Source organism: Melospiza melodia, chromosome 28 (genome assembly GCF_035770615.1).
Source record: "Melospiza melodia melodia isolate bMelMel2 chromosome 28, bMelMel2.pri, whole genome shotgun sequence".
Classification (NCBI taxonomy): domain Eukaryota; kingdom Metazoa; phylum Chordata; class Aves; order Passeriformes; family Passerellidae; genus Melospiza; species Melospiza melodia.
This window is the reverse complement of record NC_086221.1, coordinates 7115653-7379426: the sequence shown is the minus strand read 5'-3', so window position 1 is coordinate 7379426 and position 263774 is coordinate 7115653. Positions and strand designations below refer to the sequence as shown.

General features: G+C 53.1%; 11 protein-coding genes and 1 long non-coding RNA gene across 29 annotated transcripts; 8 read left to right on the top strand and 4 right to left on the bottom strand.

Annotated features, from left to right (window-relative positions):
* The first annotated feature begins 2558 nt into the window (after positions 1–2558).
* Positions 2559–14424, top strand: LEMD2 (LEM domain nuclear envelope protein 2). Its single transcript, XM_063177772.1, has 9 exons — positions 2559–4052; positions 5147–5187; positions 6225–6300; positions 7476–7552; positions 8198–8277; positions 10025–10170; positions 11121–11222; positions 11304–11406; positions 12515–14424. The coding sequence occupies exons 1-9, from the start codon at positions 2570–2572 to the stop codon at positions 12663–12665; spliced, it is 2259 nt and encodes a 752-aa protein (XP_063033842.1). The 5' UTR covers positions 2559–2569; the 3' UTR covers positions 12666–14424.
* A 2428-nt stretch (positions 14425–16852) lies between these two features.
* Positions 16853–28578, top strand: IP6K3 (inositol hexakisphosphate kinase 3). Its single transcript, XM_063178041.1, has 6 exons — positions 16853–16962; positions 20350–20697; positions 24267–24447; positions 25591–25763; positions 26388–26563; positions 27164–28578. The coding sequence occupies exons 1-6, from the start codon at positions 16866–16868 to the stop codon at positions 27614–27616; spliced, it is 1428 nt and encodes a 475-aa protein (XP_063034111.1). The 5' UTR covers positions 16853–16865; the 3' UTR covers positions 27617–28578.
* Positions 28579–29893: 1315 nt separating this feature from the next.
* On the top strand, positions 29894–109491 carry LOC134430461 (ubiquinol-cytochrome c reductase complex assembly factor 2). 3 transcript variants are annotated; one of them, XM_063178158.1, is made up of 5 exons: positions 29894–30053; positions 32610–32684; positions 33011–33080; positions 33766–33869; positions 109477–109491. In XM_063178158.1, exons 1-4 carry the CDS (start codon positions 29916–29918, stop codon positions 33852–33854), a joined length of 372 nt encoding a protein of 123 aa, XP_063034228.1. In that variant the 5' UTR covers positions 29894–29915; the 3' UTR covers positions 33855–33869; positions 109477–109491. The 3 variants fall into 3 exon arrangements, with proteins under 3 accessions (XP_063034228.1, XP_063034229.1, XP_063034227.1); XM_063178159.1 differs by lacking the exon at positions 109477–109491 and having other exon boundaries at positions 29894–30017; positions 33766–33936; XM_063178157.1 differs by lacking the exon at positions 109477–109491 and having other exon boundaries at positions 33766–33936.
* On the bottom strand, positions 34855–75811 carry ITPR3 (inositol 1,4,5-trisphosphate receptor type 3). The gene is given in 62 exon segments (XM_063178160.1): positions 34855–35735; positions 36028–36189; positions 36621–36781; positions 37642–37807; positions 38012–38136; positions 38482–38577; positions 38934–39126; positions 39614–39778; positions 40849–41021; positions 41470–41595; positions 42324–42516; positions 42925–43035; positions 43614–43700; positions 43980–44081; positions 44288–44383; positions 44672–44782; positions 45090–45290; positions 45861–46045; positions 46859–47033; positions 47464–47633; positions 47836–47926; positions 48059–48167; positions 48407–48555; positions 48660–48844; positions 49503–49623; positions 49721–49846; positions 50116–50241; positions 50328–50579; positions 51086–51286; positions 51449–51571; positions 51701–51826; positions 52183–52251; positions 52433–52597; positions 52739–52904; positions 53092–53149; positions 53407–53536; positions 53665–53861; positions 54134–54281; positions 54399–54543; positions 54757–55008; positions 55095–55158; positions 55161–55265; positions 55359–55369; positions 55650–55769; positions 56431–56551; positions 56554–56622; positions 56685–56847; positions 57053–57194; positions 57827–57939; positions 57941–57988; positions 58275–58374; positions 58486–58628; positions 59078–59128; positions 60148–60243; positions 60339–60485; positions 61519–61602; positions 61687–61785; positions 61884–62042; positions 62620–62706; positions 65281–65402; positions 70032–70102; positions 75507–75811. Coding segments are annotated over 62 exon segments (8010 nt in total). The 5' UTR covers positions 75596–75811; the 3' UTR covers positions 34855–35666.
* Positions 91114–103146, top strand: BAK1 (BCL2 antagonist/killer 1). The gene is made up of 6 exons (XM_063177937.1): positions 91114–91224; positions 95034–95121; positions 97327–97462; positions 97539–97682; positions 99674–99854; positions 101010–103146. Exons 2-6 carry the CDS (start codon positions 95064–95066, stop codon positions 101112–101114), a joined length of 624 nt encoding a protein of 207 aa, XP_063034007.1. The 5' UTR covers positions 91114–91224; positions 95034–95063; the 3' UTR covers positions 101115–103146.
* A 1725-nt stretch (positions 109492–111216) lies between the features above and the next one.
* On the top strand, positions 111217–115776 carry TSPO2 (translocator protein 2). Its single transcript, XM_063177864.1, is given in 6 exon segments — positions 111217–111331; positions 112801–113010; positions 114059–114132; positions 114135–114196; positions 115593–115652; positions 115654–115776. Coding segments are annotated over 5 exon segments (492 nt in total). The 5' UTR covers positions 111217–111331; positions 112801–112837.
* Positions 115777–123950: 8174 nt separating this feature from the next.
* Positions 123951–129437, top strand: APOBEC2 (apolipoprotein B mRNA editing enzyme catalytic subunit 2). The gene is made up of 3 exons (XM_063177807.1): positions 123951–124315; positions 127960–128507; positions 128903–129437. The coding sequence occupies exons 1-2, from the start codon at positions 124188–124190 to the stop codon at positions 128498–128500; spliced, it is 669 nt and encodes a 222-aa protein (XP_063033877.1). The 5' UTR covers positions 123951–124187; the 3' UTR covers positions 128501–128507; positions 128903–129437.
* Positions 129438–130375: 938 nt separating this feature from the next.
* On the bottom strand, positions 130376–133458 carry OARD1 (O-acyl-ADP-ribose deacylase 1). 2 transcript variants are annotated; one of them, XM_063177805.1, is made up of 6 exons: positions 133372–133458; positions 133024–133088; positions 132195–132339; positions 132028–132086; positions 131247–131359; positions 130376–130963 (listed from the first exon to the last, which is right to left on the bottom strand). In XM_063177805.1, the coding sequence occupies exons 1-6, from the start codon at positions 133445–133447 to the stop codon at positions 130861–130863; spliced, it is 561 nt and encodes a 186-aa protein (XP_063033875.1). In that variant the 5' UTR covers positions 133448–133458; the 3' UTR covers positions 130376–130860. The 2 variants fall into 2 exon arrangements, with proteins under 2 accessions (XP_063033875.1, XP_063033876.1); XM_063177806.1 differs by having other exon boundaries at positions 133385–133403.
* Positions 133459–133983: 525 nt separating this feature from the next.
* NFYA (nuclear transcription factor Y subunit alpha) lies at positions 133984–151157 on the top strand. 13 transcript variants are annotated; one of them, XM_063178123.1, is made up of 10 exons: positions 133984–134076; positions 136735–136821; positions 138832–138912; positions 140884–141030; positions 142645–142776; positions 143425–143530; positions 143957–144123; positions 145897–146070; positions 147223–147324; positions 148107–151157. In XM_063178123.1, the coding sequence occupies exons 2-10, from the start codon at positions 136747–136749 to the stop codon at positions 148158–148160; spliced, it is 1038 nt and encodes a 345-aa protein (XP_063034193.1). In that variant the 5' UTR covers positions 133984–134076; positions 136735–136746; the 3' UTR covers positions 148161–151157. The 13 variants fall into 13 exon arrangements, with proteins under 13 accessions (XP_063034193.1, XP_063034190.1, XP_063034191.1 ...); XM_063178120.1 differs by having other exon boundaries at positions 138832–138915; XM_063178121.1 differs by having other exon boundaries at positions 138829–138912.
* Positions 151158–153444: 2287 nt separating this feature from the next.
* Positions 153445–158298, bottom strand: TREM2 (triggering receptor expressed on myeloid cells 2). 2 transcript variants are annotated; one of them, XM_063178131.1, is made up of 4 exons: positions 158072–158298; positions 155413–155751; positions 154310–154364; positions 153445–154189 (listed from the first exon to the last, which is right to left on the bottom strand). In XM_063178131.1, exons 1-4 carry the CDS (start codon positions 158109–158111, stop codon positions 153976–153978), a joined length of 648 nt encoding a protein of 215 aa, XP_063034201.1. In that variant the 5' UTR covers positions 158112–158298; the 3' UTR covers positions 153445–153975. The 2 variants fall into 2 exon arrangements, with proteins under 2 accessions (XP_063034201.1, XP_063034202.1); XM_063178132.1 differs by having other exon boundaries at positions 154310–154367; positions 158072–158233.
* Positions 158299–158654: 356 nt separating this feature from the next.
* On the bottom strand, positions 158655–166392 carry LOC134430440 (polymeric immunoglobulin receptor-like). Of its 2 annotated transcripts, XM_063178116.1 has the most exons (8): positions 166264–166392; positions 164344–164688; positions 163765–164046; positions 163111–163437; positions 162890–162953; positions 161769–161878; positions 160607–160656; positions 158658–160012 (listed from the first exon to the last, which is right to left on the bottom strand). In XM_063178116.1, exons 1-8 carry the CDS (start codon positions 166304–166306, stop codon positions 159812–159814), a joined length of 1422 nt encoding a protein of 473 aa, XP_063034186.1. In that variant the 5' UTR covers positions 166307–166392; the 3' UTR covers positions 158658–159811. The 2 variants fall into 2 exon arrangements, with proteins under 2 accessions (XP_063034187.1, XP_063034186.1); XM_063178117.1 differs by lacking the exon at positions 160607–160656 and having other exon boundaries at positions 158655–160012.
* A 94866-nt stretch (positions 166393–261258) lies between these two features.
* Positions 261259–262157, top strand: LOC134430243 (uncharacterized). The gene is made up of 3 exons (XR_010030777.1): positions 261259–261408; positions 261807–261900; positions 262030–262157. It is a non-coding gene; the product is annotated as an uncharacterized LOC134430243 (long non-coding RNA).
* The last annotated feature ends 1617 nt before the right edge of the window (positions 262158–263774 follow it).

The following is a 263774-nucleotide window of genomic DNA, read 5'->3' as shown; positions in this document are numbered from 1 at the left end:
AAGTGATCTCCAGGTTTCAGGACAGATCTGCATTTTCCCCTGCCCTGGAAGGTGCTTTGGCAGCCAGCAGCACCCAGGCAGGAAGAATCTGCTGCTCCAGAAACCAAACAAGAATTTCATGGTGGGATGAGCAGCCCAATAGTTGGGGGAAAGGGAAGGGAATGGAGTCACCTCTGACTTGCTAAGGAACTGAGCAGGCCCAGGACAGGCAGAGGGCTCTCGGGTCACACCTGTGCTGTGGCTGTGAGTGACAGGGTGACAAACGGGCAGAGTCGGCTCCCAAGAAAGCCCTGACGCTTCCCCAGTGCCATGTGCAGGGCTGGCGCCCAACAGCCACGGATAAGGAGGTGGGTGGGGACGGGGGTTTCAGCAGCCCATCAGTCAGCAGTGAAGGGCTCAGCTGCGGGTTTGGGGTGCAGCCATTCCCTGCTCCAGCACGGATCCATTCCCAGGGCTCTGCTCGCGCCAGGCTGCCAGAACCGGAGCAGCCGGCGCGGCGTGTCTGCTCCCCTGGCATGGGAGGCACTGCCAGCAGCTCTGAGGCAGCTTCTGGGCTCGCAGGGAAGGTGGAGGCTGTCCCTCCGTGCTGTCCCAGCTTCCCACGGCCAGCTCCGGCTCTTTCCAGCCAAGAAACGATTTTTGCAGAGCCCATCTGCAGCCTCGGTGCTCCCAGAGCTATGAGGATGATGGAGGGGCTGCAAAAATAGAAAATCCACAGTCAAATTCAGCATTGGCACTGTGGGCAGGGGATGGGAACAAAGATTGCCCATGGGGATAGAGGGTCTGACACGTCTGTTCCTGCTGCCTTCCCTGTGGGGGCCAAATGCTTTCCAGGGAAGGCAGGGGTTCTCCCAAGGGGAGGAAGGGAAAGGGGTCGTGGATTTCTCTCCACAAAGAAGAGGCACCTGATCCTGCTGAGCTTTGGTGCTGCCAACCTCCTTCTGAGGAGGAATCACAGCTTTTCCCCCATCCTCCAGCTGTCCAACACCAATCCCATGTCTTTCCTTCTAAAGATTGTTGCAATGAGGCTGCTGGGCCTGGGGTAATTCCCCTGATGGGCAGAATCACAAATTGAAGGGATGGGTTTGGGCTTTTGTTGCTGTTTTCTCCAGAAAAAGGTGAGTTCGTGCAATTCCCAGGTTTGCACCAGCTCAGCCAGCGCGCAGCTGCATGCCCAGGCAGAGCTTCTGCAAAGTGAGAGCTGTGAGCTCACAGGATCTGCGTGATAGGAGCAAATTGGAATTTTTTATTTACATTAGACCCCTCTCCACATCATGAGCTGGCAGAGGAGCACTGAGGAAGCTCAGCTTAGCGCGTTCACACTTCCCAGCACAGCTGAGTTTGCTCTTTTAATGGGCTCCCTGGCCTCTATTGAGGATGTATTTGCTGTTGCCAACCTGACAAACAAATCTCAGCATCTTGCTGCTGCTTTCTTGGATAAATTGGGAAGAGCGAGGTGAGCTTTGGGGACCTGCTAAGGAAGAGGGTTCCTGAAATAAGGATTAGTGACAGGACAAGAGGATAGATCCTCATGCAGTGCCAGAGGAGGGTCAGGTTGGACATCAGGAGGAATTTCTCCATGGGAAGGGTTGTTAGCATTGCAAGGGGCTGCTCAGGGAGGTTTGGAGCCCCCATCCTTGGGGTGTCTGAGGAAATCTGGATGTGGCACTCAGGTAGGGATCAATCGATGGTGTTAAGAGAGATTTCCCAGCCTCACTGACTCTGGGATTGTGTGATTCCTATCGGGAAGGCACAGCTCAGCTCTTTCAGTTTCATGCTCCTCTAGAAACCTCCTTCTCCCCACAGGTGCCATTCCTGAGGGATCACGGCGTGTCCCTCACCCCAGTGTCACACATCCATCACCTGCCGTGGCACACAGCCAGCCTTCAGCACCTTCAGTACCGCTGCTCCATTACCTTTAATTAAATTCCAACATGACGCCACCGTATTTCAGCCGCTTTCATCGCTTTCTTTAGCGGCGGCAGCAGGAAAAAGCAATTACTGTTCATCACAGCTGTGCCAAAATAAATTTACAAGTCAACGCTTGGGTTTGCTGTTTTAGGTGTGGGGACCCTCCCTTCCCAGGAAATATTTCATGGATCTGGATGCTGGTCCTGCCTGAGGTTCTGGCAGAGCTCAGCAACTGGGCAGCGATGATGGAAACACGTGTGGGGGTGGTAGGTGCTTGGGAATGGGACATTTTTTGGGAGAATGGCCCTAAAAATGTCAGAACATCAGTGTGAGCGAGGCAGGAGCTGCTCCACACAGTGATGGGGGACAACCCATCATAGACACCGGCTCGTCGCGCAGATGAGGCAGCTTTCGCCTTAAGCTTTCCCCATTTCTCCCGCATTTTCCCGGTCCTGAGGAAGCGGCGCGGAGCGAGAGCTGCGGCTTCCACAGGACACGGAGCCCGCACCCCCTTGACCTTCCCAACATGGCGCCCGCCCCTGCGCCCTTTCCCCACACGCCCCGTGCCCTTCCCAACATGGCGGCGCCAGGGGCCCCTCCCAAGATGGCGGTGTCGCTTCCCGCCCGCGGGGCGCTTCCGGCGGGGCCTGGCGCGGCCATGGCGGAGCTGACGGACGCGGAGCTCCGCAAGGAGCTGCTGGCGCTCGGCTATCGCCCGGGGCCCATCACCGCCACCACACGCAAGGTCTACATCAAGAAGCTGGGCTGCCTGCGGGCGGAGGTGGCGGCGGCCCGGCGCAGCGGCCGCACCGCGCCGCCCAGCCCGGGCCGCTCCTCCGCAGGGCCGTCGCAGGCCTCGCCCTCGCGGCAGCGCTCTGGCTTCACCGGCGCGGCTGCCCGTGAGAGTGAGGAGGAGGACGAGGAGGAGGAAGAGGAGGAGGAAGTGGGGCGGCCGCCCGCGTCCCGCTGGGGGACGTCTGGGGAGAGCGGCGGGCAGTCCTGGGGGGACCCACGGGGGTCCCCGCCGGGCCGGGCTGGAGGCATCAGGGTTGAGGGCGGCTCCTCCCGGGACAGCCTGGGGACGTTGAGCCCTTCGGAGCAATGGGGGACGACTGTGGAGAGAGGTGGCGGTGGGCTGGGGCCATCCCTGGCCGGGCACGGGGGGTTCAGCTCCTCCTCGCAGTGGGACACGTCCATAGAGAGCAGCGGGGGCCTGGGGGCGGACAGGGCCGGGGCGCTGAGCTCTGCGTCCCACTGGGACACATCCAGAGATGTCGCAGAGCACGGCCGGGGGCTCAGCCAGGGGCTGGGGACCACCCTGGATGGGTTTCGGGGCTCCTCACTGCAGTGGGGCGCCTCAGAGAGGAGTGGGGGGCTCAGCAGTGGCTTGAGACCCACCCTGGACAGGATCCGGGGCTCAAACTCCACGTCCCAGTGGAGCCCCTCGGCAGAGAGGAGCGGGGGGCTCGGCAGCCGGGCGGGCTCGGGCTTGGATGGGCTTGGGGGGCTCAGCTCCACACCCTACTGGGGCTCCTCGGCGGGCTCCAAGCCCCTTCCCAGCGAGGAGAAACCCAGGAGCCACTGGGGGACATCGGGAGGGGGAATTGGCTCCTCGGCCAGCTCCAAACCCCTTCCCAGCGAGGAGAAACCCAGGAGCCACTGGGGGACATCGGGAGGGGGAATTGGGGCGCAGAGCTCCCGGGGTGCCTGGGACACTGCGGGCGAGAGGAGGGGGCTCTCCTCCAACAGCTGGTGGAGACGGGAGAGCGAGGTGACCCCCAGCACGCAGTGGGGCTCCTCGGCGGCCCCGGGCAGGTTCAGCAGCCTGTTCAGGAGAGGGAAGGAGGACCTGGCTGCCGGCGTTGGGAAGGAGGCAGAGCGGGATGCGGGCAGCAGGGCTGGGGGGCTGATCCGGCGCTTCCCGTGGCGGGCAGCCGGCGATGGGGGGCACGGAGTGACCCCACGGACAGCCCTGCTGCGCTCAGCGCCCCGGCCCCAGCCCGAGGGAAAGGGGAAAGGCCTGGAGTATTACCTGTCCCAGTTCCTCTGCTTCGCCAGCTTGGTGCTGCTGCTGATTTTTCTGGGCATCCTCGCGGTGAAGATGGCTGGGTCAGGCTGGCTGGACGGGAGAGAGGAGAGGTGTACGTGCACTGGTTTAATTCTCATTTAAACTTTATTCCTCACCTGTCTTCCTGCTTTCCCTTTACTGCTTCCATTCCCATCACATTTATCATTCTCATTGCCATAACCTGACATCTCTGTTTCTGTCCCTTTTCCCATCTCCCCTTTCCTGTGGGGAACCTTGTTAGTCATGGGAAGCAAATCAAAAGTTTGGTTTTTCCAAACGAGTTTGGCCTTCAGTCCCTCAGAGCCGTGGGGTTTATGTGGAGTGCCATTCCTGCTGGGCCAAGGATGGATTTTATGGTGTCACACGAGGTCTGTGTAGTACCTGGGCTGTGTTTTTGATGTTCCCTCTGCCAGCACAGCCCTTTATTCTGTCCAAGGGGGAAATGCAGCAGATCAATTCAGCACTTCAGGTGTGGCAGAGTGTGTCTCTCTCTTCTCTGAGAAATGAAAAGGGGTTTCCCCAGCTGGAACAGTTGGAAATGGGGATATTTCAGGCTTTGAGCTGAACAAAGAAGGGTTTGGGGGCTGTTTTGGGAAGGTGCTGGTCCTGACCCTGGGCACACAGTGCCCTTGGTGTGGGCTGGGAAAGCTGCTGCCTTCCCAAAGCTGGGATAAAGCTGCCCATTGTCACTGCATTGTCCTGGTGTGTGATAGGAGCTCTGGAGGCAGGAGTGGTGCCCGGGTTTGGGTTGTGCCACAGGTGCCAGGAGCTGTTCAAGCCCTGCAGAGCCCAGAGCTGCCATCAGCCCTCCAGGGGCGTTCATTTCTCTCCCTGGCTCTGCTGGGATATTTCAGGTGACCCTGGTGGGCAGCGAGAGGCAGCACTGGAGTGTAAAGATCAGCATGAAGCTTCTCAGACAGGAGCTGTTCAAACATCCAGCCCCAGTTTTCACTCCCCAGCTGAACACATTCATCAGCTCCATCCTTGGGGTGTTTTTCCTCCCAGAGCAGCTCCTGCAGGGGCTCTTTGCACCTCCAGGTGCTGCCAGGGGGAGATGAACAATAGCACAACCAGGCTCTAAGCTGAGCCTGCTTTTAAAAAGATAATTATTTTCTTGATCAAAGCTCTTGTTTGCAGCCAGCTAACTCACCCTCTTCTCTCTCCTAGTTAATCTCTTGCCTGTGGATTGTGACAAAAGAACGGATGATGTAAGCATTTATTTATTTATTCTCAATCTTGTGAGCTCTCACAGAACAGTGATTATTCCAGGTAGTCTGTTCCACCCATAACAGTATCACTGTAAAATGATTAGTTCTGTCGTTTTACAGAAAAATTGGGACTTGATGAGTTGAAATTAATGGGCCAGATGAAGTTAGGAGTGTGTGTGAGACTCTGAAAGATAAAAATTTAAATTCCCAATTACATGAATCAATTTCTTTTTGAACAGTTGTACCAGCAGTGTTATTGGTTTGCAATAAAGGTGTTTCCAGCTTTAACAGTGCAAGATTTAATCAGCTAATTCCCTGGGCTCCACTGGGGAGTGCCTGCACAGCCCTGCTCCCTCTGTCAGGATGGAATTTTGGAAAACCTGGGGCTGCCCCATCCTGGAGGTGCCCAAGGCCAGGTTGGATGGTGGATAAAGTGGCAGCCTGGGATAATGGCAGGATCCTTTCCAACCCAAACCATTCCAGGATTCCCTGTGCTGGTTTGGATGGGATATTGGGAATAAATCCTTCCCTGGGAGGGTGGGGATGGGCTGGGATGGAATTGCCAGAGCAGCTGTGGCTGCCCCATCCCTGCAGGCTGGACAGGGCTTGGAGCAGCCTGGGATAGTGGAAGGTGTCAGGGCTGGAACTGGGTGAGCTTTAAAGGTCCCTTCCAGCGCAGACATTAGAAGGGAGAAGGTTTTGTGTTGGATTCTGAGTTCTGTGTGCCGGGAAGTTCTGGAGGTGATGGATCCATCTGTGGTGGGTCTGAGGCTGGTGCTGCAGGCTGGGCTGTGGGTTGGTGGCACTTCACAGAATCCCAGACTGGTTTGGGCTGGAAGGAACCTTAAAACTCACCCAGAAGATGCTCAGGGTCACTTGTGCCTGCAACATTGCCCTGCTCAGGAGACGTGCCTGGAGCTGTGGTGCAGGACTGAGCCAGACTGCAGTGCTGTGGTTGTGTCTGGTGTTTGAGCTGCACTCCCACTGTCCCCACGGCGCTGCTGATGTGTGTCCCTGTCCCTGTCTGTGCCCTGCAGTTCTGCCAGGCCAAGCAGAAGGACGTGGTGATGGCCATGCTGCACGAGCTCTACAATTACCTGTCCGTGCAGGCAGGTGAGTGCCAGCACATCCCCACCCTGCTGAGCCTGCAGGAGCTGCCTCTCCCAGCCCCTGCTCGCTCCTGTCCCACTCTGGAGGGGTTTATGGAACAGGCAGTTCCCTTTGAGGACTGCTGAGACAGGCAGGGAATAGGAAAACAGGGAAGGTGGGTTTATTTTTGTGCTGAGTGGTGCTTGGCTGATGCACTCCTGTCACCCTGCCTGGGTGAGTGGGCCTTGTTTGTGCTTGAAGTGTTGGGAGTTTCAGGTAGGATTGGTTGGGTTTGTTATTCTTTTCTACCAACAGCTTGAAATTGTCTTCAGGATAGAGGCAGGAGTGTAAACTGATGTGTTGTTACACATGAAGTGTCCTAAGAAATTGTCATTTCTGCTGAAATGTGGCGGCAGATGTGTGAGTGCCTCTCCTGTTCCTCACCACAGAGTGGGACAGGCTCTCTGAGACGAGGAGCTGACCCAGCACAGTCCCTACTCCAGGAGTAAATCCAGCCCATCACTGCTATTTGGGATGGAGTAGGCTGCTAGAAATCCACTGTATGAGCAGGGACTTGTTCAGCAAGATTCACAGCAGTGGTAATCAGTAAAAGGGCTTCAGTTCCATTTTCTGCATTTCAGACCTCAAGGCTGAAACCTTTGGATACTGAAGCTGCACAGAATTCTAAATCTTTTCAAATCTGACTTTGGATTTCCACCAGATTTACTTAGCACATTTGTTTAGTCAACTTGGTGAGGCAAGATTTAGAGGATTTAGTGCCTTGCCAGCATTTCTGTGCCTGGGTTGGAGGCAGAGCTGGGATTTCAGCTCCTTGGAGGCATTTTGAACACTGATCATTAGCTCCACACCTGATACCTGGTGGCAGCTGTGGTTCTGTGCTCTGCGAGGGGCAGGAGCAATACTTTCCCCCTCATTGTGTGTTCAGCAGCTCTGAAGTGTCAGCTTTGATTGCCCTTATCCAGCAGCAGCTCTGAAGTGAGAGGTTTGATTGCCCTTATCCAACCTCAGTGCAGTGGCTGAGCATTTTATTAATAGTCATCTGATCTGCCTGCAATATAAATCTCATCCTGGAATCATTTTGCTCAGGGCTGGGGCTGGTAGGAAAGGAGAACATTTCTTGGTGTACTTTCAGAGCTTTTTTTACAAACATGATTTTTTTATTTGACTTTTCTTACCAGGTAATTTTGAATGTGGAAACCCTGAGAACCTAAAAAGCAAATGCATTTGGGTTAGTGAGGTGAAGGATCACGTGCTGGTGAGTGGGCTCTGAGCAGCTTTGTTACAACCCAGTGCTTAGTCTCTTATAAAGCAATAAATAATAGACACTAAAACAATTCACCATCCATTTTGCTTCCTCATCCTGCTTTGATTCTCTCCCATATCTCTCACTTCCCCTTTGGCCAGTCCTGTTCTCAGCAGTTCTTTTGAAAATCATTTTCTCCTCCATCTCTGATTTCACCCCCTGTAAATCTTAATGGTTTGTTGTTTCACTGGAGCCATCAGTCTTGTGCAAGCAGAAATTTCCCTGGATTGAGGGCTGGGCAGAAGAAGGATTTTTCTCTACTGCAGAGTGTCAGGAGACAGACTGCTCTGATCCAGCATTCCATTTCTTTCCTGGTAACCTGTCAGTAAGATTATGTTGTATTTAGTGGTTAGCCCTAACAGTCTGGGATGGTGTTATTTCACTGAGTGCTTCATGCATCATCTCCCCAGTCAGAGGACTTCAGGCCAGGCAGATCTTCAGGCTTAGTTCTCCTCCCTCCAGTTTGCAGAATCCTGATAAGAATGAACCTGGGTTCAGCCCCTATGGAGTGAATTCTCCCACTGCTGTAATGAAATTGTGTTGGTCAGTATTTTAAATGAATGGAGAGCTAATCTGCTTATGGCTTCCTTTGCACAGAATGTAACTGGCAGTTCCTCACAGAAGTTTGAAGCTGCCCTGCACTGGATCCTGAACAGCAACAAGGATTTGGGAATTTGGTGAGCAGAAACCCCCCGTGTCAAAGTTTGGGATCTGCTGATACTGAACAGCAGCAGGGATTTGGAAATTGGGTGGGCAGGAGCCCACTGTGTCAAAGTTGGGCATCTGGGGTGGAATTTGGCAGGGTCAGTGGTGCCCTTCAGCTCCCAGAGCTCGTTGGGCTGCAGCAGAGGGGCTGGGATTGGTTGTGGCTGAGCTTGCTGGGCAAACTTCCAAAGGAAAAGCACAGCCCTGCAGCAGGGTGGGATCTGGGCTCCCTCCAGGAGTCTCATTCCCAGCCCAGGCTGTGGGACACAGGTGAGATGCAGGTGGGAGGTCAGGGCTGCTTGTGGCCATCAGTGGTTGTGCTGTGCCTCCTGTGGAGTGCTCCTGGTGTCCTCCCCGTGGTCCTGTACCTACAGCTCTTCCTTAACTTGCCCACGAGGTCACTTTTGCCAGAGTGAGCAGCCATCATCACCTTCCTCTGGGGAGCGTGGGCTGCCTCCAGTCTGCTCTAAAGCCTTAACAGTTGTTTGCATTTGCACGTTGCTAAATGTGTCTGTGATTAAGTGAATTGCAGCAGTTGTGGTGCTGGGGTTGGTGGGCAAGCTTGCTGGAATTCCCACTGCTCCATTTGCTCTTAAATATTCCTGCAGCTGCTGCTGTGATCCACGGATCAGACAGCATCTGCTGCTTTGATTCCTGGGCTGTGCAAATTCCCAGGACAGGGCTCGGCTTCCTTGGGGGCAGGGCTGCATTTGTGGGTGGGCTGGGATGCAGAGTTTTCAAATTTTGTGTTTTTATACTCCAGCACATTTCCAGTCAGAAGCTGTGGGATACAATATCCTCCCACTTTTTATTTTGTTAATTAGCAGCTCTGCTGGCTGGTCCCCAAACAGCTCTGCTTCCCTGGATCCAGCGTGGCAGCATCCCCAATACCCTGCCCCTGGCATTTTTAACTACATGAGATTATTTTTTAGTTGCTAGTCTGAGATGCCGGACTGAAAATGAGCTTTGCACTGGGTGATTCTGCTGCATGTTTTAAATATTTCCGTGGAATTTGGGTTGTAAATAAGAGCGGGGGGTGGGACACAACTGTGTGTGTGCAGCTCCTGCAGAACCCAGAACCAGCCAAGCTCTCTGCAGTTCCTGAGCTGAGCACCTGTAAATTAGCAAACCTCTTTGTCTAATGGGCTGTTCATAATTAGGAGCTTAAAAAATGCAGTGCCCTTTGTTGCATTCCCCTGGATCTGCTGGCTGTCCCTTGCACCCCTCGGTGCCTGTGTGCCCTGGGGATGGCTCAGTGTGGAGTGAGCCTGCCTTGGGAGCAGCAGTGCTGCAGGGAGGGAGCTGAGGGCTCTGCAGGGCTCTGTGCTGGTGCTCTGCCACTCTTGGAGCTGCTCCTGCTCCCAGCCTGGCTCCCCCAGCTCCCACTGCTGGGGCTGAGCACTGGCTCTGACTCAGGGAACGTTTCCATCTCTGTGCTGGGAGGTGGGAATCCAATTTTGAGTTCAATCTTGTGCACGCTGAGAGGGGCTGTCAGAGAGGCAGTGCAGGGATACTCAGCATGCCAGTGGGAGCTGCAGGATGGAGCCACATCCATCCCTGGCTAAACACCACTCCCCAGATGTTGTGGCAGGAGGCTGTGCCTGGGTGTGGGGGCATTTCCTGCCGGCAGCTGCATGCGCAGCCCGGTTGTTCTCCTTGATTAAAGACTGCAGTTGCAGCCTGCTCTCTTCAATGAGATTTTCTTCCTCTTGCCATCAGGTTGAAAGGCAGGGACCTGTCAGAGCCTGTTTCCAGCGTGGAGGAAGTGTTCTGCCTGGAATCTGCTCATCCCCAGATGGGGCTGGGCTGCCGCTTCCGCCGGGCCATGGTCACGGCCATCATGAACCTGTTCCTGTTCTTCTGGTGTAAGTGGCCCTTGGGGCTCAGCTGCAGGGATGAAGCTCTGTGATCACACATTGCTCAGCCATAGGAAACACCTAACAGAGGTGGAATAAATCTGCTGATGAGTTAATGTCTAATTAACCTTTGTTCTGGCAGCACAGGAGACCCACAGCCCTCCTCTTGTGCTGTGAGTGCTTAAAAGTTGCTTTAAATCAGGCAGCTGATGAGCTCTCTGGGTATTCCTCAAGTGCCCATTATTATGGGCTGCAGAATAAGTGTGTTAACTTACCTTAAGGAGTCAGTTTTTCTTTTTTTCTTGCTCTAAGCTCCCAAGTCCTCCAGCCTCTTTAATAATGACTTGTAGCATTTCAGGGTTGGAGGTTTTATTGGAATAGTCTGTCACGCCTCAGCTGAGACAGGGGTTTTACCCAGCGAGGTGATAACGAGAGCTGTGTGACTGCAGGAGTTTCTAATCCAACCTGACAGGGAGGGGGTGACAAGGGACAGTTCTGTTTATTGCAGACACTCAAGTCCTACTGGGGGCATTGTAAGTGCTAAACCTTCCATACACATCTCCTGCATTTTGGGCTGCCACTGGAGCACCAGGATTTATTTCCCTGTCCAGCAGCTCTCCAAACCTGACAGTCTTCCAGAGTGATCCTTGTAGGGGAGCCCTCTGGCAAAGCCTCCTCTGGGATCTGCAGACCTGGGGCCCTGTGGTTGTGCTGAGGGTTCTTTCCTGAGGGCAGCTCCGTGCTGAGGCTTTGCCACCACCTCATCCCACACCCACAGGTGCTCCTGTGCTCCAGGGGGGCAGCACCAAGGGGTTTTTGGGGTGCAGCTGCTCTGGGGAGCAAAAGGAATCACTGGGATTCAGTTCCCAGCAGGCCTGGGTCACAGTGTGAGAACTAAAACTGCATCCAGCAGGCACACAGCTGCCAGTTCCTGAATCCCTTTGGTTTTATTCTCCTAGGTCTGATAACTCTCTGGGGCATCCTGCTCTACCTCCGCTATCGCTGGCGCAAGATGGAGGAGGAGGAGCAAGCCATGTATGAGATGGTGAAGAAGATCATAGGTAGGAGCTGTGGGAGCACAGGGAGCCCTGCTGTGCTCCTGCAGGGTTGATTCCTCACTGCTGTGTCCTCCTGTCCCCCAGCTGTTGTCCAGGACCACTACAAGGAGTGGGAGCGGAATTTGGAGCGTTACCCCTACGTCGGCATCTTCCACGTGCGGGACAGCCTGATCCCTCCTCAGAGCAGGTGAGCTGCTCTGGGCACTCAGGAGGGCTGGAAGCAGCAGGATGGGACTCAGCACAGCTCCAAAATCAATCCCTGCAGCTGCTGGAGCCTTTGGGTTGGGAAAGGCTTGGGCACAGCTCAGGCTGTGCCTGGTGCAGATCAGTGTGCCAGCCCCAGGTAGGTACTGGGTGCAGTGCCACAGGTGTGTTGTCACTTGTGCAGTGCCACAGGTGTGTTGTCACTTGTGCAGTGCCACAGATGCATTGTCCTTGCTCTGTCCAGCACTACCTGGGTTTGGTTTGCTTGGACCTGGAGCTTCAGGTGTCCTGTGCTTCATCTGCTGGGTATCTGGTGCTGTCTCCTTTCCCAGCCATCCTGCCTGGCTCTCCAGACCAGAGCAATTCCCATGAGCTGAACAGGATATTGGGGCTCCACTGCAGTGATTGTGTGCCTGGAAAGGGGCCAGTTTGAGTTACACAGCTGGGAAGGGAGCTGGAGTGAGATGATTGGGTTTGGTGTTTTCTCAGGTTGGGTTTGGTGTTTTCTCAGGTTGGGTTTGGGGCTGTCTCAGGCAGGAGTTGTGGTTGAGCTCATTCCTTTGTGGGTGGTGGGGCTGCAGGACTGGATCCTCATGCTTTGCTCCATTTCTGCTGGGTTATTTCTTGTGTTTTGGTTAAATGGAGCTGCTTTGTCCTCCTGTGAAGTGTTAAACATCCTCCCTCTGTACCAGAAATGATTCCTTTCCTGCAAGGGATGACTGCAGCTGTTTGAGCCATCCCTGGTGTGAGATGCTCAGGACAGCTGGATCCAAAGCTGGGGTGAACATCAGGGTGTCCCCCTGGCTGAGATCTCTGTGTGCAGGACAGGGGAGGGTGATTTGCTCATCGAGTCCCTTTGCAGCACAAATTGAGGCAGAAATTCAGGGCACTGACAGAGCCTCTCATCTTCCCCCCAGGCAGGATTTGTGTGGCCATGCCCTGGTCTGAAATCTCTAAACCAGGGTTTGTTTGATGCCCTTTTCTGCCTGCACAGGGAACAGCAGGCAGCCAAATCCACAAGCCCAGTTGCTGCAGGCTCAGAAGCACAACCAGCTCAGGATTCTCATTTATTTTCTTGCTGTTCCTTGCAGAAAGAAGATGAAGAGGGTGTGGGAGAGAGCCGTGGATTTCCTGGCCTCCAACGAGTCCCGGATCCAGACAGAGTCACACAGGGTGGCAGGGGAGGACATGCTGGTGTGGAGATGGACTCAGCCCTCGTACCTGTCGGATTCTGAGCACTGAGGGCAGCAGGAGGAGCAGCAGCAGGGTGGGACCTGGACCCTGTGCAGGCCTCAGGGCCCTCGCTGGTGGTGGGAGGAGCAGGGCCTGGCCCAGGCTCTGCTTGCTCTCACTGCTGGAACTCTCCAAACAAACACGTTCAGGGCAATACTGGCTTGGAAAGAAGATGGGCTTGAGCTGGTGGGAAGCTGGGATTGCACCAAAGTGAGCCTTCCACAGAGACCTGGCTCCCATGGCAAGCAAACAACAACCTACAAAGAATAACTGCACACCCCTCTCGAGGGCTGGGGGTGCAAAATTTGACCTCAGTTCTGCAAAGGCCAACTGGTGGCAGAGTCCATCAGGGAATGTGCTGAAAGAGAACATTTCCCATGGAAACATTAGGGTGGCAGTTGCAGGCATGTCTTTGTTTGCATTTGTTTTTATCAGTGCAGAGACAATGAGGAAGCACTTGCTGCTTCCCAGCAAGGAAAATGTTTTGTGTTGGCTTCATCCATCCAAAATTGGGAGAGGGGGAATTGGGTGAAATGGGCCCGGAGAGAGGGGGGAGCCTGACGTGCCTTGGTGGTTTGGGCTGGGCTGGGGGTGGTGGAGGAGAGTTTGTGACCCTGTTACACTTTTAAGTCTGCAGTCTGTGTGCTTTTTTATTTTTTGGGGGTGTGGGGTGGGAATTTGGGTGGAAAATAAAGGATCTAGGAAGCTTCTAAAGGCGCTTTCCTGTGGCTGCAGCCCAGGAGTGCTCCGTGGCTGCTCCAGAGCAGCTTTGGGAGGCTCTGAGGGCTCAGCTTTGAGCTGGGCAGCTGCAGTGGCTGTGTTTGTGTCAGAGCAGGGAGGTGCCAGCTCTGGGATTGTCGCTGTTCCTGCAGCCCCCCGTGGGTCCCAGGAGCAGCCTGGCTCTGGCCCAGCCCTGCTGCATTGTATCTGTGTCTGTAATCACTTGGTTACTTCAGCTTCTCTTTCTGTCCACTGCAGGAACGTTTGTTTCCCAGGCAATGGCACCAGAGTGTGGCAGTTCAGGCTCGGCAGAGGAGCTGCTGCTCTGCTCCTCCAGGGCTCTGCAGCAGCTCCTGAGGCTGCAGGACCCAAATCCTTTGCTGGCCTCAGGCAGGAGGAGGTGCAGAGCGAAGCCAGCAGGGATTTGAGCCCTGTGGCCCCTGGGGGTTGCTCTCTTGAGGACATCCTGGGGCTGGATGCTCAGATTGCTCCTGTCCCGGGCTCTGGGCTGGCTGAGGGCACAGCCCTGGGCAGGTGATGCCACTCCAGGTGTGTTCCTTGTGCCCGCTCAGCTGCCAGAGCCTGCACCTCTCCCCACGTGGGTGGAGCTGAGCTCTCCAGGGGCAAAACCAGGAGATCTTTCCCATTAAATGGGGAATGTCCTGCATGGAGGGGGCTCTTACCCCAGAGTTTTGGCTGTGGGTGTTTGGGCAGGAGATTCAGCAGCTCTCCTAGGCAAGGACCAGCCCCTTGCACTGCAATAAATTGGGAATAAAGGCAACCTTGATTCTTCCCACATGCATAAAGATCACTGCTGCCAGAGAAATTCTCTCAAACACTGGTGCCTCTGTTCTTAAACCTTTTTAAACTCTTGGTGGGGTTTGGGGGAGCTTTTTTAACCGTCCAGAAGCGCAGAGTCAGGCATTGCTGTCATCCTTTTTGTATTAAACCTGGTTTTGTAGAACAAACTTCAATGGCTTGGTGCTGTTTCTATGTTCCATTTAGCTCTGTAAAAAATCAATATCAAAAATAAATTTATTACCAATCATTTACTACTTTTATTTGTGCTGAGACATCACAGACTGTCCCAAGTGCTTTTGCTTGGATGAGGTTGAGTTGCAGCTTCTCCCAAGCCCTGGGGTGTGGCAGGAGTGGTTCCCCATTGTGACTTCTGTGGAAAGGGGTGACTCAGTTTGGATGAATTCATCTCATCCTGTGGCTCTGGGTGACAAAGGGGATTTCCAGTGGCACAGGAAGGGGGTGGCTCCATGGCTCCATGGCCAGCAGGAGCTGCCTCCTCTCTGCCTGCAGTTGTTGCTGAGATTTGGGAACAAAAGGGAGGGAATCAGTGCAAGGCTGGTTCTCCTCAGGCCCCACGTGCCTGGTGGGATGCTCTCACCCAGGTGAGGTTGCTAAGTTACAGCTGGAATGTGTTCCAGGTGAGGAAATGGTGCTGTTGGAGCCATTCCCTGTGCCAGGGGCTGTGGCTGTCACCCCCACCGTGTCCCCTGCTCCATCTCCTCTCTCCAGGCTGGAGCAGCCCCATTCCATGCCAGACTGCACTGGGAATTCTGGCAGTTTTCCTGGGAAATGCAGGTTCTGCCCCCTGCCCTGCTCCCCTGCCAGCCCCACTGCCAAGCAGAGCTGCTCAGGGCCCTTTCCCACTTTGTTGCAAAGTAAATTTCTCTAATGAAGCACATTTCTATAAATAACTCATCCGCTGGAGCTGCTGCATCCCCTCCTGTCAGGGAGGCAAACGTGGCCCAACGAGGGCTCTGAAACGAGCCCAGCTCTTCATCTTTTCCTTTCCTGCTTCCATTTAAAGCCCTTCCCACGGGATGTTTTTCCTGCTGCTGACACGACAGCTGATGCTGCACCTTATTGATGGGCACGGAGTCAGGGCACGGGGCCAGTTCTCCTGGAAAGATCAGGGGAGCTGGGAAGCCAGGCCTGGGGAATCCGGGTCTTTCTTTCATCCTCGTTTGATCCCTCTGCTCCTCCTGAGCTGGTTTATCCCCTCCATTTAGTGGGGATTTCCACACTCTCCAATCCTTATCCCAGCTGTGGAGTTTTCCTCCCCAGCATTTCCCCCATGGGAGCCCCAGGGCTGGGCATGGCTGTGCTGAAGTCCCCAAATTCCTGCTGGGGCCTGGGGGTGAGAGTGGGCACTGTCCCCTGCTTGTCCCGGGTGCTGCCCAGGCTGGCTGTTCTTGTGATGCCCTAAAAAGCACCTGGATCCCGTTTTTATGGGGTGCAGGGGCTGGCTGCACTCGCTGTACAGGACAGGGGGACAGGCTGTCCTTGAGGATGGCAGCAGGGGACAGGGTGGCCCTGGCAGGAAGCTCCCTGGGACTTTTCCATTCCCATCGTGGCTCCCAGCTCTGACGTGTCCCTATTCCCGTTGGCAGGGCTGGAGCTCTGGATCCACACTCACCTCCTGTGGGATCTCAGCACCTCAGGACTGATGTGCAGAGTCACCGAGACCACCCTTGGGGGGCTCGGAGGTCCTGGAATGTTGCCAGAAGTGTCTGGTGGCTGGACTTTGATCCTGCACGGGAGACGACACCTGTATGAGGATGGGAGGATCTCACTGGGTGAATGGTGAAGGGAAAAGTTAATTAGAGTGTGAAACACAGGGTTTAGAATTTCGGTACAGCGGGGTCTGGAGAAGTAAGATGGAGGAATTGGGGCGTGTCCTGTCCTCCTTCTTCTTCTTGGCCTCCATCTTCTGTGGTGATGTTGGCACTTTGGGATTGGTTATTACTAAAGGTGTACTGGTCAATAAGGGTCAAAGGTATTGGGGGAAATAGGTAAATATTGTATACGTAGTTTTGGGTATAAAGATAAGTGACCACCCCGGGGGCTCTCAGTGTGCTCAAGGCTGGCTGCTGTGCAGACCTCTGTCGGGCCAAGAGAAAATCTTGTAGATAAAAACTAATAAACACTGAAGACCGAGAAAAAACCTGAAGACTCTTTTCGTCCTTTGGAGCACGGGCTGCCCAAGGCCATCCCGAGCCTTTCCAGGCCATAAAAACAGCCAAGAAAGAGACAACCTCCTGCCCAGCTCTGGGCAAGCCCCAGCCTTCCCCTCCTTTTGCCCACACCCTTCCCTTGCCACAGAGGGGTTTGGTGTCCCCCAGCCCCTGTCACCCCCTGTGCCTCTCCTGCTGCATCTCCCCGGGTGTTTTGGGAGCTCTGGGAAGCTCCATCCCTCTCCCAGTGTCACCCCACTCTGCAGGGAGGTGACAAACCCGAGCTGAGGGGGGGAATTCCGTGGAAAACAGATGGACACAAACAACTCGGCGGTTGTTTTCCTGGAGAGCCGATTTCCCAAGGCAGCCGGGGCGTGCAGCCGGCTCCTCTCGTTCTGTTCCCTTCCCCTCACACGCGGCTGTGCCCTGTCCCAGCCAGGCTGTCCCTCCCTAGCACAGCCCCCTGGAATGTCAGCTGGACATTCCGGGCTCCTGCCAGCGCCACCGCACTCGGGCCATGCCCAAATGCTCCCTCATTGCTCCCTCTGGAGCTGCAGGCAGAAGCAGCGAGAAGCCCGGCCCAGGCAGCCCCCGGTGGGCACTGGCAGCCCCAGGTGAGCTCCGGGCTGCATCCCAGGGCAGCAGGGACGGGGCAGGGTGGGCACGGCTTTGGAGGTGCCTGGGAGGGTGGCAGGAAGGTTCTGGCTGGTGGGAAGGGGTGGGAGCAGCAGGGACAGGCGGCACTTGGGGCTGGAGGGAATCTCTGCAGTGACCACGGAGCTGGTGGCTCTCGGCTCTCCATGGTGGAATGGCTGGAGAGTGTTGGGCTGGGAGGAGGGGAGGGAGGTGCTGTGGGTGGCAGACAGTGGGCATGGGGGTGACGGAGCCTGTGCCCTTTTCTGCAGAGTGTGGTGGCACCAGATCCTGTGGTGGCGCCGGATCCTATGGTGACACCGTGTCCGTGGTGGCACTGGGTTCTCTGGTGTTACTGTGTCTGTGGTGGCGCCGGATCCTATGGTGACACCATGCCCGTGGTGGCACTGGGTTCTCTGGTGTTACTGTGTCTGTGGTGGCACTGGATCCTGTGGTGGCATTGTGTCTGTGGTGGCACCATGTCTGTGGTGGCACCAGGTCCCAGCTCTGGGGCTCCATGCAGGGCTGGTTGTGGCTCCAGGTGAGCTCCAGCACTGGGAGCTGTGCACACACAGATCTCAGCCACATATCTCAGCTTTTCTTGCCTTTTAATGAAGCAAAGAATCAGCAGAGCAGGGCTTGGAACCGACTCTGGAGCTCTGGGATGCTCCAGGAGCAGGGAGGTGACCACGAGGGGTGACACTGACAGCACAGGCCTGTGCACAGAGCTCTTGTTTTTAGAGGGATTTTGCATTTTAATATTCCTGGGTGTTTCTGGCCTGGCTGTGCATTGCCCTGGGGCCACACGAGTCCTGTTTGGGGTGGGATGGGATGGGGTGGGATGGGGTGAATGGGGTGGGATGGGATGGGGTGAATGGGGCAGGTGCCACTCAAAGATTAGAGAATTGAACGTGCCCAGTTCCCTTTGGCTTGGTTTGGAGCTGGGACAAACAGCCTATTTCACTGAGACTCCTCTGACATTTGGCCCTGCCTGGGAGCAGGGTGGGAGGTGACAGTGCCAGGGGAGCAGCGCTGTCCCCAGCACTGGGACAGAACTCATTCAGCCCAGCCAGGAGCAGGGACACCTTCCATGGTTTCCCCAAATCCCCATCCCTCTCCTGGAGAATGGAATATTTCTCCTCTCTGCAGAGGAATGTTCTCCATATCCTCCTTCCCTGGTATTTCCTGGCTCATCTCCACCTGCAGCACCTGAGCTGCTTTTCCTTTAGCTGGAGGAAAAACGCTGACAGATTCTGGTTTTTCTTGGAGGCTCTGGATTTATCTGTAATTCTGTGTATTTTTAGTGACGTAAATATCTCCTGGCATTTGCGATACCTTGAGCCAGTGGAAGTGATTTATTTCCAGTGTCTTGTTTCAGGGGAGCTCAGTGTTCACAGGAACATTTATCTGCTCCGAATGGATGAGCTGCTTCCCAGCAGAAACTCCCAGAAAAGAACCTCCTTCTCCTACAGCAAATCCTGCTCCGAGTTTTGCTCGGGAGAAAACATTCGGGAGCTTTATCAAATTGTGGATGGTTTTTCCCCAGCTCCCTTCTCAATGCTAAGGTTGCCAGAGCTGTCAGGGGGTTGTGGCAGCAGAATCTGAGCCTTGGACAGTCTCAGAAGCAAGAAAGGATTTAAGTCATGTTGTTTCCTGCTCCAAAGAGGTGTTATGACAAATCCGCTTGCTGTTGGCTTTTCTCCTTCTTTTTAAGGATGGGAGGAAGAGAGGGCGCAAAGCCACACAAAACAAACCGCAACAAACCTGCGGCTCCTGAGGCGGAAAATCCTCTTTAAAAATTGCCACAACTTAACAAAATGCTTTTATTAACGCCCAGGAAAGCTCCGAGGAGCCGCTGGAAAGCGCTGGGCTCGGGGGCCTGGCTTTGTTCCTTGGGGAAAGGTAATTGTAGAGCAGGAATTCCTTCCCCAGGAGGAAAAATGGGAGGGGAAAAACCCCACCCTGGGGGAGATAAAGCAGCGTTGGGAGGTGGGAGTGGCTCTTCCCTGCCTTCAGCCCACCCCATCCCACTGCTCCAGGTGGGGAACAAAGCAGGAACCTGCCCCAGGTGCTTCTCCCTTGGGGTTAATCCCAGCAGGGGAGATTTGAGCATCACAGAATATCCGAGTTGGAAGGGAGCCAAAGGGATCCGAATCCTCAGCTCTGGATCCTTCCTGCAGGACGGGAATGGTCCAGCTCCAGGGAAAGCCCTTCCCACAGAGCTCTGCCCACCCTGGGAAGCTCCAGGTGCCTCCAGGAGGTGCCACCACCCCTGGCAGCTGCACAAGGAAGGGTGGCAGCGCTGCCCGGGTCACATCTGTCCCCTGGGGCTGGCAGGGGTGGAGCTGCTCAGCTGGCAGCACATCCTGGAGGCTTTCCTGGCACAACTGGACCTTGCAAAGGCATCCTTGTCCCCTGCACTGGGGTTCTGCTGGCAAAAATGGGGTGCAAAGCTCCCCCACAGGCTGTGCTGAAGCTGGAGCAATCAGGAGAAAGGGCCTGTGCTGCCATGGACCCCTCCTCAAATGATGATTTTCATAATTTTTTCCCATTCCTGTGAGTCTGGGATGTGGAGTGTCCATCTCTGGTATGAAGCCAGCACCAACATCAGCTCCTTTTTGCCATCCTTGGTGCCTGTGGGATTCAATGGATTTAATTCCTGATGTGCAGGAGCCATCCATGGGTTTCCTGTGAGGAATGGAGAAGGAGCAGTGTTGGTGGGTGCCGCTGCTGGGGATGCACCAGGGATGTGCTCTGTGGTTTTCCTACACTGCTGCTTTAGAGCTGAGACTTGCTGTAAGAATCAAGAAGGAATTTCTGGAATCAGGCATGGATGCATTGCTGGGGGAAGGATGGAAATCTGGGTGTGAGCCCTGTAGGTGCTGCTGTGACACATCCACAGCCCCTGGTGTGTCAGCCTGGGAAGGAAAGGCTGCTGCTGCTGCTCAGGGGTTCAATGACAGGGAATGTCCCAAACAGATTTCTCTGGAAGCTGCAGGAATTGTTGCTCACCCCTCCTGCACTGTTGGAGAGCAAGGGAGCCCCTGGGGACTTGCAGGGGCTTTGCAGCAGCTCTGCTGTGCAGGGAATGTCCCAGGGAAGGCCTGGCACCATCCTGGCACGGCCTGTGGGACAAACTGGGGGTGTTCCACAGCATGACTGCAGTGTGTTAATCCCTGATCCTGCTGCCTTGATGAGGTCACTGCTTTGATTCACAGCTCTTCTGATCGCCGTCTCCTGTCCCCAGCAGATCAAAACCGGGCTTCCCTGGACTCTCTGTGCCAGCCCCTGGGCACTGACAGATGCCATCCCACCCAGCTGCTGGGTGACCCCTCTCCTCTAATTCCTTCATTCCCTCTGTTTTGCAGATCCCATCGGTGAAAGGGCAGCGTGGAGGAAAACCCAGCGCGGGGGGAACAGCAGAGTGGGTGAAAGCTGGCCCAGCCCTGCCCGTGGCAGCCTGTGTTTGCCAGCTCCGTGTGCTGCTGCTGAGGGGTCTGCAGCCCCCTGGGCTGTGCCCGGCACCATGGTGGGTCAGAGCCCTGCCGAGCCCAGGGCTGCTGTGCTCCTGCAGCCCTTCGTGCACCAGGTGGGAGGCCACACCAGCATGCTGACCTACGATGAGCACACCATCTGCAAGCCCCTGGTGTCGCAGGAGCTGAGCTTCTACGAGTCCCTGCCCCTGGCCATGAGGCAGTTCACGCCTCAGTACAAAGGTAAGGGGAGCACAGAGCCCTCACCCTCCTAAAAACCATCCCCAGCTGCTGCAGTGGGGCCTTTCCAGGCACTGAGGGTTTTCCTCTGAGTTTTCCCCATCCCTGACCCCCTTTCCCAGCTGAATCTCTCAGCCCCTGGAATGCAGCTCTGGGAGAGCAGCAGCATTTTTTAAAGACATCTTCCCTCCCTTCTCTTTCTTATTCCTTCAGTATTTTCTGCTTTTACTGCCAGGCTTGTGCTGCTCATAAAGCTCCTGACCCTGGCTTTTGGGGGAGGCGAGAAGCTCGGTTGTCACGTAAAAACTTAAAATATCTCTTGGTCCTTCGGCGTTACAGCAAAGAGCTCAGTCAGCTACGGCTCCAGTGTGCTTCAAGCCCAATCTCTCCCTTTCCCAGAAAGTCAGGGGCCTCTGCAGATTTATGGGACAATATTAAAAAGATGCTTAAGGGAGAAAAGTTTCCTCTGAGTGGTTTCCTGTGGCAGGAGCTGGGGTTTGGTGCTGCAGCACTGGGCCCTCGCTGATAAAGCTGTTAAACAGTCCCAGTTTAACCAGTCCAGGGGTGCCCTGGTTATTCAAACCTTTGTGTCTTCTCCTATTTCAAATCCCAGAGAATTTATGATGAGGGGTAATTAAAAAGCAATTCTCCAGTCTGGCATTGGGCTCAGAGGTTTATTCCTCTCCTGGCTGTCCCAGGCAATTAAAGAGGTGGAACACTTTCCTGTGAGGATGATGAGGGGGATGATCCTCCCTCCATCCCCCATGCACACGTATCCATGTACCTCATCTCTATTTCTGGGCTGTGGGAACCATTATGTAATGGTCACATTCTGGTGACATTCTGTGTAATGGTGACATTCTCCACAATGGGGATCAAATATCATTCGAGCTTCACTCCAAGCCTGTGGCTTTTCCTGCTGATCTCACCCATATCAGGCACTTTGGTGACCTCAGGACCGACTTTTATCCCCTTTGAAGGCTCTGTCTTGTCCCACTTGGGCTCCCAGGGGATGCTGGGCTTGTTTTCCAGCCCAGTTCTGCTCAGGTTCCCAGCGCCCTCAGCCGTAGATGAATGTGCTTGTAAACACAAAAATAAACCCACAAACCTCCTGAGAGCCTCTGGATGCCACCAGTGTGGTGACAGCACCCAGAAATACCCTCTGGCTCCTGGCTGGTGCCGGCAGGAGGGGCACTGGGGTGTCAGTGACACCAAAGACACAGACAGGCACCCCAAGGCTTTGCAGAGATGTTTGCCCACTGCAGCAAGGGAGGAGCTCTGGGGGTTGTCTGCCACACACAGGTCATGGCAGGACACCTGCAAACCCCCGTGGAATCCCCCCAGGAGACAAAAAAGCACTCTCCAGGCTGAGCTGTAGGTTTTTTGAGGACTGAATTTCCAGCTGGGAGGAGGGAGAGGATCACATTCCCTTCCAATTTAACGCTCGCTTCTCGCCTTTGAAAATCTCCCCATTAATTTTCATATTAATGGCTGATAGTTAACAACTCTTATTTTCACGCTATATATAAGATTTTTGGGGCCAGCCCGTCAGCACTATGCAAATGAGCACAGCCCTGCTGACTGCAGGCAGGAACTGGGACAGTTTTTAAGGTTATGGTGTTTGCAATCGAGGGCTCTGGTCGCCTCCCCGTGACTTTTTAAAATGGAAAAGGCTTTGATTTAGGGAAAGACACGCTGGCTTTTTTTTTTTTTTTTCCCATGCCTACATCCCCTGAAAATGTGAAGCAGTCATCCAGGCTGAGAGGAGATTTGTTTGCTCTCAGAAATATGGATTTTTTTAAGAATAGGACTCAGGGAAAAGGTAATGCTGGAGCCTGAGCAAGATGGAACTCCCTGAGCTCACCACAGAGGGCTGGGAGGGCTAAAAATATTCCTTTTTTGCCTTAATGAAGGTTTGCAGCCCCTCAGCTCCCTTGGCAGAGCAGCCTGGGTAGATTTCCCCCCATTTCTGTGTAAAGTCAGCCCATTTAACCCAGCCTGTTCACAATAATGCTGATTGTACAGCAGAAGGGACCAGGAATGACTTGGGGAGGGAAAAGCATCCAAACCCAAGGTTTGGGGTGCAGGACCTGAGGAGGGATGAGCACCCCAGTGCAGTGGGGGTGGCTGCAGGGACAGTTCAGGGGGGGGAACCCCTGAGGCAGGCACAGGAGGCAAAGCCTCTGCTGGGTGTTTGCTCTTGGAATGGAGAGAAGGGGCTTTGCACCTTTATTTGCTTTGGCACCTTTGCTTGGGAGAGCAGAACTGTTTGTTAAACTGCTGAGATCACCTCCCCACATGCCCAGCAGACCTGGGGAAATGCCCTGGGCACAGCTGGATCCAGCCCAGCTCCCCATGCCCTGAGCTGGGCTCTTTCCAGTGCTGCTTTTGCTGGTCCCACTGCCCTGTCCCTGGTCCCTGTCCTCTCTGGGAGCTAGCAGCTCCCCAAGCCCCAAATCACAGAATGAACCAGGCTGGAAAAGACCTTTGAGACCACCAAGTCCAATCTGAGACCTCACCTAAACCACAGCACTGAGTGCCACATCCAGCCTTTTTTAAACACATCCACAGTGACTCCACCACCTCCCTGTGCAGATGATTGCAGTGCCCAATGACTTTTTCAGTGAAGAATTATTATTTTTTTAATATTTAACCTAAACTTCCCGTGGTGCAGCTGTGCTCTGAGACAGCCCCGGAGCGTGGGGAGGCTCAGGGAGCCGTGGCAGAGCTGTGGGAGCAGGGCTGGCGTTATCAGCCCTTCCCAGAAAGGTCAGAGTCACTTGAGACGCGCAGCCAGCCGGCCCCGTGCCAGGGACGGGCTCGTGTCGGGCTAAATCCGTGCTGGACTGGCTGGCATTTGAGCCCTGTGATTCCTGTCAGAGTCAGGGAAAATTGCAATGTTCAAATGCAGAATGGTGTTTTAAGCATTCAGGGTGGAAAAAATAACCTCCAGGCACAGTCCTGGTCCTTTGAGGGCACAAAAACAGGACGGGTGACACACCAGCTCCCCGTGGGATATCTGGGTGCTGGTTTTGGTGCTGGGGGAAGGACACGGCCATGACAATGTGTGGGCAGAACTGCCAGCCCATGGCCACGTCCCTGCCCTGCTCCCAGGGCTCTCCAATGAAAAGAAGCAGTTGGCACGCTGGGTGTCCTTGGAAAATGCCTTGTCCTCAACCCTCCCTTTGCCTCCCGCCAATGAAAAGTGTTTCCAGCCTTGTCTTTAAAAAGCTGTCTTTAAAAAGCACTTAAATCCCTTGTGATAAATAAACTGGGAGCTCCTGTTCTGGACTGGGGGGCTTTTCTGGGTCACCTGGGGCACAGCAGACCTCGGAGGGGTGGGGGACAAAGGAATGTGTGGTTCAGAGGAGGCAGATTTCAAACTGAGCCTTGAGAGGAGGAACACTTGAAAATCCTGAGAGTATTTTCCAGGGTCTCAGCCTAATGATGCTTTATTGGGCTTGAAATCAGAGTGGGATCAGTGAAAGGCCACCAAAACACCAGGTGGTGACCAGGCCTACATGATACTCTATGGGCTCATCTCTGTCTCGTTTGTTCTCCCCTCTGTCCAGGCATTGTGTCCGTGCACCTCAAGAAGGACAGCCTGGGCAACCTGACCCTGATTGCGAGCCCTGGCCTGGGCCAGCCCGACACCTGCGGCCGCCTGGACAGCGCTGGGGGTGACCCCGCTGTCACCTTGTGGCACAAATGCAAGTGGAGCCACACCCAGGTCACCAAGACCTTCAAAGACAGGTGAGGGTCCCTGCAGTCCTCCTGGCTGGCATCTGCCACTTGGATGGGTTTGGGATGGGTTTGGTGGGCCAGCTGTGGGTTTAGGGCAAAAGGGCCCAGCCAAGGTGAAGAACAGCAGAGCCAAGCCCTGTGTGTGTGGTTCTGCTCTTCCCTGGTGTGGGGACAGAGTGAGGTGGATCTGGGATGTTGTTGTTCAAATATCTGCCTCAAATTCTGCTCTAAACCCCATTCCTTGGAGCACAGCAGGCTACAGGAGAGGAGAGGCCATGGGAGAACAGTCACTGAGCATGGAATGTCCCTTTGCTGGCAACAGAGGGGCTTCAGTGCCATCCCATCCCATCCCATCCCCATCCCATCCCATCCCACTCCATCCCACCCCATCCCACCCCACCCCATCCCATCCCATCCCATCCCATCCCATCCCATCCCACCCCATCCCATCCCACCCCATCCCATCCCATCCCATCCCATCCCATCCCATCCCATCCCATCCCATCCCATCCCATCCCATCCCATCCCATCCCATCCCAGGGAAGAGCTCTCCCAGGAAGGCACCCAGTGCTCCCAGCCCCTTGCCTCACAGAGGTTTTTTGCAGGACATCCTTCATCCCAAACTGGTTCAGAGCAGCCCTGGGCCACCCGGGACTGGAGGTGGAAAATCCCTGCTGCCTTTGGAGTGATGGGAGTGGTGGAGTTGGAATGAGCAAGACCAAGGAATGACCCCCCAAGGCGACCAGATCTTCTCATCACTCTTTCCCTCCCTCCCCTCCTTGGAGCCAGCCTTTCCAAATTGGGAATCATTCCCATTGTTGGACCATTTGCCTGTGCTGTGCCCATTAGGTGGATAAATAGAGATCCCTGGCAGCTGGGGCTGTGAATGGCTTTTCAAGGGAGCCAGCACACTTTAAATTATAATGAAAGAAAAGTATTGGCAGGCAGCAATAGCTGGCTTTCTGAAAATTACTGTTATGGAGTAACAAAGGATCTCTGCAGGTTGGGTATGATCAATATGGTTCCTTTGAGAGTCCCTGAAAATCCACCTTATCAAGTTTGAGGCTCTACAGGAAAAGAAAAAAATAGAGAAGAGAATATTCTCCTCTGGAGCTTATAAACCTGACATGTCCCTTTGTGTGCTTTGTCTAGCTGTCCTGGGAAGATGCTTTTGAGGACAGACCTGCAGTACCACACAGATTCCCTTTTGGAGGATGCAAATGGGAAGCAGGCAGAAAGGAAGAGCTACAACCCCTGGGGACTGCACTGTCACCGGCAGCACCTGAACCGCATGTCCTCCAAGCACAACGAGAACAAACTGCATCGTATCCTTTCTCCTCCCTCCCCTCCAGCACAGCCCTGGCTACAGATAACAGCTGGGAATCAGCGTAGGGTTTATTGCAGGGGAATGCATCCCATCCTTTGCACAGACTCTGGGAAAATAAGGAATATTCTCTGTTATCTTGTAAAAAAAAAAAAAAAAAAAGAGAAAGAAAAAAACACATTTCCCATAAAGAGTTCTCAGCAGAAGTCAAAGATCCCCTTGGCATGCATTTAAAAACACAACTATACAGGAATTAGCAGCTGCCTCGCCTTTTATTTTCCTATTACACTTCATTACCCACCAGTCATGTGAGTAATAGAGTTTAACAACTTCCCCCACCCACCGGAGCGAGCTCAGCACCTAGGGAAGGTGTCAGAGTGACAGCCCAGGGCTACGGTGTCACTGGAGAATGGAGCTGTTGGGGCTTTAATTGGTAGGGCTGTAGTACAGTAAATTAACTGGAATTGGCAGCGAGAGGCCCATAGCAATGACACGTCGGAGAAATTGGCTGAGAAAGTCTCATTACAGTTGTGAGCTGCTCTGGAGAGTGTCAGCAGTTGCTTTGATTTAAGGCCTCTTTCGATTAGAATTTCAAAGTATTGGGTTTCCCTTAAGTCGCGCTCAGAGTTTCTCCTGCTGGAAAACGTGGTGTCCAAGTACAGCTACCCCTGCATCCTGGACCTGAAGATGGGCACTCGGCAGCACGGGGATGACGCCTCAGAGGAGAAGAAAGCTCGGCACATCAAGAAGTGTGAGCAGAGCACCTCGGCCTCGCTGGGCGTGCGCATCTGTGGGATGCAGGTAAAGGCTCCATCCCCTCAGGGTGTTGGTTCCCCCCTTGGTTCCTCGCTTGGAGCCAAGCTGGAACCTCAAGGGGCTCTTGGCTGGTGTGAATTGAAGGAGTTTTATTCTCTTTTCACCCAGAACACAGGCTGTAAAATGTGGGAATCCTTAAAATCAGAGGGTTTTGGGAAAGCTGCAAAAGGCAGGCCTCAGAAACAGCAGCACTGTGTTAGAGATAAGCAATAGCCTTAAGATTTGACAGCAGATATATAAGAAGTAGAAAGTAAGGACAAATAGAACAATGGTTTGTGTATTGTTTTGTCTGACCACAGTGTGTCAGTGTCAAATGTTAACCACCAAAGTAGTTATATAAGTTTAGAGTTAGGCACTAATTTGGCAGCACAGGATTTGAAAAACATTAAGGCTAAAATCTTTATTCAGTGTCACTGGCAGCAGATCCCTATCTGGAAGCTTGGGCTAATTGGGGTGTTGTTGGTTATGGTCTTGGGATAGGGTTGGTTATGGTGGTGGGACGTGCTATAGGGCATGTGAGGCATCATTCGTGAATCCCTCACAACTCAGGATGATTTCATGGATTATTCCTCCGTTCCCTTGCAGGTTTACCAGGCAGACACCGGCCATTTCCTGTGCAAAGACAAATACTACGGGAGGAAGCTCTCTCCGGAGGGATTCCAGCAGACCCTGCGGCAGTTCCTGTGCAACGGGAACCAGCTGAGGACAGACCTGCTGGAGCCCATCATCCTGCGCCTCAAGGCCCTGCTGGCCGTGATCAGGAAGCAAAGCTCCTACAGGTTCTACTCCAGCTCCCTCCTCATCATTTACGACGGGCAGGAGCACAAGGAGGGTGTGGATCAACACCTCCCCTTCCCAAAAACTCACAGCACGAACCCCTCCAGGGTGGATGTGAGGATGATAGACTTTGCCCACACCACCTTCAAAGGCTCCAAGAGCAACCCCAACCCCACCCCGTACGATGGGCCGGACCACGGCTACATTTTTGGCTTGGAGAACCTCATCAAAATCCTTCAGAGCCTGTTGGAAGGGAAGTGAGAATTTCTGTGATTTCCTAATGACTGATAGCCCTGAAAATCCCTCCTGGGGTCGGCTGTGTGGGACCCTCCAGCCGCTGGATGCGGCACGGAACGAGCACGGATCAGTCGGGAAGTGCTGAAAATTTTCCGTGTGCCGTCACTGAACTGAAGCGTGGAAAGCAGAGAGCTGGAAGAATCTGCTCTCTCTGCCATCCATCAGAAGATTTATTCTCCTTTCTGGTTTTACTGCTGTCCTTGATTTATTTGTGAGCCAAAGAAAGCATTACTTGGGAAAAGTCTTAATGATAAACCAGGAGATGCTCGCCCCGCAGCCGAGCGGGAGGAGGGGGTTTGAGGCAGGAATGAACAGATGCAGCTTCCATTTGGAGCTTCCCTTCCTGCTCCTGCTCAGGTGGGAGGGAAAAACACCCTCCAACATTCCCAGTGCCCCTGGCTGGGATTCTCTGTGCGTGTGTTCAGACCAAGAGCTGCACCTCACCAAGCTTTAACATCCCTGTGGGGTTAGAACAGGGAATTTTCCACGGATTTCCTATGAAAGAGGCTCCACTGGGGCTGGAGGTGTGGGAATGCAATGACTCTGTCAGGTATCAGCCACAAAAAACATTCACATCAAGGGATTTTTGCTTAAAAAATACAAGAAAAAAGGAAAAAAAAAAACAGTGTGAGATTGAGTCAGGGACTGGACGTCAAAGGTCACCCAGAAATTCTTTGATACAAATATTGTGTGTGTGTATGTGTGTGTGTGTGTGTGTGTGTGTGTGAAGGAGACAGTAACAAAAGACTCTAAAAATAATGTTTACAGCTTTTGTGGACAGATTTTATTATCATGATGGAACAAACACAATTCCTTCCTGCATGGTGTGGGAAATCTGAAGGAGAAGTCCTTGCACAAGGAACAGAGCTACAGAACTCCATTACTGGGGAGAGGGGATAGAAATAAAATTGTGGAAATAAGTCCCACCATTGTCCATCTCTTTTTCCCCTCCTGCAGCATCCTTGAGGTACATTTATCCTTTGTTTAAGTCCATCATTTTTTAAGAGAGCTGTTATTGCCACGGGTTTAAACACCAGATCCCAAGGGAGACGCTTCACTTGGATTTACAGCACAAAGCTGGGGAGCTGCTCCAATTTATAGTTGGAAAATTTAAGACATCTGGCCCAGTTGTGTGTTTTGCTTGGCCCAGACTCCACCTGGGAAGACTCTTGTTCAGTGTTGGGTTATTGCGTGACCACAAATTGTAAAAAAAAAGCCACAGACACTCAATTTCAATAGGGGTTGAGCCACAGATTGTCCTGGCTCACAGCAGAAGTCTGTGATAAGACTTTGTGGATGGGTTTGTACAGAGCCACCTGAGCATTCTCAGGGAGCACAGCAGGACATGGATGGAGAAGGGTCTGGGTGTGACACCACAGCCAGGACGGCTTGTTGGGCAGCCCCTCACTCTTCATTGCTGCACAGAAAACAATTTGTTGGCTGAATAATTAGAAAAATCTCCATGTGTCCTCCCTTTTCACCCTTCATACACCTGCACAGTGTGGCTGCCCCATCCCTGGCAGTGTCCAAGGCCAGGTGGGACGGGGCTTGGAGCAACCTGAGATAGTGGGAGGTGTCCCTGCCATGGCAGGGGGTGGGATGAGATGGAATTTAAGGTTCCTTCAATTCAAACCATCTGGGAAGGGTCTGGATCATCAGGGGGAGCCTGAGGGAGCTGGGAAGGGTCTGGAGCAGGAGAGGCTGAGGGAGCCCAGAAGGGTCTGGAGCCCAAGGAGAGGCTGAGGGAGCCCAGAAGGGTCTGGAGCAGGAGAGGCTGAGGGAGCCCAGAAGGGTCTGGAGCCCAAGGAGGGGCTAAGGGAGCCCAGAAGGGTCAGGAGCATCAGGAGAGGCTGAGGGAGTTGAGAAAGCGGCTGAGTCTGGAGAAAATGGGGATTAAAGGGGAACCTTCTGTCTCTGCACAACTCCCTGACAGGAGGGGACAGCTGAAGGGGGTCGTGCTCTGCTCCCAAGGGACATGACAAGGGAAAACACCCTCAAGCTGAGCCAGGGAGAGGTTCAGGTCGCAATTTCCTCACGGAAAGGGCGGTGAGGCTTTGGAAGGGGCTGCAGGGGGGGATGCTGGAGCCCCCACGGCTGGAGGCGCTGCTCCGGGCTGCCGACAGCTCGGGCACCGAGCGCACTTTGGGACCCGCCGCCCCTGTCAGGACTTTTCCCCCTCAGGCGTTCCCGCCCAGCCGCGGCCGCACGTGACCCGGCGGCGGCGCCACGTGACCCCCCCTCCCGGCGCACGTGACCCGGCGCCATGGCCGCCAGCCGGTACCGGCGCTTCCTGCGGCTCTGCGAGGAATGGCCGGTGGAGGAGACCAAGCAGCAGCGGGACCTGGGCTCCTTCCTGCGGCAGAAGGTGGCGCAGGCCTTCCGCGAGGGCGAGAACACGCCGGTGAGGGGCGGCAGGGCGGCGCGCCCGCGGCGCTGGCCTGGGAGGGCGCGGGGAGCGGCCCGGCGGGGGCTCTGAGGGGGCTCTGAGGGGCCGGGCCGGGGTTCGGGGCTCACACGCGGTTCTGCCCCCGGGCTCGCTGGGCTGTAGGAGGCTGTGCTCGGGCCTTCATGGAATATTAGAGCTGGGAGGGAACGGGAACTCCAGAGGTGATGGAGTCCTGCTGCTCCCGGCTGCTCCCGGGCCGGGCTCGGCAGAATTTGGGACACACATCCCGAGAAGGCTTTGGAATACCGGGCACGGGCTTTCCAAACTGTGCCCGGGACACCGGGGCTGCACCTGGGACAAATGATTGGTAGCCAGGACACCGGGTTTGTACCCGGGACCACCTGGTTTGTGCCCAGGACTCCTGATTTGTACCCAGGATAAATGGTTGGTGCCCAGGACACCTGGGTAGTGCCCAGGATAAATGGTTTGTGCCCAGGACAATTTGTACCCAGGACACCTAGTGCATGCCCAGGACAATTTCTGACCAGGACAGTTTGTACCCAGGACACCTGGTTGGTGGCCAGGACAATTTGCACCCAGGACACCTGGTTGGTACCCAGGATATTTTGTACCCAGGACACCTGGTTGGTGCCCAGGACAATTTGTGCCCAGGACACCTGGTTGGTGCCCAGGACAATTTGTGCCCAGGACACCTGGTTGGTGCCCAGGACAATTTGCACCCAGGACACCTGGTTGGTGCCCAGGACAATTTGCACCCAGGACACCTGGTTGGTGCCCAGGACAGTTTGTACCCAGGACACCTGGTTGGTGGCCAGGACAATTTGCACCCAGGACACCTGGTTGGTGCCCAGGACAATTTGCACCCAGGACACCTGGTTGGTGCCCAGGACAATTTGTGCCCAGGACACCTGGTTGGTGCCCAGGACAATTTGTGCCCAGGACACCTGGTTGGTGCCCAGGACAATTTGCACCCAGGACACCTGGTTGGTGCCCAGGACAATTTGTGCCCAGGACACCTGGTTGGTGCCCAGGACAATTTGTACCCAGGACACCTGGTTGGTGCCCTGGACAAAGGCTTATACCCAGCACACCTGGTTCATACCCAGGACAGCTGTTTCATCCTCAGGATACCAGGTTTGTACCCACTTCTTGCACCCTTTACACCATGTTCTTTGGAGAACCCCGTTGCTGTGCTTGTGGCACTGGGGTACAGGGCTCTGGGAGTTTCTCAGCCCTGCTGGAATCCAGTTAATCCTGTGATGTCCTTACCTCGAGGCTGGCATGATGGGATGCTGCAGCACTGCCTGACACTGATGGAATGCAGCGGTTGTACAATTGAATTCCGCCTCCAGCTGTAATTCTGTTGGAGTTTAGGCTTTGCTGCTGAAATAAATTAGGGAATCTGCTGCCTGGCTTGGCTGCAGGCCTTCCCAGGCACGGAGGTGTTGCTGCAGAATGCAAATGTGCCCTTTCTTAGCATAAAAACATTGTTCCAGAGATGCACTTTAGACCTCAAGGGGCCATTAGAGGCTCCTAATCGTGTACTGGTGACCAGAATAGTCTGCAGCAGGCAGTTTGGGAAGGGTTTTATTGCTTTTCCATATGCTCAGGACAGCTTAATGTGTTGCACCAGTTGGCTCCAAGATCCCAAAGCTGCCACTGATCCTGGAAATCTGAATTGATGCCTGCAGCAGTGGTGGCAATTTGTGTGTGGAGAGGCTGAATGTGCTGGCAGGAGGAGCTTCTAAGAGGGGAACTAGAGCCACAGGGCTTCTTTAGCCATCTCATGGAATGAGATTTGCTGGATTTCCAGAGTTGGGATGCTGTTTGTGCCACCTTTTTAATGGCTGTATCTGCTGGAGCCTTGGGGATCACCTGCAGGGGGATGTGGCTGTCCCTGTATCCTCTCTCCTGCAGAGACCTTTTCCTTACTCTTCCCACTTCATCCTGGCATGGTTTGTGTTACCTTTACTCTTATTTTAACCATTCATGGGCCAACACTGAGTTCTGGGGTCAGCTGGCCTCACTGTACCACAATAAAAAACCAGCAAGGAAAACATTGTAGACTGGGAAAACAGCTGAGCAGGGGCTGTGCCGATCTTCCAGCTGAAATAGAAATCCAGTCACCCTTCAAGCTGTTCCTTGTCATTTGTGCTGATTTCCCTAATCAATTACAGGTTATTTTTAGCCCCCTACAGGGAGCCCTGGCACCTTGTCCTGGGTGATTCCCTGCAATGAGGCAGGTGACAGCAGTGGCCTCGCAGCAGGAGGGGCACAGATTTCACAGCAGCAGCCAATAACGTTCTCTGGGGCTGTGTATTCACTGTCAGAGCTTGTTGGGGCAGAGTTTCAGATCCATTCTGGGAATCCCAGGTGTTGTTATTCCTGCAGGCTGAGCTGGTGGGAGATGGAGGGGTAAAACCTGGAGCAGGACAGCAGATGGGCAGTGTCCAGCAGTGCACTGGGAATTCTGATTGTCCCTTGGAACAAGGAGGGATTTTGGTGTGGAGATGCAAAACCAGACTTGTGTGACACTTGTGTCCCCTGCAGATCCCTGACCCCGAGGCCTGTGACCAAATGTACGAGAGCTTGGTCAGGATCCACACCAACTTCTACAAAAACAAGGTGAGAGCTGAGACACTGGCCTGTGCCCTTCTGTTTGGGGGCAGGCAGTACCTGCTGCAGGATTCCTGGGAATGGCAGCATGGCTGGGAATGGCAGCAGTGCTGGGAGTGCCTGAGGGACAGCTGAGGGGTGGATGATGCAGCTGTGCCCGTGGTCACCCATGGCAGCTGCTGGGTGAGCAGGGCATGCCTGGTTCTTGGTGTGGATGAACAGAATCCCAGCTAAAACGCTTTCAGACTGAGCCAGCTGGTGACATTTGTGCCTTTTTCATGCACTGCAAGTGACTTCTTTGTCTCTCTCCCTCCTTTTGCTGCTCTCCTGGGAAGTACCCACGCCTGAAGGACACCACCTTCACCGGGGTGACAGTGGAGGATTGCAGGACAATCCTGGCCACAGGTACTGCTGCTGGGCTTGGGCTGAGAGGGCAGGGGAAGGGGACATTCTGGTTTTTGGGGTGCTCCCTTGCACCCCTCCTCAGCCCCTGGGACTGGAGGGCACCAAGGGGCTGCCTGCAGTTCTGTGGAGATGTTGGATGAGGAGTAAGTTCAGGAATAATTCAGTTGAGGAGTAACTCAGTATTTTGGGGTGAGGAATCAATTGGGTTTTGCACTGTCAGGAACCACAGAGGGTTTGCAAAGGCTCTGTGGGGTCAGACAGCAGGAACACGTTTGCTACATCAGCCCAACACTGAGCTCAGCTTCTCCTTCACCATCTTCCAATTCCCTTGGTATTCCTTGTGTGCCAGGCCCTGGGAAGGAGCAGGTGCCCCACACAGAAATGCTCTCTCCACATTCCTCACGAAGGGCAGAGCTGGGAGCCAGAGCAGCTTTGTTCTGCTCCAGTTCCTGACTTTGATTGCAGTGCGTGGAAAGTGAGTATCAGTTGTTGGTGATAAGAGACTCCCTGCATTGATTGGAAGGGAAACCAACCTCGCCTCAGGCCTGGAATGAAAATTCATTAAGAAGAGAAGTCAGGAAAGGAAATTAGATGGAAGGCAGAGCTGTTTTAAGAGGGTTTCATTTCTCTGCTTGCCTGCTTATCTTCTTCTGGCCTCATCTCTGTCTCCCTTCTCCTTTTGCAGACATTCTGAGACAGATGGAAGACAGGAAAAAAGGGACGTGGAAAAGACTGCAGGAAAAGTTCTCTGCCAAGAAACCCGAGGAGGGTTGAAGTGAGGGCCCAGCTTCTCCACTGTACATATCCCTGAAGCTCTGTGTGTTGCCATGATGAATAAAACCACTTATTCCTCTTAGCAACAGCATTTTTGTTCAGCCCTATCCTTTACATTCTTCATATTTAGTGCCTCCTTTTTTGCTGCTGAGAATCTGGGGCAGAGCTTAACACGTCCATCCATGCTGGAGCAACGTAGGGAAGGGAACTTTGTGGTGTCAAACCTGACCCTTTGCATCTCAAAAAATGGAACAAGCAGGAGCTGCCCAGAGGGAGGAGGTGCAGCTTTAAATGTTCTTGTGAACGGAACAGAGAGGATGTGAAAACCTTTCTGTGCTTGTGTTTGTGTGTTAGCCCAGGGACCAGGGAGGGAGAACTTTAATCACCACATTTATTTTCCTTTGGAGAAGACAGAGGACAGAGGGTGACTTTGCCATGGTGACAGTGGAGCACGAGTTTAATTGAGATTTTAATCAGCTGCTGCTGCTGGAGGAGCCAGCTCTGTGCAGATCCCCCCCAGCCTGAGGAGAGGGATGTGTGGGTTAGTGCAGAGCTGAGGGTGAAGGCAGGATTAAATGACATGCTGCTAGATGGAGCCATAAACACATTTCAAATGTTCTGCAACTTCACTGTTATGGGCTTTTTTATTCTCTTTTAGAGCTGTACTGCTTTCATCAGTGTCTGTTCTTGGGCTTGGAGCTGGGGCTGGCTTGGGAAGGATGAGTGTCTGGAGCAGAGCTGTGCCAGGGCTCCACAGCACCAACAGCTGCTCCTTTTTATGGGTTTCAGCAGTGATTTCCTGGCAGGCACTGAAAGAATTCAAAACTGCAGCAGGCTCTGGTCCAGAGCTCCAGGAACCAAGGCTGGTGCTGGTGGTGGCTCCTCATGGCAGCGTTTGGCAGGGGATGTGCAGCACCTGGAGCTGGGAGCACCTTGGGTGCCAGCCCTGCTTGGGGTTCTGTTCCACAGCCCCATCACACAGAGGGCACAGGGAAGGGACTTTCTTTACCACGTTGAAGTTTTTATTATAACATGATTCTGTATTTAATTTAGTTAAGGCAATTTACACTTCAGTTCTTAAGTAACAATGATAACAACTAAAAAAAAAAAACAAACAAAACAACAAAAAAAAAAAGGTAAAACATGACACCAGAGATGAAACTAAAACACAGGACACCCCTTCACAGTGAACTCCTGTAAACCTGCAGGCTCCTACTACTGCTGCCCAAAGATCCTTGGTCCACAGAAGGCAAAAAACTTTAGTTCCCGCTAGGACAAGCTCAGTTCCTCATCTGGCAAGTTAATTAAATTAAATCCACCTCCTTGAGTTCAGCTGCTCTTTCCTGCACCACAGGATGGAGAGAATTCTGTCAATGGAGAGGGGTCAGCGTGGAGCAGGCACAGCAGATAACGAGGGCTGCTTGGCAAATATCCACAGGGACAAGTGGCACTCGGAATAAGTTAAATAGTGCGGCCCTACAGCTACTTACCCCACAGCTGAGGGGGGCTGGAGCACATGGAGATAAAGATACAACCCTCCACAGTTGCAAAATAAAAGAGTTATTGCAATGAGGAATGAAAGTCCTGTATGGTTTATCTTCCTACGAGGGTGTTGGAAAAACACCTGGGCCCAGGTGTGGGCTCCGGCCGGTCCCTGCTCCTGGGATTGCTTACAAGCTCTAAGGGAGATGCTGCCTGGGAAGCCCTTTCCATGTGGTCCATTGTCCCCAGGCAGTGACAATCCATGCCTGGAGCCCAGGGAGGAGCAGCCTCAGCTGCCGCAGGTGCAGTCCCTCGGTGGCAGGAGCTGTATCAGTGGTTCATGGTGTTCTGCACATCCACAAACCCCATCCTCTGCCTGCGCTTCCGCTGCTCCGTCATCTGCAATTCCAACAGGGACATGCTGAGGCAATTCCAGGCCCTCCTGCTCTTGGATGTGCTTCCCAAGTGTCTGGCTGTGCTGCTTTGAGCCTCTGCCAGCAAGCTCTGAGCTGGTGAGGCACTTCCCAAACCCACGTGTCCCAAGTGTCCCCAATTCCCCCAAAAAAGAGCTGCAGGAGCCCTGTGCTTGTCTTTGTGCTGCCTTGGGCAGATCCTTTCTCCCGTTCCCTGCCCTCAGTAGCTATTTTGGGAAGGACAGAGGGTTCCTACAGGGGATTTCCCATTTCCATACCTGTTCCTTCAGCTCGTTCAGCTGGGAGGTGAGGTGGGACACGAGCTTCATGGTGGTGTTGAGTTTGTCCTGCAGATTGCGGATCTCGTTCTGCTCCCCTTCCCCTTCATTGCTGACCAGAGACATGGCTCGCATCCGGGGGAACCAGTCCAGGTTCTTGTTCTGGGAATGTGACCAAGGGCAGTCGGGGTGAGGGGTCAGACAGGAGGAGGGAAGATAGGGTTTAACAGGCAGCCTCCCTGTGCTTGGGGATTAAAGAAACTCTTTGCAAAAATCTGCCATTTTTGCATGCATGGTCCATTTCTAGATGGGTTCCCAGGCTCAAGTGCAGAAATTTTTCTTTCCTTGCTTTCCTTTCCCTCCCTTACCTAGAAACCCCATTGAAGCCCCATTCCCTGCTTGGTTCAACCCACAGGACAAACCCTCAAAGAGATCACGTGGAAAAAAAAACAGCAAAGAACAAACTCAGGCACTGCACCATTATCCAGTATTTTCCAAAAGGACTTCCCAGAGCTATTTTTCCTTGGCCAGCCCCTTGTTCCCGGGGCAGGTAGCTTGGGATGGCCAAGGAGCTGCCCTGAGGGCACCTGTACCTTGATCATCTGTGCCACGTAGCTCTCAGGGCCAGTGTAGTCAGTCTTGTTCTTCACCCGCACCAGCACGATGAAGTACAGGTAGTTCCACATGTTGTGCTCATATTTGATGTGCTCCTCAAAGGACACGGTCTTGTTGTCAAACTTGTCCCTTTCCAGCCCTGAAGGGTGGAGAAGGACAGGGAGGAGATGGGGACGAGGTGAGTGAGCAGAAAACACGTGGAAGGCAATTGAGCCCAGTGCATCCCCTCCCAAAGGTGACATTTAAGTGCTTTTAATAATTAGTTGGCATTCAGCACATAAACATCCAAACCAGGGGGCAACAACCCAGCTGGGGGTTCAGGAAACTTCTGTTTAAAATCACACAATCAGAGAATCGTGGAATGGTTTGGGTTGGAAGGGATCTTCCACCCCCTTCCATTGTCCCAGGTTGTTCCAAGCCCTGTCCAACCTAGCCTTGGACACTTCCAGGGATGAGGCAGCCACAGCTTCTCTGGGCACCCTGTGCCAGGGCCCCACCACCCTTACAGGGAACAATTTCTTCCCATGTCCTGCTGGCCCTGCCTCTGCCCAGTAAAATAAACCCAGAGGATCTTTAGAGGAAAAAAGCAGAAAGATTTACTGGGGTTTTCTTTTTTTTTTTTTTTTTTTTTTTTTTTTTAATGCCTACTGCTGGCTGAAAGGATTCCAGAGCATTTTCTCTTTTATATTTCTCCAGTGATATGCTGCGTTTTTACACAACTGGCCAAGGGAAGGTCTCAGCAGTGAGATGCACAGCCACAAGAATCCCACAATGTGGTTTTAGTTTAACACCTCATTAGCAGGGTGAGGAACAACTCTGAGAATTTCCCTCCAGCTATGCCCTTGTTTAAACCCCTCCCAGTGCAGTGACCCCTCAATGAACAGATTCAAGTTTTGCAGTGATAAATAAAAAACAGAATCCAGCTGAAATTCTTTTCCTTCCCCCAACCTGGGAGGGGAGGAAGAACTTTGGGGCAATTCCTGTATTTCCAGTGCTCACCACAAATAAAACAAGTGGTCTTCAGGATCTCTTCCTTCTTCTGTTTCTCACTCCTCAGATCAGCAAAGGTGTCAATGATGACCCCAAAGATGAGGTTGAGGACAATGATAATGACAATGAAGAAGAAGAGGAGGTCGTAGACAACTCGAGCAGGGAACAGGGACTCCTGTAATGGATGAGAGGGAGAATTGGGTGTCTTGCACAGCTCTGCTCCAGCCAGCCCAGTGACACAGCTGTGCCTGAGGCACCAGGGAGGAGGAGAACGTGAGAGATGGAGCTGGACACGTTGCAGCTGCCAGGGAGAGGGGCCAGCAGTGATTGCAGCAGGGTTTGGCAGAGGAAAGAGGTCCCAGGTGCTGTCCCCACTCACGTCCTTGGAGGGTTTCCTCAGGATGTCCCCCACGCCGCCGCCGTTGCGCAGGCCGTGGTTGAGGACGGTGACGATGCACATGAGCAGCGTGTCACAGGCACGTTCCCACTGCTCTGGCTCAGCTTCTGGGGAGGAGAGCAGGGCAAGGACTCAGAGCACAGCACAGCACCAGAGCCTGGCGGTGGCACGGCTCCAGCTGCAGTGGCAGTGACACAGGAGCAGCTGCTGCTGTTGTGATGTCCCAGCCAGCAGCTCCTCCGGCAGCCAAAGGCTCCTGCAGCTCCCACCTCCTCTCTGATTAAATCAATCCACCCCAACATTTTTTATGCCAGGGTCAGTGCAAAATTCACAGGCCTCTTGCCCAATACGTCCCAGGAAGCAGATTGAGTTTCTGCCTTGGAAAAGCTGGGATTTTCCTCAGCTGGCTGGCAAATCCACACACAGCTGCCATTTCCACAGGGCTCTCTTACCTTCCAAGGCAGTGGGTGCAGCAGAGCAGCTGATTTTGTCACTGCTGCACGACTCCATGAAGGTCTCCACGTTCTTTTGCATCCCCAAGGGATCATCTGCAAGGAAGAGACCCCAGCCCTGTGAGAGCAGCACCTCTCCCCAGCAAACCACTGCCATGGGCTCCTAGGAAGATGCCAACCTTCCTGGGACAAGCTTGCCTCATATCCTTCTTTTTGTAGGCTCTGAAGCTTTTTCTCAGAGTTGAGACCCCACAGAGCTGACCCTTCATTGGTAGCTCTGTACCCCCTTCTCTGCCAGCACTCACCCCAAACCCTGCTCTGTGCAGCACGAGCACAAAGCTGTCCCCTCTGTGACGCCAAACCAGTGCTCCCAGTGTAAAACCCCACCCAGCACACCCCGAGATGTGTGTGGGGGGTCCCACGGTGTCCCACGAGCCCCAGCACCGCCCAACCTTTGGCTTTGCCGTCCGGCAGCCGGTCCACCTCGAGGATGAAGTCATCCTTCAGGAACAGGAAGCCCACGATGGAGAAGAGGTAGACGAGGATGAGGGCCAGCAGGGCTGTCAGCAGGATGGAGCGCCCGTTCCGTGTCACGCTTTTGATGACATTAAACAAGGTCTCCTCACGGTAGATCAAGTCAAACAGCTGAAAGGACCCAGGAGCAAAGAAATGCTGCGGGGTGCTTCTCTTGATAATGCCTGGCCTATCTATATCCCCTTTTATCCTGAGATCTTGGATCGCTCAGCAGACCTTGACTAACTTTTCTCACAAAGCCTTTAAGTTTCCCAGCTTACTGAAGGGAAGCAGAGAAGAATGGAGTGACTTATTCACAGCAGGAGAGCCAAGAATAGGCCACATGTACCCTGGCTCTGCCCTCAGCAGCTCACGTTGCCTCCCAGCTGACCCAGATAAAGCACACAGCAGATTAGAAGGAGAGATACAGCCCAGGACCAGGAGAGAGACAGCAATAGATGCTGTCAGGAGGCAGAAAGCTCAGCCCATGCAAAGATTAGAGCACAGGGAATTGTTCTCTCCGCTATCAATCAGCCCCTGGGAGGTGTCACAGGAACCTTCCAGCTCCTAAAGCAGCAGCCAGGCTGCCTGTGCCCCCAGGCTCCTGGATTTATCATACCAGGATGCTGTAGAAGAGCTCGTGCACGAAGAGCCCCAGGACGCTGGTCACGATGTAGCCCACGTGGTAGAGGAATTCCACATCCATGATCATGGCCTTGTAGCCACGGATGAAGGTGCCTCGGTTGCCCACGAAGCTCACCACAAACACGATCTTGTTGGTCAGCTGGGGACAGCCAGAAACAGGAGGGTGTTGAGAGTTTTTTGCAGGACAATGGACATTGCAACATATGCACAAAGCAGCCTTCATAGAGACTGAGTAAGTGTCAGAACTCAGTGCATCCCTCCGGGTGTCCAGAGTGGCCAGGGGGCTCGGAGACCCTGGCAAGCAGCCCAGAGCACCTGTGGGTTTGATTATGACCACTGGAGCAAGTTACCAGCTTTGTGTGAGGACCTGAAAGTCACAGAAGTTTAAATTGTATGATAATAAAATTATCACAGGGTGAAAAGGTCGATTTTAGGATTTTTGGAATGGGGGTTTTGGGGACAAGATGGAGGGACTTGGGTGTGTCCAGCCTTTCTTCTTCTTGTTCTGTATTTTCTGCAGTGATGTTGGCACTTTGGGCTTGGTTTAGAATAGAAGCTCACTGTCTGACATGGGTGACAGGTATTGGAAAGTAATGGTAAATATGTTATACATAGTTTGTAGTATAAAAAGGCAACACCACCTCGGGGGCGGTCAGAGTGCCTGTGGCTGCCCTGCTGAGCAGACCTCAGCGGGGCAGAAAGAAAATTTTATAGATAAGAATTAACAAACAACTTCAAGACCAAAAAGTGAAGAGCTCTGACTCGTTCTTTGGATGCACAGGCCAAAACAGAGACATCCTGCACATCTTGGGGCTGCAATTAACAACTAAACTCCGAGAAGTAAGGTCACCATGTCCTTGAAGGACACAAAATGAGAAGAACACGCTCAGAAGCAGACAGTGACAGTTCAGGATGCAAAGACAGACAAGAAAACCCCAGTGGGACGCATGAAGAAGGAAGACTAACTAAAATTAACCGAAATATTAAAATGCGTGCGTAAAAAGGATTTAACCAATCATGTATTAGCTTGAGGCATGAAAAATAGAGAATAGTATAAAAATGGCTTTTTGTAATAAACTGGCTTCACTTGATCATATTGATCATGGCGTGATGTGCCTTTATTGATCCTCCGCATAGGAGGGAGTGGGGCTGGCTGTGTTCTGGGGTTGCAGGACAGGTTCCTGATGCCCCAGCAGGTGCAGAACTCACATTGAGAGCGCCCAGGATGTTGAGGGTGAGCCCGATGCCCAGGTAGTAGATGGAGCGCAGGATCAGGGCCACCAGCAGCGGCCTCACCCCGTAGCGCTTGGTGAACAGGGCCATGATGGAGAAGCAGATCAGGATCCAGAAGAGCAGGGAGATCAGCGGGGAATCCAGCACTCCTGGCAAGAGGAACACACGGATGCTAAAGGCAGGGGCACTGCTGCTGCCAGGCTGTCCAGCCACGCTAATGAGCTCTTTATCAGAAATGATGATGCTGCACTGCAGGGTTTGTGCTGGTTCAGATGGGTTTTGCTGATACATTTTCTAACATCTTTTATCCAAGAGCTCAGAACTGCTGTAGGTGATGGAGGCTTTGCCTGACAACCCGAACGTATCCCATCACTGCTCCCCACATTGTACAAACAGGGGAAGGGCAGCCCTGGAGAAGAGAGGTTTCCCTGAGAAGGAAGGAAGGAAGGAAGGGGTGGGAGGGCTGGAAACTGAAATCCTGATTAATCCTTTATCCAGCAGAAAGGATTGGGGTTGTAGGAGCCCAAGGATCTGCCTTTATCCAGCCCGAGGACCTGCCCCTTCCACCCCGAGGAGCAGCAGGTGCTGGGCACTTACCCATGGAAGTGGCTTCCACGTAGGGGTAGAAGAAAGCAATGATGATGTTGATGAAGACGGCCAGGTTGAAGGAAATGCTTCCCCAGAGCGTCATTCTGCGGGAGAACCAGTACATCAGCGGCATGCCTGGGGGGAGAGGAGGCAACACACAATCCTCAGCCAGCCTCGTGCCAACCGGGTCCTCCTGGAGCCCCTGTGCCATCCCAGACCCTCTGTGCCATCCCAGACCCCTGTGGGCTCTGCAGCTGCTGCCCCCAGACCAACCCAGCCTCCCACCTTCTTCAAACCATTCATGAAGCGTTTTGAAAACATTCCTGCTTGTCAAGTGGCTCTGCTTATATCCCTTGGTCTCCCAGCCCTCTGGAAACCTGCTCTGAGACCCTGGAATCAGCTTGGCTCTGTCCTCCCTCACAGCTCCTACACTACTCCTCAGCTGCACCCCAGTATCCGTAGTGTGACCCTCTACTCAGTTCCTGGGATTTCCAGCCAGGATTTCCACCCTGGAAGCCCCTGAGGAGGTCTGCAGGGGGCAGAGAAACAGGTTTTATTTCCCACGTGCAGCTGCAAGACCCAGGCTTAGGAGAAGGCAACTGAAAGGGCTTTCCAGGGCAAACACCTCAGCTGGAATCCCAGGGAACGTGAGCAAGGTGTCCCTCGGGCTGTGGAGAAACCTGAGAGCACAGAGGAGCCCCATGGCTGGATTTCAACCCTCACTCCCTGCACTCTGCCATGTTTTTTGGTGCCCTGCAGAGCCCAGGCAGCCCAGCCGTGCCATTCCAGCCCTTTCCCTGCAGGAATGTCCCCGGATTCCCAGCGGGGCAGCCCAGGGGAGGGAGGCTCTGCCTCGCTCTTACTGCGCAGCTTCTTCTGCCACTCCATCTCGTTGTGCAGGAAGGAGGACTGGTCAAAGAAGTCGCTGACTTTGCTGCCCTGCTCGTCCTGCTCCGTGGTGGTGAAGAGCCTGTACTTGGTCTCCTTGGTGAGGAACTCACAGATCCCAGGCACGGGGAAGATGATCTGCTCCATGCTCCGGTCCAGCCGCACGATCTGCAGGATGCACAGCCCTCAGATTCTGCCCTGCTGGGGCTTTTTTCCTCCTTCCCACACCCAGCTGTGCCTTCCCCCTCCTCCCTCCTGCTCCACAGGGTCCAAATATTGTCAGCCCCTCATTTAAAAGCTTCCAAAGTGCCCTGAGCAGAGGCAGCCCTGGCTGGGGTAAGTGGGAGGGTGGGAATGGGGGATCCATGGCAAGGATGAGGCTGCTGGACCAGCTGCATCCCACTGCTGCTGGGAGAGAAGGGAAAGGTCCAGGGGGCTGCTCATCCCTCAGCTCCTGGAGATAATGCTCCTGCATGGGGGTGGGAAGAGGGGGCAGCTCCTGGTGCAAAATAATCAGACATGAGGCGTCTGGAGCCAGGTGGGATTCACGGAGAGCCAACAGGCAGGAGGTCTTGCCTCGATTTGGGACGTGTGCTTCTCGTAATAAGCCAGTGGATCCTCCTCTTCCTCCTGCACTGGGGCCGTGGATTTCAGCATCTGCGACAGCTGCTTGTTGTTAAGGCTGAGCTGGATGGGGAGAGAGGAAGGGAGAGGATGAGGATCCAGCCAGAAGCTGGATCCGACTGTTCCCACAACGTGCCTCAACATCTCCCACGGCTGATGAGGATTTCAGGGAAAGGCAAATGAATTAAAGCTTCCAGTGAGGGGTGCGAGTGCTCCCCGCGGTGACAGACAATCGATTCCCTGCAATAATTACATCCAAGTGCTGCTAATCCACAAATTACAAACCAGCGCTCACAAAACCCCCGGGGAAATCACATTCCTGCTGAATCTTGTCGGGATCTGAGGTACCTGGGCAAGGAACAGCAGCAAAGGACTCAGCCCTTCCTTTCTGAAGGAAAATGGGGAAGTGGGGAAGGGCAGGACCCCCCCAGGGCCACCAGCCTGCGTCACCCCACAGCAGGGCACACACACCTCTGGGCTCCTACCTCTGGCTAAAAGTGCATTTAAGTGTTTCTCCCTCTTTAATCCCCTGGGGAACACCAAAATCCATCAAATCCTGAACAACAAACCCAGGTGGGCTCTGAAAAGGCTTTTTACAGCCTCGGATGAGGGCGGATTGTGGGGGCTGTGCCTCTCCGTACCATGGATGAGATTCCCTCCTCCTCCTCCTCCTGGATTCGCTTCACCGGCTTCAGGAGCTGCTGCAGAGACTTGTTGTGTCGGGAGAGCTGGGAGGGGACAGGGGTGGTGACAGTGAGCACAGCAGGGCAGGGGGACACGGGGCACAGGATGGCCAGCAAGCCATGGCTGCTCCCCACAGCCAAAGGCACATTTGGCTCCCCAGGGAGGCCAATCTGCCTGCAGGAAATGTGCAGAATTATGGAGGGAAATGTGCAGAATTATGGAGGGAAAATGTGCAGAATTATGGAGGGAAGATGTGCAGAATTATGGAGGGAAAAGAGCAACCTGCGAGCACAGCCTGGCAGGATGCTTTTACAGCTCCCTACCTGCAGCGCCAGGATGTAAATGTTGTGTCCAACTTCCCGGGGGGAAACCTCGGCGTTCTCACACTCCTCCTCCTGCAGGTAGGCCTTCTTAATCACATCCACCTGCAGGGCAGCACAGGGGCACTGAGCTCCTCCCCACTCCCTGCTTCCCCCTGCAGCCAGGATTTGGGCAGGAGGAGCAGCAGTGGGGGCAGAAACTGCAGCAGGACCCAGGGCAGAGGATGTGGGTTGTGGAGAAGGGAGGCAGAAACTGCAACATGACCAGGACATGGGCTGGGGGCTCAGACAGACATTCCCAGTTCCCTCACCAGTTCCTGGGGCCGGAGGCTGATGAGGATCCGCTCGGCGTTCTCGCTGTCGTGCCTGCTCTCCATAAGGGCCAGCAGGAGCTTGGAGGCATTGTCCTGGTGAGGAGAAGCCCTTGGTGAGGGGAGCTGTGCCCTGCCACTGCCCAGGGCTTTGGGGTGGGCAGAATTATCCTGTGCTCCCTTGCGCCAGGGGCATCTGAGCGTGGTGGAGATGCCCCAGCCCTGCCCAAGGGTCTGACACAGGCAGGGTCCCCTCTGCAGTGACAACCTCACCCCACAGCACCCCCTGTGACCCTGCCAGCGAGTCCTGGCAGTGACACACGCAGTGACACACGCAGTGACACACGGACACGACCCCAGCACCCCAGCCAGGCCTCTGTGCACCTTCAGCTGCAGGACCAGGTCCATCCTGTACTTGCAGAGGGGGCTGATGTCGTTTAGGATCAGGGCAGTGATGATGTCGATCCCGTTGGACTCGTGGGTCACGATGCAGCTCTGGGGGAATCAGGCAATGAGTTAGCCCACAGATCCTGCCAGTCCTCCCAGCTCCACCCTCCGGCACAGCCCTGGTCTGAATCATTGCCCTGCCTGCAGCCCTGGGCCCCCAAACCTCCCCTCTCCCTGCAATTCACACCACTCAATTATTTCCCCCCATTATTTACCCCCCAATTTGCAGCCAATCAGCAGCTGCTTTTTGCAGGAACCCTGTGATCTCTGCTGCCCACATTCCAAACCCAAAACCCGTCCCTGCTTCCCCCACATCCCCCCCGGTGTGTGTGAGGTTTGGGGAAGCCCCCCAGACCTGGTTCTCGTGGCAGGGCCCCTGGCAGTACTCGGTCAGGGTCTCCAGGGTCTGGGTGATGAGAGCCACGTTGTACTCGTTGATGTAGAGCCCCAGCAGCCCCAGCCCGCCCGTGGTGCTGCCACACATGATGTCCAGGAACTGCAGCGTCTCACACACCAGGTTGTAGTTGGTTTTGTTGTTCTGGCACCGCAGGAAGTTCTGTGGAGCAGAGCCCAGCAATGGGGACCCCATCCCTCTCTCCCCACACCCCTCCAGCTGCAGTTTGAGGGACATTTGGGCTGGGACTGCCCCTGTAGCCTACAGACCTCAGTCCCACAACCACTCGTGCCAGGAACTCCTCCCACAGCCCCCAGCTGGATGGAGCACTGCACATGGGGAAACTGAGGCACAGAGCTGCTGGGTGCCACAGCATTTTGGGGCCAAACTGGGGCAGATCCCAACGGTCGCCCCGATTTTTTAAGATTTTCTAAGCCTTCTGATATTTACATCCTTGTAACAAACTTTCTCACGCACTTTCTGTAAATAACTTATGTTTTGCATCCTTTTATAGAGGAGGAAAAATTTGATGGGACTGTTGGTTTGTCCAGTGTCATTGGGGAGGTGGCACTTTCACCCTCCAATCCACTGCCACTTTTAGAAATCTACAAATGTTAGAATCAGAAAATAAACTTCCCCTTTTACCTTGAGAACAGCAGCGTGTCCACGTGGTGCTGTTTCATGTCTTATGGTGACACCCAACCTCCCCCAAGCCCAGAGCCCAGCACCAACCTGCAGGTCCCGGTTGTGGTTCTCGCAGAGCAGCTGCAGGAAGCGCAGGATGGGCTCCATGATCAGCACTGTCACCCCCATCTCGTTGTTCTGGCCCTGCTCCCCGGGCTCGTGGCCCTTGCGGAACCCCACGGCCATCGGGTACCTTGTAGGGGTGCCAGGCAGCAGGAAGGGGTCTCCTCGTCCTGCAGGGAATATGGCACACACATGGGCTGTGGAAAATCCTTTCCTTAGGATTTTTCCTGCTGAGAAGCTGAGAGGCCTCAGGAACAAAATGTAAACACTGATTATCTGCTGCTGTGGAATGCAACAGGTGCATCTGGGATTGGTCTCATGTGGTTGTTTGCAATTAATGGCCAATCACAGTCAGCTGGCTCAGACTGTCTTGGTCAGTCACAAGATTTCGTTATCATTCTTTTTCTATTCTTAGCCAGCCTTCTGATGAAAGCCTTTCTTCTATTCTTTTAGTGTGAATATAATATATTATATTAATATATTATATTATTATATTATTATATTATTATTATTATTATATTATTATATTATTATATTATTATATTATTATATTATTATATTATTGTTATTATATTATTATATTATTATATTATTATATTATTTTATTGTATATTATATTTATATGTATATATTTAGTTTTAATAAATTATATATCATAAAATAACAAATCAAACCTTCTAGAACTGAGAGTCAACATTCTCGTCTCTTCCCCCTGCGAACACCACCATAGGAATTGTCCCCTCCTCAGCTCAGCCTGCCACCAAGCCAGTGCTGGGTGGACTTCTATTCTTTTAGTATAGTTTTAATGTAATGCATATCATAAAATAATAAATCAAACCTTCTACAATTTAGAGTCAACATTCTCATCTCTTCCCTCATGCTGAGACTACTGTGAGCACCACCATAGGAATTGTCCCCTCCTCAGGAACTGTCCCCAGGCCAGTGCTGGCCCTCCTGAGGGGACAAGGGGACACTGCCCATACCTTTGGTGCCAGGCTCTGGCTCGTCCTTGTCCTCTCGGGGCTTGTTCCCGATGTCACTCATGTTCACCGACACCGTGGACTTGGTCTCCTGCTGCGCCTTCTTCATCCGGTCGTGCAGAACCTTGAAGAACTTCTCGGACTTCTTGTCGCTCGTCATGAGGTTGTAAAAGGATTTCTGATGGAAGGACACTGGGTTCAGGTCCCCACCACGGGGTTCAAAGTGTCTCTGCCTGTCCCTCTGGGCAGCGGCCTCAGCACTGCAGGCATTGCCCAGGATAATCTGGATTTTTGCTGGAGCCCCACTGCGTTTTTCACCATTTTGCAGCTTCCCTGTGACAAAGGGTTTGGGATAACCCTGGAGGTCCCCCACCAGCGCTGCAGCCCTGAGCCATTTTAGGAATTCCCGGCAGAGGGCATCAGCAGAACTCCAGAAACAACCTGGAACCACCTGCTCCTCCCACAGCCTGTCAATCCAGCCATGGAGCTGGGAACCCAAATGATCAGATTTCAGCACAAACAAGAGGTTTCTTTGCTCTGCCTGGGGCTGAGCACTGGACCCTCACCCTGCCCACATCAACCCCTGGCCGCCCAATCCCCCTCAGCACCTGGATCTCGGTGTTGCCTCCATCCAGCAGGCGGATGGCCAGCAGGATGCTCTCCTGGAAGATCTTCTCGTTCTTGGTGTTCATGATGAGGTCAGCCACCAGCTTGGTGGCCCCTTCGCGGTCCAGCCGGCACTGGACGGCGGCGATGGCCGACCAGTCCTGGTCCTGGCCTGTGTCAGAGGATAGCGGGGATGTGATGCTGTGGCAGCAAGAGCCAGCACAGCCCCACCACTGCCAGGACATCTCAGTGCCACCCCTTCACTTCCCCAAATCCTCTGCTCCTCTGTGGAGCTGGCAACCAGCCCAGGCCTGGTCCCATCGCTGTTTGGGAGCTGGGAATTTGAGGGGAAGGGGCAGGAGAGGGGCACTCACCTCCCCCTGCAGCATCCCCCATCTCCCCCTTGGAGCTGGACCTCTTGTTCTGCAGGTAATTGTTCATGAGCATTTTCCGCAGCAGGTTGCCCTGCCAAGGCAAACAAACGTCACCAATGTCCCCGTGCCAAGGCTGGGGCCAGGGCAGAACCAGCTGAGCACCCCTGGGTGGGCTCTGCCAGCCCGGGAGTGGGGCTGGATGGACACACATCATGCTGCTCACCCTCTCTCCATACTTGTTCCTCTTCACCAGCATCTGCTGCAGCGTCCTCAGCACCTTGATGCAGAGCTTCTCCTCCGTCTCCATGAGGTCCTTGGTGTGCTGCACCAGCCTGGCACAGCAAAGCCATTGTCACACAGCTGGGAGGGACCTGGGCATCCCAGGGGGAACCACCCCCATCACCCCTCCAGCTGCAGGCACACAGGGATGCCCAGGATGAGGGTCCCAGACCCTTCCCAGCACCTCCAGCACCCATGGCGAGAGTCCCAAACCCTTTGCAGCCCCCCCAGCACCCACGGTGAGGGTCCCAAACCCTTCCCAGGACCCCCGGGACCCCCATGCCAGGCTCACTTGGACAGGAACCCCCCGCTCTCGCAGCGCTGGAACGCCTCTGTCCCCTCCATGAAGAGCAGCTCCGGCCGGTGCAGGACATCCACCAGCACGGACAGCTCAGCCTCCACCAGCGGCTTCAGGCGATCCTCCAGGGCGTTGATGATGTCCTGCAAGGCACAGCAGCCCCTTCAGAGCCAGGGGACACACGGGAGAGGGGCCCTGCAATGCCAGCACCCACCTGAGCCCCGCCACGCCCTGCCCTGCCCTGTACCTGCAGCTTCTCGATGATGTTCTTGTAGTCCCACTGGTTGGGGGTGGTGGACACGCGGGGGAAGGAGCGTGTGGCTGCCTTGTAGCTCGAGGTGTTCCTCTGCACCGTGCTGGTGGAGCTGCTGTTGAGCAGGGAGCTCACGTGGGCGTCCAGGTCCATGGGCAGAGCGATGGAGCGGCTCTTGGCTGAGGGACACAGGGGTGGGGTTGGCACAGCCGTCACCCAGCTGGGTCCCACCACCCTGTCTGGGCATCCCTTCACCAGTATTCACCTCATTTGCAGCAGAGATTTGGGGTAAATACATCACTAAACTCCTCCAGGCCAGCATGGAGGAATGTTCCCACATGTCCCAGCATCCACGGCACCTCGCAGGGTGGAAACTGGCCCCAGCCCCAGTTTTTGGTTGGGAAAGCCCAGCGTGGGGAGGCTGCAAGCACCCTGCCTGCAATTTCAAAGGGAAATCCCCACCCAGAGCCCAGCCACCAGCAATCCTTTCCACGGTGACTCAGTGCTAAGAGCCCTTGGGCTGAGTCAGGCAGCTGCACACCGAGGGCAAAGTCCTGGCCAGGGAAAACCACTGTCAATGCTGGCTTTGTGTCCGGGCAGGGACACACCAGGGAGCTCCCGGCCAAGCCCAGGCTCTGGTTATCCTCACGTTATCCTGGGAGTGCTGAGATGAAGCTCAAACAAAAGCCCATCCCTGAGCTGAATGTGCCCATCCCCAGCTGGCAGCCCCTCACCGTGGTGTCCTGCCACCCCCACAGGAGGGACAGGGTGTCCTACTCGCTGCTGGCCCAGGGTGGCCCTGTCCCCTGTGCCCTGGGCACGGCAGTGGCTCCTTACCAACCATGGCCAGCGTGCGGATGCAGGACTCCACCGAGCTCTTGTGCTGCTGCTGCAGCCAGGGACACTCCAGCAGCCTCATGGTGGACTGCAGGAGCTGCACCACGATGGTCTGGTGGGTCTGGAGGGGACAGCAGTGTCAGCACACGCATCCAAACCGTGTTTTGGGGGCTTGGCTGAGTGCTGTCCTCCCCTGCCTCCCTGCCCACCCGTGTCACCTGCAGTGAGGTGCTGTTCTCCGAGAAGGGCGAGCTGAAGAACGCGTTGATGGTGTCCAGCACCACCGTCAGCACGTACTTCTCCAGCGTGGCATCAGGCAGGCGCTTCTCCCTCTTCTTGCACATCTGTCAGGACAGGGAGGACGCTGATGGCACCAGGGCCAGCTCCTGTCTGCCCAGAGGCTGCTGGGGCCACACTGAGCTGAGGGACCTGGCTGGTGACACAGCTCCTGTGCCCTGACCACTCCCCAGCCCCAAGTGTGGCAGCTGTATGAGGTCCCACAAGCATCCATGCCCTGCAGGCAGCTTGAAGGGAGCCTTGGTGACACCACCCCGAGATGTCCCCATCCAAGCCACCACTGCTGTGTCTCTCCCACCCAATCCTCCCCACGCACCTGGGCCATGTCCAGGGTGAAGTTCTCAAAGAGGGTCCAGATGTGGTTGCTGGTGTAGATCTCCTTCATCTCCACCTCCGTGTCCACGTAGCAGTGGTTGACAAAGTTCACATAGGCCATCTTCACCTGTCAGGGAGGGGGAAAGGAGCAGGGACACCGTCAGGGGACAATCAGTGCAGAGCCCCAGTGTCCTCCTGGCTGCCACCCCGTACCTCTGTGATGCAGTCCTCGTGCGTCACCACCCGCACCACGTCCTCCAGGGGCAGCAGGGACGTGCACTTGATCTCGGTGTAGACGTTCTTGCCCTCGGCGCAGGCAGCCAGCAGGTCCACCAGGGAGATGTGGTACATCAGGGGGCTGTTCTCCTCCACCCCATCCCTGGCTGCTGTCATCATCTCCAGCAGGGTGGCCAGCGAAGCTTTGTCGTTGTAGAAAACCACCACGTCGTCCCCAGCGTTGGTGAGCTGCAGGGAAGGGTCAGTGCTCAGAGTTCAGTGGTCACCACTCTGAAAAAGGAAGGTCAGAAGCCTCCAAGGCCAATGGTGTCCCCTGTGCAGTGGGGGATGACTGGGAAAGGGGACAGGGATTTGTGTTTACAGATAAAATCAGGCATTTGCAGCGCAATCATTGTGGAGGGTCAGAAGCCTCCAAGGCCAATGGTGTCCCCTCTGCACTGGGGGATGAGCAGTAGTGGCCAGAAAGGGGACAGGGATTTGTGTTTACAGGGAAAACCAGGCATTTGCAGTGCAATCAAACATTGTGGGACTCCCAAACCCACTCTTGGACCTTGCATTGAGCCCCTGGAGATGGTTGATGGCCACTCAAGATGTCCACCAGCACGGGGCTGGCTGGTTCCAGGGAGGATCCAGCACGGCTGGAAGGCTCTTCTCAAGGAAGCAGCCAACAGTGCAGGTTCCAAGAGCTTTATCCTGCTTCCCCCCGACTCCTGCCCCGCAGGAGAGGTCCTCACCTCAGTCATGATCATGTCCTGGCACTTCTTGACGTACTTGCCCTCGGCCTTGATGATGGTGTGCAGGAAGTCGAGGTACTGCACGTGGCGGCCGTGGGTGGCCACGCAGTGGATGAAGTGCTGTGGCACCGTCTCGTTGATCTCCGAGCACAGCTGGTAGTTGTTCAGGAAGATGTGCTGCATCGTCTCTGCCTCCAGCAGCTGGGGACAAAGGGCAGAGTGAGCCCAGGGAGCTGCAGGAACTCTCCCCAACTCCTGCCCTGCCTGGTGTCTCCTCCTGGGTTTCCCATCCTGTGCTCTCAGCCCCAGGAGTGGTGCTGAATTCCCTCCCTGTGCTGCTGCCCCTTCGTGTCCTCTCCTTACCCCCGGGGTCAGGAACAGGTTGAGGTGTTTGTGCAGCAGGGCCTGGTTCTCCTGGTTGCCAGCACAAAACTTCTGCAGGAACTGGTGGGTGAACTTGAGGATCTCCATCATCTTGGCATCCCCCTGAGGAGGGGACAGAGGAGAAACACGCGGAGCTGAGAGGGATGGGAGTGGCAGGAGGCCACTCAGGGAGGTCCCCGTGTGCCCCCTTTGCCCTGGGCACTCAGGACCAGTTGGTTTCTGTCCACCCACCTTCTCATAGGGGATCTGCAGCAGGTCCAGCATCACCTTGTGGGCGTCCATGTTCTTCAGCAGGCGCTGCTGCTTCTTGCGCACCTGCTCCCCCACCCCGCACATCTTGTTGAGTCTCTCCAGGATCTGGGGACAGAGGGACCACAGCAGGCAGGGGCTGAGCCTGGAGCCCCTCAGGATGGCCACCAGCACTGGGGCTGGTCTGCATTCCACGTGTTCCCTCTGTAATTCTGGGTGTTCCCTGCTTTGCTCACAAATTTCAGCCCCTCCTCGGTACCATGCACAGCCCTCATAGCTGTCACCCACCCAGTCCCCTCCAGTCCCCCCAGTGCAAGGATGTGACAGCTTTTCCCTGTGCTGAGCTGGCAGAAGCAAGCCAGGCTTGGATTTGTTTCTACTGAAGCACAGCAGAACTTGGAATTCCCTCCCAGGATTTTGCCCCCTTCCTTCCCACCAGTGCCCCAAGGTTTGGTCTCACTCACCCCCTTCACGATCTGGTAGTTCTCACTGCTCTTCTCTCCTGGAGCAATGACCTCCTCGTCAGCACCGTGCTGCAGGGGACACGACAGCACTGGGGTCACACTGTGCCCCTCCAGCCACACCCCACAGGACCCTCAGGAGCCTCCCCATCGAGCCCATGCAGAGGCATCAGGTGTTGGATTAAGGTGAGCCCTGCCCTGCCACCCACTCCTTCCCCACCCTGGATCCCAGGGTCTTGCTCAGGGCTCTCACCTCCTTCTTCTCCTTCTTGTTCCCCTCCCCTGTGCTGTCCCCTTTGGTGCTGCCCTTCTTGTCCACCCAGAGCTCTGATTTCTCCACCATCGTGCGGAGTTTGTCCAGCTCTGACTTGATCACCTTGTAGTTCTCCACATCCTGGGCTGAGATCAGGAGCTGCACCTGCAGTGACATTCCCAGGGCTTTCCAGCTTGGGGTACAAATCCCACTCCCAGATCCCCCTCCCAAGGAAAGGGCCAGGATCCACGCCACGTCCCCCACCCACAGCCTGGTGTGGGATGCTCCAGGCCCCCTCAGTGTCACCTGTTTGAAGGTGTGCAGGACCTCCTGCCTCTGGCTGAAGTGCTTGAAGAGGAGCTGCAGGGAGCCAGAGATGAGTGGAGGGTAGTCGTGCATGGTCAGGTGGATCAGCACCCTCAGGAACATCCTCCCTCCCTCGTCATCCACCTCCAACATGCTGCTGGACTTCCTGGAGCGGGATGGAAGCACTGGGCATCAACAGGGATCTCAGAGGATGATGGGGACAGCTTTAGAGCTGATGGGGACAGCTTTGGAGCCTTTAGAGCCTCATCCTGCTCATCACCTGCAGCTCCCAGCCTGGCTGGGGTGGACAGAAGGGCCCTGTGGGCAGGGGAGCTATGGGGACAGGCACTCACCCCACACCAAACATGGCCTCGGCGTGCTCCCCAATCCGGTCCAGGTTCATGGCTGCAGCTGCAGGGAGAGGAAGGGAGTGACAAGGGTGGACAATGCCAGCCCTGTGTCTTGGCAGGAACCCACAGGAACCAACCCAGCCCCCTGATTCTGTTCCCACCAAAACTCAGACTCCATCCCTCCCTGCGCCCTGCCAGCAGCAGTTCCTGGAGATGTCACCTCTGCTGGAGATGTCACCTCTGCCACCTGTGGACGTCCTCCCAGCCCCTGGGGCCTGCTGAGCTGGGGGTGTACCAGGAGCAAAGTGGGAGAGTTACTTGTGGAGTCAAAGGCTGGAGCTGTCCCATCGGCCGCGCTGTCCTGCATGGGGTAAACCTCCACAAACTCCTTCTTGAAGACAGAGAGCAGGTAGGAGATCCTGTAGTCCAGCCGCACGTTCAGGATGAACTGGAAGCAGCAGGGAAGGAGAAACCAGAAGTGACTGAGTGCCCTCTTCACACCAACTGGGCCCCTCCTTGAGAAAATCACATTACACACCCCCATCCCACAGGTCCCACCACTCCTGTGGCTCCAACCTGCAAGATCTCCAGGATCTTCAGCTTGGTCTCCATCACCACAATGTTCTCGTTCTCAATGCTCCTCCCTCTGTCCACTTGCTCCGGGGCAGAGCCAGCGCTGAGGCTGGGGGGGCTGAAGATGGACTGTTTCCTGCTCAGCACCATGGTGGACATCATCTGCCCCACGCCCTGGATCGACCTCCGCACGTTCTTCCCTGCAGAGGCAGCCACAGTTAGAGTGGGTGGAGAGAGAGGTGGCAGAGGACCAAGGAAGGACCCACTTGACTGGAAAATGCTCTAGACTTCATCAGAGAATGAGCAGAAGGCACCAAGTATTTCTTTTGGCATAGCCAAGGCTCACCACCCCATGTCCTACAGCATACCCAGCCACATCAGCAAGCCAGCGTCCGGTTTTCTTGCCACCAAAACTGGAAAGCACTGGGCAGACCATGGAAAACCCTGGCAGACCATGGAAACGGGGACTCACCTGTCACCTCATCATTGTAGACAGCCTGCATCATCAGCTGAGGGTTCTGGACGCAGTCGATGATGCCCAGCAGGGTCCGTGTCAGGCGCAGCAGCTCGCTGAAGCTGTAGAAGCCGAAGTAGATGAGGTTGTGGGCAAGGCTGACGACCTGGGGAAGGACAAGGCAGCTCCAGACCTCGCCCTGCTCGGGGCTGAGCAGCAGATCCATGGTGGGGGACAGGGACATTGCAGCCAGGACCGTGGCACACCCTGCAAGGGGCCGCACCTCGAAGGTGAGCTTGTTCTTCTCCTCGTTGGCGAAGGGCACGGCCTCGCTCACCACGTTGTTGAGATAGTCCTCCACGAACTCCATGGTGCTGGCAAACTTGTTCTTCTTGTCATCACGCGAGGTGTTGAGGTTGGAGTCGTAGCTGCAAGGGGACACATGGGGGTGAGCTGGGGACAGCAAGTGTCCTCACACCCAGCTGGCAGGAGCACTCCTGAGCCACCGTGATCAGCAGTGATGCTGTGACAGATGGATCCCACTTCCCTCTGAGGGCTCAAACCCACTCCACAAACACTCCCCTGCCACCCCCTGTCCTGCCCTGTCCCTCAGAGCCATCCCAAGCCCTGGTGTGTCTCACTCTTTGATGGTGATGGCTGTGGGGATCTCCGTCCAGAGCCGTGCAAACTTGACGGGCATCACCAGCTCCTGGGGGTCCCTGTCCACGTGCACATGCAGCATGAGGTGGCAGAAGGAGGCGCGCAGGTCGAAGGGCAGCATCTCATCAGCCATGCACAGGAAGATCAGATCCACCCCCAGCTGCTGGGAGATCTCCTTGATGGCCAGGTACTGCCGGTCCAGGCACATGCGGGCAAAGAGCTTCAGCTGGTACCTGCCCAGGGGTGAGGGGGAGAGGGAGTGAGGCCCTGCAACCCTCACAGCCTCACCTGGACAGGAGGTGCCACAGGAGCATATCACCTGTAGTAGCTGAGGACGTTCTCGTCGTGGGCATTGCCAGCCCGGGCCTCCTGTGCCAGCTGCGGATGCTTTTCTCGTGGTGGTCGTTGTTCTTGTCGGTCCAGGTGAGCCAGACCTCCTCCTCTGAGTACTCAATGCTCAGGTACTCGTGGGTCTGGGACATCTCCTTCACTGCCTCAGCCTGGGACAGGGAAGGGGAAATCTGGAGATGCTCCTGTGGATGGAGGGGCTGCACCTCAAGAGGTGATGGAGCTTCAGTGGGACCAGGCCTGTCCCTGTGGTGGCTTTCTTGTAGGGTGGGGAGAAGGTGTAAGGGTTTTATTTAACTTCTCATTGCCCTGCTCTGATTTAGTTAAGAATAAACTTAATTCACATCCCTGACTAGAGCCCGTTTCGCCTGTGAATGTATTTGATGAGCGATTTCTCCTGGTTCTTATCCCAACCAATGAACCCTTCAAGAAATTTTCTCTCCTCTCTCCAGCTGCAGAGTGAGAGGCTTTGGTGGACGCCTGACAAACACCCCTGCTTTGGAAAACCTCTCCCTTATCCACTCACTCAGTTTTGATGAGGATGTCGCTGTTCTTCGAGTCCAGCACGCACTTGCAGATCAGCTCCTGCGTGACGGGGATGGCGATGTGGTTGGACACGCAGAGATCTGAGAGATAATCTAAAAACCTGCCGGGGGAGAGGCAGCTCAGTACATCCCTCCGGGTGTCCAGAGCTGCCAAGGACCCTGCCAGGGGGCTCGGAGACCCTGGCACACAGCCCAGAACACCTGGGGATTTGATTATGACCCCTGGAGCAAACTGCAGCTTTGTATGAAGACCTGAAAGTCACATAGGTTTGAATAGTGTAATAACAAAATGATCACAAGGTGAAAATGTAGATTTTAGGATTTTTGGTACGGGGGTTATGGGGACAAGATGGAGGAACTTGGGCGTGTCCAGCCTTTCTTCTTCTTCTTCTCGTTCTCCATTTTCTGCAGTGATGTTGGCACTTTGGGATTGGTTTAGAGTAGAAGTGCACTGTCTAACACAGGTGATGGGTATCGGGAATTAAGTGTAAATATGTTATACGTAGTTTGTAATATAAAAGACCACACACAGAGTGGCACTGTGGCTGCCCTGCTGAGCAGACCTCGGCTGGGCAGAAAGAAAACTTTATAGATAAGAATTAACAAACGACCTCAAGAAAAGTGAAGAGGCCAGACTCGTTCTTTGGACACACAGGCCGAAGCAGAGACATCCTGTGCATCTCGGGGCAGCAATTATCAAACAGCCACCCAAGATCCGTGGCTCCCCTTCCCCTCTCCCCTTCACAGGGCCCCCGCACGCACCGTGGCTCGCGGTTCTTGCGCACCAGGCTGACGAAGGTCTCCACCTCGGTTTTGGTGATGTGCTTCTCCAGCAGCTTGCGGTTGTTGTGCAGCAGCGCCGTGATGGTGTCCTCGGCCAGATGTCGTAGCCGATCTGCGACTGCATCATTCCGAACTGCTTGGCAATGTGCTCCTGCAGCGGGCACGGAAGGGCTGTGAGTGATGTCCCCCTGTCCCCCCGAGGCCCCACGGGGATGGGGAGTCCCCCCCAGCACCTGGTTTCTTGCGGTAATCCTCCTGCGAGTGCCGGAGCACGCGGTAGCACAGGCGGAACATGTATTGGTAGGGAGCGTTCTTCTGGTCCGACAGCTCTTCCAGCCTCACCAGGGGCCCTTCCCCGCCCTTGTCCTTGAATGGGGCCTTCAGGATCCCAAAGATCTGCCCAAAAGCAGAGATCAGGGCTGTGTCCTGCTCCACACCAGCCCCTGTGCACAGCTGGACACCATGACACGAGCTGGAGGCCAGACCCTTTCCCATGCTGTTTTCCATCCCTCTGGCCCCCAGAGAGGCCCTGAGCAGGACAGGACATCTCCACAGGACACTCCCCAGCCTTGCTGGGGTGCAGGGCCCCAGGGCCACCCACCTGCTTCAGGATGTTCTGCTCCCTCATCAGCTTCTGCCGCTCCCGGTTGGGCTTGGTCACCACGATGTCCAGCACGTTCTGGCCATTGTTGGGGACATCACTGACAAAAAACACCAGGTCCTCCAGCAGCTGGATCACAAACCTGCAAAGGGACATGGGGTGAGTGGGCTGGGGCTGCTCACCTGCCCAACTCAGGTCTCTGCAGTGATGCTGGTGGGTTTTGGGGGCCAAAGAGCCTCAGAAACCTGCCAGGGGAGCTGCTGGCTGGTCCTGCACTCCCTGATGGAGGAGTGGCTGGATCTGCAGCCTCTATGGTTCCTATACGCGCCAGGGTGAATGTCTGGGGGCTTTGCTTGTGGTTTACACCAGGGATTCTGCATTTAACACCTCTTCCCCTGTGGTCACCCCCGTGGGCCAGGCTGGCAGGGCGGGAGCCGCTCGCTCTGTCCCACAGGGATCTGTGTTTGCTCAGGAAGCACCAGGAACCCACCCACCTAAAAATAATACAGTGACTAAGGCGGCTGCCCCTATCGTGGGGCCATCTCCCAGCCCCTCGGATATTTTTCTAGGATATTTTTCTGGGATATTTTTCTAGGATATTTTTCTAGGAGGGGCCAGAGCAGGGCTGTGCCGTTATCTGGTTTCCTCGCCAGGCTTCTGGGTTGGGGTTGTGGGCAGGGAAGCAAGGGCAGTGCTGGCACCAGCACCAGGCAGGGGCCTCATCCTGCTGGGGAGCCCTTGGAGAAGCCCAGCACGGCCCCATCTCCCTTTTACCTCCTGTCGTTCTGGCTGAGGAAACCCTCATTCATCTTCTCCACCACGTTGGCCAGCATTGAGCTGGCGTCGTTGGCAAAGTCCAGGTCCCTGATCTCGGACACGGGCACGGAGGACAATGGCAAAAGCTTCTTTGTCCTCTTTGGTGGGGCACGTGCCCAGCTGGGAAGCAACAGAGAAGCAGCATCACACAGACAGGGCCATGCCAGGCGTGTCCCCACCATCTGCCACCACCCCTGCTGACCACAGTGACCCAGTTTGTCCCCATCAGAGGGGCTGGGGTGGGCTCTGGGTGACTGGGGTGGGCTCCAGGCTGGTGTCCACCCAACCCTTTGGGTCACCCAGGGTGTTTCACTCCCTGGGTGCTGGGAGGGAAGGAGCAGCCTAAGAGCTCTTGGGGAACAGGGAACAAGCCCAGGGAGGGAGGGAGGAGGCAGCAGGGCTGTACCATGAGGCGGATGGGCCTCTCCTCATCGATGTCGATGGGCACGTTGGTGCTCTGGATCCAGGTGTTGGTGCACAGGTGGCGCAGCCTCACGTAGGAGTTCCTGCCAACAGCACGGCGTCCTGCTGAGTGTCCTGCCAAGTGACCCCCACGGGGACACGACAGCACTGCCCTTCCCCAGCACTCAGCCTCCTCCCCGACCCCTCTGCTGTACCGTGGGACGAAGGAATCCGTCTTCTGCAGCGTGGTGGGGTCCAGCTCGAAGAGGGAGGCGATGTCGTTGCCGTGGGGCACGGCCACCAGCCTGTACTTGATCTTCTCCCCGGTGTTCCTGCGGCTGGCACGGCTGCTGCCCCCCTGCACGGTGGGGAGGGGGTCTCTGAGCCCGGCTCGGGGGTCCCCTGTGCCCAGGGCATCGGGGGGATGCAGCAGAAGCTTTGCTGGGGCTGAGCCTCGCATGAGTGGAGCACAAGCAGCGTGGATGCACCTGAGCTATGAGGCCCCCCTGATCCAAACATCACCAACAGCACAGAAAAACCCCCCTGAACATCGAGCTCTCTCATCCACCAAGCATCTCGCTGTGGCCTGGGGAGCCAACATGCACTGGGACCCCTCCGAGAGGCTTTGGCAGGGCCCTCTCATGGTGGGACACTGCTCTAAGTGCAGGCAGGGATGCTGGGCTGGCACAGAGGGACAAACTCGGCTGTAATCCCCTCAGGGGGCTCTGTTTTGGGGCATTTCCCTGCTTTCAGGCCCTGGCTGAGAGCTGGCGTGGTTGGGGCAGCGGCAGCAGCGGTTCTGCTCACCGTGGGCGCTGCTTTGGGCTCAGCCACGTCTCCTTTATAACTTGGGTTTTCCTGGAAAGTTAAAGAGGGAGATGAAAAGCGGCTGTCAGTCCTCCCACTCGGTCCCTCCAAACCCCTGGGGATGGTGTGTGATCCCTGCTCCTGCCTTCCCTGAACGCAGCACGGAGAGCAAACCTGCCCAGGTGGGGCTGGAGGATGTGACCTGTGCCCAGTGCACGGTGTCCCAGCCCTGGGAGGAGCATGGGGGAGCCCAGGGGAGCAGAACCTGGGCTCTGTGTGGCAGCAAGAACTCCCTGGAGGCTCCAGGCTGAGCTCCCAGTGAGCAGCACCAGCCCAGGATGGGCTCAGCTTGAGACCTTCTTTTGTCTTCAAGTGTTAACAGAGTGTCTTTGGGTTTGAAGCACCCATTTCAGAGCACCAGTGTTTGCTGGTTTCCATCCCACAGTGATGGAAGGGTCCTGGGGGCTGCCCTTGGGTGTCTTCTCCAGCTGGGGAGCATCCCTAGGATGTCCCTGCTGCCCTGGCAGCAGAGCACAGCCCTCGGTGCTGGCAGTGCCAGACACACCCTGGTATCCAAGTGCAGCAATTCCTCTGTGCCTCTCTCAGGAGGCTTTGAGCTGGCCTTAAAAGGGAGCAGAAAAACCTGGCAGATGGCACTTCCAGAGCCAGATTTTGCCCCCATCCTCTGCCAGGAGAGGACAGCAGGATGAGTCACGTCCCACTTCCAAGCACCAGGCTGTGCCAGTCGGTCCCTTGGCACGGGGTGAGCACAGAAACGCCCCAGCCACCCCCTCCTGTCCCTCTGGGCCAGAAAAGGAGCCAAACTCAGCCATCTGAGCAAGTGAACCCCTCCACTGGGGGATTTCAGGGGGGAAATTTGGTCCTAAACCAGGTAAATTATGATGGTGGTCAGGAGTCAAGCAAGGAGGAGCCACAGGAGCTCCCAGAGCAAACTGGAGAGGATCAGAGGAAACGCTGGGCATCCCTCCCTGCCCGAGGTGGGCGCTGCCTTTGCAAGGGGGTGCCCCAGCCCCAGGGCACGTTCCTGCAGCCCTCTGCCACCCCCTTACCTCTGCTGCCAGGTAGTTGCCCGTGGCGAGGTGCTTGAAGCGGTACAGGCCGTTCCAGTGCCCGGCTCCCCCTCGGCACGGGTCGTGGTGAACCACCTGGGGGAGGGTGGGGAGAGGCAGGGGAGAGCTCAGCCCCAGCTTGGGACAGCCTGGGACAGCTCAATCACCCCCTCCGTGCCCTCCCTGCTCACCTCCACCTCCCACAGGGCGTTGGAGCTGGTGGCTGAGGTGGCAGACTGGCGCAGCGTGGTGCGGAGGAACACGTGCAGCTTGCCCTTGTACTCGTCACAGGTGAGGAACTTCTCCTGCTCGGCGTGGAACAGCCTCACCACGTCCCCCTGCAGCAGGACACAGGGGTGAGGGTCAGGGGCCAACAATCCTGGAGTCTTGCAGGTTGGAAAAGACTCCCAAGATCATTAAATTCAATCTTTCACCACCACGCCCACTAAAACCATATCCTGAAGTGTTTGTCTGCTCATTTTGGAACACTCCCAGGGATGGTGACTGTCCTGGAGAGCCTGTTCCCATGTTTAACCACTCAGTCAGTGGAGAAATTTCTCCATGGCTCTCCTGCAATGTATCTCCTCTTGTGACCCCTCCTGCTGCAAAAGGGACAGGATTCCTCCTGGACACAGCTCCCAACTGGATGGCAGGACTGTGTGACCCTGGGGACCACAGGGCACTGCCACCTCTTCCCATCCAACCTCCTGGAGCTCTGCTAAAACATGCTCCAGGCAGCCCAAAGGCTCCTGTGATCCCAGGGGACAGGGCACAGGCACCCTGCAATGCCATCACTCCCATTATCCGTGCAGTGACCCTCTGCTTCCACCCCCAGGGAAAAATGGATGTGAATCCATCACTTTCCAGCCCTGGAGCAGGCAGAGGTTCAGCTCCCAGACCTGTTTAAGGCATTAACACCCCGGGAAGGAGGATGTGGGAAGCTGGGATAAGCACAGTGCCTGGGGATGAAGGGCTGTAAGATCCCAACAATCCACATCCATCCAGCTGCTTCCTGGAGGACCTCAGCCTCAAACAATAGCCCAGCAGGGAAAGTTCCTTTCCCAGGCAACAGCCACCCTGCTGCACGGCTGAGCAGCTGGAATTGTCCCTGCACAAGAGGCCACTGCTGGCACTGCGTGGGGTTGTCCCCAAAAGCCAATTCACCACCCTGAGGTCGGTAATTTGTGCCCTCAGCTCCCTGCTGCCAGCAGATCCTAAAATATCCCGCTCCGCCTCCCTGTGCTGTTCTCCAGGTGATGAATTCAAGCAGGAATTACAGCCCAGGAGCTCTTTTGTGCCCTTGTCACAGTGCCAGGTGGCTGCTCACACGTCCTGTCCCCCAGAGCCAAGCAGCCAAACCTCCTTCCTTACCCCCTTCAGCACTTCCTCCATGTGGTCGCAGAACTGCATGAACAGGTTGATTTTCCAGCTGGTGTTACAATTGACCGAGTTCACCTGCAGAGCAAGAGAGCGTGGTCACGACCCCAGGACAAAGGAGAAAAAGGAAAAAAGAAGGAAAAAAAACAGCCCCTCCTGTACCTCCTTGCAGCCAGCATTGTCAGCCAGCTCGTAGTTGCTGGCGTGCAGCGGCTGCCCGGCGTTCACGGGGTTCAGGATGACTTTGTCTCCCACGACTACCTGGGGAGCAAAATGGGAGAAGGGCAGCGAGGGTGAGACCTGGGTGTGGAGCCCAGCTCATGGAGCTCCCTTCAGGGACTGCTGGGCCCCAGGCTCACGTTGTCCCCGTTGCTCCTGAGCTTCCAGAAGGGCTGGATGAAGAGCCAGGAGCCCTCGTTGCCGGTGGCGTCCAGGGTGACCCGCATGGCATTCTTCTCCAGCAGCGCCGGCAAACGCTTGTTCACCGTCAGGTACTTGTTGCTCTTCATGTGCAGCAGCTGGAGGAGATAAGGGTGGGGGAGATGAGAAGTGCAGCCCCCAAGGCATCACCAGCCCCTCGCCAGATGTGCTGGATCCATGTTGGATCCATGATGGATCTGTGCTGGATCCATGTTGGATCTGTGCTGGATCCATGATGGATCTGTGCTGGATCAATGCTGGATCCATGTTTGATCCATGCTGGACCCGTGCTGGATCCCTGTTTGATCCATGTTTGATCCATGCTGGATCCCTGTTGCATCCATGTTGGATCCATGCTGGATCCATGTTTGATCCATATCTGATCCACATTTGACCCCTGCTGGATCCATGTTTGATCCATGATGGATCCCTGCTGGATCCATGTTTGATCCATGATGGATCCCTGCTGGATCCATGTTTGACCCATGTTGGATCCATGCTGGATCCATGTTTGATCCGTATCTGATCCACATTTGACCCCTGCTGGATCCATGTTTGATCCCTGCTGGCCCCGTTCTGGATCCATGTTGGATCAATGCTGGATCCATGTTTAATCCATGTTTGATCCATGCTTGACCCATGTTTGATCCCTGCTGGCCCCGTGCTGCCCCGTACCTGGATGACGCTCCCGTACTTCACCACGTCCCCGTGCACCTTCTTGTTCTCTGTCTCGTTCTGCTTCTGCTCCATCTGCGCCGCGTGCTGCTCCGAGAGGAGAAGAGCTGAGGCTGGAGCAGCACCCTCCTCCCTCCCCAGGAGCAAATCCCAGCAGGGTCACACTGGGAAGGAGGGGACGGGACGGGCTGGGATCGGGGTCAGCACCCTCTGTCCCCCAGGGATGAACTCCACCAGGAATTCCAGCCCAGGGCCATCCAAGAGCTCAGCCCAGGGCCAGGCTGTGGCCTTGACCAGCCCTAGGAACCAGCCCTTTAAATTGAGGATTTGAAAACCAGGACAGGGACAAAATGGCACCAGAATTCCCCCAGGACAGCAGGTTTTGGGGTAACACCAAACAAGGGTGCTGGGCTCAGGCTGGGGATGGGGGTCAGACACCCAAAATGGGGGATGTGGGCACTGGGGGCTCCTGGCAGCCCCAAAGCCAGGCAGCCAAAGGCAGGGTGCCAGCTGAGTGCCAGCTGTGCCATGCCCAGAGATGGAGCAGGCCTGGACCTGCTGCTGCAGGAGGTGTCCCCAGGAGTGAAGAAGGCTCAGCAGCCCCTCTCCAAAACCACAGAGATTTTCCACTGGCTGGCTCTGGCAGTGGGAGCAGTGATGGGATGTTGACACATGAGGAGTGAGGCAGGAATTTGCTCCCACAGCAAATCTGGGAATGGTGAGGGAGTGCTGACAGCCCCGGCGCCAGGCTGGGCACAGCCCGGGCACCTCCAGCCCAGGGATCCCCAAAACCGAGATGGGAAGATGGGAAACAGAGAGGGATGGAGCTGAGAGAGCCTCTGCCCTTTCCCATCATTCTCTCACCCCTTTCACCTGAGGGCAGAGGAATTGGGAAACATCTGGAATCATTGGGGGGGAAGGATGGGGCTGCAGGTCCTGAGTGCCCAAGGAGGTGAAGGTGCCTGGTACCTGTCCCTACAGGGCTCTGGGTGCCACCCAGGATGACTTCTCCATGCCCACAGAGCTCTGGGTGCCACCTGGAGTCACCCTCCATGCCCACAGAGCTCTGGGTGCCACCTGGAGTCACCATCACTGCCCTGCAGTGGTGGCTGCTGCCATCAGGAGAACAAACCCTCTCCCAGAAATCCCACACTGATGCTGCTCTGGCAGTTTAACAACAACCCCAGGGAGCAACAGGGCTCTGATGGGAGACCCAGCACCTCAGATATCCTAAATCTCCCTCCAGATCCGAGCCAGCAGCCAGGGGGGCTGGCAGGGGCAGCTCCGAGTTCCCAGGGCTGATGTTGCCACACCGTCCCTTGCATGGGGAGGCTCTGTCCCCAAGCCCAGTCAGGAATGCCCACAGGGGACTGGGGGACATCAGCAGAGGGGTTGAAAAGCTCCCCCAGCCTGTCTGAGCTGCTTTGGGTGAAGGAAACAGAGTCCAAACCCACCGGAGCTCAGCAGTGAGGGGCACAAGCTCAGAAAGGCGAGCACAGGCATCACAGGCAGGGCACCTCCAGTCCAGACCTGGCTGCTCCTGCCTCAGGAGGTCACCCCGTGGCCTGGGGGATGCTCTCAGGCTGTTTCTCACCTCCCTGATGAGGGCAGTGCCTGCAGAGCTCAGCAGGGCTGGGAAACACCGGGAGCAGCAGAAAGGAGCCAGGAAACGGCAGAACCTCTTTAAGACAAGCCCTAAACCAAGGTGCAATCAATCAGGCTCAGAAATGAGCCCCGGGGACCACTCGTGGCCAGGACAGCTGGGACGTTACAAGCCTGGCTAAGGGGGGCAGGAAAACGGGGATTCTGTGGGTTCTGTGTGCCAGGGATGGCTCGGGGCTGGGCACTGCCCCTGCCCTGGCACCTCCAGGGCAGGGCACCCTGTCCTGGCACTGCTCAGCCCCTCCTGGCCCAGGCAGAGCCGGGGATGGCGGGGCTGGGGCTGGGCTGGAGGCCCGATGAGATGATTTAGTGAAGTCTCTCCCCAGCCTCGCTTTTATGCTTTTATGAATCATCGGCGGGGCCTCGCCAGCTGCCTCAGGCGTTGTGCAATGTTTGATGTGGGCCCTGGCCAAGGCTGGGGGAAGCCAACGGGAGCCTTTCCCTTCCCCAGCCCTTTGGAGCACGTCCTGCAAGCGGGGCTCCCTCCTGCACGGGTGTCCCGGGGTGCTCAGAGTGCCCTGGGGTGCTCCAGGGTGCCCTGGGTGTGCTGAAATGCTGAGAAGTGCTCTGGGGTGTTGAGGATTGTTCTGGGGTGCTGAGGGGTGCCCTGGGGCGCTGAGAGGTGTCCCAGGATGTTGAAAGGTGCTCTGGGGTGCCCTGGGTGTGCTGAAATGCTGAGAAGTGCTCTGGGGTGTTGAGGATTGTCCTGGGGTGATGAGGAGTGTCCTGGGGTGATGAGGGGTGCCCTGAGATGGTGAGGAGTGCCCTGGGGTGCTGAAGGGTGTCCTGGAGTGCTCCAGGCTGCAGGGCTGTGCTCACAGAGCTCCTCTGCACAAGAAGCATCAGGAAGGTGACACAGCCATGGCTGGGCAGGGGACAAGGGGGAGAACACAGCTGGAAATCCCTTCTCACCCCAAACCAGCATGAGCAGAGGCGTGGATGCCATCGCCCAGCCAGCTGGTGGGCACTGCCAGCTCCGGGCTCCTCGCTCCTGCTCACCTGGAGCTTCTGCAGCAGCACCACGTCGGCGATCTTGTCCTTGTCCTGCTTGGTCTGCTTGGCCTTCCAGTACTGCTTCTGGGCAGAGTAGCGGTTCATGGGACACACCTTGAAGAGGCAATCTGGGAACAGAGCACAGAGCAGAGCCTGGCGAGGCTGCACAGCCACCAGGGCGTCCCCAGCAGGGCCAATGTCCCCGAGGGGCAGGGATGCTCCTGGGATGGTCCCCCCATTAGTGAGGAGGGCTGCTGGAGGTCACGTCAGCGTGTGCTGGCTGCTGGGTCAGCTCTAAATCAGGATAAATAATGAGTCCAGCAATGACTGCACTGCTTGGACTCGTGATGAGGAGTGTTCCCATCGGAAATGGCTGTGCTGCTCGGGAAGGAAAGCTTCAGGGGGGAGAAGGAGCTCTGATGGAGCCCAGCTGCACCAAAGGAGGAGAGGATCCTGGTGGGAAGGATCCAGGAGGGAGGCTGGGACACCGTCAGCCACCTCCAGGTCCCTTGGCTCATTTCAAAGCCAGCCTTATCAACACCTACCCTAAAGAACATGGCACTGAGTAGGGGTACCATGTCCCCTGCCATGCACCAGCTGCAAACAAAGCAGAGAAGTACAACAGAGTGTTAAAAACCACACTGAAAGCATTAAGTGAGAAATCTTTCAAAAACTGAGAGCAGCATCTGGCAAAAGACACCTGAATGGTTTACACCCAAAGCTCTACTAACCCAGTGGGCCCTGCCCAATCTAAACCTTTCACTGACCAGAACCAAAAGAAAGTTTTCCTAAGAATTCTCTGCTTTTAACCCCCTGTGTTCTCAGAAGGGTATCCACATCCTCAATAGCCACACCAAGTGCCAATAATCAAATCTAAGCACCTAATGGTTTAACCACAACATCCCAAAAAACCTCACTGCCTCTCAAACCACACTTTGCCACCCACGGGACACCCTGAGCCTGCAGAAGCTGTGGAAGGAGCCTGGGGTGGCCATCAGGACACAGACATCCATCCTTCCCTGACCTGGATCACCAGCGCTGGATGCTGCAAGCACCCACTCCCAAAACCTCGCCGTCAGCAGCTCTATTCCAGGCTCCTGAGGGATGCACAAAATGCATCCCAAAAACTCCTGCAAAGGCTCCCTGCAGTGCAGATTGCCCCAGTTCCCCTGCTTTCCCCCAGGATGGTGGGCGGGAAGTGCAGACATCCAGGGCCAGGAACTGGAGCAGGACAGCAGATGTCTGCACACCACCTCACCTCTCCCAGCCCCCTTCCCGAGCTGGGAGGGCAGGAAGGGCTCTGCAGCCTGAATCGCCCTAATTACGCCTGAAATAGCAGCCCAGAAAGTTCAGGCACAGAAAAGAAAATAAAAAAAAAATAAAAACATCTAAATCATAAATTCATATATTATAAAAACATAAAAATTATAAATTTATATATTATAAAAACCATATAAATTATTTTTAAAAATTAAAAATAAAAGAATTTTTCAGACACAAAAAATTATAATTTATATTTTTATATTAATTATAGATTTATGTTATAACTATAATTTTATAATAAATTATAATTTTAATATTAAAATTATAAATTATATAAATTATAATTTTTATATTAAAACATATAAATTTTATAAAATATATTATTAGAACATATAAATTATAAAAAATTTTAAAAAATTAAAAATGAAAAAATTTCAGAAACAAAAAAGAAAATTTAAAAAAAAATTATATATTATAGAAACATGTAAATTATATAAATTATATAAAACATATATTATAAAAAAAATAAAAAAATTTTTCAGACGCAAAAAAGGAAAATTTAAAAAAATAAAAAAAAAAACAAAAGACAAAAAAACCAAAGTCCCTTCCCTGGCTGGCGGCGGGCCCGGGTGAGTGTTTATTTACCTGGGAGTGCCGCTCTCACCGGCTGGGGCAGGGCCAGGTTTCACATCTCCTTTGCCAGCCCCGTTTGCAACGCAGCCAGAGCAGCCCCCAGGGCTGGGGCAGCGACCCTGAGCCCCCCCCGAGCACCTGCACGGGGCTCCGTTAATGGCTAATTAATGGGTGATTAATGGGTGATTAATGGGAGCTGCACTGGAAGGTGCTGGTGGGAAGGAGAAGCCAAGGGGAGGTAAAAAAAAAAAACCAGCACAGCGACTCTGAAATGGCTGCAAATCCAAATCCTGGCTCTGAGCGTGGCTTTGTAAGGAGGGAAACTGAGGCACGGCGGGGGTTGTGTGTGTGGGAAACCTCCAGCAGAGCTCGTGTTGGGAGCAGGAGGTTTTGGTACCTGGATAAAGCACGGCCAGAGTTCTGAGAACGGATTGGGGTGGGAAAGAGGGGACAAGAAGGGAGATCCTGCAGGAGCAGTGCCCAGAGTGGGCAGCTCGGAGGGGGACGTGGGGCTGGAGCCAGAGTGGCTCTGGGGGCAAAACTTCAACCCAGAGTGGCTCTGGGGGCAAAACTTTCATCCAGAGAGGGCTGGGAGACAAAATCTCCCATCCAGAGCGGTTTTGGGGGCAAAACTTCAACCCAGAGAGGCTTTGGGGACACAACTTCAACCCAGAGTGACTTTGGGGACACAACTTCAACCCAGAGAGGGCTGGGGGGCAAAACTTCAACCCAGAGTGACTTTGGGGTACAAAATTTCCATCCAGAGAGGTCTAGAGGGCAAAACCTCCTAATCAGACAAGGCTGGGGGGCAAACCCTCCACCCAGAGTGGCTTTGAGGCCAAAACTTCCATCCACAGAAGCTCTGGAGGCAAAATTTCAACCCACACTGGCTTTGGGGGCAAAACTTCAACCCAGAGTGGTTTTGGGGGCAAAACTTCCTAATCAGAGAGACCTGAGGGCAAAACTTGAACCCAGAGAGGCTTTGGGGCAAAACCTGCCATCCAGAAAGGTCTGGAGGGCGAAACCTCCCATCAGAGAAGGCCGTAGGGCAAAATGTCAACCCAGAGTGGCTTTGGGGCAAAACTTCCACCCAGAGAGACCTGGGGGGCAAAATCTCCATCCAGAGAGGGCTGGGGGGCAAAACTTCCCATTCTGAGTGGTTCTGGGGGCAAAACTTTAATCCAGAGAGGGCTGGGAGACAAAACCTCCCATCCAGAGTGGCTTTGGGGGCAAAACTTCCATCCAGAGAGACCTGGGGGGCAAAATCTCCACCCAGAGCGGTTTTGGGGGCAAAACTTCTATCCAGAGAGGACTGAGGGGCACAACTTCAACCCAGAGTGGCTTTGGGGGCACAACTTCAACTCAGAGAGACCTGGGGGGCAAAACCTCCAGGTGACTCCCTTGGGGAACCAGGGAGAGCAGCGGCACAGATGAAGGTCCCGCTGTCCCCTGGCCTGGCAGGGTGGAAGCTTTTCCTGCCGCGCCTGAGCTGGGCTGGGAAGAACCTCTGCGGAGGGAGGGAGGAGAAACCGCAAGAAACAAAAAAAGCAAAAAAAAAGCAAACAGCTGAGAGGTGTGGAGCCGGGCGGGAACAGCTCCCAGGTGGGTTCTGGCATTTCCAAAGAGCCTTTTGGGAGCTGAGCTCGGCTGTTTTCCCAGCGGGAAGCTCCGGCACGACCCGTGTGAGCTGCAGGATAGGGCAGGGTCCGGCCACAGGATGTGAGGACGAAAATCTCCCGCAGCCTCGGGGCCGGGAGCAGCCCCAGCCCTTGTTTCCACCTCGCTGCAGGCGATGGCTATCGAGCAGGGAGAGCTCTACCTTTCCGGCCATTAAAACAAACAGCTGGATATCCTGATAGGGAGCGCAAAGAAAGCAGGGCTGAGCCCAAAAACCTGCGCCTGGAAAAGAGATAGGGAACCACAGGCACGGCCAGGGAAGGGGATGGGGCGGCTGCTGAGCATCCAGCCCAGGGTGGGATATGGGGATGGAGGTGCTGGGGGATGCTGGAGGTGCTAGATGGGTTGTTAATTAGATTAATGAATGAATTAATGGTAATGACTCCAGTGGCTGGAGCACAGAGAGCAGGGCTGAGCCCAAAAACCTGCGCCTGGAAAAGAGATTGGGAACCACAGGCACGGCCAGGCTGCTGAGCATCCAGCCCAGGGTGGGATATGGGGATGGAGGTGCTGGGGGATGCTGGAGGTGCTGGATGGGTTATTAATTAGATTAATGAATGAATTAATGGTAATGACTCCTGTGGAGAGGCAGATGCTCGGTGGGATCCTGAGAGAGTGGAAGAATTGATGTCTTGGGATGTGTTGGGGGAAAGGAGGGTGATCAGGGGTTGGGTGCTGTTAAAGCCACTCTGAGAAAAAGGTGGAGGCACAAGGCAGAGTGGGGAACTGATATTTAAAAAGTCTTATTTAAAAGAAGACATAAAATGACAACAGGGGGAGGAGAGGAGCAGCTGCCCTAAACCCACACCCCAGTCACAGGTTTGGGGACGTTTCCCATCTCTCTCCTCCCTGGCTGTGTGATCCAGGCACTCAAATCCTGCCAGGACAGGGCCCTTGCCTGAGTGTGGAGCACCCTGAGCACTTGGGGCCCTCAACACCTCCCAGGTGGGTGCAGCACAGGGCAGAGCTGTGCCCCCATCCCATCCCATCCCATCCCATCCCATCCCATCCCATCCCATCCCATCCCATCCCATCCCATCCCATCCCATCCCATCCCATCCCATCCCATCCCATCCCCATCCCATCCATCCCATCCCATCCCATCCCATCCCATCCCAGGTGGTTGCTCAATGCCAGGACAGGCCCCAGAGCTGCTCCCAGAGCTGGAGCTGTCCCAGCCTCACCTCTGAATTTCTTGGGGGGGTTGTCCAGGTCTCCGGCTGCCGGCTCCACCACGCACCGATCGTCCACCAGCCTGAGGGGGACAAAGAGCAGGAGCAGGGTCAGCAGCAGCAGGGCTGAGGGTGCACAGCGGTTGTCATGGCCCAGAGTGACAAATCCAAAGCTTCACCTCCTGTTTCCCACCCATAAATATTCCTCAGGAGCAGAATCCCCCTTCCCTCAGTTCCCACCGCTTCCCTGGGTGTTTTCCATGCCCTGCCTTAGGCTGGCACAGCACTGAGGGACCAGGGGAGGTTTGTGGCAGTCACTGCAGCTCCTTTGCAGGGCGATCAGTGCCAGAGGGGACCCTGCCCTGCCCAGCTCTCCCTGCTGCACACACAGCTCTGTTATTGCACTTTTAATCCAGCAAAACCAGGAGGAGCTCAGCTCCATTCACCAGCTCTCCTTCCCTGGCTGGGAACTCTTCCCACAGGGGTGGCAGGGGCGCCCCAAAACCAGTTATTAATTATTATCTTCCCACAGGGACACAGAGGGTGCAGGTGCTGTGCATGGGGGTGGCAGGGCCCCCCAAACCCAGTTATTAATTATTATCTGATCAGAGCTGCAGGCTCTGCCCATCAGATCAAGGCTCTGTGTCTCCTCCCTGCCCACCTCTGCTTTCCCAGCATTGAGCAAAATCCCTCAGGCTTGGCTTTGGGTGCTGGGGGTGATTTTGGGGTGGGTGGGACAGGCTTGGCCTTGGGTGCTGATTTTGGGGTGGGTGGCACAGGCTCAACCTTGGGTGCTGATTTTGGGGTGAGTGGGACAGGCTTGGCTTTGGGTGCTGGGGGTGATTTTGGGACGTTGCTTTTCAGAGTTAGGGAGAAGAGCAAAGCAGAGCCTGGCAGGCAGGGGGATCAGAGGGGGAGCATCCCCCGAGGGGCTCCCTGTGCTGGGAGGGAACTGGGAGCTCCAGCAGGACAGGCTGTACCCGCTCAGCCGCTTTCCCCAGCCCTGGGAAGCCACAGAAACAGGAGGAACTCTGCTCCTGCCCAGCAGAGAGAGAGAGAAGCGTGTCCCCATGCTCGGGAGGATGTGAGAGTGGCCAGCAGAGCACCACCATGGTGGGACAGGAGGGCAGGGACAGCCTGGAGCAGCAAGGGGAGCCTGCGCTGTCCCTGCTGTCCCCAGGGGATTCTCGGTGTCCCCCAAACAACCCGAAAATGCTGGAGATGGCTCTGCAAAGGGATAAGACAGGAGCAGACCCATCCCAGCCACAGCTCCAGCCTCCTTCCCTCAGCCCGGCCGCTCTCTGGAGGAGGGGAGAATTCCTTTGGCTCGGCACGGAGGAATTTGGCCTCGGTGCTGATGGATGGGGACCCCGGGGACCCCGGGGCTGCCGTGGCCTTGTGAGGAGGCGTGGGCTGGCACCGGGCTCTGACACCCCTGTGCTGCTTTCTGTGCCTCACGTTTCGCAGAAAGGGAGAAACGCAATTTGCCTGGTGGCAGCAGAAGCTTCAAAACCATGAGCAAAGACCTGGGAGGTTGGAAAAACCCCAAACCCATGAGCTGTGGGCAGACAGGGCATTGCAAACAGGGGGTTTGGGGCTCTCCAAACACCTTTTCCTTGGGTCAGGACAGCAGGGAAGTAACCAGGGACATTCCCTGATTGTTGCAGAGCCTTGGGAGGGCAGGGAAAGAGGGAAAGAGGAAAAACCAGAGCAGCTGCAGCACCACAGGGGACATGCAAAGCCCCAGCCCAGCCCTGGTGTCACTCAGGGGCAGTTTTGGTTTCTGTTCTGTTCTTTTGAGGGGATCCGGGGCAGAACAAACCCTTGGGATGAGCCTGGGAGCAAAAACCAGCAAGGACTGAGGACACCAATCCATGAATGGGGGATCAGGGAGTGAAACCCTGGCCCTCAGGCAGAAAGGCTCCATTGGAAAGATTCATCTGGGCATTTAAACCCCCAAATCCTCCACTCTTATTGCTGCTGGGGGTCCCTGAGGAAAGGCCTGAGCTGCAGGGTTTGTTTTCAGCGCTGAAGAAAAGAGCACAGGAGCCTCTCCTCTCCTCTCCTGCTCCCCTGCCCCACCGGGCAGGATTACAGACAGCGAGTGACCTGCCAGCCTGGAAATCTTAATTAGTTAACGATCTCAGGGCACTTCCAGCATCTTTAATCCCAGGATTACACGCTCGGCAGGAACAAGAAGTGTTCTTTTTATTAAACTGATACTCTGGGTGAACATTCCTCAGCTAAAAATCTGCTGAAAATAATGAAAAAAAAAAAAAAAAAAAAAAAAAAGGATTCTGACAGAGTGGACATGAGTCACCTGGGAGGCTGCTGGGGCCGGGACAACAAGCGGCATTCCCGCGGTGGGATGGGCCAGGGAAGCTCCCCAAAGGGCACCTTTTAATGGGAAAGCGCTGTCTGAGCAGCGGGAGGAGCATCCCGAGCGAGGCAGGAGGCGGGATGCGCCCATGGAAGGTCATTTTGCCATTCCAAATTCCCCTCCGGGAGCAGAAAGGGAGGGATGCAGCCCTGCTGAGCCCCTCAAGGCACGGGTGAGCGTCTGGCCGGCTCTTTCTGAGCCCCAGCGGGGTTCCCCGCTGCTTCCAAACCCCGAGCACAAAGTGATTCCCTGGCCCTGGGATGGCAGAACCTTCCCCGAGGGCAGGGGAGAAGGAGCTCATCCAAAATCCGGGGCAATGGGACCCTCCTGAGCCCTCCCCGGGGTCAGTGCACGGCTGGAGCCCCCTGGGCTGGGCAGAAACCGTCCGCAGATGTGGCACAGAGGATGCCAAGGGGCACACCAGGGTACGGGGAATTCTCCTCTGAGAAACCCCAACAGAGCCAGGAGAGCCCCAAGAGAAAGCCCAGCAAACCCTGAGGTGAGGAAGAGGAGGGAGAGGAGGGTCATGAGAGCTCCTTGTTGGCTGTAGAGCCGGGTCAGCCCCTCTGGGAGGGAGGAGAGAGCAAAGTGAGCGGGGCAGCCACAAAAATGCAGCTTTTTGGTGCTGTCCCGGTGCCAGGAGGGCTCGGCTTCCTCCTCCTCCTCCTCCTCCCTCCGGCAGGGACGGGATCATCCTGACCCGGCAGAGCTGGAGTTACCCTTTAACCAAGTGCATCTCCACCCCGAAATCCACCTGCAAGCACAGGCACAGGTGTGATTTCACCTGAAACCGCTGCCTGGCACCCAGCTGCGTTTGTCACCCACCCTTCCCCTCTGGCAGCGCCCGTTCTGAGCCCCTGAAGGGTTCCAGGAGCCCCTGGCAGGGATGGGGCAGCACAAAAGGAGCCCCTGGCAGGGATGGGGCAGCACAAAATCCTCCCGAGCAAATCTCTCACCCCCAAAAGCTCTTCTGGCCACTCCAACCTGCCCATCCCGTGCCCCCAGCCCCACAAGGGTCACTGTGAGCAGCTCTGAGCCTGGTTCTGCCTTCCCAGGGCTCTGCTTTGGGCTGACCCGAGCGTTTGGGCTGGTTTGGGTATCTTGGCATTCCCCCTGAGCTCCACACCCATCCAGGGATGTTTTTCCTGCTCATGAGCAAAGAAGGGATGAAAGGGAGGGTTTGTGCCCGACTGAGATATTTGGGGAGCAGAGGAGCCTCAGGTGGGGCTGCAAAGCTCCCCACACCCCAGAGACCCCACAGGGATGTGACAGCAGCCACCCTGAATGTGACATCGGTGATCAACGCCTGGGGACACTCCTGGGGTCACCCCACAAAGAGAGGATCCCGCTGCAGAGCCGGAGCCCAGAGGCAGCCCCTCCACAAGGAAGGATGGCAGGGAGGCTCCCGCAGGGGCAGGGCGGCCGCGTGGGCTGCCAGAGCTGTTTGCCTTGCAAATGAGCTCAGGAAGGTCCCGGTGGCAGGAGGAGCACGCCGGGTGAGTCACCTGGCCCTTATCGCGGGAGTGATTTAAGGTGCGGTTGGGTCTCCCGTGTCGCAGGGCACCGGGGAAAACAATTTCGGGAGGGAGGAGGGAAAGAACCGAGCCTGGGAAAGCGGGGCTGCCCAGCAGAGGTGTGCTGGGACACAGAGAAGAGGCTCCCCAAGCAGGCCCTGCTGCTCAGCTGATCTGGGGAAGTCTGGAGAAACACCTGGCAGAAAGGGGGATGCGAGGGCCAGAGCTGCGAAGGGATCAGAGCTCTGAAAAATGAGCCATTAATTCTAATTGAGCGACTGGGACGTGTCTGGGGACAACAACCAGCGCTGGTCCCCGCAGAGCCTCCCGCAGACCCCATTTCCAAGGGGCTGGAGGAGGGCTCAGCATCCCCTGCTCTCCAAGGAGAGCTCTCCAAAACCCCCCTGGGGATGCAGGAAGGGCTGGCACAGACAGGCTGCGCCTGCAGGACCTGCTGCCCGGCACTGGGGCTGCACACACGGCGGGTCCGGGCGCTTCTGCCCCCATTCCTGGGCAGCCAGGTGCAGGGAGCCCCGGTGGGCAGCAGCCCAGTGCCACACGTGCCCGGTGGCGGCTGAGGGAAGGCGTGTGGGCGCAGGTATGTGCAGCTCAGGCATGTGGGAGCAAGTGCATTCACTGCAGATTATAGAGCCGGGCAGCTCCTGCCCCAGGAATCCCATCCAAGTCAGCATTCCTGCCTGAGCTCAGCCTCTCCTACACGCAGCAGCGTGGGGCAGGAGCTGGCACGGCCCCACATCCCCCCTGCCCGGGGCTGCGGGCACCTTTGGGCTCCTGAATGAGCCTAAGGAGGAACCCGGCCGTGCCCCAGGGTGGCCCTGCTGTCACCCACCGTGTCCCCAGGCAAACATTCCCGGGGGGAGCAGGGGGGCATCGCTGGCCTGGCTGTGCCCGGGAGTGACACGGGACAGGGCCCCAGGTTGGGCAGAGATCCCCGGCCCGTCCTGCCACGTCCAGGGAGCTGCCTCAGCCCGGGGCTGGTACTGCCCCGTCCCCCAGCCCGGGGCTGGCACTGCCCCGTCCCCCAGCCCGGCTTGGTGTCCCTGCAGCGATTCCTGGGCTGGCACTGCCCTGTCTCCCAGCCCCGGGCTGGCACTGCCCTGTCCCCCAGCCCGGGGCTGGCACTGCCCCGTGCCCCAGCCCCGCTTGGTGCCCCTGCAGCGATCCCCGCTGACCACCGGCTGTGTGCGACACCGAGGGAGGAAGAACATGCCGGGGACACCGGCAGCCTCCGGCCGCACCGGGCAGGGCTGGGGGCACAGAATGACCCCAGAGGGTCCCCGGCTGGCCCAGCTGTCACCCTCACTCGTCCCCATCCTCAGCCCACCGACCCCGCGCTGCTCAAACCCATCTGATCCCCCAGCCCTGAATGGGGTGAAGCAGCTTCTGGCCAGGGAAAGGGGGCTCGGGGTCCCTGCAGGGTCACATCGTGCCCCTGCCAGCCCGGGGACAGCCTGTCCCCTGCCCGGCTCCTGTCCCCGTCCGTTCTCGGAGCTTCCCGGCTCCTTCTCCCACCGCTCCCGTCCCGTCCCTGCCGGAATCCCCGCGGGGCGGCCCCGGGAGCCCCTGGCTCACCCCAAGGTGCTGATGAATCCATTGACGGAGCCCTCGGCGTACAGGGAGACGATGTCCCCGATGTGCAGGAAACTCGACATCTCATTCATGGTTACCGCCGCTTCCTCCCGCAGTCACCTTCCCGGGCCGAAATCCAGCATGGGCCAGCGGAGCCGGGGGGCGTCCCCGCTCCGGGGGTGAGGAGGGGTCTCTGCTCCGCCGGGGGAACGAGCCCAGCACGGCTCCTGCCGCGGGACGGGAGCGGAGCCCCACGCACAAGTTTTACATGTGCCGGGCAGGAAGGGAGCCGGGCAGGGAGGGAGGAGGAAGACGAGGAGGAGGAGGAGGAGGAGCGGGGGGTGGGGGGGCGGGGGATGAAGCTCAGCTAAGTGTCCGCATGGGCTCTGTCCGTCTGTCCGTGCCCCGTCCCGCACAGCTGCGCTACCTGCGGCCAATGCGGCGGGATCAGGAAGTCCCGCCGGCAGCAGCGAGCGGGGAGGGGACCCGGGGCCGCCCGGGACGGGGGGGGGGCACCGGAGGCCCCACCCCCGCACCCGCCTCCCGCCGGGGGGGGCGGCGGCAGCGAGCCCCGGTGCCCGCGGGCAGCCCCGGTTCGGTTCTGTGACCCCCGAGAGCCCCGGTGCCCGCGGGCAGCCCCGGTTCGGTGCCCCGGTTCGGTTCTGTGACCTCCGAGAGCCCCGGTGCCCGCGGGCAGCCCCGGTTCGGTGCCCCGGTTCGGCTCCGCCAGCTCCGAGCCCCGGCACGAACCCCGCTCGGGCCGCTCAGAGCCAGCACGGAGCCCCCAGCCCAGCCCGGGGGTCTCTGCCCCGTTTGGGACGGCCCCGGGGGTCGCGGGGAGCCCCCCAGGCACCGACAGCGAGCGGGCACCGCCGCCGCTCCTTCCCTGGCCCCGACCCCTCCTGTGCCGCCCCCGGGGTGCAGCCCCTCCTCAGGTGACACTGCTGCAGCCGCAGGTCCCCATCCCTGTCCTCGTCCCTGTTCCTTGCCTTTCCCCGTCCCTGTCTGTCCCTGTTCCTGTCCCTGTCCCTGCCCCTGTTGCTTTCACTTTCCCCGTCCCTGTTCCTTTCCCTGTACCTGTTCCTTTCCCTGTCCCGGTCCCTGTACCTGTACCTGTCCACATCCCTGTCCCTGTTCCTTTCCCCGTCCCTGTCCCCCTCCTTGTCCCTGTCCCTTTCCCCGTCCTAGTCCCTGTCCCTTTCCCCATCCTTGTCCTGTCCCTGTCCCTTTCCCCATCCCTGCTCCTTTCTCTATCCTGTCCCCATCCCTGTCCCTGTCCCCATCCCTGTTCCTTTCTCTATCCCTGTTCCTCTCCCCGTCCCCGTCCCCATCCCGGTCCCGCAGCAGGGAGAGCCCCAGGTGAGCTCCAGGCGGCTCTCGCTGGATTTTTCTGCCATTTTCCTGCCCCTCCTTGCTGTTTTCCCGCAGCCCAGGTGGCTCCTGCCGCTCCCAGCAGGGCCAGCTCGCACCTGCTCTGCCTCCCACCGGCGCTGTCCCCTCCTGTCCCCTCCGCGGTGACATCCCGGCCCCGGGAGCAGCACAGGGCTCGCCCAGCACCCAAAAAGCCACATCCAAATCCTGCATCACCACCAGGGGATGCGAGCAGGGAGGAGAGACCCCCACACCCTCCTCCAGAGCCCACCCTGGCCCTGAATCCTTCAAGGAGCCTTCCCAACACCTCCAGGCTGGGCCAGCTCTCCCAAATTAACACAGGTGGGGAAGGAGCACGTCCTCAGAGCATCTTCTGGACAGCACAAGCGACCCAGTTCTTCACTTTAATTAAAATTTGCCTGCTGTAAAAACAATATCGGGAGAGGGAAAAAGAAAAAAAAAAAAAGCAGCATGATGCTTTTCTCATTTATTTCCCTCCTGTCCTCTTTTCTCACAAACAAACACAGGTTTCGGGAATATAAACCTTGCCCTAAATAGTGAATTTTTTTTTAATTCTTTCCACTAGGAAACGGACAGGTCCCCTGGCAGAACAAAGGGAAAAAAATTAGTGCAATTCCTCTGGGGGGGAGATGCGAATTCAGGTCCATCAGGATTAGCTGCGTTTTCAGCACAGGACAAATTTAGAAGCATTTATCTCAGGGCAACAGAGGGGGGAAAGAGAAGATCATGAGAAAAGAAGAAAAAAAAAAAAAACCAACAAAAACTCACTGCTTTTAGAAGCAAATGAAGGTTTCACAACAGGAGCTCAAGGGAAGCCCCAAAGTCCCAAACTTCACACCTGGATCTGAGCACAGACATGAGCAGTGCCTCAGCTGAGGGGCACTGTGGCTGTGCCACACCAGTGCCACCAGCCTCACCAGGCATGGCTGGGCAAGGAAAACCTTCTGAAAGTGCAAAAATCCCGTGGAATTACTCAAACAGACACCTGGCCTGGTTTCTGCCACCCAGGAGGACTGGGAATAGCAGGACAGAGCCTCCATCCCACCCATGGCATCACCGGGTGCTGCCGGTGCCCAGCCAGCTGAGGAACCCAAAATATTCCAGGGGTGCCACCGTGCCCACTTTGAACCCTGGGAGTGGTGACACAACATCATCAAATCATCCCTGGATGGAGCTGGGATGGATGAAACCCTCCTCATCCTCCAGCTCTGGGACAGCCCCGTCCTTGTGGGGGACACAAAGAGGGATCCCCACACCGTGGGATTGGTGACAGCTCTGTCCTTGTGGTGGGCACAAAGAGAGACACCCAGCACCCCAAATTGGGACAAACAGAGACCCCCAGCACCCAGGAAGTTGTGACAGCTCTGTCCTGGTGGGGGGCACAAATAGGGACCCCCAGCACCCCAAATTGGCACAAACAGAGACCCCCAGCACCCAGGAATTGGTGACAGCTCTGTCCTTGTGGGGGCACAAACAGGGACCCCCAGCACCCCAGACTGGTGACAGCTCTGCCCTTGTGAGAGGCACAAACAGGGACCCCCAAAGCCCTTGGGATGGTGATAGCTTTGTCCTTGTGGAGGGCACAAACAGGGACCCCCAGGAGGCCCCCGAGCTTTGTCCCCACACGAGCAGCAGCACGGGCAGGTGGCTTCAAGGAAAAAGAAATGAATTTTCCCTGGGGCTCAGTGGATCTCAGGTGCCCTCAGCATGGCTGTGCCCGCACTGAGCCATCCCCCTGCCCACCCTGGGTGTCCCCGCTCTGCACAGGGTCCCTCGATGGTCCCAGCCCGCAGGGACACTCCGAGCATGGGCTCAGAGCCCGTGGGGAGCTGCAGTGCTCAGGTGAGGGGGAGCCCTGGCCACGGGGATGCTCCTGTGGCCACCTCGCCCTGCCAGCGCTGGCCCAGGCCCCGGGGAGACAGAGCAGTTAAAAATAAGAACATTTCCTTCCTTCACCCCTACTTTAAGCCGTGTGATAAATAAAAACTGGGAGTTTCTGCCTCCCGGAGAGGAAGCGGCTGCGAGGAGGCTGCCAGTGAGTCAGGCCAGCAGAAATCATCCCTGCTCCTGAGCACTGCCTCCATCCCATCCCATCCCTGGCAGGCCCGGGAGCCACATTCCTTTCTCATGCTGAAATTACTCCTCTGAAGGAGCTGCAGGGTCCCCTCCCTGCCCCAGGCCCCCGCCCTGCCCACGGGGTGCTCCCTTGGCAGAGCTCCCCTCACCTGCCCACCCTTCCCGTGCTGGCAGGGAGCGTTCCCTGCACTGGGATGGGGTTGGATTCCCAGAACAGATCACTTGGGGTTGGATCCTCACCCCCAAAGCTCCATAGGATCCCACCTGGAGCTCAGCTTTGTCCAGATGCCCTGGGAGGGGATGGAGCAGCTGGGGAGGGCAGATGGGTGCTGGTGCCCAAACAGCTTCCCAGCACCCTGCCAGGGCCCCTCTGCCTTCTGGTCCCCTCAGGGATCCCAAATCAAGGGCGGCAACTCAAGGGTGGAACAACTTGGAAGAAGAAGAAGGAGGAAAATAACTGTGGCTGCCTTTGTTTGAGGAGGAGGAGGAGGGAGGGAGACACTCGGTCCCTTGTGCCGGGCAGAGCAGGCAGTGAGAGGGCTCTGCTGAGGGTCAGGCAGAGGACGGGGGTTCCTGGGCCAGGAGGGGAATTTGTCCCCTCGTCTGGTGGCTCTGGGGGCAGCAGAGGGGTCAGGAGCACCCAGAGGCAGCACAAAGCCTGTGTGGAGCCTTTCAGCTGCTGCCCCATCCTCCCACCCCAGAGAAAAGCAGCGCTGGGATGGATGAAACCAGGACTGACCCCAGGCCAGAAAAAAAGGCTTGTTTCAATCCCATTTCTCCTTCTGGGCGAGCGTTTCAGAGCGCAGAGCACTGAACAAAATCGCTCCTTTGGCTCAGAACATCCACAGCCACGAGAGCGACACCCCAAATCTGCTCCGAGCGGCAAACCCCAAACCTCCCCCTGCAGCAGCCGCTTGAAAGGCGCCCCAAGGTCTGCGGGGGAAGGGCTGAGCCCCCTCAGGTGATTTCACGAAGGGAGGAGGCGGGAGCGGCTCCCTCCTTCCCTCCTGCCCGTCCCAGCCCGGCTCCGGCGGCGGCTGTGCCGGGGCTCCCGCGGGAGCAGCCGCTCTCCCCCGAAATAGCTCTCAGACTGGATGACTTTGGCCCACATCCTCAAAGGTGTGAGGCTCCGGGTTACCTCGGGGCACCCCAGCCCCAAAACACACCCACAGCGGGGGCAGGACGGGGCTGGGGAGGAGGAGATGCTCGGGGCAGCCTGGTGGGTCTGGGAGAGGGGAAAGCGGAGGGATTGCCAGAGGAATATGGGGTAAATTCTTCAAACCTCACTCTTCTCCTTGCCCACCTTGCCGGAGGAATATGGGGTAAATTCCTCGAACCCCACTCTTCTCCTTGCCCACCTTGCCAGAGGGATATGGGGTAAATCCCTCAAACCCCACTCTTCCTGCCATCCATGCATCCACACCCATCCTGCTCCAATCAGGAGTTGAGAAAAAGGGAAGAAATCCCCCCACACACTCCTTTCCTCCCACTCTCATTCCTGGTGGGTCTGGGAGAGGGAAAAGCAGAGGAATTGCCAGAGGAATATGGGGTAAATCCCTCAAACCCCACTCTTCTCCTTGCAGTCCATGCATCCAAACCCATCCTGCTCCAAGCAGGACTGAGAAAAACGGGAAGAAACCGCCCCCCCATACACTCCTTTCCTCCCACTCTCCCTCCTGGGAAGGGTTAAATGGTGCTGGTTTTTGTACTTGGATTTAAAAATACAGCCAGATTCCTCAATGCCAGGAATATGGGGTAAATTCCTCAAACACCACTCTTCTCCTTGCAATCCATGCATCCAAACCCATCCTGCTTCAATCACGAGCTGAGAAAAAGGGAAGAACCCCCCCCATACACTCCTTTCCTCCCACTCTCCCTCCTGGGAAGGGTTAAATGGCGAAGACACTTTGTACTTGGATTTAAAAATACAGCCAAAGCCCCCGTGGCCCAGCGCCATGCAAGGCACAGGTATATTTCCACACTCGAGCCAATAACCTTCCCCGAGGGAAATTTAGGCTTTTTATGATTAAAAGGGGAAAAAATAATAGTGGGGAATTAAATATAGTACAGAGCTCGGGAACAATTAGCAGTTGCTGTTAGCGACACCGGGCCAAGTTTGGGACAAATGCCGTGGGAGCAGCGGGGTTGGGGACAGCCAGGGGGTGACACCTGGGCAAGGAGGGATGCTCCGGCCTTGCCAGGTGGCCCTCGGGAGCCCCAGACCCCTGGGAGGAGCCTGTGGGGTCCGGCCGCACCTCACGGGCAGGGATTTCTCCTCCCTTGGCTTTATCGAGAGCAAATGGAAGTGTTTGCACAGGCTTGTAACTCCCCTAATGAGCAAACACGGGTTAATTGGGGGGTGGAGCAGGGGCTGGGGCTGCCAGCTGTACCGTCAGGATGGCAGAGGGAAGAGCCCTGTTCATCATTTCCCATCCCTTCCATCAGCTGCCCAGGAGGTTTTGCAGTGCCCAGCCCTCCTGTGCACAGCCACCTTCAAAATCCTCCTCAAATGTGCCCCAAATCTGCTGCTTTTTCACCCATTACAGCTGTGCCCGTGTGGGAGCAGCGCTGCCAGCCTCACTGGCTCAACCCCACAGGACTTACATCGCAGGAAAAGGCTCCTTTGTTCACCAAGGCCTTCTCCTGCACATCAGGGCAGCACCCAGAACCAGAGCTGGTCCCACCAGGGCTTGGAGCAGCCTGGAAGAGTGGAAGGTGTCAATGGCAGGAGATGGAAATGGGGTGAGCTTTGAGCTCCTTCCCACCCCGAACCAGTCTGGGATTCTGTGACAAACAGGCAGATTTCCCAAGCAGCACTGGGATCAGATCCCACATCATGCCCAGCCCTTGCAGAACCCCAAAGGGTTCCAGCATGGCCAGGCACAGCCTCTCCTCCCAGCAGCTCCTTGCAGAGGGGCTGCCAGGCCACGCTGTGCTTCCTTTGCTCCCAAGTGGGCCGTGCTGAGCCTCTCATGTGGCCTGTGGTCAGCGCACAGCCGTGAATGAAGGCACATCTTATCAGAGCCTGGCAGGAAATGTGCTCTGGGCACGCAGCCCACGGTGCCCTGCCAGCCCCAGGGCACGCTCAGCTCCATCCCAGCCCGAGCTGGGCTTTGGGGATGCTGTGCCAGGCAGGTTTGAAGCAGGGGGAGCAGCAGTGAGGTTCCTCTTGGGGGTGGTCTGCTCTGAAAGGGCTCAGGGGAATGGCACAGAGAGAAGGGACGGAGCCAGCCCTGTGCTGCCTCCATTTCTCCCAGTAAAATCCCACATAAAATGGCTGAGCTGTAGTTTCTCCCCTCCTCCCCAGAGTTTTGAGGCAAGTTAGTGCCAATCAGCCTAATTACAGCCCTGGCTGAGCAAACCACAGCCTTGCCTTGCTTCCTGCTGAGTGACGGGCTGGGAAGGCAGTGGCCCGTGGGCTGTGCCTCCCTGTTAGCCAGGCCACCACCCCTGTCACACTGGGAATGTCCCCAAGGGCTGGGGGGACAGGAGATGCTGCTCCCCTTGGTGCACACAGCCTGCCTGGGCTCCTCCAGGTGACAGTGTCAGGAATGGGGGTGCCAGCTTGGAGCTGTTCCTGCTTGGATGGCACTGGGGATGCTCTGAGCACAGCTGGAAGGGACCCTGTGCCCATCCCAGCATGGCAGGAGTGCCCTGGGCACCCTGCACACCCTGCTGGGACAGGATCATGGATGGGCTGGGCTGGGAGGATCTTAAATTCCATCTCATCCCACCCCTGCCGTGGCAGGGATACCTTCCACCATCCCAGGGTGCTCCAACCTGGCCTTGGGCACTTCCAGGGCCTGCCCACCCTCACAGGCAGGAATTCCTTCCCTATTATTCCTTCTGGGCACATATTCCATCACCTCGAACTGGGGACTGGGCATGGGGGGTAACAAAGCCTCATCAGTTTCCACCCTCGGGGAGGGTGGCTGTCTCTCTCAGGGGAGGGAAATCTTGATTCCCAAACTCAGGTGAGGGAAATCCTGACTCCGAAGCCCAGGTGAGGGAAATCCTCACTCCTAAACCCAGGGAATCCTGACTCCCAAACCCAGATGAGGGGAAAAAAAGGCCAGCTTTTCTCCTTCTTCATCTTAGCCTCCATCTTCTGCTGTGATGTTGGCACTTTTAGATTGGTTTAGAGTAGAAGCTCACTGTCTAACATAGGTGATGGGTGTTGGAAAGTGATTGTAAATATTGTACACGTAGTTTTTAGTATAAAAATATAACACAGGGGGCAAGCAGAGTACCTCTGACTGTCTCAGGAAGACAAGAAAAATCTTTTATAGATAAGATACAATAAACAACCTTAAGACAGAGAAATAAAGAGCTCTAACTCCTTCTTCAAGCGCTGGGCTGAGAAAAGAGAATTTTAAACTTATGTCAGGGTCACTTTGAGCGGCTGGAAACGCCGAGATCAGCCCCATTGCAGCCCTGCTCCAAGGGAAGCAGCGCTGCAGCAGCCGGACATCACCTCCATCACCTCCTGGGATGAGTCAGGCTGTGCCAGGGCGGTGGCAGCTCCCAGCAGAGCCGCAGGCGCTGAACAAAGGCGCGATCCCCGTTCGGAGCGCAGGGAAGGGTTTAGTCACTGCGGGGCTGAGTCACTGCAGCCGGGACAAGGGACCAGGGACAGCGCGGGGCGGCAGCCGCTCTGCAGGGACTCCGCATGTAAATCACTCTTGTGGCCGTGCCATAAACCGGGACAGGCACGGGTGGAGGGGGAAGAGCCGAGCTGGGCAGGATTTACAGCTGGGGAGGAAAAAACGGAGCACAAGTGGAGTGTTCAAGAATTATAGGTGTTATTGCAGCGTATTTCACACGCCACCGGCAGAGCCCAAAGCTGTTTGCTGTGCTGGATGTGTGGATGAAGCAGCTGGGGATGGCCCATCCCTGAAAATATTCAGGACAGACCACAAAGATCCCCCAATTTCATCCTCTGCCATGGTCTGGGACACCTTCCACCAGCCCAGCTTGCTCCAAGCCCTGTCCAACCTCCCCTGGAACACTTCCAGAGATGAAATTGGTGCATCTGGAGGCTGCAGAGGGGTTCAGGTCATTCCCAAATGTGCAGCGGGAATGATATCTGCCTGGAAAAGCAGCCCCAGCTCTCACTGCAGCCGCGGCAGAGCCCATGACAGGAGAATTTCCTACCCACGGCCGCCTGCGCCAGAGCTTGAATCATTTCTGTCTTCGAGGCAGAAAGTCAGAGGATTTCCTTGAAAATAGAGCCTTTGTTTGGCAAATATTTCTCCCATCTGCTCCGGGGCTGTGAGTGCCCTTTGTTGGTTTGATGCTGGTCCTTTCCTCAGCCAGGGCAGTGCCAGTGGCACAGAGGGGACCCTGTGGCCTCAGGGCAGTGCCAGCAGCACAGAGGGGACCCTGTGGCCCCAGGGCAATGCCAGTGGCACAGAGGGGACCCTGTGGCCTCAGGGCAGTGCCAGTGGCACAGAGGGGACCCTGTGGCCTGTCTGAGCTGGCGGGGCAGGGAGGAACTGCTGCCTGTGTCAGAGCCCAGGTTTGGTGTGTCAGAAATACCAGGCTACATCCTTAGCGGTTTGGAATTTGGGGCACAGATCGTGGAGCTGTTCTGTGCTTTTAGAGCACCTGAAAAAAAAAAAATAAAAATTGGGATCTGAAGCTGGAGGCGACCGCCTGGAGCCTCCCGGCCCCATCATCCTACAAATGGGTCATAATAAAAAATAAATTAGTGTGAGTCCACAGAAGGCTGCAGAGCTCTATCACTTTCACAGGCTGAGGATCCCCATGAATATTTCATTTAAAATATTCTCCTCTGCTGGCTCGGATCACTGGAATATCCGAGTGGCTCACATTTGTAATGCAACTTTACAGCAGCTTCACCAGCCCCGTGAATCTCAGCCTGGACATCATTCCAGGCCTTTCTTTCCCTCCCTGTTGGTGCAGCACCCTGCATGGAGGAGGGAGCAGGAGGTGCAGCAGGAGCAGGACAAGCCTGAGTGGCTCAGGGCAAGGCTGCAGCGAGGAGCAGGGTGGTGGAAAGGGGATGGAGCTGGGAGAGCTCTCCAGCGCTGGATCCCGGTTTTCCATGGGGCAGGGGAAGCCAGCGAGGCTGGCAGAGGCTTTTCATCGCACACGGGCCGTGAGCAGCTCCCCCTGCCCTCGCAGCACGGCGCTGTTTGTAAACAACCACCTCAAAATACCTTAAAATACCGCCAGCAGGATGTGGCAGTGTCGCTGCAGCTGCGCCGGGGTGACAAGTGACCTCAGAGAGCCAATATATAGATATATATGTGTGGCACTCAGAGGGCCCCTCAGAGGGCCAAATATATTCTTTCATAATATATTCACAGAATCACAGAATGGCGAGGTTGGAGGAGACCTCTCAGATCATCGAGTCCAACCTGTGCCCTAACAGCACCAAGTGCCATGTCCAGTCTTTTATTAAACACATCCAGAGATGGTGATTCCACCACCTCCCTGGGAAGAACATTCCAGTACTTTAGTATTCTTTGGGTGAAAAATTTCTTTCTAATATCCGGCCTGTACCTTCCCTGACGTAGCTTGAGGCTGTGTCCTCTGGTTCTGTTGGAGACCAACCCTACGTGTCTGCAACCTCCCTTCAGGAATTGTAGAGATCAATAAGGGCACCTCTAATCCTCCTCTTCTCCATGCTGAAGAACCCCAGCTCCTTCAAATGTTCCTCATAGGGCTTGTATTAATTCATATTATTAATATAATTTTTTTCTAGAAATTATTTTATAATATAAAATAATATCTGAATTATAATATCTGAATTATAAAATCTGAGCTCCCCAGCACAGCCTGGCTGAGGTGTCTTTGCTTTCCATGGGAACAAGGAGTTCGGTGGCACTGAGGAAGGGCCTGGCTGTCCCTGCCAGGCTCCTCTCAGCTGCTTCCCTCCGAGGGGCCCAGAACTGTGGTGGTGCTTACAGGGGTCCCAGGATGAGGAAAGAGATGAGAATCTTGACTCCATGTTTTAGAAGGCTGATTTATTATTTTATGATATACATTATATTAAAAGTAAATTGTATATTAAAACTACACCAAAGAATAAAAGAAAGGATTTCATCAGAAGGCTGGCAAGGAATGGAATGATAATAAAATCTTGTGACTGACCAGACAGTCCAAGGCAGCTGGACTGTGATTGGCCATTAATTAAAAACAACCACATGAGACCAATCAAAGATGCACCTGTTGCATTCCACAGCAGCAGATAATCATTGTTTTTCTTTTCCTCAACTTCTCAGGAGAAAAATCCTGGCAAAGGGATTTTTCAGAAAACATCCTGGTGACACAGAACCCCACCAGGAGCTGCCCTGCAGTGACTCAGCCGGGTCAAACCCTTCCTCCCGACACCTCGGTGGTGTTTGACACTTGCCCTGGCAGAGGCTGAGCTCTAATAATAACAAACCCCACATTTTCTACAGCTTCGGGAAATCTCGGGCGGTTTTGCACAGCCTGGAGTCTATTTGGAGCTCAAGGCTTCTAAGGATGTGTCAAGGACGGAGAGTTTTGGTACCTGGGAAGGCATCATGGGAAGGGGCTGTTGCCAGGACAGCTCTGCTAAACCACACCAGCAGGAAAACAACGATGGCTGAGTGAATTTGCCACTGTCATGGTCTGGATTAAACACCCTGGGGATGAGCAGGGCGTGCATCTCTCACAGCCCTGATTTCAGGGTGAGCATCTCTCTCACAGCCCTGATTTCAGGGTGAGCATCTCTCTCACAGCCCTGATTTCAGGGTATGCATCTCTCTCACAGCCCTGATTTCAGGGTATGCATCTCTCTCACAGCCCTGATTTCAGGGTGAGCATCTCTCTCACAGCCCTGATTTCAGGGTATGCATCTCTCTCACAGCCCTGATTTCAGGGTATGCATCTCTCTCACAGCCCTGATTTCAGAGTATGCATCTCTCTCACAGCCCTGATTTCAGGGTATGCATCTCTCTCACAGCCCTGATTTCAGGGTGAGCATCTCTCACAGCCCTGATTTCAGGGTGAGCATCTCTCACAGCCCCAGTTTCAGGGTGAGTATCTCTCTCACAGCCCTGATTTCATACTGAACAGGGTGAGCATCTCTCACAGTCCCAATTTCAGCCTGGCCAGGGTTAATGTCTCTCTCACAGCCCCAGTTTCAGGGTGAGCATCTCTCACAGCCCCAATTTCAGCCTGGCCAGGGTTAATATCTCTCTCACAGCCCCGGTTTCATGGTGAGCATCTCTCACAGCCCCAGTTTCAGCCTGACCAGGGCAGTTTGGGTTCTACATCCCCGTTCTGTGACGTTCCCCAGGGATGGGCAGGAACACGAGGCGGGGCTGGGAAAGCCTCCAGCAGCTCAGGGCGTCTCCAAACTGTGCCCCCACACCTGGAGCAGGTGCCCAAGCTCCGGGCAGGTGCGGGGAGGGAGCATCGAGGCCGGGCCGGCTCCAGAGCAGCCCCGGGGCGCTCAGGGGAAGCCCGGGAGCGCTGGAGCGAGCAGCGCAGCCTTTGTCCCGGCTGGGTGTGCCCTTCCTGGCATACAATTCCCAGATTAGCCCGAGCCGGGCTGCCAGCAGCTCCTGCGGCCCGTGACAGAGCTGGGAATGCTGTCAGGGCTGGGAATGCTCTGGGGGCTGCGAATGTTCTGAGGCCGGGAATGCTCTGAGGGAAGGGAATGTTCTGGGACCTGGGAATGCTGGCTGGGAATGCTCTGGGGCCTGGGAATGTCTGAGGGCTGGGAATGCTGGCTGGGAATGCTCTGGGGCCTGGGAATGCCTGAGGGCTGGGAATGTTCTGGAATCTGGGAATGCTGGCTGGGAATGTCTGAGGGTTGGGAATGCTAGCTGGGAATGCTCTGGGGCCTGGGAATGTTCTGGGACCTGGGAATGCTGGCTGGGAATGCTCTGGGGCCTGGGAATGTCTGAGGGCTGGGATTGCTCTGAGGGCTGGGAATGTTCTGGGATCTGGGAATGTCTGAGGGCTGGGAATGTTCTGGAATCTGGGAATGCTGGCTGGGAATGCTCTGGGGCCTGGGAATGTTCTCAGGGCTGGGATTGCTCTGAGGGCTGGGAATGTTCTGGGATCTGGGAATGCTCTGAGGGAAGGGAATGTTCTCTGGGCTGGGAATGTCTGAGGGCTGGGAATGCTGGGAATGCTCTGAGGGCCGGGAATGTTCTGAGGGCTGGGAATGCTCTGGGATCTGGGAATGTTCTCCGAGGGGTTGCACAGCGGATCCTCCCCTCCAAAGCACCTCATGGGTCACTGCCAGACTGGTGAACGACTCTGAATTTCAGCCTGAGGGGGGCTTTGTGCAGGATCGGCCCGCTGGCCATGGAAAGCCTCCATTCCGTGGGGAATTCCTGACCCTGGCTGCCCTCAGCCAGCAGCACGCTCCTCCCGCAGGCAGGGACAGCCCGGGAGGGAGGAAAAAGCCATTTCCTTAGTTCTGTGCTCCTGCAGAGCCCAGAGCCAGCACGGGGGGACACCCCGGCGTGGGGACACCACGGGAAAGGTGCCCTGTCCCCCTCGGGTCCCCCAGAGGGAAACTCTGGGACAAACCTGGCCAACAACAGGGCTTTGCTGGGTGGGGTTTTACCGTTCTGGGAATTGCTGAGTGTGCAGGAGGTGAATCCACCCACCCAAAAAAAAAACCCTGGAAAACCCCTTTGATCCGTGCAGAGCCGGTCCCACCGTGCTGTCCGTGCTGTCCCCGCTGTCCCCTGGCCCGGAGCCGGAGCCAGCGGCGTCTGCGCCTCCCAGCCGGGTTAGCCCGGCTCAGCTCGGCTCGCTGGGAAGTTGGACAGTGCCACCTGGTGCTCCGAGGAGATTGAGAACCACGGAATCCTCGGGTTGGAATGGACCTTAAAGCTCACATAGTGCCATGGCAGGTGTGAAAAATGCATGTATTTTATGATTGGCTCTTCGCAAATGTTAAAATGAATATTATATGTGTTAGAAAGTGATGCTGTATTAATTCTGTTAAATAGTGTGTTAAATATAGTTTTAGGTTATAACAAGATGTTAAAATAGAAACGATGCTATGTAAGATACTTTTTTAAAGGGAAGGATTCGCAGTGAGATAGCAGCCACAGGACACCTGAATCTTTCAGAGAAAGAGAATTTATTGCCCCATTATCAGAAGAAATGAACTTCTTCCTGCCTCAAAGGCGCTGTTAGGATTCGGAGGAAGAAGCTGACGATGACCAGACAGAATCCTGTATTTGAATGGAATTTATGCATTATGTATGAAGTGTATGAATATGCAACAGGCTGTTGGTTTTAAGGGTTAATCCTTTGTAAACGTGGGTCCTTTTTCAGGCATGTGCTGCCCAGAAAGAGGTACCTGGATGTCTGCAACTCTTTGTCTTTATTGCCTCATATTGTCCTAATTCAAATTATCCAAATTATTATTAGTCTAATTGTATTACTATTTTTATAACCATTTTATTACTATTAAACTTTTAAATTTTTAAAAACAAGTGATTGGCGTTTTTCACAGCAGGGACACCTTCACTGTCCCGGGCTGCTCCAACCTGGCCTCGGACACTCCAAGATCAGCCCCAGCTTCTCTGGGCACCCTGTGCCAGGGCCTGCCCACCCTCACGGGGAGGAATTTCTGCTGAAATCCTGTCTGGCCCTGCCCCTGGCAGGTAATTTCTGTCCTGGCTCGGCTCCTGAGCAGCAGCACACCCCAGGGGTGTGCAGGGCTCTCTGCAGCCCCACTCAGGAGCAGCTCCTCCTTGCTTTCCATCCCAGCGCCCAGGCAGGAGCCTGCAGTGGAAACAGAGCCGGGCAGGGATGATGTCAGTGCTGACAGCGTCCAGCAGCTCCCTTCTGATGGAACTGACACCAGCAGCTGAGATGGGAATAAACCTCTCCCTCTGCTCCCACCCTTCCCCCTCCGGGGGCCATTTCATCACCCAGGGCTCCAGGAATGCTCCGTGGCACGGGGCAGATGTGCCTGGCACCAACGGGCCAAGCAGCCCCAAGAGCCAAGGGCTGCCCACTGCTGACCAGCACATCCCAAGGTTATTCCCTCCTCAGCTGGGAGGGATGGAAGAACCCCCAGGACACCCCTGGGGGGCCATGGGAGAGCTGGGATCAGTTTTGCTCCTGGTTCTCCATCCTTACACCTTTTCCAAGGCCTGGGACCCTCCTCAGAGCATCCCCCCCTCTCCCCATCCTCTCACCCCCCTCACCTGAAGCCCTTTGTGGCTGCTCGTGTTCCGGAACCTCTTCCCCAGGGACACCTCTGCTTTTGGGGGCCCTGCACCTTCACCTGGCCAAAACAATCCCAAAACAAAGGACAGTGACTCCCCCGAGCTGTCACCTCCCGTCCCTCTGTGGCAATTGAGCTTCTCTCAGGAATGGCTGAGAGAGGATCCTCATATTCCAGATATTCCAAAGCCAAGGGACCCATTCCAGGCAGGAATCCCAACAATCGCGGGGCAGAGCAGATCCCTCGGAGCGCTCCTGCCGCTCGGGTGATGCCATAATCGCGCTCGGGCTCTGCCCAGCCCCAAAGCTCCGCTGCTTATCTGGCATTTGCCAGCCCCAGCAGCCGCCCTGGCAGCGGCCCAAGCAGCGAGGAGAGGAAAGGCAGCTGGGGTTCAGATTGCTGAGCCCTCCAGGGCTGAATCTCTCTCGAGCTGCTGCGATTTCCCCAAAATCTCCGCGGATTTCGAATTCCCCGAGGCGCTTGGTGGGAGCCACCTCTGCCGCCGGGGACTTTGGTTTGTTTTTTCCTGCTGGATCGATACAAGTTCCCTCCCAGGAAAAATAAACTCTCAAATCGTTACTTTAACCGGGCTCTCAGCCTGGCAGAGGAGGAATTTAAGGTTCAGCCGTGAGGAAAACTCCTGGAGAAGCCAGGGAGGAGCAGAGGATGTGCGGGAGAGCGGATCTCCGGGGATGGCACAGGCTGTGCGGTACCAACCCCGCACCCTGCACCCCCCGAGCCGCGCAGGGACCGGGAGATGCTTCAGCTTCCCCCAAGGAACCCCCAGAACCCCCCAAAAACTCGCCCGGAGCTCGGGGGTTGGTGCCTCTAGAGGGAGCTGAATAAATCTGAATAAAGCGCGGCTCTATCTATGGTCACTGGGGTTGGGTTTCTGCTTGATTTTTTTTTCCTCTTCTTCTTTTCCCTCCTCCTCCTCGGCCCCGCGCGCTTCCTTTGCCCGGGCGGGAGGCAGGAAGGGAGCGGCCGGAGGGATGGAGCGGGTCCCGGCAGGGATGCGGTAGCTCCCGGGACATCCCGACCCGCCGGGACGCGGTGAGCGGAGTTTTCCCCCCGTTTCCCCCTCCCCAAACTCTCCTGGGATGGGTTATCCCCGTTCTCCGGGCCGGGATGGGATGGGATGGGCAGGGATGGAGCGGCAGTGTGGGGTGCGGGGTGCGGGAGGGGGGACAGGGACAAAGTTTGCGGTGGGTGTGAGAAACCCCCGGGCCAGGGCTGGAGGTCCCGCTCCGGGCGGGTCGCTGCCCCAAAAAGGGAATTTAGCTGCCCCAAAAAGGGAATTTTTCCTCGTTTAACCGATTTTTTTCCAGCTGGGAGTTGACAGTGCCCGCGGCATCAGGGCAGGGGACACCGGTGGGCAGGGGACACCGGTGGGCACAGCTGTCCCCGCCGGGGATCGGGTGACACCCGTCCCGCCACGCCCGGGCGGTGACCCGGACACGGGCACGGCGCCTGTGGCTGTGCTGGCCCCGCCGGGACCCCCGAGCACGGTTTGGGGGTGACCTTGGCTGGGTGGATGCTGGGGGTCCTGTGCCCACCCTGGGGCCGTGCTGGGTGGGCAGATCCCAAACTTGCAACCACCGAACTGGGGCAACCCCAAACTGTTCAAACCCCGAACTGTTCAACCCCTCAAACTGTGCAACCCCCAAACTGTGCTACCCCCAAACTGTGCAACCCCCAAACTGTGCAACCCCCAAACTGTGCTACCCCCAAACTGTGCAACCCCCAAACTGTGCTACCCCCAAACTGGGCAAATGGCCCCAAACTGTGCTACCCCCAAACTGTGCTACCCCCAAACTGTGCTACCCCCAAACTGTGCTACCCCCACACTGTGCTACCCCCAAACTGGGCAAATGGCCCCAAACTGTGCTACCCCCAAACTGTGCTACCCCCAAACTGTGCTACCCCCAAACTGGGCAAATGGCCCCAAACTGTGCTACCCCCAAACTGGGCAAATGGCCCCAAACTGGCCAAATTTTGCTGCCCTGGGGCAGAGGCAGGGGGAGAAGCGGCCCTGGCCCCGCTGGCCGGGCAGGGATGGGATCAGGGATCCTGTGGGATCTCTGTCCTGCAGGGATCGCTGCCAAGGCTCGTCCCAAGGGATGCTCCATCAATTTCCTGGCATTCATAACAGTCAGGGGGTGATTCCAGAGCCCCTGGCTGGGCTCGGGTATCGGGATTGCAGCTGCTTTAACCCCTTGCAGCCTCCTACAGGACCCTCGTAGTGTGGATGAGACCCTGCAGCTGCCCCGACACCCTGCTTTGAGCCCTGACTCACATCATGGAGGGTTTTTATTTCCTGCAGCCCCAGGCTGTCTCTGGGTGTCTGGGTGTCACCTCCTGGTTCACACCCTTGTTCCTGCAACAAAGGGGGAACGGGGAAGCTGGGAAGCAGGAGGAGCACGGGCAGCAGCTCTGGAAGCTGGAGAGGATGGCCTGAGGCACCCTGAGCCCTGCAGAGACGGACAGGGAGCTCTTCTGGGAGTCCACATGGACATTTGGGGCCGGGTGAGGGTGGTGACAGCAGTGACAGGGCCTCAGCATCACGTGTGACAGAGAAAACAGCGCTACCAGGGGCCAGAAGGAAACCGAAAACAAAGAACACTGCAGGGCTTCAGAAATGAAAGTCAAGTTGAAAATCATGAGTCATCTGCTCTGGGCTCCTGTGCTGCACAGGCAGCACAGTGCTCCAGGAAGTCCTCACTCCTCACTTACCCATCCCAGGCAGGAAAAGTCACCATCACCCCTGGCACCCCTGGGCACCCCTGGGCAGCCCTGGGTCTCTGTGGGCACAGCCCTCTGCCCCACAGGCCAAGCTGGGAAAGCTCCAGGGGATCCTGAGCTCTATACTGGGTGCACGCACACCCTGCTCAGCAGTGGCACTGTGGGGTACAGAGGAGATCCCCACTGTTCCCACAGCTCCAAGGAGCTGCTCCCAGCTTGGGAACAGCTCCGAGTCCTCCCAGTGCAGGTGGGCTCGGCCAGGGGCTGGGATGGCAGAGGGGGAAGCACAGGAGGCTCCTGAGTGGAGGAGGAGATGGGCATGACCCAAAGGATCTGCACATCCCAGGGGATGGACACTATCCAAGGGATCTGCACCATCCCAAGGGATCTGCACCATCTTAAAGGGTGGACACCATCCCAAAGGATCTGCACCATCCCAGGGGATCTGCACCATCCCAAGGGATCTGTGCATCCCAAAGGATGGACACCATCCCAAAGGATCTGTACATCCCAAAGGATGGACACCATCCCAAAGGATGGACACCATCCCAAAGGATCTGCACATCCCAGGGGATGAACACTATCCAAGGGATCTGCACCATCCCAAGGGATCTGCACCATCTTAAAGGGTGGACACCACCCAAAGGATCTGCACCATCCCAAGGGATCTGCACCATCCCAAAGGATCTGCACCATCCCAAAGGATGGACACCACCCAAGGGATCTGCACCATCCCAAGGATCTGTACATCCCAAAGGATGGACACCATCCCAAAGGATGGACACCATCCCAAAGGATCTGTACATCCCAGGGGATCTGCACATCCCAAAGGATCTGTACATCCCAAGGGATGGACACCATCCCAAGGGATCTGCACCACCCCAAAGCATGGACACCATCCAAAAGATCTGCACCATCCCAGGATAGGGAATTCTGTGATTCTGAGTGCCAGGAGAGGCAGCTCTGGAGCTGATTTGGCCAGTGCCCAGCAGCTCTCCCAGGGATTTACCCCTGGTCCCAGCTGATGATCCTCACTGCCTTCTCAGCTCTGCCTTGGATGGGGATTTTGTGTTTGGGGAGGAAGGGGGCAATCCTGTCCTCCAAACTGAGAGTGTAGGAAAAATCAGCATTTCCATCCTGCTCACCAGGCTCAGGCCCCTGTGCAGCTGTGCAGGACCTCGTGGTTTTCCCAGCTTTGCACTTCCAGGCCCCCTCCCACAGCGAATGGGCTGTACTTCCATTTCTTTTGCCTTCTGAACGATCTCCAGTTTGAAGCCATGAGCTTGAACCACCTTGTGCACTTCTCCCATACCCATGGGTGGTTATTTATCCCTATCCAGCACTTCTTTATTTTTGTCCCATTGGGTGCAATTTAAATTTTGGGGTGTCAGGAATTGTATTTCAGCTTTGGTGCAGATGAGGAAAGTCCCCAGCTCAGCCCTGTGGAAGTTTGGGCTGGGAATGTGCTCTGGAATGTCAGACAGCAGCAAGGAGCTGCCCTGATCCCATTAATCCTGACAGGAACTTTGTGGCCTCAAGGAGCTCTGATGAGCCCTGAACTGCAGCTTTAGGACACCTGTGAACTTCAGGGAAAAGATGAGCTTTGTGTTTAGTTCCCATTTATTTAATTTTCTTATTTTCTGAGAGGGGGAATGTAAAGAGCAAAGGGAATTCGAGGAAATTGGAGTCCTGGAGGAAATCAGGGCTCATCTCATGAAGATTATGTCAGGCAGCTCAGTGTGGTCACAGCCAGGGAGCCTCAGAGCTGCTGGAATTTTTGTTCCTGACTTTTGGAAAGCTCTGTGGGCTGGGCTGAGCAGGAGCTGATGCAGCCCACAACTTTTGGAAGCAGTAGGAAAGTCCATTAGAGGTGGGAGGTCTCTTTTATTGACAAAAATGACATCAGCACCCTCCTTAGAAAACGAAACCATCATCAGCATCCTTATAGAAAGGGAGCCAGGGAAGTCAGAGTGCACTCAAATCCCTCCTGTGCGTACAGAATGAGTGTTCTGCAGGGGAGGAACCAGCTCTGGCAGAGATAAAAGCACTGGGCTCTGCTCCTTGGGCTGTGAGGGACCACAGGGCTCCTCCAGGCACTCACCATCTCCATCCCCTTCCAGGTGAAGCTGCCATCCCCAGAGCTCTCTGCAATGGCCTCAGGGAATGAGGGGAATGAGGAACGCCGGGGGAGCCACGGGCTCAGCTCAGGTAAAGGGTTCTGGGGTCTCTGGGTGCTCCTCTCCTCTTCAAACCTTTGTTTTTAATTCATTTCCCTGCTGTGTTCCTTTGGCAAAACGGGATTTCCTGTCTCCAGGGCTTTTTGCAAGGCTGGGGTAACAGATCAGCTCTGTAAGGAGCTGGATTGGACTGGGAGGTGCTCAGAGCTTTTGGGAAATGCTGGGAGCATCCTGGTCTAGAGGGAGGTGTCCCTGGGTGGAATGGGGAAAGGCTTGATGTTCTCTTCCATCCAAAACAACCAAGGATTGTGTGCTTGGCATAGGATGGTCAGGGTGGGCAGCAAGGTGGGATTGGAGGCACGGAGAGAACAAAGTGCTGGGAGCTGCCTGGCGTTGTGCATTTCCTTCCCTGAGCATGAGAGCGTGGGAGGTGTTTGGGGTTGAAATCACAGAGGAAAACACAGATCTCAGTCAGTCTGGGTGGCCTTGGGGTGACAGCAGGTGCTGTGTGCCCTGGCAGGGCAGTGGTGACAGGCTGGGCCACTGTCCCCATGTGAGCCCAGCCCAGCCCTGCCCTAGTTACTGGGTGAAACTGGGAGTGGGGCTGGCAGGAAAAACCCTCAGCTCAGCCCAGCAGGTGAAGGGTGGGACACGGTGACTCCTGGTGCTGCTGGGCAGGTGAGGAGGGTAAATCACACACGGAGCAGACACGGAGCAATTCCTCCCTTCCAGAGATCCCTGAGCAGCTCCAAACTTCCCCTTGGCACTGTTTGCCACCAGGCAAACCCTGACCCAGATCCCTTGGGTGGGAGAGATCCCAAGAAATCCCAATGGGAATAGCACCTATGGGAAGGGGGAATGTGTCCTCCTGTCCTGGCATTCCTAAAAATAGCTCCAGGGAATTTTTTTTGGTGCAGAGATTTCCTCTTGTGTCTGGCTGAGTGTTTGCCCTCCTCTCCCTGAAACTCTGACTCAGTTGGTTTCATTTTCTTGCTCTCCCCTTGGAACGTCACAGACTGCAACTGTAAGAAAGTGAAAGAGAGGGGAAGTCTGGAGATCTGTTTGCCAAACAAACCCTTGTCTAGGAACAGAAAACAACCCCTGGAAAAGTGACAGGAGCTGTCCTTTCCCTTCAGCTCTGCTGGTGTCACCTGAGCATGGCAGGTCCAGCCAGGACAGGGAGGTGGCAGCAGCTGGCAAAGCCTGTGAGGAGGATTTGGTGTGATTTGGGGTTTGGGGATGGGGTGTGTGGGGCAGCACTGCCAGCACAGCTGTGCCCTCACTTCCCAGCCCTGGGCAGGAAGATCTCAGGATGGAAATGCAGATTCTGGAAAGCTGCGTGGCCAGTCTGCATTTCTGGGATTTCTGAGATTTCTGGGAGCCACTGTCCCCTCCTGGAGCTTCTGGAGCAGCCCAAACCAAGCTCCAATCCAGGATATCCTGTGGGGACCTTCCCTGGAGCTGTGGAATGTGTGTGATGAGGGATCTGTCACCGTGGGGCTGAAACACTCCCTGCTCCAGTGGGGCTGGGACACCGGTGTGGGTCTGCAGAAGGTTCTGTGGGGACATGTGTGGGTCTGGAGACATTTCTGTGGGCCTGGAGATGTTTATGTGGGCACAGAGACGTGTGTGTGGGTCTGGAGAAGGTTCTGTGCGGACATGTGTGCATCTGGAGAAGGTTGTATGGAGACAAGGACAGATGTGTGGGTCTGGAGAGAATTGTGAGGGTGTAGGGACACCTGTGTGGGCCTGGAGATGGTTCTGTAGGCCTGGAGATGTTTATGGGGGGATAGGGACATGTGTGGGTCTGGAGAGGGTTGTGAGGGTGCAGAGACACCTGTGTGGGTCTGGAGAAGGTTCTGTGGTGACATGTGTGGGTCTAGAGAAGGTTGTATGGAGACAAGGACAAATGTGCGGGTCTGGAGAAGGCTTTGTGGGTGTAGGGACACACCAAGGACCTGTGTGCGTCTGGAGAAGGTTGTGTGGAGACCAGGAGACCTGTGTGGGTCTGGAGATGGTTCTGTGGTGACATTTGTGGGTCTGGAGATGGTTGTGTGGGGACAGGGATACATGTGGGGGTCTGGAGAAGATTGTATGGAGACAAGGACAAATGTGTGGGTCTGGAGGAGGTTCTGTGGGGACATGTGTGGGTCTGGAGGAGGTTCTGTGGGAATGGCCCCTTCCAAACCTGAGAATGGACGGAGATGGCCTGATGTCTGTCTGTCTGTCCCTGCAGAAGGCCGCGTGGCAGAGGAGGCTGAGGAGGTGTTCCGCAGCTACGCCTTCTACCGCTACCAGCAGGAGCGCCAGGAGCGCGGCGCGGAGCTGCCGCCCGACCCCGAGATCGAGCAGATCCAGCAGGACCTGGAGAGGTAAATCCCTGCTCCCACCCCTGCCCTGAGCCAGGCCGTGCTCCGGAGCCTGGCCTGACTCCTCCTCACCCCCCAGCACGGGCAGCCAGGTGGGGCAGCGCCTGGCCATCATCGGGGACGACATCTACCGGCGCTACGACGCCGAGTTCCGCACCATGCTGGAGAGCCTGCAGCCCACCCGCCACAACGCCTACGAGACCTTCACCAAAATTGCCTCCAGGTAAAGCCTGAGAGCTCCTGGGCTGGGCTGGGGGCTTCCCCTGCAGGAGAAGGGAAGGGGAGGTTGGATGTGGTCAGTGCTGTTGGTTAAACCCACACTCTGTTTGAGCTTCACCCTCCAGCCCTCAAGCTTCCTGGGGTTATTCCTGTGTTTTCTGCCTGCTCCTATCATTGTGCCCTCCCAGGCCTTGCCCAGCTGCCTGGGGTCCCTCAGGGGATGTCCCCCATGCCTGTCCCAGCTCCCCCTCTGGGGCACAACCAGCTCCTGCTGTCCCCTGCTCCAGGCTGGGACATCCCAGGGAACAACGCTTGTTGGAGGTGGGATGGTCACAGAAATCTTGGAATCCTGGAATGGTTGGGTCAGGAGGGACCTTGAAGACCACCTCAGTCCAGCCCCTGCCATGGGCAGGATGCCACACACGAGGTGGCTCAGAGTCCCCACCCAAGCTGGTCCTCATGGACACCTTGCTATGGGAGTGGCTCCATGGGCTGGCAGAGCCTGCAGGTGACACACACAGAGCCTCCTGCAGGTGACACACACAGAGCCTCCTGCAGGTGACAGCCACCCAAAGCACAGTGACAGGTGAGGAGTGAGGGCACAGACCTAGAAACCTTCCTGCCAGGACTTCCCAGGGAAGTTTGGATTGAGGAGGCACCAAGGGGTTCTGTGCCCACCCAGCTCAGGCAGGATGGGTCTCTGGGCTCCTGTCAGTGCTCCAAACACCTCTGGCTGTGACAGCCCTGTCCCTGTGCTCGGTGTTTGTGTCTAATTCCTCTTTTCTCCAGTGTTTAACTCCTTCCTTTCTGTCCTTTTCCTGCTCCCCTATCCGGGCAGCCGTGCTGGCTGAGGCGGCAACACACGCAGGTAAATTAACCCCTGTCCCTGTCCTTATCACACTCAGGTAAATTAAATTAACCCCTGTCCTTGTCCTTGTCACACTCAGGTAAATTAAATTAACCCCTGTCCCTGTCCTTGTCACACTCAGGTAAATTAAATTAACCCCTGTCCTTGTCCTTGTCACACTCAGGTAAATTAACCCCTGTCACACTCAGGTAAATTAAATTAACCTCTGTCCCTGTCCTGGTCACACTCAGGTAAATTAACTCTTGTCACACTCAGGTAAATTTGCAAACTGCTGTGGAGCCTCTTTTTCCCAGCAGTGTTTGGATTCCCATGGAAAATTCTGAGCGTGGCTCCATTTCTGAGTCACTTCTCTCAACTCCCGTGAAAAGATTTTCTATAATATCCAACCTCAGCTTTTCCTGCTACAATTTTGGGGCCATTTCCTCAATGTTGACTGCCCTGCTCAAGATTCTGTGGTGTAGGCAGCTGTTCCATGGCTGGCCAACACTTCCAGAGAAAAAAATTCCAACAATATCCTACCTAAACTTTTCCTGCTACAATTTTAGGGCCATTTCCTCAATGTTGACTGCCCTGCTCAAGATTCCCCAGTGTAGGCTGGCCAACCCTTTTAGAGAAAAAAAATCCAATAATATCCAATTTAAGCTTTTCCTGGTACAATCTGGGGCCATTTCCTCAATCCTGATCATTTTGCTCAGGATCCTCCAGCTTGGCCAACGCTTCCAGAGGAAAAAAATTCCACTAATATCCAACCTAAGCTTTTCTTGCTACAATTTTGGGGCCATTTCCTCAATGTTGACTGCACTGCTCAAGATTCCCCAGCTTGTTCCAAGGCTGGCCAACCCTTCCAGAGGAAAAATATTCCAATAACATCCAACCCAAGCTTTTCTTGCTACAATTTTGGGGCCATTTCCTCAATGTTGACTGCACTGCTCAAGATTCCCCAGCTTGTTCCGAGGCCGGCCAACCCTTCCAGAGGAAAAATATTCCAATAACATCCAACCCAAGCTTTTCTTGCTACAATTTTGGGGCCGTTTCCTCAATGTTGACCCCGCTGCCCTGGCCAGCTCCGAGCTGGGAGCTCAGGGCAGGAATTCAGGCATCTCCTGGGGTGTTTTTTTTTTTTGCAGCCTGTTTGAGAGCGGCATCAACTGGGGCCGGGTGATCGCCCTGCTGGCCTTCGGGTACCGCCTGGCCATGCACGTGTGGCAGCGCGGCGTCAGCGGCTTCCTGCGGCGCATCGCGCGCTACGTCGGCGAGTTCATGCTGCAGCACCGCATCGCGCGCTGGATCGCGCAGCAGGGAGGATGGGTGAGCGCACAGGGGCACCTCTGGGCAGCTCTGGGCTGGTTTGGGGCAGCTCTGGGCCGGTTTGGGCATGTTTGGGGCAGGTTTGGGGGCAGGTTTGGGGCAGCTCTGGGCAGGTTTGGGGCAGCTCTGGGCAGGTTTGGGCACCTTTGGGGCAGGTTTGGGGCAGCTCTGGGCAGGTTTGGGGCAGCTCTGGGCAGGTTTGGGCAAGTTTGGGGCAGGTTTGGGGGCAGATTTGGGGGCAGATTTGGGGGGCAGGCAGCAGGGTTTGAGGACAGCTTTGGGGGCAGGTTTGGGACAGCTTGGGGTAGCTCTGAGGCAGGTTTGGGGGCAGGGGGCAGGTCGAGGGCAGCTTGGGGGCAGCTTTGGGGGCAGTGTTTGGGGCAGTTTTGGGGGCAGGTTTGGGATAGCTCTGGGGGCAGGGGGCGTGTTTGGAGGCAGCTCGAGGGCAGGTTTGGGGGCAGGGTTTGAGGCAGGTTTGGGGGCAGGTTTGGGGCAGCTCTGGGGCAGCTTTGGGGGCAGGGAGCGTGTTTGGGGGCAGGCAGCAAGGTTTGGGCAGGGGACAGCAGTGGGGGCAGTTTTGGGGGCAGTCTTGTGCCAGCTTTGGGGGCAGTTTTGGGGCAGCTTTGGGGGCAGAGGGCAGGGTTTGGAAGTAGGTGGCAGGGTTTGGGGGCAGCTCAGGGGCAGGTTTGGGGCAGGGTTTATGGGCAGGCAGCTTTGGGGGCAGTCTTGGAGCAGCTTTGTGGGCAGGTTTAGGGGCAGGGGGCAAGGTTTGGGGGCAGGGGCAGTTTTGGGGGTAGGTTTTGGGGGCAGTCTTGGGGTAGCTTTATGGACAGCTTTGGGGGCAGACAGCAGCGTTTGGGGGCAGACAGCAGGGTTTGTGGACAGCTTTGGGGGCAGCTTTAGGGACAGTTTTGTGGCAGTTTTGGGGGCAGAGTTTGGAAGCAGGGGGTGGGCTTGGGGGCAAGGGGCAGGGTTTGGGGGCAGTTTTGGGGTCAGGGCTTGGGGACAGGGGGGTATAGTTTTGGGGTCAGGAGGGCAGGTTTGGGGTCAGGGGGCAGGGTAGCTGAAGGGGTCAGGGACTGGGGGCAAGGGGCTGAGGTTTGGGGGTCGAGGACACTGCCAGGACTGACCCCCCCCGTGTCCCCTCCCTGGCAGGAGGCCGTGCAGAACCTGGACAATGTCTATGTGAAGTACCTGCTGGTGGTGGCCGTGGTGGTGGTGCTGGGGCACCTGGTGCTGCGGCGCTTCCTCACCCCCTGAGGGGGGCACCGGGCACCCCCTGCTCTGCCCCACACCCCCGCGGCTGGGGGGACCCCAGGAACCCCCAGGAGAGAGCATGGCTGGGGGCTCTGCACCCCCAGGAGAGGAATGGGGACGGGGGGGGCTCTGCTTTGTTGGGTTTGGTGCCTCAAAAAGGGGCTGAGGAGGGCACATGTCTGGGAGGGGACATTTGTGGGAGGTGACATCTCTGGGATGGGACATCTCTGGAATAGGTTGTTCCTGGGAGGAGACATCTTTGGGATGGGGCATTTCTGGGAGGGGGCATCCCTGAGATAGGGCATCTTTGGGATGGGACATCTCTGGGTTGGGACATCCCTGTCCCCCCAGCTGCTCTGGAGGAGCAGAGAGGTGTGACGATGCCAATGTGGCACACAATGCCCCAGTGGCAGCGTGTGACAATGCCAGAGTGTGCCCCTGGTGGGTCCTGTGCCCCCGGGGCAGGAGCAGAGCCCCCTCCCCATCACTGACAGAGGAGCAGAGCCCCCTCCCCATCACTGACAGCTCCATCCCTGTGCCCCAGGGTGATCCCAGCCCTGGCTGCTCCAATCCTGCTGCTCCTGAGCCCAGCACTTGAGCCTTTCCCACCACTTTGAGCCTTTCCCACCACTTTGAGCCTTTCCCACCACTTTGAGCCCCTTTCCCAGCCTCTCCATGGACAATCCCGACCCTTTTCCATGCAAACCCTCCTGGCTGCAGCCCTGCAGCTCTGGGGGAGCCCCAGCATCTCCCCCAGCTCTAAAACCTGTGGGTGCCAGGACAGGCAGTGTCCCTGCCCCAGTTGGGCTCCCTGGCTCTCACTGGGAGCCACTGGAGCTGCAGTCACCCCTGCAGCGGGCACCAGGCTCCTCTGGGCAGGGATTGGTGCTGGTTCTGTTCCTGACCGTGCCTGAGTGATTTTGGGGTGAGCCAGCTCCTCTCTCCCGTCCCAAAGCTGATTTCTGCAGAGCAGGGAGCTCAGGCTGGGTGTTCCCTGTCCTGCCCAAGCTGCAGATGAAGGATCCCTCCCTCTTCTCCCTCTGCAGGCTGAGCAGGACCAGCCTGGATTTTTAACTCTTCCCATTTCTCCTGTCCCTGCCTCTTTTTTTAACAGAATAACCAAATTTTGCATCTTGCTTCCATAGCTGAGCTTGGCATTTTGCTCCTGGCTGCTCCCTTTTCCCTTTTGGGAATGCTCTCAAGAGAAAGGCATTAAAATATTTCCTGTGTTATTCCCACTGCTGCTCGGTTGTGCAGGGCAGCAGAGCTTGGCTGTGCTCAGGTTTTGTGGCCACAATTCAGGTTTTGTGGCCACAATTCTGATTTTGTGGCCCTCCCTGGATGCTTTGTCCCCTTGCAGATCCATTTCTCCTCACAAAATTCCCCTTCCCATGGTGCCACCTCCTCTCCCAGCTTGGGAGAAGTTTAATCGCGAGTTTCACCTCGGGTTTAAAGCCATTTCTCTGCTGTGAAGCAGTTTAACCAGTACGATCCGTGCTTCCCCCTCTTCCCCAGCTCCTTTTTGGGTGCAAACGCCACCAGATGGAGCCTTGTGGCCACGATGGGTACGAGCCACCGTCGTTATTTCTCTTTTTTTCTCCTTAATTTACAAATCACCGTCGGTTCTCTGCTTGGGTTGTGTCCAGCAGGACTTGGAAAAAATAAAAATCAGCTTTAATTCGCTGCTTCAGACACACTCCTGGAACTCCAGAGGATCAGGGAGAGCTTTTGGTGCTCATTTAATTCTCATTTCCCAGCTAAAGCTCCCCCTTGCAGCTGTGAGGCCATAAAGGAGAATTTTCAGATTTGTGGGAAAGGACTGAGCCTTAGGGAAGCCCAGGACAGGGGGGAGAACTCTTCCATGGGTGCTGTACAAAGGAAAAATTCCGTTTGATCCGTTTATCTCAGGGGATTCGCAGAGGGGGGAGCTCTCAGGGCGTCAGGGCCTCTCCTCCCTCTGCTCTCTGCTCTTTCCTGGGTGGAAAAAAAACTTGAACTGGGACTGGGGATGCTGAACTGGGACTGGGATGCTGAACTGGGGCTGGGGATGCTGAACTGGGACTGGGAATACTGAACTGGGACTGAGGATGCTAAACTGGGAATGCTGAACTGGGAGTGCTGAACTGGGACTGGGGATGCTGAACTGAGGCTGGGGATGCTGAACTGGGACTGGGAGTGCTGAACTGGGAATGCTGAACTGGGAATGCTGAACTGGGAATGCTGAACTGAGACTGGGGATGCTGAACTGGGGATGCTGAACTGGGACTGGGGATGCTGAACTGGGAATGCTGAACTGGGACTGGGGATGCTGAACTGGGGCTGGGGATGCTGAACTGGGACTGGGAATGATGAACTGGGGATGCTGAACTGGGAATGGGAATGCTGAACTGGGGCTGGGAGTGCTGAACTGGGGCTGGGAATGCTGAACTGGGGCTGGGAATGATGAACTGGGGATGCTGAACTGGGAGTGCTGAACTGGAATGCTGAACTGGGAATGCTGAACTGGGGCTGGGTATGCTTAACTGGGAGGGCTGAACTGGGAATGCTGAACTGGGACTGAACTGGGGCTGGGAATGATGAACTGGGACTGAACTGGGGCTGGGGGTGCTGAAATGGGACTGGGAGTGCTGAACTGGGAATGCTGAACTGGGAATGGGAATGCTGAACTGGGGCTGGGAGTGCTGAACTGGGGCTGGGAATGCTGAACTGGGACTGGGAATGCTGAACTGGGACTGGGAGGGCTGAACTGGGACTGGGAGGGCTGAACTGGGACTGTGCAGGAGGATTTATCCAGGAGGATCCATCCAGGAGGATTTCTCCAGGAGGAATTCACCCAGGATAATTGATCCAGGAACAATTCATCCAGGAGAATTCATCCCAGAGTTCAGGGTGGTGCATGGAAAAGGGCTGAGAACCCAAAGGAGTTTTATTTACTCCCCTTGAGCCTATTTTTTCTCCTCCTGAGCTTCTTTTTACACCTTTTGAGCCTCTTTTTACTCCAACTGAGCCAGTTTGAGGGCTGTGTTTGATCCCACCCTTTCCCTCCTGGATGAATCCTCCTGAACGAATTTTTCCTGGATGAATCCTGGATGGAGGAGCCTGTCCCTGCTGTCTGTCCCCTCCCCAGGCTCCAGCTGTCCCCAGGGCTCTAAGGGACACTTGGTGGTGGCTCTGGAAGGGTGGGACAAGGACACCAACCTTGTTTTTCCAGGGGGAGAAGAGGGGGAAATGCACAAGTTGTCCCCTTGCACTGTGTGGGACACGCTGTGATGGCTTTGACCTGCAAAAAACAAGCAAAAAAACCAAACCAAAAGTGTGTGTTTTTACCTATAATCTGTTTTTAAATGATGTAATATATTAAAAATATCTATCTATGTCAAATAAAAATGGTACACTGAGTGCAAACTCACCTGGCTGTGTGCAGGGTTTGCTTCCAGAAGCTTCCAGGAGTTTTGCTCCTCACTCCATGAGCTCTCCAGCCTCAGCTGCCTCCTTAATTTTGGGATTCCAGGTCTTCTTTAGCTTTTATTTTCAGTGAGGAGCTAAAAGGGAGAGAAATCTGCTGCTGCTGCAGCTGCTTGTGCCATCCCTGAGCTGCAGAGCCTCCCTGGAGAGGATTTGGGGATGGAAAAGGGGAAATTGGGGTGAAAGATGGGAGATTTTGGGGGTGAAGAAGGGAGAATTTGGGCATGGAAGAGGGGAGGATGTGAGGATGGAAGAGGGAGAAATTTGTGGGATGGAGAGGATAAATTGTGGGGATGGGAAAGGGGAAATTGGGGTGAAAGATGGGAGATTTTGGGCATGGATGATTGGAGATTTTGGGGATGGAGAGGGAGATATTTTTGGGGTGGAGAGGGGAATTTGTGAGGATGGAAGATGGGAGATTATGGGAATGGGGGAGGAAAGATTTTTGAGGTGGAGAGGGAAAATTGTGGGGATGGAAGATGGGAGATTTTGGAGATGGAAAGGGAGATATTTTTGGGATGGAGAGGGAAATTTGTGGGGATGAAGAGGGAGAAATTTGTGAGCTGGAGAGGGGAATTTGTGGGGATGGGGAGGGAAAGATTTTTGGGGTGTGGAGGGGAATTGTGGGGATGGAAGACGGGAGATTTTGGGGATGAAGAAGGGAGAATGTGGGGATGGAAGATGGGAGATCTTGGGGATGTCCCAGCAGCTGCTCCACCTGCCAGGGGTCCCTGGGCTGGGTTTTTGGGATGCCAGGATTGTGGAACAGGATTCCTGGCAGGATTAACCCTGGGGATGTGCTGGGAGCAGAGCAGAGAGGGAAGCTCGGGATGAAATCTGCTGCAGGAGGAGCAGGGGGCTCAGGATTTCCACAGAACCCGCCAGCAGCAGATTAAAGATTGGAATCCAAAGGAATTTATCCCCCTCCAGCCCCTGGGGTTATAAATAACCAAAATCCTCCCCCAGCTCTGCAGCTCTGGGATCTCCAGAGGATTCCCAGAGCCTCTGGGAGAGCAAAGGGTGAAATTTAAGGGAGGAGAAATGGCCCCGATTAAAGAGGCAGCCGCTCCCCTAATCCACTTTGTGCCCTGCCCCAAACCCAGATCCTGCTCTAATTAAATCACAAAAAAAAAAAAAAAAATAATAATTAAGGGCACGCTGTCAGTGCAGTGTTTGCCTTTGGCCATTCAGATTTGGGATTGACCCCAAACAGAAACCAGGACCTGGTGCCAAGGGAGAGCTGGAGATGGGATTTGAGTCAAGTGTCTCCAAAACTGGGTCACTCCCCAAAAACCCCGAGTTTTGTGGAAATAAAGGATTTTCAGACCCCAAAACCCCTCAGTTTTGTGGAAATAAAGGATTTTCAAACCCCAAAGCCCCTCAGTTTTGTGGGAATAAAGGTTTCCAAACTCCAAAACCCCCAAGTTTTGTGGGAATAAAGGCTTTCCTAGGCAATTTCCAGGGCACAAAGTGAAAGGCAGTAGGCAGGAGCTGGGAGAACACTCCTGTTTTTCTCATTTCCCTTTTTCAAACTGAATCCTTCCCTGCCAGGCACGTTTCCCTCACTGGAATTCTCAGGGCCTGGCTGGGATCCCATGGCAGGATAATCTGACAGAAAGCTTACACAGTCTTGCATGCCTTTATACAAGGTGTTTTTGTATATTTTTGGTTATTTTGTATATTTTTTGGTTATTTTGTATGTTTTTGTGCATATATTTTCGTGTATTTTGTATATTTTGGTGTATTTTGTACATTTTTGTGCATTCTGTGTATTTTTGAAATAACGTGCGCTGATGAAGAACGCCCTGGAATAGAGATGACACGGTTGAGAGACAAATTGAACTAAAAATAAGTTTTTAATGCGTTTTAAAACATGCCTTTGCGAAAAGACCAGGTATTTTACTATTTAATATCTAATATTTCCAATTCTCTAATTTTAGAGGATTAGAAATATCTTTTAAATAATAAAAGGTATTTATGTAAAAGATGCGCTGTAGCAGGACCAGGTAGGGTTAAACCACAGGTGATCAGGGTTAGACGCGAAGCATTGTGCAGTAAAATAAAAGCAGGAGCGGGGCCGCTGGAATTCACTGCTGTGGCCGCAGGGCAGCGGCTCCTGCAGGAGATAAGGGCGAGCCCGGCCGGCGTTATCAGAGGAGGCAGCTCCTGCCAGCCCCTTGCTGTCCCCTCCATCCCCTTTCTGTCCCCTTCTGTCCTCTCCAGTCCCTTCCAGCCCCCTCCTATCCCATTCTGCCCCTTCCAGCCTCTTCCAGCCAGCTCCAACCCATTTCCATCCCCCTTTTCCATCCCTCCCTTTTCATCCCCACTTTCAATCCTCCCCTTTCCCTCCCCTTTCTATCCCCTCCTTTCCATCCCTTCTTTCCATTCCCCCTTTCCATCCTCCTTTTCCATCCCCTTTCCATCTCCCCTTTCCATTCCCCCATTTCCATCCCTCCTTCAGATCCCTCATTTTCCATCCTCCTTTTCCAATTTTCCCTTTCCTTTCCTAATTTCTATCCCCTCTTTTCCATCCTCCATCCTCCTCCTTTCCCACCCCTTTCCAGCCCTTTTCCAATCCCTGTGCACACCAGCCCAGCCCACATATGATAATATTATTATCATAATATATAATATATATATTATATGTGTTATATATTATATAATATATAACATATATATTTAATATATAAAATATATTATATATATTATATATGTTATAATATATTATTATGATATATAATATATATTATATAATCTATTCTATAATATGTATTATACAATATATAACATATAACATATAATATATAATATAATAATATATAATAACATATATTATATAACATATTATAATATATGTTATTTATAATATATCTATTATATTATAATATATTATATATTATAATATAATATATAATTATGTATATTATATTATATTATATTATATTATATTATATTATATTATATTATATTATATTATATTATATTATATTATATTATATTATATTATATTATATTATATTATATTATATTATATTATATTATATTATATATAATTGTATGTATAATTATATATATAAAAAATTATATATATTATATATATATTATTTAATATAATATATATATAAAATATATAAAATATAAATTAAACTTTTAAACCCAAACCAACTCAAACAACAAAAAGAAATACCAACAAAAAAACCCCACAAAACAAATAAAAAATTTAAAGGAAATTAAAAGTATGGTGGTGCTTTGATTTGTTTTTTCGTTTTTTTTTTTTTTTCAGTGCAGCACAAGGAAACGTTTCCTGCCGCAGTTTCGGGGCTAGCAGGTCACAGGGATGGCCACCAGGGTCCTGCCTGTCCCTGCCACGTCCTTGGTGGCAGCCAGGAGTCCCCATCCCCATCCCCATCCCCATCCCCATCCCCATCCCCATCCCCATCCCCATCCCCATCCCGCTCCTTTATTGCCGCTGTAAATCAGGGAAGCTCCGCCGGCTCGCAGGAGCCGTGCAGATTTACGGCAGGAGCTGACCCTGCATCTCTATTTCCAGATCTAGGGCGGATTGAAATATGCAGCTTTTCAATAATATATTCCGGTGAACGGGGCCTTTCTATTGGAGCAATGAATCGTGCGCGGAGCGAGCCCCGGCGGGCAGGACGTGCGGGGGTTGCCAAGGAGAGCCAAACAAACAGCTCCGTTGTGTAACTGAGCTCCCTGCCCGTCCCGGCAGGGATGCTGCACAGCCAGGACCCCAAATCCCCGCGGGCCCAGCCCTGGCATGGACACGGGGCCACTGCAGAGCAGCCTCAGCCCAGCCTGGGCTGCTGAGAAAGCATCCTAAGCTGGAATATCCAGGTGGAAGTCCGTGGGAAGATGAGGAAACCGTCCCCACGTGCCCAAATTCCCCATCTCCATCCCCACAAATTCCCCATCTTCCAACCCACAAATTCCCCATCTTCCAACCCCAAAAATTCCCTGTCTCCATCCCCAAAAATTCCCCATCTCCATCCCCACAGATTCCCCATCTCCATCCCCAAAATCTCCCATCTTCCAACCCCACAAATTCCCATCTCCATCCCCACAAATTCCCCATCTTCCAACCCCACAAATTCCCCGTCTCCATCCCCACAGATTCCCCATCTCCATCCCCAAAATCTCCCATCTTCCAACCCCAAAAATTCCCCGTCTCCATTCCCACAAATCCCCCATCTCCATCCCCAAAAATCTCCCATCTCCACCCCACAAATCTCTCCCTCTCCATCCCTACAAATTCCCCTCTCCATCCCCATCAATCCCCTTTTCCAGATCATTCCCAGGGCTGTTTCCTGCTCCAACACGTGCCCAGGGCAGGAGGAACCCCAAGGGCATCACACACATCCCTTGGGGTGGCTGGGCATGGATTTATGCCACATAAACCCACCCTGGTTCCAGCACTGGAGCTCCAAAAGTTCTTCCCAAACCTGATCCTGCTCTTTCCCAGTCCTGGGATGGACACAGTTCCACTGCAGAGCAGGCTCAGCTCAGCCTGGGCTGCTGAGAAAGCATCCAAAGCTGGAATATCCAGGTGGAAATCCATGGGAAGATGAGGAAACCGTCCCCACATGCCCAAATTCCCCTTTCCGTCCCCAAAATCTCCCATCTTCCATCCCCACAGATTCCCCATCTCCACCCCACAAATCTCTCCCTCTCCATCCCCACCAATTCCCCATCTCCATCCCCACAAATCCCCTTTTTCCAGATCATTCCCAGGGCTGTTTCCTGCTCCAGCACGTGCCCAGGACAGGAGGAACTTTTAGGCCTGGAACTGCCCCTGTTGTTTTTTCCCTCCTCCCATTTTCTGTTCCCCCATCACCAGCAGCAATCCCAGCCTCACACATCCACTGATCGCTAGGGTTTGACCCTCAGCTTCTCCACCTTCCAGCACGTTCCATGCCAAGCCAGCCTGGGCACACACTCCTGCCAAGCCTGTGGGATTGGGCTCGTGCCCAGGGGGACAAAAATCTCCAGCTGAAAATTGTCAAATTCGGTGCTTTTTTTTTGCCAGAGCCGGTGGGGGCAGCAGGGGCTGACTGGGATGGAAACCATTCAGGATCTTTTAGAGCTGCATGGTTCCATGACACAAATCTCCAGTCACAAATAGCAACAGGCTCAGGAGGAGAAGCAGGGCTGTGATTAACGAGCTCTGCATCTGTCACTGGAACTGGGAATTCCACTGGACCAACCCACGGCAGGGCAGCATTCAGGCTGGCTGAAAATCTGGCTTTTTACAGCAGATTTTTCCCTCTCTTTCTTTCTCCTCCCATGAAAAGAATAATTTCCTTGGGAGCTCAGTGAAAGAGGAGATTTTCCTGATTCCTGTTGCAGCGTGTGAGGAGCCAGCCCTGCTCCTGCCTCCATGAAATCCAGGTAATGACCCAGAACTGCTGGGAATTAGTGTTTCATTTTGCCAGCCCTGCCAGACAGCTCCCTAATGGAAATTGATTTCTGGCTTCTCCCTCTGCCATTTTACACAGCCCTGGAACAGCTTCGTTTTACCTGCCAGGGAAATTTTGGCCAAAGGGACGCACAGGTGGCCCTGGGAAACGCCAGGTTAATTATTGGGGTGTTAATGAGGGCCTGGGGGAGGGTGGGCTCCACCATCCCAAATTCCCAGTGATTGTCTTCAAGCTCCACTACCCCAAATTCCCAATGACTGTCCCCAGGTTCCACCATTGCAAACGCCCAGAGATTGTCCTGGGGCTCCAGCATCCCAAATTACCAATGATTGTCACTGGGTTCCATCACCCCAAATTCCCAGTGATTGTCCCTGGGTTCCAGCACCCCAAATTCCTGAAGATTGTCCTGGGGCTCCAGCACCCAAATTCTGGGCTCCAACATCCCCAACTCCCAACGACTGTCCCCAGGGCTCCATCATCCTGAATTCCCAATGATTATCCCCAGGCTCCACCATCCCAAATTCCCAGTCATTGTCCCCAGGTTCCAGCCCCCCAAACTCCCAATGATTGTCCCCAGGCTCCACCATCCTGAATTCCCGGTGATTGTCCCTGGGCTCCACCATCCCAAACTCCCAGAGATTGTCCTGGGGCCCCAGCACCCCAAATTCCAGGCTCCACCATCCTGAATTCCCAATAATTGTCCCAGGGCTCCAGCATCCCAAATTCTCAGAGACCATCCCAAGGCTCCATCATCCTGAATTCCCAGTGATTGTCCCCAGATTCCAGCACCCCAAATTCCTGGCAATTGTCCCCAAGCTCCAGCATCCCAAACTCCCAACGACTGTCCCCAGGCTCCATCATCCTGAATTCCCAATGATTATCCCAAGGCTCCACCATCCCAAATTCCCAATGATTATCCCAAGGCTCCACCACCTCAAACTCCAGCAACTGTCCCCAGGCTCCACCATCCCGAATTCCCAATGATTGTCCCCAGGTTCCACCATCCCGAATTCCCAGTCATTGTCCCCAGGTTCCAGCACCCCAAATTCCCAGCGTTTGTCCCCAAACTCCATTACCCCAAACTCCCAGTTACTGTCCCCAGGGTTCCACCACCCCAAACTCGCAGTGCCTGTCCCCAGCAGCAGCTCCCAGTTTAATCAGCCCCAGCCCCAGCTCCCCGCCCCAGTTTGGGGCCGTTTGGGGCCGTTTGGGTGAAACGCGGCTGCAGCTGCAGCACTCGGGGATCACCAGTGGCAGGGACAGCCCATCCTGGATGTCCCAGCCCTTCCCTCGGCCAGGCACAGCGAGGCGCTGACCCAGGTAAGGCTCAGGCACCTGAGAAAAACCAAAAGAAAGTCTTCCAACCCTCCTTCCCCTCTGCAGCCCCAAAGGAATTGGGGAAATTCAGTGTTTTCCCATATTCCGTTCCTGTGGGGTGTGTGGGGAGCAGAATGTGGCAGGACTGGGTCACATTTAAAGCAGAACTGAACTTGGGGTTGGTTTTCAGAACTGAATTTGGGTCGGTTTTCAGAACTGAATTGGGGTTGGTTTTCAGAACTGAAATTGGGTCGGTTTTCAGAACTGAATTCGGGTTGGTTTTCAGAACTGAATTTGGGTTAGTTTTCAGAACTGAAATTGGGTCGGTTTTCAGAACTGAATTCGGGTTGGTTTTCAGAACTGAATTGGGGTTGGTTTTCAGAACTGAAATTGGGTCGGTTTTCAGAACTGAAATTGGGTCGGTTTCAGAACTGAATTTGGGTTGGTTTTCAGCTGTTTCCTGGTTCTGTGGGTACTTCGAGAGCGCCATAAATTGTCAGGTGAAGGAATTGTTGCTCAAGGTGGTGTTCGGGGTGTTTGTTCCTCGGTGAGGTGGGAATTTGGCCCTCCCAAGCCCGGTGTGGTGACAGCAATAACAGCGAGCTAATTAGCAGAGTGTTAATTGTGAACTGAAAGCCAAGCAGAGCCTGTGGAGCTCGGTCCCATCCCCTGTTCCCCATTTCCCCGGTTCAGGGGCTGCTCCTCCTGCATTCCTGAATCCCAAACCCTCCCAGGTGCATCGTGTGCCCGTGCTGACAGCTCAGAACTGCTCTGCTGGCAGCTCCTGCCCAGAATTCCCGAGAAATGTTAATCAGGGTTCAATTCCTGCACGGATCCTGAGGGAAGGGGAATTTGGGGACGATGGAAGAGTGGCAGGTTTGGGTTCCCTGCAGGGGAAGATGCAGGACAGACACTGAATTCTGGATGTGTCCTGGTCTTACCCTGCATTGTGTGGGAACATTTTTATTATTAAAGAAAAAATTTCCCCTGCTTTTATACAAAAGGAGCTCCGTGAACAAATTCAGAACCTCCCCCTGTGCAAAGGTGAGAGTTCTCTCTGCTGTGGTTTCCTGGAGCTGCTGGAAGGATTTTTTTCTGTCACAGACCTCTTTTAAAATAGAAATTAAAATAGAAACCCACGTTGAAAAATCATGGGGAATTCTGGATGGAGTTTGGGTTTTCATCCTGAGGGCAACAGAGAAGGGGGAGCAGCTCCAGGAGGGATCTCAGAGCCTGCCAGCCCCAGGAGCAGGGATGGGGACAGCCCAAACACCAGAACATTGCAGTGAAAGAGTGGAAAAATCAGGGGGGAAACATCCCAGGCAGGAATAATCCCCATTTCAGAGAGGGCTGAACACATTAAATCATTTCCACCTGCCTTAGGGACTGAAATGGGACATGGAATTAGAGGATGGAAGCAGGGAAAAAACCCATCCTTTAAAAGTGATGCTGTGATTTTGCTTTTAACTCAGAGCAGGAAAAGAGACGATTCCAAGCCCCTGAGGGAGGATGTGGGCTTACACCGTGGGCTTCACCGTCCTGCCCCACGTGGGAGGGTTCCTTGGCTGGTTCCTGAACAGGAAGGAGATCCCAGCGTGGTACGAGAAGCTGAAAAAGCCTTCGTGGTGCCCGTCCCGCAGAGTGTTCCCTGTGGCCTGGACCATGCTGTACACGGGCATGGGGTGAGTGTCCTGTCCTGCTGTCCTGCTGTCCTGCTGTCCTGCTGTCCTGCTGTCCTGCTGCCCCTGGCACAGCCAGAGTGACCCTGCCAGACTCTGTCCCAGCTTTGGGGTGTCCTGACCCTGCCAAGTGTGAGCCTGTCCTAGCCAGATGTGACCCAGCCAGATGTGACCCAGCCAGATGTGACCCTGTCCCTCCCCAGTGTGACCCAGCCAGATGTGACCCTGTCAGGTGTGACCCTGTCCCAGCCAGATGTGACCCTGCCAGATGTGACCCTGTCAGGTGTGAGCCTGTCCTAGCCAGGTGTGACCCTGCCAGATGTGACCCTGTCCCAGCCAGGTGTGATCCTGTCAGGTGTGACCCTGTCAGGTGTGAGCCTGTCCTAGCCAGGTGTGACCCAGCCAGATGTGACCCTGTCCCTCCCCAGTGTGACCCTGCCAGATGTGACCCTGTCCCAGCCAGGTGTGACCCTGCCAGGTGTGACCCTGTCCCAGCCAGGTGTGACCCTGCCAGGTGTGACCCTGTCCCTCCCCAGTGTGACCCAGCCAGATGTGACCCTGTCCCAGCCAGGTGTGACCCTGTCAGGTGTGACCCTGACCCAGCCAGGTGTGATCCTGGCATGCTGCAGGCAGTGCCACAGCCTTGGGGATGCCACCACCAGCCATGGCACTGGGTAGGGGCCAGGGGCCACTTTGGTGGGACAGGGGAGGTTTGGGAGCAGGGAGGGACAGGGAGTTGTGGAATGGAATAATGGAACAGCCCCAGCTGCAAGGGGATCATCCAGTGCACATGGGTGATCCCAAAATCCCACCCTGGGCATCCCTGGAGCAGTGTCCAAACTCCGTGAAGCTCTGGCAACCTCAGGGCTGTGCCCATCCCTGGGCAGTGCCAGCACCTCTGAGGGAAAATCATTCCCTGATTTCCAACCTAACCCAGCCCAGAGCTGTCCCCTGTCCCTGCAGTGCTGCCAGTCTCTGCTGGGGCACACGCAGGGGCAGGAGGGGCTCTGTCCCTGCCCAGGGTGGCACTAACAGCTCTCCTTCCCCACAGCTACGCTCCCTACCTGGTGTGGAGCGACCTGGGGGGCTGCAGCAGCAAGGCCATCGTGCCCATGGGGCTCTACGGGCTCAGCTGCTGCTCAACTGGGCATGGCCACCCTTGTTCTTCGGTGCCCACAACCTCAACATGGTAATGGGGCTTCCCTGCCGCTTTGGGGCGCTCTGGGGCCGTGCTGAGGGGAGTGATGCGGGAATTTGGGGCTGCAGCCACACACACAGGGTGTCAGCCCCTGCAGGCTCGCTGTGATAGCCGGGGTGGGGAGCGGGGCTGGGCACTGCCAGGGCTGCACCCCAGTTAAGGGTCGGGGCTGGGAGATAAAGCCCTTTGTGGGGTCACACCCTGGGTGACAACAGCACTGTCACATCGCTGAGGGGAGCAGCTCTGGGGGCTTATCGGGCACAGGCAGGGCGGGGCTGGGCAGTGCCACACCCGGGCAGGGCCGCCAGGCTGTGCCTCAGGTGCCAAGGCCCGAGGTGGCAGAGGCACAGCTGGGAATTGGCGTTTTCACCTGGGTTTTGTCACTCTGGGGGTGAAAGGTGCAGCTGGGGGTTTGTTCAGTGGCCACTGTCAGGAGCAGGCTGTGTCAGCAAAGGGACACTGGCCACGAGCAGGGTGGGATTCCGTAATGAGCAGAGAAGAGCACGTTAATTATTCCTGGTGTCACACACCTCGGGGGTCACTGATGGGAGCCCAGGGACAGCGCCCTGGGGGTTGGGGTCTCTCCAGTGCCAGCCCCCCCATCCCTGTCCCCCCCCACTTCCCCACCTGTACCGGGATATTTTGGAAAGTTTGTTCAGTGGCCACCAGCACGAGCAGGTTGTGTCAGCAAAGAGGACACTGGCCACGAGCAGGGTGCTCATCTGCAGGATTCCATCACGAGCAGAGATGAGCACATTAATTACTCATGGTGTGACACACTCATATGTCACTGATGGAGCCCAGGGACAATATTTGGGTCGGGGTCTCTCCAGTGCCAGCCCCTCATCCCTGTCCCACTTCCCCACCTGTACCTGGGTATTTTGGAAAGTTTGTTCAGTGTTCATCTGCACGAGCAGGTTGTGTCAGCAAAGAGGACACGAGCAGGGTGCTCATCTGCAGGATTCCATCACGAGCAGAGATGAGCACATTAATTACTCACGGTGTGACACACTCATATGTCACTGATGAGAGCCCAGGGACAATATTTGGGTCGGGGTTTCTCCAGTGCCAGCCCCCCATCCCTGTCCCACTTCCCCACCTGTACCTGGGTATTTTGCAGAGTTTGTTCAGGTGTTTTGTTCAGTTTGTTCTGTCAGCAAGGGGCTCAGAGCAGGGTGTTCATCTGGGGATCCCTTCATGAGCAGAGCACGTTAATTACTTGTGCTGTTACCCAGGTGTCATTGATGAGAGCCCAGGGCCAATATTTGGGGTCAGGGTCTCTCCAGTGCCAGCCCCCCATCCCTCCTTGGTGCCGGGGCCGTTCTGGCAGCCCGGGTGGGTCCGTGCCGCGTTCCCCAGCCCCGTGCCACCATCTGTCCCCGCAGCTGCTGTGGTCGATGTGCTGTGCCTGGACGGGCTGGCCCTGGGCACCTTCTGCTCCTGGTACCCGCATCAACCGGCTGGCAGCGCTGCTGCTGCTGCCCTACCTGGGCTGGCTGGCCATGGCCACCTGCCTCACCATCCGCGTCTGGAAGGACAACCCCCAGCTGGAACCGGGCAAGAGCGACTGAAATCCTGAAATCCCTCCTTGTGTCCGGAACTGGCCTGAGGTGTGCCGAGTTTACAGGGGAAAAAAGCGTGTTCACTTCCTTTTCCAATGAGGGGAGAGGGAAATGATGCATTTGAATTTGTCTTATATATACACACACACACACACATATATATATATATATATAAACTTGATTTTTAAAAGAAATTACTTGATTTTTTGAACAAATTAATGATTTTTACTTGATTTTTAAATATATATATATTACTTGATTTTTTAAAGAGATTACTTGATTTTTTAAAGAGATTACTTGATTTTAAGAAATTACTTGATTTTTTGAAGAGAAATTACTTGGTTTTTAAAAAGATATATATTACTTGATTTTTTAGAAAGAGATTACTTGATTTTTTAAAGAGATTACTTGATTTTAAAAGAGATTACTTGATTTTAAAGAAATGACTTGATTTTTTAAAGAAATTACTTGATTTTTAAATATATATATTACTTGATTTTTTAGAAAGAGATTACTTGATTTTTTAAAGAAATTACTTGATTTTTTAAAGAAATTACTTGATTTTTAAAAAGATATATATTACTTGATTTTTAGAAAGAGATTACTTGATTTTTTAAAGAAATTACTTGATTTTTAAATATATATATTACTTGATTTTTTAGAAAGAGATTACTTGATTTTTTAAAGAAATTACTTGATTTTTAAAAAGATTATATATTACTTGATTTTTAGAAAGAGATTACTTGATTTTTTAAAGAAATTACTTGATTTTTAAATATATATATTACTTGATTTTTTAAAGAAATTACTTGTTTTTTAATTACTTGATTTTTTAATTACTTGGTTTTTTTAGAAAATATTTGATTATTTAAAAAAAAATTCTCCTTTTTTTTTTTTTTTTTTTTTTTTTGCTCTTTGTGCTGTTGCTCCATGTTCTGTATGCCCCAATTTGTGTATTTTTCAGCTCTTTATCTGCCAGCAGGGCTGGGTCTTGCTCTGCTGCTGGCTGGAGATTGGGCTCTGCCTCCTGTTTGGGGGATAAAGCAGCAACGAGCAGCACCCAAATGCTTCCCCCGAGAGAAAATTCCTCTTTTCCACCTCCATGTGCCATTCCTGAGCAGAACTGAAAACCTCACAGCAGTGCCTTTGAAGAAAACTTCATTTTGTTCTTTATTTTTTTAAGTACAGAGACATGAGAGTGTGTAAAATCGGTGAGTCTGCTCCCACTGCCTCAAAGGTTGTTATAATTAATAATATAATTAATTATATGATTGGCAAAAAGCAGAATCTGTCAGGTGCGGTGCAAGTGCCTCATCCTGGAGCGTTTCTGTGCAATTATTAATCAGGAAAGGTTAAAACAACAGGAATTCCAAAGGAATGGGATGGGATCAGACACAAGGGACTCATCCTTGTTTTCCCCTTTTCCCTGGAAAAGCTCTGGTGTCTCCAGACAGAATTTACATCGTTTTAAACTGCTAAAAGCACTAAATGTAAAGAGAAGGGGCACGTGGATCTTATCCTGGCACTGGCTGTAATTAATTTGGGCTGTAATTAATTTGGGCTGTAATTGGGGGTGGGGGGGCTCAGCCGGGGCTGTAAAATTGTAATAAATTGTATTTGCTTCGAATAAAACGAGAATATTCTCTTTGGAGAATAAATAAATAAATAAATCCGAGTTCTTACTGCTGGACTGGTTTGGGGTGAGGGATCCGGGGATGGGATTTGGGGAGGCTCCAGAGGTGGACTCATTCCTGGGGCAGGTTTGGAACCCAAAAGGCGCCCAAGGTCCCTCCTTGGGGACATCCCTGTCACAGGCTCCTCTGTGCCACCAGCCCAGCAAAAATTTGGTGGTTCTGTCACTTTGATCCATTATTTTCCCCCCCGGCTCAGGATTTCCCTCCCCAGGGCTGTGTGTCCCAAGGAGGAGCTGCAGGAAAAGGCCGGGAGGGTTTTTGATGCAGCACTGGTGACATCAAAAACTGCTGGGAAAAAAACAAGGAATAAAAAAATAAATCCTGTAACACTTCAGGGATTTCTTTTCTGTGATACCACTGCTCATATTTACAGCTCCTGTGTCTCCCAGCAAGCCCCTCATGCCAAAGGACAAATGTAAATTATTTTTCCCACAAATGAAGGTGGGCCCTGGCTGAAGGTTGGATTTGGGGGAGTTCAGGCTGATTTCAGGGAACAGGGATGAGCAGGGCCATGCAGAGAAGGCAGGAGGGATTAAAGGAGCCTTTATCTCCTTTTGGAAAGGGGATAGAATTATTTAAATCTCATTTAAATTGATGGCTCTAGATCTGGCTCATACCTGCGACTCTTTAATAATATTTCCAATTAAATAGATGAATGCATATTTGATCAGCTTTCATAAATTGGGTCGATTTCCTCTTCCCACTTTTTCTGCAGGCAAAGGAAAATCTGAAATGAAGATTAATAGATTTTTTTGCCAGCTGCTGGGACTGACTGCCTTGTTCTTGTTTCCCTTCCAGTTTCTCCTCCTCCCAGCCCACCTGTAAATGCAGAAAGAGATTTTCTTTGCCTCCTGCCTCTTCTCACAGGCAGCAAAAATAGCAAATATTCCTCCCTGTGCTATCCAGGGCAACTTGAAATCAATTGGGAAAATTAAATTCAGTGAGACACCCTCCCGTATTAATATTTAAAGCATCATTTGGTGCATTTGCTGTTTAAACAGATACACTGAACCCCCTTGCATAAAAATAACTTTAATGACATTTCAAAGTCATCTGGAGGGTTTCTTGCCCAGACTGTGCAGCACAGCCCCAAAGCAGCCTTGGTTCCACAGAACCCTGGAATTCTGGAATGGTTTGGGATGGAAGGGAACTAAAGGAACATCCCATCTCACCCCTGGCAGGGGCAGGGACCCCTCCCACTGTCCCAGGTTGGTCCAAGCCCTTGTTTGTACAGCCCCAACCCCAGATTTGCCTTTGGAATGGGCAAATCCTTTCCTTTCCTTTCCTTTCCTTTCCTTTCCTTTCCTTTCCTTTCCTTTCCTTTCCTTTCCTTTCCTTTCCTTTCCTTTCCTTTCCTTTCCTTTCCTTTCCTTTCCTTTCCTTTCCTTTCCTTTCCTTTCCTTTCCTTTCCTTTCCTTTCCTTTCCTTTCCTTTCCTTTCCTTTCCTTTCCTTTCCTTTCCTTTCCTTTCCTTTCCTTCCCTTCCCTTCCCTTCCCTTCCCTTCCCTTCCCTTCCCTTCCCTTCCCTTCCCTTCCCTTCCCTTCCCTTCCTTCCCTTCCCTTCCCTTCCCTTCCCTTCCCTTCCCTTCCCTTCCCTTCCCTTCCCTTCCCTCTCCCCTTTTTCCTTCTCCCTTTTCCCTTCCCTCTTTTTCCTCTCCCCATTTTCCTATTCCCTCTTTTCCTTTCCCCCCTCCTTCCCCCCTTTTCCTTTCCCCTTTTTTTTCCCTTACCCTTTCCCCTTTTTCCTCTCCCCATTTTCCTCTCCCCTTTCCCCTCTCCCCTTTCCCCTCTCCATCATCTCTCCCACCCCTGCTCCAGCTCTCCCTGATTTCCCTGCCTGGCTCTGTCCAAGCCCCCGCCCAGGTGCCAGCCAGGGTTTGTCACCTCCGTGCAGGTGACACATCTCTGGTGCTGCAGGACACCAATCCCTGTGCCCGGAGCTCTCCTGGCAGCTGCAGCCCCGCTGGGAGCTGTCATTAATCCCACTTGGGCTGGCAATTAATTGGGGAGGCAGCAGCTCCTGCCAAGGCTCCTGCAGTGCCAGCCTGGGAATGGGAGCCAGGAGGGTGGGCATGAAGGTGAGGCAGGAGCCCAGGTGGGAGCATCCCTGGAGCGCCTTGCAGCAGGATTTGGGCACTGCCCAGGTGGCACAGGAGCATTTCCAGCCCTCCTTGAAGCCCTTTGGTGCTGAGGCAGTCTCAGAGTCTCTGCTGCTCACAGTGACCCTGAGATGTGTTAGAAATCTCTTTTCCCAGCCTGGCAGTCCAAGAAGGAGTCAGAACTCTTCAGTTCTCATTCTCAAGGTTGTTTATTGTTTTCTTGTCTATAAAATTCCTTCTCCCACCCGCCGAGGTCTGTCTGGCAGGTCGGGTTGGTGTTATCTTTTGATACTAAAAACTACCTGTACACTATTTACAATAACTTCCCAATACCCATCACGTGTGTTGGACTCTATACCTATGTTAGCTTCTACTCTAAACCAATCTAAAAGTGCCAACATCACCCAGAAGATGGAGGCCAAGAAGAAGAAGGAAAAAGGACAAGGCACACCCAAATTCCTCCCTCTTGGAGCCCCGAGCCCCCATTCTAAAAACCTCAAAAATCTATTTTTCACCTTGTGATAAATTCACTATCATTCCACTTAAACTTTCTTGGCTTTTAATTCTTCATATAAAGGTTGCTAATTGTTCTTTCCATGGGTCAAAATCAAGGACACAGGGACCCCCGAGCCCCCATTCTAAAAACCTCAAAAATTTATTTTTCACCCTATAACAAACTATTATTCTTCTTAAACTTTCTTCACTTGTAATTCTTCATATAAAGGTTGCTAATTGTTTTTACCAAGGGCTAAATCAAAGGCACAGGGGTCTTGGGAGCTGGGCCAAGGTCTCTGAGCCCCCTGGGCAGGGGCTGGAGCCCTCCAGAGGAATTTCCTGGGTTCTGAAAGGCAGGAGGAGAGGGCCAAAGGAAGGGAGGAAGGAAGGAAGGGAAGCTGTCAGTGTTTATTTATTTATTTGTCCCGTAGTTACAGCTGGAAAAAGCAGGAGGGGGCTGGTGCCAGACAGTGTCTCCAGGGAGACATTTGTTAGTGCCACCAGCTGTCCCTCGGCATGGAGAGCAGGGCTGAGCCGTGACTCACCCAGCCAGGCTCTCATTTCACTCTCCCATCCGTCCCAAAATGTTCCTGTGGCCCCACAATGCCATAAAAGCTGCCTGTTCCTGGCAGGGGCTGTGGCGGGCAGGTGTGGGTGATGGGGACAGCCAGGTTAACTCCAGGGATTGCTGCTGCAGGGACAGGGACAGCTGTCACTGTGGGGCACAAAATGACACGGACACGCAGCTCTCTCAAGGGTGAAAAGAGAATATTTCATTTCTGACTGCAACTTTACTAGATTTCCAACATTTATAGATTTAGTTTATAGATTTAGATTTCATTTCTGACTCCAACACTTCTAGATTTCCAAAAGTGACACTGGATTGGAGGGTGACAGTGCCACCTCTCCAATGACACCGGGCAAACCAACAGTCCATCAAATTTCTCCTCCTCCATAAAAGAATGCAAAACAACGAGTTATTTACAGAAAGTGTGTGAGGAAGTTTGTTACAGGAATGCAAACATCAGAAGGCTTAGAAAAACTTAATCAGGGTGAGAGCCTGCAGGGGACACAGGGCGGCAGAGACCCCTGTTTGGGGACAAAAGCCATCAGAGTGCTCAGAGGTGCCTCTAAAGCCACTGAAGAAGCTGCTCGGGACTTGGATGGATGCAGGATCCTCAAAATCCCAAACTCCAGCAGAGCCTGGAAGCTTCTCCCAGCACAGGCTGTCCCTGAGGCCTGTCCTGGTGTCCCCTGCGGGTGAACTGTGATCCCATGGGAGGGCTGAGGGAGCTGGGGAGGGTTTGGAGAAATCTGGGAAGGGTTTGGAGAAACTTGAGGGAGCTGGGAAAGTTTTGGAGAGTCCTGAGGGAACTGGGAAGGGTTTGGAGAGTCCTGAGGGAGCTGGGAAGGGTTTGGGGAGTCTTGAGGGAGCTGAGAAGGTTTGGAGAGTCCTGAGGGAGCTGGGAAGGGTTTGGAGAAATCTGGAAAGGGTTTAGAGAATCCTGAGGGAGCTGGGAAGGGTCTGAGGGAGCTGGGGAGGGAATGGAGAGTCTTGAGGGAGCTGAGAAGGTTTGGAGAGTCATGAGGGAGCTGGGAAGGGTTTGCAGAGTCCTGAGGGAGCTGGGAAGGGTTTGGAGAGTCCTGAGGGAGCTGGGAAGGGTTTGGAGAGTCCTGAGGGAGCTGGGCAGGGGCTCAGCCTGGAGCAAAGGAGGCTCAGGGGGAATTTCTGGCTCTGCACAACTCCTGCCAGGAGGGGACAGCCGGGGGGGATTTGGGATCTTATCCCAGGGAACAGGGACAGGAGGAGAGGGAACGGCCTCAGGCTGGGCTGGGGAGGCTCAGGTTGGACATGAGCAGTAATTTCCTCATGGAAAGGGCTGGAAGGGGCTGCCCAGGGGGGTTTGGAGCGCCCATCCCTGGAGGTGGCACTGAGTGCTCAGGGTGGGGATTGATGATCCCAGAAGGGTTTTATGAACAAATTCAGAGCCAAGTGGGTAAAATATGAAATCAGTGGGGACAGGGACAGGTGGAGAGGAGCCTCAAGACAAACTCTGCAATTTGGGGTTCCCTGAGCCCCTGGGGACACATTTGGGGTCACAGGCAGCCCCCAGAGCCCTCGCCCACCCCCAGCTCGGACGCAGCAGCTCCGTGGTGCCCTTTTATATTTTTGGCTGCAGTGGGGGTTGGATCACGGCTGCTCCAAGCACTGCCCTAGAAGGAGCTGGGGAGCAGCTGGGAAGGGCTGGAGACAGGGGGAGCCTCGGTGCCACATTCCCCAGATTAGATTAGAGCTCAGCCCTCGCAGGGGCCAGGCCAAAGCTGCAGCAAAACTGGGACCCCAGCCATGAAGAGCTTCCAAAAATAAAGCAGAGTGGGTCAGAGGGACTGCAGAGGGGCTGAGATGCTGCTTGAAAATACCAGGATTAGGAGGAAATGAGCTGTCAGTCATTGGGAGAGGATTCCCACCCTAAAAGCAGCCCCTGAAATGTCAGAGGTGACAGCAATTGGACAGGGGAGGTGGAATCTGAGCGTTGTCACCACACAGGAGGCAAAACACCACCCCAGCCCTGCAGGAAAGTATTCTAGGCTTAAAAAGAAATAAAATCCTGCACCGTGGAAGATATATGTTCCATGGATAGGATGTCTTGAAATTTGTCAAATCCTTGCTTGGGCTGTCACCACTGCCAGCTCTGTCACCTAAACAACACCACCCAAACAACAACTCTTCAAAGTCCCCAAAAACTGCATCCATGGGGGCACTGGGGAAAGCTACCAAGGATATCCAGCCCAGCAAAGGCAGGGTGATGGCAAGGGGGCTGGGAAAAGCAGCCAGAATTAATTATCTGTGATAATTTGCTATTAATTTTCTCTGATAATAAATGGCCTGCCTGGTGGTGCGGATTTATTTCACTTTGTGATGGTGCAGCCTCCTGCCAAGGCTCTAAAGAGCTGAATTTAACAGGATCACAAAGGCTGACTTGGCTCCAAAGCAGATATTCCCAGTGATTTGATTTTTATGGAATTCCTCCTCTCCTCCTCAAATTAAGAGCAGGTTTTTCCACGAATACTGACTGAATACTCCATCAAATACAGCTGAATATTCCACATTTACTCAAAGTTTAGTGCTGGGGGTCCTGAGCAGAGCCCACAGGTTTGATTTCCAGTGTGCTTTGATTCCAAAATCCTGCCCAGCCACACTTTTCACCCCTCCTTTGCCCCACGGCATGGCCAGGATTGGTCCCTGGGAAAACCTCACTCAGGTTTTTAATTAAACTCAGCTCAGGCAGGATTGGTACAAACTGTAAATTATTGAAATTGAGAGTGAGATGCTGGGAGAGTTTCATATAATCCTGAAGGGAACAAAAAAGAGAAGGAAAAGCCCCTCCAGCCCAGATACACCCAGTGCACTGGGAACTTCTGGAACACTCAGGAGGAAAATGCAGAACAATGGGAGAAGCAGCACTGCTGCCCACTGGGAATTCCAGCTGGAATTCCAAATATCGGGGAGAAGGTTCTGGCTTGGATTTACAGCTCCCACCAGGAGATTTCCCCCTGCATGAGCAGGGTGGGAGGAACCACAGGGTGCTCCAGGTGATCCAGGAAGCCAAACCCACCAAAACCAGAGATTGTCCAGCAAAATGACCACGACCCTTTCCCCTCTTGCCTGAGCCAGGCCAGGCTGAGCTGGTCCCTCAAGGTCAGCCGTGGAATCCTCTGGCAGAGGAGGGAGAGGGCTGTGAGAGCAGGGGGTGCCCCGTGCCAGCCACCCGGCACCCCTCGGGATAAACACACCCCAGAGCTTCCAGGATTTTCCATCAGGGAAATTTGGGCTCCTCCCGCCCACTGAGGAGTTGTCACTTGGTTTGAAATTAAAAAGGGGAGCAAAAGGGGCTGCTGAAAGGAGCTGGAGAGAGCAGGGGAAGGAGGTGACACCTGAGAGCCCTGGGTCACCCAAGCCTGTCCAGCCCCTGCCACCGGCGCCGCTTTGTTCCATATTTAGTTCCTGACAACTGTGCCTGGGGCAGGAACTCCCAGCTCTGTTTTCCCTCCTCCCTCGGCTCCCAGAGCTCTCAGAAATTGCTCTTTCTCTCTCCCAGTGGCCACAGCTCGGTCCCAGTGTCCTGGGGAAGATGGCAGAGAAGCAGGAGGAGCCCAGCAATGCCCAGAACGGGGAGCCCGACAACACCGAGGAGGGCGAGGGGAAGAAGAAGAAGAAGGTGAAGAGGGAGGACCTGCCACCCTTTGAGATTGTCACAGGGTAAGAGACTGGGATTTAAATATGGAATTGGGGGAGTTCAGTGAGCTCTGTCTCGGCTTTTAGGTCGGCCAACACAAGCAGCATCTTCTGCAGCGCGTTTTGGAGGAATCTGAAATGGTTTGGATTTGTTGTGGGATTTTGCTCTAAGTTTTGCTGACTTTTAGAGGAAGGGCTCCCAACCAGGCAGGCAGAAAAGTGCACTTGTTTTATAGAACAGCTCTGTTTCTGCAGTGCTGGTTCCCCCCCAGCCCCACTGACAGGATGAGGATGGAGGTGCTGGCTTTGATGAGAGCTCAGTATTGATTTCTTGCTGTGATCAATGGCTCTTGTCTGAGAGTTTCTCCACCTGTGGATCAGAAAAAACACCCCTGCTATGGCTGATTGGCTTGATGGGCCTGAGGGACAGATTTTTCAAGAGACCTAAAGGTTCACATTTTCAAGAGCTCCACAGCCACAGCTGGAACCTGACTTTCATAAAGAAACCAAAAAGCCCAACCAGCAGAAAAGCTCCAAAACAAGAGGCAGTTTTGAAGGCAGCAGGGCAGCAGGGAGCCTGGCCTTTGGAAAAGCAGGATATCCCAGGGCTCTGGTGGAAGCTGAACTCAGCCATAATTGACAGTTGCAAGTAGGAAAAGCCCTGGGTGTCTGTCCCTGGAGGAGCAGCAGGATGAATCCTTCTCCCCTCATATTTCCCTCATCACCAAAGAAGTGTCCCAGCAAATAAACCAAATCCAGGATTTCTTCCAGCTCCTTAAAACTAAAAATTAAACTTAAAGCTTAAAACTCAGGCCTCCAAAATATCCCCTGGAATCCTTCTGGGCTGTGCCACGGGCCCTGCAGGTGAAATTTGGCTGCTTGTTCCAACCAGGATGAGTGAGGCAGGACAGCAGCCCTGCCACAAAATTGGGTTCCATTCCTGCTCAGGAGAGGAAAAATCTCCATTCTCTTCTCAAAATGTGAAAAAAAATCCCTTCTTGGGGCAGTCTCTGTCACACATAATCACAGAAATAAATGATTAGCAGTGGCTTTTAAGGAAAGAACATCCCTCTGCTAGGAATGGAGCGAAATTGTGAATATAAACCACTGGGCCAACTTCTGAACACCTAAGACATGTCCTAAAATGAATTTGAATGAGGAAATGGGGTTTTCTAGCCTTGGAGCGCTCAGCCTGCAGTTAGAAATGCTGAGGGACTGAGCAGGATGTCCAAACTTCCCTGCTAAACCCAAGACTCTGGGCTAACCATGGCTGGAAAAGTCCCTCAGCACCATCCTGCAGTTAAATCTTTTATTGGAATGCCATGGATGTTCCAGGATTTGACAGGATTTTCCACCCTGCAAAGGGGACAGTGAGGAAATGAAACAAAAATCCTAAAGGAGCCCCAAAGATGTCGAGAAACCCCAGGGAATTTTTTAGTTTCATTTTAAGGAGGACACCAGGAGATCAGGCCAGGCTTTGCCCTGGGATCACCACCAGGGTTTTTGCAGTGATTTACAAATTCCCAGCCAATCAAGGCAGCCATGGGAGTGATGAGGAAACACAAGGGCAGCCAGGGAAGAAGCACTTAAACCCAATTAAATTGCATTTCAGCTTTAGCCCTTGGATTAGGGGCATCTCAGGACTCCCAGCCAAGTTCTCTCTGCTGCCCACAGCTCCAGGAGGAGTCTGGTTCCAGGAATCCCTGGGAAGCCAATTACTCTCTTTAAGAATATTATCCCTTTTATTTTTTGGCTGAACACAGCCTGTAATCCCAATCTGGGAGCATTTCCTGCCACATTTATTTCCACTTTCCCCAGGTGCAAATGAGGCTTCTTGTAGGAATAATTCCTTGTTACTCTTTTAGATAATCCCCGTTTTTATTTCTTTATTAGATGTTTTCTTCTCTCCTGTGTCACAGTGCCAGGGTCACACTGGGTAGCTGCTCTTTCCTCCAGCCCACCTGATTTCAGCAACTTCAACCCCAGATTGAAGATTCTGGCCTCAAAATTCAATTTTTTTTTTTGGTCTCAATATGATCTATCACTTTGCCACCCAGGGAAAACTGATAAATTAGGTTGGAGCATTTAGAAATCCCTAAAAAATATCATTTAATGATGCTTTTCAGTGGTGGTTTCCATTTTGACCTTTCCTCTCCTCAGGTGAGCTGTGCCACCCCAGCCTGGTGTCAGAGCAGGGGTTTATATTGAGAATATCGGGGAATTCAGAGTTTGTGAACAGTTTCTAAATTATTTCCATAAACATTTTCACTCTCCAGCAGGCTGGAGCCAGGTGGGGATCAGCCTCTTCTCCCAGACAACAGGATGAGGGGAAATGGCCTCAGATTGTGCCAGGGGAGGACATCAGGGGGAATTTCTTCATGGCAAGAGTTGCCAGGCACTGGAATAGACTCTGAGTGTTGCTTCTATTCCTTCTTGGAACGTTATTAATTGAACTAATGCAGATTCCAAAGTGCTGGGAGCAGAATGGAAGTGAACATCCCAGCTAAGCCCAGGCACACGCCGAGATAAGCGAGAAAATCCATCAGGAAGGGCTGGCTAAATGCAGCTCCCAGTCAATCCAGCCTGAGTCAATCCATCTGGAGCAGGTTGCTGCTGCTTCAGCTGTTCCATGAAAAGCAGAGCCAACCTCGTCACTGCTGTGACCCCTTTGCTGTCAGGGAGTTAAGTCAGGGATGAAATTCCCTGTGCCTCTGATGTATTTAAAAACCTGATGTTATTGGGAAATCACTCGTTGCAGGCATCGCTCTGGAATGGGTGTCTCATGTCTGCCCTTCAAAAAATCATCAAATAAAGAATCCTCAGCCAAAGAAGCACTCATTGTCCAGGATGCCAAGCAGGAAATGTGCTATTCTTGGGAGCACATGGATTATTTTTCCTACTTTTCCATCCCTTTCCCTTCCCACCTCCAGAGCCATCCCATGAGATGTTCCACCACCAGGTGATCTCAGAGTCACAGAAGGGGAGATGTGGACAATAACTTAAAAGAGTAGGTGAAGTTTATCAGTAGGAACTCCAGCAGGAAATCCACATTTCAACAGCAAAGTTGGATTTGATCCTGGATATTTTCTAACCTAAACCTTGGAACACAGAGAAATCAGAGGCAATGCAGTGATTTGGGTCATGGGTAGAGGTGACCCAAAAGTGTGACCCTCGCCTAAATCTGCCTCTGAGCCTCCTCTCAGCCTAAACCTTGGAACACAGAAATCAGGGGTGATGTAGATATTTGCCCATGGGTTTTGGGTCATGGGTAGAGGAGACCCAAAAGCGTTACCCTCACCTAAATCTGAGCCTCCTCTCTGCTCTCTCCTCTCCTCTCCTCACCCAGGGAACACCTTCCAGCCTAAACCTTGGAACACAGAAATCAGGGGTGATGCAGTGATTTGCTCATGGGATTTGGGTGATGGGTAGAGGTGACCCAAAAGTGTGACCCTCACCTAAATCTGCCTCTGAGCCTCCTCTCTGCTCTCCTCACCTAAATCTGCTTCTGAGCTTGCTCTCTGCTCTCCTCTCCCAGGGAACACCTCCCAGCCTAAACCTTGGATCACAGAGAAATCAGAGGTGATGCAGTGATTTGCCCACGGGTAGAGGTGACCCAGAAGTGTGACCCTCATCTAAATCTGAGCCTCCTCTCTGCTTTCTTCTCCCAGGGAACGTCTCCCAGCCATCTTCTTCAAATTCCAGTTCAGGAACGTGGAGTACAGCTCGGGCAGGAACAAAACCTTCCTGTGCTACGTGGTGGAGACGCAGGGCAAGGAGCCGGTGACCAGCCGGGGCTACCTGGAGGACGAGCACGCGGCCGCCCACGCCGAGATGGCTTTCTTCAACACCATCCTGCCCACGTGCCAGCCCGGTGCCCGCCACGACGTCACCTGGTACGTGTCCTCCAGCCCCTGCGTCACCTGCGCCCAGAGGATCTGCGAGGCCCTGCGCAAGAACAAGGGGCTGCGCCTCACCATCATGGTGGGCAGGCTCTTCATGTGGGAGGAGCCCGAGATGCAGGCGGCCCTCAGGAGCATGAAGGAGGCCGGCTGCAAGCTGAGGATCATGAAGCCTCAAGACTTTGAGTATGTCTGGAAGAACTTTGTGGAGCAGGAGGAAGGGGAGGAGGCCAAGGCCTTTGTGCCCTGGGAGGATATTCAGGAGAATTTTCAGTACTACGAGGAGAAGCTGGCGGAGATTTTGCACTGAGGCTCAGGTGAGTGAGGGGGTCACTCATTAACTCTGCTCTCTTTAATTTGGGTGCCAGTTTCTCTTATTGTCAGCTGACTATTGCTAACAATGCCAGGCAGTGGGATTCCCCTTCCAGGGGTTCCCCCACAGCACATTCCCAAGGGATTTAGTGCTTCTCTGTCTTCTCCTTCGGGAATAAAGAATAAAAAGGTTCCAGGGCCACCCGAACACCCCCCTGTTCCCCACAGGGATGATGTTCAGGACAAAAGGGAGAGGATGGAGACTGAAAGGGATTTTACTCACACCCCAAAGTCTAAAAAACACCAATAAAGGAAATCCCAGTGGTTGCAGAATTCCCTTCTCCATGGGGTACTGAAGAGTCACCTCTGAGTCTCTGGGATGTCTCTTTTCCCTCCCCAGGGTCAGAAAGGATCCATGAAGAGATGTGACAGACCTGGACACCTGGGACAGTCCTGCTTCCCAAAGCTTTGATTCCAGCAGGATGGAGAACCAGCCTGTGGGAGACAAGGCCCTGTGGGACTCCAAACACACACACACAACACAGACCTCTGGTGTTTGGGATTTTTTGGGTGTTTTTTGTTCCTCCCCCTCCCTGCCCCAACCAAACCCGTTCTGTGGTGAAAGGGATGGCAGTGATCCACAGGCAGGCTGTGGGATCACATTCTGGGAATATTTCATGGGAAGAGACCTTAGAACAAAGCTGCTGGTTAGATAAATACATTAGAAAGAGGAAAAGAAATTGATTTAAAGGTGAAAAAGAAGTTTTCTCCCTCTGTTCTCCTCTATAGTCAGAGCTGTGATTTAATTCAGGGCCAACAGCTCTCTTCCAAATCATGATGGTGCCCAAGCACTCGATATCAAACAATGTCATTTGGGATATAAACCTGGGAAAAGCAGAGTGAAATAAAAAGGGAAGCCACTGCAAAAGCCAAAACACTGTTTATTCCTTCTTCTCTACTTGCAAGAAGTCCTAAATTGAACCTGACAAGTCTGAGTTCAAGGACATCCCAGGACAGCCACACAGGGAATATTTTGTAGCTGGGAAGGGAGAACTAAATGCCAAAAAAATTTCCAGAGTACACACAAGTGCTGGAGAGCAGGATCATTTTCCATGTACAACAAAGCTCATGGGGATGCCATGAGTAAGGAACCAGAACAAAAACCCAGACACAAATAAGGGGAAAGACTGAATCCATGAGCAGCCTCCATGCCTGTTCTGGATCAGCTCATTGCTCCAAATTCCTCTCTGTTGTTTTTCCCAGCTACAGCAATTCCCCACCAAACTGGTTTACAAAATATGGGCAAGGAACAAGGAGAGTAAGGATAAAGACAAACAGAACTGAGTAACCCAGTCCCTTCCCAAGGAATCCAATCAAGAACCCTGTCATGCTGCAAAATTCCCAACTCTCATGTCCCATTTTTTCTATTTCTTTAACACACCTGGCACTTTTCTGGGCATGCAGAGCAACACAAGTCCAAAAGATTTGTTATTTGTGGGAGGATTTAAAAACCAAACACAAAGGGAAGGTCTGTGGCAGTTCCTCACTTCTGGAACAAACTAACTCTGCCAAATCAGGAGTTTTCCATGGATCTCAGAAGCAGGGGTGGTATTGATTTGTTTTTGTTTTGAGTGACAAACACCAACCTCTGTGTAACACCTGGACTACTAATGCACCAAACAAAGAAATGTCAAAACCCCACCTTAAACCCCATCCTGTGAGTTTTTAGAGCACATCAGCCTGTTTGGATCCTCACCAAACAGAGCTCTGCAGACTATAAATTATAGAGCTGTATAAAACACACCCACCAGGTGTATTTACCCCCCTCCAGCATTCCCTGCACCCCCAGCCTGTCCCCAAAGAGCCACAGGTATCAATCCAACAGCAGGGCAGTGTTTATTTCACATCACACCATGATCCTGAGTGAGCACCACCTCAGCAAACCCAATTTGTGGCAGGAAGGGAGAAATGAAACCGTTCCACGTGTGAGGACAGGTGGGTGACCCCCGTGCCAGGCAGGGCACGGCAAACAGAACGAAGCAGAGGTGCCAGCCCCAACAGAAACCCCGAGTGCCCAAGGGCAGCGGCTCCGTTTCAGTGCGTGGAGCCCCAGTGACACCTGGTGGCTGCAGGGACACACCGGGAGCTCCCCCGGGCTTTGCACAGCGCCGCCGCCTCCTGCTAATTAACAGCCCAAATGAACTTCTCTGGAGCTTGCTGCTGCTGGAAGGCCCTGTCACCGTCACACGAGTCAGTGACACCCAAATGCAGAACGTGCTCCACACACAGGTCCCCCCTTGTCCGTTCAGAGGTTCTGCTCCCAAAACTGGGGGAAATGGGGATCTTGGGCTGCTCTGCTCACAGGGTGTACACTGTGATCTTGATGTCAGTGTTCTCAAACACCTCCTCAAGGATGGCTGACACCTTTTCCCACTGCAGGCCGTCGAGTCCACATCCAATCCTGGAAAACAAAGCACCAAAAAAGCCTCATTGGGCCTTGTGCTGTGCCCAACCAGCAGCTGCAGTTTGGGGTGGCCCTGCCACAGCTCCCCATAAACCCACAGAATGTGGGGAGAACAAGGAAACAAATGCACAGGGAAATGGAAATTAGATTTGCCCAGTTGAACAGAGGAGCTGGATAGAGGTGGATGCTTGAATTCTTATTTCAGAGTAGGGGATCATCCCTCAGACATCCTTCTAGAAATGAAACTCCCAACATTGGTATCAGCTGCTGAGCCCCTCACCTGGGCATGGAGATGTCGGTGACTCCGTTGTTCAGGCAGTGAGCTCTCATGGCTTCCAAACTCTTCTGCATGCTCTCATAGGTGGGCTTGTGAGAAACCTTCTGCTTTGTAATCTACAGAAAAATAGAAAAGCTCAGCTGTGCCTTGGGCATCATCCCTGCAAATCTCTGTCTGTTACAAATACAAAACACACATTCCCTGATATCCCAAAACTCCACGCCCAAACTTGCCTCTGTGGAAAGACCTGAGCAAAGAACATTTCACAGCTTAAAACACTCTAATTTAGCAGCCAGCTCTGTCCATGTAACAGGTGAAATGCAGATGCACACAACAGCTTGGCTGCTCCTCACAGACAATGCTTAAGGACACACCTCTTATTGAGAGGAACATTCCAGTGCTCGATGGGAGCCAACAAGACAGAGAATATTTATTTACAAGGGCCTAGAGTGACAGGACAACAGGAATGGCTACACATTGCCAGAGGGCTGGGTTAGATGGGATATTGGGAAAGAATTGTTCCCTGTGAGGGTGGTGAAGCCCTGGCACAGGCTGCCCAGAGCAGTTGTGGCTGTCTCATCCCTGGAGGTGTCCATGGCCAGGCTGGACGGGATAGGGGAAGGTGGGATAGGGCAAGGTGTCCCTGCCCAGGATGAGCTTTAAGGTCCCTTCCCACCCCACCATTCTGTGATTCCCTGATTCCATGAACACAACCAAACCCCCCTAGCTATTAATGTGACAGTTTAGCTCCAGGGAGGTGCCCCAGTGCCACCCCAGCCCTTACCAGGTAGTAAATGTAGCGATCATCCCTCTGCAGAACCGCCACCTCCCCCGTCTTCTTCTCTAAAGCACAAAAACCAAGGTGTTTTTACAACAGCCACACTCCATTGCCCCACACAGCTCCAACATCCGCCCTGTTGGAAATCAGGAGCTCCTTCAGGCACCACTCACTTTGATCCAGGAGCTCCTGGACGCCTCCAAACTTCTTCTTGAAGAGCACGGCGATGCCGGCGCCCATGCGGCAATCCTCGCTGATGCAGTGAGCCAGGGCGTCCGTGCTCGGGCACGAGAACAGGTCCCCCTTGACACACCTGATCTGCAGGGCAGGGCAACAACACCTCCTCAGAGGGCACACAGGGCTCTGGTGGCCAGGGAATGGGCAGCAAGAGGGGCAGGGTTTGAGTTTGCTGTGTAGGGTGTAAGCGTTTGAGCTGGCACGGGCTACAAACCCGAGGGAGGGAACTACAAACCCCATGTGTGGAATTACAAACTCCACAGACAGAACTACAAACCAAATTCACAGCATTACAACCTCAATCCAGAGACTAACAAACCCAATAGAGAGAATTACAAACCAAACACAGAGAATTACAATGCCACTACAGAGAATTGCAAAACCACTACAGAGAATTACACACCCCGTACACAGAATTACAAACCCACTACACCTCCTCAACAAGATCATTTATGAGCATCATGTGCCAGCTCAGCAGGTAATCTTACAAAATCAAAGCTTAAAAGGGTAATTATGTGACAGGGAGCACAGCTGGATTAGTGAAACCCCTCCAGCAGCACCGAGGTGCTCAGGCAGGCAGGTGAGCTCTGTGCTGCTGCACAGCACCTGCCCCACTGACATTACACACAAAAAGCACACGGATTTCAGCACTGGCAGCTCTCAGAAGCTGCAGGATGCAGCCAGTGCCGTGCTGTCAGGGCTGTAATGAGAGGAAAGCCTCTTTGCACAGACAATAATATCCCATGTAACCCATTTCCTACGCACTCTCTCCTGATCCTTAGACAAGTGGGTGGCCATGGTAACGTGGGGTATGGAGAAGGCTCCTGCGGCTGGAAAGACGAGAGAAAAACAATTATTAGGAACCTCAAGCTAGGCAGTAAGAGTGTGTTAGAGGGGGCGAGACTAAGCCTGATCTGTGACAGTGGGACGTCTATGACAGATGCCGGTGCCTCTGGCCCGGTCCCCCTGCGCCTACAGCTCCGGCCCGGGAGGAGGCCCCAGCCCTGGGTCACCGCACAATGAGCACCCCCAGGCTGCCGCCCTCCTTCTCATCACCCTCATCACCATCATCACCCTCCTCCTCCTTCCCCTCCCACCCCTCAGCCGCCGCACCCGCGGGGCGCACAGCGATCAACCGGGCCGGGCCCACGGCCTGCGCCACGCCGAGCCTGCCCAGCGCCGCCCACATCGCTCCGGCCGAGCCGCAAGGGCGGCCCCGCCTCACGGCCACAGCGCCCCGCCTCAGCCGGCACGGCGGCTCCGCCTCAGGGGGACATTGGCGGTACCGCCTCAGCCTCAGCGGCTCCGCCTCACGGCGAAATGGCGGATCCGCCTCGCCGGAGAGTTGGCGGATCCTTCTCAGCCCACGCGGCGGTATCGCCTCACACAACACGGGGGTATTGCCGCACACAACAGGGCGGTGTGGCCGCACACAACACGGCGGTATCGCCGCACACAACATGGCAGCCCCGCCCCACACAACATGGCGGCGGCGCGCGCGGGCGGACCCGCTCCATGGTCCCAGCCCAGAACATTCCGGGCAGGGGGCGGAGCTTAGAGCTGGGCGTGGCCCGCCCCGCGCGCGCGCGCCACGGCCCCCGCGCAGGCGCAGCGGCGGCGGGCAGGGCGAGGCGCGCGGTTGGGCGGCCGCGGCCGGGCGGGGCCCCGCCCCTCGCGCGGGCGGGGCCCCGCCCCTCGCCCCCTTTGTCCGCGGTTGGGCGCCATTTTGCGCGGCGGGCGAGTGCGGGCGCTGATTGGGCTTCGGGGCCCCGCGGCGGAGCCAATCAGCGCGGGGCGCGGACCGGGCAGCGCGGCACGGTGAGCGCGAGCGGCCAATATGGAGCCCCCGCGCGCCGGGATTGGCGGGGCCGCGGCCACTCAGGGGCTGAGGGGGGAACCGGGGCCGGGCTCGGTGCGGCCGCGCCGGGGCCGCGGGGCGAGCGGGGCCGCGAGCAGCGGGGTCGGGTACTCCGCGGCCGGGCGGGGGGCGCGGGGCCCGGCGCCGCAGGGGGGCCCGGCCTGTTCCCCCGGCGCGCTCCGCCCCGGGAGCCTCCCCCGTCCGGTGCCGGTGTGCGCGGTGCTGCTGCCCTGATGTGTCCGGCGGCAGGGCCGGGGGCTCGAGCACACCGGGAGAGCCCCGGGCCGGGGCTTCCCGCAGTGCCACAACAGCCCCGGCTCATCCCTGGCTTCCACAGCCCGGGCTCCACATATCGTGCTCCGCCCGCCCCCGTGTTAAATCCCAAATCCCGCTCCGGTGTGGGCGTGCGGTGTCCCGGGAGCGGTGGATCCCGCGGAACGGAGCTCGGGGACACGGCTCGAGCGATGCTCCGGAGCTCTCGGGCTGTTCGTGGCACTGGTTCGCTCTTGCTGTGGGTTGGTTGTTGAGGAAACTGCTCCTGGTGCAGCTAGATTTGTATAAATATAAATTATGTGTGTTTTATATGTATATGTATAAATATTTGTATGTATTTTTGGAGCTATCCTGTGTAGGGGCAGGAGTTTAAGGATCTTAATGAGTCCCATATATATACATATATATATATGTACATATATATATGTACATATATATATATATATATACAGTACATATATATATATACATACATATATGTATATATATTAGTTATGTAAAATATATATATTTATATATATTATGCCCATAAATATGTCTTTATATATAATATATTTTTATATATTTATGTATAATTATTTTTTTATATTTAATGCATAATTATATATATATATCTCTGCTGCTGGGACTGCAACACTCCCTGGTTCCCAGAGCATTCCCGGTGAGGACGAGCTGCCCATGAGCTCACTGGGGGAGGAGCTGCCATCCATCCTCTGCCATTGATTGATCCCTGATCATTAATATTTAACTTGGCTGCTCTGTGTTTAACGAATGGGATGAGATAATCCCTTGGATGGTGAGGATCCAAAACCTTGTCCAGAACTTCAGGCAGCTGCTGCAGAGTGTTGGGGTTATGGAACAGTTAATGTTTTAATTAAAAAAATTAATTTAGAGCAGAAATGAAGAATCCAGTGTGAAATTGAAATGGGAACCTGACAGCAGCATTTTCAGAAAGAATATTCTATCTTCTTTTACTCTGGCTGTGAAAAAGTCTCAGGAAATGGGCAAAGGATGGGACTCAAACAGCAGCAGTAACCACAGCAACGGGTACAGAGAGTCTGTGACTTAATCCTGTCAGCATTCCTTGAAAAATGGAGGGGGCCAGAGGTTTTGTTGCTTTAGCCTTGGAAAATTAAAGTTCCCGGCTGTGGTTTCATTCAGCAGTGTAGCAGGACCTTGTTCGGTCGTGGCATAAATCAAACACCTCACTAAGGCAGGAATTCTGCTGCTGTTGGGCCAGTGAGGAGAGAAGCAGTGGCAGGGAAAAGATGTTTTATTTCAGCACGGATGTGTGCAGGGAAAGGGCCCAGAAATGAGGGGCAGTGAGAGGATGGAGGTGCTGGGAAATCTGCTTCCCAAAATCCATGAAGGCTGTACTTGAGTATAGGAATATTTGTTTGGAGAAGAAATTCCTCCCTGTGAAGGTGAGGATTAGGAGCTGTGGCTGCCCCTGGATCCCTGGAAATGTCCAAGGCCAGGTTGGCATGGTGGAAGATGTCCCTGCCCACAGCAAGGGGTGACACTGGATTGTCCTTAATGTCCCTTCCCACCCAAACCATCCCATGAGAGCAGGAGAGGGAAGAAAAACAACAACAAGGAGAGAAACCTTCACAGCTCTGCTGAATTCTTGAGGTGCAGTTCAGTTTCACACCTGGAGGTTTTGCATTTCCTGAGCTTTCCCAGCAGTGCCACTCCCCGTGTGGGCACCAGGCTGTGCAGACTCACAGAACTGGTGAAATCCATGAAATCTGGGCCAGAATTGAGGTGGTTTTGCTGCTCCCTCAGGTCGGATGGGCCTGAAGGGTTTCCTCTGTTTATTGCTGAGATGGAGCAGCAGAAAATCCCTGGGGCAGCTCCTGGTTTGCTTGGCTTGGCAGCTGCTGGGGACAGCAGGGATTGCCAGGCCTGGGGACATCAGGGATTGCCAGGTCTGGGGACATCAGGGATTGCCAGGTCTGGGGACATCAGGGATTGCCAAACCTGGGGACAGCAGGGATTGCCAAACCTGGGGACAGCAGGGATTGCCAAACCTGGGGACATCAGGGATTGCCAGGTCTGGGGACAGCAGGGATTGCCAAACCTGGGGACAGCAGGGATTGCCAGGCCTGGGGACATCAGGGATTGCCAAACCTGGGGACATCAGGGATTGCCAGGTCTGGGGACAGCAGGGATTGCCAAACCTGGGGAGAGCAGGGATTGCCAGGCCTGGGGACAGCAGGGATTGCCAGGCCTGGGGACAGCGGGGATTGCCAAACCTGGGGACATCAGGGATTGCCAAACTTGGGGACAGCAGGGATTGCCAGGCCTGGGGACAGCAGATCACCTGATTTTTGTTTTCCCTGCAGGGCTGAGGCACCATGGAGCAGTACACAGCCAACAGCAGCAGCTCCACGGAGCAGATCGTGGTGCAGGCAGGGCAGATCCAGCAGCAGGTATGGAATGGGGGAATGGGGGAGTCCTGTGCACCCCTAAGAGGGAACAGTTGGGATAAACACCAAAGATTTCCTGTAATTCCAAGGAAATGAGGGATCTGAACTCTTCCCTGAGGGGAGGTGGTGCCAGAGCCTGAGCTTGGACAGTGGAACATTCTCAGCTGGGACTGAAAGGGCATCTGGGGACAGCAATGGCCTCTGTGGCACTGAGAGATCCAATTTCTTATTTACCTGTGAATAACACAGGAGCCATGTGGATCCAAACAGCAAATACATCCCAGCTTGGAAAGAACTTGGTTTCAGCAGCACAATCCTGATCCTCCTGGGTACCTGCTCACCTGACTTCTGTCACTGATGGCACCTGCCTGGAAGTCAGAGTAAATGTGGTTTTAAAAATTAAATATTAAAATCAAATATATATTTATTTAAAATTAAATATTAAAAGTAAATATATATATTTAAAATTAAATAAAAAATATAAAATTTTATTTAAATACAAAAATGTATATAAAATTAAAATGAAAATGCAGGTGTACAAGTGACCACATTTGAGTGTAGCAGGAAGTTTGTAAAACGGTAGTGACATGGGGAAAGTAAAAAGAAAAATATATTAACACATCTCTGAAAATGGAGGAAATAGAATATTAACAGAAACAATCCACAAGAAAAATTCCCCCAAAGTTGAAATAGGTTTTGTTCAAGCCCACAGAGGTTTCCTCCAGCTTTATCAAATGAACATTTATAGAGATTCTTTGTTTCAGAACAACAGGTGGATCAAAACAAACACAGAACAGGAATTCAACCAACCAAGGAGCTTTGGCTGAACTCATCTATCTCACAAAGAAATTCACATTTCAGTGTGGAAACACCAGGGCTGTGTTTGGAGGGTTTACTGATTTTTGGCTGTTCAACTTTCCATATCCAGATGTGGGGGTGTTTTTCCAGCTGCTGCTGAATTTTTCTTGCACCTTCTGCTCTAGTTTGGGGGGGTTTGGTGGTTTGCCATGCAAAGGGCAGAGCCACTGGATGATGTTTCCAGGGAGCTCTGCTTTGCTTTGGCCTCAGGAGGGACCAAATCCTTCCCCTGGGTTTAGCTGGAGTTGATTTTTCCAGCCAGAACAGGATTGCACTTGAGATGAAGACATTTTATATTAAGGATTATCTGAAATAGCTGTTTGCAGCAGATAACCAAAGATATAATTGGTTTATTGACATTTTCTAGGTGAAAAGGAGATAAACACAACTCTTGGCTTTCATTTTCAATACAACTTCTTAAAGCCTGTGTCTGATGTGAAACATTTTGCTAAAATCAGTTGTTTTACCAGGCTGTTACAGCACTTGGGAGGGAGCTGTCCTCCATCTCCCCATGCTAACACAGTTACTGGGAGTATTCTGGGACTCTTTGCTAAGAGGCTAAAGATAGAAAAGGCTTTTAGCTCTGACTGCTCCTGCAGCCTCCAGACTGTCCCTCAGGGTCACTGGTGGGACAGTCACTGACACAGGGGTGGCAGAGAGGAGCTCAGGAAGGGCTTTGTTGGGACAAACAAGTGTGCCCAAAATCTGGAACCCTTCACTGTGCCAAAACCTGGGCAGTGAGCAGACTGAAACCCTGAAACTGAGCTTGAAATCCTACAAAATCACCTGCCCAAAATCACCAGTTCCTGTGAGTTGGAATATTTAAACCTGAAACCTCAAAACTAAACCCCCGAAACTGAACTTGAAATCCTGCAAAATGCCCTGCCCTGTTCCCTGTTATTGGAATATTTAAACCTGGAACTTCAAAGCTAAACCCCTGAAACTGAGCTTGAAATCCTGCAAAATGCCCTGCCCTGTTCCCTGTGAGTTGGAATATTGAACCTGGCAGTGCAGTTCCAGGGAACTCCATCCTGAGTTTTGCTAGAACTCCCATTCCTGGTGTTCCTGGAGCAGTGTGTGTGATCCCCTCCCCTGTGGCAGCAGCGTGTTGTGCATTTCCATGTTTCAAGCTCTCCCTGTTCCTGTTCCCAGCAGCAGGGAGGTGTCACAGCTGTCCAGCTGCAGACTGAGGCCCAGGTGGCATCGGCCTCAGGCCAGCAAGTGCAGACCCTCCAGGTAGTGGTGACCTCTCTGATTGTGTTTCTGAGCACTGCATGCCCCTCCCCAGCAGCACATATCTAATGCTGTGTTTTCCCAGGGGTTCCAGGAGGGGCAGGGGGATGTGGAGCAGGAATTTCTGCTGGGTGCTGCCTCTGGGCTTGGCATTGGAGCTGTTCCCATTGGTGCATGGCAGGAATAAAGTTCAGGGAGATTTTAAAGTTCTAAACAGCAAAATGAGGAAGGAGCAGTTGGGATAAAACCCAAAGATTTCCTGTAATTCCGAGGAAATGAAGGTTCTGAGCTCTTCCCTGAGGAGGGCTCTGCCTTCACCACACAGAGCTGGTGCCAGAGCTGAGCTTGGACAGTGGAACCTTCTCAGCTGGGACTCAGAGGGCACCTGGGGACAACATTGGCCTCTGTGGCACTGAGAGATCCAATTTCTTATTTACCTGTGAATAATCCAGGAGCCATACAGCAAATACATCCCAGCTTGGAAAGAAATTGCTTTTAGTGTGAAGTGTCTTCCTTAACTCACCCAGGCTTTCCAGGAGCTCTTTGTAGAGCAGTTGACAGACCCTGGGCAGCTGTGGCAGTTTTGCACTCAGGGTTTTGGTTTTGTTTGGTTTGTAATTCTTCAGAGCAGGGTGGTTCCAAGGGGCTGAGATGGCCCTGCCAGCTGCAGAATCAACACAGCATTTTTTATGTTCAGAGTTCAACTCTCAGATGCTGCCTCACTTGGATTGCTGGGCTCACTGGGACCTCTGGTTGTTGTTATGTTCTTCCCACCTTTTTTTTTATTTTTTTCCCTAGTTTGCCTTGCTGTGATTCATTAACAAAAATCCTGGAATGTCTCTTGTTTTCCTTTCTGCTTCTTGGACATTGTGCTGCTGCCTGTGCTTCTCTGTGCTGACCTGAGCATGCTCCTCCCTGTGTGACCCAGCCCAGGGGCTGAGGGCTTTGGATGGGACAGGGACAGAGTGGGGACCTGCAAACTCCAATTCCCAGGGCAGGATTTGGCTCCTCACCCTCTGGGGTGTGAAACTTTGGTGGCTTTACCACATTGTGATGTTCTTGTTCCCAAACAAATCAGATTTTGTGATCCCCGAGTTCATGAGACTCATTTTGCATTTAGGCTGTGGAGGTAGAGTATTTTCCAAGATGTGTGTGAGGAATTTGGGGGCTTGGCAGGTGAGAGGGTTCAAACAGAAAGGTTTTCCCCTTGTTTTTGTTTTCATGGGTCTTTTTCCCAGTGGCCAGAGAGAGACCAGGTCCAAGAGTCCAGAGATTCTCAGCCCAAAGAGAATCCCAGAGTGGTTTGGGTGGGAAGGGACCTTAAAGCTCACCCAGTTCCCACCCCAACACCTTCCCCTACCCCAGGGTGCTCCATCCCTGTCCAGCCTGGCCTTGGACATTTATATTTATAATTTATATTTATTATTTATATTTATATTTATCCAATCTAAACCTTTTTTAGGTCCAGAAGTGGGCTGCTGCCCATCCACTTTGATTTTTCCTCCCTGAACTCCATTTTGTGTTGCTCCAGTTACAATTTCCCTCAATAACCATGGAGAGTTTCTTCTCCAGCACATCCCATGCTCCATCCATGTCAGTTTGGAAATGAGAATGTTGTAGGCATAAAATTGAAGAGAGCCACCTCAGAACCTCCATGTCAGAAGAGTTCTCTCAATAGGAACCTCAACTAGAAAACCTAACAAATCCCAATAGGAACCTCAACTTAGAATCAGTAGTTGTGAGGTGAATAATGAAGTTTTTTATCCCACTTTGCTCTTGGGCTGTGCATGAAAAATGTGGCTGGAAAATGGGATTTTCATGCTTTACAACAACCAGACTGCAAGAGAAGCAGATAACTCACTAAGCCAGAGCTGGTTTGAAGCAGCTCGGTGCCCGTTCCCCACAGACAGGGTGGGCAGGGCTGGGCTCTGGGGCTGCTCTGGTGGGTTTTTCATTGTTGTTTTGTTGTTGCAGGTGCAGGGGCAGCCTCTGATGGTGCAGGTGAGCGGGGGGCAGCTCATCACCTCCACGGGCCAGCCCATCATGGTGCAGGCCGTGCCCGGGGGCCAGGGCCAGACCATCATGCAGGTGCCCGTGTCTGGCACACAGGGCCTGCAGCAGGTGAGACACCTGGGGACACTGCACAGCTCTGGGGTGCTGCCACTGCCACACAGGGCTCTGCTCAGCACCCCAAACCCAGCCTGAGCTGCTGCTGGGTGGCTCTGGGACAGTGGCAATGAGTAAAAGTCCTTTATGAACTGGTTTTTTTATGGCCCGGTGCAAAGATTTTAGAGCTGAAACACAGCTGGGTTGGTTTGGGGTTTTTCATCGTGGAATGATTTGGGTTGGATGGGATCTTAAAGCTCATCCAGTTGCACCTTCCTGGCATAGGCAGGGACACCTTCCTGTGGGGATAGGGGTACCTCTGATAAGGATACCTGTGATAAGGGTACCTATGATGTGGGATACCTTCCCACAGAGCAGGGTTTTTGTTTGTTGAGCAGGCTGAGGTGGTGCTTGGTGGCTCTGGCACAGTGGGAATGAGTGGAATTCCTTTATGAGCTCAGTTTTTATGGTTTGTGGCTTGGTGCAAAGATTTTAGATCAGTGCTAAAACACAGCTGGGTTGGTTTGGGGTTTTTCATCATGGAATGATTTGAGTTGGATGAGATCTTGAAGCTCATCCAGTTGCACCTTGCTGCCATAGGAGGGATACTTTCCTAGGGAATAGGGATATCTGTCATGTGGGATACCTTCCCACAGAGCAGGATTTTTGTCTCTTGGGATATTTTATCTGGCCCTTGCAATGTAGTTGGGAATCTGGTGCCTGTTCAATTTATGGCTTAGAAAGAGGATTTAAAAAAAAAAAACCAAAAACATTTAAGAAAGCTTTTAGAAGGTAATTTGTGCTTGAGCCCCTCTAATGTGTGATGGCTGAAGGGGGATTTAAACATCCCTGTTGCACAGAAGGCAATAGTGAAGGAGGTACAGAAAATGGAATTTTTTGGAAGTAATTACTTGTTTAAAAGACAGTTGGTAAATTTAAGGAGGTGGTTGAAGTGTTGCTGAAAAGCAAAGAGAAGAACTGTGACCATGGCATAATGAAAGTGCCCTGATGATTTAGGATGGGATTTAGGAACCCAGCACAGTCCAGGAAGGCAAATGATGTCTTGGTGTTTTGAGAGGTTTATTTAACATTTCCTTTGTTGCAAACCACTGTAATTTGTATGAGGTTTTCTCAGTCTGGTTGGTGGAGGAAAGTCCATAACTGTGTTTTTAAACACAAACTTCAAACCATATTCCAGCTCTTCTTTTTCAATCTAAGAACGTTCCACAGTGGTGGAAAGACTCTGCAAAGCTGAGGACAACTTTATAAATCCCAGAAATACTTCTGAGTGCTGGATAATGAACACCCCTCAGATGTCTTAAATCTTAGTCCTCCTCTTCCACCTGCCTGTTTGTTCCCAGTGGATGTGAATAATTGATTTCTCCTGGGTGATTTATTGTGCAAGCAGTGCAGAGCTGCTGGAGCACGGTGACACAGCGCTCTGCTCCCTCTGCCCTGCGTGGCAATCCATTCAAACTCCTCATTCTCAACTGGAAAAAGAGAAGACTCCCTGCTTCCTTTTTCTGTGCAACAGCAAATCACCCTCAGGGATGACTTGGTCATGCTGAGGCTGAGGAGGGAGAAATCAGAGGCATAGTTAATGTTCCTTTCTGACTCTTTCTTCCACAGATTCAGTTGGTCCAGCCAGGTCAGATTCAGATTCAAGGTGGGCAGGCTGTGCAGGTACAGGGGCAGCAGGGCCAGACCCAGCAGATCATTATACAGCAGCCCCAGACTGCAGTTACTGCTGGCCAGACACAGGTAACTGCACCAGCATGAAAGGCTTTTCTGCAGAGGAACAGGAAGAGAAACTTTTAAAGATGTGGTTAAGTAAAAAAAAAATAAATAAATAAAAAAAAAAGGAATTATTAATATTGAGGAGAACTTGAGAATAAGTGTCATGTTTCTGTAGTGTTTCATACATGACTCTGGGGCAGAAAAATCAGATTGCATGTTTTTCTCCATCGTGTTTCTGTATTTTATTGGTTCGTGGTCGTTTTTGTCTCTCTGTTGAATTTTGAAAACATGAAGCATTGCTAATTCCATACTTGGGCCATTGTGTGCAGTAGTCCAGTCACACCTGGGGTTTCTGCTGATGCTTTTGGTTAGGACCAAAACTAAATTTTGGAGCAGAACAGTTCTTCTTTTCACATCTTCATAGTGAGTCAGGAAACTTAGAATTTGGGGTTTTTTTCATTATTGAACTGTTGGAAAATGCATCTTACATGTGCTTCAGGTGTTTGATCTCCAGGTATTTGCTCTGTGCTCCAGCCTGTTTCTTACTGCTGCTAATGAGGCAGCAGAAATAGACACCTGGAACACCTCAAGCACCATGTGTTCATTCAGGAATTGTAAACACTGGGAAAAAGAGGCAACTTGTGACGTTTTTGTGCTCTTTGTTTTGTTCAGACCCAGCAGCAGATTGCAGTGCAAGGCCAGCAGGTTGCCCAGGCTGCTGAGGGCCAGACCATCGTGTACCAGCCTGTGAATGCTGATGGCACCATCCTGCAGCAAGGTAGGAGGGCTGGGAGGAGCCAGGGCACCTCCTGGAGAGGCTTTTTATTTATTGAGGCGTTTGTGTGCTCTGCAGGAATTCACTCCAGAAACAGAAAATCTCCTTGTCTCTGGCAAGGCCTGGTAGAATAAAACCCCTGAATTTTGCTTTTCCACCTCAAGAGTACGTGGGTACTCACAGTGAGGTTACAAATGCAAAAACCTGATGGAATTCTGATGGAATTTAATCCCTCACTGTAGCACTTTCCTGACTCTCTGCATGATTTGGAAGGATGAATGAGTAAAACACAGAAGTGGGACTAATGCTGTTCCCTTCTTTTTGTGTGCGTGTTTCTGTTTCTTTTTTTCTCTCTCTCTCTCTCTTTTTTTTTTCTTTTTTTTTTTTTTTTTTTTTTTCCCTTTCCTTTTGTTTTCTACTTCCTTAAAGTTACAGTCCCTGTTACAGGCATGATCACCATTCCTGCAGCCAGCCTGGCTGGAGCCCAGATTGTCCAGACAGGAGCCAACACCAACACCACCAGCAGTGGCCAGGGGACGGTGACAGTGACACTGCCAGTGGCTGGCAACGTGGTCAATTCAGGGGGAATGGTCATGGTAGGTGTGAAATCCCCACTGCTGCCTCTGCAGGCTGAGCTTTGAGGTGTTTTGCACTCAAATCTTTTCACAAGGGTAGGGATGGGATGGTGGGAATGGCTTGAAGTGGAAGGAGGGCACGGGTGGGTGGGATGTTGGGGAGGAATTTCTCCCTGCAGGGTGGGGAGGTCCTGAGGACCCCAGAGCAGCTGTGGCTGCTCCATCCCTGCCTGGAGCACCTGGGATAGTGGAAGATGTCCCTGAAGGTTGGAATTGGGGGATCCTAAAAATCCCTTCCACCCCAAACCATCCTGTGATTCCCTGGTTCTGTGATAAACTTTTGTCTGAGATTGAGATACCATGCTCAGTCCTCTCTGTAAGTTCCATTAGTTTAAAGTTTAAACAACACAAATTTTCAGCTCCAAAGGACTGGATCCTGCTGTGATCTTTGCTCTGGACTTTCTCCCACAGCAGCTCAGAAATGTAGAAACTGAAATCCAAACTGAGCTGTGAGCTGATGAGCAAAGGTTTAAATATATTTATTCACTTCTGATTTTCTTGAGGATCCCTTAGGATTTGTTTCCATCATTTATAGAGGTTTTTCCTGCCAGTTCCTGTTTCTTTGTAGTGTGAACCTCTTGAATGTTGCTGGTCCCCACTAGATGTCAGCAGCTCTGCAGTGATGCTCTGAAATGAAATCATTGAAATAAAAGATACCCAAAAGAAAGGGAAGAACCAGCCACGTCCTGTTTGTTTAATTGTCCAAGAAGCAGCAACACAAGGAATTGTATTGAAATGTTACCTTTATTATCACAGACACATTTTATGAAAAATCCTTTTGCTAGGATTATTTCTCTTAAGAAGCTGAGAGGCCTCAGGAACAAAATGTAAACAATGATTATCTGCTGCTGTGGGATGCAACAGGTGCATCTGGGATTGGTCTCATGTGGTTGTTTTTAATTAATCAACAGCCCAGCTGGCTCAGGCTCTGGTCAGACACAAGATTTTATTATCATTCCATTCCTTTCAAGCCTTCTGATGAAATCCTTTCTTCTATTCTTTTAGTATAGATATGATATGATATGATATGATATGATATGATATAATATAATATAATATAATATAATATAATATAATATAATATAATATAATATAATATAATATAATATAATATAATATAATATAATATAATATAATATAATATAATATAATATAATATAATATAATATAATATAATATAATATAATATAATATAATATAATATAATATACCATCCTTCTGAAACATGGAGTCAAGACTCTCATCTCTTCCCTCATCCTGGGACCCCTGTGAGCACCCCCACACTTTATCAGGAAAAGCCAGCAGGACTGATGAGGAATTGTTGGTTTGGGTTGGTTTTGCATAGGTTTGGGTTGGTTTTGCATAGGTTTGGGTTGGTTTTGCATAGGTTTGGGTTGGTTTTGCATAGGTTTGGGTTGGTTTTGCATAGATTTGGGTTGGTTTTGCATAGGTTTGGGTTGGTTTTGCATAGGTTTGGGTTGGTTTTGCATAGGTTTGGGTTGGTTTTGCATAGGTTTGGATTGGTTTTGCATAGGTTTGGGTTGGTTTTGCATAGGTTGAGATTGGTTTTAGGTGTATTTGCAGTTTGAGAGCAGCTTCATTGCTCCTTTTCATTTAAGCAGCTGCATTACCCGAGCAACACCCACTTTCTGTTTCAATATTGAGCTTTTGAATGCCATTTCTTGTTGAGTTTGTGTGCTGAGCTGCAAGCACTAAACCCCCCTGTGTGCACAGATGGTGCCTGGGGCTGGCTCAGTCCCAGCCATCCAGAGGATCCCCTTGCCTGGAGCAGAGATGCTGGAGGAGGAGCCCCTGTACGTCAATGCCAAGCAGTACCACCGCATCCTGAAGAGGAGGCAGGCACGGGCCAAGCTGGAAGCAGAGGGAAAAATCCCCAAAGAGAGAAGGGTGAGGATAAAACTCAGATTTAACACAAAATTGCTCTGTGGCAAAGGCACAGAATCCCAGCTGGGCTGCAAAATGAGGGTTGGAATCTTGGTGTTCCTCTGATTTACAGTGGTTTGGTTGTTGATGTGCTGCATCAGAGTAAATTTTTTAAGTGCTCTGCTTATTTTGGGTTTTGGGAGTGTTTGGGGCTGTGTGGGAGCATGTACTGATTGTCAGCACAGTGTCTGTGGGGCAGGGGGTGGATGGGGACTGGGAATGTCCTCTGGGAAAGCAGTGACTGGGAATTTCCTCTGGGAAAGCAGTGACTGGGAGTTTGTGGGGCAGGGGATGGATGGGCACTGGGAATTTATTCTAGGAAGGCAGTGACTGGGAATATGCAAGGCAGAGGATGGATGGGGACTGGGAATTTGCTCTGGGGAGGCAGAGACTGGGAATTTCCCCTGGGAAAGCAGGGACTGGGAATGTGTGGGGCAGAGGATGGATGGGGACTGAGAATTTCCTCTGGGAAAGCAGTGACTGGGAGTTTGTGGGGCAGAGGAGGGATGGATGGATGGATGGATGGATGGATGGATGGATGGATGGATGGATGGATGGATGGATGGATGGATGGATGGATGGATGGGGATTGGGAATTTCCCCTGGGGAGGCAGAGACTGGGAATTTCTTCTAGGAAGGCAGTGACTGGGAATCTGTGGGACAGGGGATGGATGGGGACTGGAATTTCCCATAGGAAAGCAGGGACTGGGAATCTGTGGGGCAGAGAATGGATGGGGACTGGGAATTTGCCCTGGGAAAGCAGTGACTGGGAATATGTAGGGGGATGGATGGATGGATGGATGGATGGATGGATGGATGGATGGATGGATGGATGGATGGATGGATGGATGGATGGATGGATGGATGGGGACTGGGAATTTCCTCTGGGAAAGCAGAGACTGGGAATATGTAAAGCAGAGGACAGATGTGGATTGGAATTTCCCCTGGAAAACCGATGGCTGGGAATTTCCCCTGGGAAGGCAGTGACTGGCAGGGTTGTGGGGCAGAAGAAGGATGGATGGATGGGGACTGGAATTTCCCCTGGGAAGGCAGGGATGGGATGGGATGGGAGGAGTGGCTCTCCCTGAGCTGCTCTCCCTCCCTCCCTCCCTGCAGAAATACCTGCACGAGTCGCGGCACCGGCACGCCATGGCCAGGAAACGCGGAGAGGGCGGGCGCTTCTTCTCCCCCAAGGAAAAGGACAGCCCTCACATGCAGGTCAGTGGGGTTTGGGGCCAAATCCCCTCTTTAACCCTTCAGGACGCACACCAGAGGTGTCTGTGCTGCTTTGTTTGGGGTTTTGGGCTTTGCTGCTTGTCCCTCCCTCCCTCTGAATTTTTTATCTGCTGCCCCTTGGCCCTCCCTGCCTTTAGATTTATTCCGAGCATAAAATAAATAAAACCTGGGAATAAACCCTCCTGTCACTGCTTGTGGAGAGCAAGGGATGTTTGCCCTGAGGAATTAAATGACAATAATGTGGGTAGAAGTGTGGTCACTTTGTAGTTCTTAGGATAAATGCACACAAACATTGTGTGTTTGTAAAACAGCCTTTCTGCCTGGGGACTGGGCTGTTCTTTCAGGACATCAATTAAAGGTAGTGACTCCTTATCTTTGCATCTGATGGAAAATTAAAAAATGGGAACATCTGATTCTTAGCTGCATCTTGATTTGCATAAAAGGTGCAAGGCATTTTTCAAAGGAGGGGACTTAATGGAGTAGAATGAACAGGTTCTGTGGTTGCTCAGTGCTTTGGAGCAGTCCTGTGCCTTTAGGGAGTGTTTCTTATTTTGAACCAAAATCATTCCTAAATACTGGTCCTAAATACCAGAAACAACAAATTCCTGGAAGGTATTTAGGATTTTTGTGGCCTGTAAAACCCAGGAAAACCAGGACAGTTTTGGGGCTCACGGGAAGTGCAGGAGTGTCTCCTCCTGATGGTTGTGTGTGGGTCTCTCTGCTTCATGGAAAAATGTGAAATTTCCACCCTTTTGTGTCTGCAGGATCCATCTCAAAGCAACGAAGAAGCAATGACACAGATGATCAGGGTCTCCTAACCCCTGCTTCCAGGGCAAAACACCTGAAGGGAATTCCCATCCCTCCTGCCAGCCTGCCCTGCCTGCCCAGAGTGCCCAGTGACCCCTGGAGTGGGACAATCTCCCTGCCACAGCCTGTCCTTTTCCACAGAGCAAGCACCACGTGTTGAGGACGTGCTTGAGGTTTCAACTCTTCCACCAGAACCTTTCAGACCTCCTTGGTGCCCTCTCCTGATCCAGCACAGGGAATTCAGAGTCCGAGTGCTCATCTCTGGTTTTTCCTTCATTTTCCCACCTCAGCCCCTGTGGCTGGTGCAGCTCAGCCCTGTCCAGGGACAGATTCCAGCTCCTCCAGCAGCACTGAGCAGGGCTGGGCGTGAGATTTGTTATTCCATCCACTCCTCACCCCTCTGGACTGGGTTTTCCCTGAGCTGGGCATTGCTGTTGCACTTCTGGCCCTGGCAGAAACTGAAGGGGATTCTTTTCAATTCCACCCTGTAAATGTGTAAAGAAGCTCTTCTCTGGGAAAGGTTCAGCCATCCAATCAATGCTAGAAATAGTCAAGATTCCTGCAGGACTTGATGTGTTGTGTCTCTGTTGCAAGTGGGGTGGGAGAGGGAGATGTGGGGGGGGTTGGGTCAGTGAATCAGTCTCTGGCTGGGTTTGGATGTTCATTGCCAGTCCTTTTGCTTTGGAAGAAAACTGGATGCGAGTGTAGAAAGGATTGAAACTTTTCAGTGACTCTCTTCCAAAGGATTTTTTTTTTTTTAATTTTATTTTTCTCACCTGCCAGTGAAATCCATGGTTCCTCCAAGAGATGTGGAGCCCTCAGTGTCACAGAGGTGGCACTTGGCCATGGCTGGGATGGAGTTTCTGGTGCCTAAATCATTTCTGCAATTCCAAGGGATGATTCAGGACAGCAGCAGCTGGGGCAGCTCAGCCTGAGCTCCCTGAAGGACTCAGCAGATACTGAACCTTTCATGCTTTTTATAAATTAAGCTCTTAAAAACCAAACAGAAGTGGCACTTAGCAAAGGAGCAATACTTACATTATTAAAAAATAGGATTTCCCCATGACCTACAGCTGGCTTTGTCTGAGCATCTCCCCAGAACAGTTTTAATTTAGATTCTAAGCCTGCTCTATTATAATTTGAATTTTGATGATGGGAGCAGTAGTTACAAGCATTTAACAGGTGATTTCTCACCATTGCACTGCTCACCTTGACGAGTTACACAGCTGCTCTGCTGGAGTCCCAGAATTTCCAGGGTTTTGTGTCCTGTAGCTCAAACTGGATCACAGCAGTGAAATTTGGGGTTGGGAATGTGCTGGGTGAATGGGAACCCGGCCAGGTGCAGCTGAAGAGTGAGGAAAAGCTGCCAAGGATGGCTGAGACTGTGTCAAATCCAGTGAGTGCTGAACTGAAGTGACAAGGAAATGCAGCTGGGAAGAGATGGAAGGAAATATAATTTCCAATTTACTGGAAGCTCACGGCTAAAGACAAAGTGGAGGACAAATCAAGAGGACACAAAAGAACAGAGCCTGGAAAATGCCATTTCCTTTGGATGAAATGAAAATCCTGAACCTGAGAGAGGAGAGAAGTTGGATCCTCGTTGTGAGCAGGCAGTGCTGGGGAGGAGAGGGAGCCTGTTGAGGTGGAAGGGCAGGAGGAGCCTCGGAGGGGTTTGGGGTTGGATCTCCAAAAGCAGCTGAGCTCCTTGCTGTGCCCCTGCTCCTGTGAGGACACTCAGGGACACCTGCAGCTGCCCTGGCTCCTGGCAGGCAAATAAATCTCCTTTCTTTCAGCTTTCGTCCCAAGTCAGATGAGCAATCTGACACTCTGCTCATGGCTCTTAATTAGGATTTATTTCTGATCATTCCAAGGGCGTTTTTAACATGGATGGCATCCTCAGGGCCTCTGGTTGCCTCTGCCTTAAACCCTTGTCCAGTTCCAGCACTGGTTTTGCTCAGCTGGCACCTGAAGCTCACCCAGCACTTCCTGGGCTCTCCCCATTCCAGGAATGTGCAGCTCTCCTTAAGGGATTTGAGTTGAATTTGCAGCATTACTGTAAATATTTTTTTTTTTGAGCATCTGTACATTTTGTTGGTGGAATATTTGCTGGAGTAAAGCCCTCTCCATGATATTTTTTGCTCTTCGGTTGATGCTAAATCTGTCCTGAAACATCTTTTTGAGAGCTGGAAATTCAGGAAGCAAGATTATTGCTCTGACATAGATTTTGTTTCATTTTTTTAAAGAAATAATTTACTTTTCTTAAAGAACTTGTAAACTTTTTTTTCCCAATATCCCTTCATATCTAGGTTCTCTGATCTGCTGTTGTAGGTTGTGTGTGAAGAAATATGGATTTGTGTTCTAGAAAGTCTTACTGTTAATGTTTTAATAGTGATGTGAAAGCCCAAGTGCTCCTATTATTTTTTTTTTATTTGTTTTGTGTTCTGTGTATCACTGCTGAAAGTTGTGTTTATTTGGTGAGGTTGGAGCCAGCAGTCAACACCACGGTACCAAAAATATTTGCTTTATTTTCCAGGCAAATCTGTGAAAACTGGAGACATGTCCAGTTCAAACCTCCCTAGTAATTAAAATTCTTTATAGATTGGCTACACTTGAGTAAAAACTTCACTTTAGGAGTGAGTTTAACATTCTAAATTCCACTTTTGGAGTAAGGATGAAAGAAGAAGTTTGGGGGAGAATGTGTTTGATTGACCCAGAGCAGTGAAGCATCAAACCCATCAAAACCCAGATTTTTAGGAGCGTAAAGATCAGGATTTGGAAGAAAATGGTCCTCAAGTGATGCTAAATGCATGTTAAAAAGAGCTGAAAAATCAACTTTTCTTTGTGGGAGGGTCCTGAGCTTAACGTAACGTCAGGCAAAGTTTGTACATAGTTCAAAGTTTTTAATTTTTTTTATATGATGCATTTTTTCAGGTGTATTTTGGTCTTTAATAGATGCAATTGTAAGTACTGTGTACACTCTCCAGCTAATAAAATTTATAAACTGAGAAGTTTTTGCTCTTTGTTTTGGGAATTTTGTGACGGGCCAGGGGAGGGCAGCACAAACTCCACACCAACATTTCACCATCTCAAAACCCCCACAGCACAAAACTGGCAGTCATGAATTCTTCCCAGAATTGGTCAACACAATGATGATCACACAAAATAAAACCCTAATGCAAACAAACAAACAGAAAGAAAAAAAGGAAATGACAGCGTGTAAGATCAGAGAATGGGAAGCTGCGCAGGAAATGAGGAGAACAATCACGCAAGCCTGTTTAGGAAGTCAGAAATCAGTTTCTTTAGCTATTATGATTTCATTTTCTAGGTTTTGGGTTTTTTTTTTTTTTTTCCCAGACAATTTGCAGTAGAATTATAAAATAATCTTGGATATAATGGTAAAAAGACTTTTGTGGCCACATCAAAGCAATCAACAAGAATTTACTTTTCTCTCTCACCCTCAATTCAGAGCTGCAGAATCACTCGGAGAGCAGAGTTTATCCAATCCAGGATCCAATCCCTTCCCACCTTCCTTCCTTCCCCTGCCGCCCACTATCCAGGCTGGAATCTTCCTGAAATCTTGATACCCAAAAACTAAACCCATTTTTGTGCCCCTGTTCAGCATCTCTAGCTGATGGAATTAAGAGGAAAACCTCAGTCAGCTGAGTTTGGGGATTTATCCATAATCCCTGAGGGATGTTTTGCTCGTTTCACCACGATCACAGGATTCTGCAGTTGGATCAACAGGGGTGTAATTTGTAATAAAGTCAAGCTGGGTTTATCCTGGAGGACAGGTGCGTGCTAATAAACAACAAACAGGGAAATGCAGAGTTATTTCTTTGGAAAACGAATCACTACACTGGAGAGTAAATTCCACCCCAGGAGCTCAAGCTGATGACAATTGACACTATAAAATTGACAAATATTTTCCAAGCAGCCCCTTGTTTATTAGAACATGTCAAACGCATTCCTTGTCTCTCTGAAGCCCAGGAAAAATCTCATAGGCTTAAAATAAAGCAGATTTTTTTACCACTCTGCTGAATCTCATCAGAATGGGCAGTAATTGATACTTTTTTGGTGAATATTTAAGTGCAGAGGAAGGAGCTCGCTTGGCCTGGCTGTGGTGCTCTATCAGCTGCTACCAGACTCGAGCAGTTTCCTCTATTTGGGAAACAGCTCCCTGCTATTTAAAAAATAGAGTAATTTAGAAATGAAATGCACCCCAGCTTTCCTCTGGGTTTGCCCGCCTGTGCTGTTAGAAAAGTGCAATTATTTTCCAGAATTCTGCATCTTTCTTTTCCCTCACCCCATGCCCACCCTCAGCAGCTGGGTTCAAACCGAGCTGGGTGGTTTTAACTGAAGTGGTTTTGGTTTGAGGACATCAGCCCTGGTTCATCCACAGCTGCAAATGTTTCCTCCTTGCCTCACGAAATTGGGGAAGAGCAGAGGGGATGTGTGGTGAAAGGGAATGTGAGCTCTGATGGGGCTTTGATCAGAGTTACCTTGAATTTGGGGCAGCATTTTGCACCAAACACAGGGCTGGAGTTTCCAGCTGGCCCTCACAGGATGGGAGCAATGAGGGACAGGGAGTTCCATTTTTGTTGGTTTTTTTTTTTTTTTTTTGCAAACAGCCCCAAAAGTTCTGATGAACCTCGAGTTGTGATTCATTGAGGGGGAAGAGAGGAAAAAACAAATCCCACAGAGTGTCCAGATCACAGAGCCAACGTCAGCACAGAGGGAACAGGGGAAGGACAGAACCAGCCCCAGAAATGTTTCTGCCCCAAACCCATTTGCTTTTGATTAATACAATCCTACCAAATTACATTCATTGGTTTTGAGGGTAATCAGAAAGTTGTTGATTAATTTCTTTTTATTTCAGATGGCAAATTCCTCTCTGTGGATGCAGTCATACAAGTCACTGTCTAGACAGAAGACAGCAACCAACACAGAATTTTTTCCTCAAAAGTTGCTGATTTAAAACTGAGAACCTCGCAGTGGTTGGAGGGAAAGATCTCAGAAGGACAAAGGTTGCCAGATGTCCCACCATGAATTTCAATTTCTGGACAAAACACAGAACTACTCTAAAAATGAGAACCCAAAAGTGTAATTAAGCAAATTTCGGTCATTGCTTCTGTGGGCAACGAGAGGTTGGGCTCTGAGCTGCTGTTTCTGCTGCCTCTGGATGTTCCAGCCTGTCCTGCAGGCTCTGAATGTTCCTGGATGTTCTGAACACTCCAGGGTGTCCCAAGCATCACCTCTGTTCTGTCACCTGGTGTCCTGCAGGAATCCACACCGAGCCAGAGAATCAGCTGGATTTTATTCAGTTTTGCAGGGAAAAAGAAACGTGAGTGCCCACGGGTTCGGGAGCCTGGGAGAAAACACAGGGAGAACAACAGAGAGACAATTCCTGTGTTCACAAAGTCCCTTCAGAGAGGAGAAGCTGCCTCAGAGGTGCAAGGAGACCCCATCCCTGTCCTGGTGTGTCCTGCAGTTCCTCAGCCCTTTCCAACAGGGGTTTTCTCCAACCATCCCCACTGTCCAAAGCAGCTTTTGGGAGCTGCTCTTCCTCCCCTTGGAAAGACAGAATTTGTCACCTGAGGTGACAGGAAGCTGATGGGTGTCAGTTCAGAGCATGATGGAATGGTCCTGGGAATGAGGTCTGGAATAACTGCCTGGGGATGAGACACCAAGGGGAAGAGGTGATGAAGAAGATGGGAACCTCTCCAGAGTGACAGGTTCTTCCAGACCTGTGTTTAGTAGTGGTCCTTTCCTTATGGCAGGTGGCCTTTTCCATGGATTTGCCTTTTCCACGGATTCCTTTGGCTTGGCTCATGCAGAGCTCTCCCAGGAGAGGCCGATTCCATCATGTCCAAGGTCAGCAGGGACTGGGAGCTCCTGCTGCTCACCCAGTTCTGGGTTCTGCCCTCTCTCCCTGTTCTTCCTGCTGTGGGCAACAGCACCGACCAGCACAGCCACCATGAACTTGGCCACCAGGAATCCAGCCAGGATGTAGAAAACAGTGAAATCCACATCAGGAGGGGACCTGTGGGGAACCAGAAACACAACCACGAAGGGGATGGTCCAACCTTGAAAAAAATCTCTTGTGGTGCTGCCTTAGTCCTAGGAAGATGAAAGATCTCAGCACGAGGAGTTTTGGGCTCACCTGGAGATGCTCTGCACAGCTCTGGGCTCCTCTGGCACGTGGGTCACCAGGTCAGCTGCTGATGGAAACACAACAGTTTAGTCTGCAGATGTTTCTGGGTGATGTTAGCTGGACAGGCAACCCAGGTGAGATGGGGCACTGGGAGCAATAAGGAGGTGATATTTCAGATACCCTCTAACAGTGAGGCCACGCTGCTGTAAATCAGGAATAAAGAGAGGCCCATGAAATACAGAACCTCCTTAGAGCGAGACAAAACTAGATGTTGACTCAAGTGGGTCCTTGGCAGCTGCAGACACCCATGAAATACCAATAGGAACCCGTGAAATTCCAACAGGAACCCATAAAATTCCAGTATGGACACATGAAATTCCAATAGGAACCTGTAAACTTCCAAGAGGAACCTGTGAAATTCCAGTAGGAACCTATGAAATTCCAACAGGAACACGTGAAATTCCAGTAGGAACTGGCGAAATTCCAGCAGGGACACGTGAAATCCCAGTACAAACCTGTGAAATTTCAATAGGAACCTATGAAATTCCAGTAGGAACCCGTGAAATTCCAATAGAGACAAGTGAAATTCCAATAGGAACCTGTGAAATTCCAATAGGGACACATGAAATTCCAATTGGGACACATGAAACTCCAGTAGGAACCTGTGAAATTCCAACAGGAACCCATTAAATTCCAATAGGGACATGTAAAATTCCAATAGGAACCTGCGAAATTCCAATAAGGACACATGAAATTCCAAAAGAGACACATGAAATTCCAGTAGGAACCTGTGAAACTCCAATACGGACACATGAAATTCCAGTAGGAACCTGTGAAATTCCAACAGGAACCCATTAAATTCCAGTAGGAACCCATGAAATTCCAGTAGGAACCCGTGAAATTCCAGTAGAAACCTGTGAAATTCCAACAGGAACTCATTAAATTCCAATAGGGACACATGAAATTCCAATAGGAACCCATGAAATTTCAGTAAGGGCACGAGAAATTCCAATATGAACCCCTGAAATTCCACGAGGAACCCGTGAAACTCCAGGTAGGAAGCCCCGAAATTCCACGAGGAACCCTCCAAACTCGGAGCCCCCATCACGCACCTGCCAGCACCTCCACCCGCACCCTCCTGAGGCTCCGCGTGTGGCCCAGGAACCCCGTCTGGCACTGGTAGAGCCCCGCGTCGCGCCGGCGCAGGCCCCGCATGGTGACGGTGAGCAGCCCGGCGCGGGCGTCGTCCCTGATGGAGGTGCTGCCCCGGCTGGGCCTGGGCAGGGGCAGCCAGGCGGGCGGCGCGCTCACCACGGGCTGGCAGCGCCCCCGGCCCAGCTGGCGGCACCAGCTCTTGTCCCGCCACCACTGCCGCGCGTCGTATGAGCAGTTGATGGAAATGGTGTCGCCCTCCACGGCCACCACGGTGACGTTCTCGGCAGCGCAGGATGCTGCGGGACGGAGGGATGGAGGATGGAGGGATGGAGGATGGAGGGATGGAGGGATGGAGGATGGAGGGATGGAGGGATGGAGGATGGAGGATGGAGGGACAGAGGGATGGAGGGACAGAGGGATGGAGGGACGGAGGGATGGAGAGATGGAGGGACGGAGGGATGGAGGGACGGAGGGATGGAGGGACGGAGGGATGGAGGGATGGAGGGATGGAGGGACGGAGGGATGGAGAGATGGAGGGACGGAGGGATGGAGGGACGGAGGGATGGAGGGACGGAGGGATGAAGGATGGAGGATGGAGGGATGGAGGAACGGAGGGACAGAGGGATGGAGAGATGGAGGGACGGAAAGACGGAAATACGGAGGGATGGAGGGATGCAGGGATGGGGGGATGGAGGTACAGGTGAGCCAAGGTTCTCCCAGGTCTATCCCTCATTGTCGAGTTGTCGAATGTCCTTTTCATCCTCTAGTGATGTCACCCGTAGGGATGTCACCTGTAGGACTATGTCACTTGTGGAACTGTCACCCATAGGGTGTCACCTGTAGGGCTATCACCTGTAGGACTGTCAGATATAGGGATGTCACCTGTAGGACTGTCAGATATAGGGATGTCACCTGTAGGACTATGTCTCCCTATAAGGATGTCACCTGTAGAGCTGTCACTTGTGGAACTGTCACCCATAGGGTGTCACCTGTAGGACTATCAGCCATAGGGATGTCACCTGTAGGATGTCACCTGTAGAGCTGTCACTAGTGGAACTGTCACCCATAGGGCCTCACCTGTAGTGCTGCCACCCATAGGGCTGTCACCTGTGGAATGTCACCTCTGGGGTTATCACCTGTAGGAGTGTCACCTGTGGGGTTATCACCTGTAGGTGTGTCTCTGTAGGGTTGTCACCCATAGGTTGTCACCTGAAGGACTGGCTGTCACCCTCAGGGTTGTCACCTGTAGGATGTCACCCATCCACTTTCCCCATGACCAACCCACTGTGCTCAGATCTTGGCTCAGATATTCTGGAATTGGTCCCAGTGACACCCCCAAACCAGTGCCCTGCTCACTGGTTCCTTCTGAATCCCACTTATCAAATCCAGTTTAACTTTTTTTTTCCACCCTATCTTTTAATACCTTACTAATTTTAACCATGTTGACAACTGGTTTTTGTCTGCTTGAGGTTTTTTTTTTTAATTGTCTGGGTTCCTTATTTCTAATTTCCATTCCTCTTTGTGACAGGCAGAGGGGACAGTCTGAGCTATTCATACTTCCAGAGAGAAGTGCAGTGTGGTATTTGTGGAAATCTATTTCTAGTGAAAAAAACTCACAGGCAAATGCTTCTGTGAGATCATCAGTAATGATAAAACAGAAGTAAATTTAAAAATAGGCTCTTGTGAGGACTTTGTGCTGGCTGAGCCTTTTAATAACACTTCTTACAATAATTTCAACATTTGTAAGTGAATTGTAAACTGAAAGCTATGAAGTTCTTTCAGCTTGACTGGAAGAAGACCTAAAATGGATCTCTGCAATCCAACACCTACAGGGCTTTATCTTGATGTGTTGTTCCATGTAAACATAATTTACCTCATGGAATATCCAGCCCAGTCCTGTTCAACCCCTCCAAAACTCTTTAACTGCTTCTCCCATTTCCCCTTCCTTCCCCCAGCCCCAGAATTCCCACAGCACTGCAAAACATCTCTCCAACAGAATCACTGACAGATTCCCTGGAAAATGTTGTGTCATTCTCTTTTCAACCAACTCTGCTGACAGATCATGAACCATTGATGCTCCTCCTCTTTTCTCGGGTGCAAAGCACAGTGAACTTTTCCCAAACTCGCCCCAATTTTTGGGACAGGTTCCTGTGCTCCCACAGCCCGAGTCTGTTGCCTTTCCCTGCTCTGCTCTGAGATCTGGGCTCCCCAAAGTGCTGCAGAGAGCCCCAGCTGGGCCCTGCACCTCATTTCATTCCTTTCCAAGCTGGAAAACCCAGGTGTGTGGGATTTCAGAGCTGCACCCTTCACTGGCTTTCTTTTCCCTGCCCCTGAGCCCCACCTGTGGCCATTTGCATCTCTATGTAAATCCCATCTGCTAATGCAAACAGCCCAGAATTTTGCAATTTCACGTTGCACACAGGACTTCTCTCATCAGCGGTTCCTGTTCTGACTCAAAAGGATCCCTGTGAGGAAACCTGGGAGCTCTGGGATCACCCTTTGATGGGTGGTTTGGTAAACAAAGGGAAAAGTGAGGATGGAGCCTTCGGACAGAGACAAAGCTTTGCCTTAATCCTTCCCCCTTTACCTGACCCCAAAACCACGTGGGGATCTTACCTGACAGGAAGAGCAAGGTGAGGTTCAGGAGCTTCTCCATGGGGCTGAGCAGAGAAGGAGCAGGAGAGGAGCAGGAGAGGAGCAGGAGAGGAGCGAGCTGGCCCAGCCCAGGGGCAGCTCCTCTCCCCCTGCTCGCTGTGACGGAAGGAAGGAGCACAGGAACTTGGCATCCTCTTCATCCTGCACATTGAGCAATGCTCCAGGAACAGGCATTGCCCTCGTGGGCTGGAAATTCAGGCATCAGCACTGGGAGGGAGCAGCACGTGGCGGGCTGGGGCCACAGGCTGGGTGTCTGCTCCCACCAGAGCAGGATTTCATGGAATCGTGGAGCAGGATTTAAAGAAATCATGGAATCACAGAGTGGTTTGGGTTGGAAGGACCTTAAAGCTCATCCAGCTCCACCCCTGCCATGGGCAGGGACACCTTCCACCATCCCAGGCTGCTCCAAGTCCCATCCAACCTGGCCTTGGGCACTGCCAGGGATCCATGGGCAGCCACAGCTGCTCTGGGCACCTGTGCCAGGGCCTGCCCACCCTCGCAGGGAAAAATTCCTTCCCAAAATCCCTGTGGAGGTGGGAATCCACCCCCTCGTCCTGGCACTCCAAGCACGATGGAGATAAATCATAAATTACAAATAAATTATTTACAGGAGTTGCGCATGGGGGGAATTTCTGGAAAGATGAAAGGGAGGATCTCTTCCACAGCTTGACCCATGAAGAGCAAATTTTTGGGGGAATGTTGGGCTTGAACGGACCATTTCCAAAACCATTTTCTTTTTTTTTTTTTTTTTTTTCTGCCAGGTCAACTCTGAAAAATCTCAAAAAATTTCCATCAGCCTCCCTGGTGCAGCCCTGGCAAAAGGAGCCTGTTGGATGTGAGTGAGGGCTGGGTCAGGCCCCTTTGGTCTGTCACCTCCAGCAGGGCTTGGGCAGGGAAATCAGGAGTGGTATTTGTGGAAATCTATTTCTAGTGAAGAAAAAGTCACAGGCAAACACTTTTGTGAGATCATCAGCAATGATAAAACAGAAGTAAATTTAAAAATAGGCTCTTGTGGGGACTTTGTGCTGGCTGAGCCTTTTATACAATAATTTCAACAATTGTAAGTGAATTGTAAACTAAAAACGATGAAGTTCTTTCAGCTTGACTAGAAGAAGACCTAAAATGGATCTCTGCAATCCAAAAACTGAGCCCCAAAAACTCATTTCACGTTGCTGCCCACATGACTGTTAAACGAAATGTGTCATTTGGAGCGTTTCCAGCAGAGACAGGGAAGTGCAGGAGCTGGTTCTGCTTTTTCTTGGAATCCAGCACTCACGTCCCCAGCCCATTCCTTGGAAATGAACCCAGCCACAGCGAGGTTTGATCCCTGCAGCACTGGAATGAGTTTGCTTGGCCACAGGAGCTGAATTCTTGGGACTGGGGCAGGATTTGGGGTGGATATCCCACCCAGCCATGTCCACACCGCTCCTCTGCACACCTGCCTCTCCAAGGTTCTGCACTTTAATGGGATTGGAAAAGCAGATGTACAAGAGATCCTGGGAATGCCTCCACAGCTCTGTCTGCCACAAGAGCGGCAAAACCTCTGCTTTCTAAAGCAAGAGGGAGGGCTGAAAATGCTCAGCAAACACCACACATACAGCAGCAAAACTCAGCTTGTCCGTCCACACACCTCCTGTCCTCACTCCCACTGTGTATTCCAGTTCCTTCCTCCCATTTCTGGCTTGTTTGGTGTTCTGTGCTTCATTCCTTGCTGGTCCTTGGGGCCTGGTTGAAGGCAATGATGGCATATTCCACGTGCTGGGGGTTCCTGGGAGCCTGGCTCGGTTCCACATTGCAGTAAAGAGGATCCTCAGGGCTGGGGTGGGATTGCACATCCAGGTTGATGTATGCTGGACCTTTGCTGCCATCCTGAGAACTTTCCCTCCTCCCAGTGCTGCCAGGCTGGGAAAAGAAAGGGAAAACACTTGTTAGCATGAGTCAGTGCCAGGGCACAGCTGCTGCTGTGCAGGAAAAGAGAAGCTGTGTCCAATTTTACCTCTGATTTTCCTTCCCAAGGAAAGGAGAAGCTTTGTCAAATTTTACCTCTGGTTTTCCTTCCCAAGGAAAGAGAGAAACTGTGTCAAATTTCACCTCTGATTTTCTCTGATTTTCCTTCCCAAGGAAAGGAGAAGCTGTGTCCAATTTTATCTCTGGTCATGACAGAGGTGAAGGAACAGGGAACTCTTTTCTTCCCCACCTCTCCTGGATACAGGTGGAGCCTCATGCTCTGACCCTGCTTGCTACTCCTTGAGTCTCTTCTCAAGGGTTACCAGAATTTGCTCCACTGGGTTTGCTCCTGCTGGAGTTTCCTTGCATTAATTACCCCCCTTTCTCTCCAGTTATGAATATTCCTCTCTCTGCTGCCATTAAATACAATTTCCCTCCTGTTTATAACCAAACTGAGCTCCAAGCTCCTCACCAGCTGGGTCTGACAGCTCCTCCCAGGCTGCTGCTCAGGGGTCTGGCACCCTGTGGGAAATGTTCCATTTTCCTTACCTGTGCTGTGCCCTCTGCTCGGTCACTGGTGTCCTCTGCTTCTCTGTTACCTTTGGAATGAGGCAAAACCAGAGGGTTTAGATGAGGAGAAATCCATGAAAAGCTCTGCCTGAGGAGGTTTGGGACTGCCCATGATGGGATGTGCCTCTGCTCTGGGGTTGGGGAACACTTTTTGCTCTCTTTACTCCTCCTCGAAGGTGTTTGCACCTCTGGAGGAACCTGGGTTTGATTTATTCAGAGGGGAGGCAGGGACGAGCCTGCCTTGAGACCTCCAACCTGACTTCCAGATTGCAATGCAAGATGTTTTCAATTGCCATCTAAAACAGATTACCTTGGTCAAGTGGGCAGCTTGTCTTATCTCTCTCTTTGAGTGACCACAATCACTCCTCCCTTGGGAAGGGACATCTGCTGATAACAGCTATGGAATGTCACTGCATGGCTGATAAGAACTACAGCATCCCATGGGGAGATGCTCTGCCCAGGGGGAGGAGCCAAGCATTGCTACCTGGATATAATCTTGAGATTTCAAACATTCCTAACTGGATACAATCTGGAGATTTCAAACATTCCTAACTGGATATAATCTTGAGATTTCAAACATTCCTACCCGGATATAATCTGGAGATTTCACACATTCCTACCCGGATATAATCTGGAGATTTCAAACATTCCTACCCGGATATAATCTGGAGATTCTGGAACACCAGCACAGCTTCTCCACTGGATTCCCCAGAGCAACAGCAGCTGCCTCTTCTTCCACTGGATCTTCAGAGCAATACTACACCCTTTTCTCCAGGATCCCTCCTGACACTGCAGGAGGGCTGAGCCACAATTCCAATGGGACTGCTGCCAACACCCTGACCCACAGGGTGTCAGGTTGGGTTCTGACTCTGACAGTGTTGTTCTAGTGCACTGCATTGTTTATTTTATCTTTTTTTTTTTCCTTTCCCTATTAAAGAACTGTTATTTCCTGATCCCATATTTTTTTGCCTGAGAGCCCCTTAATTTAAAATTTACAGCAATTCAGAGGGGTGGGGAGGGTTCACATTCTCCATTTCAGGGGAGGCTCCTGCCTTCCTCAGCAGACCCCTGGCTTTCCAAACCAAGGCACTGACCTTCCCAGGGCTCTGAGCTCACCTGGGACAGCCCCAGCCCCACGTACCTGTTCTCAGGAGCAGCCTGTAGTACCTGACAGCCAGGGCTGTGCAGCTGAGCAGGGCCAGGAGCAGCAGGATGAGTAGCACCACGGACAGGATGAGGAAGGTGTTCTCACTGCAGGTGGAGGAGAGGAAGGCAGTTACCAGGGTGGGATGATTTAACAGCCCATCACCAAACAGGGGCCAAAAGAGGGACAGGGACAGGTTTTATGTGCTCAGTTGGAAGGAGGGTCTGGTTCTCCTGCAGATCCTGCAGGGTCCTCCCTCTGTGAGCCTGGGCAAGTCTCTGCTGATTCAGAAGGGGAAGGAGACACTGGAGACCTTTCCTGCTTCCTGATTCTTGATTTTTCTACTTGGCCGTATTTTCTGAGCTTTTCCTAAACCATTCTCCAGGCTTTAGAAACAAAGCTCAGAGTTCAGAGCTCCGAGCACAATTCCAGGCTCTCAGGAGCAGGGATGGCTCTGCTCTTAGGTGCTGCTGTGGCAATGATGACAGCAGATGTACAAAGGGAGAAAAATCCATTACGTTTAACTGGTAAATGGAATAAGAGCAGCCAAGGACTGTCTCATTGTTAAATATTCAGATAGGAGGGAATAAAGTTGAGGCTGAGGGGCAGAATCTGGTGGTTCTGTTCATGTGAACTGCAGAGCCGAAGGAGAAGAGAAGGAGGAGGAGGAGGAGGAGGAGGAGGAGGAGGAAGAGGAAGAGGAAGAGGAAGAGGAGGAGGAGGAAGAGGAGGAGGAGGAGGAGAAGGAGAAGGAGAAGGAGAAGGAGAAGGAGAAGGAGAAGGAGAAGGAGAAGGAGAAGGAGAAGGAGAAGGAGAAGGAGAAGGAGAAGGAGAAGGAGAAGGAGAAGGAGAAGGAGAAGGAGAAGGAGAAGGAGAAGGAGAAGGAGAAGGAGAAGGAGAAGGAGAAGGAGAAGGCTCTATCATGATTTTACCAATCTGCCTCTTTGGATTTAGGGTTAGGGCCGGAGCTGGAGAAGGAGAGGCCACCTTTGGTGAGGATCCTGTCATATCCAATTCCTCTACAGGCAGGAGGCAGAGTGCCCAGGGCCTGCCTGCCACAAGTGTATAACACGAATAACCTGTGAGTGCTCAGGCTCAGAGATTCATTTAGGCCTTACCTGTCACCCAGAAGAGTTTCTTGACTTTGGTTTTCAGAGTATGAAACACGTCCTCGACGCAACGCTGCAATCACAGACACGAGGAGAGGAATGGTCACTGTGGGGCTGCTCTGCATTCAGCAGTGAAACACCACAGTTGTCACTATTTGGTTCAGCAGCAGGGGCCAGACAAGCTCAGGCACGTCCTGTCCAGCCATATTGGTAAAAATACCAATACTCACCCTTGGAAATGTTGAGTGTGATCTCCTCCATGCGGAGCAGCCCGGAGCTGTGCTGCAGCGCACACCAGTACACGCCCGAGTCCTGCAGCTGCAGCTGCTCCATGGTGATGGTCACAATGCCCTGCTGGGTGTCATCCTGGATCCTGACACGCTCCAAAGCTGTGCTGTTTGCTGCTGGGGACTCTGGCTTGGTGGTGACCAGCACTTTGCATGTTTTTCCCTCTTCCTTTTTGCACCAGGCTTTGCTGACAGTGCGGTAGTCGGCGATCTTGTAGTGACACTCGACAGTGATGTTGGCTGACTCCTCGGCTGTGAGCTTCTGGGTTCCTGCAAAACAGCCAGGATGTGTGCTGAGACCACAAAGGGGCATCCCACAGCAGCACCCCCTGCCCAGCACTGCAGTACCTCTGGGTCCCTGCAAAACAGAGAACATGGCAGGTACTCACTCTTGAACACAGAGAACATGGCAGGTACTCACAGGGACACAGAGAACATGGCAGGTACTTTCTCTTAAACACTGAGAACATGGCAGGTACTCATGGAGACACAGAGAACATGGCAGGTACTCACTCTTGGACACAGAGAACATGGCAGATACTCATAGAGAACATGGCAGGTACTCATGGGGACACAGAGAACATGGCAGGTACTCACTCTTGAACACAGAGAGCACAAACTCCATTTTCCGGGTGCGCTCAGAGTCCAGTGCACACCAGTACACACCAGAGTCCTGGATCTGCAGGTTCTTCATGGTGACGAGAGCCCTTCGAGCATTATACTGCACTGATACTCTGTCCTGCAGGGATTTCATTTCACTGCGTGCTGAAGGTGTTTTTCCCATCCTAGAGGCTGTGCATTTGAGCCCATCTGCGCACCAGGCATTACTCCCCTCTGGGCACTGCACTGTCAGGGTGTCCAGCTCCCACTGGAGCAGCTCTGTGAAACACCAAAGGTGGCACTGCCCAGTCAGTACTGGGCACAGGGGCACCTGGGACAGACCATGCCCTGGGGCAACTCCCACAGGGCAGGGGGAGTGGGAGCCAGCAGGACCAGGCAGGGCTGTGGGGCTCCTTCTCTCCCTGTGTGGGAGGGAAAGCAGGGAGCGAGGCTGGGGATGGGGCTGGGGGGACCAGGGGAAGCTGCTCAGCTGTGGGGGAGAGGGGGGTAGAGCAGGGGAAGGAGTGATGCTGCTTCCTGACAAGGCCTGGCTTTGGGTGGGGTACAGGTACTCACCCCTGAAAACAATCAGTGAGATCGCCTTTAGCCCTGGATATGTGTAGCTGTAAGAATTATAAACAGCACAGAAATATGTGCCTGAGTCCTCTGCCTTGAGACCACTCATGGTGACAGAAACAGTCTTACTAGCTTTGTTATCCTTTATTTGAAATCTCCCATCCTGGGATTGTCGGGTGTCTTCATATAAGTATGTGCGCAGGACTTCTTTAAATCTTCCACTTCCCAGGGTGAGGTACCAGTATTTTGTCTCAGAGTCACCAGTCCCCACTGCATAAGGACACTGGATGTACAGTGTCCCCCCTTCCCGTCGTCTGTAGGCTTCTGGGGCTTGGCCTTGGAGACCTGGAAGGATCAGATGCGGTGAGGGAGAGGGGAGCTGATCACAGAATTACAGCACAACAGAATCACAGAATCAACAAGGCTGGAAAAGACCTTTGAGATCACCAAGACCTTTGAGATCACCAAGAGCTTTGAGATCACCAAGCCCCTTCCATGTCCTCACGCCACCCTGTCACCCAGCCCATGGCACTCAGTGCCACCTCCAGTCTGTTGTTGCACACCTGCAGGGGTGGTGACTCCCCCAGCTCCCTGGGCAGCCCTTTCCCTTCCCCATCACCCTTTCTGTGAAGGTGCAGGGCTGCCCCTCAGGGCACACAGGGAAACTGCCTCCAACCTCCCCCGTGGACCCTGGTGGCTGGAAGGACTCCAAACCCCAAAGTCCCTCCCCATGCTGAATCCACCTGCTTGGAAATGGGAAGGGCAGCATTGAGATTTGAGCGGGGGATTCAATCTCACAGGGTGCTCAAGGTGCTGACCCTCCAAGCCACGTGTGGCACAGTGGCTGCAGCTGTCCCCTCACCCCTGCAGCCAAATGGGGACCATGCCCTGACCACAGCACCCCTGCCCTGTGTCACAGACATGTTTTATGGAAAATCCTTTCCTTAGGATCTTTTCTCCTGAGAAGCTGAGAGGCCTCAGGAACAAAATGCAAACAATGGTTATCTGCTGCTGTGGAATGCAACAGGTGCATCTGGGATTGGTCTCAGGTGGTTGTTTCTAATTAATGGCCAATCACCGTCAGCTGGTTCGGGTTGTCTGGTCAGTCACAAGCCTTTGTTATTCATTCTTTCCTCTTCTATTCTTAGCCAACCTTCTGATGAAATCCTTTCTTCTATTCTTTTAGTATAGTTTTAATATAATATATTATCATAAAATAATAAATCAGCCTTGTGAAACATGGAGTCAGATCCTCGTCTCTTCCTTCATCCTGGGACCCCTGTGAGCACAGACACTGCCCTGACCCAGGGCTGCCCTCAGAGGAGCTGAGCAGGGCCAGAGTGGTGGGAAAGGCTGTGTGATCCCAGCATGGACCATCCTGGAAACCTGGAGGAGCCAGGTGTTGGGGAAGATGGAACAGGAAAGCCCTATAAATATGATTGTCTGGCAAAAGATTTTGAGAATATAGAAACTATAAGTGAGATTGAAATGAAAGGAAGCTTTGAGATCCCTCAGTTACTGAACAACAGGAAAACAATGGTGTGGCCACTGCAGGTAATCCCCTTTTGATGGAACAACACCCTCTGCTTGCAGACAGCTCCAAGGGCCAGAGCAGACCCTGCAGCTTGGCAGAAGGCCCCAAAGAGGAGTTTTTAGGGTTTAAAATGGCAGCTCCCAGCAGGGCCCTGCACTTGGCTCTTTGCAATAAGCCCCAAGTTCCAAGCCCAGGCTTCAGAGATCGCTCCTCTCCTTCCATCCCAACCATCCCACCCCCGATGCTCCTACAGCCAGGGAACTGGGGCTGCCCTTCCCTGCCGCCCACTGCCCAGCCCAGAGCCTGGTGCTGGTGCTGCAGGAGCTCCCAGGGCAGCAGGAAGGAGGTGGGGACGGTTCTCCCTGTCCCCCGAGCCCTTCTCCTACCTGGGAAGCAGAGTGGCAGCAGGAACAGGGCTCTCAGCTCCATGGCCAGGGAAGGGGCATCACTGGGGGCTGTCCAGCGTGTCCCGTGCCAGCCTGGGTGCCCCTGGCCTCTCCTGCCTGGCAGTGACACAGCTCGGGGGGAAGTGCTGAGTTCTCGCTCTTGCCTCAAGCGGAAACACCTCCCCATGTTTTGTTACAAAATTAATATGACAGCAATCTCGGGGTGCTTTTGGGGAAGTGGCTGTGCCCAGCACGCAGCCTCTCCTGGTGCCAGAGGCTGCTGCTGCTCTCGCCTGGCTGGTGGCATTGGTTTTGTCACCCTCCTGTCCCCCTGGCCCGTGGTGAGGTCGGCACACCTGGCTCCTCTTCCTCCCTGGCTGGTGGGAGGGAAATGTTCCAGGGTTTGAAATCTGAAATTCCAAATGTGGAGTTTGAATTTCACATGGGTTTCCTGCAGCTGATTCTGCACCCAGGTGCTTTGCAGGGCTAACAGGGGGAAATGGGGAATGGCTTCTTTCCCTCCTTTCCCCCAGCCCCTCTGAGGAACTCTGCAAACCCACACAAAGCTGCTGTGCAGTGCTCCAGGTGAGTGCTGGAGCTGCTGCGTGTGCATCCCACAACCACAGCCCCGTCAGGGGGTGGGATGGTGGGGATGGATGGAGATGAGAGATCTCTGAAGCCAGGGCTTGGAATTTGGGGTTTATTGCAAAGGGCCAAGTGCAGGGCCCTGCTGGGAGCTGCCAGGCACAGCTCAGAGCAGGCCCCAAAGAGGGAGAGGTAAAGAGAGAGAAGGCAAGAGCGTGGTAAAGAGAGAATGGGAGAGTGAAAGAGAGGATCAGAGAGGAAGGTTCCCGTTACAATACAATAAATCTTCTTCTGGGCCTGGAACTTGGGGTTCGTTGCAAAGGGCCAAGTGCGGGGCCCTGCTGGGAGCTGCCAAACACAGCTCAGAGCAGGACTGAGAGAAGAGAGGGGGAGAGAGGATGAGAAAGAGAAAGAGGATGAGAGGGTAAGAGAGTAAGAGGGTAAGAGAGCGAGGTTCCCGTTACAATACAATAAATCTTCTGTGTTGAATATTCTAATTCTCACTAACCAATCTAGTACAAGATACAAATCCTACAGCATTTCCATACAGCCCATAAGAATCACTATATTACCACACTGTGTTACATTTTAAACCCTAAAAACTCCTCTATGGGCCCTTCTGCCAAGCTGCAGGGTCTGCTCTGACCCTTGGACTGTCTGCAAACAGAGGGTGTTGTTCCATCAAAAGGGGATCACCTTCAGCCAGCCACACCATTGTTTTCCAGTTGTTCAGTAACTGAGGGATCTCAAAACTTGCTTTTATTTCCATCTCATAGTTTCTATATTCTCACAATTTTTTGCCAGACAATCATATTTATAAGGCTTTCCTGTTTCATCTTCCCCATCACGTGCCCCTTCTCTCTCTGGGTGCTGTAAGGAGAAGGTCTGTGCTTCTCCCTGCTCCCAGAAACCCCGTGCTTCCACACTGGGAATTGTGCCCCTCACCAGCAGGGCTTGGCTGAGCCTTTCTGCCTCTCCTTCACCTCCCTGTGTCCTTCCCTGCCCTTGAAGGAGGAGCAGGAGCTGCTGTGCCAGCACGGCGTCCCCTGGGCCGGTACCTGCCCCGCTCCAGCAGAGCGGCACACTCAGCCTCCACTGACACCCCAGCTGCAAAGAATTTCCAATTATATGAATAAGCAGCTTATTAACAATACATTCTGGCTAATCATTTTGTGCTAGATATCTCTGCATTGTCTTGTCCCCAAATCCCTCTCTCATCAGGCACTTGATGCTCGGTAACGAGAAGGGGGAACACGCTCGGGCTCTGCTGAACAAATCCCAGGAGGCTGCAATTAGCTCAGTTCCTGCAACTGGTTGCCTCCAAACTGAGCCAAGAGCTGCTCCTCAGCCCTTCCCACGGTGTTTGCTGCATCCATGGGAGGTTCTGCCCCAGGGGAGAGGCTCTGTGGGGCAGGACAGGCCGTCAGGAGATGCCCATCCAGGGCCTGGCATCTTGGAGCAGCAGGAATGTGATGAAGTTGGGCCTTTTGCTGCATGTCTGGCAGAGGATCAATGTGATTTTAATGACAGAATCCCAGGGGAGGAGATGAATATTGTCTCAGGAGGTCACTTCAGCCAGCCCAGTGACACAGCGGGATCAGGCCTGTCCAGGGCATCTCTAAAGATCTCTTTAAGCAGCTGAGGCTGCAGCATTTTCCTGTTCCAGTGAGGCACCAGCGCCATCTGAACACTCCTCCCAGCGCTGCCTCTCCCTGGCTTTGATGCCTTGCTCCACTTCAATGCCGTTATACCACTGTGACCTCAGAGATCAGATCAGATCATTCCCATTCCCATTCTCCCCTCAGTCCTTCCACTCCAGACTGACTCCAGACGGTTGCATCCCAAATATTTTGATTTTCCCTCCTCAGCTGTGTTCCTGACAACTCGGATCATTTCCTCACCCCTTTCTCTGTTCTCTGTTATCAATCCACCTCTTCCCTGTCTTCTTGGATTCCCCAAAGTTCCTTTGGAGCTTAAGGATGGAGCCATCCCCTCTCTGCTGCCTTCCAGCAAACCCTGGAGCTGCAGCTGATCGCAGCTGATTCACTCTGGCTGTGTCACACCCACAGAAGCGTCTCTGGGTTAGACTTTTCTGAAAATATCGGGGATTTGGGGTTTTTTGGGGTTTTTAGAGCAGAGGGGGCTGCAGTGGCGGAGCGGGACCGCCAGGGGGCGGGGGAGGCTCAGGAATGAGCCCCGAGAGTGTCCCCGGGCCGGGGACGGCACCGAGAGCCCGGGAGCACCCTGGGACCCCCGACACTGCCCCCAGTGCCACCCCCAGTGCCACCCTGGGACCCCCGACACTGCCCCCAGTGCCACCCCCAGTGCCACCCTGGGACCCCCGACACTGCCCCCAGTGCCACCCCCAGTGCCACCCTGGGACCCCCGACACTGCCCCCAGTGCCACCCTGGGACCCCCGACACTGCCCCCCCCAGTGCCACCCCCAGTGCCACCCTGGGACCCCCGACACTGCCCCCAGTGCCACCCTGGGACCCCCGACACTGCCCCCCCCAGTGCCACCCCCAGTGCCACCCTGGGACCCCCGACACTGCCCCCAGTGACACCCCCAGTGCCACCCTGGGATCCTCGACACAGCCCCGGTACCACCTGGGATGGCACTGAGACCCCAGTGCCACCCTCGGTGCCACCTGGGACCCCTGCCACAGCCCCCAGTGCCACCCTGCCATGGCAGGGACACCTCCCACAGCCCCCAGTGCCACCCCGGCACCGCCCCGAGCCCCCAGTGCGACCCTCAGTGCCACCCTGAGACCCCCAACACAGCCCCCGGTACCACCTGGGATGGCACTGAGACCCCAGTGCCACCCTCGGTGCCACCTGGGATCCCTGATACAGCCCTCAGTGCCACCTGGGACCCCTGCCACAGCCCCCAGTGCCACCCCTGCCACAGCCCCCAGTGCCACCCCGCCATGGCAGGGACGCCTCCCACAGCCCAGGTGGCTCCAAGCCCCGTCCAGCGTGGCCTGGGACACCCCCAGGGATCCCTGTGCCAGTGTCTGTGGCACTGGGTGATCTTTCACACCCCCTCCAACCCAAACCATCCCTCAGTTCCAAGACATCCTTGCCTCACCTGCAGTGGGCTTTACAAAATGCTTTTCTCCAAAAGTCTGAGCTGACTGCAGGCTGAACACCCGAGTGCTGAGCTGGGGGAGCCCACCAGGCCCTCCCTGGGACATAACCACGAGTTACATCAGCACAGGGCAGCTCCTCACCCTCACCCAGCTCTGCAGGGACTGGGGGGAATCGACCCCAAACAATCCTGGCAAAGGGGGATAACGGGATGAGGGAAACTCTCGGAATAAAATGCTGCAAGATGGCTCAGGAAGGAGCAGGGGCAGTGAGAGGGGGGAGCTGGGACCCCCAGGCTGGGTGTGGAGGGGCTGCTGGACCCTGCTCAGGAGCTGGACACTGCTCAGGGCTCCTGGGGAGGAGGAGAGGCCCCACAGCAGCAGCTTAGTGAGGGGCCTGGTGTTTGGTCTGTTCCACATCAATGGGGCGTCCAGCTGTGGCTGAGGATGAAAGCGAGAGAGAGAGAGAGGATTAAAGGCTCCCAGGGTCTCCTCTAACCCGCCTCAGACTCGCCAAGAGGGCAGTGTGAGGCTTCAGGAAGGCTTCTTCATATGGAAAATATTATGGGAGGGAGAGAAAGAGGAGGGGGAAGGGAGCAGGGAGAGAGGGAGACTCTGTCCAGGGAGTGCTGGGGGAGGACTGACCACTGAAAGGCTTTTGGAGCCACAGGAGAAAGTGCTGAGCTCTGCTGATGGGGCACAGGTGAGATGAGTCTGGGAGGCCTGGAGATGAGAGAGTCACTGCTAGGGGAAATAAAAGGGATGAGAGGGAAGTGGAGAGTGGGAGCAAAAGGGAGGAGAGAGGGGAGAGGTGGCAGGGGAGGTGGTGAAAGGTGGGCTGGGGGCTGCCAGGGGATGACAGGCAGCTGGGGGGGCCAGGTGGGAGCTCCTGCCTGGTGCTCTGCTCCCAGCAATGTTCCAGGGATGGAGAATGAATTTCGAGCAGGCAGCTCTCTGCTCCGTGCTATGGGGGACAGGTGGGAGTTCCCCTACCTGCTGCTCTGCTCCCAGCAATGTTCCAGGGATGGAGAAGGAATTTCTATCAGGCAGCTCTCTGCTCCCTGCTGGAGGGGCAAGGTGGGAGCCCCCCTACCTGCTGCTCTGCTCCCAGCGATGTTCCAGGGATGGGGAAGGAATTTCTCCCAGCACTGAGACATTCTGCACCCAGCACCAGCAATTTCCAGAGCAGGGTTTCCTGTCAGAGGTGTGGAACCCTCCTGCCTCTGGGGCAGGATAATCCTGGGATCTTCCAGGGATGGGGAACAAATTTCTAACCGGGCAGCTCTCTGCTCCCTGCTATGGGGGACAGGTGGGAGCTCCCCTACCTGCTGCTCTGCTCCCAGGAACGTTCCAGGGATGGGAACAGGAATGTTCCAGGATGGGGAAGGAATTTCCCCCAGCACTGAGACATTCTGCACCGAGTTCCCAGCAGGGTTTCCTGTCACAGGTGTGGAGCCCTCCTGCCTCCGGGGCAGGATAATCCCGGGAGTTAACACCCAGCCCTGCTTATGGCCAGGGTGAGGGACCTTTCCTGCCTCCTGTTCCGCCTGCCACCGTTTCCCTGCTCCCATTCCTGGCATTTTCTGCTCCCCCACGTGTGGCATTCCCGCTCTCTCCTCCTCCACCGCCTCCCACTGCTGAGAGCTCCTTGGCTCCCACTGCACTCCCCTCCCTGGTTTATCCTGAATGACCTTCCTCACCCTCATTTCCAGCACACAGGGCACTGGGGGAGGGCAGTTTGTCCTTCCCTCACTGTCCTGCTGGTGCTCACACCAGGATGGGTGTCCAGCACCCAAATCTGCAGCACCCTGCACACCAGGGTCAGGGATATTGGCAGATTTGGGATGAAAAACACAGCTTTTCCACTTCCACACCCTACCATGGGACACCTCCCACCATCCCAGGCTGGCCTTGGACACTTCCAGGGATCCAGGGGCAGCCACAGCTTCTCTGGGCACCCTGTGCCTCACCACCCTCACAAAGGGAAATGTCCAGCCTGGCCTGGGTTGCTGTGTTCTTGGCCCTCTCTGCAGCAGATGAACACATTCCAGACAGTCCAGAAATTCCAAATGCAGAGCTGGGAGATGTGCCCTGACCCCCCAGTATGGACACACCTGCCAGGTGAGGGGATTCCTGTGACCACCAATGTCCTGGTGCCTCGTGACTCCTCACAGAATGAGTGGATTTTACCAGCAGAGAGATCACTTCTCCCTCCTCCCTAGAAAACACTTCTGCTCCAGAGTCTGAGGAATTTCGAATTAAAATCTCAAGTCAAGATCTCAAATCTCAAGGTCTGAAGTGTCACAGGAGCAGCCACCCCAAAGGTGCTGCTGGGTTTGGGGACAGCAGCTCAGCTCTGACCCCTCTGGGCACTCAGCTGGATCCCACCCCAGCTGAGTCTGTTCCACACTTCTCCCCCAGAGCTGGCAAAGCTTTTTGCCCCTTCCCTGGCCCAGCAGGGCACAAATCCCTCTGCCCCCAGTGTGGAAATGTGCCTTCCTGTCCCTCCCTTCCCTGCCTTCCTGGGCAGCCAGCGTGGATGCCGTGCTGTCTGTCTGAGCCGCTCAGTTAAGAATAATAAACAAATTCCTAAATGGAAGGATATTCTTTAAACCTGCCTTGTGCTGCCTGCCAGGGAATGCAGAGCCCACCTCCTGTCCCCCTGCAGCTCCAGGCTCTCCTGAAACCTGAGCTGCTCCTCTGTGGAGCTGCTCCGTGGCCTCTGCGTGCACCTTCCCCCCTGACCCCGTCTGGATTCTCCTGTCCTTTTCCTGACACGCTCCTGGTGAGCTCCAGGCTCACTGTGCCTGCCCCACAGCCGGGCACGGTGTGGGCTTACATCAAGGAGTCATGGAATTGTGGAATGGTTTGGGTTGGAGGGACCTTAAATATCACCCCCGGCCATGGCAGAGACACTCGCACCATGCCAGGGTGCTCCAAACCCCGTCCAGCCTGGCCTTGGGGGTTTCCAGGGATGGGGCAGCCACAGTTCTCTGGGAATTCTGTGCCAGGGCATGCCCACCCTCACACGGAACAATGCCTTCCCATTGTCCCATTGTCCTTTTCCCTGTCAGAAATCCCTCCGCAGCACAGCCCTGATCTCACCTGTTCTCCCTCCCCTCTGCAGCTCCTCAGACACAGGGATGCCTTTCCCTTCCTTCTCCCTTCCTCCCCACGTTGCTCCTGCACGTTTTGCTGAGATCTTTTCCCACCTTGTCCTGCTGGTTCCCCCTCCCAGCTCTCCCATTTCCCCCTTTCCCTGCCTGTGGCCCACTTTCCTCGGCCGGCACTCCCAGCCCTCAGGAAGCCGATGTCAGTTGGAGGCTGAGCAGTCCCTGGGACCCTCTGGCCCTGCCACACTTTTCAACCCACTTCTCATTTTTCTTCTTCTCCTCCTGTAATTTATTGTTTTCGGCTCTCCTCCTCCTCCTCCTCCTCAGCTCCTGCTGAAGGAACTCATCCCCTGCCTCTTCCCTGTGTTTTCATCTGGAGAAACAGGGAAAAACCCATTTTGCTCTTTCCCCAGCTCCAATTCCCCTTCCACCCCCACACCCTCCCACCTCCCCTCCCAGCCCTGGAACCTTTCCCTGGTAGTGTTGCTGTAACTGTTCAATTAAAGGAGCAATTACAAAATCAATCAAAGCAAACCAGAGCTGAGCACTGAGGGGGGCCCAGCTGGGGACAGGGACGGTGCCAGAGCCCTGCCCAGCCTGGGGCAGCTCCATCAGTGTGGGGACACCCAGGACAGGGTGGCACTGGCACCACCAGCCTCACACCCCCTGCAGAATTCCCCTCCTGAGAAAACCCTGGAAAAGCTGCTCCCCGTGGTCTGGATCAGCCATTCTGTGATTTTAACAGGATAAATCCACACGTGGATGGCTTTATCTGAGATTTCTTGGGGTTTCTCCTGCTGATTCCCTTTCCCCTTTGGATGGGTGCTCCTGGAATCTGTGTCCCCTTTGTCACACGCTGTCCTCTCACCAGGTGACACTCGCAGTGTCTCACTCCCCACTATCTCCTCAGAGCTACATCCATGATTTTCACTGCTGGAATTCCCTCCCAACACCCGCAGCCCTCTTGGTGCTGTCCCTGGCTGAGAGAGACAAATCCTTCCAAACTCATCCCAAACCAGGCAAGATGAGCTGGAAAATAGGCTGGATTAAGAGGAAGCTGTACAAAGCACATGAGTTTGGATTCATCTGTGGGCAGAATCCTGGCAGCTTCCCACAAGCAATTCAGCTTTGGCACAAGGATTTTTCCAAGCAGACCCAGATCCTGCTCCTGGTGGCACCAGGGAAAGCCCCATCCCTGGAAAGGCTGAGGCAAACCAAGCAGAATTTGGGATGGAAAGGATGGGAAAGGCTTTGTTGTCTTCCTGGGAGGACATCCATGAGAGGAAGAGCTCCTGGGAGCCTTGGGATGAGCCATCAGGAGCACACCTTGGTCTCACTGCTGGGTTCTAGGCCAGCTCCTCAGGGAAGACCCTTCTGATGGAAGGGGGCTGCTTTCCACAAGGAATTTAGGAGTTTTCCATAAGGAATTCAGCTTTGGCACAAGGATTTTTCCAAGCAGACCCAGATCCTGCTCCTGGTGGCACCAGGGAAAGCCCCACCACCACCTCACCTCTGGAAAGGCTGAGGCAGACCGAGGAGAATTTGGGATGGAAAGGATGGGAAAGGCTTTGTTGTCTTCCTGGGAGGACATCCATGAGAGGAAGAGCTCCTGGGAGCCTTGGGATGAGCCATCAGGAGCACACCTTGGTGTCACTGGGTTCTGGGAAGACCCCTGTGATGGAAGGGAAGCAGGACTGGAGCCGTTGCGTGAGGAGCTGTGATCCCTGCTTGTGCACAGTCACAGGAGCAGCATCCCAAAGGTTCATCGTTCCTTTCAGAGCAGGAATCTGGCAGCGTTCCTGGGGCAGGAGTCCAGTTTGGCTCTCACTCTCAGTGAGCAATCCCAAAAGCCCTGTCACCCTGCAGGTCCCAGGCACTCAGGGCTGTGACACTTCCCAAATCCATTTGCCAGGATGCTTTAAGGAGGTCCCCATCCCTGTTTTGTTTTTTTTTTATTTTTATTTTTATTTCAGTTTGGTCACCCCCAGCTCAGAGGTTGATATCTATTAAATATTGAAGATAAGCACACAACTTCCCCCCATTCCCAAGTTCCATATCTGACATTTTTGCTGCTGCAAAACTCCTCGATTTCCCCACCCACCTGGAAACACAGGATGAGGAGGGCTAGAAAGGCAGGAATTTGGCACAGGGGTGGGTTGATTTTCCTGCCCCTTATCAGCCTGGTGCCAGGTTATCTTGGATTGTGCTGATACCATTCAGGGTGGATTTACTGGGTGTGCCCTCAGCCTTGGTGTTTGGATAAATCCAAGGAAATCAGGGGCTGTTTCCGAGTTCTTTAAAGCCTGAAACATCAGCCCAGCCGTGCAGGTGATGCAAGTCTGCAGGTGCTGCTGGATTGGGACTATTTGGTCATCAGCAATTTGGGAAAATCCCCAAGGTTTTGTCCTTTGGCTCTAAAAGTCCTAACTAGATTTTAGTTTGTGACTTTCACTCAGCCTTTGGTTGGAAGGATCAGCTGAGAGCCTGGATGAAATTCCCATTTTTTCCTGGTGAGTTTGGGAGAGGAACCATGATGGGAATGACCTCCAATGGCAGGTGGGACAGGGAGAGATGTTATTTCACAAGTTTGTCCCAAAGCCACCAACCCTGTCACCCACCCACCAAGGCATGGCTGGCAAGGAGCAGATCCCAGTTCAGGAGGGAGGAAAACCCACCTGGCTCCTTGGACAAGCAGCAGATGAAGACTCCAAAAACTCTGCAGGGCTGAGAGATCCCAGTTCCAATTCCCAGCTTTTTGGGGTGGGGTGGAGGTGGATAATGGACCTGGACGTGCTCCCACTTGGTTTCTGTCAGGTGGGAAATCACAGTCCCATGGGGACTGACTCCTTGTATGTGGGGGTCTCACTCCTGACTCGCAGCAGGATAAATAATGGGATTTTTTTACAGTGAGGAATTTTTTTACAGTTTTTTACAGCCTGGCACAGGTTGTCCATGGAAGCTGTGACAGCCCCTGGATCCCTGGAAGTGCCCAAGGCCAGGCTGGGCAGGGCTTGGAGCACCCTGGGATGGTGGAAGCGTCCCTGCCCATGGCAGTGGGGAGGGATAAAATGATTTTTAACCCAACCCAACCCATCTTGTGACCCCACAAACACCCAAATCCCGCGCTCCCAAATGCCAGCCTGGCATTCCTGCAGCTCCCAGCCCCTGTGTCCCTGTGGAGTGACAAGGGGTGTGTGGGGACACAGCCACGTGCCCGGGTGGTGGCACCATGGACGAGCCTCTGGCCATGTCCAGCTGCTCTCTGCCATCTATATTTGGTCAAAAAATGACTGGGAATTGTTTGTTTGTGGCTCCTTGGAAACCCCCCCGTGGAAATGGCTCCTTTTGTTTGGTTACTTGGGAAAAATATTTTCCTCTCCTTCTTTCCCTATTTTGAAACACGAAAAAAAGGCAAGCTTTAAAAAGCCCAGGAATATCCTGGAGTGTCACCAGGCTCCAGCTCTGCCCGTGGCTCCATCTCTCCCTGACACTCTGCTCCACCTTCCTGCACATCCTGACAATGGAAACACCATTTAAATGTCCTCCAAGTTTCTCTTCCCATTCAAAGAGGGGATTTATTCTCTTTTTTTTTCCTTTCTTTTTTTTTCTAAATCAGAATTAATGTGATTCTAATGTGTTCCTTTTGATCTTCAGGGGATTTTTTACACTGATGATCCCTAATTTCAAATTTTTTTTCCTCCCTCTCCTTTTTTTTTTTTTTTTTTGGTTTTAATTGTTTTAAAAAGCTTCAGCGAAAAGGGGGAGAAGAAAAAAAAAAAATCCATCCTCCTTCTTTGGCACATCTTTAACCTTTAAGTACCTCTGGAAAAAAATGTTTAAAATATATTATACATTTTTAAAGAGGGTGCGTTTGACAGGTCAGTCTCAAACCTCTCTCTCTTTCCTTGCGCTGTGTTGGAATAAGACAATTTTGCAGCTTGGATTTTTTTGACAGTTAAATTGCAATGTAGGCAGAGGGTGGAATAGGGATCCTGTCTCTTTAACTCTCGAACTAGACAAAGACTTTTCCCCTCTGAGAGCTGAGCCCGGGATCAGAACTGTCAGATGATCTCGTAGCACTTGGGAGAGTTTGCAAAGTCATAATTATATCTTTTAACCTGTCTTGCTCTTTGCAAAAGAAAGGTCCTATTATATTGAAATGAGATTATTAGCCATCAAATACTTTCTTTCTTGGGATTCTTCTTTCCTTTAAAAAAAAATCTATATATGTATATATATATATATATAAAATTCAAATACCTTAACTACTTTGCAATTGAATTTTTATAAAATTTACTTTTTGCTAAATAAATGTTCAGGAGCAGCTGGGGTTTTTTTGAAAGTGTTTTTAAAAGGGTGTTTTCAATATGCAGATGCAAAACAAAAAAAAAATCAGACTAAATATCTGAAATGTCACCTGGATAATTAAAGGAAGGTAAAGTTTCAGAGCTCAGTTCAGGTTTTTTCTCTAACCCTGGTGCTTTTCCTCATTTCAATGCCAAAAATATATTTTCCCCCGAAACCAAATCATTTTCAACCTCCCATTTTCTCTTTATTATATTTTTTCTGTCTTTTCTTCCTGAGAAAACCCCAAATAACTGGAAAGGGTTTTTTTTTTTAACCCCCACAATTAAAATCCCCACACAGCAGTGTCAGTGTGGGCTGGAACAAAAGGGGACAAGTGCTTTAAAGGAATTAAAGTGTCACCAAAATCACAGGAAAATCCCATCCCAAATTCAAGGAAAAGCCTCTTCAAGGAGCTCACCCAGTACCCAGTTGGCACAACAGTTACACCCAGGCAAAATTTGGAATTTGGGATTAGGAATGGCAGATATTTAGCATATTTTAAAATATCTGGCTGAGTAAGGACTGAAAGGATATAAAATAGTTGAAATCTATAGAAAATCTGGGCCTGATCCCAAAATCTCTGAAGCCAATGAGGATCCTTCCACCTGCCCAGTGGCTCCAGCAGCCTTTGCTGGGAGGGACTGGTGGCTTTAATGGGGTGATTAAAGTGCTGCCATTCATGGCCTTGTAATTCAGATTGTCCTTTATAAACTCCCTTTTCAGGGCTGGCCATACAATTCCATCCTGAGATTAAATTCAGATCTAACAAAGGGTGCAAACCCCTGTCCCAGGGTGACAGGAGCTCACCACTGGTTTATGGAGCTTTTAAAGACAAAAATTAAATTTTTTAAAATAATTTTTCGAATGCTCTGTAGGGTCCTGCAGGAGTCTCCATCACTTCACCAATATGAAGTTTAAGACGAGGGGAACTGTTACCATGAGTAAAGTTACTCCCAGGTTAAGTCTGGTGTGTGTTTGGTGCACACCTCAGCTTGTATTTTATTTTTCTGGGGACCAAATTCTGAGTTTTCTTAATTCCAAAGTCCATTATTTAACCCCTGATTAACCACAGAGATGTCTCCTCACACACAACCTAGGCAAGTGACAGACCCACCCCATGTCACACCAGCCCCTGATTCGGAACCAAACCACCCCAGGAAAGGTTTTTTTGATGGGAAGAACATTTTTCAGGACAGGAAAGTTTGGGATTCACTGAGCTGCACATCAGCACCTGCTGAATATTCCAGAAACCCAGGCACCTGCTCAGGGGCTCTGTGTCTCCAGTGCTCCCTCGTGCTCCTTTGTTACTGAAACCTCTCCCTGCCTTACCTGCTTTTAATACCCACAAACTAAACCTACTTGAGCCCATTTTAAAACCATGTATTTCCCCCTGATTTATAGAACAAAACATTCAAGGAAATTGCTGGCCACTCTCAGCAGGTGTTCTGTGTCCCTCCAGCTTTTGCTTTTCCTGCTGAAGCTGCAGCTCCGAGTTCAAGGCAGGAGCAAATGTCTGCTTTCACTCCTGCATTTCTGCCCTTCTATTTCTTTTCCAAGGGGATGACTTCAGAGCAGAGAGAGGCAGAGATTCATGGAGTGCCTGCCTGAGCTGCCTTTAATTGTCCCTGCGTGCTGGGGAGCCAGGAGATAAGAGCAGAGAGCCACTTCAACCTGTGTGAATTGGCAGTGGCCCCCTGACTCGCTGGAGCAGCCTCAGTTTACACCACCGAGGATCTGACTTGGAATTTCAAGGCTTTCCAGTTGCTATCATAAATATCTCTTCTTTTTCTTGGCAATGAAGTCATCTAGAGAGTGGTTCCAAAAAATTAAAAGAAGCTGTTGGCAGATGTGTCTATTAGTTTGAGCTGGAGGGGTTTGGCTTTTTTGGAGGCTTGAGCTCAGACGTGGTGTAGCCTGGAGGCTTCTGGACGTCCACAGTAGCTTTACCTTTGGCTGGGCTGTTGTTCCTGGAGGAATGTGCTTTGTTGAGGTGTAGGAGAGGTTTAAATGAGAGATCAGGGAGAAATGGGGAACGGGAAGGATTCCAAAGCTGCCCCTTGTCTCACTGATGAATCCCCGAGTCCCAGGGATGAACGTGTGCTAGGCCATGTGAGGTGATATCCAACTTTACACGTTTAAAACACTAAACCAGCACCTTTCCCAAGGGCAGACTGTTTTTTTTTTCCCTATAAAAAACTCTCCCAGCCTCCTGGGAGCAGAATTCCTCAGCAGGGCTGTGCTGGGGAAGCCCGGCCCAGCCAGGCCTGCCATGGCCGGGGCGCGGGGCTGGCGCCGCTCTGGGTGTGGGTGTAAACACGAGCCAGGAATGCCAAAACCAGCCAGGTGTGCCAAGCCCAGCGTGCCCCAGGTGTGCTAAGCCTGGTGTGCCCCGGGTGTGCCAAGCCCAGCGTGCCCTGGCTGTGCAGGGCTGGGTTCTCTGCAGTCTCTCCGGAGCCATCCATGCCCCGCTCCTGGCTCCAGGGGATGTGGAAGTTGCTGTGTTTGCTCTCCTTTGGCAGCCCCTGGAGGCCCTGAGGGCTTCCTTGAAGATGAGGGTGGCTTTGCAGAGTAGGGCTGGGGAAAAAAAACGAAGCTGTGTTTTAGAGAAATGAGGTTTGGGTTGGTGGAGCTTACGCCAGAGGGACCCACACATGTCCTGCTGGTCCTGTCTGTGGCCTGTGCTCAGACCTACACAAATCCTGGTGAGACTCTCTACAAATTCCCAGCTGGAGCTGAAATTGCCTGGATTTTATCATTTGGCCTTGGGACTCACTCAGAAAAAGCATCAAAGCCTTCTGCTCCACCACTGAGTTAAACTGGCTTTGGGGGCTCAGGCACCCACACTCCCTGGAGAGCAGAGCAGTGCACGAATGGCCACGTGCTGCTCTCCTGGGCTGTGCCAGCCAGAAACCAGAGCCACCAGGAGCTGAAATCCCACTGCTCTGTGTGGTGTCACCCTTCCTGACAGGAATCACTCATCAGGAAGGCGATAATAAGCAGCAGCTCCCAGAAGGGGAGGAAGGACTTGCTGTGGGCATCATTCACCTTGGCAGCTCTCTTGGGAGTTTGGTGTGAGCCCAGAGAGCAGCATGGGCAGCATTTGTGTTGGTGTAGCCTTTTTGGGCAATACCAGCTCCCCAAACTTTGCTAAGTGGAGCATTTTTCCTCAAGCAGCTCCGCTTCTTGCTGCCAAGACAGTCCTATCACCTCCAGATACTCAGCACTTTCCAGGCTGGATCAATGGGCAATTGTTCCAGAAACACATGGAACTCCCCAGCCTGCCTCTCTCCTTCTGTTGTCTTGTGTTTTCATTGGGTTTGGTTTTTTTTGAAAATTTTATTTCAACCTTTAACAAAACCCCCAGAGATCTGAGCAAAAAATAGCACGAATAAGAAAACAAATTCTATCATAATTTTTCTCCAGGCCAGGGAAATAATTGCCCGGCGTGCTCTGCTCCTCCTTCCCAGCCCCAGGAAGGTTTTACGAGCTGGAGCAGCCGCTCTCTCAGGAGGTGCTAGAGAGGAAAAGGAGCCCACAAAGCCAGGGCCGTGTTTTCCATCTGCTGTTTCCCCATGGAAGCCAGGCCCAGCAGTGACAAACCCCTCAGATCCTTGTCAGGGAGCTGAGCTGACACCTGGCCCCAGTGCAGTGACCATTCCAGGGCACTGGACTCAGCTCAGTCCCACATTTTGGGTTTTCAGGCCCCTCACAATAATCACCTCTTAACTCCCCCTCCCTCCTCAGCTCTGGGCTCTGAGCAACAGCAGACGGGAGATTTCATGTGCCATAAATATTTAGATTGTGCCTGTGTGTTTATAACACTTGCTCGGGGTGGGACTGGAGCTGCTCACACTCACACCTGATGCTGGGGAAAGTTTTCCATCACCTCACGGGGACCACGGAGCAGTTTTGAGCCAGCCCTGCTGGGGATCAGGGTCTGGGTCGTCCTTCCCTGTCCTCCTGCTGGAAAACAGCCCCGGGAAAAAAGTGAGGGGGATTTCATGGAGCTGCTGCTCCAGAGGATCCAGGGGAAAAAAAAAAAGTTGTGGTTGGGATGGAATGGGAAATTTTTGCGTTGTTACCAGGGGAAACAGGTCCCCTGTGTGCCACAGAGGTTCCAACACGGAATCCCTGCCTGCTTTGGGTTGGAAGGGACCTTAAATCCCATCTCATTGCAGCCCCTGCCATAGCCAGGAACACCTTCCACCATCCCAGCCTGCTCCAAGCCCCATCCCATGGCATGGCTCCCCTGCAAAAGCTGGAATAACTAAAGCAGAGGATTTAAGAGCAGGTTAGACCACAGGAAGGGCATTAAAGGGGATTTTTGGAGTGCAGAACAGCCCAGCTGAGGCTCTAGGCCCTCTTCCACAAGGATCAGGCCAAGCTGTGCTGTGCTGGTGGCCCTGGCTGGGTTGGACTGGGCAAACTGGGAGGCCCTGCAGGGCAGGCCCCGTGCTCAGCCCAGCACTCTCCAGAGCATCGAGGCTCTGAAGTGTTATGGAATTTTTGGGGCTTTAATAAATGTGTTTTTACGAATGTTTCTTTAGGGGAAAATATTTTTCTTTTGTTTCTCTGCGTAGCCTCTTTAGGACTTGCTGTGGAAGTGCAGCCAATACTTTGAGCTCTGGCTCGTTTTTTCCCTGTCCTGTGTTTTTTTTTCCCTCTCCTTTTGTTTTGGTTTTTTTTTTTTTTTTTTTTTGGAGAAGAAATAAATCTCAGGTTTTAGTCCCTTCCCTTGCTTCTATTCCATCTACCTGCTGGGTTCTGTTATGTGGATTTAGAAACAGGAAAAATGACTCCATGGCAAACTTGGGAAGGGTTTTCCTCCCTGGGCAGGAGGTTTGATATTTGTCTCTGCTCCAACCTTTTTTTCTGGAGACTTAAATACTTATCATGGTCAGAGATAAAGCATCACCAAAGATGAATAATAAAGGATGACCAGTTTGGAGATTGTTGGTTCCTCTTTAAATTTTGAGTTTGATGCAGTGAGGACTGGAGTGAAGATGGAAAAAAAAACAGAGAAAAAGAGCGAGAAAACCCTTCCTCATCTTGTTTTAGAATCAGCAGATGGAAAGGAAACATAAACTCAATTTTATGTGGATTATAAGGCACCTATAAAGAGTCATATGAACTGAGACACTTGGCTCTGGTACCCTAATGATACCTATGGAACAATATGTGAAACCTATTACACTCTCCTGGCTGTATGTGTGTGTATATATTTATATATATGGACAGAGAATGAGCGAGGGGGACGAAATATGGGGCCTTTATTTTTATTGGCTTCTGCGAAGAATAAATTACACAGCAAGGGCAAGGTTAAATTATTGTAAATGTCTGTATGAAAGGCATCACTTAATTATTAACAGTCTGCTACAAATAAAAGGTACAGATGCTAAAATGGCCTGACCTGCTGGATTGGGGGGTTGTTTAAAGTTGGGGCTGAGGCCCACAGCTGACTTGTTCTGTCAGACAGGCTGGAAAAAGAGGCAGGGTAAGGTTTCATTGCAGGGTGGCTTCGAGCCCTCTTTCCCAGATGGCAAAGGAAGGCTTGGAAAATGGGGCAGGGGAAGGTGGGAGCATTCTGAAATCAAGGGGATTTGATTTCCACTGCCAGCAGAGAGAGAACCACCTGGATGGGGAGAAGATGGAAACTCCAAGAGTTTAACTCCCTGTAAATTCTGTCCGGCAGCCTCTCTCCCTCATGCCTTGCCCACAAAGGGCAAATCCACAGTGGCTTTTTCTTAAAGCGGGATTTGGAAACTCACCCCTGTCCCAGGCAGGAGAAGGTCAGAACCCCTTTAAAGAGGAGGCTGCACCTGGGCAGTCTGCAAAAGGTAACTCACAGACAGAACCAGCATGGAATTTTCACAAGGAAACTCGGAGGCTGCACCAAGTTGGGAGAAAAAAAAATTAAATCTGAAACTCCACCAGTCTATAGGAATGAAAGAACTCTGTGGAAAGCTCTCCTTTGCACTCACTCACCAAATTAAAGCTGCTTTTGGCAGGGAAGGGGCCGTGTCTGTGATTCCACGCTCAGCCTCGGGGCCAGATGGAATCCCCTGGAGCAGCTGGGCTCACCCGCTGCCCACTCCCACCCTCTCCTGCACGCTCCAGGCACTCCCTGCTGGAGCCACAGCATTGTCCCCTAGGGAGAGACATCTAGCCTTGATTTAAGATCCCAAAATCCCCGAGAATTTGCTGCTCCCCCCTCGCTAAGCCCTTCCAAAGGCTCCATGTGCCAACACCACGGTTCGCTCACGTGGAAAAACGGGATGGCAAAGGAAACACTTGGTGTGTGAGCTTGGTCCTGGTGGATTTTACAGCAGTTGGACACCTGAGGGGATGGGACCAAGAGGAGGAACCCAGATAATCACCTTCCAGTGCTCCCTACGCCCATGTTTAGGTGCAGAGCATCCCCAGCCCTGTCTTTGACACAGAATTTTGTAAAGCCACACATCATGTTATTGCCCTGAGCTTTCACCTGCTGATTTCCATAGCACAAACAAAAACAAAACATGCCAATTTCATCTCCCACGTTACTGAAATTCCCATCAGTGGTTGTGTCTCTGCTTCCTCTTCATCCCCTTGGCTCTGGCTGCTCCCTGCAGGAGCAGGAGGCTCCTCAGTGGCAGTGGGATGCCCTTGTTCCAAGGCTCAGGTTTGTGGAGAAGGTGCTGAAGAAATTACCCAAAAAAAAAAAAAAAAAAGAATTTTGGTGTGGTTTCCCACTCCCTCAGACATCTGCATGAAGGTTTGGAAATATGAGCCTCGAGCTGGGGAAATTCGAAGTCCAGGTGGAGACTGGTTGGATGGAATCAGTGACAGGTAAATTCTCTGCTCCACAGGATTCCTCCCATCTCTGTGTTTTACCTTTGTGGGAGCCTGATGTTTTCCCACAAAGCCCTCGATGACAGCAGAGCAGGAAAACGCTTAACCCACTGCTTCTTTGAGATCTGGTGCTGCAGGGAAGAGGAGCAGAGGCTTTTCCCTGCTCCTGGCAGCCAGGGATGGAATCCCTGCCGGGGAAAAGCTGCCTCCACAGGAGGTACATCTCGGAACAAGGGGGAGCGTGTCGTGACCAGGCTCCAACAGTAGCACAGCCTGCTCCAGACCCCATGGGCTGCTGAGAATCCTGATCCCTCACATCTCATGGACTGCCTTGGCCCCTCTCCAAAGGCCCTTGGCAGCCGTTCAAGGCCTCGCAAGGTGCTGAACACGCCGACGTTCCTTTTGTCTGTGTGTGTGGGGGGGGGGATGGATTACCCCAGCTTCCCTCTGGAATGGGGCTGGGATTTGGCTGGAATAGTCAGGCAGAGCTGCAGGTGAAGGGTTTGTAAGGTGGCTTCACCTTGTGTGGGAGCTCCAGGTGGTTCTCCAGAGGTTTCTGATGGGGGATCTTGGTTCCAGCTGTGGGTAGAGCTTTGGCAAAACATCAGGAGTGTTGATGAGATCAATCCAGAGCAGGACAGGGATGGATTACCCCAGCTTCCCTGCTGGAATGGGGCTGGGATTTGGCTGGAATACTCGGGCAGAGCTGCCGGTGAAGGGTTTGTAAGGTGGCTTCACCTTGCATGGGAGCTCCAGGTGGTTCTCCAGAGGTTTCTGGTGGGGTATCTTGGTTCCACTCATGGCTGTGGCCTCAGATGGCTGTGGGCAAAGCTTTGGCAAAGCATCAGGAATGTTGATGAGATCAATCCAGAGCAGGACAGGGGTAGAGATGTTGTTGGAAGCCCCTTTTGAGCAGCTGCTGAGTAGGAAGTGTGGGGGTCACTGCTTGGGGGCTCCTCTTTCCCTCTTGGGGCTGTTTGAGCAGGTTTTGTCTCTCCCTTTTGATGCTTTTTGAGCCACCTTCCTCTCTCCCTTTTGGGGCAGTTTCAACAGGTTTTGTCTCTCCTTTTTGATGCTTTTTGAGCCACCTTCCTCTCTCCCTTTTGGGGCAGTTTCAACAGGTTTTGTCTCTCCCTTTTGAAGCTTTTTTGACCCAGCCTCCTCTCTCCCTTTCGGGGCTGTTTGAGCTGCCAAGGGCTCCATGGTGGTTGGTTGAATGGGGTGGGGGAATTTTTGTTGCTGGGATTCAGTGGGAAAGGTGGGGAAGGGCAGAACTGCCCCCAGGAGCTGGGGCTGGGATGGGAAGGAAATTCAGAGCTTTCTGAAGGAGCAGGGCAGGGACAGGGCCAGGTGTGTGGGGAAGGGGCTGCTCCACCGACATCCCATTCCCACACCCCCTTCTCCCACCCAGCCCTGAGGGGAGCTGTGGTTGCGGGTGAAACTCCAGAGGCTTTAAAATCCACCCGGGATCTCCCCGAAAGGGAAAAAGTGACACAGGGGGGGAAAGCAGGGCCGGCCCCACCTCGCAGGGTCCGGCTGGAATGTGTTTGCTCTGGGGGGGAGCGGTGCCGGTGTTGGGTTTGTAACGTGAACCCTCTGCAAATACCTCCGGGGCAGACAGGTCCCTTTCGGGCTGTGTTTATTTAATAAAGAGCCAGTGAAGTAACTGCAATTTCATTGTCAATTTACTAATGCGTTACAGTTATGTTTCTGAACCTCATTGTTTGGGCTCAGGAGCTCGCAGTGCCTGGCCAAAACTTTCCTTTTTTCTCCCCCTTATTCCTCCCCTCAAGTGTAAAACACGTTTTATTATGACTAGAATGTCTTCTATTTATCAAAAACTGGGATTAAAACCCTCGACTCCCCCCTTCCATGCACATATCCAACTTGGCAGCAGGTCAGTGATTAACCTCCTGAAAGCCTCACTTGCTCACTCTTTTTTTTTTAACTCTTTTTTTATAATTTTTAAGAGAGGTAAAACCACGCACATTTGCGCACACACTGACACATAACACACACACATTTTATAAGTTCATCTGGGAAGAATACAATGGAAACTCTGGCTGGAAAAGCCACAGAGCTGTGCGTCTTTGTGGTCTGGGAAGTCTGACTACGGCCTCCTACTCTTTTGGATGGAAATCTGGGCTTTGAAACACGATTGTACATTCTCAATAATAATAACAACAATAATAATAAAACCTCAAGAATCACCCAGCCCTCCCCAACAGAGAGTGAAAAAGAGAAATGAGGTTTTTGGATGAAGAAGGGGAGAAGGTGGCAGAGCAGCTGCTGAGTTGTTTTGGGTTGGAGCCTCAGCAGGTCCTTCCTGCTGTGCAAAGGGGTGGAGAGCAGTGCTTTGGTGGATCCCCTGTCCCACACCCCACACTGGTTTATTTTCACCAAGAATCCTTGTAGGAGAGGAGTTTCCTCCCCTCAAAGCTGTGGAAGAGCCTTGGCTTCAGCAAATTTATTGCAGGGCTGCTGTGGTGGGAGCAGGGTGGGACATTTGGCTCCAGACAGGACACAGGGACATTTTTGGGTTCCACCCAGGTGATGTTTTTGCTCTGGAACACTGCAAATTTCCCTGTCCCCCATCGGTAACAGGGCACAGCCACAGGCAAAGCTCGGCCCGTTTGATTTTCTGTCAAGGGATTTGGGGTTTCTTTCTGCCCAGGACACTCCAGGTAGGACAGAGCTGTGGCGAATCCATGCCACTTGATGATGGAGCTGTTCGTGGAGGTCTCAGGGTTGTTTGAGCTGGATTTGTCCGTCCCTTTCGGGGCTGTTTGAGCTGGGTTTGTCTGTCCCTTTTGGGGCAGTTTGACCTGGGTTTGTCTCTCCCTCTTGGGGCCGTTTGAGCTGGATCTGTCTCTCCCTTTTAAGGCTGTTTGAGCTGGTTTTGTCCCTCCCTTTTGGGGCCATTTCAGCCAGGTTCTTCTTTTCCTCTTGGGGCTGTTTGAGCAGGTTTTCTCTCTTCCTCTCGGGGCTGTTTGAGCAGGTTTAGTCTCTCCCCTTTGAGGCTTTTTGAGCCAAGTTCCTCTCTCCCTTTTGAGCCTTTTAAAGCCAGGTTCCTCTCTCCCTTTTGGGGCCCTTTGAGCCAGGTTCCCCTCTCCCATTCGGGGCTGTTTGAGCAGGTTTTCTCTCTCAGTCTCGGGGCTCTTTGAGCAGGTTTTTTCTCTCCCTTTTGAGGCTTTTTGAGCCAGGTTCCTCTCTCCCTTTTGGGGCTGTCTGAGCCCAGATTCTCTCTCTTTTGGGGCTGTCTGAGCCCAGTTTCTCTCTCCCTTTTGAGGCTTTTTGAGCCAGGTTTCTCTCTCCGTCTCAGGGCTGTTTTACCAGGTTCCTCTCCCCCTTTTGGGGCTGTTTGAGCCCAGTTTCTCTCCCCCCTTTTGGGTCTGTCTGAATCCAGAATCTCTCTCCCTTTTGGGGCTGTTTGAGCCCAGTTTCTCCCTCCCTTTTGGGTCTGTTTGAGCCCAGTTTCTCTCTCCCCTTTTGGGTCTGTTTGAGCCCAGTTTCTCTCTCCCCTTTTGGGTCTGTCTAAGCCCAGTTTCTCTCTCCCTCTCGGGTCTGTCTGAGCCCAGTTTCTCTCTCCCCTTTTGGGTCTGTCTAAGCCCAGTTTCTCTCTCCCTCTCGGGTCTGTCTGAGCCCAGTTTCTCCCTACCTTTTGGGTCTGTCTGAGCCCAGTTTCTCTCACCCCCACGGGATCCCGGCTCTTTCCCCTCAGCCCCTCAGGGCCTGCCCGGCTCCGGCAGCTGCAGCCCAGCCCTGCCCGGGGCCGTGACCCCGCAGTGGCTCCAGCTCTGCCCTCAGAGGCTCCCCTCAGCTCCCGGGGCCCTCCACAACACAGTCGTGACAAATTACATGGGGTGGCTTCAGCGGGGACCCCTCGGCCTTTGAAGCCGCCCTTGAAGCCCGGCCCGGGCCGGGGCTCCAGGAGCGGCCCCGGCGCAGCGAGCGCGGCTCGCTCCGTAATGAGAGGGAAGATTTCTGCTAATCTCCTCCTAAATGAGGGGCTAATTCCTCCCGCAGAAACTTGTCAGCTGCTTGTTAACAGCCTCTCGGACCTGCGCTCACGTGGCCTTCATTATTTTTAGGAGCTTTTTTTTTTTTTTTTGCGTTCTTTTTTATTTTGCGCTTTTTTTCCTCCCCCCCCCCTTTTTATTCCTTTATAATTTTTTTTTACTTTTTCCCCTTTTTCCCTTTTTTTTTTTGCCTTTTTTCCCCAAATTTTCCCTCTGTTTTTGCCTTTTTTCCTTTTTTTTTTTTTTTTTTTTTGCTTTGGACCAGAAGCGTAAACTTTGCTTAAACGGATCTCCTTTAACAACCCCGATGGTTTGGGAGACAAATCCGGCAAGAAATCCAGCAGCATTTGTACTGGGGGACGTTTCGTATTTAATTTCCCTCTCCCCCTTTTTTTCCCTTTTTATTTTTCTTTTTATTTTTTCTTTAGCTTTGTTTTGTTTTGTTTTGTTTTGTTTTGTTTTGTTTTGTTTTGTTTTGTTTTGTTTGGACCAGAAGTGTAAACTTTCCTTAAACCAAGCTCATTTAACAACCCCCGGCTTAAATCCGATGATTTGGTAGAGAAATCCGGCAAGAAATCCAGCAGCACTTTTACTAGGGGGACGTTTCGTATTGAATTTTTCCCCCTTTTTTTTTTCTTTCTTTCTTTCTTTCTTTCTTTCTTTCTTTCTTTCTTTTTTTTTTTTTTTTTTTTTTTTTTTTTTTTCATTTTTTAAATGTGGAAACTTTTAGGCACAATCCTGGCCCTGTGTTTAAGTCATTAAAACATCTTTAAGCATTTTCTGGTTTGAGTTTTCTTAGCAGCAGTCCTTTTCCTGGAATGTATTTTATTTTTCTTTTAAGTTGAAGAAGAAAAAAAAAAGAAAAAATAATAAAAATAATTAAAAAAATAAAAACCCACCCCTTGTATTTCCAGGAGATTTTTTTTTTTTTTTTAAGGGGAGTGAGGAGGGGGGTGGAGGAGGTTGTGGGATGAGGAAAGTGAGAGAACAGGGCCCTTTCTGTGCTTTATTTCTAATCCGCAGGAATCCATTTTAGCCTTTTACGGCTGTTGCACTTGCTGACAGGATTTACATTCTCCGTATGTTATCTGAAACATCACAATCTGCGGCTCTGGGATTGTTTCATGCCTGGGTTAAAAACACCACCGGTGCTTCTGGGAGGGAGCCGGGGAAGAGCAGGGAGGGAAAGCTTTTAAAAAAGGGGGAAAAAAGGGGAAAAGTGAGAGCAGAGCACTTCACTGGAGCTGCTGTCGGCAGAGTTCACGGCCCAGACAAACTGATGTTCAAGGCAAGCAGGGAGGGTTTTAGATCCCTTTGATTCCAGCCTTGTTGGAGCACCGATCTGGGAAAGCAGCGATGGAAAAATCCTGGAAAAATCCACCCTGTGCTGGCTCTGTCTGAAGCCCCTCCGTGTTGAGCTGGGTTGGAATCACAGAAGGGTTTGGGTTTGAAGAGGCCTGAATGTTCTTCCAGTCCCAGCCCCTAAAATATTCCACTATCCCAGGTTGATTCCAGCCTGGCCTTGGACACTTCTAGGCACGGGGCAGCCACAGGATAACCTGTGCCAGGGCCTCCATACATTTAAATTTTCCAGGGACATCCATACATTTAAATTTTCCCTCTTTCAGTTCTTCAGTCATTCCCCTTGTCCTGTCACTACAGCACTCTGGGGGTGGGTGGATGGGTGATGGATCCATGGATGGATGGATGGATGGATGGACGGACAGCAGCATCCAAAAACTTTCTTCTGGCCTGTGTATCAAGAGAATAAAACTTGATTTTGGTAGAAACCAAGTCAAATGCCATTAAAATCCAACTTTGCCAAGCATTTTGTTGAGAAAAGAGCAAACACTGAGGACGTGGTAACAATTTCCAACAGCCCCAAACATTTCTGTGCCCATCAGCGATCTCAAACACTCATCCCTCCCTCTGCCTCAGCCTGGATACCCCAAAAACCCCAAAAAAACCCAGGCTGGGCTGTTCTCTGCATCCCCAGCAAGTCTGGGCTTTGTCTCTGAATGCACAAGGAGCTGTCACTCCACCTTGTTGGCTTTCTGCTCATGACCAAGCTCTAAGCTCTTAAGGTAGGGACTTCAGCTTTTTAATAACTCACAGGAGAACCCAGGGAAAATGTAAGTTTTATGGAGTCTAGAGAATATTTTTAAAGGATTTAGATGTCTGGAAAAAGTGTCTTAGGAGGTTTAACTGCTTTGCAGTGGAAAAAAAAAATTAACAAATATTCTTATTTCTTTGTTAGTCCCTTTTGGGGCAGAGCAGCCGCCACATGTTCCGGGCAGGGCTGTGATCCCAAGGCCCTGGGCCAAATCCCAAATCCGTGCAAGGCAGCACAGTCCAGGTAGGGTGGGCTGGAGCTTGGTCCTGTGCGTGTTTACAGGGTGAAAGCTCAGAAATCACTGGGGATCTGAGAGATGATTATTTTTAGGGTGGTGTAAAACTCTCTGTGCTGTGAAAAGCTCCGTGTTGGGGAATCAGCAACATTATCTGGGATCCTAATCCAAACAAAAGGGGATTTGGGCTCTTCTTGTACCCCCCTGGTTTATCCTCTTAGTCAGCATGAAGCCACCTCTTCAGGAGCTGGATCATGGCTGGGGCTTTGTGGGAAAGCAGGAGGAGGTTTCAGGTTAGTTGTGGCACCTGAGCTCAGGAAAAGCTCAGAAATCGCAGAATTTCCCAGCGTGGCACTGGCACAGACCACTCCACACATCCCTGATTGTGTCTGGGCTGAGATAAATTCACAATTTCCTGATGGAAAGGGTGGTCAGATAATGGAAAGGGAGGTTTGGAGTCCCCATCCCTGGAGGTGTCCAAGGAAGGTCTGAATGTCACACTCAGTGCTCTGGGCTGGTGACGAAGTAGGGATTGGGCAGAGCTTGGCCTTGAGGAGCTTTTCCAGCCTCAGAGGTGCTGGGATTCAGTGGGACACATCACAACCCTCATCCCATGTGTGTCCCTGCCTGGGTGTGTTGCCAGTGTCCCACACAGATCCCTTTCTGATCCAAGTTTGCCCTGGAACTCAGCTCCTCCCTCTCAGATAAGGAGAGCAGGTTTGGATCACGTATAGGGAAGAAATTCCTCTCTGTGATGGTTGGTGAGGCCCTGGGAATGCCCAGAGCAGCTGTGGCTGCCCCTGGATCCCTGGCAGTGCCCAAGGCCAGGCTGGATTGAGCTTGGAGCAGCCTGGGGCAGTGGAAGATGGCAGGACGTGGAATGGGATGATCCATCTCCCTTCCAACCAACCCATCCCACGGTTCTGTGAGCACCCAGCACCCTGCCTGGCCATTCCTGTCCCCCCAACAGAGATTTTGGGGTCACTCCCACTCACCCCTCTGGCAGTGCCCACCCCTGGGCACCCCCACTGGAGCTGTGTCACTCCACCCCATCCCTGTGAGTGAAAGAACCCACCTGTGTCTGTGGGGCCTGTTTGGGATTCCTTGGGAAACTTTAACCTCTATTAATACCTCTGAATTATTCCCTCATATGGCAAAGCACTTATGTAAACCGATCTCCTCCCTCCTTGGAGGAGGCAGGCGCTGCTCAGATGGATCTACCTGCTCTCAGGGGGCTCCCAAACCCTCCACATTCCTGCTTTTTTTTTTTTCCCCTTTTTTTCCCCTTGCAGGAGCACTGTGCGTGTGCTGGGAGCGGGCACGTGATGGGAAAAGGGGGAGAGAGGAGAAGGAAGGGAGGGAGGAGTGAGATCACTGGGATAATTGGCTGCGAGGCCTCTGCAGCAGCAGCAGCAGGTTGGGGAGAACATTTGTCTGTCTCTCCGTCAAGTTTTGCCGAGCTGGTGTCTGAGTCAGACCTCCCCAGAGCTGCAGGAAATTAGGAGGAGGCTGGCTGGGGTCAAGTGAGCTGAGCTGTCATTTACACCAACACCTTTTTGTGGCCAGAGCAGGGAATCCATGGGAACCCATGGAAATCAGAACCAGGCCCAGGAGGTTCCTTCCAGCACCAGGGATTCCCAGCCAGCGACACCCAGAAGCTGTGGAATCATGGGGCTGTCCTGAGATTCCTCAATTTTATTGTTTTATTTCATTTCTTGAGGTTTATGGCTTCTGCCCTTGGCTGCAAAGGCTCAGAGGGGGCTTTGGAAATAGGAACAAGTGAGGGAAAGATCAAATGTGTCACGAAATCGTGGGACTCCAGCAGATGGGGCTCAAAGAAAAGAATGCCAAGACAGCTCTGGGCTGGCAGTGCTGCTGGGTGTCCCTGGGGCAGAATCAGACTGGCCTGGGGGGCTGGAGCTTCAGGGGAAAGGTTTCTGCCTTGCTGGATGGCACTCAGACAATCACAGAATGCTTTGGCTTGGAAGAGACCTTAAAGTTCATCTCATTCCATGGCAACACCTTCCACTATCCCAGGTTTTCCAAGCCTCATCCAACCCGGCCTTGGGCACTCCAGGGATCCAGGGGCAGCCTGTGCCAGGGCCTCTGCACCCTCACAAGGAAGGGTTTATTCCCAATATCCCATCTAACCCTGCCCTCTGACAGTCTGAAGCCATTCCCTGCGTCCTGCCCCTCCAGGCCCATGTAAATATTCCCTTTCCATGTTTCCTCAGGCACTGGAAAGCCACAATCACAATCATAAGTCACTGTGAAGCTTCTCTTCTCCACATTGAACAATCCCACTTGTCAAACTACATTTGAACCTCTCAGGGCATTCCTAAAGCAAGGATTCCCAAATCCCAGCTCCAGCTGCCAGGATTCAAAGTTGGATTTTAGCCTGGTGGAAAACCCAAGGTCACAAATTATCCCAAGCCGTTGGAGAGACTTTGGCTTTTCCAACAAGTTGGAAAAAGAAGAATGGGAAATTCTGCAGTGTTTCACCCCCTCTGCTCCCCAACAGATGCTTTGGTCTTGTTTTGGTTTTTTTATATATTTTTTTTGCAAGCAGAGCTGAGGTTTGAAATTCCACCCACGTTGGGAAATTCAAAATCCATTTTCCATCTCTCCAGTCACCCTTTCTGCATGGCTGAGGAAAAGGGATTTTGGAATCCCTTTTTGCTTTGTTAGGAGCACATTAGAACTCAGCCTTTGGTCAGTTGTGAGAAGAGAGAAATGTCTGCACGCCCAAAATTCAACTGTGCAGGACTTTCTGTCCATAATTGGATTAAATTAACCTCAGGTGAGGCGACAAACACAGCAGTGCTAAAGAAATGCTGGAAATTGAGGTTTCTCTGTGCCTGCACAATTGACTCTGTCCTTTTGTGCTGGTGACATTCCTGGCTGGCTCTGTCCTCTCTCCCCAGCACCAAGCACAGCCGGGACCTGATTTCATCTGAAGCTCTGAGATGCCACCATCAAACCAGGCTGTCCCTGCTGTCCCTGCAGCCCAGGACTGCCCAGATCTCCCTGTGTGACTGCTCCAGGTGATGCTGCACTGGAAGATCTGGAGATTTCCATGATTCCATGGTTCCAGCAGCCCAGAACTGTGCAGATCTCCTCCTGGATTCCTCCAGATGATGCTGCACTGGAAGACCTGGAGATTTCCATGATTCCATGGTTCCAGCAGCCCAGGACTGTGCAGATCTCCACCTGGATTCCTCCAGGTGATGCTGCACTGGAAGATCTGCCCCAGCTCCTGGATATTCCTGTGATTCCATGGCTCGAGCAGCCCAGGACTGCTCCAGGTGATGCTGCACTGGAAGATCTGCCCCAGTTCCTGGAGATTTCCATGATTCCATGGTTCCAGCAGCCCAGGACTGCCCAGATCTCCCTGTGTGACTGCTCCAGGTGATGCTGCACTGGAAGATCTGGAGATTCCTATGATTCCATGGCTCCAGCAGCCCAGAACTGTGCAGATCTCCACCTGGACTGCTCCAGGTGATGCTGCACTGGAAGATCTCCCCCATGACCCAGAGATTTCCATGATTCCATGGCTCCAGCAGCCCAGGACTGCCCAGCTCTCCCCCAGGTGATGCTGCACTGGAAGATCTCCCTCAGGACCTGGAGATTCCTGTGATTCCATGGCTCCAGCCTTTCTGGCAGGGGTGTTCTGGCCACTGCAGGGGATTGGGTTAAGTCTGGACAAACGGGAGACAAAGGAATTACTGAGCAAAATGTCCTGGCCTGTCTTCTGCAGGAGGTCACCGAGATGATCTGTTTGTCCCTTCTGGCCTTTAAATCCACTAATCTATTTTCCCTTCCAGGAACTGGAAGTGTATTCTGAGAACAGCCCCTTAGGAAAAGAGAAAAAAGCAGGCAAAGGAGGCCTTTGAAAAACAACAGCAAAGCGAAACCCCCTTCAACTACAAAATAAACTGAGGTACGAGGTGCAATTAACAATGCACCAACAGCAGAGCCTGGAATGTAAATTGTATTTAAATAGGGCTGTGAAGAATGTTTCAGTCCCCTAAATGGCTTCTCTCTCCTGCTGCCTTGAACCTCCAATCAAGCCCTGCCTGGGAGTAATTTGGGGCTGGAAATTGTTGCCACACGAACAGCTGAAGGCTGGCAGGGTCACCGGCCCCCCGTGTCACACCCTGTCATTTCAGATTAAGATATGCAAAGGCGACGTGGCTGCGAACTTTCCCTGGGCCGTGTCCATCCCCCGGCTGCCAGGAGAGGAAGGCGTAATTGGAGTCAACTGCTTGATTATGATAATTGCTACTGTCTGGGGGAAGGAACAGCCCAGGCCTGGAGCCTGAGCCGAGCTGCACCTTTGGGGTCCTGCCTGGCTGCTTGCCACCAGATGGGCATGGCACAAAATGCCCTTTTTGGCCCCATTTCGGCCCCTTGACCTCTGCTTGACCACTTGTTGGGTCACAGGGGTTGCTGCTCCTTTTCTGCTTCCCACCAGAGGATTGGGCTGAAGGATTTATCCCCTACAAGGGAAAGAGTGTCACAAGCAGGAGATGAGGTGCTGTGTATTTTTATCAGTTTCCATTGTAGGTCCGGCAGCAATCTGTGAGAAATCCGTGCAGGAAGCTCTGCTGGTCAATCTGTCACATTTCCATTTGCTGAGAGAGCAGGGATGCTCCTGGAGGTCACTGGATGGGAATGAGGGGCAGGGATGGAAATCAGGGCAGGGATGCTCCTGGAGGTCACTGGGATGGGAATCGGGGCAGGCACTGGGATTTCAGCACTTCCAGCAAAATTTAATGGGACTTTGTGGGGTTCTTTCCTGTCCTTTGCCTTGGAGCCCCTTTGAGAAGCAACAACAATCCCTTCTCTGCATAAGGTTTATTTTCAAGGCTTTTAAAATTGTTCTGAGGTGCTGGGATAGAGGAGGAAGGATCTCAGGGTGAAATCCTGAGGAAATGCTGTTGAATTCCAAATTCACCCCAGGTTTGGGCTCTGAGGGTGAAGCCTTGGAGCCATTGGCATTTCCAGGGGGACTCAAACACTCCCATACCCCTGGAAGTTTGGCTGCAATTTCCTTCAGCACATGGAAGCTCCTCAGCCCAGGGTGAGGATCTTAGGCAGAGAAAGGCCCAGAATGGAGATCACATCCATAATTAAGGAATTATTGTTAACTCCTGGCTGGTCATTATTTATTAATATCAATAATCAACAATAATTTATTTATTAATATTAATAATTATACTATTTATTATATTTAATACAATATATATTTTACATATATCATACAATACTAATATCATATCATATCATATAGTATAATATAATAAAATATAATATAATGTAATATAATGTAATGTAATGTAATATAATATAATATAATATAATATAATATAATATAATATAATATAATATAATATAATATAATATAATATAATATAATATAATATAATATAATATAATATAATATAATATAATATAATATAATATAATATAATATAATATAATATATAATATAATATAATATAATATATAATGTGTATATTACATTATAATATAGTATAGTATTATTTATTAATATCAATAATCAATATTATTTATTAATATCAACCCTGACTACAAAGCTGCTGCTGTGGAGCAAGAAGCACAGCCACAGCTCCAATAATAAATAAAAACAAATCCTTTGGATAATTGTGCCCTTGTGTTGACTGAGATTGTTGAAGTTTAACATTAAAAAAGCAGAGATCTGAGAAGGAGTACCTGTCAGGACACCTGGAATTCTGGACCAGAACAAGGGGATAGCAGCATCCATCTGTCCCTGTGCAATCTCCAGGAGTGCCCAGCCCCAGCTGCTCCAGGACAGGGCGTTTGTGCCCCTCACAGCACTTAAGGCAATGACTCAGGACCCTGTGCCTGGGGGCTGTGACACCATTGATCCCATTAATTTATGGGATAACCAGTCCTGTGGGAGAGTTCTTCTAATCTCCATTAGTTCAAAATTGCTTTATCCCTTCGCGGCGAGGAATTTTGCGTCCCTTTCCTCTGTGAGCTTTCTTAAAACTCCATCCCCCCGATTCTGGGGATCATTTATTTCAATTTCCGTGTTTTGTTTTCTTGGTTTTTTTTCAGCTCCTCGGAATCGCTGGGGGAATGAGCAGAGTGAGGCCTGCAGGTGAACTCTGCTTCTCCATACAAGTTCAGATCTTTCTGACAGCTTTGTTTTACTTCACCAAAAAATGCAAAATACACTCAGGGCCTGTTCTCTCACTCCATTTTCAGTTTCAGTAGGAAACTCCAAGAGCAGCTGACAAAACCCATTTCACACTCTCCTGATTTTTCTCTTACCAAATCCTGAATCCAGCAATTCCTCCTCTCCTCCATCCACCCAGGAGCTGCAGGTGTGGGTCAGGAGCAGGATGGGGATGTGAGGGCTCTGTCCAGGTGTCCAGCACCAGCTTGGGGCTGCAGAATTCCCAGAGGAGCTGCTGGAAGTGGCTCTTTGGAATCCGATTTGTGCCAGGGACAGCTCAACAACCCCTGGCTGAGCTGCTGTGGAGGGGGACAGTGAGACCCCAACACCCCTGAGCTGGGTCTGACCTCTCTGACATCACTTAATAGAGCCACGGCCTCAGGGAGAGGCAGATCCAAGGTCTGGGAGCTTGGGAATGTGGTGGGATGGGGGATGCAGGATCAGTGGGATGGATGAGGGATCAGTGGGATGGATGCAGGGATCAGTGGGATGGATGAGGATGCAGGGATCAGAGGGATGGACACAGGAACTGCTGGGATCAGTGGGGTGAGGATGCAGGGATCAGTGGATGCAGGAACTGCTGGGATCAGTGGGATGGATGCAGGATGCAGGGATCAGTGGGATGGATGCAGGATGCAAGGATCAGTGGGATGGATGCAGGATGCAGGGATCAGTGGGATGGATGGGGGATCAGTGGGATGGATGGGGGATCAGTGGATGGATGCAGGGATCAGTGGGATGGATGAGGATCAGTGGATGGATGAGGGATCAGTGGGATGGACACAGGAACTGCTGGATGCGGGAATCTCATTCCTCATGGCCATCACAGCAGCTGAATTTGGAAATGTTAACCAGGAGGTGATAAAACGCTGGCTTTTCTGGAACTTTCCTCACAAGTGTGAAAAGCAAACCCGGGAATGTGGCTGTTCTCCCTTCTTTGATCACAAGGCAAACATGAAGAGAAAGTTTCCCAACCCCTCAGACACTCGGATGTTTCCTGGTGTCTGTGGTGTGGCTGGAGGCAGTGAAACAAACACCCCCCTCCCCAGGCCAGCCCCGGGGCCTGCAGCAGGAGGGAAGGAGCATCACAGAATCCCGAATGGGCTGCTTTGGAATGGGACCTCAAAGCTCCCCTTGCCCGGGGATGATTTGGAAAGCTCACCTGCAGGAGGTGCCCTCACCTGAGGCAAAAGGAGCTTTTCTGTCCCTTTGGAGGTGGGGTGAGGATGGCAGCCTCCCCTTGGAGCCTTGGAAGGTTGGAATTCCAAATGCTGCTGCTGCAGGGGAACTCAGCTCATGTCCCCATCCCATTGTCCCCCTCCAGCTGGGGTGGGGTGATGCGCTGCTCTCCGTTAATTAATGGCTCTCCATTAATTAAAACCCTGGCTCAGGAGGAGATTTCAGCTCTCTGTTATCCCAGGACGCTGTGGTTGGTGCTGGAAGTGCCAGCAGCACTTTGGGGACATGGTTTCCCTATGGATAGGAGGGCTGGGGCTGTGTGGCACCTTGGTGACACCCTGGGTGATGTCCCACGTCTGGGGCTGGCTCAGAGGTGCTGCTTCATGCAGGGAGGAGCTAAACTGAGGTGATTTAAATCCTAAATCCCTTCTGAGGTGGACACAGAGCGGGAAGGGAAGGAAGGGAAGGGAAGGGAAGGGAAGGGAAGGGAAGGGAAGGGAAGGGAAGGGAAGGGAAGGGAAGGGAAGGGAAGGGAAGGGAAGGGAAGGGAAGGGAAGGGAAGGGAAGGGAAGGGAAGGGAAGGGAAGGGAAGGAAGGAAAGGAAAGGAAAGGAAAGGAAAGGAAAGGAAAGGAAAGGAAAGGAAAGGAAAGGAAAGGAAAGGAAAGGAAAGGAAAGGAAAGGAAAGGAAAGGAAAGGAAAGGAAAGGAAAGGAAAGGAAAGGAAAGGAAAGGAAAGGAAAGGCTGGGGATGCACAGATAGAGCCCAGCTCTCCTGAGGGCCCAACCAGGCTAACTGCAGAGCCCACCACAGCATCCTGCAAATCTCAGCTCCATGGCATCAGCTTCATCTCCCACCTCCTCCCATCACCTCCCTCCTGGCTGTGAGGGACAGGCACAGAGAGGGGGGGAAAGCTCCAAAAAAAAGTGGCAGGGTGGGGAGGAGGCATCTTTTCCAAAAAGAGCCAAAAAAAGGAGAAAAAAAACTCAACAGTAAACGCATCAAATAATAATAAAAACCCACCCTTTTCTTTGAGCCTCAATGTATGCTGGTGCAGTGCTTAGGGGATTAATCTCTTAAAAAATAAGTGCCATGTGAGTAGACAGGCAGTGATTAAGGTTTTAACTGATCAGTCTGCGTCTGACAGTGAACCAGCTATTATCTTAACGGAATCAAACGAACATTCAGAGCCTCGCTCAGCCCCAAACATGAAAGGAGATGTCATCTGCTGGCAGTTGGCAAAGCCGCAGGGGAAGGGGGAGAGGGAGAAAGGAGGGAAGGCAGGGAAAGCAAAACAAGGGTGAGAAAAAGGAGGAGAGGGCTGAGGAAGGATGGAGGGGTAAATAACAGGGAGACAAAAGGGAAGGTTTGGAGAAGGGCTCAGCTCTGGGGTTCCTCTCTTTCCTGCTGTCCCAAGTGGTTTGGGAGCTGCTCCCCGAGCCCGTGGAGCCCTGGCCAAGCCTTGCCCTGCCTTTTCCCAGGGAGGTCTGGCACTCTTGAACCTGAGGTCAGAAACAAGAGCGAGGAGAAGAATGGCCCCCAGGCCGGAGGAGGAAACCAGGGCAACGGGGCTCTCATCGGGATAAAAGGGCTTTATCTCCGAGCACTTCAACAAAACACACACGGCTGGGAGGAGAGGCTCTGTCAAGTGTCCGGCGGGGCCGTGGGGGAGATGGGGAGACCCCAAATCCTGGGGGATAGAGGGGCTCAGTCCTTAGGGAACGACCCCAAATCCCTGAGGGATAGAGGGGCTCATTCCTTAGGGAACGACCCCAAATCCTGGGGGATAGAGGGGCTCAGTCCTTAGGGAACACCCCCAAATCCCTGAGGGATAGAGGGGCTCATTCCTTAGGGAACGACCCCAAATCCCTGAGGGATAGAGGGGCTCATTCCTTGGGGAACACCCCCAAATCCTGAGGGATAGAGGGGCTCATTCCTTAGGGAACGACCCCAAATCCCTGAGGGATAGAGGGGCTCATTCCTTAGGGGAGACCCCAAACCCCTCCAGGACAGAGAGACTCATCCCTTACAGAATAACACCCCAAATCTCTTTGGGACAGAAGGGCTTATTCCTTAGGGAACACCCCCAAATCCCTGAGGGATAGAGGGGCTCATTCCTCAGGAGAGACACCAAATCCCTGCGGGACAGAGAGATTAATTCCTTAGGGAACACCCCAAATACCTGAAGGATAGGGGAGACCCCAAATCCCTTTGGGATAGAGGGGCTCATTCCTTAGGGGAGACCCCAAATACCTGAAGGATAGGGGAGACCCCAAATCCCTTTGGGATAGAGGGGCTCATTCCTTAGGGGAGACCCCAAATCCCTTTGGGATAGAGGGGCTCATTCCTTAGGGGAGACCCCAAATCCTGAGGGAAATGGGAGACCCCAAATCCCTTTGGGATAGAGGGGCTCATTCCTTAGGGGAGACCCCAAATCCTGAGGGAAATGGGAGACCCCAGATATCCTGCTCTCCACCTGCCTGCCATGCTCCCCTCCTTGTTCCCCAGGCTTTGGCTCCCTCAGACCCTGCTGGACACCCTCAGGTGTCCTTCCCCACCCCACACCTGCCCTGGAGCATCCCAGCCCGGGGAGAATGATGAATTTCCCCCCTCTGCCAGGCTGTTATTGCTCTGTACTGTCCCTGCTGCCTCCATCCCTTTGCTGCTGCTGCTGCTCCGTGCCAGGAGGGCTCAGGGAGCTCCAGGGTCACGACTGCCCCATTACAGGGTGAGATTTATCCTTGGCAGGTGTGCTGCTGGATGCTATATTATCCAGGATTATGAACTGTAACAGGATAATCTCTCTAATGTAATTCAAGCTCTCGACATGGCTTATGGCTCCTTAATGTACCTCAGACTGAAGAATTACAAGAACATTTTCCCCCCTCCCTGCCTTGTCAGCTCCTAAATGATTTAGGCAATCGCCTGAAGCCAGATCTTGGCCTCCAGTCATAACTCAGAGCAGTTCAGTAAATATGATGGGGAAGGAGTTTTCTGGGCTTTGCTCTTCCTTCTTCCCACTCTGCTCAGCCCTTGGTGAGCTGGGGAGTGAGCAGGGAGTGGGTTGGGACACACAGGGAATGGGTTGGGATGCCCAGGGAACGATCAGGGAATGGTTTGGGACTCGTAGTGAATGATCAGGGAGAGCTGGGATGTCCAGGGAATGGGTTGGGACACACAGGGAGTGGGTTGGGATGGCCAGGGAATGATCAGGGAGAGCTGGGATGTCCAAGGAATGGGTTGAGACTCCCAGGGAATGAGTTGGGACTCCCAGGGAATTAATAGGGAGAGCTGGGATGGCCAGGGAGTGAGAAAAGAGAGGTAAGACTGACAGGGAATGATTTAGGACTCACGAGGAATGATCAGGGAGAGCTGGGATGGCCAGGGAGTGAGAAACAGACTCAGGGGGAATCAGCTGGGCATCCCCAGCAGCTCCTCAGGGATTTTCACCCCTGGCACGGGCACAGAGTGGGTCCTTGGTGAGGCTCCTGGTGGTCAGGCAGGGCTGTGCTCACAGGGAATCTCTGTCCCCTTTTCTCCCAGCAAAATCTCGGCCATTCCCCTGCCCCAGCCTGAGGCTGCATATCCCCCTCTCCCCTTCCTCCTCCTCCTTTTTCCTCCTCTTCCTCCAGCTCTTCACACACCTGCCAGCCTCACACCAGCACAGGTACTGAGGCCTCACACCGGCAATGCTGAGGGAGGCTTTTTTATTTTTTCCAGGATCACTTTTTCCACATCATCTGCAGAGCTGGTGTTTATTTGAAGTCTGTGGCCGGGTGGAATTTGTATCCCTGCAATTCCTGTCCTTAATCACTGCTTTTTTTTTTTTTTTTTTTTTTTTTCACCTCTTCTGCTTTCTTTCCTGCCCTCCCAGCCCAGTTTACAAAGCTGATTTTTGTCCTCGGGGTCACAGGAGGGATGAGGTGGGATTGGGAGCAAAGTGAGCCTGGGAGAGAGGGAAGAGCTGGGCAGGGGACAGGGAGTGCAGGGCAGGGAGGATTCCTGGGGATCCTGATGCTCCCCAGCCCAGAAAATTGCTGGGATGGAGAGGCTTAATTGTATTTTCCTCAATTGTATTTTCCACTTAAAATCAGCGCCACAAAATCGCCCTGGAAATCAAAGCAATGAGCAGAGGTGGACAGTTATGGAAAAGTGGGAATTCTTCCACTTGGCTTAAGAGGAGGGCATGGAGTGAGCCTGGACTTAAAGTCAGCACCACAAAATCCACCTGGAGATCAAAGCAATGAGCAGAGGTGGACAGTTATGGAAAGGATGGGAATTTTTCCTTAAGAGGAGGGCATGGAGCGAGCCTGGACACCCCAGGAACGGCCAGGCACTGATTATTGCTGAGTTATCCCACAGGGAACCCCACCAGAGAATCCCAACAGGGAACTCAGCAAAAATCCCAGCGATTGAGGGGCTCTGAACCACCTTGGTCGTAAAGTGAGCCTGGGAGAGAGGGAGGAGCTGGGCAGGGACAGGGACTGCAGGGCAGGGAGGGTTCCTGGGGATCCTGATGCTCCCCAGCCCAGAACATTGTTGGCATGGAGAGGCTGCCTTGATTGTATTTTCCACTCAAAGTCAGCCCCACAGAATCCCCCTGGAAATCAAAGCAATGAATGTGAGTCCCAACATTCCCAACCCATTCCCTGTGAGCCCCAGCTGTCCCTGCTCACTCCCTGGGCATCCCAGCCCTTCCTGCTCATTCCTTGTGAGCCCCAAGTGCGCGGGATCTGCACAGGAGAGGGGAACAACCCTGGAGAGAGGGAAACAGAGGGATGAGAGAGAGGAGCAGGGGGTGAGGAGCTGCAAAGAGCTGAGAGTGCCTGAGCTGGGGTGGCAGGGCAGGACAAGAACAAGGAGTGTCCCCAGGGGCTGTGCTGGTGGTGGAGCACGACTGTCCCGGGCAGGGCAGCTGCCACAGCTGTATTTGTATTTTATTTGTATTTACTGTCGCTGTTTGTTGTCGCCCTGGCAGCCTCTGTAATGTGAATTTTCTGTGTCACTGGCTGAGAGGATTCCAGGCAGGTTTTTGATAATGTGGGGTTTTTGTAAACCAGGGCAGGGAGAAGGGGGGGAGAGAAGCCACAGGCTGGGCCCAGAGCTTTTAACTCTTTCATCACCAAGGGGGTCTGGCTGGGGTTTGTGGTTTACAGAACCCAGGGATTTGGGGTGGGTTGGAAGCCCTAAATGTGACGTTTCCACCACACTTCCCTCAGCCCATCCTCAATTCCCAGCATCAAGAAGTGAACCCCCCATTCAGCAGCTCCCCTTCATCCCCCTCCCCTGTCCCTTCCCCATCCACTGCTCGAGATTTATGCGTCAAACCCCTCCGTGCCTCAGTTTCCCCTCCTGCAAACGGGGCAGAGAGAAAGCACCGACACAAAGCAGTGCCCAGCTCCTGCCATGGCTGCTGGGGCAGTGCCAGTGCCCACCTGGCAGTGAGGGCTGCGTCCCTCAGCCTGAGGCTTTTGCCACTTGAAAGGCAGACGGGGAAACTGCAGCGGGTTTGATCTCTGTGTAAACAAACTGGGAATCCAAGCGGAATCTTCTGCTCCTTTGTTTTCGGGCAAACAGAGCAGCAGCATCTGTCCCCTCCCTGCTCAATGACCCAGTCCTGAGCCAGCTCCAGAATCTTATCTTTTCTTTTCTTTTCTTTTCTTTTCTTTTCTTTTCTTTTCTTTTCTTTTCTTTTCTTTTCTTTTCTTTTCTTTTCTTTTCTTTTCTTTTCTTTTCTTTTCTTTTTCTTCTCTTCTCTTTTCTTTCCTTTCCTTTCCTTTCCTTTTCTCTTTCCTTTCCTTTCCTTTCCTTTCCTTTCCTTTCCTTTCCTTTCCTTTCCTTTCCTTTTTCCTTTCCTTTCCTTTTTCCTTTCCTTTCCTTTTTCCTTTCCTTTCCTTTTTCCTTTCCTTTCCTTTTTCCTTTCCTTTCCTTTCCTTTCCTTTCCTTTCCTTTCCTTTCCTTTCCTTTCTCCTTTCCTTTCCTTTCCTTTCCTTTCCTTTCCTTTCCTTTCCTTTCCTTTCCTTTCCTTTCCTTTCCTTTCCTTTCCTTTCCTCTTTCCTTTCCTTTCCTTTTTCCTTTCCTTTCCTTTCCTTTCCTTTCCTTTCCTTTCCTTTCCTTTCCTTTCCTTTCCTTTCCTTTCCTTTCCTTTCCTTTCCTTTCCTTTCCTTTTTCCTTTCCTTTTTCCTTTCCTTTTTCCTTTCCTTTTTCCTTTCCTTTTTCCTTTCCTTTTTCCTTTCCTTTCCTTTCCTTTCCTTTCCTTTCCTTTCCTTTCCTTTCCTTTCCTTTCCTTTCCTTTCCTTTCCTTTTTCCACCCCCAATTTCCAAGTGCCTGTTGCTGTGACCCCCACGGGACACAGAAACGAGCCCGGAATCCCTGTGGCTGGACAAACGTGACATTTCCAAGCCCGGATTTCTGTATTTTCCACCAGCTGTGCCCCCTTGGGGTCCCTTTGGTCACCTCAGTCCCTGGGGGGAAACTGAGGCACCGAATTCCCTGGGATGGAGCACAGAGCAGCGCTGGGGGTCTCACCTCGGGGGTCTCACAGCTCCTCTCACCTCTCCTTCCCCACCCCTGCCATTTCAGCTCCCCTCGGCCGGGCAGGAGCCCTGAGTGACACTTGATTGACAGAGCCAATTAGCCAAATGAGCCAAATGAGCCAAACGGAGCCAAACGGAGGCAGCTGCACTCGGCGGGCCGGGGGAGGAGGGGGAGCCCGAGGGGGAGCCGGGATCCGATTCCTCCCCCGTCAGCCGCGATTGCCGGGCCCGGTTCATTCTCAGCCTGGTGGTTTTGGGGGTTTTTTTGGAGCTCTGGATGCCGTTCAGAGCCTGCCCTGGGGCTGCCAGGGAGATCGGGGGCGTTGGCATCACCTGGGGGCGTTGGCATCACCTGGGGCAGCTCCGGGATTCCCCCGGGTGGAGCGGGGAGCTCCTCGTGCCCTGGCACATCCCGGGTGAAAGTGCCAACGCAGCCCCTCCTGGCACGGGGGATGGAGCAGGGGGTGCCCGCGGTGGGCAGGGCTCAGGTGGGCACAGAGAGGGAGCTCCAGGTGGGGATGCTCGGGGTGGGAAGGGCTCAGGTGGGCACGGAGGGAGCTCCCAGGTGTGCACAGAGTTCGGCAGGACTCAGATGGGCACAGAGGGAGCTCCAGGTGGGCAAGGCTCAGGTGGGCACGGAGGGAACTCCCAGGTTGGGATGCCTGGAGCTCAGGTGGGCACAGAGGGAGCTCCAGGTGGGGATGCCCGGGATGGGCAGGGCTCAGGTGGGCACAGAGGGAGCTCCAGGTGGGGATGCCCGGGATGGGCAGGGCTCAGGTGGGCACGGAGGGAGCTCCCAGGTGGGCACAGAGGGCACTGCCAGGTGCAGATCCCCGGGATTTGTTCCCTCCTGCGTGTCCCTGCTTGGAGGGGAGGCGGGAGCACGCCCAGGAGCGGCTGTGCGCGGGTTTGTCTCTCGGAGCTCTGCGTTTCTTCTCCCCCGATGTTTCTTGACTCATTTCCTCGGCTCGCAGGCAGATATTTAGCAGATATTTACTTAACCCCGCGCCGGCAATGCCGAGCCTGGGGGCTGTGGGGGCTCTCCCTGCTGCCCTGGTGACACTGGGGACTCACACAGGCTGCAGTGACATTCCCTGTGACATCCCCAGTGACACACAGCACAGACAGATGTCCCCATGCCAATCCCGGCTGATGCAGGTGACAAATCCCCTAGGAGCCAACCCCTTGCATGGCCAAAATCAAGATTTAAATGGATAAATCAAGATTTAAATGCATAAATCAAGATTTAAATGCATAAATCAAGATTTAAATGCATAAATCAAGATTTAAATGTTCCTCTCCACCCAGACACCTTTTGTCCCCTCGCTTGTGCTGGGCACACTCCAGCAAGGCTGGGGCACTGCAGAGGACGGAGCCCCCTCACTTTTGGGGTGGCCAAGGCCTGTGTGTGCCCTGTCCCAGCCTTGTCCCTCCCCAGCTGTTTTTCCCAGCCCTCAAAGCCTCCCTTGTGTTCAGTTCTGGGAGCCAGAGCTCTCCGAAGGGTGGAGAGCCCTCACTGACCACCACCAGGCTCTGGACACATCCCAAAGCTTTTCCAGCTTGTGGCCGCTGCTGAAAGGGTTCATTTCTTCCCCTAATGAGCTGCAGCCCTGGCTGGGGGCACCGCAGCAGCTCGGAGCTCCCGGGAGGTTGCAGTGTCTCTGTTTGGGCCACGCGTTCGGAGAATGAATAGGAGATCTTCATTTCTCGGTCTCAGGGTTGTTTATTGTTTCTTATCTATAAAAGTTTTTCTCCTGCCCTGCTGAGGTCCGTCCAGCAGGACAGTTCCAGGCACTCTGCCCACCCCCAGGGCAGTGTTATGTCTTTATACTAAAAACTACTTCTACAATATTTACAATTACTTCCCAATACCCATCACCTGTGTCAGACAGTGAGCTTCTGCTCCAAACCAATCCAAAGGTGCCAACATCACAGCAGAAGATGGAGGTAGAGAAGGAGAAGAAGAAAGGCTGGACACACCCAAGTCGCTCCATCTTGTCCCCAAAACCCATATCCTAAAAACCCCAAAATCTGCTTTTTCACCCAGTGATAATTTGATTATTGCACTAATTAAACTTCTGTGGCTTTCAGGTCCTCACACAAAGCTGGTAACTTGCTCCAGGGGTCATAATCAAACCCACAGGTGCTCTGGGCTGCGTGCCAGGGTCTCTGAGCCCCCTGGCCACTCTGGACACCCGGAGGGATGCACTGAGTTCCGACAGGGAGCAGCCAGGCTGAGCGATCTGGACAGTGAGGGGCAGCTCCAGCCAGGCCAGAGGGGTCACCCAGCCCCTCCTGACACAGGAATCCCATCCAAGGAACCTCCAGGAAGGGCCGCACTCACATGGGGTGGGCGTGAGGAAGCTGTAGAGAGCTCGGGGGGAGCATCCAGCTGTGCCACCAGAGCCACATCTGTCTCAGCCACCAGCACAGGACAGACGCGTGCACAGCTGGCCTGGCCTGCAGAGAGCTTCCTCCTCATCCTCTTCCTCCCGCTGTGAGCGCAGGGAGCTGGCAGGAGCCGTGTGTGAGCTCCTCTCCAGCTGGGAGAGGCACATGGAAAACGCACCGGGAGCCTCCCCGCAGCCAATTCGTGCCCCAGCTCAGTGCGCATGAAAAACTCATTCAAGGAGCCACTTGAAAACAGCCTCGCTCTCCCCTGGGCACACTCGGGGTGTCAAATGATTCCCAATCATCCAAGAAAGTCTGATCAGCCTTGGACGGGTGGAAAGAATCCGGCTGGCTGAGTGAGCTTTGGAGGCAGCCCGCGGTTATTAGGAAGTAGCGCTCGGAGCCTGCAGCAGGCAGCTGAGAGAAGTGAAACTCTACCCAGGTGTTAGAGATCCTTAAACTGGGAAGGAATTTTTCTTCCCCTTGGCTCTGGAACAACAACAACAGCACTTCTTTTTTTTTTTTTTCTTTTCCTTTTTTTTTTCCTTTTTTTATTTTTTTCCTTCTAGCCTATTTCAGAGCAGGCGGGCACTTCTCCTCATCCTCCTCCTCCTCCTCATCCTCCTCATCCTCCTCCTTCTCATCCTCCTCTTCCTCCTCGTCCTCGCTGGGGTTGTCTGGAGCAGTCTGAAGGCAGGACCGGTGGCTGTGCCAAGGCTTTGCCCCTCTGCCCTGGGGCAGTTCCACCGTGGAGCTGCAGGAAGCAGCAACGCTGAATTCACCCCACAGCCCGGCCTCTGCCAAGGGGACCGTGCAGAGAAAGGAGGAAACTGGCAGCAGTCCTGGAAATTTAAAGCCCTTCCACCGCCTCGGTGCTTTAAAATAAAAACTATTTGTGATAAATTAATGAATTAACATCACCCTGCCTCCCTGAGTCATCCCAGTCGCGCTCCCTCTCCGCAGATGGGATGGGTAGAAGGAAGCCCGTGGGTCAGCACAGCTCTGGGCCCAGAGTTGAGGGGTGTAATTCCATGATCCCCCCGATCCCCCTGGTCCCAGGGACAGCCCCTGGCTGCCAGGGAGGTTCCTGCTCCTCCCGGGCTCCTCTGGCCCGTGCGGGTCCTTCCCGGAACGCGCCTGCCCCGCTCGAGCGTTTCTGGGAATGAGCTCCCAGCTCTGTTGGTTTGGGGAGCCTGCCAGGATTGGGGGGGATTGGGGGGGACGGCGAGGGGCCCCTGCTTTGCTTAACCCCTTCCCTGCTTTGCTTAACCCCTTCCCTGCCAGCGCCAGCTCCGGGGATTTGCTCGGGGATGGATGGGCTGTTTGGGATGCAGCGGCAGAACCTCGCACGTCCATCCCCCTCTCCGTGTCCAAGGAACGTCCAAGGCCAGGCTGGAGCACCCTGGGACAGTGCAAGGTGTCCCCTTGCCCTTTGCCCTGCAAAAATCCCTTTTCCCGGGGCTGAGCCTTCACTCCCTGAGTTTGAGCTGCTGCAAACACAAAATTGGATGAGCAGGGTGTCTGTGAGGCCTTGATGGATCCAGGAGGATGCAGTGGGAGCTGACCCATCCATCTGAGGCTGCTCTGTGGCTCTTCCTGAGCGTTTCAGACCCAAACCAGCAGGAATTTCTCCTGTATCCCCACTTCTGGATTAAAACCCCCCTCTCTGTCTCTCTGGATGAGATTTAATTAATGAGATTTCATCCCTCCAACCCAAACCGTGTCCGGCCACGCTGCTGGAAAAACGAAGGGAGAGAAGAAATTCCCAGCCTGAGGCTCACAAATCCCATCCCTCATGGGTTAAGGCAGCCCAGGCTGCTGTGCTAAGGTCAACACAGGCTGCACCTGCCCAGGGCTCCTGTGCAGGCACACAATTGATGGCTTGTTCCTTTCAGGGTTGCCCAGGCCCCGGGCCAGCCCGCTGATCACATAAAATATTATTTGTGTTTAAAAATTCCAGTAATTGACTATGCACCGGTTTTTTCCGAGCCTTCTGCCAAGGGCAGTAAAAAATCAAAATCCGTCCCAGGTTATTTTCATCATGCAAATTCCCATTTCTGTAAACAGGAGTGAGGAGCTGGGAGCCGGGAACGGCGGCTGGGACGGGAGCCAGGGAGGGCTGGAGAGCCAGGGAGGGACAGCAGAGGGACAGGAGAGGGATAGGAGGGGACAGGAGGGACAGGAGGGACAGCAGAGGGACAGGAGAGGGACAGGAGTGGGACAGGAGTGGGATAGGAGGGACAGGAGAGGGACAGGAGTGGGACAGGAGAGGGATAGGAGAGGGATAGGAGGGGACAGGAGAGGGACAGGAGTGGGATAGAAGGGCTAAGAGAGGCACAGGAGGGACAGGAGAGGGGACAGGAGTGGGATAGAAGTGGGATAGCAAGGGGGACACGACTGAGATAGAAGAGGGGACAGGAGTGGGGACAGGAGAGGGACAGAAATGGGACAGGAGGGACAGGAGAGGGACAGGGGAGGGACAAGAGGGAGACAGGAGTGGGATAGGAGAGAAACAGGACTGGGATAGGAGTGGGACAGGAGGGACAGGGCAGGGCCTGGAGAACCAGGGAGGGACAGAAGAAGGACAGGAGTGGGGACAGGAGTGGGACAGAATCACGGACAGGAGCGGGGACAGAAGTGGGGACAGGATCAGGGACAGGAGCAGCCCAGCCGTGCCACTTGCACCCTCTGAGAGCTGCCCCAGCCAGGCCCCTCCTGTCCCACAGGGGTTTGGGTGTCCCCTGCTCCCTCCTGGCTGTTCCATTCCCGTTTGGATGTCCCCTGCTCCCTCCTGGCTGCTCCATTCCTGTTTGGGTGTCCCCTGCTCCCTCCTGGCTGTTCCATTCCCGTTTGGATGTCCCCTGCTCCCTCCTGCTGCTCCATTCCTGTTTGGGTGTCCCCTGCTCCCTCCTGGCTGTTCCATTCCCGTTTGGGTGTCCCCTGCTCCCTCCTGCTGCTCCATTCCTGTTTGGATGTCCCCTGCTCCCTCCTGGCTGCTCCATTCCCGTTTGGGTGTCCCCTGCTCCCTCCTGCTGCTCCATTCCTGTTTGGGTGTCCCTGCTCCCTCCTGGCTGTTCCATTCCCGTTTGGATGTCCCCTGCTCCCTCCTGGCTGCTCCATTCCTGTGTTTCCATCCCTGCTGTCCCAGCTCATCCCTCTGCAGGTTCTTTCTCCCGGGGCTCAGCAGGGCTGGCTGTGATCTCTGAGCCCTTGGGATGCCCCAGTCCCACCCTCAGCTGTCCTGGACCAGCCAGGCTGGGAGCAGGGATATCCCTGGGAGGGGAACTCGGTGTTTCCTCCTGCAAACCCCTCTGGCTCTCTGGGGATGTGTCAGGGAGGTTTTGCTGCCTCACAGGGAGCACCTGGCGCTCACAGGATGGAGAGAAAGTGCTGGGCACTCCCAGCTGGATCTCCCCAGCTCCTCACTGTGCAATCCCAGCACCTCTGTGCACAGAAACCCCTCGGGATGCTCCAGGGATGCTTTGCAGCACCACAGGAGATGCCCCAAGCAGGATTCAGGCCCCACACCCTCCTGGGAGCCAAACCTGAGAGTTCCAGGGCAGGATTGGTGCTCTCCAGGGAAGTGACAGGTAGAGCTGCAGGGAATCCCAGGTATTTGCAATTTCTGGAGGCTTTGAGGTTTTGAGGTCAGGGTTAAGAAGTCTAGAAAGCATCACCAAAACCCCCAAAACTTCTGAAGTTGCATTAGAGATAATGACAAGCTCTGAGAGTGCCTGGGGGCATGCACCAGCACCAGGCTGAGGCTGGGGCCATCCGTGGATGAATTATCCCATTCTCCCTCCTTATGAGGCCTCTTTGTACCCATTTTGGAAACTTGTGGGAACAGCTGGGGTTTGGGGTAGGACAAAGCCCCTGACCTACTTGGAAATGGCATTTTGGAGTTCCTCTGGGCCTTTTGGGTTTGCATACATCAGCAGAGATGACATTTTCTGCTCTTTAAGGAGAGGGGCGGGAGCCCTGGCGAAGAATTCACATCTGTTTTGAAAACAAGTCAGCGCAGGAAAAGTGCCCACATGGAGCAGAAATGTGGTTTTGATTGTGCTGCACTCTCCAGAAAGGAGGGCTCGAGTTTTAAACTCTATTAGACAGAATAATAACAGCTCACAGCTCGTCTGCCTTTCATCTGGCCCCGCTTCCCCAGCAGTGCAGGGATCTGCAGCCTCTCATACCCAACCACCTCTGCTGCTCCTTGGGCTTGGGACCAGCAGCTTCCACCCAAAAACCCCTCCCAGGATCCAGGGAAAATGGATTTTGGGATCCCAAAGCTTTCTATTCCATGCACACCTCAAGTCTGGCATGTAGGGAACAGTAAAATGGACAAAGGGAGGAAATGGAGGGAGATTTCCAAAGGATGGAAAGGAGAAAGGGGGATGGATTCTAAGTGCCAGGGGGTGGGGATGGATGGGATTTTGGGAAGGAATTCCTCCCTGTGAGGGTGGGCAAGCTGTGGCTGCCCCTGGCAGTGCCCAAGGCCAGGTTGGAGCACCCTGGGACAGTGGAAGGTGTCCCTGCCATGGCAGGGGTGGAACTGGATGAGCTTGAATGTCCCTCCAACCCAAACCACTCCAGAACTCTCTGAAGGGCTACAGGAGGCCCTGTTTCATTCCTGGTGCAGGGATGGAGGAGCCCAAGCCCCAGGCAGGTGGAGGAGATCAAGGAAAGACCCCTCTGTTCCCCAGGTCTTCCTTGGAGTCCCAAACCCATCACCTGTGTTGGGATTTGCAGTTTGGGTTTTGGATCCAGCTTGGTCTGGATCCATCCTGGTTTTCCAGCAAGTGTTGGCCCATGGGGTGTTTTTGCTTCAAAAAGAAGAATAAACCCATGCATTATTCTTTGTTTTAAGGTGATCCCTGCAGTCCAACTCGTGGCTAATTACTTTGGCTCCATCGAACACGTGGCGTGATTAATAGCCAGGGATGTGTGTTTAACTGAAACCCCTCACGTTTGGAGGGAATAATAACAATAATAACTTTTTCCATCCATGGAGATCTGGACCACTTATGATAATTAAAATTGCATGACACTGCCAGCGAGGGTCTCCAGCTACTTCCCAGCTACCCAGGTAATCCTTTCCTGCCTCCGTTATTGCTCCAGGGATCTCGAGTGGATACTGGAATTTTATGGCATTTTCCCCTTGTCCTCCTGGACCGCTGCATTGCTCTGTCGTGGAGCTGTGGCACGGCCTGGAGAGGCATTTTTGGGTGCGTTTTGGGTGCATTTGGTGCAGATAAACCACTCCCAGCAGCACAGATCCTCCCGGAATCCCATTGGGATGGAGCGGGGTGGGCGCTCTCGGAATCTGCTGGAATTGGAGCAGCAGAGGGGCACAAAATCTGCTCCAGGAGCAGCTCCAGCTCTGCTCTGAGCATTTCCCGCCTGCCTGGGGTGTGCCTGGCCCGGGGTGTGACTCAGGCCGTGGAGGGGCTCAGGGCTGAGCGCTGTTTATCCGCTGGCAGGGAGGAACGGGCTCCGCTCGCCAGTCGCGGGAGGCTTTGTACAAACAAGGAGAGGAGAGGCAGAGGGAGGGCTCGGGGCTGGAAATACCGGCTGTAAACACGACACGTTTCACGGCAGGACAGCTCCGGAGCCGGGTGATCCGGAGTCACGGACGTGGAGCAACAGGGAGCGAGCGCCGCGCGCCCGCGTGGAGCGGAGCTTTCACAATAAATGATTAAAGCATGGTTCAGATCCCGTCAAATGGAACGGTGCTAATCTAATCACAATCCATCTGGCACTGCCACATCTGTCCCAACACCTCCACCTCTTCATTTTCAATCAGCCTTAAATAGTACATAATTATTAATGTCTCCCCGCCTGTCAGACGGCGCGGGGGATTCACTTATCTCTCACCATCGGCGAGACAGAGACGGATCCAACGCCAGGCTCGGGGGGCAAAGGAGCCTTTTGCCCTTGGCTTCATCCTCCCCTGGCCCTGTTGGTGCTGGGATGGGCTGCAGGGCCCCTGGGGTTGGCACCAGCCCTGGCAGCTGGCAGGGAGCAGTGCCCATCACTGGCAGGGGTCAGGGAGGGATGCTCAGGCTGGGAAAGGCCAGAGATGCTCCCAGCTGCAGGAGAATTCCCAGCTGCAGGAGAATTCCCAGCTGCAGGAGAATTCCCCAGCTGCAATAGAATTCCCACCTGCAGGAGAATTTCCCCAGCTGCAATAGAATCCTCAGCTGCAATAGAATTCCCAGCTGCAGGAGAATTTCCCCAGCTGCAGAATTCCCCAGCTGCAATAGAATTCCCAGCTGCAGGAGAATTTCCCCAGCTGCAATAGAATTCCCCAGCTGCAGGAGAATTTCCCCAGCTGCAGAATTCCCCAGCTGCAGGGGAATATCCCACCTGAGCAGCCCAAACTGGCTCCACCTGACCAAGGCTGCCCTGACCTGCTCTGGTCCCAGTGTCTGCTCACCAAAACTTCACAGACAATTCGCCTGAACCTTCATGGACTGCTCTTCCCAGATCCAGAGCTCGCTGATGTTCACAGAATCTGCTGCAATGGCTTTTTCCAGCCCTTCCAAGACCTGAGCCAGCAGCAAAGCCCCAGCTGCAAACAGGTCCTGTGCCTCAGATAAAACCTGGGCTCAGAGCTCTCCGTGTGGGCTCCTCGCAGTTCTGGGCCGCACTGAGTGGCCAAACTAAGCAGCCCAAGGTTTTACCAATCCTTGGGATTTTTATGGTGAGCCTTCCTAAATCTGGAGATGTTTAAAGCCCCAGGAATCATGTGGTTATGTGAAAATCTCGTCTGTTTCCTCTTTTATAAAAAAAATATTTTCTTGTCCTTGTGGCTGAGATAAAGCTCAAAACTATGAGCTGGAGCAATGTGAAACCCAGAAAGTAAACACTGGGTTTTTCTTGAGGATTTTTAAGCTCGTTCCCTCAGGTGGGGGGGAGGCAGGAGCTGCGATTTCCTGAGGGTCAGGATTAAATCCTCCTTCACATCAGGCAGCCAGGCCCAAACCTCTGCTCCCCACCCAAAAATAAAAAACCAAACCTGCTTGGCTGAGCTCAGCTGAGCCTGAGCTGGACGGGCAGCGCTCAAAACCAGCCTGAAGGAAGCAGAGCCTGTCACAGACATCTTTTATGGAAAATCCTTCCCTTAGGATTTGTCCTCCTGAGAAGCTGAGAGGCCTCAGGAACAAAATGCAAACAATGGTTATCTGCTGATGTGGAATGCAACAGGTGCATCTGGGATTGGTGTCATGTGGTTGTTTGTAATTAATGGCCAATCACAGTCAGCTGGCTGGGACAGAGAGCTGAGACACAAACCTTTGTTTTCATTCCTTCTCATTCTATTCTTAGCCAGCCTTGTGATGAAATCCTTTCTTCTATTCCTTTAGTATAGTTTTAATATAATATGAAATTTTTTAAAAAATCATTTTTAATATAATATATATATTATGTATATTATATTAAAACTATACTAAAAGAATAGAAGAATTGCTGGTTTTCCAGCAAGTGTTGGCCCATGGGCTGGTTTTGCTGCCCCTGGGAGTGTCTTTTAGTATAGTTTTAATATAATATATATAATATATGTATTCTATTAAAACTATACTTAAAGAACAGAAGAAAGGATTTCATCACAAGGCTAGCTAAGAATAGAATATATGTATATTATTTAACATAATATATATTATTATATAATATATATCATAAAATAATAAATCAAGCCTTGTGAAGCACGGAGTCAGATCCTCATCCCAGCACCCCTGTGAGCGAGCGCCGTCACAGAGCCGAGAGCAAATTCCTTGTGCAAGCTGAGCGAGCCAGGCCTGGATGTTTACAGAATAAGTTACCAAATAACCAGTGTCTTGGGGATGGCTGGTGAGCCCTTGGAACAAACATTCCCTTTTTCCGCCGGCCGCGATCGATGTGCAGCGGGCGCGCGGCGCTTTAGGTGGGATTTGGAGGTTGAAAGCGAGACTCGGTCGCAGTTCACAGTTTGTTCACAGACAAATCCTGCTGCTCGCGGTTGTCGGCGGCTCTTTCTTCTCAGAAAGAGCCTGCTCAGCATGTCCAGGTGAGGCAGAGCTCTCGCATCACCCTGGGCATCTAAAGCAGGGAGTTGAAGGCAGAGCTGTGACAGGGATGCTCCTCTCATCCCTCTTCCGCAGGGCTTCAAAGCCACTGGGCGCAAATTGATGCTGGTGCAGGGATGGAGGAGCCCAAGCCAAGCCTCAGGGAGGTGGAGGAGCTCAAGGAATGACCCATCTGTTCCCCAGGTCCTCCTTGGAGTCCCAAACCCATCACTTCTGTTGGGATTTGCAGTTTGGGTGTTGGATCCAGCTTGGTCTGGATCCATCCTGGTTTTCAGCATGTGTTGGCCCATGGGCTGGTTTTTGCTGCCCCTGGGAGTGTCCAAGGCCAGGTTGGAGCACCCTGGGACAGTGAAAGGTGTCCCTGCCATGGCAGGGGTGGAACTGGATGAGCTTTAACGTCCCTCCAACCCAAACCACTCCAGAACCATGGAGGGGTGGAACTGGATGAGCTTTAACGTCCCTCCAACCCAAACCACTCCAGAACTCTCTGAAGGGCTACAGGAGGCCCTGTTTCATTCCTGGTGCAGGGATGGAGGAGCCCAAGCCCCAGGGAGGTGGAGGAGCTCAAGGGAAGACCCCTCTGTTCCCCAGGTCTTCCTTGGAGTCCCAAACCCATCACCTGTGTGGGGGCTTTTGGATCTGGAGTTTGGCTGTTGGAAGTGGAGAGAGCAGCTTGGAAACCGTCCTGGTTTTCCAGCAAGTTTTGCTTCAAAAATAGGAATAAATCCGTGGCCTCTCTTGGCTCGGGTGCAGGAGCTTGGGAAATGTGATTTCCAGGAGTTTCAGGCTTGTTGAAGTCTGGGGAAAAATGGGGAGGATGAAATGAAGGAAGGAAAAAACCAAATACCAGCTGGAACCAGTGGGTGTGAGTCAGGTATGGCCCGGGTGCTCCATTGGGGGATCCTTCCAGTGTCATTGAGCATCTGGGACGATTTTGGGGACAATTTTTGTCCCCACCCTAGGAAGGTGTCCATGAAGGGGGAAAGATGCTCCATTTGGGATCCTTCCAGCATCCTTGAGCATCTGGGACGATTTTTGGGACAATTTTTGTCCCCACCCTAGGAAGGTGTCCATGAAGGGGGAAAGAGCTTGGCTGCCCTGGAAGCTTTGCTGGGTTTTGGGTACAAATGTGGCAGCAACAAGTGGACAGGACAGGGGGAGAGGGTTTCCACTGCCAGAGGGCAGGGATGGATGGGATTTTGGGAAGGAATTCCTCCCTGTGAGGTCGGGATGGCTCTGAAAATGCTTTCCCAGAGCAGCTGTGGCTGCCCAATCCCTAGGAGTCAATCCCCAGGATCCAACCTAGCCCAAGGCCAGGCTGGATCCACCTGGGACAGTGCAAGGTGTCCCTGCCCTGGCAGGGGGTGGCACTGGATGGGCTTTGAGGTCCCTTCTAACCCAAACCATTCCATGATTTTGGAATCTCCAGGCTGCCATCAGACCCCGGGGCTGAAGGATTGGGTTCCTCTCCTGTTTGTGCTCCTCATCCTCAGGCTCAGCAGCACCAGGGGCACAAACAGGAGCCACAGCCCCTCGCTGTCCCCTCCTGGGGTGGGGACAAGCAGGGAAACCCCTTGGACAGGACAGGGGCGTCTGACTGCAGGCAGGGAATTCCCTGAGGATTGCGGGGCAATGATGGAGCGTGGGACGTGAATCCGCCCCGGCTCCTCTCCCTCGTGCTCCCCTCGCTGTTCCCGGTGCCCCCGATCCCCCAGCAGAGGGCACGGTCCGGCCTGCGCAGCCGGAGCTCCCGGGGCTTCCCGTCCGTTCCATCTTCCTCCCCTTTCCTCACCCTTCATTGTCTCCATCATCTCTGGACACCGCTTGCGCTTTGATCTCCAGAAACTTTGGCATCGCTCCCAAAACAAATATGTGTATTTTAGAGGGAAAGAAAAAAAAAAAAAAAAAAAAAGAAAAGAAAAGAAAAGAAAAAAAAAAAAAAAAGAAAGGGAAGAAGAGCAAAGCCGAGCCTTTGTTCCCGCAGCTGCTGCCGTGCTGCAGCAAAGCTCACACAGGTATTAAACACTCCCATTGATCCGGCGTTCCCTGCCCTTTGCACCAGGAATAATTCGGTTCTTGAGGTCTTGTTTGAGTTCAAGAGGAATAAAATGGAAGCAGAGTGAAGAGCTGGGAGAGGCGCTGTTATCCCAAACAGGCGTTCTGTGGCACAGAAGCAGCGTGAGGAGCCAGGAATTCCCAGACGGGGCTGCCCTGGTCCCTCCCCATGGATACCCTGGGAACAATCAGCCCTCGGAGCTTCCTCTCCGTCCCCAGCCCTGAAGCCACCGCGCTGGGACAGTGCCAGGGGACCGGGGACATCCTGAGAGGGCGCGGGGCGAGTCCTGGTGCTGCCCAAAGGGCCGGGAGCATCCCTCACTCCCCTGGCTATCCCTCACTTCTCTGGGGTATCCCTCATTGTTCCAGGGTACCCTTCACACCTCCAGGGTATTTTTTTCTCCTCTGGGTTATCCCTCACTTCTATGGGATGTCCCTCACTTCTTTGGGGTGTCTCTCACTCCCCTGGGGTATCCCTCATTCCTCTAGGATATCTCTCACTCCCTTGGGGTATCCCTCACTCCCCTGGGATATCTCTCACTCCTCCAAGGTATTTTTTGCTCCTCTGGGTTATCCCTCACTTCTATGGGATGTCCCTCACTTCTTTGGGGTATCCCTCACTCCCCTGGGATATCTCTCACTCCTCCAAGGTATTTTTTGCTCCTCTGGGGCATCCCTCACTTCTATGGGATATTCCTTGCTCCTCTGGGGCATCCCTCTCTCCTCTAGGGTACCCTTCACTCCTCCAGGGCATCTTTAGCTCCTCCAGGTATCCCTCACTCCTCTGGGATATCCCTCATTGCTCCAGGGTATCCCTCACTCTGGGGTGATGCTGGAGAGCCGGGACCAATGGCAGAAGTTCTGGGCAGAGGCTGCTGCCCCCCGTGCCAGCGGGACCATCCCTGCCCTGCCCACGGGCACCACCCGGGGCTCGGGGATGGAGCTCAGCCCGCGGGTACCGCAGAGAATTCGGGCGGTGGGTGGGGTCGGCAGAGAAGCCCCCGTCTGGCTCCCACATGTGCCGAGGTTGTTAGGAAGATTTATAGGGCCGAAAGCGGGGCTTTTTCTCTCTGCTTTACAATAATACATTAGGCTTTTAACCTCTGACCGGCAGCTCTGGGAAGGGGATGCTCCAGGCGGCTGCAGCCCCGCGGGGAAGGGCCGGGGCCGCGGGCACGGAGGGGTTAAGGCGGCGCGGAGGAATGCGAGAGTTTAGCGAGAGGCGTCGGCTGTCTTGGGGTCACCTGCGAGGGATTAGCGGGCGGGCAGACAGTTGCTGTGCGAGCGCTGTCTGGGGCCGGGCCGGGGGCGGCTCGGGGGCGACCGGCCCGTGCTGGGCATGGGGGAGCGCGGCTGGAACCGGGATGGGCTCCCTGTGCAGGGAATAAACCGGGATGGGCTCCCTGTGCAGGGAATGAATCCCACCCTCCCTGCCCAAGGAATGAATCTCTGCCCAGGGATTGAATCCCCATCCTCCATGCCCAGGGAATGAATCCCCATCCCCTGTGCAGGGAATAAACCGGGCTGGGCTCTCTGTGCAGGGAATGAATCCCACCCTCCCTGCTCGGGGAATAAACCCGGCTGGGCTCCCTGCCCAAGGAATGAGCCCCAAACTCTCTGCCCAGGGATTGAATCCCCATCCTCTCTGCCCAGGGATTGAATCCCCATCCTCTCTGCCCAGGGACTGAATCCCCATCCTCTCTGCCCAGGGAATAAACCCGGCCATCTTTCCTGCCCAGAAAATGAATCCTGGTCCTCTCTGCCCAGGGAATAAACCGGGCTGTGCTCCCTGCCCGGGGAATGAGTCCCCAAACTCTCTGCCCAGGGAATGAATCCCCGTCCCTGCGCAGGGAATAAACCCGGCTGGGCTCCCTGTACGGGGAATAAATTCCATCCTCTCTGCCTGGGAAATAAACGCGGCCATCCTCCCTGCCTGGGGAATGCACCCCCAAACTCCCTGCACAGGGAATGAATGCCCATCCTCTCTGCTCGGGGATTAAATCCTGGTCCTCCCTGCCCAAGGAATGGATCTCTGCCCAGGAAATGAGTCCCATTCTCTCTGCCCAGGGAATGAATCTCTGCCCAGGGGATAAATCCCCATCCTCTCTGCCCAGGGAATGAATCCTGGTCTTCCCTTCCCAAGGAATAAATCCCCTTCCTCTCTGCCCAAGGAATGAATCTCTGCCTGGGGAATGAATCCCCATCCCCTGCCCAGGGAATAAACCCGGCCATCTTCTCTGCCCAAGGAATGAATCCCCTTCCTCTCTGCCCAGGGAATGAATCCTTGCCCAGGGAATGAATCCCCTTCCTCTCTGCCCAGGGAATAAACCCAGCCATCCTCCCTGCCCAGAGAATGAATCTCTGCCCAGGGAATGAATCCCCATCCCCTCTGCCCGGGGAATAAACCTCAGCCCACGGAATGAATCCCCATCCTCCTTGCCAAGGGGATAAATCCCATCCTCCCTGCCCAGGGAATGAATCTGTGCCCAGGAAATGACTCCCCATCCCCTCTGCCCAGGGAATGAATCCCATCCTCCCTGCCCAGAGGATAAATCCCTCAGGCCTGGCCAGGAGAAGCTGGGATATCCCCCCAGCGCCTGCCAGAGCTCCCCAGGTGGGCGGCAGAGATGCTGAGGAGGAATTGAAATGTTCCAGGATCCATCAGGGCTGTCCACGAGCCATCAGGGCTCTGCACATCTGGGCTCCTTCCCCAGAGTTCTCCCTGCAGAGAGGAGCCTCAGCCCAGCCCGGGGCTCTCCCAAAAGGAGCCTTGGCCCTGTGGATGTCCCCTACAAAAATCCCTTTTTTTTGGGATGAGCCTTCACTCCCTGAGTTTGAGCTGCTGCAAACACAAAATTGGCTGAGCAGGGTGTCTGTGAGGCCTTGATGGATGCAGGAGGATGCAGTGGGAGCTGACCCATCCATCCGAGGCTGCTCTGTGGCTCTTCCTGAGCGTTTCAGACCCAAACCAGCAGGAATTTCACTCCTGGATTAAAACCCCCCCTGATTCCCAGCTGGGCTCACGGGGTGGGCAGGACACGTGTGGGGCAGAGCAGGAATCTCTGCCTGGAGCTCCCAGCTGGGGCTTTTCCCACCTTCACATCATCAAAACAAATTCAAAATCACTGGGTTTTGATTGCGGGACCTGATCCCTGCCTCGATGTCTGTCCCACCACGGCGTTCTCTGCCCTCTTTGGAGCAAGATCAGGGAATCAAAGCAACAATTCCAATTCCTCGGGATTCAAACCCACACTCAACTTCCCCCTGCACCTCTGGCTCCGAGATCCTGCCGTGCCTCTGCAGATGAAAGGTATTATATGAGGATAAATTCCTAATCATCACAATAATCAATCATTCTTTACTTATAATTTAGTGGAAATTAATCCAGCAGATGAGCAGAGGGCCAAATGCTAATCTGTGTCCTGGGTGTCTTTATTGACTGGGAAAGGAGAGAATCTTCCGTGGAAATAAAGAGGAGAGGAATGAAAAAGTGCACCCAGAAGTTTTTGCATTTGGAAAAGGAGCAGAGACAAAAAAAAAAAACCTTCCAGAAACTCTAATAATTGCACTTTAAAAACGGGAAAAACTTTAAAAACTGTACTTTAGAAACCTTAACATTTCAAAACTCTTATACTTAAAAAAAATGAGGATTTTTTTTGAGTCAGCCCCTGGGTTGGGGGCTGGATGTGAATCAGGGTTTGAAACGCTGAAGGGAGGATTTGGGGCTGCCAGGAGCAGGGAACCCCCAGCTCACCTGCAGGAGCTTCATCCTTGGGGTTTATTGGGATAAAGGAGCCCAGGTTCAGGATGGAGCAGCTTTGGGATGGAGGTTTGGGATGGAGCAGCTTTGGGATGAAGATTTGGGATGGAGCAGCTTTGGAATGAAGGTTTGGGATGAAGATTTGGGATGGAGGTTTGGGATGGAGAAGGTTTGGGATGGAGCTTTGGGATGGAGCTTTGGGATGGAGCAGGTTTGGGATGGAGAAAGTTTAGGATGGAGCAGGTTTGGGATGGAGGATTGGGATGGAGCTTTGGGATGGAGCAGGTTTGGGATGGAGAAAGTTTAGGATGGAGCAGATTTGGAATGGAGCTTTGGGATGGAGCAGGTTTAGGATGGAGAAAGTTTAGGATGGAGCAGGTTTGGGATGGAGGTTTGGGATGACGGAGCAGCTTTGGGATGGAGGTTTGAGATGGAGCAGCTTTGGGATGGAACACGAAGGCACCTCCTGCCCAATTCCAATCAGGAAACCTCCTGCAGGGAGAGGCTCCCTGGGGCTAAAGGAGGCTTTCATTGCCCCAGCACCGCAATAAAACACAAAATAAAGCCATTTTATTGACATTAAAATATAAATGGAAGATTTGTCTCCCAGCCCATCCCCGCCTGCAGCTGGACCCGTGTCTGGGAGCAGGTGGGAATCCCTGAGATTCTCTGGGCTCCAGGTCTGGGAATGGCCCCGATCCTGCCTTGTGCCCCACTGCAGGAGGGAAAGGTTGTCCTGGGGAATTGCTGAGCTGGGCCAGGACAGGAGAAACCACACAGGGATGGCTGGGATGTCCCTGCTGGGGGAATGTTTGCAGCACTCAGCTTTCATCTCCTGACGCTCCTCCTGTCCGTGAACAGGAAGAATTCAATGAACAGGAAGAATTTTTTCCCCAGGGGATGCAGAGCACCCAAAGGAGCACGAGAGGGGTGACAGGGTGGCTCTGGGGACAGCAATTCCAGCTGGATGCGGGCACAGCCAGCTCCAGACTCCCCAGCTCTGCCCCAAACCATGGAGAGCAGCTGGAAGAACACAACCCCAAGTTGGGGACAGAGTCGCTGTGGTTCGGGGTGACGGAGAGGACTCAGCGAGAAAAGCTCAGAGAGGCTTTGGGGACATCCCATGGGACATCCCATGGCCTCTGGAAGAGTCTGGTGGCAGCAGGAGCCACCCGGAGGAGCAGCCAGCCCCTGGCAGCGGTGGCAGAGCTGTCCCTGCCCAAACGTGTCCCAGCAGAGCTGTCCCTCTGCCCAAACGTGTCCCAGTAGCGATGGCAGAGCTGTCCCTGCCCAAACGTGCCCCAGCAGAGCTGTCCCTGCCCAAACGTGCCCCAGCAGAGCTGTCCCTCTGCCCAAATGTGTCCCAGCTGTGGCCGAAGGAAAATCAGGAAACGCTCCCTTGCACCGGCCCAGGGTTTCTGGTAGCAGCTGAGGGACGGGATAATAAAACAGGAAAAAATTAACATGTAAGAAAACAGAGCTGCACCTGAAGCAACAGAGGCAGGGAGAGGGCGCAGGCAGCTCCCCTCGATGCCAGAAAGGAACTGCGAGGAGGGGGCCGGCCCCGAGCCCCCCTCCATCCCTCCCTCCTTCCCTCACTCCAATTTCAAAGGCGCGCAAACAACGCCCGGCTCTGTGTGGCATCTCCACTCCTAAATCTTCCTGTCCTCGGGTTTGTGTAACGTGAGCCGAGGGCAGGATCTGACCCTGCCGGGGCACAGGAATCCCCCCCTGGACCCCCCAAAGCCCCGGGACAGGCAGGAATGTGCCCTCGCAGGGATGCAGCTGCTGCGGGGCGCGGCTGCAGCTCCCGAAGGCTCTGCTGGGTTTGGGTTCAGCCCCTGGCACCTGCAGGGCACGGGGACAAGCACAGACTGCCCCAGTTTCCAGCCTGGATGGGGTTTACCCCAAACTGTCCCAGATCCTCCCAGTGTGGTCTCACACACAGCCTGGAACTGCCTGGATTCCTAAATATTTCAGCTCTAATGTTGGATTTGGGGGAAAAAAGGGGCAAAGCTGGACCTGGGTGATCATGCTGGGGGATTTCTCTTCTCTTCTCTTCTCTTCTCTTCTCTTCTCTTCTCTTCTCTTCTCTTCTCTTCTCTTCTCTTCTCTTCTCTTCTCTTCTCTTCTCTTCTCTTCTCTTCTCTTCTCTTCCCTTCCCTTCCTCTTCTCTCTTCCTTTCTTTCCTCTTTCTGTCTTTTCCCCTTTCTCTCTTTCCCCTTTCTCACTTTTTTCCTTTCTCTCTTTCCCCCTTTCTCTCTCTCTCTTTCTTTTCCAAAGCCGCCCCCTCTCCCCCTTCCCTCTCTCTCAGTGAGAGCTGATGCAGTTAATTGGAGCTTCTTGTAAGCGAACATTAACACAGGCAGAGCCAAGACGACGTCTTGGCAGCAAAATATCATTATCAGCTCTTGAGCCCCAGCCAAAATCCCCTTGCGGTCAAAACACAATTCTTTAAACTAAACAATTAAAGATTTGTGCAAGTGTTGCTGCCATGAGTTATCGAGGGCGGGGAGCGGCAGCACGGGGGGACAGCTCTGCTGCTGGCAGGGACACAGGTGACAGCCCCAAAACTCCGTGAAGGGCCTCAGGGGAGGCTCGCATCGCTCTGCTTCATCCCAGCCAGGTACAAATATCATTTTCCTGCTCTGGCGCTGCCCGGGGCCGCTCCCGTGCCACCTGTTCCTATGGAGAAGGGTTTTTATCACAAACACTTGGTAAACAGCTGCCTCTGAGCCCCTTTCCTGCCGGCCTGGCGTTTATTCCGAGAGAGTCAATAAGGAAAAACAAACATTCCTGTCCTTGTGCACACACACGGCCCCGGGGCCGGCGCTGCCCGGCTGTGCCTGCCAGACCCGGGGCTCCCAGATGGTGCCAGAGCCCCAGGCCTGGCTGGGGGGCGGCTGGGGAGCCCAGGAGGACACAAAAACTGCTGCGGAGGGATTGGCCTTCCCCTTTGCCCTTTCCCCTTTCTGCTTCTCCCTTTTCTTTTTCTCCTTTTCCCTTCTCCCTCTTCCCTTTTTCCTCTTCCCTTTTCCTTCTCCCTTTGCTCTTCTCCCTTTTCCTTCTCCCTTTCCCCTTTCCTTTCTCCCTTTCCGCTTTTCTCTTTCCTCTTCTCCCTTTTCCTTCTCCCTTCTCCCTTTTCCCTTCTTTTTCCCTTTCCCCTTTTCCCCTTTTCCCTTCTCCCTTTGCTCCTTTCCCTGTCCTCTTTTCTCTTCTCTCTTCTCCTTTTCCTCTTTGCCCTTTTCCCTTTCCCTTCTCCATTTTCCCTTTCCACTTTTCTCTTTACCTTTCTCCCTTTTCCTTTTCCCCCTTTCCCTTTTCCTTTTCCCCTTTCCCCTTCTTCCTTTCTCCTTCTCCCTTTTCTCTTTTCCCTTTCCCCTTCTCCCTTTCCGCTTTTCTCTTCTCTCTTCTCCTTTTCCCCTTCTCCCTTTCATCTTTTCCCTTTCCCCTTCTCCCTTACCTTTTCCTTTCTCCCTTTCCCTTTTCCCTTTTTTTTTTTTCCCCTTTCCCCTTCCCCAGCACCGGGACATTTCCTCAGGAACAAATCCACCTAAAATTCCAACTTAGTTCCTTCACCTCCCAACCCCAGCAAGCTCTGAGGGTTCCAAAGTTCAGCTTAAATCCCCTCTTTGCTTCTTTCCTGCTCCTGCAGGAGCTCCCCGAGGAGGGGGAGAGGGCAGAGAGGATCCCCCACTCCGACAGGAGCTGGGATTGAACAATTAACGAGGTGCTCAGGCTGTAATTAGGGCTTCAGCACCCTGACACCTGCGCAAGTGTCTTTATTTCAGAGCAGGTAAATTGGAGCCTTCCAGGCTGGGGAGGAGGTGGCGCTGCTGGGGAAGGGATCAGGCAGGAGGGAATTATTTCAGTGGGTTCTTTTTGTGACAGGGGCATCATGGCCTGGGTGATGCAGGACTTGGAGGAAGTTTCTGGTCTAGTGGGAAGTGGCCTCACCCATGGTATGGTTTGGAACCAGATGAGATTTGAGGTCCTTTCCAACCCAAACCATTCCACGTTTCCACGACTGGACTCAGAGGGGTGCTTGTGTAGGTCCCACATTTATCCCTGACTGAGGGGGAAAGGGGTGAAGCCCTGTGGGTCTGAACCCCACATTGTGCTCACCCCATTGCCTGCCCTGTCCCATCCTCCTGCTCCCAGTTTGGAGCAGGGTCCCTCCTCCTCCTCCCAGTTTGGAGCAGCGTCCATCCTCCTGCTCCCAGTTTGGAGCAGGGTCCATCCTCCTCCTCCCAGTTTGGAGCAGCATCCATCCTCCTTCTCCCAGTTTGGAGCAGCGTCCATCCTTCTGCTCCCAGTTTGGAGCAGCATCCATCCTCCTGCTCCCAGTTTGGAGCAGCATCCATCCTCCTGCTCCCAGTTTGGAGCAGCATCCATCCTCCTGCTCCCAGTTTGGAGCAGCATCCATCCTCCTCCTCTCAGTTTGGAGCAGGGTCCATCCTCCTGCTCCCAGTTTGGAGCAGGGTCCATCCTCCTGCTCCCAGCTGCTCCCAGCAGCAGTTTGGCCTCTGCCGTGTTTACCAGGAACCAGAGTGGGTGATTGGATTGGGAAGGGATTCCCAGGCAGGAATGGGGCAGGAACGGGGCAGGAATGGGGGAGCAATGGAGCAGGGACAGGGGCTGGAGCAGGAATGGGGCAAGAACAGAGCCTGGGGCAGGAATGGGGCAGGAACAGGAACTGGAGCATGAACAGGGCCTGGAGCAGAAGTGGGACAGGAGCAGGACCTGGAGCAGAAATGGGGCAGGAGCAGGGACAGAGCCTCCTGCCCATCACTGCCCTGAGCCAGGACATCCCTCCTTCTCTTCTCCTGCTCCAAACCTTCCAGCACAGCTGCTCCCAGAGCGTTTGGATCCAGCTGATAACAGCAGAAGCCTCAAAGTTCAGGATATTCAGATCTAGACCAATCTCGAGGCTTTTTTTCCTTTTTTTTTTTTTTTTTTTTTTTTTTTTGACAGCTGCTGCCTCTACTTTAGGCAAGGACATTAGCGCCGGGAGGAAAAAAAAAAAAAAATTTGATTTTAATGCAAGCCCCAGTAATCAGCTATTTGTGATGGAATTTTATCTGTCCTGGTCTCTAAGGGATGAGAAGCAAGCAGAGAGGAAAGAAGGGTCAGAAATTAGTATGCAGAAATATCTGATCAGCCAAAGTAATTTTCTTTAATAATCGTATTCATACTGGCTGCTCTCCGCTCACTAGAAGAATTAAGTATTTAATAGTAATATATTTCATCTGGCAGCAGTTCCGTTTCGTTAGGAGCTGTGATGCCTCGCCAGGGTGGGGGTGGGCAGGGGAGGCAGGCAGGGGGACACAAAGCTGCCACCAGCGTGTCCCCACAGCCCTCCCCATGCCCACAGCTCATTAGGGAGCGCTAATTAACCAGGGACGGAGGAAGGAGCCAGCCAGGGAATCCTGGGCCCAGCCAGGGAATCCTGGGCTGCATCCCCGAGGTGGCATCGAGGGTTTCACCCGGCTCGGGTCTGCGTAATTGCGGGAGAATTGCTAATTATGGTCATTGGCAGCTGCTCGGGCAGGGGTTTGAGCACTCGCTTAAGTTGAGCATGTCCAGAAGTTCCATTGACTCTGATGGGGCTTAAATGAGTTCCTAAATGATGCCCGGAATATTGATAGTGTCCCAAAAGTCCCTGATGTCTTCCCAAAAAAAAATCCCTGATGTTTCCCCAAATAAACCCCTGACGTTTTCCCAAAAAGACCCTGATGTCTTCCCAAAAATCCCTGATATTTTCCCAAAGAAACCCTGATGTTTCCTCCCCAAAAGACCCTGATGTTTCCCCCAAAAAACCCCTGATGTTTTCCCCCCAAAAAACCCTGATGTCTTCCCAAAAAAATCCCTGATGTCTTCCCAAAAAGATCCCTGATGTTTCCCAAAAGACCCTGATGTTTTCCCCCAGAAAACAGAGAAAGAGAGAAATTCAAGTGTGAGCTAGGAGCCTCTCTGTTCTTTTAAAAGTTGGTGATCCCATAGTGGGAGGGTAGGTCCCTGCATGGTCTGGGATGGAACTCCTGGGTGTTAATGGGTTAAATTTCTGAGGGCAGGGGGAAGGAGACAGCCAAGGATTTTGGGGTGCTTTGGTGGAATTTAGGGGTGAACTGCCTTGGAGCAGTGGGAAACGCATCCCTGTGGGCCAGAAACACCAGCAGGGAGCCAGAGCCACAAATCCTCGAGCTGTTGTTCCCTTCTGGAGAAATTATCAATGGCAAGGAGCACCTGTGCTGATGGGTTCAAGCTGGTCACAGGGAGCACATCCACTCCCTTCCTTTCTCTCTTTCTTTCTCTCTTTCTCTCCTTCTTTCTTTCTCTCTTTTCTCTCCTTTCTTTTCTTTCTTTTCTCTCTTTCTTTCCCTTCCTTCCTTCCTTCCTTCCTTCCTTCCTTCCTTCCTTCCTTCCTTCCTTCCTTCCTTCCTTCCTTCCTTCCTTCCTTCCTTCCTTCCTTCCTTCCTTCCTTCCTTCCTTCCTTCCTTCCTTCCTTCCTTCCTTCCTTCCTTCCTTCCTTCCTTCCTTCCTTCCTTCCTTCCTTCCTTCCTTCCTTCCTTCCTTCCTTCCTTCCTTCCTTCCTTCCTTCCTTCCTTCCTTCCTTCCTTCCTTCCTTCCTTCCTTCCCTCTTTATTTTCTTTATTTCCATTCCCTCCAAAACTTTTGTACTCCATTTCCCCAAGTTTGCTGAGCTGCAGAAATCAGCTCCCCTTCCCCTCTGCTCCCCTGCCTCACTCCATCCATCCCAGCCCCGCTGACGTGGGCTCTGCAGCGTGACCAGGAGCTGAGGTGCACAAAAGGAACAGCTCAATCGAGCTTGCAAATGCCAGAAAATGCTGTTCTGGGGAGGATCTGGGAGCTGGGACTGAGCTCCTGTGATGGATGGACTGTGGGGTGGGAATAGTAAGTAAATAAACAGCACAGCAGAGGCTGAGGTTCCTCTCACCGCCAAAATAGGGAATGTTCATGGTGTGAGAGCCCAGAAATGATGAGAAACTGGTGGTGGGCTCTGGGTAAAGGCAGGTTGAGAGTGCAGAGCTCCTGTGATTGTGCGCTTGGGGATGGGGCTTGTCCAGGACACAAACTGAGGGACAGGGAACACCTGGGAAAGCTTTTGGGGGTTCAGGTGCTCCTCAGGGCTCACCTGGCCAAACCTCGGCCTCTTCTCCTCCCTGTTCAGACAGATCCTGTGTGAGAGTGAGGGAGGAAGGGACATCTGGCTGCAGCCCTGCCTGTGCCTGGTGTCCCTGGTGAGGGTGACATGGCCAGGGGGAGGTGGGTGCAGGACCAAGACCTGCATTCCCTGATTACGAATACACCCCAGGATGCCCCTCAGTGGGTTCAGGACCAAGCCCTGCATTCCCACAGCATCCAAGATGCCCCTCAGTGGGTACAGGATCAAACCCTCCATTCCCTGTTCCCCACAGCACCCAAGATGCCCCCAGTGGGTGCTGCTCCTCTTCCTCACCTCCTCCAGCAGCGCTGGAGCTCCCTGATGCTGCAGGCAGAGCCCTGTCCTGTATTGGTGACCCTGGCCAAGCATCCCATGCAGGCCCCATTCCCTTCCTTCCTCCCTTTCCTCCTCCTCCTCCTCCCCGAAGCGCGCGTGTTTGTGAGCTCACAGGGAACGGCGGGACACGGGCCTTTCTCTCAGCTCTAATGAAACCCTTTAATCATATTCAAATAGGTTACTGTTCAGGGGGAAAATAGAAATATGGATTTGATAGCAATAAATTTCCCTGGCTGGCTAAGCCCAGTTCTTAATTGTCCTGTCCCAGGGCTCGCACATTTCATTGTTCGTTAGGTGCTTAAGTCCCTGCTCTCATTTTGTGGCGGTGACATTACCGCTGATGGCTCTAATACTCTCATAATTTGAAAGGGGATTTGCATGATAGAACGCAGAGTATTAAAAGAAAAAAGAAAAAAGGAGAGTTAAAAAAAAAAAAAAAAGGAGGGAGGGGGGCGAAGAAGGAGTGGGGGGGGGGGCAGGGGAGCGGATTCCGCTTTCACTTAAAAAAAAAAGTCACTTTCTTCAAAGTCAAATCATTGTTTTCATTAAAGTGAGGGGGAGAAAAAAAAAAAAAAAGTGTCTCTTCTGCACAGTCAGTCCGGCCCGGCGCTGGTATTATCCTTATTGTTGCTAATGGTTATTAATTATTATTATCCTGCTACACGGAGCACTGCGGACGTGATGTCCCCAATGTCCTTGGGACAAAGAGAAAAAAAAAAAAAGCGGCGGTGTCCGAGCCGGGGCGGCTCCGGGGGAAGCCAGAGGGGTTTGCCATTGTCTGGGTTCTGCGGGGTTTGGGCAGGAACCTGATGCCAGCCGGGATCTGATGCCAGCCGGGATCCGCTGGCTTCGATCCCACAGTGCCACCGCTGCCCATGCCTGGGCACGGCGTTATCTGGGCAGAAAAATCGGATTTAAAGTTAAACTGGCCCTGCTGCCTTTCTCCCTAAACCTCTGGGGAGGTTTGGAGCCCAACTAGAGAATCGCAGGGTGATGGAATAGCCCGAGCTGAAAGAATGGAAGATGAAGCCAAATTGCTGCTCCTCGATGTCGAGAGAGACTCAGACTTGAGTACAGCTCCCAGTGCTCCCAGTAGAGTCATGTTCCAGACCCCAGTAAAGCTCCCAGTGCTCCCACTGGAGCCACATCCCAGGCCTGAGTACAGCTCCCAGTGCTCCCAGTTGAGCCAGATCCCAGACCAGGGTCCAGCTCCCAGTGCTCCCAATAGAGCCAGGTCAGGTCCTCATTTCACCCCCTGAGGGGGAAATCCAGCCCAACCTCCAGAGCTGAGTGTTCCCATGGCTGCTTGCAGAGGTGGCAAAAGAACCATTGGGATCTGAGCTGGGTGCACCCTCAGCACCTGGGGCCTCAGAAATCCTGATGTGGATTTTATCACGGCAAACCTGTCTGTGCGGCAGCAGCAGGGCACGAGTCCCCAGGCTGTCGTTTTGGGGACATAAAGCTCGTGGGGAGCACAAGAATCTCATCCCCAATCCCTTTTTTCCCTCTCTTTATAGGATATCCCAATTATATTCCGTCCTAGGTCTGAGATTTCACGCTGCTGAGCAGCCACTCGCTGCAGTGTCCCTGTGCTCCAGGGCACAGGAGTCTCTGGGAAGGCTTTATCCATCAGCTGTTTATTTTCCAGCAATAAAGTGGCAGTCAGGGATGTATTAATTAGGGTTGTAGTGTCTGAAGCTCGTGCAGGATTCATATTTTGGCTGCTGTTCCCTTATCAGGTGCTTTTAGCATCATCCAGGGAGTGAAACCAGCCCAGATCTGTTGATCCCAGCAGGTTTGGAGTCACTTCCCCCAGCTCAGGGTGCTGCTGTCACACTTCCCCATCCATTTTTTTCCTGTAATTCCACGCCAATGACACCAGCAAAGCCCCAGGTTGTGATTCCAGATGTTTCCCTGATTTCTGTCCTTTTGCATTGGTTCTTTCCAGGCTTGTTTGGGTGGGAAGGATTCCCTGGCAGCTCCTGGAGCTGATTTAACCCCATCACAAGGGAGGCACCGAGGTCTCCCTGCTCAGCTTGGCACAACCCAGGCGGGAATGTTGCTGTGTCTGCCCATCCAGCACCCATTTCTGGGAATTTCACCATCCCTGAAGGCTGTGGGAAGAGGCCCAGGGGGTTCCTGCAGAGCTGAGAGGTTCTTGTGTGGCTGTCACTGCAGACACCCCAGCCAGATGCTCAGTCCAATTCCTAAATTCAGATGGGAATGGGGCAGGAACAGGGCCTAGGGCAGGAATGGGGCAGGAACAGGGCCTGGGGCAGGAATGGGGCAGGAACAGGGCCTGGGGCAGGAATGGGGCAGGAACAGGGCCTGGGGCAGGAATGGAGCAGGAATGGGGCAGGAACAGGGCTTGGGGCAGGAATGGGGCAGGAATGGGGCAGGAACAGGGCCTGGGGCAGGAACAGGGCCTGGGGCAGGAATGGGGCAGGAGTGGGGCAGGAACAGGGCCTGGGGCAGGAATGGAGCAGGAATGGGGCAGGAACAGGGCCTGGGGCAGGAATGGAGCAGGAATTCCTGCCCTTGCTGCCTACAAATCCTCTGGCAAAATCACAGCCAGGATTCCTTGCCGGGCTCACCCCAGGATGAGCCAAAGAGCCCAAATCCTGCCAGAGGGGCCACGAGCTGCAGGGAGACGGATGAGAATCCACATCCTCAGGTGTCTAAACCCAGGGAGATCCTTGAGGAGTCACTGGGAAAGATCCCAGTCAAAATAGGCTCATCCTGTCTCTCTTTTTGCGCTTCCCACTCCGCGTTTACCCAGCGAGGAGGTGACTGCCATCTGTCTCCTCTTTATTAAAACACTCCAGGATTCTCCCCCGTGAGCTGCTGCCCTTGGGGACGGCAAGGAAAGGATGTCAGCGAGCTGGAGGGAGGGCTGGGAAGTGGGTCATGCCCTTCAGGAGAGCTGGCAGCCCCTCAAAGTGGGGCACTGAGCGAGCCTGGGGACGCGGCACCGCCGGCCCCGATCCCGGCGAGGTTCTGTGCCTGGAGCTGCTGCTCCAAACGGTGCCACCGGCTCTGGCAGCCCCCAGCCAGCAGCAACTCGTTCCCTGATTACGTCAGCCTGGATAAAAGGGAATTATTCAGGGCCTGGTTTCGGCTGAAACAATACAGCGAATTAACGGAGGGGGGTGGGTGTGCTCGGAGCCCCCCCTGCCCGCCCAGATCCCAAACCAGGGCAGGGTCCTGAGATCAGGGGGTTAAGGCACTCAGGGAGGTTCTGTGGAGGTTAGAAAATGCCCATTTCCTTTGGAAAACAGGAGGGAAAACCCAAGAAAGGGCTTTGAAACAGATCCCCCAGCAGTGGTGGCTGCAGCCGCTGGAGGGTCTTGGCTCTGCTCCTGGAGCTGTGCCCACCCTGGATGGGCATGGCCAGGCCCTCTGCACCCCTCCTGTGTCCCATGTCCCCATCTCCAGCCATCTCCTGCCTTTGGGTCCATCCAGTTATCCCCACCAAAGCCTCAGCAGCCCCCACCACCAAGGAGGTGCCCTCGTGTCACCACCCCAGTGCCCTGCGCAGCCCTGAATCATCCCCCCCACCCCCAAATCACCCTCACCACCCCCAAATCACCCTCACCACCCCCAAATCGTCCCCACCACCCCCAAATCTCCTGCCTTTGGGTCCATCCAGTTGTCCCCACCAAAGCCTCAGCAGCCCCCACCACCAAGGAGGTGCCCTCGTGTCACCACCCCAGTTCCCTGCGCAGCTCTTAGAGGGTCCCACCACCCCCAAATTGTCCCCATCATCCCCAAATCATCCCCAAATCATCCCTACCACCCCCAAATCTGCCTTTGGGTCCATCCAGTTGTCCCCACCAAAGCCTCAGCCACCTCCACCACCAAGGAGGTGCCCTCATGTCACCACCCCAGTGCCCTGTGCAGCTCTTAGAGGGTCCCACCACCCCCAAATCATCCTCACCATCCCCAAGTCATCCCCAAATCATCTCCACCACCCCCAGATCATCCCCTGTGCTGCAGAACTTTGTCCCCACTGCTCTCAGGTGGACATGGGACACGTCCCAAGCCCCGAGAAGGCACCAGAGCCAAAGTGGAGCTCAAATATTTTTGTTCTCTCATTCACTTGGGGGGTGGGGGGGGAGAAAGGAAGGGGGGAGAAGGCAGAAGAAGGGGAGGGGGACAAAGGGGGTTTAATAGGCTCCAGTGACAGCACAATGTCCACATTGGGAAAAGATTAATGACGAAAATTAATCGCATGACCTTTCTTTCGAGGAGCTGGAGGTGAGGCGAGCCATTAAAGCCTCTTATGTTGTAATTAACGTTTGAGGGGAGAAAAGACTGGCTTTGGAATGGATGCGATCATTTAATTAGGGTTATGCGTCAGTGCCACAACAGGTTCAGAGAAGTCATAATTTAACTATAGCTTTAAATTACCCAGTCAGAGCCAGGCTGGCAGGGTTTAATGGCAGGGAAACGCCGCCACCAGGAGCAGGGGAAAACAATTCAATAAACACCTCGGGCCGGCAGAGGGACAGGGACACAGCCCCGGGGGCAGGGAGGGTGTCCTGGGCATGGCATTGGGGTTGGTGGGGTCAGGATGCTCTGAAATCAGAGCTTGAGCTGCCTGCAGACAGGTTTGCACCTCGTGTGTTCTTCCTGAGTGAGGTTGCCCAGCTCAGAGTTCACCCACCAGCCCCGATTTCCCCCTTTATCACCCTGTTGGACGCAGGTTGTGACTCACATCATGGCAGGTGCAGTGACCCAAGGGGTTGGCTCAGCAGAAATTCATTTTTGGTGTTTCTGGACAGGAAACTCGGGGTTGGGGGGGTCAGAATGCTCTGAAATCATTTACCCAGTGAGGTGGTAGAGGCATCATCCCTTGAAGAATTCAAAAAAAGACTGGATGTGGCACTTGCTGCCATGATCTAGTTGAACAGTTAGAACATCGGCTGGACTAGATGATCTTATAGGTCTCTTCCAGTCTTGAAAATTCTGTGATTCTGTGATTCTGTGATTCTGTGAAATCAGAGCCTGAGCTGCCTCCAGCCACGTTTGCACCTCGTGTGTTCCTCCTGAGTGAGGTTCCCCAACTCAGAATTCACCCACCACCCCTGATTTGTCTTTATCACCCTGCTGGACACTCAAATCATGGTTGATGCAGCGACCCAAGGGTTTGGCTCAGCAGAAATTCATTTTTGGTGCTTTTGGGCAGGAAACTCAGGGTGGTTTGAGCGGGAATGTTGTGAAATCAGAGCAGGACAGAGCCTGAGCTGCCTCCAGACAGGTTTGCCCCTCACGTGTTCCCCCTGAATGAGGTTCCCCAGCTCAGGATTCACCCACCACCCCTCCACCCCTAATTTCCCCCTTTTTTCAATCTGCTGGACACTCAAATCATGTTGGGTGCAGCGACCCAAGGGGCTGGCTCAGCAGAAATTCATTTTTGGTGCTTTTGGGCAGGAAACTTGGGACGGTTTGAGTGGGAATGTTGTGAAATCAGAGCTCTGAACCAGATTTGCACCGTCCTGAATCCTCCCTGAACAAGATTCCCAGGCTGGAATTCACCCACCAGCCCTGATTTCCCCTTTTTTTCACCCTACTGCACACAGGTTGTGACCCAAACTGTGCCAGGCACAGTGAACCAAGGTGGTGCCTCAGCAGAAATTCATTTTTGGTGCTTCTGCAACCACACCAAAGAGCAAAACCAAGGTGTCTTTACGCATAAGAGTTCAGAAAAGAAGCCAGGAATTCTTTTTCCCTTCCAGAGGAAAAATTCACCTAAAAAAACCCAGTAAAACACTGAATTTTGCCTTTCTATGAGTAGGAGCCTCCCCTTGGTGCGAGCAGGAATCTTTGTCACTTTGGCTGGTGACAAGGAACCCACCCTGGAGGGTTCTGGGAGGTTGATTCCAGAGGGAAAAGTTGGATTTTGTTTGACTTTGGCACAGGGAAGAGGTTTGGAAAGGAGGTGAAGGTGGCTGTGAAAATCTACGTGAGAAATGAGTGTCACCACCAAGCGCCGCACGTTGGATGGATTATTAAGGTTCAAAATTAAAACATATACAATATTGCCAATGCCAAGAGCTCTCTAATCATAAATCAGCTCCCCTGACCCCTTCATAATCATGAGATTGCCCTAAAGAGCAGGAGATTTTGCATAATAATAAATGGGAAAAGGCTTTTTTGCTTTTTTAATTGGCCTGCTGCTTTTCTGAGCCCGCAGTGGTTCCATCTCCAAAGTTGTCTCGGCCAGTGAAAGGATTTTATTTGGCTTGGGTGGAATTGGTTTGGTTTTGCTTCGTGAAATTGTGCTTTAGGGAAAAAATAGACTGGAAAAAAAGAGAAAGAAAAAGAAAAAATAGTCCCTTCTTTGGCAGCAGAAGACTTGGGATTTGGGAAGAGCCAAGTGCCAGAAATCAGTAGCAAATTCTGTAAAATTATATTCTGTAAAATCTGCATCAAATTGTATTCTCTATCAAATGCTGCATCAAATTATATTCTGTAAAAAAAACTCCAAAAGATTATTTTATTGGAAGCTCCATGTCAAACTCACAGCCTCATTTCTCCCTGAATTCATCTCTCTGCAGGAAAACTTGGGATTTGGGAAGAGCGAAATATATATATATTACATATATTTTTAGATATATTTATATTCTGTAAAATTACATTGTGTAAAATCTACATCAAATTATATTCCATATCAAATTCTGCATCAAATTATATTCTGTAAAATTATATTGTGTAAAATCTGCATCAAACTATATTCTATATCAAATTCTGCATCCAATTCTATTCTATATCAAATTCTGCATCAAATTATATTCTGTAAAATTATATTGTGTAAAATCTGCATCAAACTATATTCTATATCAAATTCTGCATCAAATTATATTGTGTAAAATCCGCATCAAATTCTATTCTATATCAAATTCTGCATCAAATTATATTCTGTAAAATCTGCATCAAACTACATTCTATATCAAATTCTGCATCAAACTATATTCTATATCTAATTTTGAATCAACATATATTCTGTAAAATTATATTCTGTAAAATCCGCATCAAACTACATTCTATATCAAATTCTGCATCAAACTATATTCTATATCTAATTTTGAATATATTCTGTAAAATCTGCATCAAACTACATTCTATATCAAATTCTGCATCAAACTATATTCTATATCTAATTTTAAATCAATGTATATTCTGTAAAATTATATTCTGTAAAATCCACATCAAATTATATTCTATATCAAATTCTGCATCAAACTATATTCTGTAAAAAAAATAAATATGATTTTATTGGAAAATAAAAAGATGATTTTATTGGAAGCCCCATCCTTGGGGACCCCAGTGACCCCCTGTCCTGGGCCCTGCATGTGGTGGCCACGGGGGTCATCAATCCCAGTCCCTGAGTGCCCCATAAACCCCAGTGCCCTCAGAAGAGAGGGAAAATGGAAATGACTCCTCTCCTTCATGGAGGTCTCGTGGCCTTAAAACTTAATAGTCTCTCAAATGCCGTAATGCAAGAGGGGACTTTTATGGACTCGACCAGGGATAATATTATCAAGGTGTGTTATTATATTAATTCCAATATTTCATGACATGGGATGGGGGGGGAGAGGGGGGAAGGATAAAACCTTTCCCTGGGGAGCTCTGGGGTGGGTTATCCCTCCTTTAGGGATGCTCAGAGTGGTCACAGAGGCTGCTGGGGCAGCACAAGGCCTGGCCAAGCTCGGTGGTTTTCCAGAGTTTCGGGGTTTTGGTTGTTAATTGCAGCCCTGAGATGTGCAGGATGTCTCTGTTTCGGCTGAAGAATGAGTCTGAGCTCTTCAGTTTTCAGTCTTAAGGTTGTTTATTAATTCTGATATATAAAGTTTTCTTTCTGCCCAGCCAAGATCTGCTCAGCAGGGCAGCCACAGGCACTCTGTGTTGTCCTTTTATACTACAAACTACATATAACATATTTTCACTTAATTCCCAATACCCATCACCTGTGTTAGACAGTGAGCTTCTATTCTAAACCAATCTCAAAGTGCCAACATCACTGCAGAAAATGGAGAACGAGAAGAAGAAGAAGAAGAAAGGCTGGACACGCCCAAGTCCTTCCATCTTGTCCCCATAACCCCCATTCCAAAAATCCTAAAATCTACATTTTCACTTTTTATACTACAAACTCCGTATAACATATTTACACTTAATTCCCAGTACCCATCACCTATGTTAGACAGCACGCTTCTACTGTAAACATAACATATTTATAATTAATTTCCAATACCCATCAGCAATGTTAGACAGTGCAATTCTACTCTAAACCAATCCTAAAGTGCCAACATCACTGCAGAAAATGGAAAAGGAGAAAGGAGAGGAAGGAGAAGGAGAAGAAGGAGGAGAAGAAGGAGGAGAAGAAGAAGGAGAAGAAGGAGGAGAAGGAGGAGAAGGAGGAGAAGGAGGAGAAGGAGGAGAAGGAGGAGAAGGAGGAGAAGGAGGAGAAGGAGGAGAAGGAGGAGAAGGAGGAGAAGGAGGAGAAGGAGGAGAAGGAGGAGAAGGAGGAGAAGGAGGAGAAGGAGGAGAAGGAGGAGAAGAAGAAAGGCTGGATGTGCCCAGGTTCCTCCATCTTGTCCCCTGAACCCCCATACCAAAAATCCCAAAATCTACATTTTCACCCTGTGATAATTTTGTTATTATACTATTTAAACTTCTGTTTAAATAGACTTTCATGTCCTCATACAAAGCTGGTAACTTGCTCCAGGGGTCAAAATCAAATCCCCAGGTGCTCTGGTCTCTGAGGCCCCCACAACTCTGGACACCCAGAGGGATGCACTGAGTTCCGACACCAGAGGGGACAGCGAATGTCCAGGGATTTCCTTTCCAGTCCCACCAGAAATCTCCATCTCCTCAGCTCCTTCTCTTCCCAAACAATGCCACACCACTGTCCCTTACCTAACGCCACCTCTTCCCCCTGCATTCCCCATTTCCATTTCCCATTTTCTTTGTCCCTTACCTAACCCCACCTCTTCCTCCTGCATTCCCCATTTCCATTTCCCATTTTCTTTTTCCCTCCTTCTGCCTCTCCTCCCCGGCCAAGCCCAAGCTCCTGCTGGGATTTTGGAGCCCAGCTCTCACCGTGTGTGGGCAACCCCAAACAAACAGTGGGTAAATAAAATCTGCCCCCCCTCCCTGTCTCACACACATTTTCCCCATTACCTCCCCTGACACTGTCTTGAGTTCAGTATTGCTTTTTGTCTCTCCCAAACCCCTCCTCCTCCTCCTCCTCCTCCTCCCTGCAATTTATTCCAGCTGTGCAAACCTGGCTGCTGTGCCCACTGCCCCATGGGTGGGGTGGGTGAGTGGTAGTAGGAGAAGCCCCTCAGAGCCCTGTGGATAATGGATCCCACATGTAAAGCTCAATATCAACCTTTTTTTTTCTCTTTTTTTTAATCACAGAATTTTAATTTTTTTTAAATTTTTTGCAGGATCTGCGGTATGCAGGGATTCAGCTGCCCGGGGATTCAACTCTCCTAGCCCCACACTCAAAGCCACCACCTCATTTTCCTCATCAGGAAAACCTCCACAAGCTGGGAAAGGCACCCAGGAGCTGTCACATCCCAGCTGGATGCACCAAACAGCTCAGATCCAACATTTTTGGATCCCTGGGCGGCTGCTGGAGACAAACCCAGAGTAAACCCCGTGCGTTATTCCCATCCCACAGCGCTGCATTATCCACAACCCATCCTTGTGCTGAGCATAAAGAGCTCAGAGCACCAAATCCTCCCATCTCAATGTTGTTTTATTTCCTTTTTTTTTTTTTTTTAATTTAATAAATACACTTTTTAAAAAATTTAATAAATACACATTCTGCCAGACCAGCAGAGTTTAGGGCCAGCCCTGTGTGTCTGTCACGCAGAGTGACACGCAGGGGACAGCAGAGCCCCAGCCCTGGGGATGGAGGGGGAAGAGCCTCACTAAACCCTTAAAGACCACTTGATTTAGCAGGAGGCTTTAGCTAAGCACTGGCTCCTGCTGGGCTATTTTCCCTGGTTTCCCTGTGGTCTCAAAGAGAGGAATTCCCATCAGGAATTCCTGTCAGAGCTCGGGGAAGTGGGGAGAGAGGTGGGCTCGTGGTTTGAGGCACAAATGGGACGTTCTCGTTGTCCCTTTGCCATCCTCATGTGGCCTCGGGTGTCCCTGGGGGTCACATCTGTGTGACCACATGGTTTTATTATCACGGAGGGCTCACTGCCTACCTCTAGACCACAGATAGTGTAATGGTTGCCAGATATATTAATTATTTTATCATTTACCAGGAACTAGTATTTAAATTCCATTTTACGCATCCATTTTTTTAATCTTATTTTATTTTCTTTTGTCAAATAATTAAACCATATATCCTTACATTATCCAAATCACTTGTCATCAATACACTTTCAATTAGCCTTCCTCTACATTTCCTACTATCAAAAACAACAATCAACCATCATCATCTCTCCACAACCACCCCCAAGCAGACACAGAATTAACCCCAGAAATAACCTCCCCCCCAAAAAACCAAACAAAAATACAAACCATGATGACAAATCATCGACCAATCACCCACCAAATTTTTTTTTAATGAGAGTTTCCAGATGCCACTTTTCCCATTTTTCCCACTTTTTCCACCCCAGGCAGCTTCTCCTTGCCCAGCCCCTGTCACCACCCACACCTGGCAGCAGAATAAACCTGCTCCATGTCCTCCTGGTGACTCCAGCCCAGCCTGGAGATTTGGAGAAATAAACTCAGTGAGGGTCCCCATCCAAAATTAACATCCACTGGCTCTTCCACCTCCTGGAAAATCCAAATCCACCAAGTGCAGGCAGCATTTTGTGACATCCACACGTCTTTATCACCCCCAGAACACAGCTTAGCTCTGCCCAAAAAACAAAGCTGGCTCATCAGTCACCCCCTAATCTTCTCCCCTGTCATCTGGAAATTAAAAAAAAAAAATTAAAATAAAATAAATTAAATAAAATAAAAAAACCAAACCAGAATTGGAGGAGCAGAGTATGGGTGAGCTCCACTGCACCATGAGGAGCTGATGAAGCTCTGCTTTTAAATACTGGTTTTAGAAGAGGAGGAGGTTGTAAAACAAATAAATGGGAGCTGCTGTCCTGTCCCTGAGGCAGGGCAGAGTACTGGGACTGCTGCATTCCCTAAAAGAAGGATCCTGGCTCCTCCAGAGGGAACATCTGCTCCATAAATGTTGTCTCCCGCTCGATGGAATCCGCTGGGAAAGGTGTGGATTTGTTCCAGATGGGCAGCCCTGCTCTGAATTGAACCCAAAATCTGAGCTCTGAGCCCTGCTGAGGGATTGTGTCCCTGCTGGAGGCAAAGCCAAAAATCAGAGTGTGAGGGGAAGGGGCAGGGGATGAAGGGAAGGGGCAGGGGTAAAGTGCCAGCTCCTGCTGCCTCCCTGCCTCCCGTGCCCCTTCCTGATCCCTCTCCCTGCTCAGCATGGGGGTGCTGAGCTCCCCTCGTGGGACATTCCTGCTCCTCCCGAAGGGTAAAACATTGGAGAGCAGGATGGAAATGCCCCGAGAACAGCTGAACGCCAAAGGTTGGGAGATGGGGAATGGGGCCAGGACGCTGGGATGGAGCAGGGCAGGAGCTGCCTGGTGATTGCTGTGTCCTTGTGGGACACAAAGGTGGGGAGAAGAAAGGGGAGGAAAGGGCCTGGATTTGCCCCAGATGTGTGGCGGGCCCGGATGATTGATGGCATCTGTCTCTGCCTTTATTAAACTTGTGCAGCCCCGTTCAGCCAGGGATTTGCAAGAGGCTTAATGAGCATTAGGGAGGAATCTCCTGGCAGGACAGGCAGATTTCAGGGGTTTGCTGAGCCACTGGCAGGAAATGTCCTGCAGGGCAGGGCCAGGGACCCCCCGAGCTCAGGGCTGTGCAGTGCTGGCAGTGTCACCTCACCCCGGGGACGTTGGGGGTGGCAGCGAGCAGGGCTGGTGCTGGGTGAGCAGAACACACCTTTGTGCATGCCAGGCTGGGGTTTTGGCAGGAATGGGTGTCAGCATGTGCTGCCTGCAGCCTGTGCCAGGCTCAGAGCCCCGATGGGAACATCCTGAGTGACAGATCAGGGTGTGCTCGGGGACAAGTGTGACAGTCCCTTTCTGTGGGGACCAAAGGGGTTTTGAGAGACAACTCAGAACCCTGGGTCTGTCCTGGCCTCTCCTGTGCAGCCTTTCCTTCCCCTTCTCCTCTTGCATAAGGAATTTCAGGATGACAAGGCCCGTGTCAGACACCTGCTATTCCTACAAAAATAATCCTAAATATTTAAAATTTATAATAATACATAAATTATTTATAGAAACATAAATATTTATACTAATATAAAATTAATTTCAATAAAATAAAAAATAATTTCAAATATATCTGATATTTATGCACGTCTGTGGGCGGACTGGGGCAGGCTGACACACAACTTTTCACCAAATATTTGCAAATTCTGATGGAACAGAAAAGTTTCTGAGCTACAGAAGAGCACAGTGCCTTCCCTCCTTGTGAGGCCTGGCCCAGGAAAACAGGATATTCTCAAGGGTTGTGCTTGGGAGGGCCCAGGTGAAGGGAAAGGCAGGGAAATGTTCCCTTTCCTCTGCCCCAAGCACTGGGAACACGCAGTGCCTCGCTCCTCCCAGCCCTGCAGGTCACATTCCCATCATCCAGAGCCTTCCCTGCATCACTTCAAAGCCTTTTTGTGATGGAAGACACCCCTGGATGAGCCACAGGAAACAAGTCTGCCTTTCCCTCTGCCAATCTCTCCTCTAATCCCTCACCTACGTCACTGCAGCTCCACGCACGCCCTCCGGCCTGGGCACGTCACCCTCACAAGTCCCTGCACACACTCCGGCCTCTGACGCACCCGCAGCACTTTGAGATGGGAGCCCTTGGCTTTCTTCGCATCCAAATCCTGATTTTTCACTTTGTGGGGTTTGGGGTTGTTGTTTTTTTAAACCCTCTGCCTTGGCCACGCCAGTTCGAGGTCTTGGTTTGTGTTTAAAAGTGAGGCTGTTAAAGGTGTTGGGCTTAGGCTAAAGGGTTCCCTGACAGCTTTAAAGTGATAAAGAAAGGGGATCTGAGGAGAAAGTGGATCCCTGTGAATCCTGGCTGTGCCCAAGGAGGTGATTCCCTCCAAACCCTGCAGTTCAGCCCAGCCCCACTCAGAACGGGCGCTCTGGCCTCCCATCCCTGCTTCCTCCTGCAGCCTCACTCTCCCTCCTTCCCCCTCCTCTCCTGCCTCCTCCTCCGCTTGTTTTTCTTATTTTAATTTTTTTTTTTTTTCGGCAGGGATTTTTTTTTTCTCTTTTTTTTTTTTTTTTTCGGTGCCTCTCTTTGTCAGAATTAGTCAGGGCTGAACTGCCCGCGCTCCCCAAGGAGACCCCATTTCACCCTGCCTAAAGTTCACCGCCTTGTCAAACCGAGCTAATCTCCTGCCGGGGAAGGAAAAAGGCTCATTTCAAACTGCTGCACACTCGGGGAGAGCCTGGGGGGAGGGAGGAGGTCTTCCTGGCTCCAGCCTGAAAAGACCCCGGACAATAATACCCCTTTTGTTCTAGGACAGTGGGAGGGGGCTCGGCGGTAGGAATGAAAGATGGGGGATATTAAAGGAGCAGGTGAAAGACATGAGTCTTCAACAGGCCCAGATAAGAGCCGACCCCCTTCTAATCTGGCTGGGAGCTTATTATCTCCCTGCCACAGTCATTACCATTAATATTAAATATGAAAAAAAAAAGAAAAATGCGCGCCAGACAACAACGCCAAAGAGGCGGCTTTGAGGCGGTGGTGGTGGAGGGACTGCCAGAGCTCCGGCCAAACCCCAGCCAGGCTCAGGAGGGGAGGCCTGGGATCCTCAGGGATGTTCCAGCCTGCTCTGCCTGTCAGTGTCCCTTTGGGATGCTAAAAGTGGCTGAGCCAGAGGCTCTTTTGAGAAAAAACCTGCGAAACTGGGGGTTCTGGGCAAGTGCAGAGTCTGTACAGCCCAGCCCAGTGAGGGAAGGGGAAAAGCTGGCCCAGGGAAGCAGTCACTGCCTGTCCCCTGTCTGTCACCAAGAGCTGCCCAGTCCCCGCTGTGTCACCTCCTGTCCATGGCAAGGTGTCCCCGAGCCCACTGTACCTCAGCTGGGCTCAGTCTCTGAGTGTCCCCCAGTCTCTGAGTGTCCCCAGCTCTGTCCCTGCCACAGGTGGCCTTGGGGAGAGCCCTTTGGTGGCTCTTTGTCCCCTGTGTGTGCCCGTGAAGGTTTCCTTTGTTCCAGGAGCTCTCGGGGCGGGGATGCTCGGAGCTGTTTGCTCAGCGCTCGCCCCAGCAGCCCCTCGGCCTCGGTAAATACCAGCGAGCCCGCTGCCTGCAGCAGTCCTGGCTGAGAGCAGAGGCACAAATTCCCTTCCCAGCACCGAGAGAGGAGCTTCCAGCTCAGCACAGCTCTGCTGGACATCCACAGACCCCGTTTCCGATGCGTTTTGTCCATGCAGAAGGGGTGGATTTGGGATTTGGGGGTTCCCTTGAGCGCCAGCACGTGGAGTGATGCTCCCAAACTTCCTCAGGGGCTGAGCTGCTCTCAGGCAGTGCCAAATTCCCTCCCCAAATCCCCCAAGGGCTTCCAGAAGGGGCTCTTTGTGGCTGTGCTGGCAGGGCTGGGATGTTTGCTGTCCCTGTGACCTCTCTGGCCACCTCCTGCCCTCCCTGGCAGGGATGGGGATGGGAACGGGAACGGGAACGGGAACAGGAACAGGAACAGGAACAGGAACGGGGACCAGGAACAGGAACGGGGATGGGGACAGGAACGGGAACGGGGATGGGGATGGGAACGGGAACAGGAACAGGAACAGGAACAGGAACAGGAACAGGAACAGGAACAGGAACAGGAACAGGAACAGGAACAGGAACGGGGATGGGGATGGGAACGGGAACAGGAACAGGAACAGGAACAGGAACAGGAACAGGAACGGGGACCAGGAACAGGAACGGGGATGGGGACAGGAACGGGAACGGGGATGGGGATGGGAACGGGAACAGGAACAGGAACAGGAACAGGAACAGGAACAGGAACAGGAACAGGAACAGGAACAGGAACAGGAACGGGAACGGGGACGGGAACGGGAACGGGAATAGGAATGGGAATGGGAATGGGAATGGGAATGGGAATGGAAATGGGAATGGGAATGGGAATGGGAATGGGAATGGGAACGGGCATGGGAATGAGAATGGGAACAGAAACAGGAACGGGGACGGGAACAGGAATGGGAATCGGATTGGGAATAGGAATGAGAATGGGAATGGGAATAGGAATGGGAATGAAGGAATCACCCATCCTTGCAACTTCCCCCTCCCATTTTTCCAAGCTCCATCCATTCTTTCTTCTGCTCAACCAGCCTGGATTAGATTAGATAAGATTAGATAAACAGCTCCTTATCTAATCTGGGATGGATACGTGTGCCAGGCAAGGAATGTGGCATCCAGGAGAAACCAGGAATCCTTTGGGCATCTCCCTCCTCAAAGGACTTCTTTTTCCTCTGCTGATCTCAAAGCTCTCAGCTCATTATTTAATTAATTCTCTTTTAAAAACCAGTTTTAAGCCTTGAGACAAGCCTTTGACACACACACACACTCACACACAAGAAACCACATCAAGTGCAGGGAACCAGACAGCCCCAAAAATAACCCCAATTCCCAGGGCTGCCTCCACGTCCAGGCAGTTCCGGAGATGTTGCTTATTCTGGTCTTAACAAATATTAATTAAACCTCTGAGGAGGGATGTTTGTTGTCTCTTTTGCTCTTGACACAACAAAAATAAGCTGAAGAAGCTCCAAGAGCAGCAGAGAATTGTGTTTGCTCAATACGGGCGAATTCCCTGCTCCAGATGGGTTTTCTGGGAGGTTTTCCCCTCCCCTCCTATCACAGCAGTGGAAATTTCAACAGAAAATGGGGATTTGCGCCTTAATTTTAAATAAAATGAGGTTGGGACAAGCCACCCTTCTCATGGGAGCCCCAAATTCCTCAATTTTTTGGGTGAAACGGCTCCAGAGGCCAAAATTTTCCAGTTTGAGCTGATGGATCCATGGGAATGCTCAGTATCCTGGAGCTCCTGGGGGCTGGGATGAGCTGTGGTTGTGGCTATCATCACCAGGGCTGGTGGAAGAGCCTCGCCCAAGGGCAGGGAAATCTGTGAAAAATTCACAGTGGGAATTCCAGGGGAACGTGTGGTCGCACATGAGGGAGGAAACGGGGGTTTCTCTGCTGGAAATGGGAGTTTTTCTCCAGGGAAAATGAGGGATCAGCCCCGGGGATCCTCCAAAATGTGCGGATCATCCCTGGATTTCCCATTTCTTGAAGGTGAAGGGCATCCCCAGCCCTGGTGTAGTTTGGTTTTCCATGGAAAATTGAGTTAATGCTGGAGAAAAAGGCACAGGGATGTGTAGAGAGGAAGGCAAGGGATGTAAATCCCACCAGCACTGAGGCTTTTCTCAGTTTGGGGCAGTTTAGGTGAAAATTGGGAAAGAATTCAGGGGGTTCCTCATGTGGTTGTGGGCACCCAGGGGTGCTGGGCCTAATTTTCCAAAAAGAAAAGGAAAAAAGAAAAAAAAATGGGGGTGGAAATCAGGAGGGGGAGGAAAAGTGACATTATAAAAAAGAACAGGATTAAAACAAAAAACAAAAAAAGAAATAAAAGAGAAAAAACTTTCCTGAAACAGAGCAAAAGGAGAAGGAGTTTCACAAAGTGACACTTAATTCCAAGCTTTTCCTTTGCCTTTTCCACCTCGGAAGCATGAAAGCAGCTAAATTAGCAAAACAGAAGTAAACTGTTGACTGCTTCATTGCAGGATTAAGTGTGATAAATGGAGGTTTTGTTCAGCCTCTGTCCAGATGTTGTGTCTACGCTGGGTGTTTTTTCTTCCTTTTTTTTTCCTTCTTCTCCTCCTTTTTTTTTTTTTTTATTTTTTTTTTTTTTTTTACATTCTTGGCCCCAATCCCATATATATTTTGGATACTGCAGGGAGTATATAATATCATTGGAAAATGATGTGGTCTGGTAACCTTTTAAATAACATTTCCTCCCTCCTCTCTTTTCTAATAGTTTGTTTTTCTTTCCATGTTTGCCTTTTATTGGGGGGAAATTTTGCTTGGAAATTAATGAGGCCAAGGTTTGAAAACAAACCAAACAAACAACCCCCCCAAAAAAGCAAGAAACACCCCAAACCTCACTATTGCCCCTCTCCATTTAGGGGGGGAAAAAGAGTTTAGGGACTTGTAAGGGCACAGGCCAAGGATGTGTTTGGGACTTTTTTTTTCCTCTCTGTCTAGAAAACCTTCCTGATTATTTTTTAACATTCCCAGTGCACTCAGCCCAGGAGCCAGGCAGGGCTTGGGGCAGCACTTTCAGTTCCTTGCTCTGTTTGTGTTGTCAGAGCCCCCAACCCCAAAAGCACAATTTTTTGGCTCTTTTATTTCCATGGATCAGAAGTACCTGTTGCTCCTGGAACTGCTGGATTGGCCTTTCCTGAGTTTTTCCAGCATCCACACCCCCACTTTTGGGGGTTTTGGGGGTGACAGTGGCAAGGACAGATCTCATGTGAGGTTCCCAACCCCTTCCCCACAGCCAGGCAGCATTCCCTGGGATTTTATGATTTTATGATTTTATCACCCCCCCCTCCAAAAATAGAAAAACTTTTTATTTTTAACATCCCAAATGTTTTGGAAACGGCCGGGGGCTGCCAGCAGCCGGTTCAGTGCTCCAGCTCTGTGCTTCCCTCATCCTTCCCGTGCTCCCTGTGGGGTTTTATTTGCTTTCCAGAGTCTACCTTAAAATCCCATCCTGCTGCTGGCTGAGCCTCCCTTGGCTCGGGAGCCGCCGGGAGAGGAGCCCGGCCCAGGCTAAAATTGCTCTGTTGAGTCACCAAGGGCTGGCAGGCCCAGGGCAGGCACCCCTGGCAGCGTGGGGAGAGGAGAATTTGGGGTCTCACCCCCCTGCAGGATGGGGAGAGGAGAATTTGGGGTCTGGTCCACCAAGAGGGTTTGGGGTCTGACCCACCGGTAGGGTGAGGAAACGAGAATTTGGGGTCTCACCCACAGCTGGGTAAGGAGAAGTGAATTTGGGGGGGAGAGGAGTATTTGAGGTCTCACCCACAGCTGGGTGAGGAAAGGAGAATTTGGGGTCTCACCCACAGCTGGGTGAGGAAAGGATGGGGAATATTCTTATGGAAATGCCACGGGAATGGTCAGCACGGATGGGGAAATGAGGAATATCCCAATGGAAAATGCCATAGGAATGGGCAGCATGGATGGGGAATATCCTTGTGGAAATGCCAGGGGAATGGGCAGCATGGATGGGGAATATCCTTGTGGAAATGCCAGGGGAATGGGCAGCATGGATAGGGAATATCCTCATGGAAATGCCAGGGGAATGGGCAGCATGGATGGGGAAATGCCAGGGGAATGGGCAGCATAGATGGGGAATATCCCAATGGAAATGCCATGGGAATGGGCAGCATGGATGGGTAATATCCCTATGGAAATGCCATGGGAATGGCCAGCATGGATGGGGAATATCCCAATGGAAATGCCATGGGAATGGCCACCATGGATGGGGAATATCCTCGTGGAAATGCCAGGGGAATGGGCAGCATGGGAACCCCCCATGGACGCTGCCCCTGGTTGAGGAGCAGTGCCCCCAGTCCCACCAGGCTGTCCTGGCACTGCTCACCCCAGGCTGCAAATCCCCACCCTGGCCCACTCCTGCATCCTGAGCACTCTGTTTTTTCCACAGGGACACAAACCAAACCCCCAGAGAAATACAGAAGAAATCCAGGTGAGAATTCCAGCAGATAAAGCCGCGGCCGCTCCCGGCCGTAAACACCTCGCAGAGCCGCTCGCAATTTTTCTCCCCACCATCACCTCCCTGCCTCCCCTCCTCTCCCTCTCCTTCCTCCCCCCTTTCTCCCTCTCTCTCTTAAGGTAGCAGCGTGGGAGCTCTGCCAAAACGCTGCGGTCCCGTGGGGAAGCTTTGCTCTCACTGAAAGAGCCCCTGCGCCTGCCAGCCCAATTAAAACAACGTGCAAGGAAAGCAGCATCTGGAATTGCGCTGCTCTCACAGCCAAGTCACAATTGTTTAGTCTGAAAGTCGGTTCAGGCAGAGCGGGGCTGGCGGGAGAGCAGTGGCCCCCACATCTGGATTTGCGGCTAGACAGCCTCTTTGGCTGCAGGCCTGTGTGCATGTGCATTTTTAACTTTAGGATATGCTGACAAGTTAAGAAGTCAGAAAGTCAGTCACAGTAACAGCCTCCGCGGCCCCTTCCTCCCTCCGCCCCTTTCTAACACACACACGCAGTTGACTAAATACAATTTTCTGACATCCTTTCATCTGGAGAGAGTTTCTTCCCGTTCCAGCCTGCAGCCCGGGTCCCCGATGAGTTATTTGAGCTGAGCCAACACATGTGAACAAAAAGGCTTCTCTTCGCTGCGTGCTCGGGGGCCCGGCGGCTCTGCCCCCGTTCTGCCACCCCTGGGGACAGGGACAGGGACAGGCTGCCCCTCACAGCAGCCCTGGGGGTGTTGCAGCCCAAAGGGGAGGCTGGGGGCAGCCAAAAAAATGAGTTGTTGAGCCCCCGGGCGCTGCGCCCTGCTTGGGTCAAAGATTTTGCTTGGATTTCTGTTTTTCTGCCAAGCCGTGGCTAGGCTGAGGTGTTGAGGTGTTGGTCATTCATTTTTTAGGCAAAATCCCCCCCCCAAAAACGACAGAGAAGGCTGATCTGAGTTTTTTTAGGTGCAGCTCAAGCAGGGCCATTGGCTACACTGCCGTGCCCAGCTTGAGTTGGTTCACTCAGTGCCCAAAAATCCCCCGCTGTGGTTTTTGCTGTCCCAGGGGAAAGAGCACCCAGGAGGATGCCCAGGTGCCACTGAGGTCACTTTGGTCACCAGGTGAGCCCTGCTGACCAAAGCACTGCCAGGAGAGCATCGGGGTGGGTGCAAATCCCATCCTCCTGCAGGACCCAGCAGCAGAGAGAGCTTCAGAGAAAACCCTTTTGTCCCTCAGAACTGCCAGGAACTTCTGGGAGCCAGGGGTGTGCCTGGCTCCTGCTTTGTCCCTCCTGCTGTCAAAGCACTAAAACAGGATAAAATCAGGGATAAAATCAGGCTGGTGCCACCCAGACCCGCTCTGGGCTCTGCTCTCAGACCCAGGGGACCCTCCCAGAGGCTGCTCCACATCACGGCCATGAGCTCCCAAAAGTGGCCGCTGATTTGGGGCAGGGTTTGGCACAGAGGCTCGTGGATCCCGTGGGGAAGCACCAACCCCCCCATTAAAACAAACACCCTAAATCCAAGCTCTGAAAAACCCGGTTGGGAGTGCTCCCTGTGCTGGGGGGGATGCCTGGAGCCCCCAGGATGGATTTGGGATGTTGTGCCCCGGTGGGATGCGCTGCTCTGGCTCCAGCTGCCTCTCCAGGTGTCCCTGCTCCTGCCCCCTGAGCGCAGGGCTGCCGCCACCAAACTGGTTTAGCAGCTCTGAGCTCTGCTCTTTCGAAAGGCTCCCAAATACGTGTTGCTCGTGTTGCTCTCAGAGCTCTCCTGGATAAATAAATACCGGCATTTCTGCCCCGACCTTTGCTCTCCGGCCGGGTTTCTCCTAAATGCAGAGCACACAAAACCCCAGAGGAGCCCGAACAGCCCCGTTTCCACACGCTGACACATCTGGGAACTCTCCTCCCCATCCTCCTCCTCCTCGCAACCCCAGAGACTGGGCTCACCAGAGACCCAGAAGCTGCTGAGCTTCTCCTGCCCGGAGCAGAGGGGCCGGGGAGGGGATGGAAAAGCTGTGCCATCAATGCCAGCATTCACAAATCCCATGTGGGGCCTCCAGCTCCTGCCCAAGCACCGCAAAGCCAGGCCACGACGCTGCAGTGGCTCTGCGGGATGAATCTGTTGGGGTTTTCCTTTGTGGCCTCTCACTTTGCGGGGCAGCAAGGTCACATCTCCCAGGGTGGCTTTTGCAATGGTGTCACGAGTCTCTGTTTACTCTGAAACCTGTCCCGTGGCTTTGTTCCTGCTGAAACCCTGCGAGATCAGGCAGCCAGGGAGCCCCGGAGGAGGAAAAATGTTCACATGGCAGAGAAAGGAAACAAAACCTTCAGGCCTGGTTGCAAACTCCTCCTGCAGAGCCTGATGTGGATCTTGATGGTTTTTGGTGATGCAAGAGCAGCCCCTCGTCCTCTGGCTGGGTGAGGGACAACGAGGGGATTGGATTTGGAAGTCAGACCTCGAGGGGATTGGATTTGGAAGTCAGAACTCAGCATCCTGTGGTGCTGTTGGAAGCAGGGCCCTGCCATCGACAGCTCCCTGATTGAGGGCTGGGTAAACTCGCCTTGTTTACCGACGTGGGTGTCACGGTGACAACAAACAGGTCCCTGCCTGTGTGTGTCATCAGCCAGGGAGGACAGTAAACAAGGAGTGACACGTAATGCTGCAGAGCTGCTGGCAGCAGGGGAGCACCTCAAGGGCTCTGGGAAAACACTGCACAAGTGGCACAAACCGCTTGGAAAAGGAATATTTTACCCTGTCTTAGATTCAGGGTGTTTGGGGCAGGGACTGTCTTTATTCCAAGTTTTCCTGGTGGTTGTGGCAGGGCTGCCAAGAGAGATCTGTGTGGGCACAACCTGGGCAAAGAGCCCTGGGCAGAGCCAGGGCTGATTTCCAAGCACTGAGGGCAAATGTTCTCCCCGCTGCATGGCTCAGCTCCTCCACAGGCTCTCTCAGGCTGTTCTCCCATTTTCCAGCTGATATTGGAGTCAGAAACAGCTTCCCCAAAGTGGGATCATCTTGCACTTAAACTCTGCTCCAGTTCCTCCCAAAATGTCCCTGAGCTCTTCATTTTCCTCTGCCTCAGGCTCCCAACCTGTGAATGCGGCTGAAAATGCAACGAGACAGGGAAAAGTGCCTGGGATGTGTGTCCTCATCCTCATCTCATCCTCATCTCATCCTCATCCTCATCCTCATCCTCGTCCTCATCCTCATCCTCATCTCATCCTCATCTCATCCTCATCCTCGTCCTCGTCCTCATCCTCATCCTCATCCTCATCCTCATCTCATCCTCATCCTCATCCTCGTCCTCGTCCTCGTCCTCATCCTCATCCTCATCCTCATCCTCATCTCATCCTCATCCTCATCCTCGTCCTCATCTCATCCTCATCCTCATCCTCATCCTCATCTCATCCTCATCCTCATCCTCATCCTCATCCTCATCCTCATCCTCGTCCTCATCCTCATCCTCACCCTCATCCTGGCTGCTCTGGCAGCAGCTCCAATGTCCCTCAGGTTTTTTTCCCAGTGTTTTGTGGCACCTGCTCTGTGACCCAGCTGGAGTGACAGCGACACATCCATGGGATGCTGAGCTGGCTGTCAGGCAGGGCTGAGAAAAATACAGATTTTCAGGTGGCCCCACAGGGATGAAAAATGTCATGGGAATAATGTCTGTGGTGGGATAGCAACTCGGAATACTCGAGCCACAGATGTGCTGCACAGATGGGGAGTTTCAAGAAGGATTTCTCCATGGAAAGGGTGCTCAGGGAGAATTTCTCCATGGAAAGGGTGCTCAGGAAGGATTTCTCCATGGAAAGGGTGCTCAGGAAGGATTTCTCCATGGAAAGGGTGCTCAGGCGCATGAAAAATGTCACAGGAATAATGTCTGTGGTGGGATAGCAACTCAGAATACTGGAGGCTCATCCTCATCTCATCCTCATCCCATCCTCATCCCATCCTCATCCTCATCCTCAGATGTGCTGAGTGTGGGGTTTCAGGAAGGATTTCCCCATGGAAAGGGTGCTCAGGTGCATGAAAAATGTCACAGGAATAATGTCTGTGGTGGGATAGCAACGCGGAATACTCGAGCCACAGATGTGCTGCACAGATGTGGAGTTTCAAGAAGGATTTCTCCATGGAAAGGGTGCTCAGGCTTTGCAAAAGGAAGGTTTGGAGTCGCCATCCCTGGAGGTGTCCAAGGAATGCTCTGGGGTGACGAGGTTGGGGATCAAGCACAGCTTAGACCCGCTGATCCTGGAGAGCTTCTCCAACCTCAGTGGTCCCAGGATTCTGTGACCCTGCCAAGGACAAAACTTCTCCTCCTCCTCCTCCTCCTCCTCCCTGCCCGCTCCCCTCCACCCGTGCCACACGCACACCCCGACTTTGGGCAGTTTATTTTATATTTTCCCTCGTAAAGATTTGTGTCCGTGCTGCTCTCCTATCAAAGCCAGCAGTGGCCCCTCGGATAAACATGCGGTCAGAAGACAGAAAACTCCAGGCTCAAACACCGTTCCTTTCACCCAGAGCAGCATAAACTGAGAGGCTTTTAAGAAGGGCGAATGGTTTTCAGTAAATCTCTCATATCAGCAGAAACCTTTGAAAGAGTTTGTTTAAAGGCTGTGGAGATAAACAGCCCGGCCAAGTGTTTGTTTAAGATGTATGTACTCTGTGTCGACTGGTAGGCTGGTATTTATATCCAGGGGGGGGGAAAGGAGGGCTGGGAGCTTTTTGACCCTTTGCTGGCTCTGCCTGCGTGGGCTGGGGTGGTTTTGGAAGGGTTTGGGTGTCACAGGGTCCCTGGGTCACCAATGGGGACACAACCAGCGGGGCTGTGGGGTGGGTTGGGTTGGGTTGGGTTGGGGGAGCAGCGGTGTTTCCCTGCAGGGGAGGTGGGATGGCCGTGCCAGGCACTAAACGGGGGATGAAAGGGAGATAAATGGGAGATAAATGGCTCTGAGGGATCCTCGGGCAGGCTGCGCTGGGACCAGCCCTGCGGGGAATGGGATGAAGGAGGGAGGAACATCTGGGGAAGCTCAGCCCAGGGTGACCTTGGCCGTGCAGCAGCCTGGGGTTACCCGGGCACCAAGGGCAGCACCTGAACCCACAGCCCCGAGGCCCTGAGACCTGGAATGCTGTGTACCTGATCCCAGCGTCCCTGATCCCCAAAACCCTGAGCTCCTGGGCCTCAAAATCCTGTGTACCTGATCCCAGCGTCCCTGATCCCCAAAACCCTGAGCTCCTGGGCCTCAAAATCCTGTGTACCTGATCCCAGCGTCCCTGATCCCCAAAACCCCGAGCTCCTGGGCCTCAAAATCCTGTGTACCTGATCCCAGTGTACCTGATCTCCACGTCCCTGAGCCCCACAATTCTGAGCCTCAAAACCCCGAGTTCCTGATCCCAATGTCCCTGAGCCCCACATCCCTGAGCCCCAAAACCTTGTGTCCCTGATCCCAATGTCCCCAAGCCCCACATTCTTAAGCCCCGGAAGGAAGGAAGGAAGGAAGGAAGGAAGGAAGGAAGGAAGGAAGGAAGGAAGGAAGGAAGGAAGGAAGGAAGGAAGGAAGGAAGGAAGGAAGGAAGGAAGGAAGGAAGGAAGGAAGGAAGGAAGGAAGGAAGGAAGGAAGGAAGGAAGGAAGGAAGGAAGGAAGGAAGGAAGGAAGGAAGGAAGGAAGGAAGGAAGGAAGGAAGGAAGGAAGGAAGGAAGGAAGGAAGGAAGGAAGGAAGGAAGGAAGGAAGGAAGGAAGGAAGGAAGGAAGGAAGGAAGGAAGGAAGGAGCAGGCCCTTTGTTGAGCTCTAATCTCCCTGTCAGATCCAGCAGCAGGTCAGTGTTGTGACTGACTGCCTGAGGATCGCTCCCTCAAGGCTAATTACACTAAATTCCCCTTTGAAGGACAGCTTTCCCTGGATATGATACAAGGAACCCACTTTTTTTCCATTCACTCAAATTCATGAATTCAGCTGGGCTGTCACCGAGCGTGGAGCACTCGCAGCACTTCCAGCTCTGTGGTGAAACCCAGTGATGTGGGATGGGACAGAGCCCCCACTGTGGAGCAGTTGGGATCCACGGAGCTCCTGATGGATGAGGAGGATGGAAAAGTGCCACACATGGAGCTGGGATTTCTCCCTTCCCTTCTTTCCACCTGGGTGGCACCACCAGAGCTTCATCCCTTCCTTCCTGACATCCTGGATGCTCCCGTGGGCTCACCCCCAGTGTCCAGGAGTCACCCATCAACAACAAACAGTTAAAAGGAAGAAAATAGGCTGGAAATATCAATGCACTTTGGTAACAATAAACCCTGCTTTTAATTTATGCTAATATGTAGGGTTGTGGTGACAGTAAGAACAAAATTACAGAGTGGCTTTCTAGCTGGTAATTATCCCTCCATTTTCGTTGCTCGGGAAGATGGACACACAATTATGCTCTCTTGCTGTATATTAATACGGATTCTTGACATCTTCAGCAGACCTGGAGCTGTCATCGGGCTTTTTGTCTACTTTAATTGAAAATTAATGGTTACTGTGTTACCACGGAAACCGTGGCAATGGACGCCAATAGCGCTCACATATCAAACAGGCACTGGTGGCATTGTCTGTCCGTGGTGACCTTGAAAGTTAAAAGAAAAACTTAAATATAAAAAAAAAAATAAAATAATAAATGGTGACAGGGGTAGGAAGGAAGGGGAAAGAAAATCTCACATGGAAAAGAGAGGGTTGGATGAATTGAGGGGAGGGGAGAAGGGGAAAGAGGGATGGGGAGGAGAACTTGGTGCCTTTGCATCTCCACCAGGAAAAAGAGGGAGTTTTGGGATGAGAGAGGTGGAGTGGGGGAGAGGAGAAGGAGGCTGGAGTGTGGCATCCATCAGGATGTCTCCAGCAGCTCCAGGGATTTATTTTTTGGGCTCGCTCAGGAGGAAGGGATGCTTGGGATGAAACCAGGGAACAGAGGAGAGGAGCCCCGAGCAGGGTGGGCAGCACGGGGAGAAAGTTCATGGGCTCTGTGGAGATAAGAGAGGGGGGAAAAGGCCAGGGAGATGGGCTGGAGGGAAGAGAGAGCAGCTTTGCTTTGGCTGGAAGCGTTGCCTGAAGGCTGCAGAGCCTGGGGATTGAAGCTGCCCCACTCTGGAGAGAGTTTGGGGTGAGGCACTGCCTCTGCCCCACAGAGACCCCAAAGCCCTTCCCTCTGCAGAGTGTGAGGAGGGGGCTGGGGCACAGGGACCCCCTCCAGCTCCTGGTGTGGCTCAGCCCCAAGCCCAGCTGAGGACCCAGCCTGCTCTGAAGAGGGTGGGACATTTTCTCCCGGGAGAAAAGCAATTTTAGGTAGGTTTGGCCATCCCCAGCGTCCCTCTGGGGCTGCTCCTGTCCCCCCCAGCTCTCCCAGGAGAAATGCAGCAGCACCAACCCTTGGGGGCTGCAGCTGAGGGGGGAACACCCAGAGCAGGATTTGGGAAGGGGGATTGGGCATTGCCGGAGCGCAAACACAGCAGCCCCGTTCTGGGGACAGGGGGAGATGGGCAAAGCTGTGTCAGGGTGACAAGTGGCCTTGGGGACATGCTGGAAGCAGCCACGGGGACTGAGGTGCTCCCTGCCTGCCACAGCTCCCGGTCTCCTGGCTTTTCCTGCTCCCTTCTCACTCTCCTCGAGGTTCCCATGATCCTGGTTTTTTTCCAGGTTCTGCAGCTTGGCTGCTCTGCTTTTCCTTGGGCACTAAAACCACCCTGGAGCAAAGGGGTTTGCAGTGCCCACCTTGGAACCCCAGCCCTGGAGGGAGGCAGGGGTGTGCTGGCCCAAAAGTGGGAATAGCTTGGTCAGGAAGGGAAACATTGAGTTCTGGAAACTCCTGGGAAAAGGCAGAGAGATGTTCAGGGAGGAACCAGGGATGGTCCCAAGGGGCAGGGCTGGGTCTGCCCGGGCTCCAGCTGCTCCAGGGACAGCAGGATCCCCATGGCATCCTCCTGGAAAAGGAAATTTAAAGGGAAATTTAAAGGGAAAAGGGGAAAGGGAAAGGGGAAAGGGAAAGGGGAAAGGGAAAGGGGAAAGGGAAAGGGGGAAGGGGAAAGGGAAAGGGGGAAAAGGGGAAAGGGAAAAGGGGAAGGGGAAACAGGAAAGGGAAATGGGAAGAGGGGAAGGGGGAAAGGAGGAAGGGGAAAGGGGAAAAAGGAAAGGGAAAAGGGAAAAGGAAATGGGGAAGGGGGAAAGGGAAAGGGAAAGGGAAAGGGAAAGGGAAAGGGAAAGGGAAAGGGAAAGGGAAAGGGAAAGGGAAAGGGAAAGGGGAAAAGGGGAATATGGAAAGGGGAAAATGGGAAAACAGAAAGGGGAAAAGGGGAAGGGGAAAGGGAAAGGGGAAAAGGGGAAAAGGGGAAAAGGGAAAGGGAAAGGGAAAGGGAAAGGGAAAAAAGGAAAGGGGAAAGGGGAAAAAAGAAAGGGGAAAAAGGAAAGGGGAAAAGGGAAAAGGGGAAAGAGAAAAGGGGAAGGGAAATGGGGAAGGGGGAAGAGGAAGAGAAAGGGGAAACAGGAAAGGCAGCTCTGAGGTGAACCCCGGCCTCTTTGGGAGCCTTTGCAAGCCCAGAGCTCGTCCCTGCCCGGCAAACACGAGCACAAACACAGCGGAGACACGCCTGGAAGCCAGAGCCTTTTTTCATTTCCCCCGCATCCCTGATCCCAAGCTTAATCCCCGCTCTGAATCCTGTCAGCCCGGCTGTTCTAGCGCTGACATTGCTGCAGGCATCTCCAGCGCTGCCTTCCCTCAGATCTGCCTCCTCCTGGGACACCTAAAGAGGACTCGGAGATTTCTGCCCTGCTCGGTGATTCAGCCCGTGCCCTCCAGCAATGGGAGGGGTCCCGGGGGGATTGGGGAGAGGGGATGGGGCTGTGGGGCCGGGGGTGATCAGGGATGGGGTGTGGGAGGTGGGGGATGAGGGGTCCGGACAGCCCAGGGGGCAGGGAAAGGGATGGGGTGGGCAGGGAGAGGGGAATGGGGAGAGGGAAGGGAAAGGGGGAAAGGAATGGGGAAAGGGAGAGAGGGAAGGGAAAGGGAAAAGGGGAAGGGGAAACGGGAAAGGGGAATAGGAAAAGGGGAAATGGGAAGGGGAGAGGGGAGAGGGGAAATGGGAAAGGTGAAAAGGAAGGGAAAAGGGAAAAAAGGGGGAAAAGAGGGGAAAAGGGGGGAAAGGGGGAAAAAGGGGAAAGGGAAAGGGGAAAGCAGAAAAGGCAAAGGGGAAGGGAAAAGGGAAGTGGGAAGGGGAAATGGAAAGAGGAATGATGAATAGGAAAAGGAAAGGGAAAGGAAAAGGGAGAGGAAAAGGGAGAGGAAAAGAGAAATGGAAAGGTGGAAAGGGGAAAGGGGAAAGGGAAATTAGAAATAGGAAAAGGAAAGGGAAAGGAGAAATTGAAAGGTGGAAAGGGGAAAGGAAAGGGAAAGGGAAAGGGAAAGGGAAAGGGAAAGGGAAAGGGAAAGGGAAAGGGAAAGGGAAAGGAGAAATTGAAAGGTGGAAAGGGGAAAGGGAAGGGAAAGGGGAAAGGGAAAGGGAAAGGGAAGGGGAAAGGGGAAAGGAGAAATGGAAAGGTGGAAAGGGGGAAGGGAAGGGAAAGGGGAAAGGGAAAGGGAAAGGGAAGGGGAAAGGGGAAAGGAGAAATGGAAAGGTGGGAAGGGGAAAGGGCGCTGCTGCTTGTGCTGGCGCTGGTGCCCAGGTGGCAAACCCGTCCCCCCAGGGCTCTGTGTTGCCAAATTCGCTGTCAGGTCCGTGTGGTAACGAGGCACCGGAGCCTTTCCCCAGCCCAGCAGGGATCAGTGTGAGGCTGGGAACGCTCCGTGCACACCCCGGGGCAGCTCCTGCCCTGCCCTCGCAGGGACCCTGGCTGGGCTCTTCCTGCTCTGACCCCCGAGGTGGGGAAGGGAAGGGGAGGAACACAAAGGCTGAACTCTCTCACTCCCATCCCATCCCATCCCATCCCATCCCATCCCATCCCATCCCATCCCATCCCATCCCATCCCATCCCATCCCATCCCATCCCATCCCATCCCAGGGCCCACCATACCCAGGGTGGCCCCAAATCCCGGATCCAAACACCATCCCAGGCCCCCGGGCGCCTGGAAAACCCAGGCTGCTCCATGGCTGCGAGTCGCAGCTCCATGTTCAGGCAGGTTTTACCTCCCCAAAACCCAGCCAAGCCCAGCTGCAGCTCCCCAGCAGCGTTCCCTGGGCCCTGGGAGCATTCCCCACTCTGCTGGTGCAGAACTGACACAGTTGGCAGCTCCTGGTGTTGTACCCCCCAAAAAACATCCCAAACTCAACCCCTGAGATCCCAGAGAATCATTGGGACCTTCAATGATTCTCCAATGATTTTCCCCCTTTTTTCCTTTTTTTTTTTTCCCTTTTTTTCCCTTTTTCTCCCTGGGGAATAAAGGTCCCAGGGAGGGTCTGTCGCCCTCCTTCCCCCAGCCAGGACACCCCAGCAGTGCCACCCTGGCTCCCTGCTGCAGCCACAGGTGGCACAGACTTTATGTGGGCACTGAGTGGGGTTTTTATTCCCTGTGCAGGTTCTTTACTGGCAGATATTTGGATTTTACGAGCCTGAGCCCGTGGGTTTATGGCAGGAAAGGTGGGGATGTTAATGAACTGCTCCAGAAACAGGAACAAGGGTGGAAAGACATTTTTCAATGGGCCTTTAACAAACAACAAAGGAGCCCATCCATTAAAATGTTGCAAGCAATAAAAAAAAAAAAAATCTCTGTGTATATTGTTGAAACCACATAGACCCTGGGAAGTTTAAATCCATTATTATTTTTTAAAAAATTAATTAATTAATTAAAAAATAATAATGGATTTAAACTGTGCCCAGTGCCCAGACAAGAATATCCTTGGGGATGCTCTGTGACACCCAGGGGCATCCCCAGCCAAATTCCAGCAATGCTTTTTGGATGAACTTTTTGGGGCATCCCCAGCCAAATTCCAGCACTGCTTTTTGGGGTGAATTCCTGCTTTTTTTGAACACCCCCAGCCAGAGGTGAAGTGGGCTCCAGATCCTGCAGTTCCCCCAGCAGGAGGAGGGCTGGATTCCTGCGAGGGAGCCTGGAAATATCTTTCTTTTTTGAAATGTTTGTACAGCATGACTTGGCCGATTTACCTCCCAATCTCTCACGCTGGCCTCGAGCCGAGGGCATTAGCGACACTGGGAGCCAGATAAATGAGCCCAGCGCTTTTTCTTCTCCCTATCTCCTGCTACAACAACAACAAAAAAATGGATTTTTTTTCTATCCAAGTGTCTCCTGTTAACCCAGGCACTGCCAGGAGGGGCTGGGGAGCAGAAGGGGCCGGGTGTTTGCACTGCCAGGAGTGGGAAAAACATGGAAAACCTGGATGGGTCCTGGCACAGCCATGGCTGGAGGGCTGGGGAGGGAGAAAGGGGAAAGGAGAAAAAAGGGAAAAAAGGGGGAAAAGGAGGGAAAAGGGAAAGGGGAAAGGGGAAAGGGGAAAGGGGAAAGGAGAAAAAAGGGAAAAAAGGGGAAAAAGGAGGGAAAGGGGAAGGGGGAAAGGGGAAAGGGGAAAGGGGAAACTTGGGATGTGCAGGTAGAAGGGCTGCCAGGATGGAGCTGGTTTGATGTTCCCCGCAGTTGTGTCAGATCCAGCTCCCAGCTGATCTGCGATCAGCTAAAATTTGGATTTTGTGAGCCTGGGGATTTATGGCAGGAAAGGTGGGCGCCTTAATGAGCTGCTGCAGACACAGGAAGGAGCTGGGACACCCCCCCAAAACATCCCATTCTCAACCCAGAGAGTCATTGGGATCTTCAAGCTGGGGAAAAAAGGTCCCAGGGAGGGTCTGTCCCCCTCTTTCCCCTAGCCAGGACACCCCAGCAGTGCCAGCCTGGCATTTCCAGTGGGCTTGGAGTCCAAACCATTTTGGATTTTGATCCATCCCCTCCAGAGGGTTTGGATTCCCCAGTGCCATGGGGGCATCTGCACCTGCACCGGCCTCACCCCATGGCAGGAGGGTCTGGGGCTTGGGACCCTCCTGTCCCACAGCAGGACAGTGACCTGGGGACATCCCCAGCTCCTCTGTGCATGGAGAGGGACAGGAAGGACAGGACAGTGACTTTGGGGACATCCCCAGCTCCTCTGTGCATGGAGAGGGGCAGGAAGGACAGGACAGTGACTTTGGGGACATCCCCAGCTCCTCTGTGCATGGAGAGGGACAGGAAGGACAGGACAGTGACTTTGGGGACATCCTCAGCTCCCCTGTGCATGGAGAGGGACAGGAAGGACAGGACAGTGACTTTGGGGACATCCCCAGCTCCTCTGTGCAGGAGGGACAGGGCTGAGCAGGTTTGGTTCCTGAGGAAAAAGGGGCTTTAATATGAAATAACCCCAATTAACCTGTGAGGAATTCCCAGCCCTCATCTGGTGGTGCTGGCAGGGAGGGAGGAGCAGGAGCAGGAGCGGAGGAGAGGAGAGGGTTTGGGCTGTGGAAGTGCCAGGAATGGGGTCAGGGAACCAACAGGGTCCATCTCCTCCCCAGTCTGCAGCTCAAGCCCTGCAGTGAGAGCTCCTTGTGACCTGAAGCAAGAAGATCCTGATTTCCCTCAGTTAATTGCTTTTAAAAAGGACAAATCCATCAACGTTGAAGTGTTCAGCACTCAGCACACGGCTCAGACTCCGAGCTTGGAGTGGTTTTGCTGGGATGGGGTGGCTGCAGGGTGGAGAACAGCTGTTTTCCCAGCATTTCGGTGAATTTGGGCACATTTTGGACGACAGCCTCATTAGTGGGACCTCAGTGAGACCTGGAGGCTGCAGAAAGGCTGTCGTGCCCCCAGAGCTGTCCCTGCAGGTGTCACAGGGCAGATGTGGGCACCGGGGAGGGGTGGGAATGGCTCTGCCCGTGCAGGCTGAGATTGCAGCACACAAAAGCTCCCAGAAATGGTTTCCCTACCTTTGGAAAAGGGATCAGCCCTGGGAGGAGGTGTGCTTGCAGAGTTTAATTGAGGTGATTCCAACACAGCCAAGGCTTTGGGATGCTGTAGGGATCAGACACTGCTGTGTGATGGGGCCTGGAGCCACCAAGGCTGGGTCACTGCAGGAGCTCTGTGTGAGGGACACTCGGTGCCATTTCAGGACAAAGGTGACCAGGGACAGCACCCACGGAAGGCTGGAGCTGTTTTAGAGGGTTTAGGATGGAGATCAGGGGAAGGTTCTTCCTCCAGAGGATGCTGGCACTGCCCAGGCTCCCCGGGGAATGGTCCTGAGGCTGCCAGAGCTCCGGGAGAGTTTGGAAAACGCTCTCAAGGACAAGGTGCAATGGTTGGGAGCTGATTTCCAACGCTCTCAAGGACAGGATGAGATTCCTGGGAGCTGATTTCCAACTCTCCAAAGGAAAGGATGGGATTGTTGGGAGCTGATTTCCAACTCTCTCAAGGAAAGTGTGGGATTGTTGGGAGCTGATTTCCAATGCTCTCAAGGAAAGTGTGGGATTCTTGGGAGCTGATTTCCAGCACTCTCAGGACAAGGTGGGATTGTTGGGAGCTGATTTCCAACGCTCTCAAGGATGGGATGGGATTGTTGGGAGCTGATTTCCAACTCCCCAAAGGACAGGGTGGGATGGTTGGGAGCTGATTTCCAACTCTCTCAAGAACAGGATGGGATGGTTGGGAGCTGATTTCCAACAGTCTCAAGGATGGGATGGGATGGGATGGGATGGGATGGGATGGGATGGGATGGGATGGGATGGGATGGGATGGGATGGGATGGGATGGGATGGGATGGGATGGGATGGGATGGGATGGGATGGGATGGGATGGGATGGGATGGGATGGGATGGGATGGTTGGGAGCTGATTTCCAACACTCTCAAGGACAGGATGGGATTGTTGGGAGCTGATTTCCACACAGGGGCGAGCTCCACGGATTGAACCCACAGCAGGGTCGGGATGCTGGGGCTTGGCACCACTCTGGGCATTTTGCCACCATTAATTGCGAGTTTCCTGGGAGCTCTGGAGCCAGCCCGGTGCCGGATGGGGATGAGCCGAGCTCGGGGCGCACCCGAGCTCGGACGGGGCTGGCGCGGCTCCCCGAGCGTTGGTGACCTCATGCCGCAGACACGGGTGAGGTCAGCGCTATGATAATTGCCCTCCCAGAAGGATGCATCGTGCGGGAAGAGGATGTTGTGAAGCCGGCGAACTTGCCGGGGCGAACAAAAACCCCCCTGCCAGGGGAAACTCATGCCCGGAGCGTGCCAGGAGCGGCGGGGGCATGGCAGGAGAAGAGACGGCGGCACGGGGGTGCCAAGCGGGCGGTAATTGCGGCAGGAAGGCGGGCGGGACCTGCGGCGAGGGAGAGGGGCCGTGCAGGGACCTGCCCTCCCCAGGGCACGGGCGGGATGCGCTCCCCGAGCTCCGCCGGCTCCATCCGGCGCCGGGCGCTGCCAGGGCCGCTCCTGGGGAAGGAGCCGCGCTCGGAGATCCGCTCTCTGCTGCCCCAGACCCTTCTCTGCCCGTTTAAAACCCCGCTCTGGGGGGGATCGTGCAGGTGCCGGGATGAGCCCGCTGGAGAGCGCCGTGCCTCAGTTTCCCCACCTGCAACCTTCAGAAAACACTGAAGGTGTTTTCAACACAAAACCAAACTATTACCCCTCATCCAAGCCTTCTCTCCCCATTCAAAACCCCGCTCTGAAATGGATCGCGCGGGTTCCAGAGTGCCTGGATGAGCCCAATGGAGAGCGCCGTGCCTCAGTTTCCCCACCTGCGAACAGCAGCGGTGCTCTGTTACCTGCAGAAACCAATCAAAGGTAAACAAACCAACCCATCACCCCTCATCCAACCCTCCCTTCCCGTGCCAGGGAGAGCTCCAGAGGGTTTTATCCTCCAGCCAGGGGGATGCTCAGCTCGCTGCTCTCAGCTGGTTCTTCTCCCCGCAGCCCCGTGACAGGTATTTGAAAAGGAGCTGAGCTCAATCCTATCAAACCTCCGCGGGTCCTGGGACAAGCCAGACTTTAAGGAGTCGGAGTCCGAGCGAGTTTCACAAGAAAACAAACAGAAATGCTTCTGTTGCGCGGAGAAAAGAGGGAAAAAAAAAATAAAAGAAAAGAAAAAAGAGAAGTCGGGAGGGGAAAAATCGCAGCACTGTGGAAAAAAATCAACTCTTTCCTGAATAAAGCAGAAAAGAAAAAAAAAAAAAAAAAAACCGCGGCCGTATTGAGCTGTGACATATGGTTACACAAATAGAAACCACAGAGGGGAAAATCATGTTTTCTCTTTCATTATTTATCACTCTCTAACTGTCTCCAGCTGGGTGAGTAAACAGCCTCATTGGGCCGTAATGAGAACAGCCTGCTGCCACTGTGCCGGGGCTGCCGGAGCGTGTGCGAGCCGGGCTGGGACCTGCCGACCCCGGGGCGTGCGGGACGGTGAGGAGGATGAGGAGGGATGCGGGAGGATGAAGAGGGACGCGGGAGGATGAGGAGGGATGCGGGAGAATGAGGAGGAAGAGGAGGGACGCGAGAGGGTGAAGAGGGATGCGGGAGGATGAGGAGGGATGCAGGAGGGATGCGAGAGGATGACGAGGATGAGAAGGATGAAGAGGGACGCGGGAGGATGAGGAGGGACACGGGAGGATGAGGAGGGTGAGGAGGGATGCGGGAGGATGAGGAGGATGAGGAGGGACGCGGGAGGATGAGGAGGAAGAGGAGGGATGCAGGAGGATGAGGAGGATGAAGAGGGACGCGGGAGGATGAGGAGGAAGAGGAGGGAGGCGGGAGGAAGAGGAGGATGAGGAGGGACGCGGGAGGATGAGGAGGGTGAGGAGGGATGCGGGAGGATGAGGAGGGTGAGGAGGAAGAGGAGGGACGCGGGAGGGTGAGGAGGAAGAGGAGGGAGGCGCGCACGTGGCCGCGGCGCCCGCAGCATCCTCCCCTCGGCACGCGTTAACGAGGTCCAGGCGCGGAGTTAAATTAAGCGGCCGCTCCGGTTATTGTTCAGGGGAATTATGTGCCCAATTTCCCCCCTGAGCCGCGTTGCAAATTGACTCCTAAGTGTCCCGTGAAATGGCTGCATAATTTGCACATTTGAGAAGCTCGGGGCGCCGGTTCTTGGCTTCGCCTCCCTCCCCGCCTCGCCCGGTTCCTGCCGGTTTTGCCGCCGGTTTTCAACCATCCCGCGGCACTCAGGGGGTTCATTCTCAGTGTCCGAGTGGATCCGTGCTCCAAAGAGGGAATTTTGGCAGCTCTCAGCACTGTGGGAGCAGAGCCGAGGCCACGATGTCTTCCCATCCGTGCTCCATCCCCAATCCTTCCTTCCTTCCTTCCTTCCTTCCTTCCTTCCTTCCTTCCTTCTTTCCTTCCTTCCTTCCTTCCTTCCTTCCTTCCTTCCTTCCTTCCTTCCTTCCTTCCTTCCTTCCTTCCTTCCTCCCTTCCTCCCTTCCTCCCTTCCTCCCTTCCTCCCTTCCTTCCTTCCTCCTTCCCTTCCCGGGGGGATCAGACTGAAGGTTCAGATTCCCCCTGATTAGGGCAGGCTTTGGATTAGGCTCTGAATTAGGTCAGGCCATGGCATCTCCCACCCTCCTCATCACTCCCATCTTTTCATCCTCCTGGATGGAGCTGGGATTCCCTGGCCAGCTCAGAGCTACGCCCCCAGGGCAGGTGACACGGGTGACACAGGTGACACG

Bases quoted from the DNA above. Each gene is read 5' to 3' on its own strand.
- OARD1 (XM_063177805.1), bottom strand. From the start codon at position 133,447: ATGTGGGCGGCGCTGGGCAGGCTCGGCGTGGCGCAGGCCGTGGGCCCG. The intron at 133,089-133,371 runs GTGCGGCGGCTG...TCGTCTTTCCAG, and splicing joins GATCGCTGTGCGCCCCGCGG to CCGCAGGAGCCTTCTCCATA. The intron at 131,360-132,027 runs GTAAGGGCTGGG...ATTTTTCTGTAG, and splicing joins ATCGCTACATTTACTACCTG to ATTACAAAGCAGAAGGTTTC.
- BAK1 (XM_063177937.1), top strand. From the start codon at position 95,064: ATGGCCTCAGGGAATGAGGGGAATGAGGAACGCCGGGGGAGCCACGGG. The intron at 95,122-97,326 runs GTAAAGGGTTCT...CTGTCCCTGCAG, and splicing joins GAGCCACGGGCTCAGCTCAG to AAGGCCGCGTGGCAGAGGAG. The intron at 97,463-97,538 runs GTAAATCCCTGC...CTCACCCCCCAG, and splicing joins ATCCAGCAGGACCTGGAGAG to CACGGGCAGCCAGGTGGGGC.
- LOC134430461 (XM_063178158.1), top strand. From the start codon at position 29,916: ATGGCCGCCAGCCGGTACCGGCGCTTCCTGCGGCTCTGCGAGGAATGG. The intron at 32,685-33,010 runs GTGAGAGCTGAG...TCTCCTGGGAAG, and splicing joins CCAACTTCTACAAAAACAAG to TACCCACGCCTGAAGGACAC. The intron at 33,081-33,765 runs GTACTGCTGCTG...CTCCTTTTGCAG, and splicing joins CAGGACAATCCTGGCCACAG to ACATTCTGAGACAGATGGAA.
- LOC134430440 (XM_063178116.1), bottom strand. From the start codon at position 166,306: ATGGAGCTGAGAGCCCTGTTCCTGCTGCCACTCTGCTTCCCAG. The intron at 164,689-166,263 runs GTAGGAGAAGGG...TGATCCTTCCAG, and splicing joins GCTGCCACTCTGCTTCCCAG to GTCTCCAAGGCCAAGCCCCA. The intron at 161,879-162,889 runs GTAAGGCCTAAA...CTCCACCTGCAG, and splicing joins GAAACTCTTCTGGGTGACAG to TGAGAACACCTTCCTCATCC.
- APOBEC2 (XM_063177807.1), top strand. From the start codon at position 124,188: ATGGCAGAGAAGCAGGAGGAGCCCAGCAATGCCCAGAACGGGGAGCCC. The intron at 124,316-127,959 runs GTAAGAGACTGG...TTCTTCTCCCAG, and splicing joins CCCTTTGAGATTGTCACAGG to GGAACGTCTCCCAGCCATCT.
- IP6K3 (XM_063178041.1), top strand. From the start codon at position 16,866: ATGCCCAAATGCTCCCTCATTGCTCCCTCTGGAGCTGCAGGCAGAAGC. The intron at 16,963-20,349 runs GTGAGCTCCGGG...TCTGTTTTGCAG, and splicing joins GTGGGCACTGGCAGCCCCAG to ATCCCATCGGTGAAAGGGCA. The intron at 26,564-27,163 runs GTAAAGGCTCCA...GTTCCCTTGCAG, and splicing joins TGCGCATCTGTGGGATGCAG to GTTTACCAGGCAGACACCGG.
- NFYA (XM_063178118.1), top strand. From the start codon at position 136,747: ATGGAGCAGTACACAGCCAACAGCAGCAGCTCCACGGAGCAGATCGTG. The intron at 136,822-138,828 runs GTATGGAATGGG...TCCTGTTCCCAG, and splicing joins CAGGGCAGATCCAGCAGCAG to CAGCAGGGAGGTGTCACAGC. The intron at 144,124-145,896 runs GTAGGTGTGAAA...CTGTGTGCACAG, and splicing joins ATTCAGGGGGAATGGTCATG to ATGGTGCCTGGGGCTGGCTC.
- TREM2 (XM_063178132.1), bottom strand. From the start codon at position 158,111: ATGGAGAAGCTCCTGAACCTCACCTTGCTCTTCCTGTCAG. The intron at 155,752-158,071 runs GTAAGATCCCCA...TCCGTCCCGCAG, and splicing joins CACCTTGCTCTTCCTGTCAG to CATCCTGCGCTGCCGAGAAC. The intron at 154,190-154,309 runs GTGAGCCCAAAA...GGTTCCCCACAG, and splicing joins GCTGTGCAGAGCATCTCCAG to GTCCCCTCCTGATGTGGATT.
- LEMD2 (XM_063177772.1), top strand. From the start codon at position 2,570: ATGGCGGAGCTGACGGACGCGGAGCTCCGCAAGGAGCTGCTGGCGCTC. The intron at 6,301-7,475 runs GTGAGTGCCAGC...TTTTCTTACCAG, and splicing joins TTACCTGTCCGTGCAGGCAG to GTAATTTTGAATGTGGAAAC. The intron at 11,407-12,514 runs GTGAGCTGCTCT...TGTTCCTTGCAG, and splicing joins CTGATCCCTCCTCAGAGCAG to AAAGAAGATGAAGAGGGTGT.